Raw genomic sequence first — 262,188 nt, forward strand, 5'->3', positions numbered from 1 at the left:
AAGATGAGTTTTAAACTTCCAGTGGGTTAAAATATTGGGGGTGCTCGAGCACCAACAGCACCCACAGAGTCGGCGCCTATGAAGTCCAGCATCATCTTTCCAACAGTGGCCAATTCAAGCAACAAGTACCTGGCAAGATTCCAAAACAGTAAAATAGATTTTATGCTACTTATCCTAGAAATAAGCAGTGGATTTTCCCCAAGGCCATCTTAATAATGGCTTATGGACCTTTCTTTAGGAAGTTATCCAAATCTTTTTTAAACCCCACTAAGCTAACTGCTTTTACCACGTTATCTGCCAACAAATTCCAGATTTCAATTACACGTTGAGTGAAGAAATAGTCTCTGATTTGTTTTAAATTTACTACTTTGTAGCTTCATTGCGTGCCCCCTAGTACTAGTATTTTTGGAAAGAGTAAAAAAGTGATTCACATCTACCCGTTCCACTCATTATTTTATAGACCTGTATGTATCATATCTCCCTTCAGCCGTCTTTTCTCCAAGCTGAAGAGCCCTAGCCACTTTAGCCTTTCCTCATAGAGAATTCATCCCACCCAGGTTACCATTTTCATCACTATTTTTGAGATCTGGTGACCAGATTTGCACACAGTATTCAAGGTGTAGTCGCACCATGGAGCGATAAAAAGGCATTATAACATCCTTGTTTTTGTTTTCCATTTCTTTCCTAATAATACCTAACATTCTGTTTGCTTTCTAATGATACCTAGATCCTTTTCCTGGTCAGTGACTCCTAACGTGGAACCTTGCATCACGTAGCTATAGTTCGGGTTCCTTTCCCACATGCATCACTTTGTACTTGCTCAAATTAAACATCATCTGCCATTTGGATGCCCAGTTTCATAAGGTCCTCTCTAGTTTTTCACAATCCTCTTGTGATTTAACAACTTTTAATAACTTTGTGTCATTAGCAAATTTAATTACCTCACTAGTTATTCCTGTTTCTAGATCTTTTATAAATATGTTAAAAAGCAGCGGTCCCAGTACAGAACCCTGCAGAACCCCACTATATACCCTTCTCCATTGAGAATACTGACCATTTAACACTGCTCTCTGTTTTCTGTCTTTTAACCAATTTTAATCCACAATAGAGAGGTGTGGTAGCCGTGTTAGTCCATTCTTAAAGGTTATCAATAGAAATCAAACAAAATAAAACATGGAAAAGAAAATAAGATGATACCTTTTTTATTGGACATAACTTAATACATTTCTTGATTAGCTTTCGAAGGTTTATTTTATTTTATTTATTGCATTTGTATCCCACATTTTCCCACCTATTTGCAGGCTCAATGTGGCTTACAGAGTATTGTTATGACAAAGTCAATCCATGATATCAGATACAGTTATTAATGTACAAAGATTAAGTAAAGGAAGAGAGAAGGACGGTGTTAGGCAGGATTTAAGGTATAGAAGGTGGACTTTAATAACTGGGTGGATTGGTGAGGTAGTTTTGTAAGGCTATGAGTTCTCTTTGTAGGCTTTGTTGAAGATATGTGTCTTCAAAGATTTGCGGAAGTTAGTTATTTCGTCAATAGCTTTCAGGGCTGTAGGTAGTGCATTCCACAGCTGTGTGCTCATGTAAGAGAAGGTGGTGGCATGTATCAGCTTGTATTTTACTCCTTTTCAATTGGGGAAGTGTAGATTGAGAAATTTGCGGGATGATCTTATGGCGTTTCTGGGAGGCAAGTTCACGAGGTTTAGCATGTAGATTGGGGCGTCTGCGTGAATGATTCTTCGTCAGATCAGAAATAAGCAAATGTGGTAGCTGATAGTATATATAAGTGAAACATCTCAATGACAGTCTTGCATTCAGGCAGGGGGAAGGGTGGGAAGGGTGGGTAGGAGGTATGCATGGGGACATCAAAGCATTTCATTGATAGTCTAATAGGATGGGTGTGGGTAGGTGAGAGGAGGGTGATAAAGAGAGAAATACAACTTTATGGTTTACTAGTAAAAGAGGCCCGTTTCTGAGCAAATGAAACGGGCGCTAGCAAGGTTTTCGTCGGCAACAACCCCCCCCCCCCCCGCTAACCCCTTCGTTGTTATGGCATTGCTCCGCCCTCAAGGTCATGACGTTTGACGCGAGGGCGGGCCCCGTAGCGATGTCCCACCCACCCCCGCCTCCCTCCCTCCCTGCCTGCCAACCCCTTGGTTGTTCTGCCATTGCTCTGCCCTCGAGGGCGGGGCCCATAGCGATTTCCCACCCACCCCGCCTCCCTGCCTCCCTCCCTGCCAACCCCTTCGTTGTTCTGCCATTGCTCCTCCCTCGAGGGCGGGGCCCAGAGCGATTTTGGTGGCTTCACGACCACGAACCTTCGAAACTTTTTGAAGGAAGTCAGGGCTTGGCTTCACTGACGTCACTGTCTTCAGAACGTTGAGGGTGAGTTTTGTATATATAGATAATGGGCTAGAAAACCCAGATCCTTGTTAAGTCCTGTCTGTTGGGTGTCAAAATATTCAATCATTCTGACTTCAAAGGTCTTACGTTCCTGTATTGTTTTAAAGTTACTTTTCAGGATTCTTACTGTGAAATCACTGGTGCAGTGTCCTGGTCTTGTAATCCACAATAGAAGACTACCTCATATCCCATGACTCTCCAATTTCCTCTGTAGTCTTTCATTAGGTACTTTGTGAAATGCCTTTTGAAAATCCAGATACACAATATCGACTGGCTCACCTTTATCCACATGTTTGTTCACCCCTTCAAAGAAATGATTGGTGAGGCAAGATTTCCCTTCACTACATCCATGTTAGCTTTGTCTCATTAATCCATGCATCTGTATATGCTCTGTATTTTTGTCATTTATAATAGTCTTTACCATTTTGCCTGGCACCGACGTCAAGCTCACAGGTCTATAATTTCCCAGATCGCCTCTGGAACCCTTTTAAAAAATTGGCATTACATTGGCCACCCTTCAGTCTTCCAGTACCATGCTTGATTTTAAAGATAAATTATATATTACTGAAAATAGTCCTGCAGGATCATTTTTCAATTCTATTAATACTTTGGGATGTATACCATCTGGTCCAGGCAATTTGCTACTCTTCAATTTGTCAAATTGCCCCATTACATCTTCCAGGTTTACAGAGATTTCATTCAGTTTCTATGACTCATCTGCACTGAATACCATTTCTGGCACCGGTATCTCTCCCACATCTTCCTCGGTGAATACTGAAGCAAAGAATTCATTTAATCTCTGCACTGTAGCCTTGTCTTCCCTGATTGCCCCTTTTATTGCTTGGTCATCTAGTGGTCCAACTAATTCTTTTGCCAGCTTCTTGTTTCTAATATACCTAAAAAAGTTGTTATTCTGTGTTTTTGCCTCCAACACAATCTTCTTTTCAAAGTCTCTCTTTGTCTTTCTTATCAGCGCTTTGTATTTGACTTGACATTCCTTATGCAGTTTCCTATTACTTTCAGTCGGATCCTTCTTCTATTTCCTGAAGGATTTTCTTTTAGCTCTAATAGCTTCCGTCACCTCACTTTCTAACCATGCTGGCTGTCATTTGCCCTTCCTTTCTCCTTTTATAATACATGGAATATATCTGGTCTGGGCTTCCAGGATAGTATTTTTTACCCTTGCAGCTGCTCTTCTAAGTTTTCTTTAACCGTTCTTCTCGCTATAGAAATGATTTGTAGTAGTAGTAGTAATATCAGTTTTGGCACCAGTATGTCTCCCACATCTTCCTCAGTGAAGACCGAAGCAAAGAATTAATTTAATCTCTCTGCTATGGCCTTTGTCTTCCCTGAGTGCCCCTTTTAGCCTTTTATCAGTCATCTAGCGGTCCAACCAATTCTTTTGCCAGCTTACCTCTAAGTCTATCAAACCATATTATATCAATATGCTCCAATAGACACAAAGCACTGGTACCGGAACCTCTAGCCCATCAAACCATATTATAGCAACATACGCCAATACATACAAAACACTGGTATATGAATCTCTAGTGGTATGTAGGGATAAAACAGGCCCTGCATATGGCACTATGTAGCACTATGAACCTGACTTTCTTGTAACAGGTTTAAGCCAGTGTCAGTTCCTATGCAGAGGTCTGTTCGCAGACCTCAGGCACATTGCTGACACATGAAGGCCTGAGCAGGGCAAAGTAACTTTCAATAACAACCCAGTTTACAGAGCTGGGGGATTTCATGGTCAGAAGATATCAGTTGTTTGGGTCCCCAAAGACACAACACTGGAAAACATCAGACTGTCTTATTCAAGTTAGCATGGCAGCAAAACCAGAGGAAAGGGTATGCTTTAACGGATTTTATTCAGGATCAAAAGAACCATACATCAAACAACTGAACAGCAAGTCTATACAAAGGCATCAATCTGTTACATAATAATAAGCAAACAAAAAGAGAATAGTAAACAAAACACCTTACAGTACAGAAATGAAAAACTTATTATCCCAATTTTTTTGAACACCACCCCTTTCCACCCTATCCCTTGACCCATTTCCTTTAAACTACAACTGAGATGGCCCATTGTCTGGACTCTTATGACCCCAGGCCATCTTTGAAATGGATATGGCCAATATTTCTTAACCACCCCCCCCCCAACCCCGGCAGAGGACCCTGAAACAACCTTTTGTGAAACAGTAACCAAATTAAGATACACTCTGGAACCTATTCAATACTGCACTTCTACTACTACTACTTAACATTTCTAGAGTGCTACTAGGGTTATGCAGCGTTGTACAGTTCTAGTTTTGTGTGATATATTTTGTAAATAACAATTCCAGAAAGACATAAAAAGCTTTTTTTCTTCTTTGGGTAGTTTGAACAGCCCACACTTCTCATAACATAGTAACATAGTAGATGACGGCAGAAAAAGACCAGCACGGTCCATCCAGTCTGCCCAACAAGATAAACTCATATGTGCTACTTTTTGTGTATGCCCTACCTTGATTTGTACCTGTCCTCTTCAGGGCACAGACCATATAAGTCTGCCCAGCACTATCCCCTCCTCCCAACCACCAGGCCCGCCTCCCACCACCGGCTCTGGCACAGACCATATAAATCTGCCCAGCACTATCCCCGCCTCTCAACCACCAGCCCCGCCTCCCACCACCGGCTCTGCCACCCAATCTCGGCTAAGCTCCTGACATGTAATCTATTTCTCTAGTACCAAAAGGAGGGAGGCTCATCCTGCATCCAGTGATTAAGTATGCATTTTTTCCCCAATGCATAAGCTTTACTAAGAAATAGGCAAGAGTTTTTTTTATCCGAAATCCCATATGCTTCCCACTTATTCAATAAGACTCCTTTCCAAGAAAAGACTATCCACTGACCAAAAATAGTCCACAAGTATCAAATGAAGGGACCTCCAAAAAGCTTGGATACCACCACATCTCCAAAAGGCATGAAAAATGGTATTGTTCCCCCCCCCCCCCACCTCTGACATTTGGGGCAATAAGAAAGAGCCACCCAACCTGCTCTGGAGGCTTGATACTGTGATATGTATGCCATGTGAAGAATTCGGTATTGACCCACTTAGAGTTCAGCACTAATCTGCTTCAGGATAGCCTTAATCATAGTAACATAGTAGGTGACGGCAGAAAAAGACCTGTATGGTCCATCCAGTCTGCCCAACAAGATAAACTCATATGCGCTACTTTATATGTATACCTGACCTTGAATTATATCTACCATTTTCAGGGCACAGATCATAGATGTCTGCCCAGTACTAGCCCGCCTCCCAACCACCGGTGCTGCCACCCAATCTCCGCTAAGCTTCTGAGGATCCATTCCTTCTGAACAGGATTGCTTTATGTTTATCCCACGCATTTTTGAATTCCGTTACCGTTTTCATCTCCACCACCTCCAGCGGGAGGGCATTCCAAGCATCCACCACTCTCTCCATTAAAAAATACTTCCTGACATTTTTCCTGAATCAGCCCCCTTCATTTCATGTCCTCTAGTTCTACCGCCTCCCCGTCTCCACAACTGGTTCGTTTGTAGATTAATACCTTTCAAATATTTGTATCATATTACCCCTGCTTCTCCTTTCCTCCAGGGTATACATGTTCAGGTCAGCAAGTCTCTCCTCATACATTTTGTAACGCAAATCCCATACCATTTTTGTAGCTTTTCTTTACACCACTTCAATTTTTTTACATCCTTAGCAAGATACTGCCTCCAAAATTGAACACAATACTCCAGGTGGGGCCTCACCAACAACCTGCACAGGGGCATCAATACCTCCTTTCTTTTGCTGCTCACACCTGTTAGTCTGGTTGTGAGCCCTTGAGCCCAGGCCAAGGCCAAGGCCAAGGCCTAGAATAGATGTTAGGCCAAGACCGGGGTGGACCGAGCAGGCGCTACACACTACCCCAGCTACCAAGTCCTGCACATACACACAGCAACCAACTTGCACCTCCAGAAAAGGGAAGATAGGGCATTCAGGCATGCCTCACGGCCGATCGGGAACCCAATTACTCAGAATTCAAGCATGTGGACCTCACGGCCTAACCGGAACTGACTCATACGTAGGGAGGGGAGAAACAGGAAAAAACGAGGAGGTCTCTATGAGAACTAGAGCACCAGCACACCTATGGTGCTGGCTAAGGACACATAGGAAAAGGAATTGACAGATGTATCTACAAGAAACACAAGGCAATGCCCTAGGCAATCAAGGAAAAAAGAAAGCACACACAGAAACAAGTCAATCAGTACCCCATGGCACACAAAGGAAATGAGGGACTGCGAAATAAAGATACTGTAAGCAGAGACCCTCAGCTGACAGGAGAGAGAAAAGTCAGCAAAACGGAGTGCGGTGCCTAGCACACCCCCAACACAGAAAGGAACAGTGCTGAGCAATACAAAGGATAATTACAGCAAAGAAAGGACTGACAGTCACAAGGGAAAACTGCACCAAGCAGACAACTGCCAGAAGCAGTGAAACTCTGCAGACAAAGGGTTAAACCAAGCTCAAACACACAGCTGCCAGAGGCAGGGAACACTGCAAACAACGGGTTAATCGGAGTACAGGAAAAGAGCAAACAAACAACACCCACGGGGAGAAACAAAGGGTCCTGAGCCTGCTACAAGGGCAGGACATACAAAGCAGAATACAAGCACAGCAACAAAGGGTAACAAAAAGGAAGGGGAACCAAAACAAACAAACTGGAATGGAACGAGGTAGGAACTCACCACACAACACCACATCCAAACAGAGAGAATCCCAGGTGCAGTGTAGAGAGGTAATTAGACACACACTAGAAGCAGCCGGCAAACAGAGACAGAGGAACATAAACTGCAGGCAAGGTAAGGAGTAATCAAACCCCATGAAAGTACAGAGCTAATAGCTCAGACAGAGCGCAGGTAAGGCTTCAGAAGAACAGGAATAATGCCAAAGCAGGGGTTGTAGGGAAAGGTAAACTTAAGTAGATCAGACTGACATCAGCTCAGCCACTGATGGACCAATCAGGAGTGATTCCAAGCATTCCCCTGTGTGACTAGCAGAATTCTAACAGTTACAATTCTTGGTGTCATCCACAAAAAGGCAAACTTTACCTTCTAACCCTTCTGCAATGTCACTCACAAATATATTGAACAGAATCAGCCCCAGCACCGATCCCTGAGGCACTCCACTACTCACCTTTCCCTCATCCGAGCGAATTCCATTTACCACCACCCTCTGGCGTCTGTCCGTCAACCAGTTCCTAATCCAGTTCACCACGTCGGGTCCTATCTTCAGCCTGTCAAATATATTCAACAGCCTCCTGTAGGGAACCGTGTCAAAAGCTTTGTTGAAATCTAAGTAGATTACATCAATAGCACATTCCTGATTAAATTCTCCAGTCACCCAGTCAAAGAATTTGATGAGATTAATTTGGCACGATTTCCCTTTGGTAAAACCATGTTGTCTCCGATCTTGCAACTTATTGGCTTACAGGAAATTCACTATCCTTTCCTTCAGCATTGCTTCCATTATTTTTTCAATAACAGATATGAGGCTTACCAGCCTGTAGTTTCCAGCTTCTTCCCCATCACCACTTTTGTGAAGAGGGACCACATCCACTCTTCTCCAATCCCACGGAACCTCTCCCGTCTCCAAGGATTTATTAAACAAATCTGTAAGAGGACCTGCCAGAACCTCTCTGAGCTCCCTCAATATACTGGGGTATATCCCGTCCGGTCCCATGGCTTTGTCCATCTTTAGATTTTCAAGTTGTTCATACACACTTGCTTCCGTGAACGGTGCTACATCCGCTCCATTCTCATATGTACTTTTGCCAGTCAATCGTGGTCCTTCTCCAGGATTTTCTTCAGTGAAAACAGAACAAAAGTATTTGTTTAGCAAATTTGCTTTTCCTTCTTCATTATCCACATAGCAGTTCGCAGCATCTTTCAGTCTCACAATTCCATCTTTTTTTGTTACATTTGTACCCTGCGCTTTCCCACTCATGGCAGGCTCAATGCGGCAGGCAATGGAGGGTTAAGTGACTTGTCCAGAGTCACAAGGAGCTGCCTGTGCCGGGAATTGAACTCAGTTCCTCAGGACCAAAGTCCACCACCCTAACCATTAGGCCACTTCCTCCTTTCACAAATATACCTGAAGGAATTTTTGTCACCCCTCTTTACATTTCTAACCATTTGTTCTTCCACTTGCGCTTTTGCCAGACGTATCTCTCTCTTGGCTTCTTTCAGTTTCATCCGGTATTCCTCTCCGTGTTCCTCTTCTTGAGTTTTTCTGTATTTCATGAACGCCAAATCTTTAGCCTTTATTTTCTCAGCCACTTGCTTGGAGAACCATATCGGTTTCCTTTTTCTTTTTTTTTAATTTTATTTTTTAACTTCTTCAGTACACAATACACTCATAAAAAGCAGAAAAAACATAGTCTAGGTCACTCTGCACACCAATACTGATACAAAATTCGACAGAACAAGGAAACATTATCATAAAAGTGAGATGTATTCCATACTGAATTTTCTTTTATAACCCTCCTTTTTTCCCCACTTTCACACACTAGCAAGCCATCATGCATACACATCCCATCACAACATTCGTACTCCACGCACCCATCTACCCATACCCTTCCCCCTATCCCCCTCCCCTCCTACTATCATGGAAGCCTTAGCCCATGATATTTAAACATGAAGCCCATATGTAAGCGTACTGTCTATTGGCCAGTCTGGGGGATCCCCTGTAGATCTGATTCTCATATTTGCCTACTTCCCTCATTTTTGCCTTCCAAGCTTCTGCAGGTATGGGCTCCGGTGACACCCAGAAATGCAAGACTGTTTTTCTAACCAGCAGCAGAGAGACATACACAAATCGACGCTGTGGATATCGCAATCCCTGGACCACCAATAATGACTGATCCCCTAACAGTAAAGTTGTATAGTCCCATTCCAATTCCCGCTGCAACACGGCAGCCAATAATTGAAAAGCCACATTCCACAGTGATAGAGCCGAGCATTCCAAGAAAGAGTGTACAAGGGTTCCCCCCTCAGTCCTGCACTTAAGGCATCTGTCATCTGTCCAGAGTCCTATGGCTGCCCCCTTTGCTCTAGAAATAAATGCTCTATGGAGGATCTTGTATTGTGTCTCCTGCAGGTCAGCAGCTCTAACCATCTTATACAGGTTAGTGAAAAGTTTCCCAAACTCCTTTTCCGTGTACCTAGATCCTACATCCTCATTCCAGCGCATTACCAGCTGTTCCATGTCCCCCCACTGCCCGTTCGTTGTTAGGATCTTATACCAAGTAGACAAACTGTTAGCCTTAGTGGGCATACGTAACAAAATCTTATCTAGGGGACCCCAAAGCCAACCGTCTCCATGTTGCGCCTTTATAGTAGACCAGTAGTGTCTAACCTGCAAGTACTGTAATAAGTTGTTATTTGGTACGGCCCACTGTGCCTTAACTTGGTCAAAGGACAAGAAGACGCCCGATCCTTCCTCCAAAAGTTGTCCCAATATCCTGCAGCCCAAATCTGCCCATTTAGAAAAAATAGAAAATCCCATGCCCGCCGGGAATGCCGCATTACCTGTCATACTCAAATATGGTGAGGCATCCGAAGAGCACCGCTGCTGACCTCTCCACCACATCCAAGCTCTCCTTAAGGGTCGTAAGAAAGCCAACTTGTGTGACATACAAGAGTCACTACTCGATCCCACGTGCAGCAGATTAAGAAAAGTCCACGGGTGACTCCAGTCTCCTAGTCCCTCAATAGGCAAGAAACGATTGCTCCCTCCCATTCCCTCATAAATAAGGCGCATTAACGCCGCCACGTTGTACCGGCGTAAGTCCGGTAATCCCAGACCCCCTCTGTCTTTGCTGTGGCATAATTTGGAGACCCCTATTCGTGCCCCCTTCCCCCTCCATATAAAAGTCCTAATAAGGGATCGGAACTTGCGTTCTTCCCGTCTGAGAACCCAGATTGGTGCAGCCTGTATCGGGTATAAAATCTTGGGAAGCAACACCATCTTTACTAATGCTATTCGCCCCATCAGCGAAAGGGGCAAGTCCCTCCATCTGTCACACAAACTCTTGATCTTGTCCAGAGCATCTATCACATTTTTCCTATAAAATGTAGTTCTATTAGTGCTTAGATAGATGCCCAAATATCTCATTGCCCCTGCCACCGGTTGTATCGGAAGCCCCGCCATCCCCCTCGCCCCCTGAGTATCCGTCATGGGCAGCAACTCCGACTTATTATAGTTAACTCTGAGTCCTGAGATATCCCCAAAGCCCCCAACCACAGAGAGTGCCTTCTCCAAATCCCTTGGGGCATGGGCAACATATAATAGAATGTCGTCAGCAAAGAGGTTCACCCTCAGCTCCCTACCCCCTACCCGAATACCTCGGACCTCTTCACTACCACGGATCTTTGCAGCCAAAGGCTCTATAGCCAGCACAAAAAGAAGCGGCGAAAGGGGACACCCCTGCCTTGTACCCCGTTGAATTGTAAAATAATCAGTAAGCCTCCCATTTATCTGTAATCGTGCAAAGGGATTGGCATAAAGTGCCCGGATCCACTCAGAGCAGGCCCCACGAATCCCAAATTGCTCCAGCACCCTAAACAAGTATTCCCACGAGATACTGTCGAAGGCCTTTTCCATGTCCAGCCCTACTATAGCCGCCGGGCCTTCCTTCCTCTTACACTCATGGATGGCCATCAAGGCTTGCATGATATTCATAGAAGCTTGCCTCCCTGGCACAAAGCCCACCTGATCTTCATGTACTAAGGTATGTATGACCCGGTTCAGACGCCTGGCCAGGATAGCCGCCAAGATTTTAACATCCTGATTTAATAGCGAAATTGGTCGGTAAGACCCCACCCTGGCCACGTCCTTCCCCGGTTTCGGTAAAAGCACCACATGGGCCTCATTACGCTGCAGGGGCACCCCCCTGTCAACCAAATCATTAAACCAGGTCCTCATCGGTGGTGCCACCAGGTCTGCCATGATTCGATAATATTCAGGCCCAAAGCCATCGGGCCCAGGGGCCTTAGTCATTTTCAGGGCTCCTATGCCCTCCCTTATCTCCTGCTCTGAAATGGGGGCATTCAGATGGGCTAGCTGCTCCCCATCCAGGCGTGGGAGCTGCAATCCTTGAAAAAAAGCCTCATACTTGGTCTGGTCAAAATCTCGGGCCCTGTACAGGGAACTATAAAATTCCACAAATTGTTGTTCAATTTCGGACTCTGTAGTGTATGACCTCCCCTGCTCATCCTGAATAATAGATGTGATCTGTCTCTTTCGCGAGGGTCGCACCAAACTGGCCAACAACTTGCCTGCCTTATTACCCCATTTAAAAAGTCGGAACCGCTGGTAATATATATCCCTTTCGGCTCGTTGCCGCAAGATCTCATCTATCTGCTGTTTAACCTGCTTCAGGGCAAGCTTATTGTCCTCGTTCATCTGAGAAATGTGCTTCCGGCGTAACTGATGGTATTCTTGAGACAGGCGCAACAAGTCCGCCTCTCTCTTCTTCTTTGCACCCGCCGCGTATGCTATGATGTGCCCTCTCATAACAGCCTTGGAAGCTTCCCAATATGTTCCCGAGCTCACATCTGATGTCTGATTGTGCTGTTGATACTCCACCCACTTAGCCCGCATATACTCCTGAAAACCTCTATCAGTACCTAACAGAGGGGAGAACCTCCACACCCGCTCGCTCGGCTCCGTACACCACGGAATAATTATCTCCACTGCCTGGTGGTCACTTAAGGTATGATTTACTATATGCGCTCTAGAAATCCGAGCAGACAGGGAGAGGTCCACCAAGAGGTAGTCCAGTCTAGAATAAACCCCATGAGGGTGTGAATAAAACGTAAACTCCTCCTGCTGTGGGTTCAGTAACCTCCAAATATCCACTAGCCCCGTCTGATTACATACAAAATTCACCCCTTTGTGCTCCCAGTTTCCACCCTTACATTTCGCTGGCTTGCAGTCAATTGAGGGGTCCGCTACCACATTAAAATCCCCCCCTACAATCAGCTGGTATTCAGAGTAGGCGCCCACCCTGGCCACCACCTCGGAGAAAAACTTATGAGAGTATACGTTGGGCCCGTACACATTACACAGTAAAAGTTTTTGTCCCCAGAGTTCTCCCAGAACCAAGACATACCTCCCATCTCTGTCAGCTATTGTTTTATGAACAATGAAGGGGAGTCTTTTATGTATCAAGATAGCCACCCCTCTCTGTCTTGCATTGTAGGAGGAATATCCTATCTCCCCTACCCATCCCCTTCGGAGTTTCTGATGTTCTGCCGCTGACAGATGTGTCTCTTGTAAATAAGCAATCTCAGCCCCCGCTTTAGACAACCAGGAGAGTAGTTTTGTACGCTTGATGGGAGAATGGATCCCATCAACATTAAGTGTGATGATCTTTAAATTAACCATATTTTAAGCATTCACAAATTCTAGCACTCAATTCTTGACAAAAGTTCTCACAGGCCTCCCAGCATAGCCTGCGGGAACAGCTGCGCCAACCTTCCGGCCACCAAACATTCATCAACAAACTTATGCCACGTCTGCCTGCTTCACTCAGGCAAACCACACTTTTAGGCTTCAAGTTTTGCGTATCTTTCAGACTTCCCCCAGCCCCCCCCCGCCCTACCCTGCACACACACACCTTCCACTTCCTCTCTTCCATCCACCCCCCAACCTTCCCCTCGTACACATCCATACTCCCCCTTCCTCCCCCCCCCCCCCCCCCTTCCCTCCCGAACCCCCACCCAGGAGCTATTTTCCCTCCTATAACCCACCAATAACCACCCGCCCGTGGCTCCGCCCCCCTGTCATCAAATAGAAATAAGAAGAAAGAGAAAAAAAAAAAAACAAAAAACCCCTTTATCCCCTCCTAAAACTTATACATAGTCTCGTAGGAAACTATATGACAATGCAACCAATATAACTTTCAACTGTCAATGCATCGGCTGGAGCCATGCTTTGTATAACAGAACAATACCCTCTACATAGTCCAGGTGCCGGTGCCCTGTTCCAGCCCCGGCCCCCTCCCTTCCAGCGCATGGCTCCGGTTAAAGAAAACATTAAGTAAAACAACTTAGAGTAACTGTGCTCCCCCTTACCACCCACAGGTTTAAGGCCCCCATTGATATGTGCGAGCGGCAACTTGAAGCGTCCGCAAAACCGCAGAAGCCACATCATCCCTGGGCTGCTATTATAGTTCCTTTATCCGCGGGGCCCCCAATGCTTACATGCCATCTGCCCCAAATCCCAAGAGGCCCATTTTCTCAGTTCAGTCCTGATCCTCCAATCACGCTCCCTGAAGAACTCCTCACGGCAGGTGCCTGACAAAGGCCTCCAACTCTTTAGGGTCCGTAAAGAATAACGTTTTGTTGTCGTGGAGGATCCTCACCTTCGCCGGGAATAGGAGGGCGAAACGCACCCCCTTATCAAACAGTCTCTTGCAGTGTGGGCCCATCTTCTTTCGCTGCTCTGTGACTCGTGCAGAGAAATCTTGAAACAACAAAAGCTTGTGGCCGTCATACTCCAAGGATTTCTTGCTGCGATAAGCGTGGAAAAGTTTTTCTTTATCGGCATAGTTAAGGATGCGCGCAATTACTGGTCTCGGGCGCGTGTCCTTCTCGCGCTGGAACCCCACTCTGTGGACCCTCTCGACCAGCATTTTCGTGTCGGCTGACTGGAGCCCCAGCTGGTCAGGCAGCCAATGTTCAACTAAATTCCGCAGTTCAACATCCTTAACCGCTTCTGGCAGGCCGATAATTCTGACGTTGTTGCGCCTGCTACGATTTTCCAAATCATCAATCTGCTGGGAAAGCTGGGCCTGGCGCACTTCCATCGTTTCCACTCGAGCCTGCATCTCCTCCGATCTGTCCTCTTGGCGGGAAATTCGATCCTCCGCTTGCTGCATTCTGGCATTTTGACGTTCCATCGCATCCTTAATGGAGTCCACTGAGGTCTGTATTTTAGTTAGCCTTTCATCCAAGCTCGCAGTGATTTGTTGTGTGATTTCTTGAATCGCCGTGCTCGGCAGGGTCAGGATCCCCGCGGGCTCTGTTTTGTCCGCCATCTTGGGACTCGCCATGGCCACGCGTTGCTTACTCTGCCGCTGTGTCTTTACGGGCATAACACCGCTCCCTCTCACCGCCAGCGCTTATTCAGCTCTCCGATTATCGCCGATTAGAAGTGGGTGCCCCTCAACTGTTCCTGCGGCGTGTTCGAGGGGTTTTAGTGCGCAAAACCGGGGTTTTTTTCCGGCAGTGGGAGCGGAGCCCGAGCTGGAGACGTCCGCTCAGCTCGCAAGCATCACGTGACCTCGGTTTCCTTTTTCTCGTGCTTTTATTTACTCTCCTTACATAAAGGTTTGTGGCCATATTTATAGCTTCTTTCAGCCTGGACCACTGCCCTTCCACTTCTCATATGTTACCCCAGCCCATCAGCTCCTTCCTCAGGTATTCCCGCATTTTACTAAAGTCAGCATGTTTGAAATCCAGGACTTTGAGTTTTGAGTGGCTGTTCCCAACTTCAGCTGTTACATCAAACCAAACTGTTTGATGGTCACTGCTGCCCAGGTGGACATTTGACACACTATCCCCATTTGTGAGCACCAGATCCAGCGTTGCTTCCTCTCTCATGGGTTCCATCACCATTTGTCTGCGTAGAGCACTTTGAAAAGCATCCACGATCTTTCTACTTCTTTCTGATTCCACAGATGGAACAGATGAAATCTCCCAGGAACAGCACCTCTCTTTCTTTCCCAACTTATGGATATCTAGTTCCTCCAGTTGTGTTGGAGGTCTGTAGACAACACCCATGTGGACAGAGGTTCCATCATCTCTTTTTAAGGTGATCCATATCGCTTCTTCCTTTCCTTTCCCCAGGCCCCTGTCATTTCAGTTGCTGCGATAACATTTCTCACATACAGAACTACTCCTCCACCTTTACGACCATCTCTATCCTTCCTAAATAGATTATAGCCTGGTATGTTTGCATTCATTGAACCATGTCTCCGTGATTCCAACAACGTCTAAGTCTGCCTCTAACATCAGGACTTGCAGGTCATGAACATTGTTGCTTAGACTGCAAGCATTTGTGGTCATCGCTTTCCATCTACATTTCAGTGGCATTTTTGTCTTGTTTAGTTTTTTGTTTAGTCTCACTTTCTGCTGTGTTGGTAAGAAGTGATTTCCTAAGATTGTTGTTTTCATTGCTTTCTTTTCTACTGACACATCTTGTCTTTAGCTTTAGCTGGGGGTGACCACTTAAAGTGAACTGCCTCCATATGCCACCCCCCCCCCCCCCCGCCTTCTAGTTTAAATGCCTAGAAATATATTATCTGAATTTCTCCCCAAGGATTTTTTTTCCTGCCACAGTGAGGTGCAGCCCATCGTTACAATATAGTCTTTTGTTTTTCCATGTATTGCCCCATCCTCCTATGTACCTAAATCCTTCTTGATGACACCAGGCTTTGAGCCAGCTATTGAACTTTTCAGTACTTTGCAATCTTTTTTCTCCCTTTCCAAAGGTAGGTAGTACTTCAGAGAAAGCTATTGTTTGTATCAAAGGTTTTAACCCCTCTCCCAGCTCCTGAAAAGCTCTCAGCATGGCAAGTGGGGTATTACTGGACAAGTCATTTGTTCCCAAGTGAATAACAACATCAGTGTTTGACTCCTTAGTTTCTTCTCTGATTATAGAGATTATTTGCTTGGTACTCATGGTAGCTGAGGAGCCTGGAAGGCATTTCACTTTGCATGGCCCCTTGAACTGTGTTTCAAAGTTAATGCCTCTGATAATGGAATCCCCTAGTAGCAACAGTTTCCTGGTATGAGTTTCAACATTAGTGCTTTGGGGGTATCTTTTCTCTTTGGGCACCTTTATATCTTTTGTTCCACCTTCATTTCTTTTTCTTCCGCCTCAGTTCTATTTTCAGGGACATCACAGTGCTGTAATGGAGCAAAAGAATTCTGTAGGGGCAACACTTGTGAGGGTGGATGCTTCTGTGCCACACAGGGGCGTAGCTACGGGTGGGCCTGGGTGGGCCCAGGCCCGCCCAATCTTGGCTCAGGCCCGCCCGCCCGCTTGCCTGCCAAGTCTCCCACATTCAGCGGGACACTCCCGCTTTGGCAGGTCATCTTCCGCACTCCTGCCAAAGCGGGAAAGTCTGCCACTGCGATGATCCTCCACCGCCGCTGCTTCTCTGTGAGCAGCCTCAGCAAAAGAAGAAAATGAAGCGCGGGACCGCAGCAGCCTTCAGGCATGCACTGTCGGCTCTGCCGTCCTCTGCCCCCACTGACGTCAATTTCCTGTTCCGACAAAGGCTGAGGACCGGCAGACCGACAGCGCATGCCTGAAGGCTGCTGCGGCCCCGCGCTTCATTTTCTTCTTTTGTTGAGGCTGCTCACAGTGGCAGCGTGTAGAAGGGATGCAGTTGAGCTGATCTCAGCAGCCGTTTGGGGTCCTGGGGAACTAAGGTACGTGGATGCTGGGGTGGAGGAAAATATTTTGTTTGGAAGGGGAGGAGGAAGATAGTGTGTCAGGGTGTATGTTGCATGGGGGGGGGGGAGAGAGAGAGATCAAAGATGTTGGATGGGGACAGAAAAAGGGGAGACACTGGATGAAAGGAGGAAGAGAGAGGAGATGGATGAAAGGAGGGAGACACTGGACAGAAGGTGGAGAGCGAGAGAAGATGTTGGTGGAAGGGAGAGAGAGAAAGGGGACATGCTGGATGGAAAGAAAGAGTTGGGATGCTGGATAGAAGAAGGGTACAGAGAGAAAGATGAATGGAAAGAGGGGACATGGAAAAGGGCAGGGGAGAGACAAGCTGTTGGGGAGAAGGAAGGGGAGCAAGGGGGAGACCTTGGTTGGTCAGATGGAGAGAGAAACAGGAGAAATGCTGGATGAAAGGAGGGAGAGAAAGGAAAAATGCTAGAAGTAGGGCGCACTACTCATGCCTATAAATATATCTATCTATATCTATCTATCTATCTATAGATAGATAGATAGATATATATTAGTGCCCACCCATATTAGCTCTGGGCCCAGCCAAAATGTGAGGTCTGGCTACGCCACTGGTGCCACATAACGTAGTCTGCCTTAGCCTACCGTGAACCATCTATTCTTAGATGGTTTTATCCTTTGAGGCAGTGGTGAGAAGTTGGTATGATTCTGTGCAGTCACAGAAGCTGCTTTAAGTGCATCCAATTCCTGCTTTACTTTACTGAGCTCCTGTTTTAAACTAGCAAGCTGAAGACAGATAGAACAAGCCTTAATTTTCCAGATGGTTTGCCTTGGAACTAAAGCACCACAATTATTACAGAGAATAAAAGTCATCTTGATTGGTTGAACTGGGTATGAACAGGTGTACTATGATAGGGTTAACAGTTTGCAAGATTGCCTATGTGTGACTGAGGAGGAAAGTTAATGATTTTTGGCTTGTCTATATATGACTGGTTAAACCCTTGGGTGGGTGGGTGGGTGGGACTATAAGTCCCAGTGAAATGTACTGTATCAAAAAACAATTTTCTGGGTGGGGCCAGCAACGATACAGTCTGATAAATTCAATTTGATTCAACAATCAGATTCCACTAGAATATAATTTTCCTTTAGTAAATCTAAATATTCCCACTAATTACAGCAGTTTCATCAATGTAAAATGCAAATTTATAAGCAGTTGGGAGACTAAGGCTGCTTTTTTTTTTTTTACTAGGATTGGCAGAACCTGTCCACAAAGTTAGAATGCTACAGCAAGAGTTAGCAGGGTACAAGAAGCAGTTACAAAAACCTATCCTCTCTACTATTAGAGCTAGGCAGGAAGAGAATCAGTTTTACAAAGTCCACTCCTTCCAAAGCATACCCAAGGTCTCTACTCCAAGACTCCTTAAGAGGTCCATATTCCCAGGAAGGGAGAAGAGAAATCAAAGCTCTATGCAAACCAGATACAGAGACCTGTCCAAAGACATCCCCTTGTAAAAAACTCTCTGAGTCTCTGACCCAGTTTCACTTTCAGAGCTACTTGATCTAAGCTAGTATAATAACGGTATAGCTGCATATAAGCAAAGTACATAAGTATTGCCACACTGGGATAGTCCAAAGGTACATCAAGACCAGCATCCGGTTTTCAACATTGGCCAATCCAGGTCACAAACACTTGGCAAGATCCCAAAAAAGTACAAAACATTTTATGCTGCTTATCCCAGAAATAAGTAGTGGATTTTCCCCAAGTCATTTTAATAATGGTCTATGGACTTTTCCTTTAGGAAGCTGTCAAACCTTTTTTAAACCCCGCTAAGCTAACGAATTCCAGAGTTTAAGTACACGCTGAGTGAAGAAAAATTTTCTCTGATTTGTATTAAATTTACTACTTTGTAGCTTAATTGCATGCCCCCTAGTCCTAGTATCACGTTTACCTGTTCCACTTATTTTATAGACCTCTATCATATCTCCCCTCAGCCGCCTTTTCTCCAAGCCATCTTTTCTCCAAGCTGAAGAGCCCTAGACACTTCAGCCGTTTCTCATAGGGAAGTCGTCCCATCCCCTTTATCATTTTCGTCGCCCTTCTCTTTAACTTTTTAAATTCCACTTACAGGCTTATTTTCGAAAGAGAAGGGCGCCCATCTTTCGACACAAATCAGGATAGGCATCCTTTTCCCAGGGTCGCCCAAATCGGCATAATCGAAAGCCGATTTTGGGCGTCCTCAACTGCTTTCCATCATGGGAATGACCAAAGTTCACCAGGGCATGTCAGAGGTGTAGCGAAGGCGGGAGTGGGGCATGTCTAACACATGGGCGTCCTCAACCGATAATGGAAAAAAGAAGGGCGTCCCTGATGAACACTTGGGCAACTTTACTTGGTCCATTTTTTGTTACGACCAAGCCTCAAAAAGGTGCCCGAACTGACCAGATGACCACCGGAGGAAATTGGGGATGACCTCCCCTTACTCCCCCAGTGGTCATCACCCCCCTCCCACCCTAAAAAAAAAACCTTTTTAAATATTTTTTGCCAGCCTCAAATGTCATACTCAGCTCCATGACAGAAGTATATAGGTCCCTGGAGCCGTTTTACTGGGTGCAGTGCACTTCAGGCAGGCGGACCCAGGCCCATCCCCCCCCATACCTGTTACACTTGTGGTGGTAAATGTGAGCCCTTCAAAACCCACCAGAAACCCACTGTACCCACATGTAGGTGCCCCCTTCACCCCTTAGGGCTATGGTAGTGGTGTACAGTTGTGGGTAGTGGGTTTTAGGGGGCTCAGGGAGCTATGCACCTGGCAGCAATTTCTGAAATCCACTGCAGTGCCCCCTAGGGTGCCCGGTTGGTGTCCTGGCATATGAGGGAGACCAGTGCACTACGAATGCTGGCTCCTCCCATGATCAAATGGCTTGGATTTGGTCGTTTCTGAGATGGACATCCTCGGTTTCCATTATCGCCGAAAACCGGGGACAACCATCTCTAAGGTCGACCTAAATGTTGAGATTTGGGTGTCCCCGACCGTATTATCAAAACGAAAGATGGACGCCCATCTTGTTTTGATAATACGGGTTCTGGACAGATCAAAACCAGTACATGACGGAATAAGAATTAATACTGTAATGTCATCCACATAAATGTAATGATCAAAACCATTACTTTCTAAAACAGAACCAAGCAATTGCAAAAATACATTAACCACCACCGGAGACAAAGGTGACCCCTGCAGCACTCTGCAGGTATTATGCCATAAGAAAGACAACTCTCAATTCCATTTAACCCTATAAGATTGTTTAGTTTAAAAAAAAACCTCAAACCACTTCAAGACCATTTCAGTTATTCCAATGTCCTCTAAGTTCTGTAGGAGGAGGGAATGATCCACTAAATCAAATGAAGATAAATCAAACTGGAGTAAGAGTGTACTTTTGCCTTCACTCGATAACAATCTTACCCTATCCAATAGAGAAGCTATAACCATTTCAATACTATATAAAGTCTGAAACCCTATTGTGATGATTGGAGAATATTATATTGCTTTAGATATTGACTTAATTGTGATGTAACTAAATCTTCTAACACTTTGGTAAAAAAAAAAAAAGAAATTGAAGCCACAGGTCTTTAATGCAATACCATTTTGTATTTCTCATTCCGGAAATGGCGATCGCCATTATGGCATTATGTAAGCCACATTGAGCCTGCAAATAGGTGGGAAAATGTGGGATACAAATGCAACAAATAAATAAATAATTTTAGACTCTAATGATTTTGATTGTTTTACTTTAAAATAGGGGTTACAATTATTTCCCCAAACTGTTCCGGAAAATTGCCCGTAGATAATTGTGCTTCAGTTCCATCAAATAGGAAGAACCTGTTTTGGACAGACTGCAGTTTACATTTTTTTTTTTTTTTTGGGGGGGGGGGGGGGGGGGGCTCCCAATAGTAACAGGTTGCAATAATCCAGTTTCAATAATATCAGTGATTGTATCAGTAATCTGAATTGTACGTTCTCAAAGAATTTTCTTATTCACCTTAGTTTTCTCACAATTGAAAATGAGCTTTTCACTATATTTGAGATGTGTAAATTCAATGATAGGGTTTGGTCCAAATATACTCCTAAAAACTTAGTTGTTGATTGTAATGAGTAGAGCGAGTTTCTAATAGCAATCTGTTTTTCATGCGGGTCGCTAGGCTATCAAACCATAACTGACATTTGAGGCTTTTAGGTTGGGCACACCAGACTATCTCTCCTGTCTCACTATTCCCTACTCAAGGAGGACAAAGCCGTAGCGGAGAAATTAAATGAATTCTTTGCTTCGGTCTTCACCGAGGAGGATTTGGGGGGGACACCGGTGCCGGAAAGAATATTTGAAGCGGGGGAGTCGGAGAAACTAAACAAATTCTCTGTAACCTTGGAGGATGTAATGGGTCAGTTCAGCAAGCTGAAGAGTAGTAAATCACCGGGACCTGATGGTATTCATCCCAGAGTATTAATAGAACTAAAAAATGAACTTGCGGAGCTACTGTTAGAAATATGCAATCTGTCCCTAAAATCGAGTGTAATACCGGAAGACTGGAGGGTAGCCAATGTTACTCCGATTTTTAAGAAGGGTTCCAGAGGAGATCCGGGAAATTATAGACCGGTGAGTCTGACGTCGGTGCCGGGCAAGATGGTGGAGGCTATTATTAAGAATAAAATTGCAGAGCATATACAAAAACATGGACTGATGAGACAAAGTCAGCACGGATTTAGTGAAGGGAAGTCTTGCCTCACCAATCTAATGCATTTTTTTGAGGGGGTAAGCAAACATGTGGACAATGGGGAGCCGGTTGATATTGTATATCTGGATTTTCAGAAGGCGTTTGACAAAGTGCCGCACGAAAGACTCCTGAAGAAATTGCAGAGTCATGGAATCGGAGGTAGGGTATTATTATGGATTAAGAACTGGTTGAAAGATAGGAAGCAGAGAGTAGGATTGCGTGGCCAGTATTCTCAGTGGAGGAGGGTAGTTAGTGGGGTCCCGCAGGGGTCTGTGCTGGGTCCGTTGCTTTTTAATGTATTTATAAATGACCTAGAGATGGGAATAACTAGTGAGGTAATTAAATTCGCCGATGACACAAAATTATTCAGGGTCGTCAAGTCGCAGGAGGAATGTGAACGATTACAGGAGGACCTTGCGAGACTGGGAGAATGGGCGTGCAAGTGGCAGATGAAGTTCAATGTTGACAAGTGCAAAGTGATGCATGTGGGTAAGAGGAACCCGAATTATAGCTACGTCTTGCAAGGTTCCACGTTAGGAGTTACGGATCAAGAAAGGGATCTGGGTGTCGTCGTCGATGATACGCTGAAACCTTCTGCTCAGTGTGCTGCTGCGGCTAGGAAAGCGAATAGAATGTTGGGTGTTATTAGGAAGGGTATGGAGTCCAGGTGTGCGGATGTTATAATGCCGTTGTATCGCTCCATGGTGCGACCGCACCTGGAGTATTGTGTTCAGTACTGGTCTCCGTATCTCAAAAAAGATATAGTAGAATTGGAAAAGGTACAGCGAAGGGCGACGAAAATGATAGTGGGGATGGGACGACTTTCCTATGAAGAGAGGCTGAGAAGGCTAGGGCTTTTCAGCTTGGAGAAGAGACGGCTGAGGGGAGATATGATAGAAGTGTATAAAATAATGAGTGGAATGGATCGGGTGGATGTGAAGCGATTGTTCACGCTATCCAAAAATACTAGGACTAGAGGGCATGAGTTGAAGCTACAGTGTGGTAAATTTAAAACGAATCAGAGAAAATTTTTCTTCACCCAACGTGTAATTAGACTCTGGAATTCGTTGCCGGAGAACGTGGTACGGGCGGTTAGCTTGACGGAGTTTAAAAAGGGGTTAGATAGATTCCTAAAGGACAAGTCCATAGACCGCTATTAAATGGACTTGGAAAAATTCCGCATTTTTAGGTATAACTTGTCTGGAATGTTTTTACGTTTGGGGAGCGTGCCAGGTGCCCTTGACCTGGATTGGCCACTGTCGGTGACAGGATGCTGGGCTAGATGGACCTTTGGTCTTTCCCAGTATGGCACTACTTATGTACTTATGTACTTATGTACCTACAAAAGTCCTCCGTTCGTTAAACGATCACCGTCTTGTATTACCAGGTCCCAAATTTGCCCAACTTGAAACAACCAGACCCTACACCTTCTTTTTTCTCTCCCCTTATATCTGGAACTCTATGCCTCTTTCCCTCCGTAGCGACCCGTCCCTTAAAAGTTTTAAGGCGAACCTGAAAGCCTGGCTTTTTAGGCAAGGCTTTGGTAATTAGGATTAGTCGGAAGCTGCTACCAGTTGGTTAGGCAGTTGGTTTTAGACTGTGTGCTTTGTGCTTTCTTTCGTGTGAATGCATTTCTTTCCTATTTGATTGGGCTCTCTCCGATTTTCTTCTGTGTGATTGTATCGCTTTCCTGACAACATTTGAAGTTCCTTTGCTTTTCTTTATGTTTTAGTTATGTACACCGCTTTGCTGTGCCCTGGCACCTAGAACGGTTTAGCAAATTAAATAAATTATAAGTATAAATATTATTGAAACATGCTCCAATACACAGAAAGCACCAGTATTGGAACCTCTAGTCTATCAAACAATATTATAAGCAACATGCTCCAGTATACAAACAAAGCACTGGTACCAGAACCTCTAGTCCATTAAACCTTATTATATCAATACACTCCAATGCATACTCAAAGCACTGGTACCGGAACCTCTAGCCCATCAAACCATATAATAGCAACATGCTCCAATATATAAACAAAACACTGGTACCGGAACCTCTAGCCCATGAAGGGTAATAGTGTCAAATTGGTCCTGTCCAAGGGATTAACTATATTCCTATGTAGCATTTGCTATCCCTTGAAGTTACCTCACTCCCCCTCCCCCTTCACTATCGAAATGATTGTCTATATGTATTACTTTGGCAACTGATGCACAAATTGTTTTGCTTATTATGTTTCTTCTTATAATTTTAGAAGGGGAGATAGAGAAACAAGCCTGCAAACATGTGATCATTCCCTTTGCAGGAGAATGCTGTAAAACGGAGCTCATAGCACCAGGGTATGTGTCATAATATTAAGGTAAGACAGTAGCATCTGCTGATCATTCCCTCTGTAAGAGGAGAAGGCGTCTGGAAACTACAGCTCATCAGCATCAGGGTTGTAATATATTAATGTAGAGATCAGCACCAGGAGGGTCCTAATTATGTTAGAGAGAGAGAGAGAGTGTGTGTGTGTGTGTGTGAGAGAGAGCACTGTGTTCTGATACTTACAGGAGGAGGACGAAGCAGCTGCAGAGCACAGCTCCTCCACACTCTGTATCATGATGATGATATAAAGAAATAAGAACTGTATCTGCTGTTCGTTCCCTCTACAGAAGGCTGTAAAGCACAGCTCATCAGTACCATGGGCTGTAACATGATGATGATATAAAAAAATGAAAGAGAGCTGTATCTGCCGGTCATTCCCTCTGCAGAAGGAAAAGAAAGCTGTAAAGTGCAGCTCATCAGCTCCAGGGGCTGTAATATAATGATGTTATAGAGAGCATCTAAGGCACTAAACAGGTAGGGGGGAGGAGGAGGGGGAGGGGAAGGTTTGGAGAGAGGGTGGGGGCAGCATCAGCTGATAATTCCCTCTGCAGGATGAGGAGGAGGTGGTGACAGGGCTGCAGGACACAGTTCATCTGCAGAGGTAAGAGAAGAATGATATCCCTGCTAAGAGATTAGATTCATATCTGTTCCAGAGCACATGGAAAACCACTTCAGTTAATGACATTGCTGATGTGTTAGGCATGTTCTTTGTCTATGTCTCCTATGGGTTCCGCACTGGCATACAGAAATTTGGAAGAGAGGTGTTGGGGGTCTTGCTTTTATTGCACTGTATCACTCTAGATTCCTACAATTCCATACTAAGCTCCTTTGCGTAAGTGTTCATTATGTGTACTTAATGCATAGGCATCAGGTGTTTTAGGAAGGGGTACGGGGCCTGTTTTTCACTGGGAAAAATGCAGGACTAAGATGGGCTAAGGGAGTGGGGATTCTGCAGAGAGAGAGAGAGAGAGACTAGGTGAGGGGCACATGCAGGGAGCTGAGAGACTGGGTGAGGGGGACATGCAGAGAGCTGAAAGAGACTGGTGAGGGGGCATGCAGGGAGCTGAGAGAGAGAGTAGGTGAGGGAGCATGCAAGGGGCTGAGAGACTGGGTGAAGGGGGCATGCAGGGGGCTGAGAGTGTGAACAAATGGGCTTATCTGGGATCTGGGGAGGGGCCATTCTGAATGAGATTTTCTTGTATGTGGGGAGGGGGATTGTTCATGGGATGCCCTGGAATCTGGGGAGGGGCTTTTAAATGATTTTCTCTGGGATGCAAGGAGTGGACTCTTTGAATGGAATGCGCTTTGTGGAAATGAAGTTTGAACAAGATGCTCTTGGAGTCTGAGATTCTCTGGTATTGGTAGGGTTAGGAATGAAATCAGGTATTTAGTACCAGTATAGGTGATGGCCAGTGGTGACTGCCAGTCCTATGTGGCTATTAGTGTTATTCAGCTTGATATTCAGAAAGCTGACTGGATAAAGCTAGTACAGCAAAAACTTCATCCAAATAGCCTTCCAATTAGTGAACTGAATAACGCTACGAACCAGGTAACTCACAGGACTGTGAACATTATGCTTATGGACCTCCTCATGGGGGATCTGCACTCAGTTTCAGTGACATTATCCCAGGGTGAGTAGTGGAAGTGAGACAGGTACACTGCATTTCAGCTCCCCCCTTTTCCATTCTTCTTGCCACTGGTACTGCCACCGCAACTGCCACCTCCCTCTTCAAGTACCCAAGAGGATTTAGCGCAAATGTGGCGCCTTGAAGATCAGAGGGTGAAACAGGATGCTGACAGTGCTGAGCGTGAGACTGTTTCAAGACACAAGAAAAGGAAGGGTGACAGCATCAGCAGCAAGGAGCAGGCCAAGTGGGAGTAAGAGATAAGGGGGATTGCTGGATATTGGGTGGGGGAAGAGGATGGGAGAAAGAGGAATGGAAAATGATGGGCAGTTGAGGAGTGGAGAAAGGGAGATGAGAGATACTAGACTGTTGGGGAGTAGGGAAGAGGAGAAGCTGGACTATCGGCTGGGTGGGGTGTAAGGCCTTGAGATGCCGTTGAGGTGGTGGCAGCGATAGGACATGGCTGAAGGTTCATCCATGTTGTCACACTCTTGGGCTTGCCCTGCATTATCTGGGTAATGCCGCTGCAAATCTAGGGATGGCCTAGATTAGTGGCACTTATCCAGCTACCACTAGCTGCTACCCGTGAAACAGGTTTGAAATTTTGGTAGCGGCACTGAATATTGCAATGCTGAGCTCTGAGCTGAAAATCTTGAGACTGGAGGGGAGCACCTGCTCTTCCCCCACTGTCCACCTAAAAGTTTGCTACTTGTGCTCTGTACCATGAAGAAAAACTTTTATTCCGCAAAGTAAGTGGCATGAATACAATTCCCTCAAACTCCGATCAGTTTAAATCTCTATCCACCTAGGATTTGGTTTTGTCAGAGTTCATGCTTCTACAAAAAATCATTTGCTTTCTTCACACTAAAGGCTTGGGATATCTGTTGTCTGTTGTAAAGGGGGTCCACTTCCTCCTCTTGGGTTGAGCTGGCAAGCTTGTGGGGCTCCCAGGATCCCTGGACAGAATACGGCTGATACTTGGACTCAGGGCCAAAGTATTGTTAAAATCTACCCCTCTCTAGACCCCCCCGCAGGACCCTTGCCCACGGAGGTGTACAGAGGGTTTGTTCTTCTAGGATCTTGTTGATCATCCCCTCCCTAAATTCCAGCGAAACCCCATTCCATGGTGTTACGAATCGGGGTTCTAAGGAGCGCCTCCGGTCACGGAGGCGTAGGGGGGGTGACAGAAGGCGCAGTTCAAATCTAATTCCCATGACCACAGCTTTCTGTCTCTCTGGATCTAAGTGAATCTTTGGCCATTTATGTTCCCACATGAAATCTATGTGAGTGAGAGAGAATCTTACTTGTGTGTGTAGTATTCTGTGAAACAGGTGGAGGAGAGAGAAGAGATTGAAACAGGGACTGGAGCAGTTTAGTGAAAGAAATAGTCTTTTATTCTCACCCAAATCAGGACTTCAAGTTGGTACAAACATCAGACAGATTCTGGGTTCAACCGGCCAGAGCTTCGCCTTCAGAGATTTGGTGGGGAAAGAATCCGATTTTAGCTCTGATCTGCATTTCTTATATAGTATCTTGTCCCCATACAAGTCAATTGGAGAGAGACTTTTTTTTCTAATCTTTCTTCATACTTAACCGCAGGTCAGGTGCCCACCTGCCCCTCCTCTCAAAGATTTCTTCATAGTGCCAATTTCAACACTTTTAAAACCTCTTTCCTAATACTGAGAGAGATCTGTGTCTTTGTATCTTGTGACTCTGGGAGCCATCTTATAAAGACAGACTCCATTTTAAGAACCAAGCTTTTTTACCATTTTTGTCATTATTTTCTACATCTTAAGTGTTACACTCAATTTGAAAGTTGTACCAGGTTTCAATAAGACTCACCAAGCAGTCCTGCTCTTGCAGGCTCTCAGCTATAAGGCCATCAGCTGGTTATCAGGCCTAGTCAGTGCTTTTCAGCTGTTTAAGCTATGTAACTTAGCCCACCACTATTCCAGTGGATAGGTCTCAAGCTGGGACACATATTAACAGTATTTTATTATCAAGGCAATTTCATACCAAAAATCAAAATATATTCTTCAAAACAAAAAGGTACATCTCTCTTAATATAGTCTTCAAAAGAAATGGTACAGTCCACATAAGATAATCTTCAAAAGAAAAAGGTACAGTCCATGTCTCAAAATCCCTCAGCAAACGCCCAGCTCCTCAAGACCTCAGGTCCTCTACCAGGGCATTAGCTTTCCCTTCCTCCTCCTTCAGAAGGGTTTAGTAAGAGTTCAGCACACTTCCAATATAGCACAACAGTTCAGAACAAATCTTCATGGACAGTCTGGGCACATCAAACCAATACCACAAATCACCTGCCTTTTCACAGCACAGAGGGAACCCTGTAAGGAGCAGGGTTGGCAGTTTCTCCCACCTTTTAGCACCACGCCTGGTGTGGCCTCCTCTACTGCCTTCATGTGCTGGGCAGGGCAACCTTTGAATTCTCCCACTCCATGGTAGCTGGCTCCTCTCCCTTGAGCAGCTCTAGTGGCATGCTACTCCCTTCCTCCACATACTCCATGGAATCCCTCTCTCCCTTCGTGTCTCCTCCTTCCTGGTGACTGAGAGCCTCCAGGAAATCTGCTCTCCCTTTCTCACAGCTGGGGGGAATTATATACTGATGGTGAAGCCAGGGAAACTGAGCTTCATCCATCCCTCGCCCTCTAATGGGGGAAGGGAGTAACACCCTGCCTCGAGCCATTGCTCCCCTGCAGGGACAGGGAATCCATTCCATCTTTTTAAGACTACTCTCCTCACTCATTCTTGCAAGGACTTCTGGGACCCATAGTTCTGGGCTCAACTGCTTCACTGGGGTATCTCCGGGGCTTGCCTTGTTGTCCCAGTCTCTCCTCCAAAATACACTGTGGGTAAGCTCATAGCAGCGGAATTGCTGCTCCCACAAATACTCTGTATCCCAGTTTATTATGGCAAAAGCAAAATAAAACAAAACTAGCAAGGGTGCTTCTAAAGGTTTCTTGTCTTTCAGACCAGAGCCAGGTAATTGTAGCAGGCACTGACTCTTCAGAGTGACAGAGGGGCTGATGCAGAAAGCTTGTGCATAGTTGGCGCAGGGTTAGTGTGACGTCTAAGTGGAACATTATAGGCATGCAATGCAGAGAAGAACACCAATCTATGATAGGACACTGGCACCCAGCATATATCCTCTCGCACCAAGGATGTCTCTCCAGGAGGGAAGGATTAGGATGTCTATTGTAGCTGGTAATTAAATTGTTAGACATTTAGATAGCTGGGTAGCTGGTGGACCTGAGGATTGCCTGGTCACTTGCCTGCCTGGTGCGAAGGTGGCAGACTTTACGCATCACCTAGACAGGATTTTAGATAGTGCTGGGGAGGAGCCAGCTGTCTTTGGTACATGAGGGTACAAATGACATATGAAAATGTGGTAGGGAGCTTCTGGAAGCCAAATTTAGGCTCCTATGTAGAAAGCTGAAATCCAGATTCTCCAGGGTAGCATTTTCAGAAATGATCCCCATTCCACATGCAGGACCCCAAGAGACAGGCGGAGCTCCAAAGTCTCAATGCGTGGTTGAGACGATAGTGCAGGGTTGAGGGATTTAGATTTGTTAAGAATGGGGCAACATTCTGGAGTAGGGGGAGTCTATTTTGAAAGGACGGGCTCCACCTTAACCGAGATGGAACCAGGTTGCTGTTATCAACATTTAAAAAGGAGATAGAGCAGCTTTGAAACTAGAAATTCGGGGAAGGCCAACAGTCACCCAAAAGTGCATGTTTCGGAACAAAGTATATTTAAAAGATATCGCCAAAACAGGGAAGGTAGGGCATCCCGATAGCGAGATTGCAATTGAAACCATAATAGATCAGGTGTCGTTAAATAAAAAGCAGACAGATTTTCAAGATTGCAAATTAACACTATCAACTGCTGAGCAGGTTATGAATAGGATCAACAAATACTGTTTGAAAAGTTTACATGCAAATACCAGAAGCCTAAGAAATAAGATGGGAGAGTTAGAATATATTGCACTAAATGAAAGATAGATACAATATGCATCTCTGTGACCTGGTGGAAGGAAGATAATCAGTGGGACACAGTCATATCAGGGTACAAATCATATCACAGTGATAGTGTGGATCGAATTGGTGGAGGGGTAGCAACATGATGCATGTGGGAAAAAAGAACCCGAATTATAGCTATGGCATGCAAGGTTCCACGTTAGGAGTTACGGACCAAGAAAGGGATCTGGGTGTCTTCGTTGATAATACACTGAAACCTTCTGCTCAGTGTGCTGCTGCGGCTAGGAAAGCAAATAGAATATTGGGTATTATTAGGAAAGGTATAGAGAACAGATGTCAGGATGTTATAATGCCGCTGTATCGCTCTATGGTGCGACCACACCTTGAGTACTGTGTTCAATTCTGGTCGCCGCATCTCAAGAAATATATAGTAGAATTGGAAAAGGTGCAGCGAAGGGCAACAAAAATGATAGCGGGGATGGGACGACTTCCCTATGAAGAAAGACTAAGGAGGCTAGGGCTTTTCAGCTTGGAGAAGAGACGGCTGAGGGGAGACATGATAGAGGTATATAAAATAATGAGTGGAGTGGAACAGGTGGATGTGAAGCATCTGTTCATGCTTTCCACGAATACTAGGACTAGGGGGCATGCGATGAAACTACAGTGTAGTAAATTTAAAACAAATAGGAGAAAAAGTTTCTTCACCCAACGCATAACTAAACTCTGAAATTTGTTGCCAGAGAACGTAGTGAAGGCAGTTAGCTTGGCAGAGTTTAAAAGGGGGTTGGACGGTTTCCTAAAGGACAAGTCCATAGACCGCTCCTAAGTGGACTTGGGAAAATACAAGTCCATTTTATAACTTGTATAAAATCTTTTACGTTTGGGTAGCTTGCCAGGTGCCCTTGACATGGATTGGCCGCTGTCGGGGACAGGATGCTGGGCTCGATGGACCTTTGGTCTTTTCCTAGTATGGCATTACTTATGAACTTATTAAAGAGGGACTTGAATCAAATAAACTAAAAATTTTGCAGGACATGAAGCACATCTTAGAATCCCTAAGGATAGAAATTCCATTTATAAAGGGGAAAAGGATAGTGACAGGAGTGTACTACCGTCCACCTGACCAGGATGAACAGACAGATCTCTCTATATAAAAGGCAACACCAACGTTCTATGAAGCCTCCAGCCGGAAGGGGGCGAGATATCCGGTTTCCCTATGAGTGTCTGCCCCGCCCTCTCTGTAACACAGTCAGTGAAGGAAAACAGCAGAGCACGAAATCAAATCGCTGGCTCTGTAACAGTGAAGGACTCAGAGGGGGGAGGGGAGAGAGGCCAGAGGGCAGGGACACACACACTCCCACATGCACACAGAAGAAAACATTGCTAGCCCCCGTTTCATTTGCATCAGAAACGGGGCTTTTTTACTAGTGTATAAATGTTATCAGAAATAAGGGAGGCTAAGAAATTGGGCAACACAATAATAATGGGTGATTTCAATTACCCTGATATTCACTGGGTAAATGTAACAGCAGAGCATGGTAGGGAGTTAAATTCCTTGATGAAATCAATGATTGCTTTACAGAGCAGCTGGTTCAGGAACCAACAAAAGGGGGAATAATTCTAAACCTAGCCCTTAGTGGAGTGCATGATCTGGTGCAGGAGGTAATGGTGCTAGGGCTGCTTGATAAAAATGATCACAATATAATCAGATTTGATATCAGCTCTGGAGTAAGTACACACAGGAAATTTCAGAAAGGAGACTATGATAAAATGAGAAAAGTGAAAAAAAAAAACCAACTTAGAGGAGCAGCTGCAAAGGTCAAAACTACTATCCTAGAAGCCCAGATCAGACATATTCCATGTATTAAAAAAGAAGGAAGGAAGGGCAAATGACAGCCGACATGATTAAACAATGAGGTGAAGGAAGCTATTAGAGCTATCGGGCACACACGTCTAGAATCTCCCCCAACTTGCATATTGAGTGAGTGGAATGCTTTCCTATTCCTATAAGTGGCCTCTCATGCCCGGGGGGGGGGGGGGGGGGGGGGGGGGTGTCTGAGTGCAACATGAGTGAACGGCGCCTATGACCAAGGGGAAGTGAGCTACGGCGTAGAAGTCAGCCATGTTGTTCTGCAGGGCCTGTACTCAGAGGTGTGAGTAAGGAAGGCATCAAGAAACTGGGTGAGGCAGTTAGAAATGGAAGCCTGGGTGAGACCCGTGTTCACAGATAGGACAGACTGGAAACTCCAAGTGGCCAGAAAAGATAGAGAAGCAATGATCTTTAGGTGCACAGGGATGGGGTTGTTCCTATGGGTCCTGGGCTGCAGGAGGGGTTTCAGCTGGTCACAAAGGTGCTGAATGGCAGCCCTGTCAAAGCGATACTTAGTGAGACACTGCAGGTCAGTGAGGTCTAGGAAACTGCTACAGGGCCTGAAAACTCTGGGGCGTGAGTACCTCCTGTGGTGCCTCCCCTCTTCCTCCAACATGTAAGCCACCTGTGCATTTAGTGCCTCCATTTCCCCACACAAAAGGGCAGACGATCCGCAAACTCCAAAGTGGAAACTGTACAAAGCAGATCGTTAATAAACCAAGATATATTTTATTGATATAACAAATTTAAAATATGCATACAATAGCCCATATGCATACAATAGCCCGACACAGGCCGTGTTTCGCCCAACTGGGCTGCTTCAGGGGCTATATAGTAGTTCTCCACTACCAAAACAGAAAGTTGCTGATAAAAGCAAGTATACAATTGATATCCTGAAAAAAACGGCTCATCCAGAAATGCAGAAACAATTAGTTATGGACCTGAGGTCGTACGAACAGCCTCTTATCTCCAAATGTGCCGGGCTATTGTATGCATATGGGCTATTGTATGCATGTTTTAAATTTGTTATATCAATAAAATATATCTTGGTTTATTAACGATCTGCTTTGTACAGTTTCCATTTCCCCACACTACAGGTGCAATGCAGTGCCACCACTGCTCACCTCTCCCTACCAACTTGGTGAAACACAGCAGCAACAAACAGAAGCTGACACTCACTCTCCCACCACCGACAAACAATGTGGTCACACACAGCAGAGCCACACTGCAAGCACTCTCTGACCCAGTACAAACTCTCCTGCCACACCCTCTAGCCACTCACTCTCCAAGCAGTCTTCACAAACACGCTGCAGCAGTACACAGGACAAAGAGACAAACAGAGATTACAAACAGGTAAGGGAATGAAATATGAACTTGGGGAGGGTGGGGGAGGGGGAGTGTGGGCGGGGGGACGGGGTGCAGTGGCAATTTTGTTTGGTTTTGAGTGTATGGGAATGACGGCTGCGTTGGGAAGGGGAAGGGAAATGGGACTTGATATACCACCTTTCTGAGGTTTTTGCAACTACATTCAAAGTGGTTTACATATATTCAGGTACTTATTTTGTACCAGAGGCAATGGAGGGTTAAGTGACTTGCCCAGAGTCACAAGGACCTGCAGTGGGAATTGAACTCAGTTCCCCAGGATCAAAGTCCACTGCACTAACCACTAGGCTACTCCTAGTGGAGTGGAAACAGAGATTAACCAATGGGCTTCCTTGATTCGTTGAGTGTGTTTGCTCCGCCGTCGACGTCATCACGTTGTGATGCGAGGATGGGACAGACACTCATGGCGAAACCGGATATCTCGCCCGCCTCAAGTTTCCGGCTTGAGGCTTCATTCAAACGTTGGAGGTGCCTTTTATATATAGAGATGACCTAGAGATGGGAGTAACTAGTGAGGTAATTAAATTTGCTGATGACACAAAGGTGATCCTTAACTCTAAGGCCTAAATACAGAGAATTACAGTAGTCGAACTGTGAAATGATCAAAGAGTGAATTAAAATATTGATAGCAGATGGGCTTGCAGATCATGAACTTTGTTGCTTAGACTGCAAGTATTTGTGGTCATCGCTTTCCAGTGCCCCTCTGAGAAATCGGACAGTATCCGGATGAGCAGCAAGGGACAAGCAGGAGACTTTCCCCCGGAAGCAGGCCAAAGCTGCCACTTGAACTTGAAGGGAATTGTAGGCCAGGCACTTTTGTAGCCCATCCTGCAAAAATTCCAGCAAAAGCAAGACTGTTGCCAGAGTCGGCGAGATAGACTTTGGAGTACACCACGCCTCAAAAGTGCGCCAGATCCGAGCATAAGTCGCAGAGGTAGACCGTGTGCGAGCCTGAAAGAGTGTGGCAATAACCTTATTAGAATAGCTCTTGTCCCTCAATTGCACCCTCTCAAGAGCCAGGCCGTAAGACCAAAGCGGCAAGGATCTTCCATAGTCACCAGACCCTAAACTAACAAGTTCGGAACCTGAGGCAACGGAAGAGGCATGTCCACCAGCATCCGCCGGAGATCCACGTACCACGGACGCCTTGGCAGATCTGGGGCGATGAGAGTCACCAATCCTCGGTGCAGGCAAATCTGAAGTAGTACTCGCCCTATCAAGGGCCAAGGAGGGAACACATACAGGAGGCCCGAGGGCCAAGGTTGAGCCAGGGCATCCAACCTCGCCGAGCGAGGATCTCTCCTTCTGCTGAAAAAGCGAGAGACTTTGGCGTTTACACTTGACGCCATGAGGTCCAAGCCTGGAGTCCCCCATTTGGCACAAATCTGAAGAAAAACATCTTCTGCCAGTTCCCATTCTGCCGGGTCAATTAGATGTCTGCTGAGGAAATCGGCTTGTACGTTGCTCTGACTGGCTATGTGAGCTGCAGACAACAGCTCTAGGTGGTGCTTGGCCCAGTCGCAGATCTGAGACGCCTCCCCAACCAGGGCCCTGCACTGAGTGCCGCCCTGACGATTGATGTAGGCCACTGCTGTCGTGTTGTCCGACAGAACTCGGACAGAAAGACCTTTCAGCGTTCTGTGGAAGGCCAGAAGAGTCTGGAATATCGCTCTCAGTTCCAAGCGATTGATGGACCATCCCGCTTCCGCGGTGGACCACAGACCCTGAGCATAGCGTCCCCGGCAATGAGCTCCCCAGCCCGAAAGGCTGGCATCCATTATCACCAGACACTAAAAAGGAAGAGCCAATGGCATCCCCTGCCGCAGCATGCTGTCGGAAAGCCACCAATCCATACTGCACTGGGCCGCAGGAAGCCACCTTAGACTGCATTGGTATTCCTGGGAAATCGGAGACCATTGCTGAAGCAGAGCAAGCTGCAGTGGCCTCATGTGAGCTCTCGCCCAGGGAACCACCTCTGTGATGGCCGTCATCGATCCCAGGAGCTGAACAAAGTCCCAAGCTCCAGGGCGAGACATCCGCAGGAGCAGGCGGACCTGATTCTGAAGCTTGAGATGCCTGTTGTCGGGAAGAAAAACGAACCCCGAAGCCGTGTCGAACCGGACCCCCAAATACTCGAGAGACTGAAAGGGGGTCAGGTGACTTTTGGGCATATTGACTACCCAGCCGAGAGTCTGAAGAACTGTAACAACTCTAGCTGGCAAGTTGGCTTTCGTCTGCCGAATCTGCTCTAATGAGCCAGTCCTCGAGATAAGGGTGAACTCTGATACCCTCTCGCCTGAGAAAGGCAGCCACCACTACCATCACCTTGGAAAAAGTCCGAGGGGCAGTTGCCAGACCGAAAGGCAAGGCGCGAAACTGGAAATGTTGGCTCAATACCGCAAACCGGAGAAACCACTGAGGCGGCGGCCAGATGGGAATATAAAAATACACTGCCTTGAGGTCCACAGATGTGAGAAACTCTCCTGGCTGTACCGCAGCAATGACGGAGCGCAGGGTTTCCATCCGGAAGTGTCGCACTCCTAAGGCCTCGTTGACTCTGCGTAAGTCGAGGATAGGTCTAAACGACCCGCCTTTTCGAGGCACCACAAAATAGATGGAGTAGCGACCGCAGCCGCGTTTAGCATGAGGAACCGGAACCACCGCTCCGAGCTTCAGCAACACCTACAAGGTCTCATTTACCGCCACCCGCTTGACGGTAGTGCCACATCGGGACTCCAAAAACGCGTCTCCCACCGGGGCAGTAAATTCCAGTCGGTAACCTTCTCTGATCAGGTCCAGGACCCACTGATCCGAAGTAATCTTGGTCCACTCCTTGAGAAAGAGGGAGAGACGACCCCCAAATGCGGGAACCGATGAGTGGACCGGCACCCCATCATTGTGGAGGACGCCCCTGAACTCCTGGGCATTGCCCGGACACCGCAGCGCGTTTGTCCAAACGAAAGGAGTTCCTCTGCTGGAAATGGGTACATTGACCAAACCCCGCAGAGCGCCCCGGGCGATACCTATGAGCTTTGCAAAAACGTGGCCTGGAAGAGGAGGGAAAAGAAGGACTTTTGTCAGAAGGCCTTGGCCTATCCTCAGGCAACCGTTGGGACTTAGAGTCCACTAGATCCTTAACAATCTTCTCCAAATCCTCCCGAAATAAAAGAAGGCCCCGAAAGGGTAACCTCACCAGCCTTTGTTTAGAGGCCATGTCAGCCACCCAATGCCGGAGCCAAAGAAGGCGGTGGGCAGCAACCGCCACCGACATCTGCTTAGCCGAAGCTCTGACCAGATCATAAAGGACATCAGCCAAAAAAGACAGGGCAGACTCCATACGCTGGCCGACCTCAGCGAAGGAACCGGTTCCATCGGCAGGCTGCTCAACCGCCTGCTGCAACCAGGAAAGGCCCAGGCTGCATAGGAACTGCAAATAGCTGCCCGTAAGGAAAGGCCCGAGATTTCAAAGGACCGCTTCAGCGCGGATTCCAGCCGCCGGTCCTGCATATCTTTCAAAGCGACCCCTCCCTCCACCGGGAGAGTAGTCTTTTTAGTCACAGCCGTGACTAATGCATCCACTTTAGGCATCCCAAAGAGGGCCAACTGACTTTCACTCAGAGGGTAAAGGTGACACATAGCCCTGGGCACCTTCAAGGGACCATCAGGGTCAGACCATTGAGCTGAAATAAGCTCTTGCATGGAAGCATGCACGGGAAAAGCCCGAGAAGACTTCTTAGTACTAGCCATCCTAGGATTAACAGAAGAGGCAGCGCCCTCATCAGGATCTTCAATACAAAGGGCCTGTAAGGCATCAGAAATGAGAGCTGGCAGCTCGTCACGGTGGAAAATCCGAACCGCTTTAGGGTCATCCAACTCCTGTGGCAAGCAGCCACCCTCGTCTGGATCATCAATCCGTGAGGGCCTGTCAGACCCCTCAGACTCCCCGAAACTAGACCAAGGGGGAGAACAGGGTGAAGAGTCCCCCTCAGACAGGGTATTCACTCGTCTACGCTTAGCATCAGCCAAAAGCTCAGGGGAAGAAATAAAGTCTCCAGCAGACGCTGGGGTATCAAGAACTGGGGGCAACCCAGTCTGCAAGGAATTGTCAGGAGCCTCAGGCAGTGCTTTTTAACATAAAAACCTTGTGCATCAGCAGCACAAATTCATGGGAGAAAAACTCACCTGTACATCCGCCCCCACATTGGGGGAAGAGGAGGAATAGCTCCTCTAGAAACCTCTAAACAAGGCGCCCCCCTGCTCTCAGACCCCTCCACAACTGCGAGGGTCGAGTCATGTGGTGCCCGCTGCCAACTCCGTCGGGCGGGAAGAATCACCGCCCGCCATGCTCGTGCCAGCATTAGCATCTAGGCAGCATGTGCTGCAAAGCCCCGCTGCTGATCTGTGTTTCCCACAGTGGGAGCAGCGCTTAACCCCTTCAGCAGCCATCAAAAACAGAAGTCAAAATGGCGCCTTCGCGCCAAAACTTACCTCGCACCGAGTGCTGTCAGCGGGAACCTCCCCAGAGGAGCTGGGCACCACTCTCACCTCAGGAGACCAAGTCAAACGAGCTTCGGTCAAGCTGCACCGAACCAGGAGCTCTGGAGAAAGCCAGCCTCTCTCTTTTTTTTTTTTTTTACTGTGAGGAAAGTTAGAGGCAGGCAGCCACAGAGGAACTCTGGGAGGAGGGGGAATGGGGTAAGGCAGGGACAGGGAAAACCAAGTATGCCAAGTATACCACAATGACTAAAACATATGAAAACCCCACATATATCTAGTAAGCATTGTTAACAGTGCCCCATATCATATCTTCATCATACTTTCCATTACCCAATATACTTCCGTTACACTAATATTAACTCTCCTCTCATTTCCACTTTCCACTATATATTGTAAGCCACATTGAGCCTGCAAAGAGGTGGGATAATGTGAGATACAAATGCAATAAATAAAGTGGGCACCACCAGCCACTACACCCCCCGCTCTACTGGCAAAGCACAGGAGCCACCCCAGGCAGAAATCCAGGAGCTGAGAAAGCGACATCCACACCTGCTGGGAGATAGAGATATACTGAAGGCAGAGGGGCTAGGCGTACAGGAACACCATGTGCTTTCAGTGTTCTCTGTCTCCACCTGCTGGTAGGCAGATACAACCCATCAGTTAATGGATTCATCTACTGTTGATGACAAGGAATTAAGTATTTTAGAGGAGGGTAAAAAAATGGTCTGGGGTTTGCACCAAAAATTTTGACTTATGAGTGGAGATTTGAAGAGCCAAATGTGTATATTCTAGAGGAAAGTAGGGATATGGGAGATATTAGAAAAGGTACAGAGAAGGGCAACGAAAATGATAAATGGAATGGAATGACTTTTCTATGAGGAAAGGCTAAAGCGGCTAGGGCTCTTCAGCTTGGAGAAGAAACAACCGATCGGAGATATGATAGAGGTATATAAATACGCTTTCCAAAAATACTAGGACTAGGGGGCAAGCAATGAAGCTACAAAGTAGGAAATTTAAAACAAATAGGAGAAAATATTTCTTTACTCAATAAGTAATTAAACTCTGTAATTCGTTGCCAGAGAATGTGGTAAAAGCAGTTAGCTTGGCGGGGTTTAAAAAAAAGTTGGATATCTTCCTAAAAGAAAAGTCCATAAGTCATTATTAAGATGTACTTAGGAAAATCCACTGCTTATAGCAGCATAAAATGTATTGTACCATTTTGGGTACTTGTGATCTGGATTGGCCACTGTTGGAAACAGGATACTGGGCTTGATTGACCTTTGGTCTGTCCCACTATGGCAATGCTTATATTCTTGTGTTTAAACCCTTGAAAGGTATTAATTTACAAACAGATATTTTCCAGAGACAGAGAAATGGTAGAACAAGAGGGCATGAACTGAGGTTGCATGGTGGTGGACTAAGGAGTAACATCAGGAAGTACTTTTTCACAGAGGGAGGGTGGTAGATGCTTGGAATGCCCTCTCAGTGAGATGGTGGAGATAAAAGTAGTGATGTAATTAAAAAAAAGTGTGGGATAAACACCAAGGATCCTTATATGGAAAGAGAATAGAATACAAGCAAATGTTAAGGGTCCACCTAGTCCAGTATCCTTCTTCTAACAATGGCCAATCCCAGAGCTGCCAAAGGGGCCTGAGTTTTGAGGGAGATTTTAGTACTCGCCCCACCCCACTGTCTTCACCTTGTGCACTCTATCTTATGGCTCCACCCCCTTCACAATTCAATCCACAGCCATTCCAGAAAATACTTTATTTACACAAGTGACAGCAGGGATGGGAAAGAGGGAGTGTTTCAGTGCAGTATATTACACCCCCTGTCCTCCTTCTATTCCCCACAGGCATAAACATGAGGGGTCTTGCCCCTCTTCTTTGGGCTTAAGCCCCCTCCAAATTTGTGGACTGATTGAATTGCTGGTGGAGATGCCCAAGTCTCACTAGGCAAAGAAGTCCGCTCCCTGAGCCCTCTACCATGCTGTTTGAGCAGTGTGGAAGTCAGCTGTGTGCTTCAGCCGCCAATGCCAGCACTCCCACGTGCTCAGTTCAGGCACTTGAAAATGGAAAGTAAGATGATGCCTTTTTTTTTTTTTTTCTTTATTTATAGTTTTAAATTACATGATGCCTTTTCATATGAATAGCCTAACACATTTTTTGATTAGCTTTCAAAGTCAGGTCAGTATACTGCTGTTATGGTATCCTCTCCTGACCCGAGTGAAAAATGTATTAAAACATATCACCTTATTTTCCATTTTGTCTTTGATTTGTATTTATTTATTAACACAGCTACCACATTACTTTATCCTAAATTAAATATAAAATTATTTTCTCTACCTTTATTGTCTGGCCATTTACTTTTTCTAATTGTGTTGGTCCCAATCTCTGGTTTCTCTTTTCCTTCATCTTCTCTTAACTCTCTTGCCAGGATTTCCTGTCCAATTGTCACTTTTCTCTCGCCTCCTTTTTCTTTCAGTTTTCTTCAATTTATTTTTCTGTCTCTCTGTCCAGATTTAATTCACACATTATTCAGTCTTTAATTTCCCTCTTTTTACTTAATCTACTCACAGCTTTCCATCTTTCCCTCACCCTTGCTCTTCCCTATGCTCCTTCCTCTTACTTTCCAGTCTTTCACTAACTCTATCCTTTTCCCCTTTCCATCTTGCATCTCCCCTATTTCTCTCCCCATCCTTCCATCCAACATCAAATCTTCTGATCATTCTATCCAGTGTTTCCCTCTCTTTTTACCCTTTTCCATTCAGTATGTCCCCTCTCTCTCCCCATCCTTCCATCTAGCATCTTCTTTCTCCCCATCCTTTCATCTAGCTTCTCCCTTCTCTCCCTACCCTTCCATCCAGCATCTTCCCTCTTTCTCTCCCCACCCTTCCAGTGTCTCCCCTTTTTCTTTACTTCCTTGTATTCAGTGTTTTCCCTCTTTCTCTCCCTACTCTCCCATCATCTCCCTTCTTTCTTTCTCCATCCTTCCAGTATCTCCCCTTTCTCTCCTTCCTTCCATCCAGTGTCTCCCCTTTCTGTCCCCATCTTTCTAGCATCTCCCTAATTTCTCTCTCCATCCTTGTAGCCAGCTGGTCCCCTCTTTCTCTCCCCCTTCTATCCAGTGTCCCTCTCTTTCCCTGATTCTTCTACCCAGTCTCTTCTCTCTCTCCAGCCCTTTCCCATCGTGTCCACTCTTTCTGGCCCCATTTTTCAACGGCTTCTCTCTCTACCCTTCAATCCAGCATCTCAACTCTTCTATCCATCATTTCTTCTTCCCCTTTCCACTCAGCATCTCCTGCCTTTCTTTCTCTCCCACCCCCTACGCCTTTTTGCGGACGATACTAAGATTTGTAACAGAGTGGACACCCAGGAGGGAGTGGCATACAGAAAAAGGATCTGCGGAAGCTAGAAGAATGGTCTAAGGTTTGGCAATTAAAATTCAATGCGAAGAAATGCAAAGTGATGCACTTAGGGAGCAGAAATCCACGGACGACGTATGTGTTAGGCAGAGAGAGTCTGATATGTACGGACGGGGAGAGGGATCTTGGGGTGATAGTATCTGAGGATCTGAAGGCGACGAAACAGTATGACAAGGCGGTGGTCATAGCTAGAAGGTTGCTAGGCTGTATAGAGAGAGGTGTGATCAACAGAAGAAAGGAAGTGTTGATGCCCCTGTATAAATCGTTGGTCAGGCCCCACCTGGAGTATTGTGTTCAGTTTTGGAGGCCGTACCTTGCGAAGGATGTTAAAAAAATGGAAGCGGTGCAAAGAAAAGCTACGAGAATGGTACGGGATTTGCGTTCCAAGACGTATGAGGAGAGACTTGCTGACCTGAACATGTATACCCTGGAGGAAAGGAGAAACAGGGGTGATATGATACAGACGTTCAAATATTTGAAAGATATTAATCCGCAAACGAACCTTTTCCGGAGATGGGAAGGCGGTAGAACTAGAGGACATGAAATGAGATTGAAGGGGGGGTAGACTCAAGAAAAATGTCAGGAAGTATTTTTTCACGGAGAGTGGTGGAATGCCCTCCCGCTGGAGGTGGTGATGAAAACGGTAACGGAATTCAAAAATGTGTGGGATAAACATAAAGGAATCCTGTTCAGAAGGAATGGATCCTCAGAAGCTCAGTGGAGATTGGGTGGAAGAGCCGGTGGTGGGGGCGGGGCTGGTGGTTGGGAGGCAGGGCTAGTGCTGGGCAGACCTCTACGGTCTGTGCCGTGAAAATGGCAAATACTAATCAAGGTCAGGTATACACAAAAAGTAGCACATATGAGTTATCTTGTTGGGCAGGCTGGATGGACAGTGCAGGTCTTTCTCTGCGGTCATCTACTATGTTACCTTCCATCCAGCATCTTCTTTATCCTGCATCTATCACTGGTTCTTCCAATGAGCAGTGGTGGCAGCAAAACAACAAAAAGCAGGCACAGGGTCACAGTCTTCAGGCATGCACTTTCAGCTCTGCGTGTCCCCTGCCCTGGAACAGGAAGGTGACATTAGAGGGGGCAGGGGACCAGCAGAGCTAAAAGCACATGCCTGAAGACTGTGCCCTGTGCCTGCTTTTTGTTTTACTGCTGCAGCAGCTTGTCAGGAGGAGCAGGAGTGGCTCAGCAGTAGAAATACCAGGTCTGCAATCCAGGTCACAAGTACCTGGCAGAATCCCAAATAGTAGCAAGATTCATGCTACTGATCCCTGGGACAAGCAGTGGCTTCCCCATGTCTGTCTCCATAACAGACTATGGACTTTTTCTCCAAGCACAAACTCAGATACATTAACTGCTGTTCCCACTTGCTCCTTGGCAATTTACCCAAAGCACAGAAAGGTGTAAGGCGCAGGTACACTGGATACAAGTCTCTCTGTCTGCTATCATTTTAGCATCTTCCTTTTACCCCAGATTTCTGTCCTTTCTGTGCGATTTTGGGATTAGGAATGTCAGGCGCCTGCACTATCTTATTTCTCTCACTGTTCCAGGAGACAGGTCACAGTCTTAGGTAGGAATTACAGCTGCTACCAGACCCTATGATGGGAACAAAGTGCAACAGAGAAAAAAACCAAAAAGGAAAATAGGCAACCATAAGCCTAGTGAGAAGCCACATAGGCCAGAGACACGAGCCGGAGCAGCACCAATAACGGCAGCCGGACGTTAATTTGCGGAGAATAGGGAGAATAGAAAAACAACACGGACGAAGGCAGAAAATACAGATGAGAGAGATTATTTAGACGTTGGCTAGAGCGGCATTTAGACGATAGAGATGTGGTTAGGGAGGATAGAAAAGCACTGGGGGGGGGGGGGGGGGGGAGTGTGATAGAGATTAGACGTTTGGCTAGAGCTGAGGCAGCCGGATGATAGAGATGTGGCTGGAGAGACTCTTAGCTAGGCAACGTCCTTGTAGCTAAGTGAGCGATCATTGGACTACTTGGGCGAGGGGGATGTTGGGATTGCAGTCGGAGGTGTTGGATCTGCGTCATTCCCTCTGTTACTGGTTCATTGATATTTTACTTTTTGGGACAGAGAAGAGGAAACAGAATCTTGAATAGGGTAATTATAGGGGAAGGAGAAGGGTGATTTGAGTGTGTAAGGAGAAGAGGGAGGGGGAGCGCAGCTGTGAAAGGGGTGGGAAGGGGGAGTAATACTCTTGGGGAGGGTATTCCTGGGGGGGGGGAAGGGGGCTATATATGGGGAGGGGGCTGTATGCCAGGGGGAGAGGGGGCTGCATGCCGAAGGGGACTTGGGGTTGTACACCGGGGAAGGGAAAAGGTTGTGCTGTATCCAGGGAAAAGGGGGAGGGGGTCTATCACTACTATTTCTGCCTTAAGAGTAGAAACCTTGAAGAATGGTCTGGAAAGTCCTTTATCTTGGGGCAGTTGTTGCTTCACATTTTTATTTGCTTTCCTTTGATTTCAACCACCTGAGAATGAGTTTCTCATTTGGAAACTGGAAGTAGCTTAGTGGTTAAGAATAGTGGGGAGTCCCGCTTCAGCAACTGATGCTCCTCCAGATCTTGAGCAAGTCCCTTTATCTCCCATTGTTTTTGGCACTCACGTAAGGGGACGGTGTAAAAACCGGATACAGCGATCGCAGCGTCAAAACAAAGTCGGTGATCGCTGCGCCCGTCAAAACAAACAACCGCTTAAGGTAGTACTTAGATCCGGAGGATCCCGCAGATCTGGCTTTTACACCGTCCCCTCACGTAAGAGCCAATATACACAAGCTAGCACAATTTTGCGTGCACCCTATTTCGAAACAAGTTTTGTACTCATGCAGATCATGTGCAAAGCCTTGGATAGACATTAGTTCACATCACATAAATCCATGCTGACAAAGCTATTAACTGTAGTATGCTGCACAGATATGCCCAGAAAACTAAACGTTGAGTGCAATTCCAGGGTTAATGCAAGGTCTGAGGAGGAGTGAAAGGTTAGTGAGCATTTCATGCCTATTACATAGTAACATAGTAGATGACGGCAGAAAAAGACCTGCACGGTCCATCCAGTCTGCCCAACAAGATAAACTCATATATGCTACTTTTTGTGCACACATTACCTTGAATTGTATCTGCCATTGTCAGGGCACAGACCGTATAAGTCTGCCTAGCACTAGCCCTGCCTTCCAACCACCAGCCCTGCCTCCCCCCACCGGCTCTGCCACCCAATCTCGGCTAAGCGGCTAAACTTCTGAGGATCCCTTCCTTCTGAACAGGATTCCTTTATGTTTATCCCATGCATGTTTGAATTCCGTTACCGTTTTCATCTCCACCACCTCCCGCGGGAGGGCATTCCAATTATCCACCACTCTCTCTTTATGGGATAGTGGCATAGAGACAGTTTTTGAAGGGTAAAGTTGGTAGGAATGGAGAAAAAAAACAAGCTAAAGTGCCATAACCATATAATGGGGGTAATTCTTTTATCCTGGTCTCAGCAAAATTTTCATGCCCTCTGCCCCCTTCTCTTGCCAGCCTGGCACCTCTAAATCTGCTGCAGAGCAGGAACCTTGTTTCTTTGGTTCACTTTGTTTGTGCTCTGGCTGCTGGCACAACATGGCTGTTAAAATCAGAAAGCAACTACTTCCTCTTTCTTACATAATACTAGAAATAGTTGATTCTGCTTTCTGTTTCCGTGTGATGCCAGCAGCCACAACTGGAAGAGGACAGAGTGGTTGAAGAAAAAAGTTCCTGCTCTGCATGGATTTTAGAGGTGCTGGTCAGGAAGCTGATGATGGTAATGTGAAAAGGGGGCCAAAGCTGAGAAGGAGTTAGGTAGGAGATGGGAGCTGAGGCATGAAGATGGGCTTGCTAGAAGGGCCGAAGTTGGGGGCTGATGCAAGGCTGGGGATACAAAAGGAGGCTGATGCTGGTAGATGGTAGAATTGAGAGAAAAGGGCTGATGCAAGGTGGTAAAAGGGAGCTCAGACCTAACACAGGTAATGGGGACAGGAGAAAAGACAACACGGGGACTGGGGACAGGACAAAAACCAAGGGATGGGGTAGGAGACAAAATCTTGTGCTGAGCCAAGAAAAGGGGGGGCTAGGGGCTGATAAGGGGGCTGGAGCTTAGAGATAGATCTGGGGATGGGAGGTTGAAGTAGGAAGAGAAAGACTGATGCATATAACTCTGTATGATTTACATAAAACTAAGGGTAAACTGGGATGAGCGCTGGGGGTGAAGCTGGCCCCCTCCCCATTACACAAATAGACATTCCACTGCCCCTGAATTTTATAAGGAATTGACTAGTTTTAAGTGGAAAAAAGGTGTGTAAATGGCAGTATTCTAGAGTAAATGACCTCTTACAGAATACTGCCTAGCAGAAAAGTATGCACCATGCTGGGGTGGCACATACTTTGCTGGTGAACGTGCGAAAGGTTGGGGTTTGAGCCATGTGCATAGGTACAAATCTAACTTACAGAATTCTATCATTTATGCGTATATGTGCAAACATCTAGACACAGGTATTTATGCCAGTTTCAGGGTTGATTTAAGTGATCATGACATCATTTATGCATGATTTTGGCCATTCTAAAAAGAAAAGTAGGTTGTTACTGTTCCTTTTAGACTAGGCCTAAAATAGGCATCATAGGTGCCCTGTGATAGAATTACCCTTCACATGACCAGCCTCACAGGACTTCCTGTTCTTTTAAATTGACTATAAAAATATAAGAAAGAGACTCAAGAGCCTTATTTTCAATTAAGAAACCCCTGGTTAGTTTAAACCACCCAGTAAAACTACAATTAAAATTATCCGATACCATCAACCGGTCAGTTCTATATAGACATGGATTCTATACAAAAAGGGGCACAAACTCAATATATAGTGGCTATAGAGAAACTATGTCTGATTTTTTTTGTCAGTGCATCAGACTTGTATACATTAACATTCCCCCCCCCCCCCCCCCCCCACATCTTTCAAGGGAAAAATATTTTATTGTGGGGCAAGGTATACCCACCTCCCTCGCCCCCCCAAAAAAAAAAAATGAAAAGAAAAAAAATCTGGATAAGTTGCCACCCTCGAGTCTATTCTTGGTGGAAGCAACTATGGCAGCAATTATAATTTTGAGTCTGTTAGGATAGGTTTCCACCAACTTTGCACACTTAGATTTGTCGGTATTAGGACATTATTCTTTACAAAACTGCTGAATTTCTTTGAGAGAACTGATGGACATGTATCTTCAAGATATGCCACAGACTTCTGATTAAATTGTCATAGGGACTCCATTGTAATTTTGACTGTGTACTTTGGGTCATCATCATGTTGAAGATGACTTCCAATGCCACTTTCAGTTTTTTTTGTACATTGTAGTATGTTTTTCTGTATTTTTCTTCATTTGTTGTTCTTTCTGTTCTGACAAGTGCCCTTGCTGATGAAAAACATCCTAACATGTCATCATCACTGCTGTTTCATAGTAAGGATGGTTAATCTGGGTTATGTTCTGTATTTGCATTTGTGTATATATATATATATATATATATATATATATATATATATATATAGTCTGTTTTCATTGACAGACTTATGAGTATTATATTTATATGTTTTTAATTTAGACCCCTGAGGCAGGCGTTTGTACGCCAAAACACGGCCTGTGTCGGGTCATTTTCAGAATAAAAAGGACTGCATTTATCTCCATCCTGAAGGCCAAGTGTTCCTTTTTTCTGTTTTTGTATTTGCACCAAACATAACACTTTGCATACAGGCCAAAAAGTTCTAATTTTGTTTCATCAGACCACAGAGGGGATAACATTCTGAGGACTTGTTTAGGTAGGAAAAGTTCACCATATCTAGATAATACTGCTGAAAATACAGACTACCTCAGCACTCTCTGGCTAGGTACTGCTGGAGTGGCTCAGGACAGAGCTTGGGTAGAGTTGACATTTACCTGTTAGCAGTGATATTCAGCCCACTAACCACTAACTTCACTTTAATGCCAGCATTCAGGACCCACAACTTGTTTCTGGCATCCATGAAAAACATGAGTTAAAATAGAAAACACTGGAGCTGAGTGGAAGTGTGCTGAAGAAAGAGTAAAGTGTTTGTTGCCAAATGAGTGGTGGCACTTCTTGGTCTGCTTGTACATCCATGAGTACATTTGCTGTTGTTTCAGGGTATGTATGATTGTACACGTATGCAACCTGATGAGTGCCGATTCAGTTGTTTTTTGTGTGTAAGTCATGTGCCATTAGCACAGACCTGTGTGTTCCATATTAGTATAGGTTTTTTGTACTTGGCCTATTTCCAACAGTATTGGGGATTTTGTGCTGCCTTGTGGTTAGGTAACTGTGCATGTGGTGCTAACTGAAGGGAACTGCATCAGCCCCTTACATTGTGATCTCCTTGGGATAAGAGTGTACTGTAGCTCAGTGCTTTTCAACAGGATAGAGCACTGCACATATCCAGTAATGCTGTAAAAATAAGTATTGTTATTAAGCAAGCTCTCGTGACTTGCATGGTATTTTTTTTCCTTTCCAACAGGAGGCAGAGCATTGATTTGATGACTTGGGACTGTTAAAATTAATAGAGGATCCCTGTCCACAGCCTTCTAGCAAACTGGTGTTCATGCTGAAGTTATCTAAAGTACTAAGTTAACCAACTACAGTTTTCAGTAGAGTACAGTTGTCCTGTTCCTCTGTTGAGGTCGAGGTGGCATTGAAAGTGATAAAATGTAAAGAAAAAATTTGTAACACCACCTGAAAAGGACCCCCAGATTGCTTGATCATTTGGGAATAAAGTGTTCCAAGGAACAATGTCATGTATTAGGATTGCAGCCCACCAGTTCTGCATGATGCAGTACTGACATACCTTCCTTCAGCCATTCCACTTCTTATGCAACCTGCTCATTTCCAATCTGAGCTATGCTGTATACTGTAGGATGGAGATGAGCGTGGCACACACCTTGTCTGGTAGCTTTTGACATCTCTTCTTGAATTTGGTGTCCTCAGTTACTGCCAGATGCTTTGAATGGCTGTGGTCCTCTGGTTTGCATGAATATGTCCACACTAAGTTAACAGGAAGGAGGAGTGGGAAACAGATGACGGCTCTTTACAAACAAACCGTGGAATGCCAGGAAGTAGAAACAACACTCTTTATTGATGTTAGTTAAAGATTCAGACTCTTCCAGACCTTTCACAATAAGTTAACAGCATGCCCAGGTGATAAACTCTTTGGCATCAGAAACTGTAGATATTAAAGTTTGTTATGGTGTTGTCATAATAATTATGGCTGTCAAGGAGTCTTCATCTTCTGCTAGGCCAGTGCTGCTCAACCATCTCCTGGAGACACACTTATGTTTTCACGATTGACAGTGAATAATATGCATGAGATAACTTTGTATATATTGATACCGATTGTCTCATCCATATTCATTGAGGTAATCCTGAAAACCCAACTGGATTGATGGGCCTCCAAGAGAGGAGAAGCACTGCTTGAGGTGGACCACCACCACCTCAGGAAGAGATCGTTCATACCCTTTTTCAGTCAACTGTAGCTAATCAAGAGTTTTTATACAAGAGGATAGAGATAACCAAAACCCGTAACTGCTGGGTGCTCTGAACAGCCATCATCCTTTTCACCCTGCTCCTCAGTATGGGTGCACATTTGAAATTTATTTTAAATCCATAATCTATTGAAACAGGGAAACAAATCAGTCAACAATGCGGAAAATCATACATTCCCATCAAACTCTGATGACCATAACATCCTGATTCAGACCAAAGCCCCAAATACTTTCCGCATTCTACCTTAAATCCTTTCCCCCTTCCTCCCACAGAGAAACTTCCCTTCTTTGATCAATCATGCAAATATTGAAACCTATCCCAGTCCCCAGATCACACATTTGCCCTGCACTGCCCACCTTCTTAGCTGGCATGCTGTCACATGACCCAAGCCCAATTTGTTCAAACATATCCCCCTTTTAGGGACCGTGTAAGATTATCATACTTCATCTCCACCCAGTAATGAGAGGCATGTAGAAGCCCACTACTGTCTTTCTATGTCCAAACAAGCTGCTACTTACAGGTTCTGCACCGACTGTTTCTTGCCTGTTCCTACCACGGTTTTTTCTTCTAGCCCTAACAAACAGATTTTTGGATCCCTAATCCCAGTGCACCCACTGCCTTGTCTGGGCCCATACTCTGCCCCCCCTGTATGCTCTTACAACGCCACTGCATGTTATGTAACATCACCATACACCTGCGGCCTTTCCAAAAAAGGTCCCATGTGAAACAGCTGCAGAGGAGTTGCATAGAGCCCATCCACCACTTCAGATTTTTTGTTTGCTTATATTATCATTAATACATCAAGTTCTAATGCAGAAAAAAATGAAAATAACATAACATAAAAATAACATTAAAAATGCAATACATTCTTATATTCAGCAATTTCCAGAATTCTGATTTATCATAGATTCCAACAAAGAAGTCAGTCAGTTACTGGGAAATGTTGACATAGATAACTCAAAATATAAGACTGAATTAGATTTCCAAAGTTTTAAGAAACAAAACAGTTTTCAATTTCTTCCAAAAGTCATTACGTACATAAGTATTACCAGACTGGGACAGCCCAAAGGCTCATCAAGCCCAGCATCCTGTTTCCATCAGTGGCCGATCCAAGTATTTATTTATTTATAACATTTATACCCCACATTTTCCCACCCATTGGCAGGCTCAATGTGGCTAACTTCAGTCCGTAAAGGCAATCGCCAGTCCGGTAAACAAACGAAGTATAGTAAGGTGAATAGGAAGGATAGTAAGTACAAGGGACGAGGTAAAACTCAAGCGTTTAAAACCTTTCTTCCCAAGAGATGTTTTTCGCAATCTAATTCAATCAATGGTTTTAAGCCACGTTGATTACTGCAATTGAATCTATGTGGGATGTAAGGAACAACTCACAAGGAAACTCCAAACGGCACAAAACACAGCAGCCAGATTGATATTTGGTAAGACACGATTCCAAAGTGCCACACCACTCTGTGAACAATTGCACTGTCTTCCTATCAAAGAACACATCTCTTTCAAAATCTGCACCTTAGTCCATAAGATTATCTATGGAGTAGTCCCAGATTACATGATTGACCTAATCAATCTCCCTATTAGAAATAGTACCAGTTCATCACGGTCTTACATGAATCTCCGTTACCCAAATTGCAAAGGACTAAAATACAAGACAACCCATGCGTCCAACTTCTCTTACATAGGCACGCGCCTGTGGAACACATTGCCACAAGTGGTGAAAATAACTTATGATTACCTAAAATTCAGAAAGTCATTAAGGACTCACCTATTCAGAAGGGCATATCCGAATGACCCAACTTAAATGACTGAACCCTGCAACACTTCACTATTAAAGATCGTATTGGACATTAATGAACTCTTTTACCTCTACCCAACTTGATTGAATCTTATCTTCCCTATCCCAATACAACATGTTGTACCTATCCCCTACTTGATTTGGCGAATGCCTTCACGGTATTATGTAAGCCACATTGAGCCTGCAAATATGTAGGAAAATGTGGGATACAAATATAACAAATAAATAAAAGAGGGGAAGGGTAATAGAGTCCATGAGGTCCATAAATTAGTTGTGTTCCAGGAATTATGGATTTGAGACGGGTCCATTAGGATAAGCCTTTCCAAATAATCTGGTTTTAAGAGATTTTCTGAAGTTCAGATGATCATTAATGATTTTCACAGATTTAGGTAATGCATTCCATAGTTGAGTGCTAATAAAGGAAAAGGTGAAAGCGTATGTGGATTTATATTTGAGACCATTACAGGTAGGATGATGTAGATTTAAATATGAACGGGATGATCTGCAAGAATTCCTGGATGGCAGAGTGATAAGGGTATCCATGTAACCTGGGGCTTCACCATAAAGAATTTTATGGACCATGGTACAAATTTAAAAGTAATTTGTTCCTTTACTGGAAGCCAGTGTAGTTTCTCACGAAGGGGTCTATTTTCCATAGATTAATCTGGCTGCTGTATTCTGGGCGGTTTGGAGTTTCTTTAGAAGTTGTTCTTTGCATCCTGTGTATATTTCATTAAAGTAGTCTAGGTGGCTTAATACCAGTGATTGAACTAGGTTACGAAATATTTGTCTGGGGAAATACTACTACTACTACTACTATTTAGCATTTCTATAGCGCTACAAGGCATACGCAGCGCTGCACAAACATAGAAGAAAGACAGTCCCTGCTCAAAGGTTTTATCCATTTTAGTTTCCATAGAGAGAAGAATATTTTCTTGGTGGTGGAGTTTGTTTGGTTCACGAGTGATAAGTTATGATCAACAATTACACCAAGTAGTGGAGATTGGATGGCAGAGGTGGGGCTGGTGGTTGGGAGGCGGGGCTAGTGCTGGGCAGACTTATACGGTCTGTGCCCTGAAAAAGACAGATACAAATCAAGGTAAGGTATACACAAAAAGTAGCACATATGAGTTATCTTGTTGGGCAGACTGGATGGACCATGCAGGTCTTTTTCTGCCGTCATCTACTATGTTACTATGTAAGTATTTTTAGACTCTCAGAGACCGGAAGGGTAAGATCAGGAGTGATTAAGGTTGAGGGTTTGAACTTATTATAAGGAGAAGAGATGATAAGGCAATGAGTTTTCTCAGTATTAAATTTTAATTTAAATGAATTTGCCCAAGTGACCATGGGTGTGTAATCCAAGTTTAATTTCATTGGAGATTTCAGTTAAATCATTTCTGAAAGGAACGTAGATAGTGACGTCATCTGCATAGATGAACGGGTTGAGGCCAAGTTTGGATAGGGACTTGGCCAAAGGAATCAGCATTATGTTGAAGAGTGTAGGGGAAAGAGGCGAGCCTTGAGGGACACCACAGTCAGCTTTCCATGGCGGTGATAAGATTGAGTTGGATTTAACTTGGTAAGTTCTGGAGGTTAGAAAGTACCTGGCAAGTTCCCAAAACAGTACAATACATTTTATGCTGCTTATTCTAGAAAATAAGCGGTGGATTTTCCCCAAGTCAATTTTAATAATGGTCTGATGTCCTTAGGGCAGTGGTTCCCAAGACACCCAAGAATATCCATAATGAATATTCATGAGAGATGTGCATGCACTGCCTTCACTGCATGCAAATCTCTCTCATGGCTGTTTGTGGGTATCCTGAAAACACTGGTTGGGGTACCTCCAGGACCAGGTTTGGGAGCCGCTGCCTTAGGGAGCAGAGTCCAAATTTTAGCAGCCTGTTATGAAAACAAGAAGTAAAAAAAAAAAAGTTTATATCTAACATTACTTAAAGTAATGTTAAAGTGAAAACTGAGTTTTTCTGTGTAATCTACTTGACAGGAAGAAAATCAGTAATCAAAACATATATAATGAATCTATCCATATGCGATTGTAAATATAATACCTAATTTAAAGGTTATTTTGCCCTCCAGAGTCACACAATATTTCTCCGAGGACAAGCAGGCTGCTTGTTCTCACTGATGGGTTGACGTCCTCGGCAGCCCCCTCCATCGGAAAGTTTACTAGCAAAGGCCTTTGCTAGTCCTCGCGCGCCCATGCGCACCGCGCATGCGCGGCCGTCTTCCCGCCCGAAACCGGCTCGAGCCGGCCAGTCTTCTTTCGTCCGCACTCGGTACGGTCGTGTTACGCCGTTCGTGCCCCAGAGAGTCGACCTCGCGCGTCCTTTTCGACGTGTTTTTGTCCTTTTTTTACCTTGCAAAAGTTCGGGAAGCGCTCCGGTAGTATTCCGGAAGACCCTTTCGGGTTTTCTGCCCTTCCCGTATTTCCAGTTTTTGCCCCGTAAGTTTTCTTTCGTTGTCGGGGTAGGCCTCTTTTGGCCCCGGTCGAGATTTTTCTCCCTCTAAATTTTGGTGCTTCAATTTTCGCCATTTCGGCTTTTGATTTCGCCGGCGTGATTTTTCCGCCCATGACATCGAAGCCTTCCAGCGGCTTCAAGAAGTGCACCCAGTGCGCCCGGGTAATCTCGCTCACTGATAGGCACTCTGCGTGTCTTCAGTGTCTAGGGGCCCAGCACCGCCCTCAGAACTGCAGTCTGTGTTCCCTGTTACAAAGGCGGACTCAGGTAGCGAGATTAGCCCAGTGGAACGTTTTGTTCTCGGGCTCTTCGTCGGCATCGAGTGCATCGACGTCGTCAGCGTCCGGACCATCTTCCTTGGCTGCCGTTCCATCGACTGCATCGAGGCATCGGACCTCTGCATCGGCGCCGAGGCATCGGGCGACTGTATCGACGTCGGTGGTACCGAGACTTCGTCTGCTGATGTCGTCGGACGGAGGTGCATCGTCAGGAGTGCAGGTGAGGGCTGTCCATTCCCCTGCTGGTGGCGGTGAGCCTTCGGGTGGGTCTCCTCCTACCCTGAGGGCTCCTGCGGTACAGCCCCCCCGGGATCGACCCTCTTCGGTCTCGGCCCCGAGGAAGCGACGGATGGATTCTACGTCCTCGTCGGTGCCGGGGAGCTCCGGTGACATGCTTCGGAAGAAGTCGAAGAAGCATCGACACCGGTCTCCTCCCCGTGTCGGCACCGAGAGCTCTGGGTCGCCGAGGGATTCGGCACCCAGCAGGCATCGGCACCGAGAGGACCGCTCACCCTCTGTTCAGGAGGTGTCGATGCGCTCCACTCTGGACAGCCCGGAACAGCCTCCTCGCCCGGAACAGGTTCTGACGTCGACGCCTGCATCGACCTCTCAGCCTTTCTCTGCAGCCGCTCTAAACGAGAGCCTCCGGGCCGTTCTCCCAGAGATTCTGGGAGAGCTGTTGCGCCCTACCCCTCCGGTACCGGCGGTGCTTGCGCCTCCGGTACCGTCGAGCGTGGCGCCGGCTGGCCCATCGCCCAGGTTGAGGTCCCCGACGTCGGTACCGCGTGCGGTGCCGACCGCGGCCACCTCCCAGGAAGGCTCCCCGACTACGTCGGCGGAGGGAGCTTCGCCGATGCGGGCGAGGGAGTCTACCTCTCGACGCCCCCACCGTGGACGGGGTTCCACCGAGTCGAGCAGGGCGAGGTTGCAGACACAAGTCCGTGAACTTGTGTCTGACACCGAGGGTGAGGCCTCGTGGGAGGAAGAGGAGGACCCCAGATATTTCTCTGACGAGGAGTCTGAGGGTCTTCCTTCTGATCCCACTCCCTCTCCTGAAAGACAGCTTTCTCCTCCCGAGAGTCTGTCTTTTGCTTCCTTTGTCCGGGAGATGTCTACGGCCATCCCCTTCCCGGTGGTTGTGGAGGACGAGCCCAGGGCTGAAATGTTTGAGCTCCTGGACTATCCTTCTCCACCTAAGGAAGCGTCCACTGTTCCCTTGCACCATGTCCTGAAAAAGACATTGCTTGCGAACTGGACCAAGCCACTAAGTAATCCCCACATTCCCAAGAAGTTCGAGTCCCAGTACCGGATCCATGGGGACCCAGAGCTGATGCGCACCCAGTTGCCTCATGACTCTGGAGTTGTGGATTTGGCCCTAAAGAAGGCTAAGAGTTCTAGGGAGCATGCTTCGGCGCCCCCGGGCAAAGACCCTAGAACCTTAGACTCCTTTGGGAGGAAGGCCTACCATTCTTCTATGCTCGTGGCCAAGATCCAGTCTTACAGCTCTACACGAGCATACACATGCGGAACAATGTGCGGCAGTTGGCGGGCTTGGTTGATGCTCTTCCCCCTGAGCAAGCCAAGCCTTTTCAGGAGGTGGTCAGGCAGCTGAAGGCGTGCAGAAAATTCCTGGCCAGAGGAGTTTATGACACTTTTGATGTTGCGTCCAGGGCCGCTGCTCAAGGTGTGGTGATGCGCAGGCTCTCATGGCTGCGTGCCGCCGACCTGGAGAATAGACTCCAGCAGCGGATTGCGGACTCGCCTTGCCGTGCGGACAACATTTTTGGAGAAAAAGTCGAGCAGGTGGTAGAGTCTCTCCACCAGCGGGACACCGCATTCGACAAGTTCTCCCGCTGGCAGCCTTCAGCCTCTACCTCTACAGGTAGAAGATTTTTTGGGGGAAGGAAGACTGGTCCCTATGCTTCTGGTAAGCGTAGGTACAATCCTCCTTCTCGACAGCCTGCGGCCCAGGCTAAGCCCCAGCGCGCTTGCTCTCGTCAGCAGCGTGCGCCTCAGCAAGGCCCCGCGGCTCCCCAGCAAAAGCAAGGGGCGAGCTTTTGACTGGCTCCAGCAGAGCATAGCCGACATCCAAGTGTCAGTGCCGGGCGACCTGCCAGTCGGGGGGAGGTTGAAAGCTTTTCACCAAAGGTGGCCTCTCATAACCTCCGATCAGTGGGTTCTCCAAATAGTCCGGCAAGGATACACCCTCAATTTGGCCTCAAAACCTCCAAATTGTCCACCGGGAGCTCAGTCTTACAGCTTCCAGCACAAGCAGGTACTTGCAGAGGAACTCTCCGCCCTTCTCAGCGCCAATGCGGTCGAGCCCGTGCCATCCGGGCAAGAAGGGCTGGGATTCTATTCCAGGTACTTCCTTGTGGAAAAGAAAACAGGGGGGATGCGTCCCATCCTAGACCTAAGGGCCCTGAACAAATATCTGGTCAAAGAAAAGTTCAGGATGCTTTCCCTGGGCACCCTTCTCCCCATGATTCAGCAAAACGATTGGCTATGCTCTCTGGACTTGACGGATGCCTACACACACATCCCGATACTGCCAGCTCACAGACAGTATCTGCGATTTCAGTTGGGCACACGCCACTTCCAGTACTGTGTGCTACCCTTTGGGCTCGCCTCTGCGCCCAGGGTGTTCACAAAGTGCCTAGCTGTGGTAGCAGCGGCACTTCGCAGGCTGGGGGTGCACGTGTTCCCCTATCTCGACGATTGGCTGGTGAAGAACACATCCGAGGGAGGAGCCCTGCAGTCCATGCAGATGACTATTCGCCTCCTGGAGCTACTGGGGTTTGTGATAAATTACCCAAAGTCCCATCTTTCCCCAGTGCAGAAACTCGAATTCATAGGAGCCCTGCTGGATTCTCGGACGGCTCGCGCCTATCTCCCAGAGGCGAGAGCCAACAACTTGTTGTCCCTCGTCTCGCGGGTGCGAGCGTCCCAGCAGATCACAGCTCGGCAGATGTTGAGATTGCTGGGCCACATGGCCTCCACAGTTCATGTGACTCCCATGACCCGCCTTCACATGCGATCTGCTCAATGGACCCTAGCCTCCCAGTGGTATCAGGCCGCTGGGGGACTAGACGACGTGATCCACCTGTCCACGAGTTTTCTCGAATCCCTGTATTGGTGGACGATTCGCTCCAATTTGACTCTGGGACGTCCCTTCCAAATTCCTCAGCCACAAAAAGTGCTGACCACGGATGCGTCTCTCCTGGGATGGGGAGCTCATGTCGATGGGCTTCACACCCAAGGAAGTTGGTCCCTCCAAGAACGCGATCTACAGATCAATCTTCTGGAGTTGCGAGCGATCTGGAACGCTCTGAAGGCTTTCAGAGATCGGCTGTCCCACCAAATTGTCCAAATTCAGACAGACAACCAGGTTGCCATGTACTATGCCAACAAGCAGGGGGGCACCGGATCTCGCCCCCTGTGTCAGGAAGCCGTCAGCATGTGGCTCTGGGCTCGCCGTCTCGGCATGGTGCTCCAAGCCACATATCTGGCAGGCGTAAACAACAGTCTGGCCGACAGGTTGAGCAGGATTATGCAACCTCACGAGTGGTCGCTCAGTTCCAGGGTAGTGCGACAGATCTTCCAAGCGTGGGGCACCCCCTTGGTGGATCTCTTCGCATCTCGAGCGAACCACAAAGTCCCTCAGTTCTGTTCCAGGCTTCAGGCCCCCGGCAGACTAGCATCGGATGCCTTCCTCCTGGATTGGGGGGAGGGCCTGCTGTATGCTTATCCTCCCATCCCTCTGGTGGGGAAGACTTTGTTGAAACTCAAGCAAGACCGAGGCACCATGATTCTGATTGCTCCTTTTTGGCCGCGTCAGATCTGGTTCCCCCTTCTTCTGGAGTTATCCTCCGAAGAACCGTGGAGATTGGAGTGTTTTCCGACCCTCATCACACAGGACGAGGGGGCGCTTCTGCATCCCAACCTCCAGTCTCTGGCTCTCACGGCCTGGATGTTGAGGGCGTAGACTTTGCCTCTTTGGGTCTGTCAGAGGGTGTCTCCCGCATCTTGCTTGCTTCCAGGAAAGACTCCACTAAGAGAAGTTACTTCTTCCATTGGAGGAGGTTTGCCGTCTGGTGTGACAGCAAGGCCCTAGATCCTCGCTCTTGTCCTACACAGACCCTGCTTGACTACCTTCTGCACTTGTCTGAGTCTGGTCTCAAGACCAACTCTGTAAGGGTTCACCTTAGTGCAATCAGTGCATACCATTACCGTGTGGAAGGTAAGCCGATCTCAGGACAGCCTTTAGTTGTTCGCTTCATGAGAGGTTTGCTTTTGTCAAAGCCCCCTGTCAAGCCTCCTACAGTGTCATGGGATCTCAATGTCGTTCTCACCCAGCTGATGAAACCTCCTTTTGAGCCACTGAATTCCTGCCATCTGAAGTACTTGACCTGGAAGGTCATTTTCTTGGTGGCAGTTACTTCGGCTTGTAGAGTCAGTGAGCTTCAGGCCCTGGTAGCCCAGGCCCCTTACACCAAATTTCATCATAACAGAGTAGTCCTCCGCACTCACCCTAAGTTCTTGCCAAAGGTCGTGTCGGAGTTCCATCTGAACCAGTCAATTGTCTTGCCAACATTTTTTCCCCGTCCTCATTCCTGCCCTGCTGAACGTCAGCTGCACACATTGGACTGCAAGAGAGCATTGGCCTTCTACCTGGAGCGGACACAGCCCCACAGACAGTCTGCCCAATTGTTTGTTTCTTTTGATCCCAATAGGAGGGGAGTGGCTGTAGGGAAACGCACCATATCCAATTGGCTAGCAGATTGCATTTCCTTCACTTACGCCCAGGCGGGGCTGGCTCTTGAGGGTCATGTCACGGCTCATAATGTTAGAGCCATGGCTGCGTCGGTAGCCCACTTGAAGTCAGCCTCCATTGAAGAAATTTGCAAAGCTGCGACGTGGTCATCTGTCCACACATTCACATCTCATTACTGCCTGCAGCAGGACACCCGACGCGATAGTCGGTTCGGGCAGTCAGTTCTTCAGAACCTGTTTGGGCTTTAGGATCCAACTCCACCCCCCGAGGGCCCTGTTTGTTCTGTTCCAGGCTGCACTCTCAGTTAGTTGGTAATTTTTTTAGGTCAATCTCATTTATGTCCTCGCCGTTGCGAGGCCCAATTGACCATGGTTGTTGTTTTGAGTGAGCCTGGGGGCTAGGGATACCCCATCAGTGAGAACAAGCAGCCTGCTTGTCCTCGGAGAAAGCGAATGCTACATACCTGTAGAAGGTATTCTCCGAGGACAGCAGGCTGATTGTTCTCACAAACCCGCCCGCCTCCCCTTTGGAGTTGAGTCTTCCCTTGAAGTGTATTGTCTTGCTACATACTGGACTGGCCGGCTCGAGCCGGTTTCGGGCGGGAAGACGGCCGCGCATGCGCGGTGCGCATGGGCGCGCGAGGACTAGCAAAGGCCTTTGCTAGTAAACTTTCCGATGGAGGGGGCTGCCGAGGACGTCAACCCATCAGTGAGAACGATCAGCCTGCTGTCCTCGGAGAATACCTTCTACAGGTATGTAGCATTCGCTATATAAATGTAACCTGAAAAAGTGGTGTTCCCCAGTGAAATCTCGAGCACAGCAAAGCAGGGGCGTAGCCAGACTTCAACGGTGGGTGGGTCCAGAGCCGAGGTGAGGGGGCACATTTTAGCCCTCCCCCCCCCCCCGGTGCCACCGACCCCTCCCCCCACCCGCCCTTGCCGACACCTCCAACAACTTTGACCCCCCCCCCCCCCCGCCGCCTGCTACCTTTGCTGATGGGGACCCCAACCCCCGCCAGCTGAAGTCTTCTTCCTTCGTTTGGTTTCTGAGTCTGACATCCTGCACGTACAACGTGCAGGACGTCAGACTCACAGAAACAGAACGAAGCCTTGCGATCTGCAGGGCTTCGTTCTGTTTCTGTGAGTCTGATGTCAGACTCAGTTAGAAGAAACCAAACGAAGGAAGAAGACTTTGGCTGGCGGGGGTTGGGGTCCCCCGCTAGCAAAGGTAGCAGGCGGGGGGGGGGGGGGGGTTTGCCAAATCTACAGGGGCCCTGGCCCCATAGCAGCTATGCCCCTGCAGCAAAGCAATCTAGCTGATGTGTTTTGTAAAATTTGCAGATGTTTTTTCAGTTTTTTAGGCCCAACAATTTAGAGTAAATTATGATTGAATAACAATTATTTCCTAAATTTTCTGCAACTAGTGAAGTTTCTTAAACACTTTCCTAATTAAATTAATATCAGCATCAAAAGACAATGTTGAATCAATGATGATCCCTGGGACTGGGACTCTTAAAGGAGATTCAGTGGAGTGTATGTTGTCTCTGAGGACTACCTTGGGATCAGGTAATAATTTCAGCAAGGGGTCTACCCAGAGTAACTTTGTTTTGTCAATGTTCAATTTTAATTGATACTGTAAGGCCAAATTTCAACAGCATCTATAAACTGTTGAGCATTGGAGATGATAGTACTCTTCATCCACATTCATAAGTATACAAGCTTAACATAAAAACATAAGCAGTGCTATACTGGAACAGACCGAAGGTCCATCAAGCCCAGTATCTTTCTAACAGTAGCCAATCCAAGTCATAAATATGTGGCAAGATCCCATTTTATGCTGCTTATCCTAGAAATAAGGGAAAGGGAAATATGACTTGATATACCACCTTTCTGTGGTTTTTGCAACTACATTCAAAGCGGTTTACATAGTATATTCAGGTACTTATTTGTACCCGGCGCAATGGAGGGTTAAGTGACTTGCTCGGAGTCACAAGGAGCTGCAGTGGGAATACGAGCCCAGTTCCCTAGGATCAAAGTCCACTGCACTAACTACTAGGCTACATTTCCCCACATTCATCTTAAAGGCTTATGGACTTTTAGGATTTTATCCAAACCTCTTTTAAACCCTGATAAGCTAACTGCTTTTACTACATTCTCTGGCAACGAATGCTAGAGTTGAATTACATGTTGAGTGAAGAAATATTTTCTCCATTAAAAAAATTTTCTTTACAACTTAGTAGCTTCATTGCGTGCCCCCTTGTCCTTGTATTTTTGGAAAGGGTAAACAAGTGATTCATGTCTACCCATTCCACGCCACCCAGTATTTTATAACGCTTTTTCATACCTCCCCTCAGCCATTTCTTCTCCAAACTGAAGAGCCCCTAGCCCGCTGTAGCCTTTCCTCATAGGGAAGTCGTCCCATCTCCTTGTCTGTAGGTTTTGTAGAGTCTTTCCAAGGGAACTCGTCAAAACATTAAATAGAATTGGAGAGAGCAGAGAGCCCCAAGGGCTCTACACATAGCTATCCATGAATGAGATAAAGCAGAGCTTGATAGAGTTTCTTAGGATCAAGGAGCCAACCAGAAAATCTTGGATCCAGAGTTGAAGTGACAGGAATTTTTATTCATTTTATCCACATTTATAAATTGCACATTCATAAAGATGATGCACTGCAAAGTTATTTGCCACAGTAGCAGGGAAGGAACAGACAGAGGCAACTGCTCTTCCCTTCACCCACTCATCTACTGTCTATCTGGCAATGGAGAGAGGCAATTAGTGGTGCAATGGGAGAGAAGCCAAACCTGCAGCTGCTATGAGTGGGTGGGACTGTGCACCCACCAACCTACCCCCAAAAGCTTCAGCCTTAGCCTCTCTTCCCTCCCACCTGCCCCCAGCAGCTGCAGTTTTAACCCCTCCCCAGGTTGCTGGCACTAACATTTGAAAAGGAGGCAGAGCAGCTTTTAAATTAGAACGAGGTGGAGGAGAAGCTGACAGTTGCTCAGGAGTACATGGTTGGGAATGAGGTATTTTTGAAGGATACTATTTTAACAGGACATTTAGGGAGTATCAATAGAGAAGTTTCAACAAAGGTAAAAGAAAGCCAGGTAGAACAGAGCAAAGGTTACAAATTATCCCTGTCAGCCTCTAAGCAGCTTGTAAGATGCAAGGAAATAACACACTGTCACAGCCATGGCCATGCATCCGCTCCCTGACTCGCCTAGAATGTCACTGGGTCCTCTGTTTCCTCCACACTGGCACGGGGACCCACATACGTGGTCATCCCCATTGGCTCCAGCACTCCCCAGATCGCCCTGCTCGCTGCAATATGCCACCAGCAAGAGATGGCTCCCTTAGGCGCATGCCAGAGCCAGAAACTTAAGGAACTTATCATTTCTATACTGCTACTAGACTTCCACAGCGCCAAACACTAAACACATAAACAGTCGCTGCTCTATTACTACTTATCATTTCTGTAGTGCTACTGGACTTCCACAGCGCCATACGGTAAACATGTAAGAGCCGGTCGCTGCTGTACTACTGCTTATCATTTTTATACTGCTACTAGACTTCTGCTTTGCCGTACACTAAACATGTAAGAGACAGTCCCTGCTCTGCTACTAGACTTCTGCAACGCCGTTCACTAAACATGTAAGCGATAGTCCATGCTCTACAACTACTTAGCATTTCTATAGCGCTACTAGATGTACACAGTGCTGTATAGTAAACACGTTTTAGACAGTCCCTGCTCTAATACTACTACTTATTTCTGTAGTGCTACTAGCTATATGCAGCGCCGTACGCTAAACATGTATGAGATGGTCCCTGCTCTACTACTGCTACTACTTACTATTTCTATAGCTCTACTAGACGTACACAGCGCTGTATAATAAACTTTTTAGAGAGAGTCCCTGCTCTGCTTCTACCACTACTACTACTTATCATTTCTGTAGTGCCACTAGACGTACACAGCGCTGTACACTAGACATGTTTGAGACAGTCCCTCTCTTTTGCTACTACTACTTCTAATCATTTCTATAGCGCCACTAGACTTGCAGAGCATTGCACACTAAATAATTTGAGGCAGTCCATGCTCTTCTACTACTACTACTACTACTACTATTTATCATTTCTGTTCTGCCACTAGATGTACGTAGCACTGTACACTAAACACGTTTGAGCAGTCTCTGCTCAACAGAGTTTACTATGTAATTAAGACAAACAGTACAAATAAAAGATTAGGGAATTACTTATTGTGGGAATAAGTATACTCTGGAGAAGAGGAAGGATTGAGAGATCTGATGCAGACATTTAAATACTCAAATGTTATTAATGAATTAACCTTTTCCAAAAGATGGGGAAGCTGTAGAGTAGAGAACATGAAAAGAAATTGCAAGGAGGTAGACTTAGAAGCAAAATCATTAATAATTTTTGACCTGAAAGAATGATTTATTTATTTGTTACATTTGTATCCCACATTTTCCCACCTATTTGCAGGCTCAATGTGGCTTACTTAGTACTGTAAAGGCGTTTGCCAATTCCGGTATAAACAGTTACACAGTGGTGTTGTGGTAGAATGAGGTTCATGTGGAACAAACATATTATGGAATTGTATAGAGGAAGAGTTACATTATGTCCATTACATACTTTGGTTTCGTAGTGTTGCAGGGTTCGGGCATTTAAGTTGGGTAGGTAGGGTAGGCCTTTATGAACAGGTAAGTTTTTAGTGATTTCCAGAAGTTTAGGTGGTTATATGTTGTTTTCACGGATTTTGGTAAATGCGTTCCATAGTTGCGTGCTTATGTAGGAAAAGCTGGATGCATGAGTTGATTTGTATTTAAGTCCTTTGCAGCTTGGGTAGTGGAGGTATAGATATGTTCGTGTTGATCTGGTTGTATTTCTGATTGGTGAACTGGAGAAGTATGCTTTTACCTGTTGCTATTTCCTGTTTGAATTTGGCTAGGAGAGTAATTAGTACTGTTTCAGTGCTATGGAGGGGGCGGAATCCTGATTGTGATTCATGTAATGTTGTGAATTTGTTTATATAATCAGTAAGTTGTTTGGTTACCATGCTTTCCATCAATTTAATTACCAGTGGGATATGCTACTGGGTGGTAGTTGATTTCGTTTGTATTTTTCTTGGTATCTTTTGGTATTGGGGTGAGTAGGATGTTGCCATGTTCCTTAGGGAATAGACCTTGTTGAAGCATGTAGTTTAGGTAGGATGTGAGGTCCGCTATGAAGCGGTTAGGGGCGGATTTTATTAGGTAGCTGGGGCAGGTATCCAATTTACAGTGGGTGTTGGAGAACCTTTTGATCGCCTGGGTAACTGTTTCGGCGGTGAGGAGAGCGAAGTTTGACCAAGTTCAGTCAGCTGGGTATTCTCTAAGGGTTGGGTCCAAGCCATTGATGAAGTTATCGATAATCGGTATTGTCCTGAGGTAGAGTGTTGCGTAGGCTTGCAATTTTTTCATTGAAGTATTTAGCAAGTTTGTCTGCAGATGGGATGTCTGTATTGATTGTAGTGACCACTGTGATGTCTAATAGTTTGTTCCCGAATTGGTATAGTTTCTTTGTGTCTTTGTAATCTGGCCCTATTTTAGTTTTATAGTATGACCTTTTGGTCTGTCTTATCGCGTATTTGTATTTTCTTTGTATTTGTTTCCATGCATTGAGTGTGTGTTCATCTTTTATTTTTTTTCCATGCTCGTTCGAGTTTCCTGGATTGTGTTTTTAGTGTTTTCAGTTCATTGTTGAACCATGGTATGGACTTATGCCTACGTGAGGTTCCCGTTCGCAAGGGTGCTGTTTCGTCTAGTATGCTTCTGCATCTTTTATCCCATTCTGTGAGGTAGTATGTGGAGTCCGTTTGTGCTGTCCATTCGTTATTGCATATCTGTTGCCAGAATGTTTTCAAGTCTGTTTGGTCTCTTGTGCTGTAGGTTGTGTGTTCTTTTTGCAGTTTGAACTCTTCTTCCACCATTTTAGGGATAGGTTTAGTTTGTAGTGATTGGTCCGTGGTGTTTCTGTCCATTTAATATCTGTTATTATTAGGTTCTAGTCTGTTGACAGTTTGTGTGAGATGAGGTTGAGTGTGTGCCCCTTCATATGGGCCGCTTGCATCCATGGCCATCCGAGATCCCGTAAGCGGAGGAATTCCTTAAATTCTCTGCCCGTCTTGTCTTCCGCCAGGGTCGCTTTACTCATACTACCCCTCTCCTCAAGTCGCTTCACTGGCTCCCTATCCGTTTTCACATCCTGTTCAAACTTCTTCTACTAACCTATAAATGTACTCACTCTGCAGCTCCCCAGTATCTCTCCACACTCGTCCTTCCCTACACCCCTTCCCTTGCACTCCGCTCCATGGATAAATCCTTCTTATCTGTTCCCTTCTCCACTACTGCCAACTCCAGACTTCGCGCCTTCTGTCTCGCTGCACCCTACGCCTGGAATAAACTTCCTGAGCCCCTACGTCTTGCCCCATCCTTTGCCACCTTTAAATTTAGACTGAAAGCCCACCTCTTTAACATTACTTTTGACTTGTAACCACTCGCCTCCACCTACCCTCCTCTCCTCCTTCCTGTACACATTAATTGATTTGATTTGCTTACTTTATTTTTTGTCTATTAGATTGTAAGCTCTTTGAGCAGGGACTGTCTTTCTTCTATGTTTGTGCAGCGCTGCGTACGCCTTGTAGCGCTATAGAAATGCTAAATAGTAGTAGTAGTAGTTTGGGTCTTCTAGGTGAAGGTCAATGTCTCCAAATACTAGTTTCCTTGTCATCAAGCAGATGAAGCCATTACGTATGGGTTATGTCCATCAACCAGCAGGGGAGATAGAGAGCACTCAAACTTTCACAGTGCCCTCTTGGCCAGCTAGCTCCACTGCCTCTCCAGTATTCTCTATCTCCCTTAGCAGGGTGGCTGCAGCTTGTTCAAGCTCCAGAAAAATCTGCCGGGAGGTGGTTCCTGGCTTGCCAGTTGTTAACCGGGGTGTTGGAGGCTATAGCAGCTTCACTTTAAAGGCACATAGGTTAGCCCTTTCCCTGCCTTACCCATACCTCTGTGGATGTGGACATATTGCCTTGCTTTCCCTGTCCTTACCCACCAACAGTGGATGCAGGCATATAGGTTCGCCCTTTCCTTGCCTTTCCCACTCATCTGAGCCTCCGGAGTCTTCAATACCTCTGCTTTCCTCACAGCTTAAAAAAAAAAAAGTCGCGTCGCGTTTTTAAACGCAGAGACGCTGGAACAGAGGTTTTTGACCTGATTTTCAGCAGGATCGTAGTTGTACACTAGATCCTTTGAGGTAAGAGTGATTTCCAACTCCTCCGGGGTGGGCCCGCGATTGGGGCGATTTTGGCGTGAAACCGCCATTTTGGATTTTACCGCCGTTTCTCGGTGATGGCTGCGGACAATGTAAAGCGCTGTTCCACTTGTGGCAAGCGCAAATCAGCAGCAGGGCTCTGTAAATCGTGCTGTATTGGCGTAGGAGCCGGCCCGAGCATGGCGAGCGATGTTTCTTCCCGCTCTGAGCTGGCAGCGGGCGCCATTTTGCTTACACCGCATAGAATTCAACGCCCCAGTAAGAGACGTGTTTGTGGAGTCCCGATGCGGTTCTGCCGTCAAACGGGCGGCGGTGGAGGAGACTTTACAAGGTCTGATTCAGTTAGGGGCAGTGACCCCGGTGCCTCCTGCCGAGCAAGGCTGCGGCCGATACTCCATCTACTTTGTGGTGCCGCGAAAAGGTGGGTCCTTTCGCACTATTCTGGACTTAAAAGAAGTGAACAAGTCCCTGAGAGTGCGGCATTTCCACATGGAATCCCTGCACTCCGTCATTGCGGTGGTTCAGCCAGGAGAGTTTCTCACGTCTCTAGACCTGAAAGAAGCTTACTTGCACATACCAATTTGGCCCCCGCACCATAAGTTTCTGAGGTTTGCGGTGTTGGGAAAACATTTCCAGTTCAGGGCCTTTGCGTTTTGGCCTCGCCACAGCTCCCCGAACCTTTTCGAAGGTAATGGTGGTAGTAGCTGCTTTTCTCAGGCGAGAAGGTATCAGGGTTCACCCGTACCTAGACGACTGGCTCATCAGAGCAGACTCTGCAACAGAGAGCTTACAAGCTACAGCCAGAGTGGTCTCAGTACTGCAATCTCTAGGCTGGGTCGTCAATATGGCCAAAAGTCACCTGTCCCCTTCACAATCTCTAGAGTTTTTGGGGGCCAGGTTCGACACAGTCTCGGGCTATGTGTTCCTACCCGAGCTAAGGCGGTGCAAGCTTCAGAATCAGGTCCGTCTGCTCCTGAGGATGCCCCGCCCGCGAGCTTGGGACATTGTCCAGCTGCTGGGATCGATGACAGCCACGATGGAAGTGGTACCCTGGGCGAGAGCGCACCTGAGACCTCTACAGTATTCCCTTCTCCGGAGATGGTCTCCTATTTCTCAGGATTACCAATGCAGACTTACTTGGCTCCCTGCGGCCCGTCTCAGCATGGAGTGGTGGCTCTCGGACAGCATGCTGCGGCGAGGAATGCCGCTGACGCTCCCCGTTTGGTGCCTAGTGGTAACAGATGCCAGCCTGAAGGGCTGGGGCGCACACTGCAAGGGGAAGCATGCCCAGTGTCTGTGGACACCCGAGGAGTCGGAGTGGTCCATCAACCGCCAAGAGTTGAAAGCGGTGTTTCAGGCGCTTCTGGCCTTTCAAGTGACCTTGGAAGGATTGGCTGTCAGAGTGATATCGGACAACACGACAACGGTGGCCTATATAAATCGACAAGGCGGAACAAGGTGCAGAGCACTAGCCGCGCAGGCCGAACTGATTTGCCAGTGGGCCGAGCTGCATCTTCAGTGTCTGTCGGCAGCTCATATTGCAGGTCAGAGCAATGTGCAGGCCGATTCTCTGAGCAGGCATCAGATCGATCCAGCAGAATGGAATCTGGCAGACGAAGTATTCCTGCAGATCTGTGCCAAATGGGGCAAGCCCGTGATGGATCTAATGGCGACAAGTGCCAATACCAAAGTCCCGTGCATCTTCAGCAGACGGAGAGATCCTTGCTCGGCGGGGTTGGATGCCTTGGCTGAACCCTGGCCTCCAGGTCTACTTTATGTGTTTCCCCCATGGCCCTTGATAGGGCGCCTGCTCTTGCGGATTTGGCTGCACCCAGGAGAAGTGGTCCTCATCGCCCCGGATTGGCCAAGGAGACCTTGGTATGCAGACCTCCGACAGATGCTCCTGGAGGCTCCTCTGCCGTTACCTCTGGTACCGAACCTGTTGACTCAGGGACCGGTAGCCATGGAGGATGCCGGCCGCTTTGGTCTTACGGCATGGCTATTGAGAGGGCGCAATTGAGGGATAAAGGTTATTCCAATAAAGTTATTTCCACTCTCCTGCAAGCCCACAAGCGGTCCACTTCCGTGGCTTATGCCAGGATTTGGTGCCGGTTTGAGTCTTGGTGTGCTTCCAGAGCCATTGTTCCAATGCGGGCTCCTGTCTCGCCGATTCTGGACTTTTTGCAGGAAGGTGTACAAAAAGGCTTGGCCTATAATTCCCTGCGGGTGCAGGTGGCAGCGTTGGCCTCCCTTCGTGGTAAGGTGGAAGGCGTGTCTTTGGCTGCTCACCCAGATGTGGCACGGTTTCTTAGAGGGGTGCTTCGGCTCCGACCTCCAGTGCGAGCACCCTGTCCAGCTTGGAACCTGGGGCTAGTTTTGAAAACCCTGCAGGCATCTCCTTTTGAGCCGCTTCGGCGAGCATCGGAGAAAGACTTGACACTGAAGGCCGTTTTTCTGGTGGCCATTACCTCGGCGAGACGGGTGTCAGAGCTCCAGGCGCTGACCTGTAGAGACCCATTTCTGCAATTTTCAGAGTCCGGAGTCACGGTTCGGACCGTGCCTTCCTTTATGCCTAAGGTGGTTTCAGCCTTTCACTTAAACAAGCCTATTTTCTTGCCCTCTTTTTCAGAGGAAGAGTTTCCAGAATCTTTTGGGCAGCTGCACCTTTTGGATGTGCGCAGGACTCTGCTGCAGTATCTGCAAGTTACTAACTCTTTCAGGACTTCTGATCATCTGTTTGTTTTGCTATCCGGTTCTCGCAGAGGGTCTCCAGCGTCTAAAGCCACTATTGCCCGCTGGCTCAAAGAAACTATCTTTTCAGCTTATCTGCTGGCCGGCAGGGTTCCGCCTGTAGCCTTTTAGGCACATTCTACTAGAGCGATTTCTTCCTCTTGTGCTGAAACTGGAGCACTCTCTCTTCAAGAGATATGCAGTGCAGCAACATGGGCTTCTAAGCTCTCCTTTGCCCGACATTACAGGCTGGATGTGGCTGCCAGGAGGGATGCACGTTTTGGTGCACAAGTGCTAGCGCGTGGTGTGGCTTGTTCCCACCCTATCTAGGGATTGCTTTGTTACATCCCATACGTAATGGCTTCATCTGCTTGATGACAAGGAAGAGAAAATTAGGTTCTTACCTTGGTAATTTTCTTTCCTTTAGTCATAGCAGATGAAGCCATGAGCCCTCCCTGTATGATTGTCTGTATGCTGTGAATCTGTTTTTCAGGTTCTGTTCTAATTTCCTGAAGTTCTTTCCTTGGGAGAAAGTTGGAAAACAATCTTCAGGATTCATGTTCAGTTTAAATTTAGGAGGATGTGTTCATTCCCTCCAGGAGGCGCGTGTGTTCCCCTCCAGTTCTATAAATAGGAGGATGAGTTCATTCCCTCCAGTGTGTTGGGAGGATGTGTGATTCCCTCCAGGAGGCGCGTGTGTTCCCCTCCACTTATACAATAAGGAGGATGAGTTTATTCCCTCCAGGAGGATGTGCATTCCCTCCTTTATGAGTTCATGCCCTTGTGATGGGCCATCGTTCGCTGTGAGGAAAGCTCTTGTGATTCCCATTGTGGTTTGCCATACTGCTTTGGAAGCTTCAAATACTGAAGAGGCAGTGGAGCTAGCTGGCCAAGAGGGCACTGTGAAAGTTTGAGTGCTCTCTATCTCCCCTGCTGGTTGATGGACATAACCCATACGTAATGGCTTCATCTGCTATGACTAAAGGAAAGAAAATTACCAAGGTAAGAACCTAATTTTCCCATATTGGAGTTGGTTGCACAAGTGTTTGAAATGAAGTCAGTGAAGTTTGTCTGGCCTTCGTTCCAATTACCTGGTGGTCTATAAAACAAGACACAGTTCAGGTGATCAAGCAGGGTTTTGTTGTGGATTCGGATCGCGGCAATTTCAAGTTGGGTCGTCATGGGCTCGGCAGTAGTCTCGGTGGCAAAGTGGGATCGATAGACCAGTGCCATGCCTCCGCTTGTCCCTTGATTTGCCTTCCCAGTGGAGGGAGTGGAGACAAAAAGTGATGAATTCAAGGTATGGGACAAACACAGAGAATCCCTATGTCGCAGGGGAATGGGATCAAAACAAAACTTAAATAACTTTCATACTTCAGAAAAGACAATAACCTGCACAGAATAGTAGTTACTATCCTAACCACCTTATTAGTTAGAGTAGATGGCTATGCGGTCTTTATCTGCTATCATTTACTACATTACTGTGGTTTTTTTTGTAAGGAAAAGTTCAAAATGAGCACACTTCTCTATGACTTCCACCTTGTCAAAGGGAACTGAATGTGTTTGTAAGACTTAAAACATATGCTCCAATTCATTCCACATACGAATAACCGTACTGGTCCATCTAGCCCTATATCCTGCTTCCAGCAGTGGCTAATCCAGATCACAAGTACCAGGCAGAATCCCAGAGAGGAGCAAGATTCCAGGCAGAATCCCAAAGAAGAGCGAGATTCCAGGCTACCGATCCCAGGGATAAGTAGTGGTTTCCCCATATCTACCTTAGTAGCAGTTTATGGTCTTTTTCTCCACTCATTACCTGTACTTCTCTTGAAACTTTCTTTAGCTTGCTCAATTTCATCAAATGCTCGATGGTTATCTCCACAAGCAGGGGAATCTAGTGTGTCAGTATCTCAACACCTGGCTGTTGGAAGTTTCTATGACTAAATTAGCTGTTTCCTTGAGAAATATAAGAATTTATTTCCTTCAAATGATGGGTTAAAAAAAAATATATCCACTCTTATTTATAGGAACTCTTTTGTGTACAGATGAGGCAAAAACTTTCTCTTTTACAAGTCAGAATGTAGAAGCTGTCTTAAAATAATTGGTGGTCCCTATAGGTCTCAACCAGAACCTGCTTACAGCTGTTAGGCCACATGGATAATGCCGTGCATATGGTTCTTTTTTATTGACTGAGAATGAAAAGATGCAGTGAGACCGCACGTTCCAATTAAATTAATATAGCCCACACTCATTTCCAAAATTCATCTGTTTGATCCTTTCATACCATTCTGAACTGGTGGGCATCCATAATAAACCTATAACAAGGTGCTCCCTTTGCACTGCAGGAATATTCTTTTCTCCTGACAACAGATACTTGTAGTGTTGAGGTGGGGGGGAGGTCTCCTGGAGCCTACAAAAGCCATGAGAATTCTCTAGATCAGTCATCTGGAGCTGAGAGCAATATTTACTCTCTGAAGATCTGCCTATGTGCTCCACGATAAATGAGTAGATTCAAACACACAATCGAGTTACTATGTTCTTCCTAATTCAGGGGATGAACTGAGCATTACCTGGGCTTGGCCTCTCCTCTATACCTATCTGCCCATCCCTCTAATAGCAAAAAACTTGCGGAAGTTTCAGGGAAAGCCTAGCAGAATGATGGTCATTGCCATCTACTGGCTTGCTGGAACTGGTTTCCCTTCCTCACAAGATCCTTGTGTTCTCCTTCTGATTGGGCTTCATCGTTCCTTAGCATTGATAAGAGAGAAGTGGGTTAAGTTTTTTTCATCTCACATTCAGGGCATATGAATAGCAGCATAAAAACCTTCCAGAAGATGTTCATATGGTTTCAAGTAGAAAAGGTTGTCATTATGGAGCGTGAGTGACCAATGAACAAGACCACTTCAGTAGTCTCCCTTCTACTGTACTGCAATATTTTTATCATCTTTATCATTTAAGACTCTATAAACTTCCTGTAGTGCTCTCTCAGCCTGTCCTGTCTTCATTGATAAATTCCAACTTCTCACTCTTGAAACTCACCAACTGGCTTCTTCTGAAACCAGTGACTCAGAAGCCTCTTATGTCATGGGATCTTATGAAACTTCCATTTCAGCCTGTAGAGTCATGCGGTTTGAAGAACCTTTTATTTGAAAGGTTCTGGGTTTTTATTTATTTTGCAGTCATGACTTCAGATAGAATTGGTGAATTTCTAGCTTTAGTCAGTTATGGATCTTATGTGCAGTTTCATTGTAATAAGTAAGTACTCCATACTCATCCTAAATTCTTGCCAAAGGTGCTCATGCCCTTTAACCTAAGTAAACTAATAACACTACCTGATTTTTATCTTAAACCACACAAAAGGCCTTATGGACTGTAAACAAGCTATTGTTTACTATCTGGAAAAAAATACACTCCATAAAATAATCTAAGAAGCTGTTTGTCTCCTCTAATCCCAGCTGACTTGCTGTTCCAGTGGCAAAGTGGACCCTAGTTATTGGCTGTCATCTTGTATTCAATTTAATTACGTGTAGACTGGTGTCCTTTTAGCCAGTAGAGACAACTCTGATGAAATAGAAACCACTGAGACTACTCTAGCACTTTCTGAAATGTACTTTCTTTGACAGTGTGTACAAAGTATCTCCTTTGGTCTTTTATTCATGCTTTGGCTTAGAGCAGTAAGTGACCAACTTGCCTTTTATGATATAAGCAACTCTTGCATCATCTGATCTTTAGTGATGCGGACTTTACCTACAGGGCCTTTAAGTTGGGAGCCACCTACTTGGGTGCTTCACTCAATCCTGCTTGTTGATGGAAAAAACACAGTTGCTGACGTGTGTAACAGGTGTTTTTCATAGATAGTTGCATTACTTGATGAGCTGTGCCGCTATCTGAGGAAGCCGTTGTTCATGAAAAGGGCTGTGTGTGCTCAGATAGTTCTAAGCTGTGGGAAAGCTGTTCCATTCTTGGAGAGCGCAATGATGTCACCAACAGTTTTACTGGATGCTGTGTTAAGACAGGTGAGCAGCTTCATTTTCTAGCCACCATGATCAGTTCTTTGGATATTACTACTACTTATCATTTCTATAGCGCTACAAGGCATATGCAGCGCTGTACACCATACACAAAAAACACAGTCCCTGCTCAAAGAGCTTACAATCTAGATAAGACAGGCAGACAGAACAATTAAGGGTGAGGATAAAAGGACAGGGCAAGTGAGCAGTGGTTAGGAGTCAAAAGCAGTGGGCTTTAAGTTTGGACTTGATATTCCCATCATATGTAAAAGGTAGTTTCTATTACCTTCACAGCCTCTCATTCCCATACTCCACTTTTTCTTGGAGTTCATTGTAGTGTACAGATGATCCTGTATTATGATTCTGTGTTCTGAGACGTTTCTGGAGTTCACTGTAATGTACAAATTACCTTGTATTGCGACTCTGTGTGCTGAGAGGTTTCTAGAGTTCAGTGTTGTGTACAGATGATCCTGTATTGTGACTGCATGCTGAGAGAGGTTTCTGGAGTTCAGTGTCGTGTACAGATGATCCTGTATTGTGACTGCATGCTAAGAGAGGTTTCTGGAGTTCAGTGTCGTGTACAGATGATCCTGTATTGTGACTGCATGCTGAGAGAGGTTTCTAGAGTTCAGTGTCGTGTACAGATGATCCTGTATTGCGACTCTGTGTGTGCTGAGAGGTTTCTGGAGTTCAGCGTCGTGTACAGATGATCCTGTATTGCGACTCTGTGTGTGCTGAGTGGTTATGAGTGTTCATGTCTGGAGAGTACTTCTGAACTTTGGGGGTGATATTCAAGAGTGTAATTGAAACTGGTTCTCTTTGTATGGAAATTAGGATCTCTGTGCTGTAGGCAGAATTTCATTTTTTAACAATAAGCAGTGACACTTTATAAAGCTATCTGTTTAGGTCTGTTGTAGCTCATCTGGATTGCAGCTGAATGTTGCCACTAACCCATGGATTCTATATAGTGCGCTTATATTTAGGTGCCAAAATCAGTGCGGATTCTATAACAGCGCGAGTAACTTAATTGGCTTTTTAACAAGCTAATGAGCACTGATATCAGTACTTAAGCAATAATGAGCACTTATTGGCACTGATAAGAATTTAGGCACACAGCTCGCTAAGTGTATTCTGTAAAGATGTGTGCTGAACTTCTAACGCGCGCAGGCAAAAAGGGGAGAGGTTATGGGTGGGGAATGGGCATTTCGTGGGCATTCTGAAATTTAGGCGCCTAGTTATAGAATATGGCCCAGTGCGCCTAAATCTATGTGCCGGGATTTACGCCATGTTTTAGTTGGTGTAAATGGATGCATGCAGATTTAGGCGCTGAAATATCAACTAAGCACATTCTATAATTGGCGCCTAAATCTTCTCAGAGATGTCACCCGGGCTGCGTAATCCTGGAAGCATAGGATCTTTTTATCTTCATAAATAAGGGACTTCCCCAAGCAAATTGCCCACAACACCACATTCATATGTCCATAATTTACAATTTTAAGTGTCACAGCTCGCAGTTTGGTGCCATTTTGGTGTGGCGGGCCTGTCCTCTAAACTCTTTGTACACGAAGTGGTCCCGAGGGCAATCCCAGTGCAAGGATTGAGTAAACCAGGATTCCAAAAAAATGACCAACGTGCTCTCTAAAAGTGTGTCTAGTATGCCATGTAATCACAGATTTTTTTTTTTGGTTACATTTGTACCCCGCGCTTTCCCACTCATGGCAGGCTCAATGCGGCTTACATGGGGCAATGGAGGGTTAAGTGACTTGCCCAGAGTCACAAGGAGCTGCCTGTGCCTGAAGTGGGAATTGAACTCAGTTCCTCAGTTCCCCAGGACCAAAGTCCACCACCCTAACCACTAGGCCACTGGTTTCTTCTCGAGCGATTTTAGTTTCCATTTCTGAAAATTGCTTGGCTAGCTGTCAGTTCAACTCTGTTCTCAAGTAACTCATGTGCTGCAGATGCTGATCAAACTTTAATCCAGAACTATCGAGGCGCTCATGAACCGACTCAAACTTGGAATATAAACCTTGCACTTTTGTCTAGGTCCTCTTCGACTTCTGCCATCTCCGCCACCATTATTTCTGCAGCCTGTGTTGAATCCACTGAAGGGCTTGGGGGGAACTGTAAACTTTGGCCATCTTGCTATCTGGGACTTTCACTTTTTCATTCTTTCTCTGTAGAGACTTTATCAACATTGTTGTGGCCCCAAAATCAGTGGAACTGACGCCACACACCTTCACCATTTAGGGGAAATTGCACCAGGTTTTCAAAGCAATGGGCAGATGTGGCAGTGCAGTGCTATGTGATCCTCTCAATGCTTTTTAAAATTATCCCGTTACTGATGGAGGATTGACATTTTGTTGTTCCTTTGATTATGCTGAGGCTGGTTGTACAATAAGATAGTTCCTCTTAGCATTTCATCTTTTATAAAGCAATTTGAAATTTGCCCATGATAGTCCATGTTCAGTGACCATTTTTAATGTTTTCTTTTTTTTTCCACTTGTGTTTTTCCTCTTTCCTAGTTATGCTGATTTGTTTATTTAAATTTTGATAGTGGGACTTTTGGTGCTGCTGAAAATGTAATTAAGGATTGATTTATTGATTTTATTAAGTGCCTTTTGGAAGAGTGTCATATAAGTCATTTTGACTGATGCTGGGCAGCCTGCCCAGGCTAACATATATCATGCTTCACTTTTGTCATCCTGCCTTGACCTTCTGCAGTAGAAATTTATAGTTCCTCATCAACCCTCCAGACCGGTCAAGACGCTTGGGTTATGCTCGCCTACCAGCAGAGGGAGACTGAGAACAGTAAACTTGAAACTATGTACATATAACCTGTGCCTAGCCATGTATAGCCAGTATTTTCTCAGTCTCAGCAGAGGGTAGACAGGCAGCCTGTGCAGTTTCCCGGTCTGGATAGGTTGTTGTGTTTATTTTTATTGTTTTCTTTTGTTCTGGGCTGGTTTTCATCCCTGTACCTGGAAGATTTTGGTGTGCTAGGGGTTGCGGAGGACAGTCTTCTCCAGTCATTTTTGTTTCTCAAATAATTTTTAGCAGAGTGTCCTTCTGATTTTAAGTGGTTTAGCTGTATTGCAGGAGTGTGCTGTGGGACGGTAATCCATTGTGCAAAATGGTTACCAAAGTTCAGATATTCTGGCCTGGACCTGGTCTTCTAACAAGTTAACGTTTGTAGCACTCTTTGCAAGTGAATATTTGATCTGCCTTTACTCACTGCAGTGATTTATGCTTAACCCAGTATCTGTTTCCAGTATCTAACCATTGATTTAATGACATTAACAGATTGTCTCTAGAAGGCACAGCAGGGCCTAGCTGGAGAACAAAACAAAATATTAAATTAAGGCTGTATAGAATATACATATTTGATTTGATTCAGTCAGTCCTAAATAGTGCTTTATATAGTGCATTATTTCACATTTGGCTGAATGTAGATTTAAATTCAAATATGAATAATCTGGGGCTCTACTGCGCTAAATCCTACTGAAATAAACACGATCTCTGATTTCATGTTGCTGCTTTTATTATTTGCTATGTTACAGCTCAGTGCCTATTATTCGTATTCATAAAGATCTCAATATGTATACTTTGGAAGAAAGGCTCGAGAGGGGAGCTATGATAGAGATATACAGAGCATATTCATAAGCATGGATTAATGAGACAAAGTCAACATGAATTTAGTGAAGGGAAATCTTGCCTCACCAATCTACTACATTTCTTTGAAGGGGTGAACAAACATGTGGATAAAGGTGAGTTGGTTGATATTGTATATCTAGATTTTCAAAAGGCATTTCACAAAGTACCTCATGAAAGACTCCAGAGGAAATTGGAGAGTCATGGGATAGGAGGTAGTGTCCTATTGTGGATTAAAAACTGGTTAAAAGATAGAAAACAGAGAACTACTACTTAACATTTCTAGAGCGCTACTAGGGTTACGCAGCGCTGTACAAACTAATAACTAAGGACGGTCCCTGCTCAGAAGAGCTTACAATCTAAAGGACGAAATGTCAAGTTGGGTAGTCTAGATTTCCTGAGTAGAGGTGTTGTGATTAGGTGCCGAAAGCGACATTGAAGAGGTGGGTTTTGAGCAATGATTTGAAGATGGGTAGGGAGGGGGCCTGGCGTATGGGCTCAGGGAGTTTGTTCCAAGCATGGGGTGAGGTGAGGCAGAAAGGGCGGAGCCTAGAGTTGGCAGTGGTGGAGAATGGTACTGAAAGGAGGGATTTGTCTTGAGAGTGGAGGTTACGGGTAGGGACGTAAGGGGAGTTGAGGGTAGAGAGGTAAGGAGGGGCTGCAGATCGAGTGCATTTGTAAGTTAGTAGGAGAAGCTTGAACTGTATGCGGTATCTGATCGGAAGCCAGTGAAGTGACTTGAGGAGAGGGGTGATATGAGTATATCGGTCAAGGCGGAAGATGAGACGTGTGGCAGAGTTCTGGATGGACTGAAGGGGGGGATAGGTGGCTTAGTGGGAGGCCGGTGAGGAGTAGGTTGCAGTAGTCAAGGCGAGAGGTAATGAGAGAGAGTGGATGAGAGTTCAGGTGGTGTGCTCAGAGAGGAAAGGGCAAATTTTGCTAATGTTGTAGAGGAAGAAGCGACAGGTCTTGGCTATCTGCTGGATATGCGCAGAGAAGGAGAGGGAGGAGTCGAAGATGACGCCGAGGTTGCGGGCAGATGAGATGGGGATGATGAGGGTGTTATCAACTGAGATAGAGAGTGAAGGGAGAGGAGAAGTGGGTTTGGGTGGGAAAACAATAAGTTCAGTCTTGGCCATGTTCAGTTTCAGGTGGCGGTTGGACATCCAGGCAGCAATGTCGGATAAGCAGGCCGATACTTTGGCCTGGGTTTCCGCAGTGATGTCTGGTGTGGAGAGATACAGCTGGATGTCATCAGCATAAAGATGATAGTGGAAACCATGAGATGAGATCAGGGAGCCTAAGGAAGAAGTGTAGATTGAGAAAAGGAGGGGCCCAAGGACAGATCCCTGAGGAACTCCAACAGAGAGCGGGATAGGGGAGGAGGACGAACCATGAGAGTGTACTCTGAAGGTACGATGGGAGAGATAAGAGGAGAACCAGGAGAGGACAGAGCCCTGGAACCCAAATGAGAACAGTGTGTCAAGAAGTAGGTTGTGATTGACAGTGTAGGGTTAAATGGTCAGTATTCTCAGACCCCAGGGGTCTGCTGGGACTGCTGCTTTTTAACATATTTATAAATGATCTAGAGATGGGAGTAACTATTGAGGTAATTAAATTTGCTGATGACACAAAGTTATTCAAAGTTGTTAAATCACAAGAGGATTGTGAAAAATTACAAGAGGACTGAGCATCCAAATGGCAGATGAAGTTTAATGTGAGCAAGTGCAAAGTGATGCGTTTGGGAAAGAGGAACCTGAATTATAGCTATGGGATGCAAGGTTCCACATTAGGAGTCAGCAACCAGGGAAAGGATCTAGCTGTCATCATTGATGTAATGCTGAAACTTTCTGCTCAGTGTTCAGCGGCAGCTAAGAAAGCAAATAGAATGTTAGGTATTATTAGGAAAGGAATGGAAAACAAAAATGAGGACTTTATAACGCCTTTGTATCGCTCAATGGTGCGACCGCGCCTCGAATATTGTGTGCAATTTGGTCACCGTATCTCAAAAAAGATATAGTGGAATTAGAAAAGGTACAGAGAAGGGTGACAAATGATAAAGGGGATGGGACAACTTCCCTATGAGGAAAGGCTAAAGCGGCGCGGCTAGCTGTTCAGCTTGGAGAAGGGACGGCTGACGATAATATGATAGAGGTCTATAAAATACTGAGTTAAGTGAAACGGGTAGAAGTAAATCACTTGTTTACTCTTTCCAAAATTACTTGGACTAGGGGGCATACAATGAAGCTTCAAAGTAGTAAATTTAAAACAAAACAGAGAAAATATTTCTTCACTCAAAATTTGTTGCCAGAGAATGTGGCAAAAGTAGTTAGCTTATTTAAAAAAGATTTAGATAATTTCCTAACACAAAAGTCCATAAGCCATTAAGATGGACTTGGAAAAATGCACTGCTTATTTATTTATTTGATTTGATACACCGCCAATCACAGCTAATTGATTAACAACAAAAGCTCAAGAGGAGCACAACAAGAGAGCAAGAGTGGAAAATAGTCTAAATCAGGAAGGGGAAGGCTTGGGCAAAAAGCCAAGATTTTAAAAGTTACTTAAAATGCCTGGTAGGATGGTTATGATTTAACAAGAGGTGGCAAGAGTGTTTCAGCATTCGGACCAGTATAGGCAAAAGAAGTGGCCCAAATAGTGTCCAGTGTTATGGCTGTGGGAGAAGGAAGATGAAGAAGGGACTGCTGAGAGGCATGTGACATGAGAAGGTATATATTCAGGAGCAGATGGAAGTAGATCTTTATAAACCTGGAGAAGTAATTTGTAGGTGATGCGGTATGATATGTGTAGCCAGTGTTCTTGTTTGAAGAAAGGGGTGATCTAATTTGTGAGCATTGTGTAAAATGTTTCACAGCAGTGGACTGTATAAGACCCCTGTGGAACCACACTATCTACCTTTCTCCATTGAGAATACTGACCATTTAACCCTACTTTTTATTTTCTATCTTCTAATCCACAATAGGACATTGCCTCCTATCCCATGACTTTCTAACTTCCTCAGGAGTCTTTCATGAGGTACTTTGTCAATGCCTTTTGAAAATCCAGATACACAATATCGACTGGTTCAACTTTATCCACATGTTTGTTCACCTCTTCAAAAAATGTAGTAGATTGTTGAGAGAAGATTTCCCTTCACTAAATCCATGTTGGCTTTGTTTCATTAATTCATGCTTATGTATGCTCTGTAATTTTTATAACATTTCTAGCCCACTTCATCTACAGATCTTTGTCTTTCCCATTTTGCTTAGCGCTGGTATATAATTTCTTGGATTACCTCTGGAACACTTTTTAAAAATCAATGTTACATAGGTCTCTTCAGCTTGGAGAAGAGACATCTGAGGGGAGATATGATAAGAGATCTATAAAATACTGAGTGGAACAGGTAGACATGAATTGTTTGTTACTCTTCTAAAAGGACTAGGATGGCACCCAATGAAGCTACTAAGTAATTTAGAAAAAAATATTTCTTCACTTGGAGTGTAATTTAGCACATATGTAAGTACGTAAGTGTTGCCATACTGGGACAGACCAAAGGTCCATCAAGCCCAGTATCCTGTTTCCAACAGTGGCCAATCCAGATCACAGGTACCTGGCAAGATCCCAAAACCATGCAATACATTTTATGATGCTTATCCTAGAAATAAGCAGTGGATTTTCCCAAGTCCATTTTCATAATGACTTATGGACTTTTCTTTTAGGAAGATATCCAAATCTTTTTTAAATCCCGCTATGCTAACTGCTTTTACCACATTCTCTAAATGTTGAGTGAAGAAATATTTTATCCGATTCGTTTTAAATTTACTACTTTGTAGCATCATTGCATGTCCCCTAGTCCTAGTATTTTTGGAAAGAGTAAACAAGCAATTCACGTCTACCCGTTCCACTCCACTCATTATTGTATATACCTCCATCATATCTCCCTTCAGCCATCTTTTCTCCAAGCTGAAGAGCCCAAGATGTTTCAGCCTTTCCTCATAGGGAAGTTGTTCCACCCCCGTTATCATTTTCATTGCCCTTCTCTGTTCCAAAGAGAAGAGGCTAAGAAAAAGAATGTGGAAGTTTGTGTTTGCTTCATAATGGACTTTCCTAGTGGAGGGGAGTACTAGTCGATTGGCTTGCAGAGATCACATAGTCTGAGAAGGGGTGTAAGGAATGACTGAGGATGCTAGATATTGTGTCTTGTGAGTAAGAATAAGAATTTTAAATTGTATGCGAAACATCATAGGAAGCCAATGAACCTGAATCATGAGTGGGGTGACAAAGTCAACCGTTCAGCATTAAGCAGTAGACGGAACGGCTGAATTTTGTAAAGTTTGTAAGCGACGAAGGTTGAGACTGTGCAGACCAGCTTAAACTGTATTACAATATTCAAGGTGGGAAATCCAGAAAATGTCAGAGCGTAGCCTACGGAGCCAGAAGAAAACTTTTTATTTGAGAATTCTGGGAATCAAAGGCCAGTTTAGAATCCAAAATAATACCCAGGTAGGGAAAAGATTCTACTGAAGTGATTGATAAAAAGCGAGAGTGGACCTGTGGGTTTAGATGCAAATCCTGAAATCCAGCAGGCAGTGAACTTGGTAGGATTGAGGACAAGTCGATTCATTGATAACCGAGCTACAGGCAACTATAATGCATCGTGAAGTGGGTATAGATTCATAACAAGGGGGTATACAGAATAAATCAACAGAATGTCATTGGTGTAGATGTAAAAATGGATATTGTAATCTTGCAGTATTGTTGCCAAAGGGCTTATGAAAATGTTGAAGAGAAGTGGGAAAAGGACTGATCCCTGGGAAACCCCACAATGAAGAGGGATGTTGGAGGATTTCCTATTAGTGGTGATGATGGAAAAAATTTGAAGTGATGAGGAATGACTGGAACCAGGCAAGAATGTCACCTAGATAAGATTTTAAATAGTTTTGGGGAGGAGCCTGCTGTCTTGCTAGATGTGGGTACCAATGACATAAAAAATATGGAAGGGGAGGTTCTGGAAGCCAAATTTAGGCTGTTAGGTAGAAAACTGAAATTCAGATCCTCCAGAATAGCATTTCTGGAAATGCTCCCTGTTCCACATCGCAAGCAGAACTCCTCAGACTCAATGTGTGGTTGAGATAATGGTGGAAGGATGAAAGATTTTGATTTGTTAGGAACTGGGCAACATTCTGGGGAAGTGGGATTGTAGGAAAAAGCACAGTTTGAAGTGTATGTACAAATGCTAAAAATAAGATGGGAGTGTTGGAGTATATAGCACTAAATGAAGAGGTATATATATTAGGCATTTCTGAGACCTGGTGGAAGGAGGAGAATCAATAGGACACTGTGTTAGCAGGGCACAAATTATATCGCAGTGATATAGAGGATCAAATTGGAGGAGGGTTCTATATGTTAAAAATGGAATTGAGTCAAACATAATCAGTCTACAAGAAACAGCAGCGTGGAGCCTTGAGGATAGAAATTCCATGTGTGAAGGGAAGGTGTATACTGGTAGGGCTGTACTACCCTCCACCAGGACATAACGAACGGACGGATGAACAAATGTTTACAGAAATTAGGAAAGCTGGCAACTTGAGCAACATTATAATAAGGGGTAATTTCAGTTATCTTAATATTGACTGGATTAATGTTACATCAGGTAGTGCTAGGGAGCTAATATTCTTAGATGTAATAAATGACTGCTTCTTGGAGCAACTGGTCCAAGAACTAACAAGAGGAGGAGCTATTTTAGATCTAGTCCTTAGTGGAATGTAGGGCATGGTACAAGAGGTAACAGTGTTGGATCTTCTGGGAAACAATCATAACATGATCGAATTTGAGCTGAAATCTGGAGTGAGGTCAATAAAGAAATCTACTGTAGCAGTATTCAATTTTCAAAAGGGTGACTATGACAAAATGAGGCAATTGATTAAAAAGAAGCTGAAAGGGTCGGCTGCAAAGGTTAGGACTTTAAATCGGGTTTGGATGTAGTTTAAAAAACCATTGTGGAAGCCCAGACCAAATGTATTCCATGTATTAAAGGTTGGAAGAAGAGCAAACGACAGCCAACATGGTTAAAAGGTGACATGAAAGAGGTTATTGGAGCCAAAAGAGCATCCTTCAAAGAATGGAAAAAGGATCCGAATGAAGAAAATAAGAAACAACATAAGCAGTGTCAAGCTAGATGCAAAGCACTGATGAGGCTTAAAGAGAATATGAAGAATTACTTGCTGTGGATCCAAAAATTCATAGTAAAACCCTTTTCAGGTGCATCAGAAGCAGAAAGCCTGTGAGGGAATCCGTGGGACCATTAGATCTTGAAGGAGCAAAAGGGGCACTCAGGGAAGACAAGGCCATAGCGGAGAGATTGAATGAATTCTTTGCGTATCTGGGTTTTAAAAAAGGTTTGGACAAGTTCCTAGAGGAAAGTCCAAATAGTTAAACTCTGTATCTCGTTAACAGAGGCTGCGGTAACAGTGGTTAGCATGTCTGGGTTTTAAAATGGTTTGGACAAGTTCCTGGAGTAAAAGTCCATAGTCTGCTATTACCATAAACATGAGGGAAGCCTCTGCTTGTACCTGGGATCGGTAGCATGGAATGTTGTACTATTTGGGTTTCTGTCAAGTATTTGTGATGTGGATTGGCTGCTGTTGGAAACAGGATATTGGGCTAGATGGACCATTGGTCTGCCCCAGTATGGCTGTTATGTTGTTATGCCTTTTCCTCTAAAACATAAATGTCGTTCATGTATAATCTTAGGCGCCCTTTATAAGAGGCTTGGGGAAGCTAAGATCCCCAGCCCCAACCACTACCTTATCCTCCCTGTGGGCATTTGCTCTCGTGCTGTGTAGCTGTCTTCTCAAGTCTTCAGAGGCAACAAGAAATCACTACCTTCCCCTCCGTGCATCCCACCCGGTTCTTCACGTGCTCACTTTGGCTACTGGGCCTCCAATTCCCCCACTTGATAGCTGCAAACAGTGAGAAACTGTAGGACCACCACTGGTGTTTCTGTTTATCCTGCCCTCCGAAACAGGAAGTTACATCATGGGGGGAGCTATCTGCCTAGCAGCTAGTGGCACACAGAGGGCTATGGTCCTGTGGTTTCTCATTGTTTATAGCTACCGAGTGTGTGTGTATTTGGGGGGGGGGGGGGGGGGATCAGCTTCCCAGCAGGCAGAGTGAGCAAGTAAGAGGGGAAGTCCATGGTGGGGGGGGGGGGGGGGAGAAGAGGGAGAGAAAATGGCAAATGTGATGGTGGTTGATGTTTGGGGGGACGGACACAGAGATGAAGTGATGGTGGGGTGAGGGAAAGAAGAATGAGACAATACTGGATAGTAGAAGATTGAAGGAAAGATACTGGTTGATAGTGGGAGGAGAGCGAGACAGGGGCGATGCAGGATGTTGAGGGGAGGAGACAAATGGAACAATATTTTTGGCAGATAATTCTGTAAGTGTGTTCAGCTTGTGTATTACAATCATTAAGAGAGGTATGTGGGGGTGGCAGAGGGACACAGTCAAGGGGGGCCTTCCCAGCTATGTTCATAAGTGCTGACACAAGTGTTGCCATCCCAACTTGCCATTCCATTCTCTGTTCCACCCTGCTTTAGCTCCTCCCTAGACATCTGAGTCACCAGTTGCCTGTGTATAGAGTGTCAATAATTGTTCCAGCATTTGTCATATATGATACGGGCTCATATCAGAGCTGGTTTCCTTCATTCTTTGATTTAGAAAATGTGAGATGAAGCAGATTGATTGGGTGCCTTATGTTTGAATATGGAAATCAGCAAAACCATGAGATATACATGTTTTCCAGGGAGACAGAGAGCCATGCATGGGTTAATGACAGGGGAAGTAAATCAGGAAGTAAGAATGACAGGGTAATTTCAAAATGTCAAAACGAAGAAAAAAGATTGTGCGATGGGGCCATTGTGACAGTATATTCAGGTTCACACTGGCGGCATGTGACGGCTAAGAGAAGGGCAGACTGTGAGTACTTCAGTTTTTAGATGAATGTTAGCACTGATAACCACATTAAATTAATGCCCAGGTACTCTGGTATGTGAGTGTATCTTAATTACATTTTAATTGTATCTTAATTACATTTTAATTGGCATTTATGTCATTTCCAACAGGATTGAAAGCAGATATATAAAATTGAGTTAGGAAATACTTAAAACGTCTTAACTCTGCATTCATAGAAACATGGCCCATCTAATCACTTTCTTTCTTATTGTAGTACCACAGCAGTCTTCTCTGCTTTTCTTAGGCTTTCTTAAATTCTCTGTTTGTGTCTCCACTGCTTTCATACAGCTAAAAAGAAGCACTCGAGGACCTTCAAAAATGGGACAATCAAATTGCCTTTAATAAATCGACCCGACACAGGCCATGTTTCAGCATGTGTACGCCTGCATCAGGGGTCACTCGAATTCAAGGCACTTGAGAACAAAGCCAAAAAGAAAATCTCTTTCCAAACATAAATAAAAGTGCCTAAGCATGTTGTTAATAGATGTTGCTTGGACAAGGGAAGTCAAATCATCAAAGGCAAACAGCATATTGCAGAATCAAATATGTCTTCAAACACTGTGATTTGTAGCCGAAACTGCCAAATAAATCATAGCATTTGAGAGACATGTTGAGTCGATTTATTAAAGGCAATTTGATTGTCCCATTCTTGAAGGTCCTTGTGTGCTTCTCTATTGCTGTCTTTCTGTGTACCCTTGGATCCTCTCTTCTGCTGCCTCCACTATTTTAATTCCATGCGTTCATCACTCTTTCTCTAGTGAAATATTTCCTGATGCTTCTGAATCTAGTCTAAGTCTCATCTGACCTCTTGTTTTTAGAGCAGTGGTTTCCAAACCTGTTGTGGAGGACCCCCAGCCAGTGAAGTTTACAGAATTAACCACTTTGAATATGCATAATTTTACATATGTATGTCCTGCATATTCAGTGTAGATATTCTGTAAGCTTGCCTGGATGGTTTTAGCTCAGGCCTTTTCAGTAGTAGTTAAAGGTGAGTTACATTCAGGTACATTAGGTAGTTCCCTCTTCCTGGAGGACATACAATCTCATTTTGTACCTGAGGCAATGGAAGGTTAAGTGACTTGTCCAAGGTTGCAAGGAGTGTCGCTATGATTTGAACCCTGACTTTCAGCTTGCTGCGCCTCTTCCCAGGTATGTGTACAGAATAACAGACAGTGGTACTGTGCAGCATAGGATGTACACAGCTGGTCTCCTTGAGTCCCTGTTACCTTCCAAGATTGCTGAGCTTGTTATAGATTTACCATACTCAAATGCTGAAGACGCCATTCATCAAACCTTGGGCTAGATGGGATCATATTTCTATTACACAATCGCTCTGTTAATTGTGTATATTTCTGATACTGAATCATGTGTTTTTTTGTTTTTTTTGTTACATTTGTACCCCACGCTTTCCCACTCATGGCAGGCTCAGTCGGCTTACATGGGGCAATGGAGGGTTAAGTGACTTGCCCAGAGTCATAAGGAGCTGCCTGTGCCTGAAGTGGGAATCGAACTCAGGCCCAGATGCATCAACCATACGTAAAAAAATCTAAAACGTTAAAGTCCTTAACGAATTTGAAAAAACGAAGCATGCAGCAAAAAAACAAGTCGCACATGTTCGGTGCGGTATTGAAAAGTACAATGTGTCAAAGATTCGTAATCCCCGTCGGTAATCGGCCCCTAAAGCATGCGCAGAGCAGCCAAGCGTTATGCTGGCTGCTCTGCGCATGCCACAAACGTCCAAAACAGCAAAAAAAACAAACAGTGGCTCCCTGCTTCCCTCTGCATAAAATAAAAAATGAACACAAAATCGAAAAAGGATCGGGAGGAGGCAAAGGCGCTCGTCAGAAGCGTCCTGTATGGACGGCCTGGCCTTGCCCCCCACCCCCCCCGAGGTCGCCGCTGCTCCCCGCTTCCACTTGTATAAAATAAAAAATTAAAACATAACTAAAAAGTTTAGCAGCCCCGGTCCCCCTCCCTTCCTGTCTTTCTCTGTACTCCTCCCATAGCCCCGCCCCCCTGAGCTCGTCGCCGCCGCTCCCCCCCTCTACCAGACCCCCCTCCGCTTTACCGACCTGCGCAGCGCCTCTCCCTTCTGTGTGAAGGCGCTGCACGGGATGGAACAGCTGATCGGCGATCACTGCTGTCTCCTCCGACGTCTCTCTCTGTTCTTCCTGGGCCCGCCCTCCTCTGACGTAGGGCGGGCCCAGGAAGAACAGAGAGAGACGTCGGAGGAGGCAGCAGTGATCGCCGATCAGCTGTTCCATCCCGTGCAGCGCCTTCACACAGAGGTGAGAGGCGCTGCGCGGGTCGGTAAAGCAGAGGGGGGGAGCGGTGGCGATGAGCTCAGGGGGCGGGGCACGGGGCGGAGAATGCCAGGAGGCGGAGCTATGGGAGGAGTTCAGAGAGAGACAGAAAGGGAGGGGGACCGGGGCTGCTAAACCTTTTAGTTTTGTTTTAATTTTTTATTTTATACGAGCGAAAGCGGGGAGCAGCGGCGACCTCGGTGGGGGGGGGGGGGGTAAGGCCGTCCATACAGGACGCTTCTGACGAGCGCCTTTGCCCCCTCCCCACCCTAACCACTAGGCCACTCCTAGGTTTCAGTTTGCCATTTCCAAGTTTATCTCATTTATTGTATTTTTTTATATTTGGTCATTTTACTTTTGTTATGCTGTTAACAAAATTGTAAATATTATGTCAGGCTCTACCTACAGTAACTCTGCCTTGGTCTCTTCATAAAGATAGTTAATAAATCCCAAGAAATAAAATATGTAATAAACCTTAAAATTAGAAGTGTTCTACAAAAGCTGGAACTAGTTGAATACTTGGTAATTATGTCTTTTGGGTGAAGAAATTCAAAAGATCTGCATGCGATAGAGCAAGAGAGACTTTGATGTCCAGGTGTAATCAAATAAAGTGATAAGGCAGTGGCCAAAGACAGCATAAATTTAGCCATGGGAAATTACCTCACCAATCTGCTACAGTAAACCCCTTAACACCGTAGCTTGTTTCCACATCTTAACTGTGTGCTAGTTTCGTAACACCCTGTATTAAAAGGGACCTTGTGTTGCCAGAGTACAATTTATATTACAAAGATAGGGTGGAACAAATTGGAAAGGGGGAGGGGAAGTTTTTTGACTGATGAATGAATCTAGAGCTGGCTATTTCATGTTTCTGTTGACTGAGGTCTTTTTTCTCCAGTTTTTTTTTTTTTTTTGTGATAGTTTGGGGTATGGTGTTGGCCCTTGTTGCTCTACAGTGACCATCAATCTATAACATTTGGATAGCATTTAAAAAGGACTGATTTCAATTACCCCAATATTGACTGGATAAATGTTAATTAAGGCATCGCTAGGGAGATAAAATTGTTTTTAAAATTACCATCTTGGAAGCCCAGACCACATGCATTCCACTTGTTTACAAAGGTGGAAAGAAGAGCAAAGAATAAATGATTTAGCAATGGGAATGAAGTGTGAGGTGAATAAATTTGTAGATGACACACAACTATTCAAAGTTGTTAAAATACATACAGACTGTAAACAATTGCAGGAAGACCTTAGGAAACTGGAAGACTGAAAATCCAAATGGCAGATAAAATTAATGTGGACAAATGCAAAGTGATGCATTTTGGGAAGAATAATCTGAATCATAGTTTCCTGATGCTAGGGGCCACTTTAGGAGTAAGCACTCAAGCAAACGATCTAGGTGTCATTGTAGACAATACGCTGAAATCTTCTATTACATAAGTGTGTGGCGGTGGCCAAAAAACCAAGCAAGATGCTAGGAATTATTAGGAAAGGGATGGAAAATGAGATGAAGAATAACATAATGCCACTGTATCGCTCCATGATACAACATCATGTTGAGTATTGCGTTCAATTCTGGTCGCTGTATCTTTAAAAAATATATAGCAGAATTAGAAAAGGTTCAAAGAAGAGCCATCAAAATGATAAGTGATGGAACTCTTCTCATATGAGGAAAGGAGAGTAGGGCTGCTTGGAAAAGACATGGCTGAGGGGGAGATATGATTGAGGTCTATGAAATCCTGAGTGGTGTAGAATGAGTAGAAGTGAATTGATTTTTATTTTAAACATTCAAAGACTAGTGGACTCAATGCAGTTATGTGGAAATACTTTTAAAACAAATAGGAGGAAATATTTGTTCATTCAATTAATAATTACGCTCTAGAACTCATTGTCAGAGGATATGGTAACAGCAATTAGTTAGCATGTCTGGGCTTAAAAATGGTTTGGACAAGTTCCTGGAAGAAAAGTCCATAGTCAGTTATTAGAGAGACATGGGGAAGCCACTGCTTGCCCTGGGATTGGTAGCAGAGAATGTTGTTACTATTTGGGATTCTGTCAAGTACTTGTGACCTGGAAGCAGGATACTAGACTAGATGGGCTGACCCAATATGGCTATTCTTATATTCTTAATTGTGATAAAATGTGGAATTGGTTAACAAAAAGCTGAAAAGAGCAGCTGCAAAGGTTTTAACATAGTAACATAGTAGATGACGGCAGAAAAAGACCTGCACGGTCCATCCAGTCTGCCCAACAAGACAAACATATGTGTAAACCTTACCTTGATTTGTACCTGCCTTATTCAGGGCACAGACCGTACATGTCTGCGCAGCAGTACTTCCCGCCTCCCAACCACCAGTCCCACCTCCCATCACCGGCTTTGGCACAGACCGTATAAGTCTGCCCTCCACTATCCTCGCCTCCCAACCACCAACCCCTCTTCCCCCCACCTGCTCCGCCACCCAATTTCGGCTAAGCTTCTGAGGATCCATTCCTTCTGCACAGGATTCCTTTATGCATATCCCATGCATGTTTGAATTCCGTTACCGTTTTCATCTCCACCACCTCCCGCAGGAGGGCATTCCAAGCATCCACCACCCTCTCCGTGAAAAAATACTTCCTGACATCTTTCCTGAGGCTGCCCCCCTTCAACCTCATTTCATGTCCTCTCGTTCTACCGCCTTCCCATCTCCGGAAAAGATTTGTTTGCGGATTAATACCTTTCAAATATTTGAATGTCTGTATCATATCACCCCTGTTCCTCCTTTCCTCCAGGGTATACATGTTCAGGTCAGCAAGTCTCTCCTCATACATCTTGGAACGCAAATCCTGTACCATTCTCGTAGCTTTTCTTTGCACCGCTTCCATTTTTTTAACATCCTTCGCAAGGTACGGCCTCCAAAACTGAACACAATACTCCAGGTGGGGCCTGACCAACGACTTGTACAGGGGCATCAACACTTCCTTTCTTTTGCTGATCACACCTCTCTCTATACAGCCTAGCAACCTTCTCGCTACAGCCACCGCCTTGTCACACTGTTTCGTCGCCGTGAGATCCTCGGATACTATCACCCCAAGATCCCTCTCCCCCTCAGTACCTATCAGACTCTCACCGCCTAACACATAAGTCTCTCATGGGTTTCAACTCCCTAAGTGCATCACTTTGCATTTCTTCGCATTGAATTTTAATTGCCAAACCTTAGACCATTCTTCTAGCTTCCTCAGATCCTTTTTCATGCTTTCCACTCCCTCCCGGGTGTCCACTCTGTTGCAAATCTTAGTATCATCCGCAAATAGGCAAACTTTACCTTCTAACCCTACGGCAATGTCACTCACAAATATATTGAACAGAATCGGCCCCAGCACCGATCCCTGAGGCACTCCACTACTCACCTTTCCCTCCTCCGAGCGAACTCCATTTACCACCACCCTCTGTCGTCTGTCCGTCAACCAGTTCCTAATCCAGTTCACCACTTCGGGACCTATCTTCAGCCCATCGAGTTTATTTAAGAGCCTTCTGTGGGGAACCGTGTCAAAAGCTTTGCTAAAATCTAAGTAGATTACTTCTATAGCATGTCGATTATTTAATTCTCCAGTTACCCAATCAAAGAATTCAATGAGATTTGTTTGGCACGATTTCCCTCTGGTAAAACCATGTTGTCTCGGATCTTGCAACTTATTGGCTTTCAGGAAATTCACTATCCTTTCCTTCAGCATGGCTTCCATTACTTTTCCAATAACCGAAGTGAGGCTTACCGGCCTGTAGTTTCCAGCTTCTTCCCTCTCACCACTTTTGTGAAGAGGGACCACATCCGCCGTTCTCCAATCCCTCGGAACCTCTCCCGTCTCCAAGGATTTATTAAACAAATCTTTAAGAGGACCCGCCAGAACCTCTCTGAGCTCCCTCAATATTCTGGGGTGGATCGCGTCTGGTCCCATGGCTTTGTCCACCTTTAGCTTTCCAAGTTGTTGATACACACTCTCTTCCATGAATGGTGCTCTATCCACTCCATTCTCAGGTGTACTTTTGCCAGTCCCTTGTGGTCCTTCTCCAGGATTTTCTTCTGTGAAAACAGAACAAAAGTATCTATTTAGCAAATTGGCTTTTTCTTCATCATTATCTACATAGCGTTTCGCTGTATCTTTTAGTCTCACAATTCCCTTTTTAGTCATTCTCCTTTCACTAATATACCTGAAGAAATTTTTGTCTCCCCTCCTTACATTTCTAGCCATTTGTTCTTCCGCTTGCGCCTTCGCCAGATGTATCTCTCTCTTGGCTTCTTTCAGTTTCACCCGGTATTCCTCCCCGTGTTCCTCTTCTTGAGATTTTCTATATTTCTGGAACGCTAACTCTTTAGCCTTTATTTTCTCAGCCACTTTCTTGGAGAACCATATCGGTTTCCTTTTTCTCTTGGTTTTAGTTACTCTCCTTACATAAAGGTCTGTGGCCCTATTTATTACTTCCTTCAGCCTGGACCACTGTCCTTCCACTTCTCGTACGTCCTCCCAGCCCATCATCTCCTTCCTCAGGTATTCCCCCATTTTACTAAAGTCTGCACGCTTGAAATCCAGGACTTTGAGTTTAGAGTGACCGCCCTCCACTTCAGCCGTCATATCAAACCAAACCGTTTGATGGTCACTGCTTCCCAGGTGTGCACCCACTCGGACATTTGACACACTATCCCCATTTGTGAGTACCAGATCCAGCGTCGCTCCCTCCCTCGTGGGTTCCGTCACCATTTGTCTGAGCAGAGCACTTTAGAAAGCATCCACAATCTCTCTACTTCTTTCCGATTTTGCAGACGGAACCTTCCAATCTACATCTGGCAGATTGAAATCTCCCATCAACAGAACCTCTTTTTTTCTTTCCTAATTTTTGAATATCTGCGATCAGATCTTTATCTAGTTCCTCTAATTGTGTCGGGGGTCGGTAGAGAACACCCACATGGACAGAGGTTCTATCCTTTCTTTTTAAGGTGATCCATATTGCTTCTTCTTTTCCCCAGGTCCCTGTCATTTCAGTTGCCATGATATCATTCTTTACATACAGAGCTACTCCTCCACCTTTTTGACCCTCTCTATCCTTCCTAAATAGATTATAGCCTGGTATGTTTGCATCCCATTCATGGGAACCATTGAGCCATGTCTCCGTGATTGCAACAACATCAGGGCTTGAAGGTCATGTACTTTATTGCTTAGACTACGAGCATTTGTGGCCATCGCTTTCCATCTATATTTCCTGGTTTATGTTTCAACATTAGTGATTTGGGGGTGTCTTTTCACTTTGGGTACCTTCATATCTTTTTGTTCCAACTTTATTGCTTTTTCCACCGCCTCAGTTTTATTTTTCGGAGCATCACAGTGCTGTAATAGAGCAAAAGAATTCTTTAGTGGCAACACTTGTGCGGGTGGATGCTTCTGTGTCACCTGACGAAGTCTGCCTGAGCCTACTGTGAACCATCTGTTCTTATGTGGTTTTATTCTTTGAGGCAGTGGTGAGAAGTTTTTATTGTATGCAGTCCTAGAAGCTGCTTTAATTGCATTCAATTCTTGCATTACTTTACTGAGCTCATGTTTTAAACTAGATAGCTGAAGACAGATAGGACAAGCTTTAAATCTCCAGATGATTGGCCTTGAAACTAAAGCACCACAATTATTGCAGAGAATAAAAGTCATCCTCATTGGTTGAAATGGGTATGAACAGGTGTACTACGTTGGGGTTAACAGTCTGTAAGACTGCCTGTGTATGATTGAGTAAAGTTAATGAGGTTTGGTTTGTCTAAAAATGAGTGGAAAACCCTGGGGTGGGTGGAATGTGGGGAGGGTGGGTGGGATTATAAGTCCCAATGGGTCAGCTAAATGCTGTTATCAAGGCAATTCTCTGGATGGGACCAGAAATGGTACAGTCTGGTCGAAGAATTTTCAAATGATTTAACTTTCAAAATTGCCCTAGAATATAAAACTTTCCTTGTTGTAATATAAATCCAGATATTCCCAATAATTATATCAGTTTCAACAATGTAAACTGCACTTTAGAGCCTCAATACAATGCAATGCAGCCTCCCTCTCTATCAGAGCTTGGCAGGAAGAGAAAGAAAGAAAATAAGAGGTTTCACAGGGCAAATTAATTAAGCAATAAGCTTAAGAATTGAAATCAGGCCTGTGTGTTTAAAAGTACTATCGTGGTAGAAATCTTTCTTGGAGCAGGTGATCCAGGAACTGACAAGAATGGAAGCTGTTTTAGTGGAATTTAAAACTTGGTGTAAGAAGTAACAGTTTTGGGCCCACTAGGCAGTAGTGATCATAACATGGTCAAATCTGAGTTAATAACTGGAATGAAGACACTAAGGAAAACTACTGCATCAGCATATATTTTTGAAAAGGCCCAATACATTTATACAGTTGTTGCATGTCAGAGACAGCTGCTCCCTCCCACAGGGTGTTCATAGGTACATGGAACCTGAAGGTGAGGCCATGGTGCTCACTTTCAAAGCATATAGACTTAAAAGTTCATTGGAAACATATGAAACTTTGTAATTCTGTATGCTTTGAAAATGAGCTTCTTAATTTCCTAGCAATGGCATCTAGAAGGAATGTTTCAGTAGAGGCTGAATGAGGTATGATTGTAAGTGAAAAATTTTGGATGAGAGAGTAAGGAGCATGAGTGTGGGTATGAGTGATGTTTGGACTCCCAGCTTTGAGATAACTCGCAAGGAGAGGCATCATTGGGAACTTATGTATGGTACACTGTGTAGATTTATGGATTTTAGTTTTTGTTTGACTTCTCTCACTTCTGGATATTATTGATGTACAGTGTTCTTGATATTACACTTTTTACGACATGTTTCAGAGTTGAGACTTAACTTTGTATTGGTGACGTGTGTTTATTTTGAGTAGAAACAGAGAAAAACAATTTTCAATTAAAGAAAAAAAAGGTAAGCCACCTAATAGAAACAGAAAGCAAAAGATCTGATTGGCAAGTATGGTGTAATGAGCAAAGACAGATAGGAAGGAGGCCCATCATAGATTGTTCAATTAGTCCTAAAAACTTTGGGATCTGCAAGCACCTTACATGCAACCGACTCACGAAAAAGGACACACACTAGATATCATAACGAACAAATTCGAATCGGATTCAACTATCATGATCACGGACACAAGTTGGACACCTACACTATGGTCAGACCACCATAAAGCAAATGTCACTCTCTGCTGGCGAAAAACACACTTAAACACGACCAATAAACCCGAGCGAACAACATACACAACGAGAGGAAAAATAGACTCCACAACATTCTGGCAACAGATCTACCAGTACGAATGGACAACAAACGCTGACACCATCCAATTCCTCCAAGAATGGGATGAGCTATGTACAACAACATTAGACAAAATCGCCCCAATCCAAACCAGAACATCACACAGGAAAAAAGCAAACCCATGGTTCACTGAAGAGCTGAAAAAACTTAAAACACAAGTCAGGAAACTAGAACGAGCTTGGAACAAAAAGAAAGACGAACAAACACTAAACGACTGGAAATTACTTTGGAGAAAATACAAATACACCATAAAACAGACAAAAAGACAACACTACAAAACAATAATAGGACCAAATTACAAAGACACACATAAACTCTTCAGCCTCGTGAACAAACTGCTAGATACCACACCAGTTACAAATAACGGTAAAAACATACCAGACGTCGACAGCCTTGCGAAGTACTTCAAGGAGAAAATTATACTATTAAGACACAAAATACCCGCCAGTGCCATAGAATACGCCACTCTTCTAGATTGTTTGGACCCAGAAGAAGGAGCACACCCAGCAGACAAAACCTGGACCGAGTTCGAACCACTATCAGAAGACCTCATCTCTAAAACTCTCAAAAAATATGCCAAATCCAACTGCAAACTAGACGCATGCCCAAACAGCCTCATGAAATCAGCCCCTCAACAATTCATAATTGACCTAACGAACCATGTAAATTACATGCTACAAAATGGACTCTTCACAAAAGAAAAAGGAAAAATCTTACTCACCCCAATTCCTAAAGATACAAAGAAAAACTTGAGCAAAATTACCAACTACAGACCAGTAGCATCCATACCACTAATAACCAAGCTAACCGAAGGGATGGTAACCAAACAACTTACAAACTATCTAAACAAACACTCAATACTACATGATGCCCAATCCGGATTCCGGTCGAACCATAGCACAGAAACAGTACTAGTCACTCTTATGACCAAATTTAAACAAATAATAGCAACCGGGAACAATATACTCCTCCTACAATTTGACATGTCAAGCGCCTTCGACATGGTCGACCACGAAATCCTACTACACATACTTGAATACTTCGGCATTGGAGGAAATGTCCAAAGCTGGTTCAAGGGGTTTCTAACCCTGCGCTCGTATCAAGTCACATCACACTCAACCACGTCCACGGCATGGATACCTGAATGTGGAGTTCCACAAGGATCACCTCTCTCACCAACTATTTTCAACCTAATGATGATCCCTCTAGCAAAACTCCTATCAAACCATAACCTCAATCCACATATATACGCTGATGATGTGACAATATATATCCCTTTCAAACAAGACATCAAAGAAATCTCCAACGAAATCAATCAAAGCCTACACATCATGAACACATGGGCAGACACATTCCGTCTGAAATTAAATGCAGAAAAAACTCAATGCCTGGTACTCACCTCCCAATACAACACTAACGAATTAAACGCGATAAATACACCAAACCTAAACCTTCCAATCTCAGAAACGCTAAAAATCCTTGGAGTCACTATCGACCGCCACATAACACTTGAAACCCACGCAAACAACACAACTAAGAAGATGTTCTACTGCATGTGGAAACTGAAAAGGATAAGACCATTCTTCCCAAGATTCGTCTTTTGTAACCTAGTTCAATCCCTCATCCTCAGCCATCTGGATTACTGCAACTCATTATACGCAGGCTGCAAAGAGCAAATACTGAGGAAACTTCAAACAGCCCAGAACACAGCAGCCAGACTCATCTTCGGAAAACCAAAATATGAAAGGGCAACACCACTACGAGAGAAACTACACTGGCTTCCACTGAAGGAACGCATCACCTTTAAGGTATGCACACTAGTCCACAAGATCATTCACGGCGAAGCCCCAGCCTACATGTCTGAGTTGATTGACCTACCACCCAGAAATGCTAGGAGATCTTCCCGAACATACCTCAATCTCCATTTCCCTACTTTCAAGGGCGTGAAATACAAGACGCTACACGCGTCAACCTTTTCTCACACGAGCACGCAGCGTTGGAACACACTGCCATGCAACTTAAGAGCGATCCACGAACAAGCATCCTTCCTCAGATTACTGAAGACCCATCTGTTTGAGACAATTTACGGAAAAAACCAAAACACATAGAGTCCACACTCACTTACATCAATGCATCACACATCCACTTATGATCTCTCATCCCCCTAATTCCACATTACTCGTACATATACTTACAGAAATATGTACACCATGTGCCCCTTTGTCTTAACACTGCCCTTAAGCTTCCCATTGTCTCCTCCCAAAGTCTCAATGTTGATGTCCCATTGTGATATTCCTAATGATACTTCGATTATCTCGCATAACTTGTACAATGTAACCCATAACCAATTTGTAACAACTGTATTCTCATTATTCATATCTTATTGTAAGCCACACTGAGCCCGCAAAGAGGTGGGAAAATGTGGGATACAAATGCAAACAATAAATAAATAAATAAACATCATAACCTTAAACTCAATATGCCAACACACTGGTAACCAATAGTAGTCTGCTAATAATGGTGTCACGTGGTCAAAAGGCCAAGTTTTACCAGTAAATGCATGGCAGCATTTTGTAGGGTTGGTAAACCATACAAATTAGTCCCAGCATAGATCACCTTGCAGAATCCAATCAAGAAACTAACAAGGTATGCAAGAGAACATGTAATGAACAGTCTCTGTATCACTCCATATTGTGACCTTACCTTGAATATTGTTTTCACTTCTGTTCACCGTGTCAAACAAAAAGTGATGGAATTAGAAACGTTTCAAAGCTCAGTGACCAGAATGATTAAGGGAATGGATCTCCTCTTTTGAGTGGTGTAGAATAAGTAAAATGGAATTAGTTTTTTTCCTCTTTCAAAAAGTACAAAGACTAGGGGACATTCTATGAAGTTATGTGATAATACTTGAATACACGTGGAAGAGGATTTATTCTATTGTTGGTCCAGCAGAACGGAATAAGTTACCAGTTGCTCTTAGGAAGCAGAACAATTTGACAGTGTTTAAAAAATCTGTTAAAACAGCACTTGTTGTCACAGTCTGGTTTTTAAATTACGATTGCAATGATTGTAGAATCACTGTTTGATTGCCTTTTGCCTTGTTTTTCATGTTTTTGTATGGAATATGTTTTATTATGTATGTTATTTTGTACTTCACTTTGGACAGAAGCAGAATATGAATGAAAACAAATAGGAGGAAATATTTTTTCTCTCAATGAATAGTTTCTGGAGCTCGTGGAAACAGCAGTTAGCATAAAGGTTTGGAGAAGTTCCTGGAGGAAAAATTCATAATCTGCTATAAAGATAGGGGAACGCCACTACTTAGCCCTATGACCGATTGCATTTAATTTTGCTACTCTTTGGGATTCTCTTAGCGCCAGCAGCCTGGTTCCATCCTTGCTACTGGCATGCTCCTCCCCATGTTCTGGATCATCTGACCCTGGGAAATATTGCTAGCTCATGTAGCATCGGCAAACTGCAACTCCGGGGTCTCTGCCCCAGATGGTCTAGTCATTTGAATCCTGACCTTGCTTTTATTGACATGCTGATACACAAGCCCTAAAATGGCTGTGTACTGCTATGGATTTATAGCCTGCTTCATTAACACAGACTACTCAGTAATTACTGTGGATTCTTTTGGATTCGTATTAGGTAAATGAGACCTTTATTAGAGGTTCTAAAATCTACAATGGTTAAGATATATACAATGATTAAGCTATATACACACAATGATTAGCTATATAACTAAAAAGAAACAATACCTATCTATAAACAATCATTACATTACTGGTCTCTATATGTAAGCAATGCTAAGAGTTCCTAGATCAGGAAAAGAAGCAATAATACACTATACACAATTATCACTGGTCCTTACATCATCCAGGCTGTTGTTATCAGCTGGGGGGGGGGGGGGGGGGTCCGGCCCTGTTCACAGCGAAAGCCAGGAGTTTCTTTGACCAGGAAACATGGTTCTCTGCACAGTTCGTACGTTACTCACAGATGAGCTCCCAATTTCACTGAAAGAAACTCCCCTTTTTATTAGGCTTAGAGCTAAGGAAAATTACAGGATGCTTCTCTGTTTAGGTAAACAAGCCATAATGTGGGAATGTGGTCACATGTTTCCTAGTCCAGGTGGCCAGTCTGAACTCGAAAACAGGCCCCATCTTTCCCTTCACATAACAAATTAATTAGAGCTGTGTCTTATCTTCTACATGCCAACTTATTTTCACACAGTCAAAGTTAAACAATCATTTTTAAACAGAATTACTTCTAATCACAAATACAGACCCCGAGTGCACTTGTTGGTCAAGGCAGATAGAGTTGAAAAGCAATCTCTAAAATCCTTTTTATTATAGGCTGTCACTGTGACTTAGAAGTGCATGTCATTGTGCCAGAATGTTTGTCTGGTGATTTCAGTGGCAAAGCTGTTTTTGAGCAATCAGTTCCTTTAGCTGTTTAAGTATGACTTGCAGTTTTTGGTCCCAAGGTTGTTAACAAGATTATATAGGCAGGGGGTTTTGCCCCTACACACCCGTGGGTGATGATCTGCCCAAATAAAGCAAGAGATCAGCTGTTGCACCTTCTACAAATTTCGCTCAGATACACCCACAGATAACTTTTAAAACATATACGTCTGGGCAACACCATTTTCACCATTTCTCTACACCCCCAGCCAAGAGTGACTCAGTTTCTCCCATCCCTCCAAATCCCGAGCAGTTTTCTTCAACAGGAAGCTATAGTTCAGTTCATAAAGATTAGTTCCCAGCCCTCCTGTATAAATCCCCCAAATACTTGATAGCTGTTTGAACCCACCGAAATGGAAATCATGCTTAGAGCAACGCCACCTGCTCACATTAAAGGCTTCTAACTTAGTCATATTGACCCGAAACCCTGATATCCACCTATAGATCTCCAGTTCCCGATCCACCCCTTGCAAAGAGTCATAGGTCTAGTGAGAGTAAACAAAATATTGTCCGCAAAGAGATTTTATACTCTTCAACACTAGTGCACACCCCCCAAGGGGTTCCATTTCAAGTGCAAACAGTAAGGGGGGGAGACAGGGCACCCCTGCCTAGTACCTTGAGCCAACGCAAAAGACTCAGAATACCCCCCATTAATTTTAAGATACGCCAGTGGGCAGTTGTAGATCATGCAAATCCATTCCTGAAATCGGGCCCTAGCCTTAACCTGCTTAACACCTAAAATATAAAGTGCCAGGACACCTGATCAAAGGCTTTCTGTGCATCTACTGGCAGCAGCAGGGTAGGTTGATTACTCCTTTTAGCCTTATCCATCAAATTCAGTGGTCGCCGTATATTATCCTCATCTGCCTTCTCACAATAAATCCTGACTGATCTGGGTGGACCAGCTTAGACACAGCAGCCATAAGTCTATTGGCCAAGATCTGAGTTGGAATTTTGGTACAGTACCAATCAAGGAGCTGGAACGATATGAACTACAGTGAGTCAGATCCTTGCCCTCCTTTGGAATGTTTAACTCCCTCTAGGCGCATAAAATAGGTCAAATGGGCACCTTCTTCAAGACAGTTAAACATCTGCAAAAATGGGCTCACCAACCACCCTCGGAAACGTTAGTAGAATTTTACTGTGAAGTCATCCAAGCCAGGTGATTTACCAAACTTAATTGAATGCAAAACTTGGCTTCCCTGATTGTGATAGGCCACTCTGCCTCCGATTCCCTGATCTTCCCAGGTGAATCCCCTCTAGATAGCAGGTATCTCTCGCTCCTCAGCCATGGTATCAGGTGTATACAGTTCTTTATAAAACTCCACAAACCTCTTACCTATGTTCTGATCCTCTAACAAATCCGCCCCTGACTTCGCTTTTATATGGATAACATAATACATCTCAGCTTTAGCCTATGGGCCAAAAGTCTGCTAGTTTTATTATTGAATTCAGAATACCACTGTTGTAATATCTGGAAATTATGCTGAAGGTGCTCCACCACACCATCCTGAAGCTTTATCCTGACCTCCCCTGATTGCTCTAAGACATCCCTCTTACCCGGGTGACTCATATTCTGTGCCTCCAAATAGTCTAGCTGATTTCACAATTCATGTTCTTCCTGCTGCTTTTGATGCTTTCTCTGGGATATGATTGCTATCAGATGACCCCACAAAGTAACCTTTAACCCTTCCCAAAGGGCCTCTGGTGAGACCTCTCCTATGTTATTCAACTTCAAATATTCCCCTAACAGCTACCTCACCCTGGGCCACCTGCAGGTCATTCAATAAACTATCATTCAAGCGCTGGTACTGCCCACCCTGGACACCAAACCCACTATTGCAGCTCCACCCACACAGGAGCATGATTAGATTATGTAATGGATTCAGTCCAGGACCATTCCAGGGAGGAAAAAAGGCCCTTGTCCAAAAAAATAAAACCAATCTTAGAATAACTATGATGCACCTGGGAGAAAAAGGTGTAATCTCTCGCCAGTACATGATGTTCTCTCTGTCCACCAAGTTTAATGCCACCAACAAGCTATAGAACCTTCTCCCTTCTCCCATAGGACTCCTGTCCACCCTTATTGTCTAAGTTCGGCATCAAAGTTAGATAGATTGAAATGCCCCCTTCCAAAACAAGTATTTCAGTCAAACATTTGTCAGAATAGGCCCCCTGGTCGTAGAGTATAAGTGGGTTAGAAATGTTTAAAATAAGTAAATAAAGTGCATACATGTTCACTAGTGGAAAGTTCCGCTCATTAATAAGCCCTACCACCAACAAAATACTTCACTCATCATCCCTCCTTACTTGTTTTATATCCACCCACAACACTTTATTAAATATAATGCCAACCCCTCTTTCTTCACTCAATGTGTAATTAAACTCTAGAATTCATTGCCAGAGAATGTGGTAAAGGCGGTTAGCAGGGTTTAAAAAAGGTCTGGACGGCTTCATAAAAGAAAAGTCCATAGACCATTATTAAATTGACTTGGGGAAAATCCACTGCTTATTTGTGGGATAAGCAGCATAAAATGTATTGAACATTTTTGGGATCTTGCCAGGTATTTGTGACCTGGATTGGCCACTGTTGGAATCAGGATGCTGGGCTTGGTGGACCTTTGGTCTGTCCAAGTATGGAAATACTTATGTACTATTAGAAGCCCATAAATGGATATGAAAACGTGTGTCCCCATCCAGCTTTTTATCACATTTCTAAGATGGGTTTCTTGCACAAAACAGATTGCAGCGCATAGAAGAAACGGATCCAAAGATGCTTAGCAAAAATAATTAGGAAAGCCAGTACTGGGCAGACTTAAACGATCTGTGCCCTGATCAAGCCTGAATAGATTTGGATAGGCCGGATGGAGCTTTTCAGGGGCTTTGACAACAATTTCAGAAATTTTAGAACAAGGCTAGTGCTGGGCAGACTTATACGGTCTATGCCCTAAAATTGGCAAGGATAAATCAGGATAAGGAATACATATGATGTATCACATCATACCATATGTAATAAGTTTATTTTATTGGACAGTCTGGATGGACCGTACGGATCTTTATCTGCAGTCATCTACTATGTTATTGTGTTTCAGCACTTGAAACATCATGGACCTTTTAAATGGGGAATTAAGCCCCTTAACATTATAGATCACAGCCTGCAGTTATACAGGGTTTATGTCAGCCGAAAGATAACCTAGATCCCCAGTGCAAACCCAAAGAAAGCCCCACCTCCTGCCTCCTGTGACCCGTCCAACCCAACCCATTGCTTTGTCCATAAAATCCCCACGTCCCCAGAACACCCACCCCCATCAATACCACCAACTCCCACTCCATCGCTTTAGGAAGTAACACTCCCATAGAGTTCCTCATGCACCCCTTAAAAGTCTGCCCACTAATACCCACCGCTATCTCCCCACCACCACTCACCAACTTACACATTACACCCTCCCAATCCCCTCATACACACTTCTGAATCACCCCACAAACAGCCTACAGGTCCCCACATACGAACACTATCCTGGTATCAAAGCACTCGCACTATTTCTCCCACCAGCACCATTCTCCTGAATACCCAGCTGAAGGAGAAGGGCCAGCCCACGATATAGTTTCTCCTTCCAAGTCTGCCCACTAGAAACTGCAGGCCCCCCTCCCCGAACAGGGCAAAATACACAGGTGCCACTCCCTGCCTCTCTCCCCACTATCGTGTGTGCAGACCCTTCGTTCCTTGCCAGCAGAACCCCACTAGATGCTGTCGTATCTTTCTCCGAGGACAAGCAGGCCATTAATTTTTACAGTTGGGTAATGCGGTACCGCGTTGCCTGGTCCGGAGCTTATGACAAGTTTAATGGAGCTTTGCGGCATGCAAGACATGCTCCACCACACATTTGCGAGTGCCTTCCCGCCCGCCGTGAGAGTGTGGTTACCACAGTTGTTTTTCTACCGCGGTGAGGAGAAGACTGTGTCTGTGGTTTCTCTTCATTCCCAGTCTGGAAGAGTTTCTCTTTTTTGGTGCCTTTCAGGCTTTTCGCCTCGTATTTTGTTGTGCCGGTTCTCAGGTTTTACTCTTTTAGTTTCTTTTTTTCCCAGTTTCGTTACCTTTATTCTTTTGTGTCTTAGGCCACGTTTAGGCCTTGACTTCAGCCAGATTTTTCCCTTGTCTTTTTCTGGTACCTTGCCCCTTTTTTCAGCCACTGTTGTGTCTTTTCATTTAGCTGCAGAAGTTTTTCCATCCATGTCCACTGAAGTTCTCAGTGACTTTAAGAGCTGTACACAGTGCAGTTGGACCATCTCTAGTAAGGACACCCATTTTTCAGTGTTTAGTGCCTGACCATAGCCCTGCTGTGTCCTCTGTCTTTGTATGAAGAAGAGTACTCGGGTATCCAGAGAGCCTCAATGCGAGAACATTTCTGGAGCCAAGAAGGAGTCCTCAGCATCGAGGTCAGCGGCATCAATGTTGAAGACTGCACCAGCATTGGGAGTAATGGTCCACATGGCTTCTTCGAGACCCAAGGACACTGGGAATACGTCGAGTGGGTCCTCCACCTGTCTCGACACTCACTACTGGGTTCGAGTCTTTCTCCTGGAACCGAGTGCAGACACTCTAATTGCACTGGCTTCTCAGGTTCGGGCTGCCATGAGCTCCGGGGCGTCAAGTGTTTCCGCACCCAAGAAGTGTTGGCGCTGGGAGGACTGCTTCCCCTCCATCCAGGAGGTGCTGATTCATTGGTCCACTATAGAGAGCTGCACAGGAAAAGGGATAGCGGGAATCCCGTGGGGATGGACCCAGGTCCATGGGGATCCCGCGGGGATGGACCCAGGTCCTGCGGGTTTCCTGTGGAACCATAAAACTAGCAGAGCTTTGCTTCCAGAGCTTTGCTTTCTCTCCCTGCACTTACGTCAGATTACCCTGTTGGTCTAGTGGCTTGCTTCAGGGCAGGAAAGGTCCCCAAGCTTTCCTGCCTGCTGCTGCTGATCCTTTTGCTGCCTCCGCTTGTTTAAAATGACTGCCGAGACTTCAAGCGGCAGCCTCAAAGCTAGTGTTTCATAGAGAGGTATTGAATAATGAGGGAAGGGTTTCCCTTCATGCAGAAGTTCTTTCCAGCATCAGTCTAAATTTGCCAACATTGTCCAGTTCAGCACAGAATTAGCCGCCATGTTTATACAAAGTTAATTATGTTCAGTGGAAAATAAATCTGTTGCCTCAGGCTGCTTGCTCTGTAAGTATTCTATCACTGTTTGTTTCATTATTGCTACCAAGTATTACATATTAAGGGCATTTGCTTTAAACGTTGCTTTAATTCATTTATCTAGTCCTTATATGCACATGGTTTTGCTTTTTAAACCCAAATGTGAATCCTAAGGGCAGTTGAACAATTTAAGTATAAACTGTGTTGTTTCAGACTTTACTTGTTTTGGACTGCTTTGGGTCCTGCTAATTTGTACATCTGCTGTCTTAGCAGAGTACAGAAGAAAATGATTTATGTTATTTTTACTAGAATTTTTACTGCTTGTAGAATCTGGCTTTCTTGGGGGGGGGGGGGGGGGGGATGTTTCAAGGTGACTGCCAGGAACTGGGATGGAGGAGATTACTTGCGGTGGGGATGTGTTCAATTCCCCACAGGGACGGGCGGGGATGGGTTAGAATCCCACGGAGATGGGTTAAATTTCTGGCCCTGTGCAACTCTCTAGTTCACTAACAGCCAGGACCTGACTCCTGTCTCGGAGCTGGCCCTCCAGTCTTTCCTGGTGGCGGCCCTCAAGTGTATCTGGGCCTTACTTCCTGAGCTGCTGGATGTCCTTTTGTGCATCGGCACCCAAGCCAGCACCCCCTCAGCGTCAGTGGAGGAAGCTTCGCCGGAGTTGAGGCAGGAACTGACTCCTCGATGCCCCTCTCGAGGACATGGCTCCTCCAAGTTGAAGCAGGCTCAGTCTCAGCGTTCTCATGAGGAGTTGCTATCTGACACCAATGAGGAACACTCAGAGGAGGATCCAAGGTACTTTTCAGAGGATGAGTCCTATGGCATCCTCTCTGAACCCTGCCTTCCGCTTGATAGGAGAAAGCCCCCTCCAGAGAGCCTTTCGTCCCCCTCTTTTGTAAAGGATATGGATGAGGCTATTCCATTTCATTTGGTTGTGGAGGATGAGACCAGAGCTAAGATGCTTGAAGTCCTAGACTATGAGTCTCCTCTTAGGTAGACTGTGACTGTCCCTCTCCACGAGGTACTCAAGGAAGTCCTTGATCAGAATTGGGAGTCCCCTCTGTTGGTCCCTGTCCTGCCCAAGAAAATTTGGCACGATGTATCGGATCCACAGTACACCTAGTTTTGATAGGTCTCAGTTGTCTCACAATTCCATGGTGGTGGAATTTGCCCTCAAAAGAGCCAGGTGTTCTAGAGACTTTGCCTCTGCACCCCCAGGCAGAGAATCTAGGACCTTAGACTCTTTTGGGAGGATAATTTGGATGTTTTATGTATAGTTCATATATTTTTGTTATCCTTTTTATCCTTGTCATTATTTAAATATTTTGTATTGTTATTTAAATTAGACTCCTGAAGCAGGCTAACAGCCAAAACATGGTACTGTGTCGAGTCTTCATCAATAAACTATTTATCATCATTTGAAGGCTCCTTGTTTGCTTCTGGTTTACCTGGTCTATTTCCCACTCTTTGTGTGTCATTGTCATTTCGTTGTGGGATCTCGGCGTTCCTCTACCCCAACAGACCCTCACCAAATCCAAGATCTCTGCTCAGAGTATAGCAATGCATAGACTCTCAAGGTTGCATGTTTCTGACTTGGAACCATCTGTTCACCAGAGGATGTTGGATGCCTCTTGCCGAGGGGATAGCCTTTTTGAAGAGAAGGTTGAGGAGGTCGCTGACCAAATCAAGAAGCACACTAATACCATCTCTTCTGTCTCCCGCCAGGCACCTTCTGCATCAGCCTCCTCCTCTTGGAAGTCTTTTGGCAAGTCAAGTAGGGGTACCTACTACTCACAGAGGTGCAGGTATGCTACATCTTCTCGCCATCTGTCTAGGCTCAACCCCAGTGCGCTCGTTCTCATCAACAGCGTGCACCTGAGGCCCTTGCTGCTCCCCAGTCAAAGCAAGGGACAAGCTTTTGACTGGCTTCAGTAGAGCGTAGCCACTGTCAAAGTGTCTGTAACAGATGACTTACCAGTCGGGGGGAGGCTGAAGTTTTTTTACGAAAGGAGGCCCCTTATGACCTCCGACCAGTGTTTCTGCAAATATTCCGCCTTGGATACACCCTAAATTGACTTCACAAACCTCCAGATTGCCTGCTGAGAGCTCATTACTAAGTTCTCATCACTAGCAGGTACTTACAGAGGAACTCTCAGCCCTTCTGAAGGCCCATGCAGTCAAGCCCGTTCCACCAGTGGAGGAAGGGCAGGGATTCTATTCCAGGTACTTCCTCATGCAAAAGAAGACATGGGGATGTATCGTAACCTAGACCTAAGGGCCCTGAACAAATTCCTGGTCAAAGAAAAGTTCAGGAAGGTTTCCCTGGGCACCCTTTTCCCCATTACTCAGGAAAACGATTGGCTAATCTCTCTGGACTTAAAGGATGCATATACTCGCATCCCGGATTTCGGATGGGAACAATTCACTTCCAGTACCATGTGTTTCCCTTTGGCCTCACATCAGCTCCCAGGATATTTTCAAAATGTCTATCAGTAGTCGCAACGTTGCTACGCAGACTGGGAGTCCATTTGTTACCTTACCTTGATGATTGACTGGTGAAGAGTACATCGGAGGAGAGTGCTCGGGAGTCCTTGTGGATGACTTTTCAGATGCTCGAGCTACTAGAGTTCGTTTTAAACAAGTACCATCTTTCCCATACACAACTATTGGAATTCATTGGAGCCCTGCTCGATACACAGAAGGTTTGGGCCTTTCTTCTGCAGCTGAGTGCAGACACTCTAGTTGCACTGGCTTCTCAGGTTCGGGCTGCTCAACAGGTCATTGCTCAGCATATGTTGAGGTGGTTGGGCCAAATGGCTTCCACAGTTTGTGACACCCATGACACACCTTCACATGAGATCAGCCCAATGGACTCTAGCCTCCTAGTGATGCCAAGCTGTAGGAGATCTGGATGATGTCATCCGTGTGTCCCCAGAGCTTGTTCACTCTCTGTTCTGGTGAACCATTTGATCCAATTTGATTCTGGGACTCCAATTCCAAATTCCTCATCCTCAAAAGATGCTGATGACGGATTCATCTGTTCTGTGCTCGGGATGGACTTCACACTCAAGAAGCTTGGTCTGCTCAAGAAACAGATCTGCAGATCAATCTTCTAGAGCTCCGGGTGATCTGGAATGGTCTAAAGGCTTTCAGGGATTGGCTGACTCACCAAATTGTACTCATTCAAATGGACAATGAGGTTGCATGTATTACACCAACAAACAGGGAGGCACTGGATCATGCCCTCTGTGTCAGGAGGCCATCCAGATGTGACAGTGGGCTCTTTGGGCCACTTATCTGGCAAGCAGAAATAACAGTCTGGCTGACAGGCTGATAAGGGTTATGCAACCGCACGAGTGGTCTCTCCACATGGGTGTTGCCCACGAGATCTTCTGATCGTGGAGCACCCCTTCAGTGGATCTCTTTGCCACTCAGCTGAATCAAAAAGTCCCTCAGTTCTGCTCCAGACTTCAGGCCCACGATGGACCAGCATTGGATGCCTTCCTCCTGCATTGGGGGGCAGGTCTTCTGTATGGTTATCCTCCCATTCCTCTTGTGGGGAAGACTTTGCTGAAATTCAGACAAGACCACGGGACCATGATCTTAATTGCACCTTACTGGCCACATCATATATGGTTCCCTCTTCTTCTGAGGTTATCCTCCAAAGAGCTATGGAGATTGGTGTGTTTTCCAACTCTTATCACGCAGAACCAAGGGATCTCTTCTACATCCCAACCTTCAGTCTCTGGCCCTTACGGCCTGGATGTTCAGAGCCTAGAATTTACTTCCTTGGATCTTTCTGAGGGTGTCTCCCATGTCTTGCTGTCTTCCAGGAAAGATTCCACTAACAGATGTTACTCTTTTAAATATAGTAGGTTTGCCTCTAGTGTGAGGGCAAGGCCCTAGATCCCCTTTCTTTCCCTACACAGACCCTGCTTGAATACCTTCTACACCTTTCCGAGTCTGTCTCAAGACTAACTCTGTAAGGGTCCACCTCAGTGCAATTAGTGCTTATCAGTGTGTAGAGGGTAAGTCCATCTCTGGATAGCCTTGTCTGCTTCATGTTAGGTCTGCTTTTGTCAAAGCCCCCTGTCAATCCTCCACCTGTGTCATGAGATCTCAACGTTGTTCTCACTCAGCTTATGAGAGCTCCTTTCAAGCCACTGAATTCCTACCATCTGAAGTACTTGACCTGGAACGTCATCTTTTTGGTGGCTGTTACTTCAGCTTGCAGAGTCATTGAGTTTCAGGCCCTAGTAGTAGTTGCAACTTATACTAAGTTTCATCACAACAGAATAGTCGTCTGCACACACCCTAAGTTCTTGCCGAAGGTCATGTCTGAGTTCCATCTGAACCAGTCGATTATCTTGCCAACATTCTTTCCCCGACCTCATACCTATCCTGCCGAGAGCACCTCACACACCTTGGACTGCAAGCGAGCATTGGCCTACTACACGGAGCGGACAAGGCCTCACAGACAGTCCGCCCAACTTTTTTTTTTTTTTAAATCCTAAAAGGATGGGGGTCAACATCAGGAATTTCACAATCTCTAATTGGCTAGCAGATTGCATTTCTTTGACTTATGCCCAGGCTGGGTAGACCCAGGAGGATCATATCACAGCTCACAATGTTAGAGCCATGGCTGCGTTGGTAGCCTATTTGAGGTCACCCTCCACTGAAGAGATTTGCAAGGCTGCGACGTGGTCTTCAGTCCACACATTCACTCTCATTACTGCCTCAAGCAGGATACCTGATGCAACAGTCGGTTCGAGCAGACAGTGTTGCAAAATCTGTTTGGGGTCTAGAGTCCAGCTCCACCCCCCTAGGCCCATTTTATTGTGTTCCAGGCTGCACTCTCATTCAGATTGTATATAGTTTTCAGGTTAATCTGTGTTATGTCCTTGCCGTTGCGAGACCCAATTGACCAATGTTTGGGTTTTTTTTGGTGAGCCTGGAAGCTAGGGATACATCATTGTGAGAATTAATGGCCTGCTTGTCCTTGGAGAAAGTGGAGATACTTGTAGCAGGTATTCTCTGAGAACAGCAGGCCTCATATTCTCACAAACCCTCCCGCCACCCCTAGTCTTCTTTTTACATTTTTTAAAAATGCTGTATTATTTAACCGCCGTAACCACCCTTTTTGGTGGGCAGGACAGCACTTGTGCATTTGCAGTAGAGCATGTCTCACACTCCACAAAGCTCCATTAAGCTTGTTATAAGCTTCGTACATGCAACGCGTCACCGCGTTACCCAGTTGTGAGACTATAAGGCCAGCTGTCCTTGGAGAATACCTACTACAGGGAAGTATCTTCGCTCTTCTGCTTCGGCGATACTTTGGGCTTCTGGATGCCCATTCTTCGGAGCACTTTCCAAGCCTCTGCCACAGTACTAAGTTTTAATTTGTAGTCCATTGATGGTCACTAATCTAAATGGAAATGTCCAAAGTTAGCATAGCTGCACTTGAGCCAGGAACCCACATGACATCTCGGAAGGCCCCAACGCTTTGTATGTCTTATGCATTGAATTGCCCCTTTTTCCAGGGTCTCCTCAGCATGGCGTCCTTATCAGTATAGTGCAAAAAAGCCAACCACCACATCATGTGGGCGATTACTTATACTGGATCTCAGGGATTGGTGTGCCCGCTACAGCTGTGATGAGTCTACATTAGCCTCCAGGTTCTCCCCCAGAAGTCAGCAGTACAACTGTTGAACCATTTGAATCAGGTCATTAAACTCTGCTGTCTCTGGATTCCTCCAAGCCGCAAATTATTTCTCGTCGTGTGATTCTCCATATCCTTAGTCTTTGCTTTTAAGAGCTCCTGGAACTCTCCCTTCATTTCTTCCAGGTAGCACTGCACTGATGCCACAGAGGTCTCGCACCCATCTATACGTTCCTCCACCGGGTCAATGTCGTGCCCATACCTACCAGGTCGGATATTATCTACTGTACCACATCTTTGATCTGGGATTTCACCTCTACTATCTCCATCTTAATTTCACAGACAGATGAACAAATGTTTACAGACATTAGGAAAGCTGGCAAATTGGGCAACTTTTATAATAATTGGTGATTTCAGTAATCCAATAGTGACTGGATAAATGTTACATCAGGGAGATAAAATTCCTAGATGTAATAAACGACTCGTCTTGGAGCAACTGATCCAGGAACTGACAAGAGGGGGAGCCATTTTAGATTTAGTTCTTGGTCACATGCAGGCTGTAGTACGAGAGGTAACATTGTTGGGTCCCCTGGGAAACAGTGATCATAACATGATTTAAGTTTGAGCTACTATCTGGAATGAAGTCACAAAGGAAATCTAAAGTAGTTGCATTTAATTTTTGAAAGGGAAGTAAGATTGCAGCCAGTTGAAACTGTACCTGAGGACTTATTGCTTGTATTGAAATAACTCCCTGAGGACTTAGTGCCTCAACCGGCAACATACTGAACTGTGCTATTGAGTACAAATGCCTGAAGCAACTTTTTAACTCAGAACCTGTTGTAGCTTAAGCAGAGCTCAAACTTTGTAACATTTTGCCAATCACTAAGTGCTCTTCGCATGCTTGTATCTATCTTATTGCACGCTTTTTCTATCTTATTGCACCACAGTTCACTGTAGGATATTGCACTGTAGGACCCGTAAACACCTCAGTCCTGGCTAATTGACTGGTGGGATCTTTGCCTAACTGGGGGGCCCCAAACAACTCATGCGATCCAGCGTGTTCCAGCCCCGCTGCCTCAGCCGGCAACATACAGCCTATTCCAGCCCATCTGCTCCATATTGTTTCAGTCCGCCTGATTCCAGTCACTACTTAAGCACCCGCAAACACCGCAGCCGCTATTCATGGCCCCGATACACATTCTTTTCCTGGCCCTGTCCCTTCCTAATCTTTTCCCCCTCCCCCTACCACTGCCCACATCAGGAACACACTGCCCACCCATGTCCTCTCCTGTCCTGCTCACTATTTCAATACCCTACCCTCCCCTCACCACCTCACCATCTCTCCTATCCCCCTCTTTCTTCCTAGCTCTCAACCTTCCAACACTTCCTTCCTGCCATTAACCCATCCCCATTCCTCCTAAGCGCATCCCGGCTTCGTCGCCTTCGCCACCCTACCTCCCCCACCCTCCTCTGCACTCTCTTGCTCCTTCTCCTGCTATCCGCGGGTGACATCAGTCCCAATCCAGGTCCCCCACACCTGTTCTCGACCAATCCATGCAAATGATTCTGGGATGTCTCCAATCTCATCTCTATTCCCCTCCTCCCCTCATCTTCCCTCCCCTTCTCGTGTGCCCTGTGGAATGCCTGCTCGGTCTGCAATAAACTTCCCTTCACCCATGATCTCTTCATCTCCCGTTCCCTTCAGCTACTCGCCCTAACTGAAACCTGGCTCACTCCTGACGACTCTGCGTCAGTCGCGGCCCTTTGCCACAGAGGTTATCTCTTCTCCCACACTCCCCACACAGCTGGCCGTGGAGGAGGCGTCAGGTTTCTACTCTCGCCCTCCTGTAGTTTTCAACCCCTCCTCCTACCGCAGTCTCACTGCTTCTCATCCTTCGAAGTTCACTCCATCCGTCTTTTCTACCCACTGCCACTCAGAGTTGCAGTCATTTACCGCCCCCCTGACAAGTCCCTCCCTTCCTTCCTTCCTTACTGACTTCGATGCCTGGCTCTCAGTTTTCCTTGAACCCTCATCTTTGTCCCTCATTCTTGGAGACTTTAACATACATGCTGACAACCCATCTGACTCCTACGCTTCTCAGTTCCTAACTCTGATATCCTCCTTCAACCTCCAGCTGAGCTCCACCACCCCTACTCACCACTCTGGCCATTGTCTTAACCTCGTCCTCTCCTCTACCTGCTCACCCTCCAATTTCTGTGCCTCTGCTCTTCCTCTCTCAGATAATCACCTGATCACCTTCACACTTCATCACCCTCCCCCTCAGTCCCACCCAGTGCTAACCACCACTTCCAGGAATCTCCAGGCTGTCGACCCTCCCACCCTATCCTCTCAAATCTCTAATCTCCTCCCGTCATCATATCCTCCGAATCTGTCGACAAGGCTGTCTCTACTTACAATGCCACTCTCTCCTCTGCTCTGGATACCGTTGCACCATCCATCTCCCGTCCCACAAGACGTACTAATCCCCAGCCCTGGCTGACCCCTTGCATTCGATACCTTCGCTCCTGCGCCCGATCTGCTGAACGCCTCTGGAGGAAATCTCGCACCCATAGTGACTTCTGTCATTACGAATTCATTCTATCCTCCTTCCAGTCCTCCCTGTTTCTTGCCAAACAGGAATATTACACCCATCTGACTAATTCTCTTGGCTCCAACCCTCGTCGTCTCTTCGCCACCCTTAACGCCCTCCTCAAAGTGCCCTCCGCGCCCACCCCCTCACTCTCTCCTCAATCACTGGCTGACTAATTCCGCGACAACGTGCAAAAGATCAACCTCGAATTTGCTACCAAGCCACCTCCTCCTCTTCACCCTTTAACCCACTCCCTCAACCAACCAACCCAAGCCTCCTTCTCCTCTTTTCCCAAGATCACTGAAGAGGAAACAGCCCTTCTCTCCTCCTCAAAATGCACCACCTGTTCCTCTGATCCCATCCCCACCACCTTACTAAACACCATCTCTCCTACTGTCACCCTCCCCATCTGCCACATCCTCAACCTCTCTCTCTCTCCACTGCAACTGTCCCTGACTCCTTCAAGCACGCTGTAGTCACACCACTCCTCAAAAAACCTTCACTTGACCCTACCTGTCCTTCCAACTACCGCCCCATCTCCCTCCTACCCTTCCTCTCCAAGATACTTGAACGCGCCGTTCACAGCCACTGCCTTGATTTTTCTCTCCTCTCATGCCATCCTTGACCCGCTTCAATCCGGTTTTCGCCCTCTACACTCGACAGAAACAGCACTCACTAAAGTCTGTAATGACCTGTTCCTTGCCAAATCCAAAGGTCACTACTCCATCCTCATCCTCCTTGACCTATCCGCCGCTTTTGATACTGTTAATCATAATCTACTTCTTGATACACTATCCTCATTTGGGTTCCAGGGCTCTGTCCTCTCCTGGTTCTCCTCTTATCTCTCCCACTGTACCTTCAGAGTACACTCTCATGGATCTTCCTCAACCCCCATCCCGCTCTCTGTTGGGGTTCCTCAGGGATCTGTCCTTGGACCCCTTCTCTTCTCAATCTACACCTCCTCCCTGGGCTTGCTGATATCATCTCATGGTTTCCAATATCTTTATGCCAACGACACCCAGCTCTATCTCTCCACACCAGACATCACGGCGGTAACCCAGGCCAAAGTATTGGCCTGCTTATCCGACATCGCTGCCTGGATGTCCAACCGCCACCTGAAACTGAACATGGCCAAGACTGAGCTCATTGTCTTTCCACCCAAACCCTCTTCTCCTCTCCCTCCTCTCTCTATCTCAGTCGATGGCAACCTCATCCTCCCCATCTCATCTGCCCGCAACCTTGGAGTCATCTTCGACTCCTCCCTCTCCTTCTCTGCCCATATCCAGCAGACAGCCAAGACCTGTCGCTTCTTTCTGTGTTGATGCCCCTGTATAAGTCGTTGGTGAGGCCCCACCTGGAGTATTGTTTTCAGTTTTGGAGGCTGTATCTTGTTAAGGATGTAAAAAGAATTGAAGCGGTGCAAAGAAAAGCTACGAGAATGGTATGGGATTTGCGTTACAAGACGTATGAGGAGAGACTTGCTGAACTAAATATGTATACTCTGGAGGATATGATACGGACGTTCAAATATTTGAAAGGTATTAATCCGCAAGCGAACCTTTTCCGGAGATGGGAAGGTGGTAGAACTAGAGGACATGAAATGAGATTGAAGGGGGGCAGACTCAAGAAAAATGTCAGGAAGTATTTTTTCACGGAGAGAGTAGTGGATGCTTGGAATGCCCTCCCGCGGGAGGTGGTGGAAATGAAAACAGTAACGGAATTCAAACATGCGTGTGATAAGCATAAAGGAATCCTGTGCCGAAGGAATGGATCCTCAGGAGCTTAGTCAAGATCGGGAGGCGGGGCTGGTGGTTGGGAGGTGGGGATAGGGCTGGGCAGACTTATACGGTCTGTGCCAGAGCCGGTGGTGGGAAGCGGGACTGGTGGTTGGGAGGCGGGGATAGTGCTGGACAGATTTGTACGGTCTGTGCCAGAGCCGGTGGTTGGGAGGCTGGGCTGGTGGTTGGGAGGTGAGGATAGTGCTGGGCAGACTTATACGGTCTATGCCAGAGCCGGTGGTTGGGAGGTGGGGCTGGTGGTTGGGAGGCGGGGATAGTGCTGGGCAGACTTATACGGTCTGTGCCCTGAAGAGCACAGGTACAAATCAAAGTAGGGTATACACAAAAAGCAGCAAATATGAGTTATCTTGTTGGGCAGACTGGATGGACCGTGCAGGTCTTTTTCTGCCGTCATCTACTATGTTACTGTGTTACTATGTAGTATCAGCAAAATTCGCCCTTTCCTCTCTGAGCACACCACCCGAACTCTCATCCATTCTCTCATTACCTCTCGCCTTGACTACTGCAACCTACTCCTCACCGGCCTCCGACTTAACCATCTATCCCCCCTTCAATCCATTCAGAACTCGGCTGCACGCCTTATCTTCCGCCAAAACCGATATGCTCATATCACCCCTCTCCTCAAGTCACTTCACTAGCTTCCGTTCAGGTACCGCATACAATTCAAGCTCCTCCTACTAATCTACAAATGCACTCAATCTGCAGCCCCTCACTACCTCTCTACCCTCATCTTCCCTTACGCCCCTACCCGTAACCTCCGATCACAAGACAAATCCCTCCTCTCAGTACCCTTCTCCACCACTGCCAACTCCAGGCTTCGCCCTTCCTGCCTCGCCTCACCCTATGCCTGGAATAAACTCCCCGAGCCCATACGCCAAGCCCCCTCCCTATCCATCTTCAAATCGCTACTCAGTGCCCACCTCTTCAATGTCACCTTTGGCACCTAACCATTGTACCTCTACTCAAGAAATCTAGACTGTTCCAATTTTTGATTGTCTACACTCCTTGTCCTTTTGTCCTTCTTGTCCTTTAGATTGTAAGCTCCTTTGAGCAGGGACTGTCCTTCTTTGTTTTTTGTACAGTGCTGCGTAACCCTGGTAGCGCTCTAGAAATGTTAAATAATAGTAGTAGTAGTAGATAATGGTTAAAAAGAAGCTAAAAAGATCGGCTGCAAAAGTTAGGACACTAAATCATGTTATTCAAAAATACCGTTTTGGAAGCCCAGACCAGATGCATTCCAAGTATTTACAAAGGTGGAAAGAATAGAAACAGCAAAGGTGAAGTGAAAGAGGCTATTACAGCCAAAAGAATGTCCTTCAAAGAATGGAAAAAGGACCCAAATGAAGAAAATAAGAAGCAACATAAGTACTGGCAAGTCAGATGCAAAGCATTAATAAAGAAGGCTAAAAGAGAATATGAAGAGAAACTTACTGAAGTGGTTAAAACTCACAGTAACAACTTTTTCAGGTACATTAGAAGCAGAAAGCCTGCGAGGGAATCTCTGGGACCGTTAGATCATGAAGGAGCAAAAGGGACACTCTGGGAAGACAAGTCCATAGTGGAGAAATTGAATGAATTCTTTGCTTCGGTCTTTACAGAAGAAGATGTGAAATATCAACCTTTATCAGAAATGGTTTTTCAAGGATGATGATGTGGAGGAAATGAAAGAAATCTCAGGGAATCTGGAAGACATACTGAGCCAAATTGACAAATTAATGAATAGTAAATTGACTAGACCAGATGGCATACATCCAAGGGTTCTCAAAAACTCAAGCATGAAATTGCTGATCTGCTGTTAGTAATATGTAACCTGTCATTAAAATTGTCCCTAGTACCTGAAGATTGGAGGGTGGCCAATGTAACGCCAATTTTTGAAAAGGGTTCCAGGGGTGATCCGGGAAATTAGACCAGTAAACCTGATGTCATTGTCGGGTAAAATAATGGAAAGTATTATAAAGAATAAAATTACTGAACATATAGACAAACATAGTTTAATGGGACAGAGTCGGCATGGATTCAGCCAATGGAAATCTTGCCTCACCGGTTTGGTTCATTTCTTTCAAAGCATGAATAAACATGTGGATAAAGGTGAGCTGGGTGTAGTGTATCTAGATTTTCAGAAAGCTTTTGACAAGGTTCCTCATGAGACTCCTGAGAACATTAGAGAGTTTTGGGATAGGAGGCAATCTCTTGTGAGTTAGAAATTGGTTATTGGACAGAAAACAGAGGGTAGAGTTAAATAGTGTGAATAAGCAGTGTGTTTTTTAAGCCTGTAAAATGTATTGGATATTTTCCTGCCTTAATTCTGAATAGTATTTCTCTAGATTTGGCCAGCAGATGGTGCATGTTTATTCTTGAAGCTGTTATAGAGGACTAACTTCTCTTTCTTTAGTCAGCACACAGATAATAGGAAGTGCCTGTAGTGTTGTAACCAGTTTTTATTTGGAACTTGACTGGTATGGGCTCTGATTGGCCTGGAGTTGAAATTACCCAGCAGATGCAGTCTTAGCCCAGGAGAAAAGAGAGACAGATCTCTTTGCTGAGGCTCTGTGAACAGGTTTATATCCTGACCTTCCCAGGTACTGTTTAGACAGTATATAGATATTTATTTAGTATTATAATTGATCCATATTTCAGTTACCTGTTACTGTTTGATAATTGCACATTTTTTCCCCACTGTTCCAGGTTCTGAGAATAAACACATTTGTTTGTTCGTTCTGCCTGTCTGGTCTGATAAAGAATCCTGGTGGTTTGTGTGTTGGGTCTGTGAGTGCTTTCCGAGAACTGTGGGACCACTGAGAGAATGTGGTTCCAGTAACCTAGAAATCACTGGGGATAATTTGGTAGCGGGAGACTCGTCCAGAGGCAGTTGTGACCTGGGAAGAGGGTGCTAGTGTAGGTCAAAAGCAGCAGGTGCAGGTGGACCTGAACTTTACTGGGGATAGTCCCTCTGTATGGCCACAGGGTAACCCCAGGCGAGTGGCTAGGTGTTTTGTGACAATGCTCATTTCTTTCAATGGAGGAGGGTGAATAGTGGAGTGCCGCAGGGATCAGAAATGGGACCGGTGCTATTTAACATATTTATAAATGATATGAAAATAGTAACGATGAGTGAGGTGATTAAAGTTACAGATAAAACAAAACTATTCAAGGTTATTAAAACACATGTGGACTGTGAAAAATTGCAGGAAGACCTTAGAAGACTGGGCATCTAAATTGGCAGATGAAGTTTAATGTAGACAAATGCAAAGTGATACACACTGGAAAGAATAATCCGAATCATGGTTACTTGATGCTAGGGTCCACCTTGGGGGGTCAGCACTCAAAAAAAGATCTAGGAGTCATAGATAATACACTGAACTCTTATGCTCAGTATGCGGCGGCAGCCAAAAAAAGCAAACAGTATGCTAAGAATTATTAAGAACGGGATGGTAAATAATACCAATAATACTATAATGCCTCTATGTAGCTCCATGGTCCATCCTCACCTTGAGTATTGTGCTCAGTCCTGCTCGCTGTATCTCAAAAAAGATTTAACGGAATTAGAAAAGGTTTCAAAGAAGAGTGACCAAAATTATAAAGGGGATGGAACTTCTCTCATGTGAGGAAAGGCTAAAGAGCTTAGGACTCTTCAGCTTGAAAAAGACATGGATCAGGGGAGATATGATTGAAGTCTACAAAATCCTGAGTGGTGTAGAACAAATTTATTTTATTTATTTGTTTTATTTGTATCCCACATTTTCCCACCTATTTGCAGGCTCAGTGTGGCTTACATAGCACCATAGAGGCGTTCGCCATCTCTAGTAGAGAAACAAATAGAAAGAGTTATTGTGGTCGAATAGGTTCATGTGTTGGAGGATCATGGAGAGGTAGGGTTTTGCAATGTCTGTTTCCGGCTTTGGTTTCATTGTGTTGCAAGGTCTGGGCAATTAGGATTGAGTCAAAGTGAATCAGTGTTTTGCTCATTCCAAAAGTACAAAGACTAGGGGACACTCAAGGAATTTACATGGAAATACTTTTAAAACATACAGGAGGAAATATTTTTTCACTCAACAAATGGTTGGTCTCTGGAACTCTTTGCCAGAGGATGTAGTAACAGCAGTTAACGAATCTGGGTTAAAAAAAAGGTTTGGACAAATTCCTGGAGGAAAAGCCCATTGTCTGCTATCGAGACAGACATGGGAAAGGGAACTTGATATACCGCCTTTCTGTGGTTTTTGCAACTACATTCAAAGCGGTTTACATAGTATATTCAGGTACTTATTTGTACCAGGGGCAATGGAGGGTTAAGTGACTTGCCTAGCCTCACAAGGAGCTGCAGTGGAAATCGAACTCAGTTCCCCAGGATCAAAGTCCACTGCTGTAACCACTAGGCCACTCCTCCTCCTTGGGGTAATCTTCGACTCCTCCCTCTCCTTCTCTGCAAATATTCAACAGACTGCTAAAACCTGTCGTTTCTTTCTCTATAATATCGGCAAAATTCACCCTTTCCTTTCTGAGCACACTACCAGAACCCTCATCCACACTCTAATCACCTCTCGCTTGGACTATTGCAACTTGCTTCTCACACGTCTCCCACTTAGCCATCTCTCTCCTCTTCAATCTGTCCAAAATTCTGCTGCACGACTAATATTCCGCCAGTGTCGTTATGCTCATATTAGCCCTCTCCTCAAGTGACTTCACTGGCTTCCTATCCGTTTCCGCATACAGTTCAAACTCCTCTTATTGACCTATAAGTGCATTCACTCTGCAACTCCTCAGTACCTCTCCACTCTCATCTCTCCCTACATTCCTCCCAGGGAACTCCATTCACTGGGTAAATCTCGCTTATCTGTACCCTTCTCCTCCACCGCTAACTCCAGACTCCGTTCCTTTTATCTTGCTGCACCATATGCCTGGAATAGACTTCCTGAGCCGGTACATCAAGCTCCATCGCTGGCAGTCTTCAAATCTAAGCTAAAAGCCCACCTTTTTAATGCTCCTAACCCTTATTCACTTGTTCAGAACCCTTATTTTATCATCCTCACTTTAATATTCCCTTATCTCTTGTTTGTCCTGTTTGTCTGTCCTAATTAGATTGTAAGCTCTGTCGAGCAGGGACTGTCTCTTCATGTTCAAGTGTACAGCGCTGCGTACGTCTAGTGGCGCTTTAGAAATGATAAGTAGTAGTAGTAGTCCACTGCTTGCCCTGAGATTGGTAGCATGGAATGTTGCCACTATTTTGGAGCAGGTGGGGGGAAGATGGGTTTGTGGTTGGGAGGCTAGGATAGGGGAGGGCAGACTTATACGGTCTGTACCAGAGCCGGTGATGGGAAGCGGGACTGGTGGTTTGGAGGCGGGAAATACTGCTGGGCAGACTTATACGGTCTGTGCCCTGAAAAAGACAGGTACAAATTCAAGGTGGTACAAATTCAAGGTAAGGTATACACATATGAGTTTATCTTGGGCAGACTGGATGGACCATGCAGGTCTTTTTCTGCCGTCATCTACTATGTTACTTGTGACCTGGCTTGGCCACTGTTGGAAATAGGATACTGGGCTAGATGGCCCATTGGTCTGACCCAGTATGGCTATTCTTAAGTTATTATGTTCAGGTCTGCAGTCATCCCCGGCAGCATCAGTTCCTCCCCAGGCTCCAGTTCAGCACAGTCTTGCATGTGCTTTGATCAATGCACTTTCTGCTCCTCTACTTTTCGCAGACCTCAGCCTATGGCCTTATCCAGTTGCTTGAGCAGATCTTGCCCTCAGTAACTCCGACTTTGTCTGCAGAGTGAGTGCTTCAAAGGAACAAAGACTACTAATCTGTTGAGGAGTTTATAGAGCAGGCTCAGCAAATTGCTAAGACTCTCTCAGGTGCTCCGAGTGTAGACTAGAATAGGCTTGTTCCGAAAATATTTGGATCCGATATTTAGCAGGACATATCTGAATAGAAAAGGGTCTTATCAAGTTAAGTTACTTACTGGATATCAGTGACACTGTGGTTTGTGGTGAGGTAGTCCAGGGGCAGAGTCAAGGTGGACCCGGAAAGTATCTGGGTGCTGCCAATTTTTAATGCTGGTACCCAGATAACCAGCTGGCCAAGAAGGACCACATAAAATGTGGTTTTAACTATGTCTGCTTAGTTATTTGGATACTGCCGCTGAATTTTGGCGCACCTAGGTCACTTCAAGGAGCTGCCCATACCTGGATAAGGGCCCCACATGGCTTCCCTATCCCCTGCCCGTTCCCCCAACCCCTTCCAACAGTCATAACAGTCTGATCACTAAAAACTTTTAACTCCTAACCCTTATTCACTTGTTCAGAACCCGTATTTTATCATCCTCGCTTTAATATTCCTTTATCTCTTATTTGTCCTGTTTGTCCTAATTAGATTGTAAGTTTTGTCGAGCAGGGACTCTCTCTCTTCATGTTCAAGTGTACAGCGCTGCGTACGTCTAGTAGCCCTTTAGAAATGATAAGTAGTAGTAGTAGACACACATCATCACTTCCTCCATTTTAACAACTTTAAGTAATTTTTTGTTATCTTCAAATTTGATCACTCACTTGATTTTTCCCATTTCCAAATCATTTATAAATGTGTTAACAACCATTGCTCTGCTCCCTGTTCAGATCCCTGTATTACTCTACTATTGGCTGCCTTTCATTGAGAGAATTGGCCATTTAACCCTACTCTGTGTTTTGTCTTTTACCCATTTCCCAATCTGTAGCAGGGCGTTACCTCTTATCCCATGGCTTTTAACCCTTTCATGTCCTTGTTGTCATATGGCAACTGAAATATAGGCTTACATATGTTAACGAACTTGGAAAGATTAAATTTCCTCAAGCTTCTCTCAGGGACGCTTGTCAAAAGCTTTCTGAAAGTCCAGATACACTATATCTACCGGCTTACCTTTATCAGTGTTTATTAATGCTTTCAAATGATGTAGCAGATTGGTAAGGCAAGACTTCATTGGCTAAATTCATGTTAACTCTGTTCCAGTAACCCATCTTTGTCTGTGTTCAGAATTTTTGTTTCTGTTTCTAATGTATCTGAAGAAAGTTATATTATGCTTTTAATGCATGTTAGGACTTGTTAATGCATACAAATTGACTCTATATTTATTTAGCTGAAGTGTTAATGTGTGTTAATCAATTTTGCATTCATTTAATATTTTAAGGCAAAATAATGAACCAAATGCATACTAATGTTTGTACATCCCCAATTACTACTTGCTTTAGAAAAGGAATTATTTTGTTCATCTGTACGTTCATTTTGGAGGAGAGGAATAGGATATTTAAAGGTTTGGGAGGGGTGGAGGATGGTATATTCAAGAGTTTTCTTGATTTTATCTATAGGTATTTTCCTTTGGCCTGGGTTTTCTTTTGATTGATTTTCACTTCAGTTTGTACTGTTTCCACAGGAACCGAGAACACATTGATCACTCTCAATCATGTCACATGAGAAAAGTTTCCTGGTGTCTGGGGAACCATATCTCACCCCAGATGCTCCACATCCAACAATGCAAGGTCAGCCAGCTGTTAGTCCACCCTATGGACAGCCGCCGTACCCTGCAGCTGCACCCTATGGACAGCCGCCGTACCCTGCAGCTGCACCCTATGGACAGCCACCGTACCCAACAGCTGCACCCTATGGACAGCCCCCATACCCAGCAGCTGCACCCTATGGACAGCCGCCGTACCCAGGTTCCTCGCCTGGCAGCCAACAACCATACTTCCAAGGACCGTATCCACAACCACCTTATATGCAGTCCCCCTACGCTCAGCCATCAGGGTTTCCAGATCAAGCTGGTGAGTGACATGCTCTGTTTGTAAGCTTTGTGTTAAGTAGTGGTGATTTTATATGTCTATATCTATCTATCTATCTATCAAAAAAAATATATGTGTGTGTATATATATATATATAAAAGAGGTGTTCTATTGTAACCCTAACAAGCCTTGTTAAGTTGGCTTTCATGTTGACAAAAGTCATGGGTCCAAAAAATCAGAAGCAACTATTTGTACAAAATTGAAGGTAAATATGTAAAATGATGGTAAATTATCAAATGTGTTCATTAACATGTAACATGGAAACGAGCAATGACACATTGCCATGTTTCAGCAGTAAATACCAGCATCATGTTTTAATATGAGGTTCAGAGACCTCAAATCTGACTCCATCTCTAAATAGCAGTAGTACTGAGGTAATCAAGAAGTTGTGAAGTTCTAAAAGGAATTGCCACTAAGAGAGACGTTAGGTCTAAGGAAAGGATACCAGCCTTATGACAAACTGGATTTAGATTACAAGTTATACAATGCAGCGAAGGACAGCCTGATACAGCAAAAGCATTTATACTTACAGCCTTTCATCATTAAGTGAAGCCCACATATCATCATTTGGGATGAGGAGTTTATTTGCCAAGATACAAGTCAAATCAGTGATTGACAACAGGCACGTACAATCAATTAGTTATAGGAATATAATAATCCAGCTGTGGCATTTTTATACAATCACCATCTAAAAAATAAACCAGCGCATTTCAGTACAGGACGTGGAAAATGAATATGTTGCATTGTACGAGCACCGGTCATGTTGTTTCAATTCTTCTTTAGTTGTTAACCAGTGTGGGTGTTCTTCAGATAAACAAGGGCAAAAATAGTCTTCCAACCCCCATCCTTCTCTTTCCATCTCTCCTTAATTTTATCCCCCCTTATCTTTTCTCACAAATTACACTATCCTATCCTGTCTACCCTCTTTTATCCTAGTCATATATTATCTAGCTCAACTTATCATACACTACTAAGCCCAACTTTACATTGTTTTACTACTGTTTTATTAAAATTCTATTAACTTTGTATTTCAAATTACTATGTAAGCCGCATTGAGCCTGCATTATGTGGGAAAGTGCGGGGTACAAATGTAATAATAATAATAATAGGATATACAGAAACTAGAGGTTATATAAGTGTAGGAATCGCCATACTTTCTCCTTCTCCACAAAAGCGCAAGTAAGGAAGAGGTTGAGAACTACAGGCCAATAAGTCTGACTTCTGTGGTAAATAAATTAATGGGAATACTTTTAAAAGAGAGGATAGTAAAGTTTTTGAAATCAATGGATTATAGGACCCGAAGCAACATGGTTTCACTAGAGGTAGGTCTTGTCAGACAAATCTGATTAATTTCTTTGACTGGGTGACCCAGAGAATTGGATCAAGGGAGAGCACTACGTAAGTACATAAGTATTGCCATACTGGGAAAGACCAAAGGTCCATCAAGCCCATCATCCTGTTTCCAACAGTGACCAATCCAGGTCACAAATACCTGGCAAGATCGAAAAAACTACAAAACATTTTATACTGCTTATCCCAGAAGTAGTGGATTTTTCCCCAAGTCCATTTAATAATGGTCTATGGACTTTTCGTTTAGGAAGTCGTCCAAACCTTTTTTAAACTCCGCTAAGATAATCGCCTTTACCACATTCTCTGGCAATGAATTCCAGAGTTTACTTACATGTTGAGTGAAGAAAAATTTTCTTTGATTAGTTTTAAATTTACTACATTGTAGCTTCATCGCATGCCCCCTAGGCCTAGTATTTTTGGAAAGCGTAAACAGATGCTTCACATCTACCTGTTCCACTCCACTCATTATTTTATAGACCTCTATCATATCTCCCCTCAGCCGCCTTTTCTCCAAGCTGAAGAGCCCTAGCCGCTTTAGCCTTTCCTCATTTTATCATTTTCGTCGCCCTTCTCTGCACCTTTTCTAATTCCACTATATCTTTTTTGAGATGTGGTGACTAGAATTGCACACAGTATTCGAGGTGCGGTCGCACCATGGAGCAATACAAAGGCATTATAACATCCTCATTTTTGTTTTCCATTCCTTTCCTAATAATACCTAACATTCTATTTGCTTTCTTAGCCGCAGCAGCACACTGAGCAGAAGGTTTCAACGTATCATCAACGACAACACCTAGATCCCTTTCTTGGTCCATGACTCCTAGAATGGAATCTTGCATGATGTAGCTATAATTTGGGTTCCTCTTTCCCACATGCATCACTTTGCACTTGCTCACATTAAACGTCATCTGCTATCTAGACGCTTGTCTCCCAGTCTCATAAGGTCCTCTTGTAATTTTTCACAATCCTCCCGCGATTTAACGTCTTTGAATAACTTTGTGTCATCAGCAAATTTAATCACCTCACTAGTTACTCCCATCTCTAGGTCATTTATAAATATGTTAAAAAGCAGCGGTCCGAGCACAGAGCCCTGGCGAACCCCACTAACTACCCTTCTCCATTGAGAATACTGACCATTTAACTCTACTCTCTGTTTTCTATCTTTTAACCAGTTTTTAATCCATAATAGAACACTACCTCCTATGCCCCTGATGGCGAACCTATGACACGCGTGTCAGTACTGACACGCGTAGCCATTTTCGATGACACGCGGCCGCATGTGGCCGCATACAGAGAAGCAGCGGCGTTTCTTGCTGACACCCGGGCGGATCGCCGATACGCCCCTCCCAAGGTGCAGCGTGACCTCCCCCCTGGCGAAATCACCCCCCCCCCGTGCATGTTTACCCGTGTGCGCTCCTATTGGCTCCCTCCGAGTCCTCCGCTCGTTCCCTCCCTGCTGCTCCCTCTGCCCCGGCTCCTGCACGGCCGTTTGACATCACTTCCGGCCGGCGGAGCAGAGAGCAGCGGAATGCCGTGGGGGATGCATCTCTGAGGGCCCTGTGATCGCCATTACCAGCAACCACATAACCACAGCAACCATCATCCAATCTACTGTTCTGGGGTGTCGTGGATTTCTAATTGACCATCATTACTGAGATAGGTGAGGGGGAGGCTGGGAGAGGCGAGGGCATGTGCTATGGGTGCCGTTTTCTGCCATTAGAAATAGCGGCAGCCATCTTAATTTACATAAGGTGGTCAGTTAGGCTAGTTAACCCCTAATTGCCTGCAGGGCTAACAGGCTATCTATAATTCTATCTTCTGTCACTGCCCCCCTGATGGAGAACCCAAAAAATAAAAAACCAAGGTTAAGTAAAGGAAGTGGTAGTAGCAGTAGCCGACCCTTTCAAGAGACATGGACCGAGATGTATGGCATTATAGAAAAAAATGGCAGATCATTTTGCGTTCTATGTACTGAAACAGTAGTAAGCAGAACGTGGAATATAAATAGACATTTTGAAACTAATCATTCCCAGCTCTTGAAAAAAAGTGAGGATGAAAGGAAGGAATACATTTCCAGGCAGCTACACTTTTATAAGAGCCAATCTAATTCCATCCTTACATTTGTAAAAGGTTCTACAAATTTAACATCTGCAAGTTTGAGCATTGCTCACTCCATAGCTCAGCATGGAAAAGCACTCAGTGAGGGAGGATTTATTAAAGAAACTCTCCTAAGATGTGCACCAGTTCTACTTCACGATATGCAGAATAAAGATGCAATTATTAAGAGAATATCTGAGTTACCAGGAAATTTGGAGTGCCTGGATCCGATTACCAGACACTTTTAGCACCCTGAAAAATATAGCAATGGCTTTACTCACAATTTTTCCCTCTACGTACTTTTGTGAAACCTTATTCTCAGGGTTAAATAATATCAAAACCAACAAAAGAAACAGATTGAAAGATGAAGTTAGTAGCGCTTGCTTGGGCTTGAAGTGTACAAAATACCAACCTTCAATTGAAGATTTAGCCAATGAAATTCAGCAACAAAAAAAGTCACTAATAGGCAGATTAGTTAAAGAATTCCCCCTCCCCCTCACTTATCTTAGTTCACGGCACCCCACACAAGTTAAATAATATCAAGACCAACAAAAGAAACCGACTGACTGAGCCCGCAAAGAGGTGGGAAAATGTGGGATACAAATGCAAACAATAAATAAATAAACAAAGAAGTCACTAAGCAGGTAAGTTAAATAATTAGGTTTTGGTTTATTAAATACAGTTATATATTACAATTATACATTTTTGTTATTTAAACTATAAATATCGCAAAATTATGGTTTTTTTCTCGAAGTGACACACCACCCGAGTTATGCTCGGTTTTTTGGCGAATTTTGACACACCAAGCTCAAAAGGTTGCCCATCACTGGTATAGAAGCTGCATCCTTTTCAATCTGGATTTAGGAATTGGTTCAGCACAGAGACAGTAGTGGATTCTCTGATATTAACTTCCAAGTAACGAGCTATTCATGTCCAATTTGATTTGTCTAGTGCATTTGACCTTGTAGATATGGGTTATTGCTTCAAATTTTGAGTGACATTGGAATTACAGGACCTGTACTTTACAGATTTGAGGGCTTTTTATCTCAGAGTAGGGTAAAGATTCAAGGCTTGTCTAGTTCTTGAGTGCAGATTGTGGTGTTTCACAGGGCTCACCATTGTCTCCACTTTTATTTAATTTTTGATGCAGTCCTTGGGTATTGAATTTGAGAGAATTAATATTCATGCTATCAAATCATGAGTTTAGTTTACCATCAAATTATTCCAGCTGACAGTGTACCACGCATCTTGTTCCCATCATAAATCTGTTCTTGATCCCTCAGCCATATGTTAAGCTGTATTGTAGAAAATGTTTAACATCATATCTATGTTAGTTGAATGTTCTAATGCATGTTTATTATGTGTATCATTAGTATCATGCAAATACTGTATTATATCTACGGTATTTGAATTCCAGTTCTGTTAAATGTGTATATTTTTGATACTGTTTCACGGTAGTTCTATTATTAGGTTTCAGTTTACTATTTTCAAGTTTACCTCATTTATTATATTTATTCTTGGTTATTTTACTATTATACTATTAAGAAAATTATAAGTTTTATGTTAAACTGTACCTACTGTACACCGCCTTGGGTGAATCTCTTCATAAAGGCGGTTAATAAATCCCAATAAATAAATATAACAGCTCTCCTCCCTTTATCATATGACGTGAGAGAAAAGAAAAGAGAACGCAACAAGCACAAGGAGTCTTCTGAATTGGGTACGTCAGAAGTATTCATATAGGACCTGACGCAAGCTGTGTTTTGGCAGATGTCTTCATCAGGGGTTTATTGGAAAACATATTAAGTAAATTAAAAACATACAAAAATCTAAATATGTAGGACCTGACACGGGCTGTGTTTCGGCAGATGCCTGCATCAGGGGTTTATTGGAAAACATATTAAGTAAATTAAAAACATACAAAAATCTAAATATGTAAAATAGTTGATACTGAAGTTAGGTACTAAATCTATGTTGAATAGAAGGCATTCACAGCACACAGTGAGTTAACCTTTCAAACAACACGAACCAAAGGATGTGCTGTGAAACTAATGATAAGCAGACTGAAAAGTTATAGAATTGTGTTTTATTTTTTGTTCTTATGCATAATAAAGCTGTGGAATGTGTTTATAGAAAGTGTGATTAAGGCAACTAATATACATTGTAAGTAGTATACTATGCCATACTTTTGTATTATTTGAATATTTTTACTCCTCTAATTGTCAATTGCTTATGTTTGTTTTATTCTTACTGTACACCACCTTGAGTGAAATCTTTCAAAAAGGCGGTAAATAAATCCTAACAATTCATTCAGTTCAGAGAGATTTGTTAAACCTCTCTGCCCCTTATGTCACTAATCCTTGATCTTTCCATGCATGTGTCTTTTCACTGGCTGGAATAGTTTTCACGTAGAGGTATATCTTTCTCAGATCTCTATGGGCAAACTACTAGCTTTAAGTAAAACTCTGAAAACACTCTTGAGTCTTAATATGTGTATTAATGTATTTGATTTGTTTGTGATTGTTTTATTGTGAGATGTTTTTATCTTGGCTATAACCTACCTAGAAGCATTGAGAGAGGCTGGTTATAAATGAATGACATTGTGGTTTTTCTTTTGTAGATATTATAAATACATTTTATTTTATTATTTTGTTCCTTATGAGCATGTTTGCAGTGCTTCAAACTGAGAGAGCGGTCAATAAATACATTTAAAAAGACATTCCTTGTCATCAAGCAGATGAAGCCATTACGTATGGGTTATGTCCATCAACCAGCAGGGGAGATAGAGAGCACTCAAACTTTCACAGTGCCCTCTTGGCCAGCTAGCTCCACTGCCTCTTCAGTATTCTCTATCTCCCTTAGCAGGGTGGCTGCAGCTTGTTCGAGCTCCAGAAAAATCTGCCGGGAGGTGGTTCCTGGCTTGCCAGTTGTTAACCGGGGTGTTGGAGGCTATAGCAGCTTCACTTTAAAGGCACATATGTTAGCCCTTTCCCTGCCTTACCCATACCTCTGTGGATGTGGACATATTGCCTTGCTTTCCCTGTCCTTACCCACCAACAGTGGATGCAGGCATATAGGTTCGCCCTTTCCCTGCCTTTCCCACTCATCTGAGCCTCCGGAGTCTTCAATACCTCTGCTTTCCTCACAGCTTAAAAAAAAAAAAGTCGCGTCGCGTTTTTAAACGCAGAGACGCTGGAACAGAGGTTTTTGACCTGATTTTCAGCAGGATCGTAGTTGTACACTAGATCCTTTGAGGTAAGAGTGATTTCCAACTCCTCCGGGGTGGGCCCGCGATTGGGGCGATTTTGGCGTGAAACCGCCATTTTGGATTTTACCGCCGTTTCTCGGTGATGGCTGCGGACAATGTAAAGCGCTGTTCCACTTGTGGCAAGCGCAAATCAGCAGCAGGGCTCTGTAAATCGTGCTGTATTGGCGTAGGAGCCGGCCCGAGCATGGCGAGCGATGTTTCTTCCCGCTCTGAGCTGGCAGCGGGCGCCATTTTGCTTACACCGTATGGCGCGGCCTCCGTGGACACGGAGAGACCTGAGTCGGGTGGGGCACCTCGAGATGAGGTTATTTCAGGAGTGGCTAGCACCGGAAAGGATTTGGGTGCCCAGGGTGAGATTTTCTCCCCGGATTTTGTGCTTTTGCTGCATAAAGCATACATGATGAAAAGAGCCCTTCCTCAAGGGTCGCCTGAGGCTCCTCTGATTGCCCCCACCCCCCCGATGGATTCTGGCCTGGGACTACCCAGTGAGGCTTTTTTCCCGGATGCTTGGCCTAAAGATAAGCGCAGAAGGGTTAATTCCCCTTCAGATTGTGGTGCACCTTTTTCCCCCCCGTGGTCGGGGTGTGAGGATTCGGAGAACTCTGACAGACGTTCTTGGTCTGAGGAACCAGAGTCAGGTGCGGATTTACCACAGGATCTGGATGATCCCTCCGCGGTGAGGATTTTCCACCATGATGAGCTGCCAGCGCTTATTTCAGATACCCTGCAGGCCCTCTCGATTGAAGATCCTGACAGTGGCATGGCCTCCTCGGGTAATCCCAGGATGGCTAGTACCAAGAAAGCTGCTCGGGCCTTCCCTTTGCATGACTCCATCCTAGAGCTTGTTTCGGCTCAGTGGGCTGACCCCGAGGGACCTTTGAGAGTTTCCAGGGCTATGGGGCAGTTATACCCTCTGCGTGAGGGACATATGGCTCGTTTTCAAATGCCTACAGTGGATGCCCTAGTCACTGCGGTGACAAAGAGAACTACCCTCCCTGTTGAAGGAGGTGTTGCCCTGAAGGATGTTCAAGACCGTAGGCTGGAAACAGCGTTGAAACGGTCCTTTGAAATTGCAGGTCTCACTGTTCGGGCATGTGCATGCAGCTGTTATGCTGTGAGAGCCTGCCTAGCTTGGCTGCAACAGGCAGTGGCTCAGCCCGGAGATGGAGCGGAGCCCTTCTTGGATGTGGCTCCGCGGATGGAGGTGGCCTTGTCCTTTCTGGCTGATGCCCTTTATGACCTTGTCAGAGCTTCGGCTAAACAAATGGCAGTAGCAGTGGCGGCTTGCCGTCGTCTGTGGCTACAACACTGGGCAGCGGACATGGCCTCTAAGCAAAGGTTGGTGAAGTTGCCTTTTCATGGACTTCTCCTATTTGGTGAGGAGTTAGAGAAAATTGTGAAAGGCCTGGGTGATCCAAAACCCCAGCGCTTGCCCGAAGATAGGCAGAGGCCTTCCTCTAAGGGCCAGGCGGTCCACTCCTCGTACAGACCTCGCTTCCGTGAAGCTAGAAGGTACCGCCCGGGGCGTTCTGCTGGGTTCACTTCTCGTGCCCGTGGTCAGCAGAGGAACTCCTTTCGCTCGGACAAGCGTTCCGCAGCCGGTGGCTCAAGACCAGGAATTCAGGGGCAACCCTCTCAATGATGGTGCGCCGGCCCTCTCCTCGATGCCTGTCATCGGAGGACGGCTTTTCCTCTTTGTCGAGGAGTGGGCCAAGATTTCCTCAGATCAGTGGGTTCTGGACCTGATCAGAGATGGATACAGAATAGAATTCAACGCCCCAGTAAGAGATGTGTTTGTGGAGTCCCGATGCGGTTCTGCCGTCAAACGGGCGGCGGTGGAGGAGACTTTACAAGGTCTGATTCAGTTAGGGGCAGTGACCCCGGTGCCTCCCGCCGAGCAAGGCTGCGGCCGATACTCCATCTACTTTGTGGTGCCGCGAAAAGGTGGGTCCTTTCGCCCTATTCTGGACTTAAAAGAAGTGAACAAGTCCCTGAGAGTGCGGCATTTCCACATGGAATCCCTGCGCTCCGTCATTGCGGCGGTTCAGCCAGGAGAGTTTCTCACGTCTCTAGACCTGAAAGAAGCTTACTTGCACATTCCAATTTGGCCCCCGCACCAGAAGTTTCTGAGGTTTGCGGTGTTGGGAAAACATTTCCAGTTCAGGGCCTTGCCTTTTGGCCTCGCCACAGCTCCCCGAACCTTTTCGAAGGTAATGGTGGTAGTAGCTGCTTTTCTCAGGCGAGAAGGTATCAGGGTTCACCCGTACCTAGACGACTGGCTCATCAGAGCAGACTCTGCAACAGAGAGCTTACAAGCTACAGCCAGAGTGGTCTCAGTACTGCAATCTCTAGGCTGGGTCGTCAATATGGCCAAAAGTCACCTGTTCCCTTCACAATCTCTATAGTTTTTGGGGGCCAGGTTCGACACAGTCTCGGGCTATGTGTTCCTACCTGAGCTAAGGCGGTGCAAGCTTCAGAATCAGGTCCGTCTGCTCCTGAGGATGCCCCGCCCGCGAGCTTGGGACATTGTCCAGCTGCTGGGATCGATGACAGCCACGATGGAAGTGGTACCCTGGGCGAGAGCGCACCTGAGACCTCTACAGTATTCCCTACTCTGGAGATGGTCTCCTATTTCTCAGGATTACCAATGCAGACTTACTTGGCTCCCTGCGGCCCGTCTCAGCATGGAGTGGTGGCTCTCGGACAGCATGCTGCGGCGAGGAATGCCGCTGACGCTCCCCGTTTGGTGCCTAGTGGTAACAGATGCCAGCCTGAAGGGCTGGGGCACACACTGCAAGGGGAAGCATGCCCAGGGTCTATGGACACCCGAGGAGTCGGAGTGGTCCATCAACCGCCTAGAGTTGAAAGCGGTGTTTCCATATCATCATGCTGATCAATCCATAGACTGGTGGGTTGTGTCCATCTACCAGCAGGTGGAGATAGAGAGCAATCCTTTTGCCTCCCTATATGTGGTCATGTGCTGCCGGAAACTCCTCAGTATGTTCTCTATCTCAGCAGGTGGTGGTCACACACAGCAGCAGCTCTGGCTAGGTCTCCAAGCCTAATTTTTAGGTTTTGTTGAGTACCTGGGGTTGAGGGCTCTTCTTGAGCAAGTGCAAACCTGGTGGCGCCAGGTCCCTCCTTTTCTCCCCCCTCCCGCTGGCTCCGTAAAAAAAAAAAAAAAAAAAAATTTGGACGTCCTTAAGGGCGTTTATTTCGACGTTTATTTAAACGTTTATTGCAGCTACTCACTGGGACACCAGGTCGTTACAGCTCGGAGCAAGAAGCAGGTAATTTTACCTTTTTATAGCGGGCAGGGGGTTCCCCGATCGATCTCCACGTGGCCTATGGCGTCGGAGGGCGAGGGCGAGAAGAATCGCTCCCCGGACCGCGTGTGCGCTTCTAGCGGGGATGCGGGGGTTTTAAAGTCTGATTTGCCCTTGTCGGGTGTCACTGTGGAGGCCGGTCAGTGTCCCGGGTCTTCCTCCGGTGCGGCGGTTTTTCCCGCCATAAACGCCCATCCCCCGCTGCTCGCCTCCGCCATCTTGGCCGGCCACTCTGCTCGGACGGCTTCTTCTTGGGCCGCCCTTGAGCTGGGAGACGTTCATGCCATGGCCGCCCTTGATTTGGGCGATGGCAAAAAAGCGGCTAAAGTTAAGCGCCGTTCTTCCCGCGCGGCTCCTTCGCGGAGTGTCGTGCCGGACGCCATCTTGGATGCGCAGCATGTTTCTCCCCCACTCTTGCAAGCGCCGGTTGAGGGTGCGTCTAGGGCTGTGGCCCAGGCTGCTGAAATACACAGTCTGGGGGGTTTCTCCCCCGAGTTTATTTTGCTGCTGCATCAGGCCTTCCTTATGCAAAACGCTGCCCCTTCTCCCTTGTCCGACAAAGGGGTTGAGGCCCCCGGAAGTAAACGCCCTCGGGTGGATTCCCAGGGTTTAGAGGACTTTGTCTCCTCTGATGTAGATGAGGGCAGCGTATCTGAGTTCTCCCAACGGTCCTTTGCGGATTCCTTGGAGGAGACGGATTCCCGCTCGGATGGAGCGGATGACCCCTCTGCAGCGCGGATCTTTCGCTCAGAGGATTTGCCCAACCTGTTACTGCAGGCCATGAGCATTTTGAAGATTTCCTCTCCAGGGGACGTCTCTCCCTCAGCCCCTGTTGGCTCCGCCATTATGCTGGGGACGAAACGCCCGCCTAGAACCTTCCACGTGCATGTTGCCATGCACACCTTAATTTCGGCTCAATGGGATGTCCCGGAAGCGAGCCTCAAAGTGGCTAGGGCTATGTCCCGCCTCTATCCTTTGCCTGAAAGTGAACGGGAAGCCTTTCTTTGGCCTACCGTGGATTCTTTACTCACTGCGGTGACTAAGAAAACGGCGTTGCCGGTGGAAGGTGGCACGGCCCTAAAGGACGCCCAAGACAGAAGATTGGAGGCGGCCTTAAGGTCGTCCTTCGAGGCGGCTGCCTTAAGTTTGCAGGCCTCAGTTTGCGGCTCCTATGTGGCCAGGGCGTGCCTCACGATTGTGCAGCGGGCTTCCCCCTCGGATCCTTCCTTGAGGGCTGATTGGCCGGCCCTGGAATCGGGCTTGGCTTATTTGGCAGACTTACTGTATGATGTCTTGAGAGCCTCGGCTAAAGGTATGGCTCAGACAGTCTCTGCGCGGCGGTGGCTTTGGCTGAAACATTGGTCTGCTGACCACGCCTCTAAGTCCCGCCTGGCTAAGTTGCCTTTTAAAGGCAAGCTGCTCTTTGGGGTCGAGCTGGACAAGATTGTGACCGATCTCGGCACGTCTAAGGGCAAGAGGTTACCAGAGGTCAGGGCTCGGGCCAGTGCTCGCCCCGGTATCTCCAGAGGACGGTTTCAGGAAGCCCGTCGGTACCGCCCGGGCAAGTCGGGCTCCTCTGCCCCCTCTTCCTTCAAGAGGAATTTCTCCCCCAAGCAGCATTCCTTTCGCAGAGACCGCCGTCCCGGAGGTGCGCCCTCCGGTCCTCCCCCCCCAGGGTCTCGTACCCAATGACGGGGTCCTGGTCCATGGCCCAGTGCAGATTGGAGGACGCCTGTCCTCGTTTCTGGGCGAGTGGACCAGGGTAACTTCAGACGCTTGGGTGCTGGAAGTCATCAGAGACGGCTACAAGCTAGAGTTCTGCCGACCCTTAAGAGACGGGTTTGTACTCTCTCCCTGCAAGTCTCCGGTCAAAGCTGTGGCAGTGCAGCAGACCTTGGACAATCTGATCCGCCTGGGTGCGGTCGTTCCGGTGCCAGAAAATCAGATTGGAAAGGGACGTTACTCCATTTACTTTGTGGTACCAAAGAAAGGAGGTTCTGTACGGCCTATCCTCGACCTCAAAGGGGTCAATCGGGCCTTGAAAGTTCGGCACTTTCGCATGGAGACTCTCCGCTCTGTTATAGCGGCAGTGAAGGCAGGGGAGTTCCTGGCATCCTTGGACATCAAGGAAGCGTACTTGCATATTCCCATCTGGCCTCCTCATCAACGCTTTCTGCGTTTTGCAGTCCTGGGCCGACACTTCCAGTTCAGAGCCCTCCCGTTCGGGTTGGCTACTGCTCCGCGGACCTTCTCCAAAGTAATGGTGGTCATCGCGGCCTTCCTGCGAAAGGAAGGAGTACAAGTCCATCCTTATCTGGACGACTGGTTGATCCGAGCCCCCTCTTATGCAGAGTGCGGCAAGGCTGTGGACCGGGTGATTGCTCTTTTGAGCTCCCTGGGGTGGATCATCAACTGGGAGAAAAGCCAGCTGCGCCCGACTCAGTCCCTGGAGTATCTGGGAGTTCGATTCGACACCCAAGTGGGCAGAGTGTTCCTGCCGGACAATCGGATTGTCAAACTTCAGGCTCAGGTGGACCAGTTCATAGTAGCCTCTCCGCTCCGGGCTTGGGACTATGTGCAGCTGTTGGGCTCTATGACGGCCACGATGGAAGTAGTGCCCTGGGCCAGGGCTCATATGAGACCACTACAACACTCTCTGCTGCAGCGCTGGACTCCGGTGTCGGAGGATTATGCTGTGAACCTTCCCTTGGACCCAGCAGTGCGCAAGGCGCTGAGCTGGTGGCTGAAGACAGACAAGTTGTCTGCAGGAATGCCTCTTGTGACCCCGGAGTGGATTGTCGTCACGACGGATGCCTCTTTGACGGGCTGGGGAGCCCACTGCATGGGAAGGACAGCGCAGGGGCTCTGGTCTCCTGCAGAGGCAAAGTGGTCTATCAACCTCCTGGAACTCAGAGCCATTCGGTTGGCGCTTTTGGAGTTCCTCCCGGTACTGGCGTTGAAGCCAGTACGGGTCCTGTCGGACAATGCCACGGCTGTGGCCTATGTCAACCGCCAGGGAGGTACCAAGAGCGCCCCTCTAGCCAAGGAAGCCATGAATCTATGCCAGTGGGCGGAAGCGAACCTGGAACAGCTGTCAGCGGCCCACATTGCCGGAGTCATGAATGTCAAGGCGGACTTTCTCAGTCGCCATACCTTGGATCCCAGAGAGTGGCAGTTATCGGCTCAGGCGTTCTTGGACATCACGAAGCGCTGGGGCCAGCTGAGCCTAGATCTGATGGCGTCATCGGCCAATTGCCAAGTGCCGCGCTTTTTCAGCAGAGGACGGGACCCTCGATCTCTGGGAGTAGATGCTCTTCTCCAACAGTGGAAGACACAAGAGCTTCTCTATGTGTTCCTGCCCTGGCCCATGTTGGGCAGGGTACTAGACCGGGTGGCAAAGCATCCGGGCCGGATAATCCTGGTGGGTCCGGACTGGCCCAGACGTCCCTGGTATGCGGACTTGATCAGGCTTTCAGTGGACGACCCTCTGCGGCTGCCAGTGGAGCAGGGCCTGTTACATCAGGGTCCCGTGGTGATGGAGGATCCCTCCCCCTTTGGTCTTACGGCCTGGCTATTGAGCGGCAGCGTCTGAGGAAGAAGGGCTTCTCAGACAAGGTCATCGCCACTATGCTGAGAGCGAGGAAGCGCTCTACTTCTACTGCTTACGCCAGGGTTTGGCGTACCTTTGCAGCGTGGTGTGAAGCAGGCTCACTTTCTCCCTTCACTGCTCCAATTTCTTCAGTGCTGGCGTTCCTGCAAGAAGGTCTGGAGAAAGGCCTGTCGCTCAGTTCCCTTAAAGTCCAGGTAGCGGCTCTGACTTGCTTCAGGGGCCGCCTGAAGGGTGCTTCCCTGGCTTCGCAGCCAGATGTGGTACGTTTTCTCAAGGGAGTTAATCACCTGCGCTCTCCTCTGCGCTCAGTGGTGCCTGCGTGGAATCTCAACCTGGTGCTAAGAGCCTTGCAGAAGCCGCCTTTTGAACCCTTGTCGAGGGCATCTCTGAAAGACCTGACGTTGAAAGCAGTCTTTTTGGTGGCTATCACTTCAGCCAGAAGAGTTTCTGAGCTCCAGGCACTCTCATGTCGAGAGCCTTTTCTGCAGTTCACTGAGGCAGGAGTGACTATTTGCACAGTGCCTTCCTTCCTGCCCAAGATTGTTTCTCGCTTCCATGTGAATCAGCAGCTCTGTCTCCCTTCCTTTCGTAGGGAGGACTACCCAGAGTAATACTCTGCTCTCAAATATCTGGATGTAAGACGAGTCATCATCAGATACTTGGAAGTGACCAATGATTTCCGGAAATCGGATCATCTGTTTGTCCTGTTTGCAGGTCCTCGTAAGGGTCTGCAGGCTGCTAAGCCTACAGTGGCAAGATAGGTCAAGGAAGCCATTGCAGCGGCTTATGTGGCCGCGGGGAAGGTGCCGCCTATTCAGCTGAAGGCTCACTCCACTAGAGCTCAGGCGGCCTCGATGGCAGAGGCCGGGTCCGTCTCCTTGGAAGAGATTTGCAAGGCGGCAACTTGGGCATCGGCCCATACCTTCTCCAGACATTACCGCTTGACTGTGGCTGATCGGGCGGAGGCCCGGTTTGGAGCTTCAGTGTTGCGGTCAGGGATTTCAATGTCCCGCCCTGGGTGAGTACTGCTTCGGTACATCCCACCAGTCTATGGATTGATCAGCATGATGATATGGAAGGTAAAATTATGTATCATACCTGATAATTTTCTTTCCATTAATCATAGCTGATCAATCCATAGCCCCTCCCAGATACCTGTACTGTTTATATTCTGGTTGCATTTCAGATTCAAGTTTAGTCTTCAGTTCCTGTTCAGGAGGACTTCGTGTTCAAGTTTTTTCAATTGGATTCTTCAAGAGTTGAGACGAGTTTGTGTTACAGTGAGCTGCTGCATTCCTCTCCCCTCCGTTTTACGGGGCTGGATTGAGACATAAATTCTGCCGGCGCTCCCTCCCGCTTCGTGCGGCTGTAGGGCAGCTTTGTACCCCTCCCGCTTCGGCGGTGTTAGGGTCAGTCAGCTCCTCCCGCGGTTGCGGTTGCAGGATAAGCCAGATCCCCCCGCATCGGCGGGGTGGTGTCCCTCCCCCGCTCCGCGGGGATGAGCTGGACGGATTCCCCTCCCCCACTTGTGTGGGGATGAGCTGGGTTAATTCCCCTCCCCCGTTTCGGCGGTGGTGAGCTGGGCAGAGTGTCCCTTTGTGGGTGTAATTCTCTAAGTGCTGAGTCCTGCGGATGGAGCTTGGATATCGACGTACTGAGGAGTTTCCGGCAGCACATGACCACATATAGGGAGGCAAAAGGATTGCTCTCTATCTCCACCTGCTGGTAGATGGACACAACCCACCAGTCTATGGATTGATCAGCTATGATTAATGGAAAGAAAATTATCAGGTATGATACATAATTTTACCTTCAGGCGCTTCTGGCCTTTCAAGTGACCCTGGAAGGATTGGCTGTCAGAGTGATGTCGGACAACACGACAACGGTGGCCTATATAAATCGACAAGGCGGAACAAGGTACAGAGCACTAGCCGCGCAGGCCGAACTGATTTGCCACTGGGCCGAGCTGCATCTTCAGTGTCTGTCGGCAGCTCATATTGCAGGTCAGAGCAATGTGCAGGCCGTTTATCTGAGCAGGCATCAGATCGATCCAGCAGAATGGAATCTGGCAGACGAAGTATTCCTGCAGATCTGTGCCAAATGGGACAAGCCCGTGATGGATCTAATGGCGACAAGTGCCAATACCAAAGTCCCGTGCAGACGGAGAGATCCTCGCTCGGCGGGGTTGGATGCCTTGGCTCAACCCTGGCCTCCGGGTCTACTTTATGTGTTTCCCCCATGGCCCTTGATAGGGCGCCTGCTCTTGTGGATTCGGCTGCACCCAGGAGAAGTGGACCTCATCGCCCCGGATTGGCCAAGGAGACCTTGGTATGCAGACCTCCGACAGATGCTCCTGGAGGCTCCTCTGCCGTTACCTCTGGTACTGAACCTCTTGACTCGGGGACCGGTAGCCATGGAGGACGCCGGCCGCTTGGGTCTTACGGCATGGCTATTGAGAGGGCGCAATTGAGGGATAAAGGTTATTCCAATAAAGTTATTTCCACTCTCCTGCAAGCCCGCAAGCGGTCCACTTCCGTGGCTTATGCCAGGATTTGGTGCCTGTTTGAGTCTTGGTGTGCTTCCAGAGCCATTGTTCCAATGCGGGCTCCTGTCTCGCCGATTCTGAACTTTTTGCAGGAAGGTGTACAAAAAGGCTTGGCCTATAATTCCCTGCGGGTGCAGGTGGCAGCATTGGCCTCCCTTCGTGGTAAGGTGGAAGGCGTGTCTTTGGCTGCTCACCCAGATGTGGCACGGTTTCTTAGAGGGGTGCTTCGGCTCCGACCTCCAGTGCGAGCACCCTGTCCAGCTTGGAACCTGGGGCTAGTTTTGAAAACCCTGCAGGCATCTCCTTTTGAGCCGCTTCGGCGAGCATCGGAGAAAGACTTGACACTGAAGGCCGTTTTTCTGGTGGCCATTACCTCGGCGAGACGGGTGTCAGAGCTCCAGGCGCTGACCTGTAGAGACCCATTTCTGCAATTTTCAGAGTCCGGAGTCACGGTTCGGACCGTGCCTTCCTTTATGCCTAAGGTGGTTTCAGCCTTTCACTTAAACAAGCCTATTTTCTTGCCCTCTTTTTCAGAGGAAGAGTTTCCAGAATCTTTTGGGCAGCTGCACCTTTTGGATGTGCGCAGGACTCTGCTGCAGTATCTGCAAGTTACTAACTCTTTCAGGACTTCTGATCATCTGTTTGTTTTGCTATCCGGTTCTCGCAGAGGGTCTCCAGCGTCTAAAGCCACTATTGCCCGCTGGCTCAAAGAAACTATCTTTTCAGCTTATCTGCTGGCCGGCAGGGTTCCGCCTGTAGCCTTTTAGGCACATTCTACTAGAGCGATTTCTTCCTCTTGTGCTGAAACTGGAGCACTCTCTCTTCAAGAGATATGCAGTGCAGCAACATGGGCTTCTAAGCTCTCCTTTGCCCGACATTACAGGCTGGATGTGGCTGCCAGGAGGGATGCGCGTTTTGGTGCACAAGTGCTAGCGCGTGGTGTGGCTTGTTCCCACCCTATCTAGGGATTGCTTTGTTACATCCCATACGTAATGGCTTCATCTGCTTGATGACAAGGAAGGGAAAATTAGGTTCTTACCTTGGTAATTTTCTTTCCTTTAGTCATAGCAGATGAAGCCATGAGCCCTCCCTGTATGATTGTCTGTATGCTGTGAATCTGTTTTTCAGGTTCTGTTCTAATTTCCTGAAGTTCCTTCCTTGGGAGAAAGTTGGAAAACAATCTTCAGGATTCATGTTCAGTTTAAATTTAGGAGGAAGTGTTCATTCCCTCCAGCATGTTTTTTTTTTGAGGATGTGTTGATTCTCTCCAGGAGGCGCGTGTGTTCCCCTCCAGTTCTATAAATAGGAGGATGAGTTCATTCCCTCCAGTGTGTTGGGAGGATGTGTGATTCCCTCCAGGAGGCGCGTGTGTTCCCCTCCACTTATACAATAAGGAGGATGAGTTTATTCCCTCCGGGAGGATGTGCATTCCCTCCTTTATGAGTTCATGCCCTTGTGATGGGCCATCGTTCGCTGTGAGGAAAGCTCTTGTGATTCCCATTGTGGTTTGCCATACTGCTTTGGAAGCTTCAAATACTGAAGAGGCAGTGGAGCTAGCTGGCCAAGAGGGCACTGTGAAAGTTTGAGTGCTTTCTATCTCCCCTGCTGGTTGATGGACATAACCCATACCTAATGGCTTCATCTGCTATGACTAAAGGAAAGAAAATTACCAAGGTAAGAACCTAATTTTCCCGTAATTTCTTTGTTTTTCCAGTTTACTAAAGCAAGGTGTTTTGTCCTCCAATTTACTGTATTTCATGACTCAGTATGAAATCTAATTCTTTTTGGTAGTAACATAGAAAGTGAAGGCACATAAAGCCTATACAGACCCTCCCCTCTGCCCATCCGAATCATGCAATTAAGGTCCCCATATAGAATGACGTTATTTTTCTGTGTAGTTGTAAAATTCAAGGTGATTTTTTTACTTTTTCACATTCCCTTTCTGGTTTATTTGTAGGTTTCAGTGCTTACCATGAGGATGGACCACCCTCCTACTCTGATAACCAGGATTTTCCTACTAACCACTGGGATGACAAAAATATCCGCAGGGCTTTCATTCGTAAGGTGAGACATGTGAAATTTAGTCACTATTTTGGGAATAGATAAAAGACAATGCATATTCTTCCCTGTTATGGTAAAGAATTCAGAGACATACCTAACCCCATAGAAGGTGCAAAAAAGTGTAATGAATCTGCATACATTCACTACATAAGAACATAAGTGTTGCCATACTGGGACAAATCAAAGGTCGATCAAACCCAGCATCCTTTTCCAACAGTGGCCAATCCAGGTTACAAGTACCTAGCAAGATCACAAAAGAGTACAATATATTTTAAACTGCTTATCCTAAAAATAAGCAGTGGATTTTCCCCAAGTCCTTCTTAATAATGGCTTATGTACTTTTTTCTTTTAGGAAGCTATCCAGACCTTTTTTAAACCCTACTAAGCTAAGTGCTTTTACCATATTCTGTGGCAACAAATACCAGAGTTTAATTACACTTTGAGTGAAGAAATATTTTCTCTGATTTGCTTTAAATTTACTACTTTGTAACTTCATTGCGTGCCTACTAGTCCTAGTATTTTTAGGAAGAGTAAACAAGCGATTCACGTCTATCTATTCCACTCCACTCATTATTTTATAGACCTCTATTATATCTCACATCATGTGTCTTTTCTCCAAGCTGAAGACCCTAGTTGCTTTAACCTTTACATAAGTACACAAGTATTGCCATATTGGGACAAACCGAAGGTCCATGAAGCCCAGCATCCTGTTTCCAACAGGTTACAAGTGCATGGCAAGATTCCAAAATAGTACAATGCATTTTATGCTGCTTATACTAGAAATAAGCAGTGGATTTTCCCCAAGTCCATTTTAATAATGGTTTATGCACTTTTCTTTTAGGAAGCTGTCCAAACCTTTTTTAAATCCAGCTAAGCTAACTACTTTTACTACATTCTCTGGCAACGAATTCCAGAGTTTAATTACATGTTGAGTGAAGAAATATTTTCTCTGATTTGCTTTAAATTTACTACTTTGTAACTTCATTGCGTGCCTACTAGTCCTAGTATTTTTAGGAAGAGTAAACAAGCGATTCACGTCTATCTATTCCACTCCACTCATTATTTTATAGACCTCTATTATATCTCACATCATGTGTCTTTTCTCCAAGCTGAAGACCCTAGTTGCTTTAACCTTTACATAAGTACACAAGTATTGCCATATTGGGACAAACCGAAGGTCCATCAAGCCCAGCATCCTGTTTCCAACAGGTTACAAGTGCATGGCAAGATTCCAAAATAGTACAATGCATTTTATGCTGCTTATACTAGAAATAAGCAGTGGATTTTCCCCAAGTCCATTTTAATAATGGTTTATGCACTTTTCTTTTAGGAAGCTGTCCAAACCTTTTTTAAATCCAGCTAAGCTAACTACTTTTACTACATTCTCTGGCAACGAATTCCAGAGTTTAATTACATGTTGAGTGAAGAAATATTTTCTCTGTTTCGTTTTAAATTTACTGCTTTGTAGCTTCATTGCATTCCCTCTAGTCCTAGTATTTTTGGAAAGAGTAAACCAGCAATTCACATCTACCCGTTCCACCTCCATTTGTTATTTTATAGACCTCTATCATATCTCCCCTCAGCCGTCTTTTCTCCAAGCTGAAGAGCCCTAGCCACTTAGTCTTTCCTCATAGGGAAGTCTTCCCATCCACTTTTTAACATATCCACTTTTTAGCCATGCTGGCTTTCCTCATAGGGAAGTCTTCTCATCTCCTTTATCATTTTCATCGCCCTTCTCTGTACGTTTTCTAATTCCACTATACGTTTTTGAGATGCGGTGACTAGAATTGCACACAGTATTCAAGGTGCGGACACACCATGGAGCGATACAAAGGCATAGCATCCTCATTTTTGTTTTCCATTCCTTTCCTAATAATACCTAATGTTCTATTTGCTTTCTTAGCTGTCGCAGCCGCACACTGAGCAGAGGGTTTCAACGTATCATCAACGATGACACCTAGATGCCTTTCCTGGTCAGTGACTCCTAACCTTGCATCACGCACGTAACTATATTTCGGGTTCCTCTTTTCCACATGCATCACTTTGCACTTGCTCAAATTAAACTTTATCTGCCATTTGGATGCCTAGTCTCATAAGGTCCTCTTGCGATTTAACAACTTTGAATAACTTTGTGTCGTCGTCCTATTTAATTACCTCACTAGTTACTTCCACCTCTAGATCATTTATAAATATGTTTAAAACAGCGGTCCTAGCAGAGACCCCTTTGGAACCCCACTATCTATCCTTCTCCATTGAGAATACTGACCATTTAACTCTACTGTCTGTTTTGTTTGTTTTTTTTAGCTATAGCATGATAGCAATAGGATGCCTACGAAACGTCAATGAATGTTGAAAAACAATTTTTCTTTTAAAAGAAGGAAAATCCTCAAAGCCGCTCAGACCCTGGTGGGTTTTGCAGAGCGGTAGTGATCCAAAAAGATCTTGGCTTCATCATTGGCAAAAACCTTCCAACAGTGTCAATACTCAACAGCGCTCAAAAAAACTTTCTATAAGTTATAGTGCAACTTAACCTTGTAGCAAGAAGACAGTTTAGAGTAGAAACTTGCCCCTGGGCCAACGATGGCCAGCGTTTTGTTAAAACTGCGTCAGGGACCAGATGGCAAGTATATTTATTTATTTTTGTTACATTTGTACCTCGCGCTTTCCCACTCATGGCAGGCTCAATGCGGCTTAAATGGGGCAATGGAGGGTTAAGTGACTTGCCCAGAGTCACAAGGAGCTGCCTGTGCCTGAAGTGGGAATCGAACTCGGTTCCTCAGTTCCCCAGGACCAAAGTCCACCCCCCTAACCACTAGGCCACTCCACTGTCTGAAAAATAAACAGAAAAAGTATACAAAAATAACATTTCATAGGGCAAAGAAAAACAGGATCCACTTGCACACATTTGACATCTTGGGATAGGACACTCATTCTTGGTGAAGAAGAGGACCCAGGTTTCCTGAGAGGCTCAACGAGAGAGGATTTTTGGAGCCAAGTCCAGTTCCTCGATGTCGGCATTGATGTCGGGCATCGCACCGGTATCAGGAGCATTGGTAAGCATGGCTGCTTCAAGACCCTTAGAAGCTGGGAGCTGTGAGGCATTAAATGGGTCTCCACTTGTCTAGAGACCTTCTGCTGTGCAGGGCCCCTGGGACCGTCCATTTTTGGACCCGACCCTGAGGTCACGTGAGGATTCAACATCGTCCTTGTCAGTACTGAGGAGCCTTCAGGTGAAGGCTAAGAAGCATTGTCATTGGTCACCCTCGACACATGGTGCTAGGAGCTCCAGGGTGTCGAATGATTCGTCACCCAAGAAGCGTCGTCGCCGGGAGGACCGCTCCCCCTCCCCCCCCCCATACAGGAGGTGCCGATGCGCCTGTCTCAAAGCAGCCGAGATCTTGGTCCTGTGTCAACCCCAGCGGTGCTGCAACCTACGCCTCAGTCAACACCCCAGCTTTTCTCTGTGTCGGCTCTAGATGAGTACATTCAGGCCTTGCTTCCTGAGCTGCTGGATGGCCTTATGCAACAGTGTGCATCGGTATTGGGGGTGCTTGCTCCTACCCTACCACGAGTTGCGGCCCCGCCTGGCCATCAGCCTGCAGTGCAGCCTCCGACGCTGCTTGTGGCCACAGTGTCGACTGCCACCCAAGCCGGTACCCCTTCGACGTCAGTGGAGGAACTTCGCTGGAGTCGAGGCGGGAGCCAACTTCTAGAAGACACTCTTGGGAACACGGGTCCTCGGCATAGAGGCAGGTTCGGTCTCAACAATCCCATAGGGAGATACTCAGATGAATCTTACAGGATTCCCTCTGAACCCTCCCCTCCACCTGAAAGGAGAAGGTCTCCGCCGGAGAACCTTACATTTCCATCTTTTGTAAAAGAAATGACTGAGGCCATTCCATTTCCTTTGGAAGTGGAGAATGAGATGCTTGAGGACCTGGACTATATATCTCCTTCTAAGGAGGCTGTGACTGCACCTCTCCACAAGGTACTCCACAAAGTCCTCGTCAGGAACTGGGAGTTCCCTTTTTAGTCCCTGTCATGCCCATGAAGATTGATACTCGGTACATCTGGTTTTGATAGGCCTCAGTTGTCTCACAATTCCATGGTGGTGGAATCGACTCTCAAAAGAGCCAGGAGTTCCAGGGACTATGCTTTTGCGTCCCCATGCAGAGAAGCTAGAACACTGGATTCTTTTGGGAGGAAGATGTACCAGGCTTCAATGCTCATCTCCCAAATGCAATCCTACTAGCTCTTTACAAGTTTCTACTTGCGGAACTCAGTGTGACAGTTGTCAGACTTGGTTGACACGCTTCCTCCGGAGCATGCCGAGCCTTTTCGCCAGTTGGTCAAGCAGCAGAAGGCATGTCGCAAGTTCTTGGCCAGGGGCACTTACGACACTTTTGATGTTGTATCTGGGATCTCTGCTCAAAGTATAGCAATGAGCAGACAAACATGGCTGCGTATTTCTGACTTGGAATATTCTGTTCCACAGAGGTTGGCGGATGTCTCATTCCGGGGGATAACCTTTTTGTAGAGAGGGTTCAGGAGGTTACAGACCAAATCAAGAAACACACTGATTCCATCTCTTCTCTCTCCCACTGAGCGCCTTCTGCATCAATCTCCTTAGCTAGGAGGTCTTTTGGTTGGTAAGCCAAGGAGGAATACCTATTACTATCCTACATAAGAGCATAAGAGTAGCCATACTGGATCAGACCAGTGGTCCATCTAGCCCAGTATCCTGTTTTCCAAACAGTGGCCAAGCCAGGTCACAAGTACCTGGCAGAAACCCAAATCGTTTCAACACTCCATACTACAAATCCCAGGGCAAGAAGTTGCTTCCCATGTCTGTCTCAATAGCAGACTATGGACTTTTCCTCCAGGAATTTGTCCAAACCTTTTTTAAACCCAGATAACTGCTGTAACTGCTGTTACCACGTCCTCCGGCAAAGAGTTCCAGAGCTTAACTATTCGTTGAGTGAAAAAATATTTCATCTTATTTGTTTTTAAAGTATTTCCATGTAACTTCCTCGAGTGTCCCCTAGTCTTTCTACTTTTGGGATGAGTAAAAAATCAATTTGCTTCTACTCATTCTACACCACTCAGAGTTTTGTAGACCTCAATCATATCGCCCCTCAGTCATCTCTTTTCCAAGCTGAAGAGTCCTAACCTCTTTAGTCTTTACTGATATGAGAGGAGTTCCATCCCCTTTATCATTTTAGTCGCTCTTCTGTGAACCTTTTCTAATTCTGCTATATCTTTCTTGAGATACGGTGACCAGAACTGAATGCAATACTCAAGGTGCGGACGCACAATGGAGCGATACAAAAGCATTATAGTATTTTCGGTCTTATTCACCATCCCTTTCCTAATAATTCCTAGCATCCTATTTGCTTTTTTGGCCACCACTGCACACTGAAAAGAAGAGTTCAGCGTATTATCTATGACAACACCCAGATATTTTTCTTGAGCGCTGACCCCCAAGGTGGACCCTAGGCATCAGGTAACTGTGATTTGGATTATTCTTTCCAATGTGCATCACCTTTCATTTGTCCACATTAAATTTCATCTGCCATTTGGATGCCCAGTCTTCCAATTTCCTAAGATCTTCCTGCAATATTTCACAGTCCGCAAGTGTTTTAACAACCTTGAATAGTTTTGTGTCATCTACCGATTTGATCACCTCACTCGTCATTCTGATTTCCATATCATTTATAAATATGTTAAATAGTACCGGTCCCAGTACAGATCCCTGCGGCACTCCACTGTTCACTCTTCTCCATTGAGAGAAATGACGATTTAACCCTACCCTCTATTTTCTGCCCAATAGCCAATTCCTAATCCACACCAGAACCTTGCCTCCTATCCCATGACTCCTTAATTTTCTCAGGAGTCCGTAATGAGGAACTTTATCAAAGGATTTCTGAAAATTTAGATACACCACATCAACTGGCTCACCTTTATCCACATGTTCACGCCTTCAAAGAAATGAAGCAAATTGGTGGGGAAGACTTCCCTCGGCTGAATTCAAGCTGACTCTGTCCCGTTAAACCAAGTTTGTCTACATGTTCTATAATATTATTCTTTATACTAGTTTCCACTATTTTGCCTGGCACCAACGTCAGGCTTACCGGTCTATAATTTCCCGGATCACCCCTAGAACCCTTGTTAAAAATCGGCATCACATTGGCCACCCTCCGATCTTCAGGTACTATAGACGATTTTAACGGCAGGTTACATATTACTAACAGCAGATCAGCAATTTCATGCTTGAGTTCTTTGAGTACCCTTGGAAGTATGCTATCCGGTCCAGGTGATTTACTACTCTTTAATTTGTCAATTTGGCTCAGTACATCTTCCAGGTTCACTGATATTTCTTTCAATTCCTCCTCATCATCACCCTTGAAAACCATTTCCAGTACAGGCAGATCTCTTACACCTTGTTCCATAAAGACAGAAGCAAAGAATTCATTCAGTTTCTCTACTATGGCCTTGTCCTTCCTGAGCGCCCCTTTTGCTCCTTCGTCATCTAACGGTCCTACGGATTCCCTCGCAGGCTTTCTGCTTCTGATGTACCTGAAAAAGTTGTTAATGTGAGTTTTAGCCTTCATATTCTGTTTCATATTCTGTTTTATCCTTCTTTATTAATTCTTTGCATCTGACTTGCCAGTGCTTATGTTGCTTCTTATTTTCTTTGTTTGGATCCTTTTTCCATTCTTTGAAGGACAATCTTTCGGCTGTAATGGCCTCTTTCACTTCACCTTTTAACCATGCTGGCTGACGTTTTCTCTTCTTTCCACCTTTTAAATACGTGGAATGCATCTGGACTGGACTTCCAAGCTGTTATTTTTGAATAATATCCACGCCTGATTTAGTGTCCTAACCTCTGCAGCCGATCCTTTTAGTTTCTTTTTAACCATTTTCCTCATTTTATTATAGTCACCCTTTCAAACATTTAATGCAGCTATAGTAGATTTCTTTTGCAGGTTCATACCAGATAGTAGCTCAAACTTGATAATGTTATTATGATCACTGTTTCCCAGGGGACCCAACACCGCCACCTCTCACACTATGCCCTGCATGTCACCAAGGACCAGATCCAAAATGGTCCCCCCTCTCGTTGGTTCCTGGACCAGCTTCTCCAAGAAGCAGTCATTTGTTACATCTAGAAATTTTATCTCCCTGGCACTCCCTGATTAAACATCCAGTCAGTATTGGGGTAATTGAAATCACCCATTATTATAGCATTGCCCAATTTGCCAGCTTTCCTAATTTCTGTAAACATTTCTTCATCCGTCTGTTCATTCTGTCCCTGCGGACGGTAGTACAGCCCTACAAGAATACTCCTTCCCTTCACACATGGAATTTCTATCCATAATGATTCTATGCTGCTATCTGTGTCATGTGGAATGTTTATTTTATTTGACTCAATTCCCTCTAACATATAGCACAACCCCCCCTCCCTCCAATTTGCTCCTCTCTATCATTGCGATACGATTTATACCGTTAACACAGTGTCACATTGATTGTCCTCTCTCCACCAAGTCTCTGAGATGCCTGTTATATCTACCTCATCATTTAGTGCTATATATTCTAACTCTCCCGTCTTATTTTTTAGGCTTCTAGCATTTGTATGCAGGCACTTCAAATTGTGTTTTTTCCTTTGATGTACAAGCTGCTTAGAAGTTGAAGGGGATAATGCGCATCTTTTATTCTGCTCTCTCATTAAGCACAACTGGCTTCATTTCAGCATTGTTGAAACCTCTCTACTGGGGTTCCCTAAATGTCCTGCTTCAATAGTATCCTTCAAGGTTACTCCACAATGAACCATGCGCTTCTGAGTGACTGACTGCTTTCACCCCCATTCTAGTTTAAAAACTGCTCTATCTCTAGAGAAAATTACAATTTAAAACTATGGGAAAAGGGTTATACACTATAGAAAAGTTAATAATGCTTGCTTTTCTCTCTCCCCCCCCCCCCCAAAAAAAAAAATGCTAAACTGGGTCCTGCAGTGCCTTCTAGAGGCTGTTAATGCTGTGGTACAAAGTTCAAGTTTAGTTCAAGTTTGTTTTTATTCTGCCTATCACTAACCTACAGTTCCTCCTTTAAACCCCAATCTTTACGTTCCCAGAGCACAAAGCAAAATAATGTTCACTTACCAGAGAAATGTCCTCTTCTCTCAGAACTTATCCTAGGTGTAAGTACACTTTGGTTCACTGGCCTACACAGGCTGAGCCCCAGCGCTCTCATTCACGTCAACACCATGCGCCTAAGGCCCCTGCTGCTCCTCAGGCAAAACAAGGGACGAGCTTTGACTAGCTCCAGCAGAGCATAGCTGCAGTAAAAGTGTTTGTCCCAGACAACTTGCTGGTCGGGGGAGAGGCTGAAATTCTTTCATCAAAGGTGGCCTTTTATAACCTCCGACTAGTGGGTTCTTCAGATGTCTTGGATACGCCCTCAATTGACATCTCAAACCTCCAAATTGCCCACCAAGAGCTCATTCATTCATCTCTCAGCACAGGCAGGAACTTGCAGAGGAACTCTCCACCCTTCTAAAGGCCAATGCTGTGAAACCTGTTCTACCAGGGGAAGAAGGGCAGGGGTTCTATTCTAGCTACTTCCTTATGCAGAAGAAGAGAAGAGTACACATCCCATCCTAGACTTAAGGGTCAAATTCCTAGTTTGAGAAAAGTTCAGGATGCTTTCCCTGGGCACCCTTCTCCCAGTTCTTTAGAAAAAACGATTGGCTATGCTCTCTGGACTTAAAGGACACATATGCTCCCATCCATCTCACCGGAAGTATCTTCAATTTCGGCTGGGAACACATCACTTTCGGTACCGTGTGTGGCCTTTTGGCCTTGTGTCAGCTCCCAGGGTCTTCACCAAGTGTCAACAGTAGTTGCAGCATTGCTACGCAAACTGGGAGTCCATATGTTCCCATATATCGACGATTGGCTGGTAAAGAGCACCTCGGAGGATAGTGCTCAGGAGTCCATGTGGATGACTGTTTGGGTCCTGAAGCTACTAGGGTTCATTTTAAACTACCCCAAGTCCCATCTCTGTCCTATCCAGCGATTGGGTTTCATAGGAGCCCTACTCGACACACAGAGTGTTCGAGCCTACATCCTGGAGATGAGCAGCAATCTTGTCTCACTCACATCCAAGGTTCGTGCCTCTCAGCAGGTCACAGCTCGGCAGATGTTGAGATTGTTGGGCCACTTGGATTCCACAGTGTGCATTACACCCTTGACACGTTTTCACATGAGATCAGCTCAGTGAACCCTAGCTTCTCAGTGGTATCAAGCCATGGGGAGTCTAGAAGATGTCATCCAAGTGTCCCCAGAGCTTGTACGCTCTCTTCAGTGATGGACAATTAGATCCAAATTAACTCTGGGACTTCCGTTCCAAGTTCCTCAGCCACAAAAAGTGCTGATGATGGATGCATCTCTCCTGGGATGGGGAGTTCATGTAGATGGGCTTCACACACAAGGTGCTTGGTCTTCCCAGGAAGCTTATCTTCAGATCAATCTTCTGGAGCTTCGAGCGATCTGGAACGCTGTAAAAGCTTTCAGAGATTGGCTATCTCGCCAAATTGTTCTCATCCAAACAGACAATCAGATTTTAATGTATTACACCAACAGTCAGGGGGGCACCAGATCACGCGTTCTGGGTCAGGAGGCCGTCCGGATGTGGCATTGGGCTCCCCAGCATGGCATGTTCCTTCGAGCCACTTACCTGGGGGGCGCAATCAATACCCTGGCCGACAGGCTGAGCAGAATATTGCAGCTTCACGAGTGGTCTCTCAATATGGACATAGCCAACAAGATCTTCCGAGCGTGGGGCACTCCCTCAGTGGATCTTTTTGCCACTCAGATCAACCACAAGGTCCCTCAGTTCTGTTCCAGGCTTTAGGCCCATAACAGTCTAGCGTCAGATGCTTTCCTTCTCAGTTGGGGGACAGGTCTTCTGTATGCATATCTTCTAAATACCTCTAGTGGGAAAATCTTTGTTGAAACTCAATCAAGACCACGGAACCATGATTCTGATCGTGCCGTACTGACCATGACAGATATGGTTCCCTCTTCTTCTGGAGTTATCCTCTGAAGAATCGTGGAGATTGGAGTGTTTTCTGACCCTCACTACTCAGAACGAGGGGTTACTTCTACATCCCAACCATCAGTCTCTGGCTCTCATAGCTTGGATGTTGAGAGCCTAGAATTTGCTTCCTTTGGTCTCTCGGAGGGTGTTTCCCATGTTTTGCTGACTTCCAGGAAAGATTTCACTAAGAGGTGTTACTCTTTTAAATGGAGGAGGCTTGCTGTCTGGTGTGAGAGCAAGGCCCTAGATCCCCTTACTTGTCCTACACAGACCTTGTGTTCTGCCCTAGTTTTACAGCCTGCTTCACCGACTACTCAGTAATTACCGTGGATTCTTTTGGATTCGTATTAGGTAGATGAGACTTCTATTAGAGGTTCTAAAATACACAATGATTTAGCTCTATACACAATGATTAGCTATATAACTGAAAAGAAACAATAATACCTATCTATAAACAATCTTTACATCACTGGTTCCTACATCCAAGCAATGCTAGGAGTTTCTAGACCAGGAAAAGAAGGAATAAACAATCATTATACATACATCATCATTGGTCCTTAATCTCTACATCCAGGCTTTTTGCATCAGCTGAGAGAAGCCACTTTTTCAGCAAAGCTGGAGTCTGACTAGGAGTCTGGTTCTACGCGATGTGTCCACACATAGATGAGCTTCCAGCTTCACTGTAAAAGGCCCCATTTTTTTATTAGGCTTAGAACTCATGTTCAGAGCTAAGGAAAATTACAGAATGCCTGAGAATTTCTCTGTTTAGGTAAACAAGCCATACTGTGGAAATGTGGTCACATGTTTCTCAATCCAGGTGGCTGGTCTGAACTCGAAACAAGCTCCACCTCTCCCTTCACATACCAAATTAATTAGAGCTGTGTCTTATCTTCTACATTCCAACCTATTTTCATACAATCAAAGTTAAACAATCATTTTTAAACAGAATTACTTCTAATCAAAAATACAGACCCCAAGTGCAATGTCGGTCAAGGCAGAGTTACATAGTAACATAGTAGATGACGGCAGAAAAAGACCTGCACGGTCCATCCAGTCTGACCAACAAGATAAACTCATATGTGCTACTTTTTGTGTATACCTTACCTTGATTTGTACCTGTCCTTTTCAGGGCACAGACCATATAAGTCTGCCCAGCACTATCCCCGCCTCCCAACCACCAGCCCCGCCTCCCACCACTGGCTCTGGCACAGACCGTAAAAGTCTGCCCAGCACTATCCCCGCCTCCCAACCACCAGTCCCGCCTCCCACCACCGGCTCTGGCACAGACCGTATAAGTCTGCCCAGCACCATCCCGGCCTCCCGCCACCGGCTCTGCCACCCAATCTCGGCTAAGCTCCTTAGGATCCATTCCTTCTGAACAGGATTCCTTTATGTTTCACTTCTATTATACCCTGTTTAAATATCTTCTACACTTGTCAGAATCTGGTCTCAAGACCAACTTCGTAAGGGTTCACTTTAGTGTGATTAGTGCTTGTCATCAACGTGTAAAAGATAAACCCATCTCTGGACAGCCTCTAGTTGTTCGTTTCATGAAAGGTTTGCTTTTGTCAAAGTCTTCTGTCAAACCTCCACCAGTGTCATGGGATCTCAACGTCCTCACCCAGCTGATGAAAGCTCCTTTTGAGCCACTGAATTCCTGACATCTGAAGTACTTGACCTGGAAGGTCATTTTCTTGGTGGCTGGTACTTCAGCTCATAGGGTCAGTGAGCTTCAGGCCTTAGTGGTGGATGCACCTTATAACTAAGTTTCATCACAACAGAGTAGTCCTCTGCACGCACCCTAAGTTCTTGCCGAAAATAGTGTCAAAGTTCCATCTGAAGTCAGTTGTCTTGCCAACATTATTTCCCTGTCCTCATGCCCATCCTGGCAAAAACAGCTTGCACACCTTGGATTACAAGAGAGCATTGGCCTACTACATGAAGTGCACAAGGCACCACAGACAGTCCACCTAGCTTTTTGTTTCTTTTGATCCCAACAGGATGGGGGGGGGGGGGGCTCCAATGGGAAATAAACCATTTTGATTTGAATGGCAGATTGCATTTCCTTCCCTTATGCCCAGTCTGGGCTGGCCTTGGAGGGTCATGTCACGGCTCATAATGTCAGAGCCATGGTTGCGTCAGTAGCCTATTTGAGATCAGCCTCCATTGAAGAGTCAACACATTTACATCAGACAACTGCCTTGAGCAGGATACCCGAAGCCACAATTAGTTAAGGCAGACAGTGTTGCAGAATCTGTTTGGGGTCTAGAATCCAACTCCACCCTCCTAGGCCCATTTTATTCTGTTCCAGGCTGCACTCTAATTCAGATTGTACATAGTTTCAGGTTAACCTTTGTTATGTCTTCGCCGTTGAGAGGCTCAATTGACCAGTGTTTGTTGTTTTTGGTGAGCCTGGATGCTAGGGATTCCCCACTTGTGAGAATTATAAGCCTGCTTGGCCTCGGAGAAAGCGAAGATACTTACCTGTATTAGGTATTCTCCGAGGACAGCAGGCTTTATATTCTCACAATCCCACTTTCCCTTGGAGTTGTCTCCTTTAATCATTTTACTTTATTTTCTGCTATAAAACTGAGGAGACCGCATTCAGGCAATGGGCGGGAAGGCACTCACACATGCAGGGAGAAGCGCAGCTTGCGCTTCACAAAACTCTTTTTTAGCTATTGCATTTCCAGACCGGACAACACGTATTGTCATCACCCACTACTTGTGAGAATTTAAAGCCTTCTGTCCTTGGAGCATACCTGCTTACAGGTAAGTATCTTTGCTTTCCCTCTGTACATCACTTTTCACTTCACATTAAATTTCATCTGCCGTTTTGATTTCTAGTCTCTTAGTGTCAAAGGATCATAGTAACATAGTAGATGACGGCAGAAAAAGACCTGCATGGTCCATCCAGTCTGCCCACAAGATAAATTCATATGTGTATACCTTACCTTGATTTGTACCTGTTTTTTTCAGGGCACAGACTGTATAAGTCTGCCCAGCACGATTCCCCGCCTCCCAACCACCAGTCCTGCCTCCCATCACCGGCTCTGGAACAGACCGTATAAGTCTGCTGTCCACTATCCTCGCCTCTCAACCACCAACCCCTCTTCCCCCCACCTGCTCCGCCACCCAATTTCGGCTAAGCTTCTGAGGATCCATTCCTTCTGCACAGGATTCCTTTATGTATATCCCACGCATGTTTGAATTCCGTTACCGTTTTCATCTCCACCACCTCCCGCGGGAGGGCATTCCAAGCATCCACCACCCTCTCTGTGAAAAAATACTTCCTGACATCTTTCCTGAGTTTGCCCCCCTTCAATCTCATTTCATGTCCTCTCGTTCTACCGCCTTCCCATCTCTGGAAAAGATTTGTTTGCGGATTAATACCTTTCAAATATTTGAACGTCTGTATCATATCACCCCTGTTCCTCCTTTCCTCCAGGGTATACATGTTCAGATCAGCAAGTCTCTCTTCATACGTCTTGGAACGCAAATGCCATACCATTCTTGTAGCTTTTCTTTGCACCGCTTCCATTTTTTTAACATCCTTCGCAAGGTACGGCCTCCAAAACTGAACACAATACTCCAGGTGGGGCCTCACCAACGACTTGTATAGGGGCATCAACACTTCCTTTCTTCTGCTGATCACACCTCTCTGTATACAGCCTAGCAACCTTCTAGCTACGGCCACCGCCTTGTCACACTGTTTCGTCACCTTCAGATCCTCGGATACTATCACCCCAAGATCCCTCTCCCCCTCAGTACCTATCAGACTCTCACCGCCTAACACATAAGTCTCTCGTGGGTTTCTACTCCCTAAGTGCATCACTTTGCATTTCTTCGCATTGAATTTTAATTGCCAAACCTTAGACCATTCTTCTAGCTTCCTCAGACCCTTTTTCATGCTTTCCACTCCCGGGTGTCCACTGTATTGCAAATCTTAGTATCATCCGCAAATAGGCAAACTTTACCTTCTAACCCTTCGGCAATGTCACTCACAAATATATTGAACAGAATTGGCCCCAGCACCGATCCCTGAGGCACTCCACTACTCACCTTTCCCTCCTCCAAGCGAACTCCATTTACCACCACCCTCTGTCGTCTGTCCGTCAACCAGTTCCTAATCCAGTTCACCACTTCGGGACCTATCTTCAGCCCATCGAGTTTATTTAAAAGTCTCCTGTGGGGAACCGTGTCAAAAGCTTTGCTAAAATCTAGTAGATTACGTCTACAGCATGTCGATGATTCAATTCTCCAGTTACCCAATCAAAGAATTCATTGAGATTCGTTTGGCACGATTTCCCTCTGGTAAAACCATGTTGTCTCGGATCTTGCAACTTATTGGCTTCCAAGAAATTCACTATCCTTTCCTTCAGCATCGCTTCCATTACTTTTTCAATAACTGAAGTGAGGCTTACCGGTCTGTAGTTTCCAGTTTCTTCCCTATCACCACTTTTGTGAAGAGGGGCCACATCCGCCGTTCTCCAATCCCTCGGAACCTCTACCGTCTCCAAGGATTTATTAAACAAATCTTTAAGAGGACCTGCCAGAACCTCTTTGAGCTCCCTCAATATTCTGGGGTGGATCCCGTCTGGTCCCATGGCTTTGTCCACCTTTAGCTTTCCAAGTTGTTGATACACACTCTCTTCCATGAACGGTGCTCTATCCACTCCATTCTCAGGTGTACTTTTGCCAGTCCCTCTCGGTCCTTCTCCAGGATTTTCTTCTGTGAAAACAGAACAAAAGTATCTATTTAGCAAATTGGCTTTTTCTTCATCATTATCTACATAGCGTTTCGCTGTATCTTTTAGTCTCACAATTCCCTTTTTAGTCATTCTCCTTTCACTAATATATCTGAAGAAATTTTTGTCGCCCCTCCTTACATTTCTAGCCATTTGTTCTTCCGCTTGCGCCTTTGCCAGACGTACCTCTCTCTTGGCTTCTTTCAGTTTCATCCGGTATTCCTCCCCGTGTTCCTCTTCTTGAGATTTTCTATATTTCTGGAACGCCAACTCTTTAGCCTTTATTTTCTCAGCTTGCTTGGAGAACCATATCGGTTTCCTTTTTCTCTTGCTTGTATTTACTCTCCTTACATAAAGGTCTGTGGCCCTATTTATTACTTCTTTCAGCCTGGACCACTGTCCTTCCACTTCTTGTACATCCTCCCAGCCCATCAGCTCCTTCCTCAGGTATTCCTCCATTTTACTAAAGTCAGCATGCTTGAAATCCAGGACTTTGAGTTTAGAGTGGCTGCCCTCCACTTCAGCTGTCATATCAAACCAAACCGTTTGATGGTCGCTGCTTCCCACTCGGACATTTGACACACTATCCCCATTTGTGAGCACCAGATCCAGCGTTGCTCCCTCCCTCGTGGGTTCCGTTACAATTTTTCTGAGCAGAGCACTTTGGAAAGCATCCACGATCTCTCTACTTCTTTCCGATTTCACAGACGGAACCTTCCAGTCTACATCCAGCAGATAGAAATCTCCCATTAACAGAACCTCTTTTTTCTTTCCTAATTTTTGAATATCTGCGATCAGATCTTTATCTAGTTCTTTCTGAAAATCTTCACAATCCTCTGACATTTTGATCACCTGACTTGTCACTCCTTTCTCTAGATTATCTACTATAATAAAACGCACCCTCAACGTTCTGAGGACACTGACGTCACTGCAGGCACTCAGACACCGGTTCGTAAGTTCATGGTGGTGAAGCCAGAACACTCACTATGTCTCCATGCCCCGTCCTCGCGTCACATGTGATGACGTCGAGGGTGGAACATGTACACAACCACGCAAATGAACGAACGGAGAGTAGTACTACTCCTCCCCTTCCAATGAATCACAGCTGCCGAGGACGTGCCCATCACCCCGCCCCTTTCGCGCCATCGCCCCGCCCCGATAACGCTAGCACCCCGCCCCCGGTCGCCCCCTCTTCTCCCCATCACCTCCCCTACCCTTACGCTACTATCCCTGGTGATCTAGAGGTACCTGTTTGCTTGGGGCAGGAAAGAAAGAGCCCCCTGCTTTTCTGCCCGGAGCGCTGCTGCTAGCTGCCCTGCTGCATCCTCTGTGAGTCGGGCTCTCTGCGTTTCAAAATGGCTGCCGAGAGTTGAAGCAGCCTCGCGAGACTTCAACTCTCGGCGGCCATTTTGAAACGCCGAGAGCCGGACTCGCACAGGATGCAGCAGGGCAGCTACCAGCAGCGCTACGGGCAGGAAAGAGGGGGCTCTTTCTTTCCTGCCCCGAGCGAACAGGTACCTCTACACTACCAGGGATACTAGTGTAAGAGGAGGAGAAGGGAGTCCCGTGCCCGCTAGCGCCCGTTTCATGACAGGCAGAAACTGGCCTTTTTTACTAGTTTATTAATATTAGGGCTACATTTCAATTAAAAATTTCAATCCCTGATTAATTGTGAGATTAAAAGATGCCTCCAGCACCTTACTTCTGCCTGTGTCCATCTCTTTCTCCTGCCCCCTAGTCCAACATCTCTCTCTCCTCCCCCCCCCCCCCCCCCCGGGTCCAGTGTCTTACCCTCTCACCTCGCTCCCTATTGCCCCTCCCCAGTCTAACATCTCTCCCTCTCTTCTCCCCCTGTCCCCCCCCCCCCAAGTCCAACATCTCTCTCTCTCTGTGATCCCCCAGTCCTACATCTCTCTTTCATATTCCCTCTGTTCCAACATTTCTCCTTCCTTGTCCCCATCTCACCCTCTCTTCTTGCCCACCCCCTGATCCCAACATTGTATACTCTCCACTTTCTTGACTCACCCCGGGTCCTAACATCGCTCTATCTCTGCTCCACCCCCAGGTCCTAACATTGCCTTCTCTATGCTCCCCAGCCTCCTCATCAACCCAACGTCTCCCCCCTTCGAATCCCAACATCGCTCTCTTTCTGCTCCCGTGCCCACATACCTTCCAAGTTTCCTAGATAACAGCAACAGTGCAGCAACATCTATAGGCTGCCTGTTGGCTGCTCCAGAGGCTGCCCCTGACCCATCCCCTTCTGATGCAATTTACTGTTTCCTCAGAGGCTGGAATGGGTCAGGGGGAGCCTACAATGCAGGTAGCCTATAGATGTTGCTGTGCTGCCACTGCACTCTAAGGAATTTGGAACGTAGGTGGGAGCTGAAGAGGGAGGGAAGTGCAGGGTGGGGGCGATTAATTTTATAGCCATGATTAATTTTTTAAAATCGCTGTTAATAAATAAATTAAGCACGCCATTAACGAGGACCAGCTGAGTTATCTTACCAAAATAGTTTTTTCAGAATAAACCAGCTGAGAACAATACTACCTTCAGAACAGCACTGTGCAGTATTTATGTTTTTATTTTTGTTACATTTGTACCCCGCACTTTTTCCCACTCATGGCAGGCTCAATGCGGCAGGCAATGGAGGGTTAAGTGACTTGCCCAGAGTCACAAGGAGCTGTCTGTGCCGGGAATCGAACTCAGTTCCTCAGTTCCCCAGGACCAAAGTCCACCACCCTAACCACTAGGCCGCTCCTCCACTCTGAGTGCCTGCAGTGACGTCAGTGTCCTCAGAACGTTGAGGGTGCGTTTTATTATAGTAATCTAGGTTTAATAGTATCACAGTTGGACCAGTATAACATATTGTATCTTGGTATATTTGTTCAACTACAAAAAAAAAAAAAAAGCTTCTGTTACTACAAAATACAGCAGTTTGATTTTCAGGCAGCATAAATTTGATCATGCTACACTGTTATTGAGAGCACTTCACTGCCTTTCTGTCCATGATTGTGCTGAATTCAAGTCCTCTTGTATCATTTTTAAAATACAGCATGGCCTGGTTTCTATCTATCTGACTAGATTCAATTTTGTCCCAACATCCATTCATGGAAGTCGTATACTTGACCATCAGACTCCGATACAAAGCAATTCCGGAAACATCTTTCATATTCCGTCAATACAAATCAGGAATAGTGTTCTCACAGCTATAAAACAAACTTCAATGTATTTCCTTCTCGCAAAAATTTGAAACAACCTTTTCTTCCAGAAATACTTGTGTGAAAGCAGCTGCTAATTACTACCTCCTTGTCATGGTTTATGTTATAGATTTTTTGTTTTTTATATTCTTTGTAAATGGCTTTGGACTTTATTGAGGCACCATTTAGAGTACTGTGTGCAATTCTGGAGACCGCACCTACAGAAAGATATAAACAGGATGGAGTCAGTCCAGAGGGCGGCTACAAAATTGGTAATCGGTCACCATCATAAAGCATATAGGTACAGCCTTATGAACCTCAACATTTATATTCTGGAAGAGGGGGGATATGATAGAGATGTTTAAATACCTCAGTTGCGTTAATGTACAGGATATGAGCGTTTTTCAAATGAAGGAAAACTCTGGTATGAGAGGGCATATGATGGTTAAGAGGAAATAGACTTAGGAGGAATCTAAGAAAATACTCTTTCATTGAAAGAGTGGTGGATGCATGAAATGGCCTCCCGGTAGAGATCGTGGAGAGAAGGACTGTGTCAGAATTTAAGAAAGCATAGGACAGGCATGTGGGATCCCTTAGGAAAAGGAGGAGTTAGTGGTTAGTAAGGATGGATAGACTGGATGGGCCGTTTGGTCCTTTTTTGCCATCATGTTTCTATAGTGTCATACATGGTTTATTGGGACAGAATCAGCATGGGTTCAGTCAAGGGAAGTCTTACCTCACTAATTTGCTTCATTTCTTTGAAGGTGTGAATAAACATGTGGATAAAGGGGAGTCTGTTGATGTAATATATCTAGATTTTCAGAAAGCTTTTGACAGTTTCTCATGAGAGACTCCTGAGAAAATTAAAAACCTATGGGATAGGAGGCACATCCATTCTTACTTTAATACTGGTACCATCAGACTACTGGTGCAATCCCTAGTTCTCTCAAATTAGATTATTGCAATGTTATTTACTCGGGTTGTAAGGCGCAGGTCCTAAAATGGCTCTAAACTGTACAAAACACAGCTTCTCGATTTATCTTCAAAGTACTCCATTTTGAGTGAGCCACTCCTTTATTAATCAGGCTACACTTGCTTCCCATCAAAGCCAGAATCTCATTTAAGCTGTGTACATCAGATACTGAATGAACTGGTTCCAGACTATATGAATCATTTAATAGAAATATCATTACATAAAGCCTTCATTGATGCCAGGGACCTTCTTATACTTCGCCCACCAAAGTTCAAAAATGTTGTATAAAAATCAGTACTTTCCACTGATTTCACCTGTATTGAACCAAAATGTTGGAACTCATCCTAACTACCTACAATTCCAAACATTGTCAAAAACTCATTTCTTTACAAACTCATTTCAGAACTCATTACATTAATCAATATAGCAAATGTTCTGTGACAATCCTATCTCTTTTCCACCTTCTGAATGAATTAATTACGTACATCACCTGCAGTTTATTCGCTAATATGTTTTTCTCAGCCACTTTTTCATTCTACTTCAATGTTGCTGTATCTCATACTATACGTTTATACATATAACTGTAAGCCACACTGAACTCGAGCCTATTTTTGGGATAATGTGGGATTATAAATGTAATAAATAAATAAATGTTCTGTTGTGGATTACGACCTGATTAATGGAGAGAAAACAGAGGGTAGGGTTGAATGGCCATTTTTCTCAGTAGAGGAAGGTGAATAGTGGAGTGCAGCAGGGATCTGTATTGGGACTGGTGCTATTTATAAATCAGGATGACAAGTGAGGTGATTAAATTTGCAGATGACACAAAAATATTCAAGGTTGTTAAAACACATTTGGACTATGAACAATTACAGGAAGACTTTAGAAAATTGCATCCAGATGGCAGGTGAAATTTAATGTGGACAAATGCAAAGTGATTTACATTGGGAAGAATAATCTGAATCATAGTTAACTGATGCTAGGGTCCAACTTAGGAGTAAGCACCCAAGCAAAAGATATAGGTGTCACCGCAAACAATACATTGAAATCTGCCTAGTGTTTGGCAGTGGCAGTCAAAACAGCAAATAGGATGCTAGGAATTTTAGGAAAAGGATGGAAAATATGACAAATAATAATATAATGTCTCTGTATCTTTCCACGGTGCAACTACAACTTGAGTATTGCGTGCAATTGTGGTCTTCGTATCTCAAAAAAGATATAGCGGAATTAGAAAAGGTTCAAAGAAGAGCAACCAACATGATAAAGGGGATGGAACTCCTCTCATATGAGGAAAGACTAAAGAGGTTAGGGCTCTTCAGCTTGGAAAATAGACATCTGAGAGGGGATATGATTGAAATTTGCAGAATCATGAGTAATGTTGAGTGGGTAAAAGTGAATAGATTTTTAACTCTTTCAAAAAGTAAAAAGACCATAAGCAGTCTGAAAAACTTACATGTTTGAATTTCTGTAGCTTTTTAATTTTTTCACATAAAATTGTTTGCTCTAACGGAGGGAGTCCTAAGGGTGCGCTAGTGTTTTTAGCGCACGCTGATTAGGATGTGCTAAACACTAGAGACGCCCATAAAAATATATGGGCATCGCTAGCGTTTAGTGTGTCCTAATCATTAGCATGTACTAAAAACACTAGCACGCCTTAATAAAAGACCCCCAGAGTTCATTAAAACCTCATTTTTTGATTCTGGTGATGTTAGTCACCTTTTCCCAGAGATGGTCACATGTGTTCTTTGCCCATCAGCATAGATGTTGAAGTCTCCCAGAACATTTAAGGTCAAGGAGTTAGCTAGGTGTACAAAAAAAAAAAAAGAGGGGTGGGGAAGGTTTAAGACAGGTTCCTGGGATGGGGATGGAGAGCCATAAATTATTATCCAGGCAGACTTAAGGAAATGCACTGCTTAGCCCTGGGTATGAGCAGCATGAAATCTATCTACTCTTTGGGATCCTGCCAGGCACTTCTGACCGGATTGAGCAAGATGCTGGACTTGAAGGAACTGACCCCAGGCTTAGGGTGAGGCTGAATTTACAAATTCCAATAAAGTATCTTCAGGTGAATCTGCTTCACAATATATCATACAGGTTGCCAATTTTTTTTTATTTTACCAAACTGAATAATAAATTTAAAATCTTTACTTCCTTTGAAAGCCACACTTTTTTATAACAAAGTTGGTGGTATAAAGAGTAGCTGTGGGTTAGATCTGGGTGAAAGTGCCTCCTACCATGCCTTCAAGATAAGGTAAGAGAGTATATGTTCCTGCTAATGAGTCAGGACTTCATGAATATTAATACTCTGAGAGCATGCAGGCTGGGCTCTGACTCCATTATTTGAACGAGTTAATCTGTCAGGTAAAGTAAGATTATTAGGGTCCACCCATTGTTTAATTGGACCCAGTAACTGCAGTAGGTTATGACACTACTAGTAGAGCACAGAGTAGGGTTAGAAGACCTGCCCTAGCCATCAGCTAATAGAGGAGTTTCATTAGCTGATGGCTAGGGCAGGTCTTCTAACCCTAATCCAGAGAACTTCCAAAAACCCTGGGAGGAAATGTATTCTTTCTCAGTCTGGCTGCATTCATTCATTGTCCTATATTTTCTAGCATTCCTTTATATAATGCCTGTTTGTGCTCTCTTTTAGGTATTCCTGGTGCTCTCTGTCCAGCTTCTGGTGACATTTGCATTTGTTGCAATTTTCACCTTTGTGGATGGTGTGAAATTGTACGTCAAGACAAATGCCTGGACATATTATGTCTCCTACGCCGTCTTCTTCATCTCGCTGTTAGTGCTAAGCTGCTGTGGAGAGTTCAGACGCAAACACCCCTGGAATCTGGTGGCTCTGGTGAGGCTCGATGCTCCTCCCTAGCCTCTGTGCAATATGTCTGCTCCTTCAAAATTGCATTCTGACTTTGTCTCTCTCTCCTTTTTAGTCTATTTTGACTCTTAGCCTGTCGTACATGGTTGGAATGATCGCCAGTTTCTATAACACAGATTCCGTTATCATGGCTGTTGGCATTACAGTAGTTGTCTGCTTCACTGTGGTTATTTTTTCCCTCCAGGTGAGATCTTGTGTTTTATCTTAAGTACAGTACATTCTAGTCCTCCTACTTCAGACCCTGGACTATACCTTGGGTCCTTCTCTGTCAGATCCTGAGATGCTCTTCACTGTATAGTAGATAATGCAGTGTACCCTAGAAATTACTTTGGGTATATCCTCAGATTTAATTTAACTTTATAAAAAAAAAAACCATATCCTGCAACTGGGGCTGAGTCTGTTCTATTCAGATTACAAAAATGAGGCTTGCTTTTCTGAAGAAGGCTGTTTATAGCTATTCTGCAGCTGTTTCAGATTCTTTCATTTGTAATCTTTCAGTTTGTATTTTGTATTTTTTTATCTTTTCTTTACTTTATATTCTTTAATTTTTTTAGGGCTGCATTTTGATTAAAATTTGTAATCTCAATTAATGGTATGTTGTTTATTTTATTCCCCCCCCCCCCCCCCCCCCACTGCATCTCCTTGCGATTCTGGGCACTGGAGGGTTAAGTGACTTGCCCAAATTCACAAGAAGCTGCAGTAGGAAAGAAAAAAATATTACATAACTTTAATCGCAATTAAAATTTTAATCAAAATGCAGCCCTAAAAAAATGTGAGATACCATGAAATAGTTATAACTAATTGTCAACGCTACATGTGCTCAAGCTGATGTATTTATGCGGCCTGTCTTTGTGTCCTCAGACCAAGTATGACTTCACTTCCTGCATGGGTGTGCTGTTGGTCTGCGTGGTCGTACTCTTCATTTTCGGCATCCTCTGTATCTTTATCCGGGACAGAATCTTGCATATAGTGTACGCGGCACTGGGGGCGCTGCTCTTCACCTGCGTAAGTCATTTCATACCATTCTTTCTTTATGGTTTCTGTCTTTCACTAGCACAAAAGTCACCAAGGGTGACAGAACAAAAGAACCCCTACGAAAGAACCAGTGAATCTGTTACACACAATATTTATTATTAGAACAGACTTCTGATTTCCTGGTTCTTTCGAAAAGCTATCCATTTACCCTACTCCCTTGAACTTTAATGTTTTTCACTATTCATATCCTACAGATCTTGTGCTTCTCAGGACAGTGTCTCCAGATGGGTTAGCTTTTGGCATAGCATCTGAGGAATGAACCTCACTTATTAAGCCCATTATATATTGGATAAGAGCTCAGTCCCTCTCTAACTTATTCTGGTGGGCATCTTCAGGATAATATTTTGGTCTCTGTTTTTGTTACATATAGTGGATCAGAGTGAAGGGAGAGTGAAAGACCATGATGTCCAGCCTTCGCTAGTTCCCATTCTGTGATACAGACAAACCCCTTTGGTGTCCCAAAATAAGAACACTTGGGTTTAGCCCATAAACAGATCCTGATACTTACTAAACTTGCTGTCCTCCAGAAACTAATAAATCACCTCTGGGATCTCCTTCCCGAGCTCAGGGCAAGTTAAATAGAGGTATATGAGTTATTTCCTTGCCCGATTGATAAACTGCTTGTCTAACAGCTAAATTACTTCTCCACTCCCAGACAAAATGACTGCCAGCATGGTTTCATAATGAAGCAAAAGGGGCAGTGAAAGCCAAAGGGCATTTTTCAGAAAACGGAAAACAAACTGAAATGAGGAAACTAGAGATGAGGATAAGCGTTGGCAAGTTAAATAGAAAGCAGTAATAAAGCAGAGCAAGAGAGACTTTGAAAAAAAACTTACCATAGAGACAAGAACTAATATTAAAAACTTTTTCAACTACATTCAAAGCAAAAAGCCTGTGAAGGAATCAGTTGGATGATCAAGGAGTAAAAAGAGTGCTTAGGAAGTGGACTGTAAGAGCACTCAGTAACTGTGTGATTCCGTGGACTGGCTGGTTAACATTGGGGCCAGTACAGAGACGCTCTTAATTACTTTATTAACAGAAATAAGACAACCTTTGGCAATTGGTAGAAATGTTGTATTGCTGCAATTTGAAATCTCTGCAGCATTCGATGCAGTAGATTATGACCTGTTACTATACAGACTGAGTGAGTTAGGATTAACAAGGTCAGTTTTTAATTGGTTGTCAGTTTTTTTTAAGGCCAAAACAAACAGTGGATCCAAAAGAGTCCTCTCACAAGTGGTGTTTTCTTAAACAAGGTCTTTATTTCAAATCAATAAAAGCAACCCGACACGAATCGTGTTTCAGCCGTAAAGGCCTGCGTCAGGCTGATTGTTCTCACAAACCCGCCCTCCTCCCCTTTGGAGTTGTTCTTTCTTTTCATCTTTGCTTTTTGATCTAACTGATGTCCCTGCGCAATGGGCAGGAAGATGGCCACGCATGCACGCGACCGAAGGCTCTAGCAAACTTTTGTTGCTAGGAAGATTTCCGGACTTCAGGGCTGCCGTGGGCGTCACCCATCAGTGAGAACAATCAGCCTGCTGCCTCGGAGAATACCTGCTACAGGTATGTATCTTCGCTATTCTAAGCTAACATTTGAACATCTGATAAATGGGCTAGTCAAGAAATATTTTTTTGTATTGTGTTGCTTAAAATCCATTATATCAAGTTTTGAGTCCTGAACGTTTTAGGACTATTGCCCAGGCTGATTTACTCCCACACTTAGATTATTGTAATTCTCTTTACTGCTCTGTTACTTTACAGCTTAAAAAAAAAAAACCTTCAGTTACTTCAAAATACTTCAGCCAGATTAATATGCAGGGTAGGGAGGTATTTGGAAATGTCTCCATTGCTGATGAATTGCACTGGCTTAAAGTAGAAGGCCACTCACACGTATGGTTTATAAAAGTGTTTATGGGCTTAATGCGGAAACAGTAGGTCAGCTTCTAATTTTGTCTAATTGTAGACCCCACTTGAGAAGTGGGAAAATATTATTAGATTTACCATCTATGAAGAATATTACCTGCAAATCAGTTAGAAACATAGAAATGTGACGACAGATAAGGGCCAAATGGCCTATCCAGTCTGCCCATCCTCAGTAACCACTAACTCTTTCTTTTCCTAAGAGATCCCGTGTGCTTCTCCCGTGCTTTCTTAAATTCTGACATACTTTTGATTTCCAGATAGTGTTACATTTTGGAATAGTATTCCTATTCAAATCTGTTTAATTACTCCTTATATATTGTTTAGGAAGGCTCTTAAAACTTACCTTTTTTCCAGTTAGCAACAGTGATTTTAAGTCTTTTAATTATGTGATTTTTTTTATATATTGTTAAGTTTTCATTCTGTGAGTACTGTAATTCTTTCAACTGTTGAAACTTCTTCATTGTAATCCACCTTGTAGCATTTGTGAAAGGTGGAAAAGAAGTCTGTGAATACAATACAATACAACATGAGTAGACGAAGACAGTGTGTTAGATAATTTCCTCACAATAGTGAAAAGCTCTTTTGAAGCCAAACCTGCTTTTTCAGTAGATTGAACCTAGTAATCCTCCTTCACCTTCAAAGTAGCATCTTGCAAAGATATCAGACAAGACTTATAATCAGCCATTGTGTGGTAGTCTGGACAGTTTTGCCATATGCGTATTCTTTCTTACGTAATAATTGTTTATGTAATGTAATTTGTTCAGAAAACGCAAGGCTTAACATGACTACAATTATATGTATTTCTTTTAAAGGGGCAAAATAATCTAGCGAATTTGAGAGAGAAGAAAACCAGTTGTTTTTTGCTTCTGTTAATGAAAGATCTTCAGAACATTGTAGCTGAGGAACTGTAGGCATGCTAGAGGTACTTGTATCAGAGAGCATTACCAGTTAGCAATACTATGACTCGTGTCTAGGGAGGTGTACCTCTGTAGTCCGAATGACAAGCTAGCTGTTATAAAAGAAACCATGCCACAGATGGAATATATTATTATTTATTATGTAAAGAAAAATATATATAAACAGTACTGAAGCAAAATGCCAAGCAAAATACAAAAATAACTTGCTATAAAAATAGATTGTCACCAGTATAAATAATACAGTACGATTATCCTAACGAACTAACTAAAGGAGTGATTACACAACCCAGTACAATCCTGAAATCCTAATAATTCTTATAAGAACTTGCTACACGTCTTATGCAAAATACAGTGATCAGCTGAATACACAGACCAGAAGTCCTGACGTAAACCTATCTGTCTCAGACAAACTAAGGACTAATTATCCCCGACCATAGGTAATATATCCTGTTATCTCACCTTGCCGTCTGTCACGGACTCCCAATGGTATAGAAGCGGAGTTCCTCAGAGTCTCGCTGAAAACCTCAGCGAACCTCCCAGTCCAGGAATAAGGTCCAAGAGCTGAATTCTGGATGGTACAGTCTTATACAAGGCCTGATGTTGTAGCTGAGCAGGCCGTGTCAGTTGGTTACAAAGCACGCAGTTCACTGGTGTTAGGAAAATCAGTCTCTGGCTCTTCCGAGCGTTCTGTTCACCTGCCAATCCTCCGGTGTTTTTCTCTTCTGGTGTTCTCCCTCCAATTGAACTTTCTTCAGTCCAAACTTTTTGGTATCCCAGGGTCAGATGATACCTGTGAACCAATCATATACGATGACATAATGTCCAGCCAGCTTCATGGTCAAGAAGCGAGCCTTTGTTCAATGGTATGCAAACTCCCTGTCTGATCACCATACTCCTGGAGCCGTGTCTCTCTCTACTACAATGTTCCCAGGAGATAACGGGGCTAGTTTGCAACAAAGAATATGTCCTTGGATGAAGTAATCTTGCAATCCTCAGCAGTAATTTTCCTTTGCAAGAAAGCTGGATTGTGATAGTTACAGATGTATTCAGGTCATAGGCTGTAGAATCCATATTGTTATAAGAATGGTTCAGGCTTGTATAGGCCAAGACCAGCAAAGGTGAGATCTCAGGTAAATACCCCTACAGAACCCTCAAATCTTTTAATTCCAATATAGAAAATTGTCTTTGAGATTCAAATGTTGACAGTCCTTAAGTGAAAAAGGAAACCAACAAGTCAATACATAGTGATCTGACCAGGGTACAGGCTCAATATAGATTCTAACTTGATTATTAGAAGTTAATTTTACTGAAGAAAAAAAAAGATCTAATATGTGACCGCCCTTATGTATTGATTTAGATAGTAACTGTTCCCAACCCAAACTGGACGTAGTAGAAAGAAAATCAGCCACCATACTATGACTTTCCACCTGATCTACATGCAAATTAAAATCACCCAAAATAACCATATTTGAGGTAGGTAAATCATAGTAAACTGAATTATTCAAACAAAAATTAGTGAGTTTATCTTAAATTAAAAGTATATTCAAATCATTGGAAGCAATCCATAAGGATTCAGTCTCAGTAGAAAAACAAATTCTCTCTGAACAAAAACAGAATTCATCTTTAAAATAATTAAAAGTCCTCCCCCTCTTTTCCCTGATCTGGGCTGAGAAAAAAAATCTGATAACCGGATGGACAACTTTGCTTCAATATAACAGTCTCTGTCTCTAACAACCAAAATTGTGTACTACACAGAATGTCAGGACTGCGCCTAATTAAAAAAACGATAAATAATAGTGTTCTTGTTCCTCACTGAGCATGCATTCATCAGCACCAATTTACAAATAGTAACATAGCTGATCTGAGCAGTTGGCTGAGGCGTTATAGAAGTAAACAGTCTCTCTTACTATGTCTTTGTAGTTCTAAAGCACCATATTTACCCTGTCTTGTGCTAACTGGGATCTGATAGATCTCCATTTTAGGATCCGAGAATCTGGCCAAGTTCTACCACAGGCCTGTTCCCTATAGCTTAATGCCCAACTGTGATAGTTCTGAGAGAGTAGCCTGAAGTTAGTCCTATGGAAGATAGCTGGCTGGTAAGATGGATATTCTGGTGGCAGTGAGGCCGAGTACCCTTGCACTGGCAGCCACTTGGTATCTCCGGTACAGGCCCTCTCCCTATGGTTCGACGCCTGACTTTGGAAATTGGTCCTGAGAATGTAAACTCCACAGTAGTGCTCCCCAAGGAGCTCACTATAGCGCACCTTCCACTGTTGGCAGTCAGAAGGAGGTGCTGCTAATGTAAACAGCCTTTAGCTCTGCGCACCTCTGAAAGGAAGTAAGCCTTTGCCAACTAACAGTCTGCGCAGTGATGATGTGACTGGGCTGACCAGGCCCTCTGATGGGAAGACTACTTCCATATAGGTACAGCTGTATTCAGGCACTGCAACTTCCTGTTTCTGCGTAGATGTGATACAGCAGAGAGAAGGCCCAGAGCCAGCAGAAGGCAGCCTGTATGAATCGCTACTGCTGCCAATAAAGGAAGTTTGAAGGAACATGAGAGGATGGAAAGAGACAGGAAGACAGAGAGATGCTAGACCCATATGATGGGGTGAGGAGAGAGAGATACCAGATTGTGAGGGAGGGTTTACGCCTTTTCTGGGTGGGCCCTGGCTTGTTGGTGATCCACACTTACATTTAGAGGAGAAGATTGATAAGGATGCTGTTACTTTTGTTATTGCTGTGTATAATATAAATAGTCAAGATTTTTATTTAGAATGCACACTTTAATGGACATCGATTGGATGTTAGATGCTGTTATAGCATCAGTAGATTTGCTAGTCTTCCCTTTAATAACTGGTTGTATAGTATTTCCACTCATTTAGTAAGACCATTATCTTGTAGGTTTCACTATTCTGGTTCAGACTAAGACTGCTGCACTGAGAATTCTGCTTAGACAGAAATTGTTTAGAGAGAAGATGTATAAAGAGTTAATCTGACCATGAGCTTTTCTAGGGCTGGAGAGTCCTTTAGATCTGGCTGCTGTAACATATTTTGCAAAAGTCAGTAGATGTGGTTGTTGTTCCATGTGTGGTTAAAGACGGTATTTCATTTGAGAGCTGTGCCTAGGTATTTGGAGCAAGTAGCTCAACTTAAAAACATTTTGTTAACCTTTAGAACATCGTTGAAGATAATCTATGAAAGCAGAAGATAGGTTGAAATGGAGCATGTCAGTATTGAAACATAAATCTTTTATATCTAGAGGGTAAAACTAATTATTATTCAGCTCTTACTAGGGATAACTAGAATAATGTAAAGATGTTATTTAGGTTAGCTAAGGAAATGTCGTCTCAGAATAAGATGAAGTTGAAGATTTCATAGTACATGACGGCAGGTAAAGACCCACATGGTCCATTCAGCTTCCCAATAAGGTGGCCAGAGTTGCATCTGCCGCTCTGTGCAGGTTACACTCTGTCATAATCCAATTCTGGCACCGCAAATAGGGCAGTCACATAATCGTGAAAGAGTGATTTTATAATTTTGGTTGCAACATAGTCATATTCATTGCTAATACTTGATTAAACCAGCAATCGAAGAATGGAGGAGTAGTAGCCTAATAGTTAGTGCAGTGGGGAACTGGGTTCCAGCTGCAGCTCCTTGTAACCATGGGCAAGTCACTTAACCCTCCATTGCTCCACATACCAAAAGAGGGGTTTATGGTTGAGAATATTGGAACAGAGAATATACTACAGTTGGATTATTTGTGAGAGCGATTTTTGGCTGTGGAGGTGGATGGGATTCAGCATTTATTGAAAACAAATTTGCAAGGAATACGTCTGTATTAGATCCCTGTCTGACTGATTTGTTTGCGCACCCACCAGTTGAAATTCTTAGGTGGTAGATCCCATTTATTTAGTGCATTGAAGACTGGCTCTTTTCCAAGGACCACTGGAGATATATAGTATTGACACCTAAAGGGCAGATTTTGGATTCAAATTAGCCAGCTAGCTATACAATAATAACTGGTTTGTCACTGCAGGTCAGACTTTTGGAGGCGGTTATGGCTGTTCATTTGGGGTATTTCTTGGATTGTTTTGATTCTTTTACATCCATCTCAAGTTGGATTTCAATCCTTAAGAGTATGGAGACCTTGTTGGCAGCTTTGGTGTTTGAACTGAGGAAATTGTTAGAGGTAAACAAGATATTTTGTCAATGTCAATACAATTCTTATATACCGCATGAATTCCCTAATAGGGTCCAATGTGGTTTACATTACATAAAAAAACAATAAAATTAACATAGTACAATATATAGGAAAAACATTCTAGTTCTAAAGGTGATCTTCCAAGGAAAGCATTTAAGCAAACAAAAAGGTTTTAAGCTTCTTACGAAAGGACAAATAGGTAGATTCTGTTCTGATGATAGTGGGAAGAGAATTCCAATAAGGAATCATAAAACTGGAAAAGATGACCTGCCACCAGAGAAGGGCCAGAGACTGAGAGATCCTCCGCCTAAGTCGTCAACTCGGGGTGGCTCGGCCAGTCACATTCCTTGGAGCATGAACAGAGGGTACTGGAGCTACAGGTAGCATTGAATGAGCTAGTGCATCAAAGGGCCCTCAAATCGCAGACCTATTATAAGTATATGTTATATAAACATGAGAATAAGGGGGGATGCCTTCTCTCATGCCTCATAGCAGTAAAGAGGGGACATTTCAGAATACTGTTGATGAAGACAAACCAAGGCATTTCACACTGATCATCCGATCTGACGAAGAAGGGCAACCTTCGAAAGCTAATCAAGAAATGTATTAAGTTATGTCCAATAAAAAAGGTATCATCTTATTTTCTTTTCCATGTTTTATTTTGTTTGATTTCTATTGATAACACTGATCAGGAAATTTGTAATATTTTCCACTCCTATTATCAGCAGCTTTATGAAGCTTCGGAGGATGGGGGACTTCCTAGCGATCTTTACTGGGCCAACATATCTCTGCCTTCACTGTGTCAGGTAGATAATGATATACTTAATAAACCAATATTGGCAAAAGAGTTCCATTTTGCAATTAAGCAGAGCCCACTATTGAAAGTTCCAGGAATAGATGGGTTTAGGGCTGAGTTCTACAAATTGCTGGGAGAGGAGATTGTATTCCCCTTGACGAGTATGTTTAATGGTTTAGTAGAGGCAGAGAATTTACCCGAGCAGTTAAATACGGCACGAATGATAGTAATACCAAAACCAGGGAAAGACCCCACTTTGGCGGCATTTTAACGTCCTATATCACTTTTGAACTATGAGGTCAAGCTCCTCACTAAAATATTGACAAACCGTTTAGCACGTGTCCTTCCGCAGCTTGTACATGACTCCCAGGTGGGATTTGTACGTGGGCGAACAATGGCTAAAAATCTTTGGAGGATTTTAGCCTCCATGGAATATCGACATAGCAAGAACTTACAATTGCTCCTCGTCAGCTTTCACGCGGAGAAAGCTTTTGACCACGTTCATTGGAGTTTTCTATTCGCCACTTTGACCAAATATGGTTTCTCAGGGCGATTTCTATCGGCGATGAAAACCTTATACTCTACCCCTAGGACGCGGGTGCTTTTAACAGAGTGGAGTCTACTGATTTTCAGATTCTCCGAGGTACTAGGCAAGGATGTCCCCTCTCCCCTCTTCTTTTTGTCATGACATTAGACCCGTTGTTGAGGGACATAGTAGAAACCCCAGCAGTGCGAGGGGTCTCGATGGGTACTCTGACCTTTAAGGTTGCGGCCTTTGCAGATGATAACTTAGTGCATTTGACCAGGCCGCGAGACTCATTACCGGCCCTACTGGAAATCTTTAAAGAATATGGGGATTAAGCCGGTTTGCAATTAAATTTGGGCAAATCGGAGGCCTTGGCTTCATCGGCTCAGTTAGTAGCGGAATGGGGTGCAGAATTTCACATGTGCTGGGCGGAGCAATCCTTCCGATACGTGGGTATCCTTCTACCTATGAATGTGACACAGTCAGTTATATCAGTTGAATGTCTCCACTCTGCTGGAGGACACTAGTAGGATGTTAGAGGGTTGGCGAGATCTTCCATTGTCCCTGATGAGTAGAGTGAGCTTGGTGAAAATGGTGGTGTTCCCAAGGTGGCTTTATTTTCTGCAGATATTGCCTCTTTGGTTGCTTCAGAAAGACCTTAAAGCCTTTTATAGACTAATTGCCCGATTTTGTTGTGCTCATAAAAAACCTAAAGTTCAGTTTTCGTACTTGATTGGGGGCTGGGGGCAGGGAGGCTTAGGCTTGCCGGACATGAAACCATACAATCAGGCCTGTCAATTACGCCACTTAGGGGACTGGTGCCTCGAAACTCAGATTTATACCCCAACAGAGCTTGAGACAGCCTTTTATGCTCCACATTCAGCTGTTTTCACTTCTACACCACAGGGGCATAGCTACGGGTGCTATCCAATCTCAGCTCAGGCCCACCCAGACATCTGGCAGCTCTCCAGCCCTGCCGCGATTGTCCCTAAATTTGTTTTTGTTTTTTTTTGTTTCGTTTTGTTTTTTTTTAGTGCGGGTGCCGGGCGGGTCGAATGGGTCCTGAATTGACCCGGAAGTTGTAGGCCATAGTGCTGCAGCTGGATGCCGGTACCACTACTGTTGCAGAGTTCTGGTGTGATCTCTGCTCCTGCTTTTTGCCATACTCGTACTCTCTCCCCCCCCCCCCCCCCCCCCACTGTGCAGCTGACGGCGCCGCAGTGCTGCATGGTGAAATCTGCCGTCTGCCGTCAGTGTCCCACAGTTCCCGCTGCAGCTGGAAAGATCAGTCTTGACCTTGAGCCTTCCCCCCAGGCCTCAGAACTCCTCTGTGGCACCACAACAACAGCACAAATGGAGGGGAGAACAATATGCTGAGCTCTCTGAGGCTGCACCTTTACCGAAGTCCAGCTGCCCAGGTAAAAAAAATAAAAAATACATTAATTTTTACTTAAAATGTAAAGTTGGTGTAATGCTGCTAGCTGGTGGTGCCGGTGGGCTTCTGGGTAGGGTGGGCTCTTCACTGCCTAGGGCACTAAATGTACCTTTTTTCGCTAGGCAGTGAACAGCCCACCCTCCAGCCAAAAACCCACCAAGGAACCACCATGACAAATATACAATCTTTTAAAAATTTTAACCTGTGCACTAATAAAATTTAATTAATGTTGGTGGGTTTCTGGGTGGGGATAGTCTGCAGCGCCCAGGTTAAAACATTTTTTTGTTAAAAGTTTTAAATTTAATGTAGGTGGGTTTCTGGGTTGAGGTGGGTTCTGCAGTGCCCAGCATATATTTTTTAAAAAACAGTATATTTAATGCTGATGTTCTTCAGGGTAGGGAGGGAGGAGATGCCAGACCATGAGGCGATGGATAGGGGGTAGGACAGGGCTGACGTTAGGCTACAGGGTGTGGAGGGGGTTAGGGTAGGGCTGATGCCTAGCTATGGGATGGATGGTGGGGTAGGGAAGGGCTACAGGGATGGATGGGGGTTAAGATAGAGAAGGGAAGGTCTGATGCTGGGCTACGGGGTTGGGTAGGGAAGGAAAGGAAGGGCAGATGCCAGGCTATGGAGATGGATTGGGGGGGGGGTAGGTATGGGTAAAGCTGATACCAGGCTACGGGGATAGATGGGTGAGAAGGGAAGGGCTGATGCCAGGTTACAGGACAATTTCTAATTTGGTCCTTTATTCTGTAATCGATGAGGTTTGTGCCTTTGTTGTTGGAATTGGTGTTAAGGCTTGCAACATAGGCTCTGAGAAGTCTCTTTGCAGACTGGGAGACTGGGCGTCTAAATGGCTGATGACGTTTAATGTGAAGAAGTGCAAAGTGATGCATCTGGGAAAGAGGAACCCAAACTATAACTACGTCATGCAAGGTTCAGCGTTGGGAGTCACGGACCGAGAAAGAGATATAGGTGTCGTCGTTGATGATACGTTGAAAACTTCTGCTCAATTTGCTGCTGCGGTTAGGAAAACAAATAGAATGTTGGGTATCATTAGGAAAGGTATGGAAAACAAAAATAAGGATATTATTCTGCTGTTGTATCGCTCCATGGTGCGACCGCACCTCAAGTATTGTGTTCAATTCAGGTCGCCGCACCTCAAAAAAGACATAGTGGAATTGGAAAAGGTGCAGAGAAGGGCGACAAAGATGATACAGGGGATGGGACGGCTTCCCTATCAGGATAGGCTGAAGAGGCTAGGGCTCTTCGGCTTGGAGAAAAGGCAGCTGAGGGGAGATATGATAGAGGTCTATAAGATAATGAGTGGAATGGAACGGGTCGATGTGGAGCATCTGTTTACGCTTTCCAAAAATACTAGGACAAGGGGGCATGCGATGAAGCTGCAGTGTGGTAAATTTAAAACAAATCGGAGGAAATGTTTCTTCACTCAAAGCATAGTTAGACTCTGGAATTTGCTGCCGGAAAAGGTGGTTAAGGCAGTTAACTTAGCGGACTTCAAAAAAGGGTTGGACGGCTTCCTGGAGGAAAAAGCCATAGAATGTTATTGAATGGATGAGGGAATACAGTATTTCTAGGATGGGTGGGACAAATTGCTTGTTCTTTTGGCCGCTGTTGGTGACAGGGTGCTGGGCTCGATGGACCCTTGGTCTGTCCCAGCATGGCGATGCTTATGTACTTATGTACCTGGCAGTGAAGGGATTTTTTGTTTCTATTAGTGAGGTGCTACCAGAATTTGAAGACATTGTTCCTACAGAAAGCTGTAAGGAAAAACATTCTAGCTATGTTCTGTATGCTACAGATTCCACAGTAGGTACAAACAAATCTTGATGTTGACAGCGATTTTTCTTATTTCATTAGTTAGAAATCTGGGGCTTTGTTTCATACAGTTTTTGATTTGTTGAAGAGTAGACAAAGGTTAACCATTCTGAAAAATGTAAGTTTATTAACTGGGGTAAATTAATTGATGTTGAAATAAAAGTAAATTCTGTTAAGAGGACTTTATATTTCCCTCATGTCTTAATTTTAACAACATAAATGATATTTGGGCTCTTTTTTTGTTGTGTCACAGACTGCAGCGTTTAGTGTTTTACCTACAAGAACATTATAGTTGAGAATAGCTGATGTAGATTGTGAAGGTGGGGGTGCTAAGCTTTAGTAAAAGGGCCACTTTATTATGCTTCTGCTACTTATACCTATATACACAATGCCCACCCATATTAGCTCTGGGCCCACCCAAAATGTCAGGTCTGGCTATGCCACTGCTACAAGGCAGATCATTAAGAACGTAATTTATTAACACAATTCAAATAAAAATTATATATATATACACACACACATATAAATAGCCCGACACAGGCCGTGTTTCGCCCAGCAGGGCTGCTTCAGGAGCTACAAGAAATAAAAACTAACTAACCACTCATAAAATAAAATGCATGCGAAAAAATATACTTAATTGCGTTGATTGGGAGATAATAAATATATATTTATTATTTCCCAATCAACGCAATTAAGTATATTTTTTCGCATGCATTTTATTTTATGAGTGGTTAGTTAGTTTTTTAAACTGTGTATACACATAATTTTAATATGATTTTAGAAGAGTATTTGTATAACTATATTTGTGTTATTATTTCTTGTAGCCCCTGAAGCAGCCCTGCTGGGCGAAACACGGCCTGTGTCGGGCTATTTATATGTGTGTGTGTATATATATATAATTTTTATTCGAATTGTGTTAATAAATTACGTTCTTAACGATCTGCTTTGTGCATTTTCCATCTTGGAGCTTGCAGACCGTCTGCCTTTGTGCTTTCTTATGCCACTGCTACACCATAAGCGGTTTCAGATCCCCCACCCCCACCCCAAGCTTCGAGGGAGTGTCCTAAGGTCCCTTAAGGGCAACATGGAGATTGTTTGTGCGAAACTTGGGGGGGGGGGGGGGGGACCCATATACAACTGATCAGATTACCCTAAAAGGCAATGCTTTTCAGCCAGGCTTTACCAACAAAACTTTTACCCAATGGTCAGACCAAGGTATAACCAGATTGGAATATTTGCTAACTGAAGAGGGGACGCCCATTTCAGCTGAGGATCTAATGAACAAGGTGGGAGTTTCTTGGGGAAATAGGTTTGCGTTCCGGCAAATCACCCATTACCTTTCAATGTTAACCCAAACTTCAATAAGTAGTCGAATGGGTGACAAGCTTAGAGAATTTTTCCACTCCTTGAGGAAGGAAGAGACATCTGTCTCACTTTTACACAAAGTCCTTGCTAAATGGAAACCACCTAAAGACCACACCAGGCTCAAGTGGTAACGGGAGGTGGGGGCTCCTTTGACACAATGGGACATCTCAGTCTCAGTAGCACGCGTGCCCGCCCTCACCATTGATGCGCGATTAAGGGAATGTGCCTATTGTGTTATTCATAGAGCATATATGTCATCTTCCCAGCTGTTTCATGTGGGGGGTTGACGAGGCCTACCTGTCTAGAGTGTAGGGGAGCCCAGGGATCACTTTACCATGCATTATGGAGTTACCCTTCAGTGCAAGCCTTCTAATGCTTTATGGAACTAGGGTTGGGAATTAAGGTTATGGGAAGAGTAGAACAGTTGCTATTGGATGTGCCGGGGGCCTTTAGGAGCCGTAATAAAAATGAAGTGATGCTCCAATGTAAGTTGTGCTTGCTTGCCTGCAAGTGTATCCTGCAATATTGGACGTTACAGGACTCCCCGGCTTATTGGCACTGGAGGAACCAGATACATCTTTTGGCAACCTGGGAGGCACAGGAATCTCGGTCTTCACCAAAGAGACGGAAAACCTTTCTGGCCATCTGGGGTCTATACCTCCAGATTTTACATCCTCAAGGTCTTAGCCTACTCCTCAGTGCGACATGAGGGGTGTTTGTATGCCCTACTCCCCTTGGGGGAATTCTGAGTTCCTAGATGGGAAGGTGGGGGGAGGAAGGGGATTTCAGGGATTGCAAGTGGGGTGTCAGCGCCCCTAGGAACGCCACTGCCTTTCCTCCTTTCTTCTTCATTTCTGGTCCTCAGCTTCTGCCTATTTTCTTCATCCATGTGCAGTTTTTCTCCTCTCTTCCTTTTCCCTCATCTCATCGCCTTCCTCACTCTTCTCTCCCCTCCATCCATGCCCAGCATTTCTTCTCTCTCCCCTCCCCTCCTCTCCCCTGCCCTGCATGCACCCATGTCCAGCAGTGACCCTCCTTTCCCCTGTCCTTCATCCACCCATGTCCAGCAGTGACCCTCCTCTCCCCTGCCCTGCATGCACCCATGCCCAGCAGCGACTCCCTTTTCCCCCCTGCCACCCCCTCCAGAGTTGTTTGGCGAATTCTCCTCCCTCCCTCCCAATCCGGTCCTACTACTACTACTACTACTACTATTTAGCATTTCTATAGCGCTACAAGGCATACGCAGCGCTACACAAACATAGAAGAAAGACGGTCCCTGCTCAAAGAGCTTACAATCTAATAGACAAAAAATAAATAAAGTAAGCAAATCAAATCAATTAAAGTGAACGGGAAGGAAGAGAGGAGGGTAGCTGGAGGCGAGTGGTTACGAGTCAAAAGCAATGTTAAAGAGGTGGGCTTTCAGTCTAGATTTAAAGGTGGCCAAGGATGGGGCAAGACGTAGGGGCTCAGGAAGTTTATTCCAGGCGTAGGGTGCAGCGAGACAGAAGGCGCGAAGTCTGGAGTTGGCAGTAGTGGAGAAGGGAACAGATAAGAAGGATTTATCCATGGAGCGGAGTGCACGGGAAGGGGTGTAGGGAAGGACGAGTGTGGAGAGATACTGGGGAGCAGCAGAGTGAACACATTTATAGGTTAGTAGAAGAAGTTTGAACAGGATGCGAAAACGGATAGGGAGCCAGTGAAGGGTCTTGAGGAGAGGGGTAGTATGAGTAAAGCGACCCTGGCGGAAGATGAGACGGGCAGCAGAGATTTGAACCGACTGGAGAGGGGAGAGGTGACTAAGTGGGAGGCCAGCAAGAAGCAGATTGCAGTAGTCTAAACGAGAGGTGACAAGGGTGTGGATGAGGGTTTTGGTAGAGTGCTTGGAAAGAAAGGGGCGGATTTTACGGATGTTGTAAAGAAAGAAACGACAGGTCTTGGCGGTCTGCTGGATTTGAGCAGAGAAGGAGAGAGAAGAGTCAAAGATGACTCCAAGGTTTCGAGCTGAGGAGACAGGGAGAATGAGAGAGCCATCAACAGAAATAGAAAACGGGGGGAGCGGGGAGGTGGGTTTGGGGGGGAAAATGAGAAGCTCGGTTTTGGTCATATTTAATTTCAGGTGGCGTTGAGACATCCAGGCAGCAATGTCAGACAAGCACGCTGAAACTTTGGTTTGGATGCAAGGTGAGATATCAGGGGTAGAAAGGTAGATTTGGGAGTCATCAGCATAGAGATGGTAGGAAAAGCCATGGGATGAGATTAATGAACCAAGGGAAGAAGTGTAGATAGAAAAGAACCCTGAGGTACGCCGACAGGCAGAGGGATAGAAGTAGAAGAGGATCCACCAGAGTGAACACTAAAGGTGCGGAGGGAGAGGTAGGAAGAGAACCAGGAAAGGACAGAGCCCTGGAATCCAAGTGAGGACAGGGTATCGAGAAGTATGCTGTGATCGACACTGTCAAAAGCAGCGGAAAGATCAAGAAGAATGAGGATGGAATATTGACCTCTGGATTTAGCCAGTAATAGGTCATTGGAGACTTTAGTAAGCGCAGTTTCGGTTGAGTGGAGAGGGCGAAAACCAGATTGTAATGGGTCAAGAATAGCATGTGAGGAGAGAAAATCAAGGCAGCGGCGGTGAACAGCACGCTCAAGTAATTTGGAGAGAAAAGGAAGGAGGGAGATGGGTCGGTAATTAGAGGGACAAGTAGGGTCAAGTGAAGGCTTCTTAAGGAGAGGTGTGACCAACAAATGCACTGTTATCCCCCCCCCCCCCCCCCCCCCCACCAACACGTCTCTCAAAAACAATACTGGCTGCCATTATCAAAGAGCAGGAAAGGCTCGGAGAAAAAAGTCAGTGTTCAATAGCTCTGCCTGGCTGTTTGTGTCTTTGTGCTAATGTGGAACAATTTAGGAAGTTATTGAAAACTGACTTTTTTTGTCCAAGCCTTTCCTGCAGTTGTATTAGTACTTGGGGGTGGAGAGAGAGATCTAGGTCAGTCCAGCCTGTTATTGTAGTGTTATACTTTAAGTTAATTATAATATAATACAATCTCTATATATAAAAGGCACCACCAATGTTCTAAATGAAGCCTCCAGCCGGAAGTGTGAAGGGGGAGAGATATCCGGTTTCCCCATGAGTGTCTGCCCCGCCCTCGCTCTCTCTGTAACACAAACAGTGAAGGAAAACACAGCAAAGCACGAAATCAAATCGCTCTCCCTGTAACAGTGAAGGACTCAGAGGGGGGAGGGGAGAGAGGGCAGAAGCCCTCACTATCTCTGTAACACAAACACAGCACAGCAGGAAACTTAACACTGAAGGACTCGACTCCGAGGGGGGAGGGGACAGAGACGACAGACAGCACAGGGGAAGGGAGAGAGGGCAGAGGGCAGGGACACACACACTCCCACATGCACACAGAAGAAAACCTTGCTAGCCCCCGTTTCATTTGCATCAGAAACGGGGCTTTTTTACTAGTATTTTCTTAATGGTCCTATGATTTGAAGCTGGCATGCAGAAGAGTTTGTTTTTCTTTAAATAAAAGTTAAAGAATTTTTTTAATGATTGTGTGTATAGAGAGAATATGTATTAAATTAACTTTTGTTTCTAAGACAACAAGTCTTAAGCTATATTTGCCAAATAATAGAAAACATGAAGGCAGATACTGATTATATATTTATATACAGTATTTTATTTAAGCTGCTTAGCTGTAGACGGGTTAGAAATTTTTAAAATAAAGACCATATGGCCTATGCAGTCTGCCCATCCATGCCATCTACGCGCCCTATCACTCCCTTAAAGATCCTATGTAGTTGTCCCAAGCTTTCTTGAATTTAGATACTATTACACAGATTCACCACCCTGTCCGTGAAGAAGTATTTCCTTTAACTTATTTCTGAGTCTGTCCCCTTTCACCTTCATCTTATGCCCCCTCATTCGGGCCTCCTTTCAACTGAAAGAGACTTCCATTCCCTTCTCTTCCAGTCATATGCAGTTGAATTGGTTACCATTGGAGGCAAGATTTCAATTTAAGGTATCAGCTTTGACCTATCAAGCATTGTATGGATTGACTCCTGCTTATTTAGGTGTTCATCTTGTTTTTCTAAATGATTATATTTCTAGATCTACGAGAAATCAATTTTTACTAAAATTTCCCTCATTTTGCCATGTAAAGGCAAAGAGGATTTTTAATCTACTTTTTCCTATCAGGCTGCACAGTTTTGGAATTCTCTTCCTTTTCTTTTAAGAATTTTTGGTTATCTTCAGTTTAGGAAAGCTCTTAAGACATTTCTTTTTAAGAAATTTTACTAATTTGTGGTAATGGTGTATTTTTTGAAAATTATTGTATAATTTGGTTTAAAATATTGTAATTCCTGATGTTTGTTCAGCTTTTGTTCGTTGTTACCCACAGTGAACTTTTGGTATTTTGCAGGTTATAAGACTGTAGTAATAATAATAATGACCTCTCACCAGTTGAGAAATAATCATACATGTGACACTTGCAGCAAAAGACTGGATGGTCTCTATCTCTCTGTTGGACTGGTGTTTGCATCTTAGTGTTATTTATTTAAAGCTACTAAGGGAGTAGAGATATTTTTTTATGTTAGATTTTCTTTATTAATTTCAATTTTATACAAAGATAACAATCTTTGAGTGATACATCAATGTTTAGATAACATCTTTAAAAGAAATAGTCCAAATATTAAACACTACTACTACTAAACATTTCTAGAGCGCTACCAGGGTCACGCAGCGCTGTACAATTTTAAACAAAGAAGGACAGTCCCTGCTCAAAGGAGCTTACAATCTAGAGGACAAGTATGCAGTCAATCAATTGGGCAGTCTAGGTTTCCTGAATAGAGGTAAATGGTTATGTGCCAAAAGCTACAGTGAAGAGGTGGGCTTTGAGTAGGGATTTGAAGATGGGCAGGGAGGGGGCTTGGCGTATGGGCTCAGGAAGTTTATTCCAAGCATAGGGTGAGGCGAGGCAGAAAGGGTGGAGCCTGGAGTTGGCGGTGGTGGAGAAGGGTACTGATAGGAGGGATTTGTCCTGTGAGCGGAGGTTACGGGTAGGAACGTACGGGGAGATGAGGGTAGAGAGGTAATGAGGGGCTGCCGATTGAGTGCATTTGTAGGTTAGTAGGAGAAGCTTGAACTGTATGCGGTATCTGATCGGGAGCCAGTGAAGTGACTTGAGGAGAGGGGTGATGTGAGTATAATGGTCCAGGCGGAAGATAAGACGCGCGGCGGAGTTCTGGATGGATTGAAGGGGGGGATAGATGGTTAAGTGGGAGGCCAGTGAGTAGTAGGTTGCAGTGGTCAAGGCGAGAGGTAACAAGAGAGTGGATGAGAGTTCGGGTCGTGTGCTCAGAGAGAAACGGGCAAATTTTGCTGATGTTATAGAGAAAGAAGCGACAGGCCTTGGCTGTTTGCTGGATGTGCGCAGAGAAGGAGAGGGAGGAGTCGAAGATGACTCCGAGATTGTGGGCTGATGAGACGGGGAGGATGAGGGTGTTATCAACTGAGATAGAGAGTGGAGGGAGAAAAGAAGAAGGTTTGGGTGGAAAGACAATGAGCTCAGTCTTTGCCATGTTCAGTTTCAGGTGACGGTTGGACATCCAGGCAGCAATGTCGGATAGGCAGGCTGATACCTTGGCTTGGGTTTCTGCCGTGATGTCTGGTGTGGAGAAAATAAACATTGATTTCCAACAGTCCACAAAATAAGGGAGATTTCAATTGTCACCAAAGAAAGTTGGATAAAGTAGAAATAATTAACAGTTCAAAATTAGAGCAGGTGGTATTCCAATTTACAATCTAACCAAAATTCCAACATTTGCTCAGTTCTTTTTTCCCATGCATTACCAAAAATCTAGACAATTGTTCAGGTTCATAGAATATGTATCTATTATTTTTGAAAAAGATTAAACATTTGCATGGAAATCTTAATTGAAATGTGGCTTCTATTTCCAAAGATTTCTGCTTCAATTCCAGAAATTTCTTTCTCCTTTGCTGAGTCCATTTAGAGATATCTGGGAAAATCAAAATCTTATCGCCCATAAACTGAGGTTGTAAGTTCTTAAAATACAGTCTCAATAAAGCCTCTTTATCTTGTATAAATACAAAGGAAATTATCAAAGTTGCACGGGTTTTGATTTCTTCCTTAGACTGGTCCAAAAATCCTGATATATCCAATGATTCAGATGTTACTTCTGGCTGCGTAGGAGCTGATTGAAAATCTTTTTCTTGTATTTTTCTTTTATCCGTAAGGTAATATAATTTTTGCAATGGAGGGAGAGATTGATCTGGATATTTGAAAATCTCCTTTAAAAGTTTATTAAACAAATCTCTATCAGACATGTATTGTGTTTGAGAGGGAGTAGAGATATTTAAACCTTGGGGTGATGGTGTCTGACGAACTCAAGGTGATGAGACATTGCGATAAGGCGGTGGCCACAGCAGAAGGATGCTAGGCTGCTTAAAACTTATCTTTTTTTTTTTGTTAATTTTGTTTTAAAGTTTTACAATAATTTCAAGATACATCTTGATTTAGTAAAGATGATGTACAAGAAAAAGAATTAATAGTAATTCTATACATTTTCCATCTTATATTGACAGGTAACATATCATAAAAGGAAAGAAAAAAGAATCAAAGTAATTATACTAGTAGTTTTACAATATAAAATTAAAATATTTCCATACTTCCATTGTTTTATTTATCTATAGTCCACAACATGGGAGGCCTGTCACAACATCCAAGTTGTAGTAATCCAAGGAATACTAAAAGTAAATTCTTTCCTAAGGAAAGTAGGAATAAGGGGGGGGGGGGGGGGGGGGGGGGGGGGGGGGGGGGGAGGGAGTTCCAGGGATTTCTAACTATTTTACGGAGCAGATGTAACGATTAGTCTTGACTGTTCTGAAGGTAACAAGGCTATTTTAGAGTCCAAAAAAAGATTACATTGTTTAGGATCAAAAAACACATATTTAACAGAATTCAATTTTACTACACATTTACACGGAAAATTTAACCAGAAAAGTGCACCTTGGGGCTTAGTTTAAGAAATTCTTTACGCCTTTTCTGGGTTGCTTTAGAAACATCTGGAAACATTCTTATTTTATAGTTCATAAAGAGCTGATCTGTATGGCGGAAAAACTGTTTAAAGGATCCAATCTCTGTCCTGTTGTAATACAAAAGAAAGTCATTGGCATTAAGCCTAAATTGTCATCTTCTAAAGTTTGTGTTAAATTCAAATCCAGAACATCAAATGGTTCTTTGGTCCTCCAATTGTTCCTTCTCCTTTTTTTAATATGGTAATTGTAAATTTTTGATGTTGGAGGATATGCCTTCTCTGGTATCTTCAGAACTTCACTCAAATATGCCAAAAGATCATCCCGCACATTCCTTGATCTGCACTTCCCTAGCTGCAAAGGAATGAAATACAAAATAATGCATGCGTCAAACTTTACCTACCTGAGCACACAGTTATGGAACGCACTACCACGCAGTTTGAAATCGACATACGAAAGAACGAACTTCCGCATACTATTGAAGACACATCTCTTTAATAAAGCGTACCACAAAGATCAACAACTGTGAATACGCTCAACTCGCATATCTATATTCAGAACTTGTTTCATAATATCTGCTGTACACTATGATTTCGTTTATTATGTTTGTTTTATTATCATCATGCTGACCAAGATCCTGCAATACCAAATGTTTATCTATTAACATTCCTTCACTACTCATGATGTATTGTAAGCCACTTTGAGCCTGCAAAGAGATGGGATAAGGTGGGATACAAATGCAATAAATAAATAAAATAAATAAATATCTTTTAAAAATTATTACAGGGGCTATCAAGGCCTGTTTTGGAAAATTTATCAGTCTTAATATATTAGACCGCTGAGCGTTTTCCAAAGTTTCTATTTTATTCTGAAGATAAGAATTTAATTAAATTGGCTTGTACGTGTTGAAGATTTTGTATTTCTTTCATATTATTCTCCGTTTATTTATCCAAAGTTTGTACCTTTGCTTCTAGTATTGGTATTTTATTTAATGGAGTCTGAAATTGATCAAATAATGAGGAAATGTTTTGTGATAGTGAGGTTTCCAGGTTCTTTAAAGCTTCCCAGATTGGCTTCCAGGATAATATTATCTGGTTTTTCCCCCAAAACGAACTTACTTGATAAATCTGCATGTAAAGTTTCCTCTTTCGGCCCCGCTTCCTTCATCAGCTGGTTCCCAGTCAAGACTTCTCCTTCTCTTGATTCCAGCACTTTATGTGCGGTTGCTATCAGTAGACTTCCATCCGGGTTGGGTCCCTTGCCGGGAGGCCCCATCGCCTCTTGGGAACTTGGGATTTCCCGGTCCCTCCTCAGCGTGTCTGCCAGCATGGGAGGAGCTGACCGCTGTTCGGGGCTTAATGTTGTTTCCATCTCTAGACGGAGGGGCGGCTCACCTCTTCCCGCACTCTCCATCAATAGAGTTCCTGCATCCAACGCCGTTCCCAGACCAAAGAAGTGCTCCAAAGTACCAAGTACTGACGAAGCAGAAACCCCAGGTCCGGTTCTCTGCCTTCCCCTCCTTTTAGGCATTACACGAAAAAAGGATAAACTTTTTCCAAGGAAATTTAAGGTACATAGTTCGGAGCGTCTTCTCAATGCTTCCTCCCCGTCGCCATCTTGCCTAAAACTTATCTTTTTAGGAAATATGTTTTGAATACAGTGAATTAGTTATAATTCTGTTGATAATTCAATATACATTCCTAGATGTTTGGTCTAATTCCTCTTATTGTTATCCGCTTTGAACTATATTTGGTAATAGCGGACTATAAGCTCTGTAACTGTATAACCAGCAGAAGAAAGCAGATGTTGATGCCCTTGTATAAGTCTTGGTGAGGCCCCACTTGAAATATTGTGTTCAGTTTTGGAGGCCGTATCTTGCTAAGGATGTAAAAAGACGAGGCAGTTTAGAGAAAAGCAACGAAAATGGTATGGGGTTTACGTCGAAGGACATATGAGGAGAAACTTGAGGACCTGAACTTCTATATACCCTGGAGGAAAGGAGAAACAGGGGTGATATGATACTTACATTCAAATATTTGAAATGTATTAATTTACAAACAAACCTTTTCCAGAGATGGGGAAGGTGGTAGAACTAGAGGACATTAATTGTGGTTGCATGGGGGCCGACTCAGAAATAATGTCAGAAAGTACCTGGAATGCCCTCCCGCGGGAGGTGGTGGAGATGAAAAGGTAACGGAATTAAAAAATGCATCAGATAAACACAAAGGAATCCTGTATAGAAGATGTGGAACCAAACAAGCTTATCGGTGATTAGATGGCAACACCAGTAATTGGGAAGCAAAGCCAGTGCTGGGCAGACTTCTATGGTCTGTGCCCTAATCATGGACAGATAGCTTTGATGACAACTTCAGTATTTGGAGAACAAGGTCAATGTAGGGTAGACTTCTACTGTGTGTGCTCTTAAAATGGCAAGGACAAATGAAGATCAAGTATGCATATTGAATATTATTACTATTTGATCCCAGGCCTGACTTTGCTTCAGGATCTAATAGAAATCAAACAAAATAAAACATGGAAAAGAAAATAAGATGATACCTTTTTTATTGGACATAACTTAATACATTTCTTGATTAGCTTTCGAAAGTTGCCCTTCTTCCTCAGATCGGAAATAAGCAAATGTGGTAGATGACAGTGTATATAAGTGAAAACATTCAAGCATTACTATGACAGTCTGACAGGGTGGGAGGATGGGTGTGGATAGGTGAGGGGAGGGTGATCAACAGAGACATACAGCTTTATGGTTTATAATGGGCTAGGAACCCCAGATCCTTGTTAAGTCCTTTCTGTTGGCTGTTAAAATATTCAATCATTCTGACTTCAAAGGTCTTACGTTCTTGTATGGTTTTAAAGTTACCTTTCAGGATTCTCACTGTGAAGTCACTGGTACAGTGTCCTGGTCCTGTAAAATGTTGACCAACAGGCGTGGGAACCCTGCTGGCACCAGTATTGTTCATATGATGTCTATGTAAATTGAATCTAAAAAAATTGATCTAAAATGAGGAAAACAAATTTACAGGCCTGTGTCTCTGACTTGAACTTCAGTGTTGAAACACAGCAGAGCAAGAAGAAACCGTAAGGGTGGGGGTCTAACTGACAGAGTTGCATGAATGTGGCAATATGGTGGTCACAGATGTTCTTGAGAAGCAGAACAAAGATGGTTTCTCAGGAAGATGACCAGGTGTCACAAAGTGTTTTGAGGAAGATATGGTCAAAAAAATGTAGAAATGAGTAGTCTTGCAAGAACATGACTTTGTCTTCCAGTAAGAGGTGGTCTATTGTTAGCTTTTCCAGTAAAATACTAACCACTTCATTACCATAGCCAATCAGTGTTAACTATGACATTAATATAGATCCAATCAGGTGTGATTACTGTCTTATTATCCGTATCCTGAATGGGTATATAAAAATGAGTGTACTTCCTACTTCAAGCCAGAGAGACAGCCATAGAGCTGCTCTCCTATGAGAAACCAATGAAACTGTATCTGAATTGGCAAATATTCTGATTGCTTTCTCATAAGTGGCTTTGAGTCTTGTATATCTACTAATTGGCTTTGAGTAGTAAAACAAAACATTAAAGACTCAGACCCAGAGAACACCTTTGTGTAGCTGGGGTAATATATTCCCATAACCAATTGATTGTACATGTTACTTGCATAGTCCTTGGAGAAGTCAAGATCTGTGATATCAATTTGATTCGCTGTCAGTCCACTCCCTGTATGAGAAACTGCTGTGATTGCTGTACTAATTGATATGATAGAAGCTGTTTGGTGAGTATTGTATTAGCATATCTGTTCCAAATAAACTTACAAGCTGATTTGTCATATATCTGTTGTATTTGGCTTCTTTGTTCTCTCCTGACCTGCTCAGAGTAAAGTGCACAGCTCTGGTAATTTAGGAGTCTGCATAATACAAGGTAAATATACCAGAAGCAGCCTTGGATGGGATTCATTCATCCCTAGATAGCGGTGGCTGATTCGCTGCACTGGGAGGAATAAATCTCACCCTAAATAATATACAATATGTATATCTTGTGCCATGAATTATCTTGTTGGGCAGACTGGATGGACCATACAGATCTTGATCTACCATCATCTACTATGTTACTATGTTTTGTTACGCAAAGTCCTTTAAGCTTATTAGGTATAGTATATGCTATTTTGTTGGCTTCAAGATAACCTACAAGGATTTAGAAGTAATCAGTTCTTAAGGGCTAATAACGTGCTGATGAAGATGTCCCAGTAAGTCTTCAGCTGAAACTTTTCCCTTCTGAATTTAACAGCTATAAATTGAAGATTGAGCCTTGGAGAGAGAGGTTTGAAAATCAGACACTAAACAAATAGTTTTTGCAGCTGAGTTATGCCCGAATTGGCTTTAATAAACACTAAACAAAAAATTTTGATTGCTTTTGATAAGGAGCTTCATATTGTTTGAATGTGTGGTGCTGGATGTGCATGAGTAGAAAAGCCTTTCATTCTTTCTAGATCTAACTAGTTCTGTTTATATCATGAAGAACAAAAGTTACAGGTAAGCAACTTTGTTTTGCTGCTGTAGCTGCTGATTTCTCCTGTTTCCCCCAGTATTACATAGAGTTTGTTGAACATCTTTGATTACCAGTTTTGGGAATGTGAATCTCTGATATCCTCTCTCTCTTTCTCTCTAGTTTTTGGCCGTTGATACACAGATGATTCTGGGCAACAAGCAGCTATCCCTGAGTCCGGAGGAATATGTCTTTGCTGCTCTTAACTTGTATACAGACATTATCAACATCTTCTTGTACATCTTGGCCATCATTGGCAGGGCCAAGGAGTAGCAGAGTGGTTGAAAGCTGCCTCCTGGAGAGTGTGCCACTGCAGAATACCCTATGTGTCTCATTTCACCTTCCCAACCTGTGCCCTAGCATGGACCCTCAGGGAGCAGGAGCACTGCATTATATCTTCTCTTCATTGCTTGCTGTGTTAGAATATTTCTCTAACGTTGTATAGCTAATCCTTCCACTCTACAGAGAATCATCCATTAAATACAATAAAAAGATTGTGTTAGTGAAACCATGTTCCATGTGTTACTTGGCATGGCAAGAATTGAGGAGTGCATGCTTTCTATATCTCATTATGTCCTATTATATACTGTGATATTCTCCTCCCTTCCAACTGCAAATTATCTCTATCAACTGCTTCCCACCCTTCCAAGTGGAAGAATAGTTTAATGGTTAAAGCAGTTGGCTGGGATCCAGAGAATTCAGGGTTCAAGTCCTCCTCTCATTGATGATTTTTGTGAACTTGTGCAATTTGGAACACCTTCCACTCTCTCAGATACAGCTTAGCTTGTAAGCCCCTGTGGGCAGGAAAATAACTCATGTACCCAAACTTGTACGCACCTTTAACTGTGGTTTGGAAAAAGTGAGTACATCCATTAGCTGCTTTTCCCTTCCAATATCCCTCACCCACTCCTTTCCTCCAGCACTGCTTTCTCACCTCTCTCCTCCAATACCCCTCCTCACCTCTTCCCTCCCCTCCAGCATTGCTCAGCTTCCTCCTGTCTCATAACAGATATCCATCCATTCTCTCCCTGTCAAGGTATCTCACCTGGCCTGTGTAGCTGCATCTTCCTTCCTATGCCTCTCAACTGCTCCTCACCTATCGCTCAGATATTTCTCTTTTTCCTTCAAAACTTCTTACCTGCCTTTTCTCCGGTACCTCATTTGCTCCTCTCCTACAACTCTGACCTGTTCCTCCGCCCAATAATTTGCAGCTGTCTTTTCTCCTTTAACACCCTTCATCTGCTCTGTTTCTCAGCCATCTAGTATTTCTCAGTGGCTCCTTCTCTCCAACCTCCTATCACATACTTTGGAAGCCTTATCTTCAGTTGTATATCTTCAAACCCCGTTCACCCACCTCCCTCTTCCGTTCTTTTCTGTACCTTCTCCTCTCCTGCTTTCCAGTAGTCCTTACCTGCTCGTGCCTTTTACCCATTCCTCTCTTTCCACACCCCTCTTCTCATTTTACCCATTTCTCTTCAGCACTCCTCATCTACTTCTCTTCAAAAGCTGTCATATGTTTGTTCTTTTAGCATTGCTCACCCACTTCTCTTCAGTACCCCTCACAGCCTCTTCTAACCAACAACTCCTTTCCAGCTTCTCAACACCCATTTCTCCTTCCCTCATACCTTCTTTCCAACCTTCTACACCCTTTGTCCCTCCCTCCCTCCAACATGCATCACTTTCCTTCTGCAATGGCTCCACCCTTTACCACTATGTCCCTTCTGCGTCCTCTTTCTGTTTGTCCTTCCCTTATTCTATAAGCTTTCCCTCCACTCCCGTCATTTCTGCCATTTGCATTCCCTATCATCCTTTCACATGGATGATGGCTGCAAGGTTATGATGGGGTAAAGCTGGAAAGAGCATAGCACACCTTGAGTAAGGAAATTTAGCATACACAGGCAGAATGTTGTCATAAGTAGGCTGTATATATATACATAGATAGTGTACTGTGGCAAGCAACTTCTTAACCTCCCCATGCATGTATTAACACTACAGAGTAACATAGTAAATGAAGGCAGATAAAGACCTGAACGGTCCATCCAGTCTTCCCACTTCCCCCCCTCCAACTCACACAGCATGCTGTGACAAGGAGACTGCATGTATACATGTATTTGGACCTTTAAATTGATTTATATACTAACTGGTAGCATGCTATGGCAAGGAGATCACCATAAAAACACAAAGGTAAATGGCTTTGTTGAGGATACCAGCTCTTTTCCCCCACCCTATAGACAGAATGGGTCGTAATCTCTAAGCTTAAGTCTAAACCCAATATTACTGGCTAATGGACACTACATGTAGTCTCTGAACAGTAAGGTGGAATGGAGACCCATATCACATGGGTCTGTCTAGTGCTGGATGAGGAAAGAATGATTCTTCAATTTTATTTCAGTTCATTTGGTTCTCCTTGTGCACATTTTTTCTTGTTTCTCTCAGTTGCCTTACTTTGTTTTTTATCACCACTACTAATGTTGAGTGAATTAGTTCAAGTTTTAGCTTTGCTGACCTCTGTTTCAGAACATAAGCATTGCCATACTTGGACAGACCATCAGTCCCAGTATCCTGCTTCCAATAGTGAGCAATCCAAGTCACAAATACCTGGCAAGATCCCAGAACAAGTAAAACAGATTTTATACTGCTTATCCTAGAAATAAGCAGTAGATTTTCCAAAGTCCGTCTTACTAATGGTTTATGGACTTTTCTTTTAGGAAGTTATCCAAACCTTTTGTAAACCCTGCTTAACTAACTGCTTTTACCACATTCTCTGGCAAGAAATTCCAGAATGTAATTACACATTGAGTGAAGAAATATTTTCTTTGGTTTGTTTTAAATTTACTACTTAGTAGCTTCATTGTGTGCCCCCTAGTCCTAGTATTTTTGGAAAGAGTAAACAAGCGATTTATCTATACCCATTCCACTCCACTCAGTATTTTATAAACCTCTATCATATCTCACCTCAGCCATCTTTTCTCTAAGCTGAAGAGCCCTAGCAGCTTTAGCCTTTCCTCACAGGGAAGTCGGCCCACCCCCTTTATCATTTTCATCACCCTTCTCTGTACCTTTTCTAATTCCGCAATATCCTTTTTGAGTTTTTTTGTGATGCTGTGACCAGAATTGCACAGAGTATTCGAGGTGTGGAGCAATACAAAGGCATTATAAACACCATGGAGCAATACAAAGGCATTACAACATTCTCAGTTTTGTGTTCCATTCCTTTCCTAATAATTCCTTACTTTCCATTTGGTTTCTTAGCTACTGCTGCACACTGAGCAGAGGGTTTCAACGTATCATCAACAATGACACCTAGATCCCTTTCCTGGGCAGTGACTCCTAATATATCACCTAGCTATAGTTTGGGTTCCTCTTTGTTACATGCTTCACTTTGCACTTGCTTACATTAAACTTCATCTGCCATTTGGATGCCCAGTCTGGTAAGGTCCTCTTGCAATTTTTCACAATCTTTTTGCGATTTACCAATATTGAAAAACTTTATGTCATCAGCAAATTTAATTACCTCACTAGTTAGTCCCATTTCTAGATCATTTAAAAATATATGAAAAAGCAGCAGCCCCAATACAGATCCCTGGGGAACCCCACTATGTACCCTTCTTCATTGAGCCTGCCATGAGTGGGAAAGCGCGGGGTACAAATGTAACAAAAATAAAAAAATACTGACCATTTAACCCTACTCTCTATTTTCTATCTTTTAACCAGTTTTTAATCCACAATAGGACATTACCTCCTATCCTATGACTTTCTAATTTCATCAGGAGTCTTTCATGAGGTACTCTTTTCCTCCAGGAATTTATCCAAACCATTTTTTAAAACCAGTACACTAACCGCTGTTAACACTTCTTCCAGCAAAGAGTTCCAGAGCTTAACTATTCGTTGAGTGAAAAAATATTTCCTCCCATTTGTTTTAAAAGTATTTCCATGTAACTTCCTTGAGTATCCCCTAGTCTTTGTACTTTTGGAACGAGTAAAAAATTGATTTACTTGTACTCATTCTACACCACTCAGGATTTTGTAGACCTCAATCATATCTCCCCTCATTCGTCTCTTTTCCAAGCTGAAGAGCCCTAACCTCTTTAGCCTTTCCTCATATGAGAGGAGTTCTATCCCCTTTATCATTTTGGTTGTTCTTCTTTGTACCCTAATTCCGCTATATCTTTTTTGAGATATGACGACCAGAACTGAATGCAATACTCGAGGTGCAGACGCACTATGGAGCAATACAAAGGCATTATAGTGTTTTTGGTATTATTCACCATCCCTTTCCTAAAAACAGTAACCAAGTCAGTCCAAAATTTGTCCTCAGGATGAAATATCAAATGTACGATGAAACAAAACAATTTTTAAAGCCTTTTTAAATTCATCCATACTTCTTAAGGCTCTAAGCTTGATAGGTAAGGAGTTCCAAAGTCTTGATCCTGCGATTCAAAAAAAGTCTTAAAAGATGGGACATCAAGCATGTTGGAAGATGCTGATCTCAAAGACTGAGAAGGCTGATGTAAATGCAAACTTGCTGAAATCACTGGAGAAGTTTTATTAGTTATCACTTTGAATACCAACAATAGAATCCATATTGCACTCTGTACACAATAGGCAGCCAATGTAAAGAAATAAGACCAGGAGTAATATGTTCAAAACAGCTCATTCCCAAAAGCACACGGGCTGCAGCGTTCTGTGCAATCTGTAATAACTATAAAGCATATTTTGGCAAACCTAAAAACAGAGCATAACAGTAATCAAAGTGAGGCATCACTACAGTTTGAATCACCAAACAAACATTTTCAAAGGATAAATTAATCCTTCAGTCTTCTAACATCATAATTTTAAAAAATACAGTACTAATCACTTCAGCTACTTGAGATTCATAATATCGACTGGCTCACCTTTATCCACATGTTTATTCACCCCTTCAAAGAAATGTGGTAGATTGGTGAGACAAGATTTCCTTTGTCTCAATACATGTTGGCTTTCTCTCATTAACCCATGCTTATGCTCTGTAATTTTGTTCTTTATAATAGCCTCTACCATTTTGTCCAGCACCAACATCAGGCTCACTGGTTTATAATTTCATGGATCACTGCTGGAACCTTTTTTAAAAATTGACGTTACATTGGTCACTATCCAATTTTCCAGTACTATGCTTGATTTTAAAGATAAATTACATATTATTAACAATAGCTCCGCAAGGTCATTTTTCAGTTCTGTCAGTACTCTGGGGTGTATACCATCCAGTCAAAGCGACTTGCAACTCTTCAGTTTGTCAGATTGCTCTATTACATCTTCCAGGTTTACAGAGATTTGTTTCTTTCTCTGACTCATCAGCATTAAATACCATTTCTGGTACTGGTATCTCTCCCATATCTTCCTCAGTGAAAACCGAAGCAAAGAATTCATTTAATCTCTTTGCTATGGCCTTGTCTTCCCTGAATGCCCCTTTTACCCCTTGGTCATCAAGCAGCTTAAGTGTAAAGTTTTATCTCTGATACAAGTCGCTTGTCCTCAAAATTTTTGTCATCTAGTTTCCTATCCATGAATATTTATTTATGTAAATTTGCTATACCACCTATTATTGCATGAGTAAAGGGAAGAAATAAGAAGGAAGCAAGTGAGTTCATATGGTGCGCACGGAATGTCCCCCTGACAGATTGCTATGCTGAGTTTGACAAGTGTCTAAGTAAAGTCATGACATCTTTATATAGCTTAAGATATAACTGGCAGTACAAGTGCCAACCTATCAGTAATGAGCTATCTGTCATTACAAGTAAACCTGATTTAAAGCCCAAAGAGCTGATCAAAACTGAGCGGGTGTCAGTTTTCAGCTTTTTCAGCACCATAGGCTGAAGGTAAGCCTCCTTGAAAGACCTGACCTAGTCCTTCTCAAGTCATGAAATAAGTTCAAAGGACTCGACTCTTTAGTTGAACAGGCGAGTCCCAATGAATGGTTCCAAGGGGTCAGCTGTGGATGTATTCCATGCTTCAAAGTAGCCATGCTTGGAGTATTTTGTATAATCCTCTGCTTGGAGATGCACAGTTCCTGTCTTCCAATTGCCATCCACCAAGCTTTGACCTGTTCCTTCGCCTAGCCTTTAATGATGTTCTGTCCCCTAAATAGTCTACCATAGTCTTACCTCTAAAGATTTTTAAAATGGAGATAACAATCACAGTGACAGTTGTGCTTCAGGGGCATTGAGTCATCTATCTCAAGTATCTTCATGCTTATGATTGTATTGAGCAACTTGCTTGTTGTGACTTTGCTATGAATGCCAGGCACTGATTTTTGGTTATCCACATCTGTGCTGATCTCAGCCATATCTAGATTAGAGTCAACCTCTTCAGCAGAAGCAGTCATATGTAGTGGTCCGTCTTTGAATCACACTCAGCAGACATGACTCAATGCAATGAAACTTAAGTTAATTTAGGAACGTACTTCACAAACTAATTGCAGTTTCTGGGAAATGTTTACATTATAAACAGGGAAACAAAAAAAAAACTATATTTTTGCGTTCTTTATACACAATATAAATCCAAACATATTTAAACAACTATTTCATATAAGTAAGCTAATTGTGAATTACATTGAAAAAAATGCATGTAAACATTTCAGACTCTTAACACCCCTGCAATAAAATCAGCTTAAGAAGTTCCATACTTGCCCATCAGTAATAGTGAATATCCAAGTGAAAGGTTCTTGCCCTGGGGCAAATAAAACTTTTGGTTCAGCTCTACATACTGTAAATAAATTGCTTTTATTTATGTTGCAATAAACAGTTGAAATTCAGAAAATCAGAGTCGTCTTTGGATGTTGGTTTAACTGTCTGGATGAATAATGCATGTTCACATGTTATGAAGCCAGAATCAAGTGATTCTGATTTTATTAGGAGAAAATGGCATCCAAAAGTCTTTAAGTTAATAAACAAAATAGGTAAATCCTAACCCTTGAGCTCATACAACATTATCATATGAAGTTAATTGAAAGAAACACCTGATGACATTTACTTTTAATGATATGTTGAAAACAAACTATTGCATGAGCAGGTGCAGCATTCACGTTAGAGACGAAAGAAAAGGATCTCTCCAAGGATAAGCATAGTAACAAGACCTTACTTCATGGGTGACATCACCCACACAGTCTGGTGCAGGAAAGCTGCTGCAGCTTAGATACATCTAGAAGCTTTTGAGAGGCTTACCATGTAGATGTCATTTCCTGCCTGCTGCTGTCATGCAGATTCTCCTCATTCATTCTGTTTCTATAGAGCCAAGCATCACATCACCTTGTATTTATGGACAATGCTGTACTTTCAGTATTTTTTATATGGTTTTGATATTTGATACTATTACTACTTTCTGTGGCATTGACATGCAGCCCAATAGAGCAGTGGACTGAGAAGCAGGGGAGCTAGGTTTAAATCCCACTGCAGCTCCTCATGATCTTGAACAAGTCACTTAACCCTTCATTGCCTCAGATACAAGTTTAGATTGTAAGCCCTCCAGAAACAGAAATCTACTGTACTTGAATGTACATCACTTAAAAGTTTGTGGACTTATAGGTGGTATATAAGAAATTGTATTTAAAAGAAAATTAGTAGACATGATTTTACATAAACTGTAAGAGACAATCCCTGCTTGGCAGAGCTTACAGCCAATTCAAAACAGGCAAACAGGACAAAAAAAGGAATTAGTTAAATGTTGAAGAAATAGCAGCACGGTTATGGATCAATGGATGTTGTTAAAGGTGAAGGCTGACCAAACTAACAGACCAGACTGTAGTTAGAATGGTATGTGCACAGGAGTTCAGGAAGTAGAACATGAGGTAATAGAATAGGAGGGAGTTTCTGGCTGTACAACACAAGAGAAAAAGATGATGAGTGAAAAGAATGAAGTAATCTCTTATGAAAAGGCTTTGTGTAGAAACAGTATATAAGTAGCAGCATGATTAGTAAATATTTGAGACAGATCTCAGCCAATACTTTTGTATAAGCAGAACTGTACTCCTATGAGAAAAATTATTTTAATTCTGTATACTCTATTGGTAAGTTAATAAATTACTTTTCTCATACATGGCCTTGGTCTTTTATCATTCCAATCTTTTCCCAGGATATGTATGATCATTGGGATGGTGGTAAAAAGACCTAAATCTTTATTACAATTTATTATGGGAATGATTAAACAACATGAGTATTGAACAGGTGAATATGGGGTGAAGAGTTAAAAGTAGCCTCAAAAAGGTGGGCTTTTAGCCTGGATTATTCATTATTTCTCTGGTGTTTATGCAGTAGTAGACCAAGGGTCACTCTTCTAATAATATTGTTTGGCAAGCCCTCATAGCAAACTGAGACAATACCCGGATGCAGGCATCAAATGAAATGTGACAGGTTTTGTCTATCTAATAAACTTCTAAGCACCACACTGAGGTTTCACTAAAATCTTCCTTGCATTACCTTGTTGATTATGGACTTGAATAGGGCCAGAAACAGCATAACATACCGACTCAGAAGGTCTGTTCCAGGCATTATTTTCTAACTCTTCTTACTCTTACCTATCTATATGTTCCATATTTGCTTATACCCTATGCTGTCTATTAAAATGTTTTATTATGTATTGTGTTGACATTGTAAGTAGCATACTATGCTATACTTTGTCTTATTTGAATGCTGCTGTAATTTTCTATGGCTTATGTTTGATTTATTCCTACTGTACACTGCCTTGAGTGAATTCCTTCAAAAAGGCGGTAAATAAATCCTAATAAATAAATATGATGCAGCAAGATGGAAGGAATAGAGTCTGGAGTTGTTGGGAGAGGAGAAGGGTGCAGGTAAGTTTCCAAGTTTATTCAAAGGCATGATATACCGCTTATGGGATATGCATCAAAGTGGTTTCCATAGTGCAACATAATAGAGGAGAAGTAGCATTAAAGGAATGCAATTGGGACGGTAAAGTAGAAAGCAGTATAGATTAGAGAAACAGCATTAGGACTGGGTGGAGGGATCTAGCAATCAGGAGATTGGGAGGGGGTGAAGAAGAGAGATCAAACGCCATCAAACAGGGACAGTGGATGCGAAACAGTATAGAGATCAAAAGCCTGAGTAAATAGGTGAGCCTTCAGTTTTGCCTTGAAACACAAAAGGGAGGCTGCCAGCTGAAGTGCTTGGGGAAGGGCATTCCAGAGTTGGGGACCTATGACATTAAAGATTCACTTGTGGACTGTGGACTGGTGCATATGACGCAAGAAAGGGGTCCTGAAGTAAGTGTGCTTGGGAAGAACGGAGAGTGAGAAGGCTGGTAGGGATGCAGGTATTCAGACAAGATACAATGATTGACGTGATTAAATAACTTTCAGGGGCATAATCGAAAGAGAAGGGCGCCCATCTTTCGACACAAATCGGGAGATGGGCATCCTCTCAGGGTCGCCCAAATCGGCATAATTGAAAGCCGATTTTGGGTGTCCTCAGCTTTCCGTCACGGGGACGACCAAAGTTCCAGGGGGCGTTTCGGCAGTATACTGAAGGCAGGATGGGGGCGTGCTTAAGAGATGGGCATCCTCGGTCGATAATGGAAACAAGAAGGGCATCCATGATGAGCATTTGGCCGACTTGGTCCCTTTTTTTCACGACCAAACCTCAAAAGGTGCCCAAACTGACCAGATGACCACCGGAGGGAATCGGGGATGACATCCCCTTACCCAGTGGTCACCAACCCCCTCCCACCCTAAAAACAAATGTTAAAAAACATTTTTTCCAGCCTCTATGCCAGCCTCAAATGTCATACCCAGCTCCCTGACAGCAGTATGCAGGTCCCTGGAGCAGTTTTTAGCGAGTGCAGTGCACTTCAGGCAGGCAGACCCAGGCCCATCCACCCCCACCTGTTACACTTGTGGTGGTAAATGTGAGCCCTCCAAAACCCACCAGAAACCCACTGTACCCACATGTAGGTGCCCCCCTTCACCCATAAGGGCTGTGGTAGTGTTGTACTGTTATGGGGAGTGGGTTTTGGGGGGCTCAGCACCGAAGGTAAGGGAGCTATGCACCTGGGAGCAATTTGTGAAGTCCACTGCAGTGCCCCCTAGGGTGCCCAGTTGGTGTCCTGGCATGTGAGGGGTACCAGAGCACTATGAATGCTGGCTCCTCCCATGACCAAATGGCTTGGATTTGGTCATTTTTGAGATGAGCGTCCTCGGTTTCCCTTATCGGCGGAAACCGAGGTCACCCATCTCTTAAGGTCAACCATCTCAACATTTAGGTCGACCATCTCTTAGGTCGACCTAAATGTTGAGATTTGGGCGTCCCCAACTGTATTATCGAAATGAAAGATGGATGCCCATCTTGTTTCGATAATAAAGGATGCCCCGCCCCTTCACGGGGACGTCCTCAGAGATGGGCGCTCTTAGAGATGGTCATCTCCATTCGATTATGCCCCTCCAGGTGAACCAGGAGAAGCAATTTGTATGAAGTTCTGAAAGAGATGGGCAGCTAGTGTTCCTCACGAAGCAGAGGAGTGACATGATCAAATTATGTTGCTCTGGCTAGAAGGTGGATAGCTGCATTTTGAATATGTTGCAAACACTGAATGTCTTAGGAAGTCCATGAAGTAACGCATTGCAGTAGTCCAGATTAGACAGAACAAGGGAGTGGAGAAGTACTTGAAGGGCTGATAACAGTGAACAAATGGACTGAATAGAGCTTTTGTAACTTGAAAAAGCAAGAACGTATAGTGTTGGAGGTATGAGGATTGAAGGTTAAGGCATCATCTGTGGTGACACTTGGCAGTAGTGTAAGGGGGTGGCCTGCTATAGCAATAGGGCAGGCTAGAAGGGGTGAACCTAAATAAGAGAGTATAAGACCTGTTCTTTTCCCTGGATTCAGTGCAAATGTATTCATAGAAAATGGCTATTTGGTGTAACTTGAAATTGAGTGTTTGTATGGAAGTGAAATTAGAAGGGTCAAGATGAGCCAGGAGTTGGATGTCATCTGCATAGGCAAAAGCATCTAAACCCAGAGATTTGATGAAGAATAGTAAAGAGGAGAGAAAGATATTAAAAAGCAGAGGAGTGAGAGCTGAGCTGAGCCCTGTGCAAGGGAGACTAAAGGGAGAGGATAAAGAGCCACGTGTGAAAACTTGATTAAGTCTGTTGGAGAGGAATGATCAAAATCATTGCAAAGTGAGTCCTTGAGTGGTTATGGCTGAAAGGCGATTAAGGAGAAGATTGTAAGCTCCTTTGAGCAGGGACTGTCCTTCTATGTTAAATTGTACAGTGCTGCGTAACCCTAGTAGCGCTTTAGAAATGTCAAGTAGTAATAGTATGGTCAACTGTATTGAATGCCATAAAGAGATCTAGGGAGATTTTGATTTCTATTTCCTTTTTAATATGGAATTGAAGAATGCATGTGACAAGGCTGAGTAGAGATGTCTCTATTCTCTGAGAGCTCCTAAATCCCATTTGCTGGGGGTGTAGAATGGAACGACTGTTGAGGTGTTCCTCGAGATGACAGCATACAATTTGTTTTGCTATCTTTGCGATGAAAGGAAGCTGAGCAATGGGACGATAGAGGGCAAAGCAGAGCTTATGATTTTGTCTTTCAATTTGAGGAGAATGTAAGCATGTTTCCAGACACTGCAAACTAGTTCAAGGGAAAGCAATGCAGTAAGGAGTGCAACAAGGAAAGGAAGAAGAGTGGTCTTAAAATGTTTTACAGATACATAAGGTATGGGATCGTGGGGTGAACAAACGTGGATAAAGGTGAGCCGGTTGATATTGTATATCTGGATTTTCAAAAAGCATTTGACAAAATATCTCATGAAAGACTCCAGAGGAAATTGAAGAGTCATGGGATAGGAGGTAGTGTTCTTTTGTGGATTAAAAACTGGTTAAAGGATAGAAAACAGAGAGTAGGGTTAAATGGTCAGAATTCTCAATGGAGAAGGGTAGGTAGTGGGGTTCCCCAGGGGTCTTTGTTGGGACCACTGCTTTTTAACATATTCATAAATGATCTAGAGATGGGAGTAACTAGTGAGGTAATTAAATAGGCTGATGACACAAAGTTATTCAAAGTTATTAAATCGCAAGAGTATTGTGAAAAGTTACAAGAGGACCTTATGAGACTGGGCATCCAAATGGCAGATGAAGTTTAATGTGAGCAATTGCAAAGTGATGCATGTGGAAAAGAGGAACCTGAAATTTAGTTATGTGATACAAGGTTCCACATTAGGAGTTACCGACCAGGAAAGGGATCTAGGTGTCATCAATGATACATTGAAACTCTCTGCTCAGTGTGCGGCGGCGGCTAAGAAAGCAAATAGAATGTTAGGAATTATTAGGAAAGGAATGGAAAACAAAAATGAGGATGTTATAATGCCTTTGTATCACTCCATTGTTTTGACTGCACCTCGAGTACTATGTGCAATTCTGGTCACCGCATCTCAAAAAAGATATAGTGGAATTAGAAAAGGTACAGAGAAGAGCAACAAAAATGATAAAAGGGGTGAGACGACTTCTAGGCTAAAGCGGCTAGGGCTCTAGCTTGGAGAAAAGATGGCTGAGGTGAGATATGATAGAGGTCTATAAAAATGAGTGGAGTGGAATGGGTACACGTGAATCACTTGTTTACTCTTTCCAAAAATACTAGGACTAGGGGGCACGCAATGAAGCTACAAATAAATTGGAGAAGATACGTCTTCACTCAACGTGTAATTAAACTCTGGAATTTGTTGCCAGAGGATGTGGTAAATCAGTTAGTGGTGTTTTAAAATGGTTTGGATGGCTTCCTGAAAGAAAAGTCCATAAGTCATTATTAAGTTGGACTTGGGAAAATCCACTGCTTATTTCTAGGATAGGCAACATAAAATGTATTGTACTGTTTTGGAATCTTGCCAGGTACTTGAACCTGGATTGGCCACTGTTGGAAACAGGGCAAATGACTTGATGGACCTTCAGTCTGTCCTAGTATGGCAACACTTATGTACTTAAGTTCAGTTAGCTGATGGAGGGAAGGGAAGGCAAGTCCAGAAGATCCAAGTCTGGGGCAGTGGCATCCGGGAAGGAAGCAGTGGTTAATTGATGAAGCGATGAAGAGCGAGGTAATGGGGGAAAGGATGCTTAAAACGAGGCGAGATTGGTGCAGAAATGTGCAGCCAAGGCATTGGCCGATGGTGAGGAATCAGCATGGACTGACGTGGAAGGTGAGGAGGTAATGTGATAAAATATTTGATAAAGCTTCTTAGAGATTGGGGCCCGAATAATTAAGGTAGAATAATAGGATTTCTTAGCCTGAATGACTGCTGTTTTATAATGGCAAGATGTGTTGCGATAGCGATGCAAATCGGCTGTAAAATGGCTCTTCCACCAGCGGTGCTCCAATTGACAGAGCTGGCAGTGATGGAGAAGAGCTAGACAGCACCAGGGTTTATGGGTTGAGGTGGTAAAGTGTGGGGGGTGGGGAAGGGCTGTTGATGAAGAAGAGCCAAGGAGTCATAGTGTCGCGCCTCACGCGCTCGCCGCGCTCTCGAGGACCTTGGCATACCTTCAGGCTTCTTCCCCGGGAGCGCGGGGTTTGTGAGTCCTTAAGGCAAAATCACCTTCCAGGTAGAAAAGAGAAAAGACTGGACCGGAACTCCGGACTGGAGTTGTACACCGGAACCCTCGGAACTGGAACGCACCGGACGGGTGCGCACTGGAGTGGGGCCCACTGGCCTGGACACGCTGGAGTGGCCCCACTGGACTGGAACATACAAGAGTGAGACCCGCTGGGCTGGAACACACACTGGAGCGGAACACACAGAACTGGAACCCCCTGGACCTAGTCTTCACCTACACTTGACTGCCTACCCCCTCGGGTTGGGCCTTCAGGTTCTGGCAGCCGGTAGGACTTACAGGAGCAGCAGGAATGAAGATCCAGGGGTGCCCCCGGGCACCTAGGCGAAGGCAAGGCAGCCAAGCAGGAACTATCCGGGTTCTGGCAGTCAGCAGGATTCAACACAATGACTAGTAAGCTGGACCCAGGCTCATAGGGACACTGTACCCGGGCAACCCAGTCATACACAGGAACATACACAGAGCAAACTCAGGAGACTTGGAAGGCTATACACCAGCGAACAGCTAAGCTGTGCCCCAGCTAACAAGTCATGCCCTGGTCCCAAACACAGGAGACTAGCAAGGCTTAACACCGACTACAAGCCAGAGGGGCCTAAGCTGGCTAGTCTACACTAAGAACAAACACGGTCTTGGGATAGCGACTAGCAAGGGCGGCTAGTCTAACACTAGGAACAAACACAGTGAACTAGCAGAGCTATGCACAGGCTACAAGCCACACGGTGCCTAAGCTGGCTAGACTATCACTGGAAGCATACACCAAGAACTAGTAGAGCTATGCACAGGCAACAAGCCAGGCGGTGCCTAAGCTAACTAGTCATACCTTGGAGACGAACACAGAGAACTAGAGCTATGCACAGGCAACAAGCCAGACGGTGCCTAAGCTAACTAGTCAAACCTTGGAAACAAACATAGAGAACTAGTGGAGCTAAGCACAGGCAACCAGCCAGACGGTGCCTAAGCTAACTAGTCCTACCTTGGAAACAAACATAGAGAACTAGTAGAGCTATGCACAGGCAACAAGCCAGACGGTGCCTTAGCTAACTAGTCATACCTTGGAAACAAACACAGAGAACTAGAAGAGCTAGGCACAGGCAACAAGCCAGACGGTGCCTAAGCTATCTAGTCAAACAAACATAAAACACTAGCAAAGCTATACACAGGCTATAAGCTACACGGTGCCTAAGCTAGCTAGTCAAACAAACATAGAACACTAGCAAAGCTATACACAGGCTATAAGCTACACGGTGCCTAAGCTAGCTAGTTAAACAAACATAGAACACTAGCAAAGCTATACACAGGCTATAAGCTACACGGTGCCTAAGCTAGCTAGTCAAACAAACATAGAACACTCACACAGAGCAAACACTGACACCGGGTACAGCACTCTATACTCCAGGACCTTTGCATGAGATTAGATGAGGTGAGTAGAGGTTAGTAGTTAGATACAAAGGCCAGGACTGTAGTCTTCAGGTGACTAATAAAGCCCATCAACACCAGAGCCACAGGTGCCGCAATCACCTTGCAACCAAACAGAGGCTTGACACTCAGAGCAGGCATCCCATAGAAAGTAACAGCGGGGGCCATCTTGGATACTGGCAGAGACGAAGAGGCGGCAGCCATCTTGGAAGAGGCAAAGCCCACACAGGTGAGGTTCAGTAGGGCAATCAGCACACAGAGCCAGAGAGAACCTAAGACAGACACAGACACAGAGACAAGCAGGAGCCAGCACAGACACTGACTCCCAGAAACAGGGTAAGTCTGAAGGGTGGCACGGCCACCAACGGGACAGTATCCCTTCCTCAAGACCCCCCTCTCGGTCTCCCGGAGGTGGTCGGGTATCCAGGGGTAACTATGATGAAACTTCCTGATAGGTCTCAAAAGCCAGACATAGATCACTGGGCTGGAAGTCACAAGGAAGATCAAAACTGGCAAACAAAAATAGAACTTAGGATCAGGAAGCTCCTTCGAGTCACCATGGGGCAACCTCAGGAACATGGATACATCAAAAGGAACACAATTCAAAAGTAACCCTCCCCTGAGGGAACCCACAATGTCCTGACCCTCTTGGCAAATCCATGAAATGACAGGAACAGGACTGGAGTCACTACCCCAGCTGACATCAGAAGCTGGGCTGAGGCTCAAGGTGGCATTCCCATCTTGGCAGGAGCTAGAAGTCTGAACAGAAATGAATCTGAACCTAGCACCTGGGTTGGCCTCAACCCCTTGACTGGAACTGAATTCAGGAGCCTGACTGGAACGAGAACTCAACAGAAAGTCAGCCTCCTGACGGACACTGGAACTTAGGACGACCTCAACATCTTGGTCGGACTTGGAACTAGACACGGACTCAGCCTCCTGGCTGGAACTAGAACTCGGAACAGGCTTAGCATCTTGGTTAGAACTGGGACTTGGAAGAGATTCAGCTGCAGGGCTGGACGCACCCCTCTGGCCGGACTGGGACGTCTCTCTCACCTTAGCTTCAGGCGGCGTCTGCCGAGCAGGGTTCAAGAGGAGACGGCCCTGGTATCCCCAGGGCATGCTAGCAGGCTGAAATGCAGAAAATGGGGTTCTCCGGGCCCCAAGCCGTTGAACACCCCTTCTCTCAGCTATTGCTTCGGAGGTCTTCTCCCCGGCTGAATCAAAACAAGGTCTCTCATAGTTCTCTTGGAACGTCATCTCGTCCTCAAGAGCAGACTCAATATCGTGGCTGACCTCTGCCCTCGGTGCAGATTCAGCATCTTGACTGGACTTGCAGCTCGATCCAGGCTCAGCATCTTGACTGGACTTGCAACTCGATCCAGGCTCAGCATCTTGACTGGACTTGCAACTCGGTCCAGGCTCAGCATCTTGACTGGACTTGCAACTCGATCCAGGCTCAGCATCTTGACTGGACTTGCAACTCGGTCCAGGCTCAGTATCTTGACTGGACTTGCAACTCGGTCCAGGCTCAGCATCTTGACTGGACTTGCAACTCGATCCAGGCTCAGCATCTTGACTGGACTTGCAACTCGATCCAGGCTCAGCATCTTGACTGGACTTGCAACTCGATCCAGGCTCCGCATCTTGACTGGACTTGCAACTCGATCCAGGCTCAGCATCTTGACTGGACTTGCAACTCGGTCCAGGCTCAGCATCTTGACTGGACTTGCAACTCGATCCAGGCTCAGCATCTTGACTGGACTTGCAACTCGATCCAGGCTCAGCATCTTGACTGGACTTGCAACTCGATCCAGGCTCAGCATCTTGACTGGACTTGCAACTCGATCCGCCCTCTGCCTCCTGGCAGGGACGGAACTTTAACTGAGGCTTGGCCGAACACACCCTTAGGGCAGGGATCGGCGGCTCAATCTGAAGCGCCCCTTGAACTGGGGTTCGGAGCTTGCTTGGAGGTGCCCTCAAGACTGGAAGCGGTGGTGCCACCTGAACCACCCTGTGGACTGGCACCGGAGGCTTGGTTAGAAGCCCCCCTCGAACTGGACTCAGTGGCTTGACTGGACGGGTCACTTGAACAAGAACCGGAGACTTGACCCGAAGCGCCACTCGCACAGGAATCTGAGGCTCCATCGAAGGCTTCCCTCGGACTGGACTCAGAACTTCAAAGGGCGTGCCATTTGAAGGAGGACTGGAGGCTCGACCCGAAGCGCCACTTGCACAGGAATCTGAGGCTCCCTCGACAGCTTCCCTCGGACTGGACTCGGAGACTTCCAAGGACATGCCATTTGAAGGAGGACTGGAGGCTCGACCCGAAGCGCCACTTGCACAGGAATCTGAGGCTCCCTCGACAGCTTCCCTCGGACTGGACTCGGAGACTTCCAAGGGCATGCCATTTGAAGGAGGACTGGAGGCTCGACCCGAAGTGCCACTTTGCCCAGGAATCTGAGGCTCCATCGACAGCTTCCCTCGGACTGGACTCGGAGACTTCAAAGGCCGTGCCATTTGAAGAAGGACTGGAGGCTCGACCTGGAGCGCCACTTGCACAGGAATCTGAGGCTCCATCGAATGCCTTCCTTGGACTGGCCTCGGAGCCTTAAGCCTCCTCGTTACTTGGACTGGAATAGGAGGTTCAGTATGAAGCATCCCCTGGACTGGACTCAAGCGCCTAGGAGGCCGCGCTACTTGAACTGAGGTCCGGGGCTTGTTCTGACGCTTCCCTCGGCCCGACCTCAGTGGCTTGGCTAGAGGCTTCACTCGGAAAGGTTCCCAATGCTCCACCGGAACCCCTCCTCGAGCCGGACTTAGCATTGGTGGGCTAGGATCCCGACGACGAATTACCCCACCATAGTATGGCCGGCTACTCGGCTGAGGTGGGCGAAAAAACCCGGGCGGAGAACAGTCCCGGCCTCTTTCAAGCTCAGACTCCAGAGTATCCCACAAATCAGGGTCTTCCCGAAGTTGGCGGCGGTACTCACTGAGCGTGATGGCCGAATTCATGTCAGAAACTGGGTCATAGGGCCCAAAAACTGGGTCATAGTGGCACAGACTTCGGTAAATACGCTCCTTCTCCGCTGCTGCTTCAGGAGTAGCCATAAAGGCTGGATTCGTCAGAAGTATCTCTCGGTATTTCTCCAGGCTTGTCTTGGGATCCAAAATGGACACTAGACTGTCCTCGGAATCAAAAAAAATTTCAGAAGTTCCCCTCGGATTGTCCGTGGGGCATGAACTTATGGGCATAAAGCCCACCTGGACTGATGATCTCGCCGAACTCATGGCCTTTGTATTCTGTCGCGCCTCACGCGCTCGCCGCGCTCTCGAGGACCTTGGCATACCTTCAGGCTTCTTCCCCGGGAGCGCGGGGTTTGTGAGTCCTTAAGGCAAAATCACCTTCCAGGGTAGAAAAGAGAAAAGACTGGACCGGAACTCCGGACTGGAGTTGTACACCGGAACCCTCGGAACTGGAACGCACCGGACGGGTGCGCACTGGAGTGGGGCCCACTGGCCTGGACACGCTGGAGTGGCCCCACTGGACTGGAACATACAAGAGTGAGACCCGCTGGGCTGGAACACACACTGGAACGGAACACACAGAACTGGAACCCCCTGGACCTAGTCTTCACCTACACTTGACTGCCTACCCCCTCGGGTTGGGCCTTCAGGTTCTGGCAGCCGGTAGGACTTACAGGAGCAGCAGGAATGAAGATCCAGGGGTGCCCCCGGGCACCTAGGCGAAGGCAAGGCAGCCAAGCAGGAACTATCCGGGTTCTGGCAGTCAGCAGGATTCAACACAATGACTAGTAAGCTGGACCCAGGCTCATAGGGACACTGTACCCGGGCAACCCAGTCATACACAGGAACATACACAGAGCAAACTCAGGAGACTTGGAAGGCTATACACCAGCGAACAGCTAAGCTGTGCCCCAGCTAACAAGTCATGCCCTGGTCCCAAACACAGGAGACTAGCAAGGCTTAACACCGACTACAAGCCAGAGGGGCCTAAGCTGGCTAGTCTACACTAAGAACAAACACGGTCTTGGGATAGCGACTAGCAAGGGCGGCTAGTCTAACACTAGGAACAAACACAGTGAACTAGCAGAGCTATGCACAGGCTACAAGCCACACGGTGCCTAAGCTGGCTAGACTATCACTGGAAGCATACACCAAGAACTAGTAGAGCTATGCACAGGCAACAAGCCAGGCGGTGCCTAAGCTAACTAGTCATACCTTGGAGACGAACACAGAGAACTAGAGCTATGCACAGGCAACAAGCCAGACGGTGCCTAAGCTAACTAGTCAAACCTTGGAAACAAACATAGAGAACTAGTGGAGCTAAGCACAGGCAACCAGCCAGACGGTGCCTAAGCTAACTAGTCCTACCTTGGAAACAAACATAGAGAACTAGTAGAGCTATGCACAGGCAACAAGCCAGACGGTGCCTTAGCTAACTAGTCATACCTTGGAAACAAACACAGAGAACTAGAAGAGCTAGGCACAGGCAACAAGCCAGACGGTGCCTAAGCTATCTAGTCAAACAAACATAAAACACTAGCAAAGCTATACACAGGCTATAAGCTACACGGTGCCTAAGCTAGCTAGTCAAACAAACATAGAACACTAGCAAAGCTATACACAGGCTATAAGCTACACGGTGCCTAAGCTAGCTAGTTAAACAAACATAGAACACTAGCAAAGCTATACACAGGCTATAAGCTACACGGTGCCTAAGCTAGCTAGTCAAACAAACATAGAACACTCACACAGAGCAAACACTGACACCGGGTACAGCACTCTATACTCCAGGACCTTTGCATGAGATTAGATGAGGTGAGTAGAGGTTAGTAGTTAGATACAAAGGCCAGGACTGTAGTCTTCAGGTGACTAATAAAGCCCATCAACACCAGAGCCACAGGTGCCGCAATCACCTTGCAACCAAACAGAGGCTTGACACTCAGAGCAGGCATCCCATAGAAAGTAACAGCGGGGGCCATCTTGGATACTGGCAGAGACGAAGAGGCGGCAGCCATCTTGGAAGAGGCAAAGCCCACACAGGTGAGGTTCAGTAGGGCAATCAGCACACAGAGCCAGAGAGAACCTAAGACAGACACAGACACAGAGACAAGCAGGAGCCAGCACAGACACTGACTCCCAGAAACAGGGTAAGTCTGAAGGGTGGCACGGCCACCAACGGGACACATAGGTTAAGGATGAGGCTATGCTCCAGGAGACTGCCAGGTCTTCCAGAGAGAGAGAGAGAGCAGCGAATGATTGTGTGAGAAGTGGGAAGCAGTAAGCTGAGCGTGTGGAACGGATGTGAGGGGGGAGTACAGAGGTGCCAGCATTAGCAACAAAGTTGAAATTGAGAAAGAGTGATTTGCCTGATGAGTGGAGTTCTCATGGGTAGGTGTAAGGAGAGATAAAGGGATTAGAGATACTGAGGAGCTGCAGAATGAATTCACTTGTAATTCAGTAAGAGCAGTTTGAATTGTATACGCAACGGATAGGGAGCCAATGAAGTGACTTAAGAAGAGGAGCTATGTGAGTGTAGCAACATTGGCAGAAGATGTCATTCAGCAGAATATTGAACAGGTTGAAGAGGAGAGAGATGGTTTAGTAAAAGACCTGTGAGGAGCAAGTTGCAGTAATCTAAATGGGAGGTGATGAGAGTGTGGATAAAGGTTTTGGTAGTGTGTTCAGAAAGTAAGGAACAAATTTTGGTGATAATATAAAGAAAGAAATGACAGGTTTTAACAACCTGATATATATGTGCAGAGAAAGAGGAGTAAAAAATGACACCAAGGTTATGAGCTGACGAGACAGGGCGCACAAGTCACAAGTGTGTTATCCATAGAAATAGAAAATGGGTGAGAAGATAAAAATCTCTTGGTTATGTTCAGATGGCAGTGGGACATACAGGCTGAGACTTGGGCCTGGATTCTTGCTGATATTTCTGGGTGGAGGAGTAGATCTGGGAGTCATCAGCATAAAAATGATACCGAAAACCATGGGAGGAGATAGGAGTACCAAGGGAACAGCATAAAGATGATACCAAAAACCATGGGAGGAGATAGGAGTACCAAGGGAAAATATCAGTGGCGTAGCCAGAAAACCAATTTTGGGTGGGCCTGAGCCCAAAGTGGGTGGCACAAAAGTTTCTCTGCCTCGCCCTACCTTCACTTCAAAATATAAATACTTTAGCTAATGAGGATCCTCAAACTCTGTCAGCTGAAGACTTCCTCTGAAAGTGGCCAGAACTTCCCTTTACCAAGCTTGGCAGGCAGCAGCAACATCCCTAAGCGACCAAAGCTGGCACCCCTTGCATCCTTAGTTGTCAGTAACTCAAAGATGCTGTCGCCAACTGCAGAGCTTGGTAGAAGGGAGCTCTGACTGCCTTTGGAGGATGGATGCTTGGGGAGCCCCATCAGCTATAAAGCAAGGGTAAGGGCCAGTGTTAGACATGCTCTGGCCCAGGTAGGAAAATAAAGGAGGGCACTCTCTCCAATCCCCTCTCTTCCCTGCCTCCCTTCCGATTTCTGTACCTGCCATTACTATCACACTGACAGACCCTCACCAAAAACAGAACAAGGGATCACAAGTTAGAAATAAAAATATTTACACAAAAATTGAATTGAGAACCCCAAGAACTTAAACTTAACATGTACTACAACCCTGAAGAAATAAAAACAAAAATGCATTTCCTTTGTACTGAACACAATACAAAGACATTTGCTATGCACTTTTCACAAAGCTAGCATATTCCATTTAAACATTCAAAATAAAATGTTTTTTTCTACCTTTGATGTCTGGACATTTTATTTTTCCATTATGTTGCTTCTAATTTCCTGGCGTCTACTAATTCTCCTTCAAGTGACTGTTGTGCATTTGTCTTTTCTCCTCTCTACTGTCTATTCCCTCATTACATCTACCTCCGACATACTGATCATTCCTTTTTAGCTGCTTCCTCTTTTTTTTTTTTTTTTCTGCCTCTGTCAACTCAAATTTTACTCTCTTTCTCGCCTTTCTCCTTCTTTTTACTTTACAGCTGCCTATCAGATCGTCATCTTCTTCTCTCACCCACTAGCTCTCCCATTACCCAACTCACTCCTTCTCCAGCCATTCCCTTTCATCTTTAATCTACTCCCCATTACTATATTTCTATCTTCTATAATCACTATCCTCTCATCCATTTCCTTGCCACCCTCTTCCTCCTCCCCCCTCCAGCATCTCCCACATGGTTCCACCATTCCCAGCATCTTCCTCATCCACCCTTCTAGCTCCCTGTCCCTTCTCTTCTCTCCACCCCTGTCCCTTCTCTCCTCCCCATGGTCCAGCATTTCTCCCTCTCTCTTTCCTCCCATTGTCTGGCATCTCTCCATCATTCTCATTTGCTCCTGGATCCAATATCTCCCTCTGTCCCCTCTCCTATGAATCTCCCCTGCCTCTCATTCAACCCCATGTCCTACATCTCCCCCTCTCTCCCATTGTCCACATTCTTCTTTCCCCCTCCCTTGTACCCCAGATCCAATAGCTGTCTTCCCCCTCCTTCCCATGCAGCATTCTCTTCCTTCCTCCACCATGTCCAACATTTCTGTCTCTCTCCCACTGTCCACCATCTCTGTCTCCCCCTCCCTTGTGCCCCAGGTCCAATATGTCTTTCTCCTCCACCCATACAGCGTCTCTCCCTTCTTCCCATCCACTGTCATGCCCAACATTTCTCCCTCTCTTCTCCGTGCACCATCTCTCCCTCCCCTCCAGCCCCATATACAAGATTTCTCCCTTTCTTGCCCCCCTCTACCCCTTTGTCTCTCTCTCTCTTCCTTCCCTCCACCCTCATGCACCATCTCTCCCTCCTCTTCACCTGTGTCCAACATTTCTCCCTGTGTTCTCCCTCCCCCTCCATGCAACATTTCTCCTTCTCCATCCACCCCATATCTCTTGTCCCTATCCCCCTCTCCCTCCAGGCAGCATTTCTCCCTCTCCTCCCACTAAACAAGATTTCTCCCTCTGCTCCGCTGCCTGCCCGGTACCTTGGCTGAGTGAGCACCAAACGTAGCTTTGCGCACCTCTCCCCAGGCTCCGCTTCGCCGCATGATCGTTGCTCCCTGCACTCTTCCTCTCGCCCACCACGCTGCACGCTGCGCAGGCATTCACACAGGCAGCTGCGCTCCCCCCCGCTGCGTCCATCCGGTCCTCTGATGCACTTCCTGTTAGGACCGGATAGACGCGGCAGGGGAGAGCACAGCCGCCTGCATGAATGGCAGCACCGCGCGACAGGCGAGAAGAAGAATGCTGAGCGATGCAGCGAAGTGGAGCCTGGGGAGAAGCAGCGAGCGAAGAAGGATGTGAATGGGCGCCTGGGTGGGCCTGGAGGGAAAGTGGGTGGGCCTACGCCCCTGGAACATATATAGCGGGAAAAGAGAAGAGGTCCCAAGGCAAAGTCCTGAGGTACACCAACTGATAGTGGGATAGCAGTGGAGGAGGATCCAGCAGAGTATACACTAAAAGTGTGGTGTGAGATATAAAAAGAAAACCAAGACAGAACAGAGCCTGAAATTCAAGTTTCCAAGTTTATTACTTGTTATACCACCCATCGGGTTCCATCTGAGCAGTTTACAATAGTTAAATATAAGTAATAAGTGAAAGGAACTCTTTTTCAATTGAAAGGAAGCTCTGGAATAAGGGGGCATAAGATGACAGTGAAAGGGGGCAGACTCAGAAGTAATCTGAGGAAATACTTTTTCATAGAGAGGGTGGTGAATTTGTGGAATGGCCTCCTGGTGGAAGTGGTGGATTTGAAAACAGTATGTGAATTCAAGAGAGCTTCGGACAAGTACATAGGATCTGTATGGGAGTGATAGGGAGAGTAGATGCTATGGATGGGTAGACTGGATAGACCATATGGTCTTTATCTGCGTATATTTTTCGATGTTTCTCTGATAGTCATAGGGAGAGATGAACGATGTGCTTTCCAGGCTCCCCATCCACACTGGTGGCCAGCTCTGAGCCCAGTAGGATTATAGAAGCACATCTTCAAATAGAAAGGTTTTTAAATTAGATTTAAATTTAGATAAAGATTCTTGAAGCCTTATATAGTTGGTAAGAGCGTTCCATAGGCTAGGGCCTATAATGCTAAAGATTTTATATATGATTTGAGCATATTTTATTCATCTGAATGTCAATATGATGAGCAGGTGTTGCTGGCTTGATCTAAGTGCATAACCTGGAGAATATGGGACTAATATTCATGATGGAAAGAGTGGAAGGGCTAGATTGCAGGGCCTTAAAGAGCAGGAGTAATATTTTGTACAATATACAGTATGACAGTGGTAACCAATGAGCAACATATTAAGGAGTAGGTGGTGATCGACAGTGTCAAAAGCAGCACATGGTCAAGAAAGATGGGGATTGAGTAGAACCCCTTGGATCTGGCCAGGAACTGGTCACTGGAGACTTCACAAGGGCTGTTTCTGTGTAATGTGGAGTGTGAAAGCCAAGTTGTAGTGGATCAAGAACAGCTTGAGATGAAAGAAGGGCAAGACCTTCCAGTAGCTTGGATATGAAAGGGAGGATGGAGATGGGATGATAGGTAAAAGGGCAGATAGGGTCCAGTGAAGGACTTTTGAGGTGTAACTATAGCATGTTCGAAGGCATCATGAACAGTTGCAGTGGAAAGTGATAGATTGAGGATATGACTGGAGAGATGACAATAGGGGAGATAGAACTGAGTAGTTGGGTGGGAGTAAGATCAGAGAGTTAGGAGAAAGAGAGATGGAGGAGTGGCCTAGTGGTTAGGGTGGTGGACTTTGGTCCTGAGGAACTGAGTTCAATTCCCACTTCAGGCACAGGCAGCTCCTTGTGACTCTGGGCAAGTCACTTAACCCTCCATTGCCCCATGTAAGCCACATTGAGCCTGCCATGAGTAGGAAAGCACGGGGTACAAATGTAACAAAAATAAAAAAATAAATATGCAGTTTTCCTCTTTAGGAATTTTAGAAAAGAAAGTTAAGGTGGCAGGGGTTGAAGAAAGGTTGTGAGAATGAAGTGGGAGAAAGGAAGATGGAGGTGACCTGGTGAACAAGTCTTTAAGAGGACTCCTTAGAACCTCTTTCAGATCCTTTATTATCCTGGGATTTATCTCATCCAGCCCCATGACTTGCTTTGTAAACACTTTTTTTCCCCACAAACAATGCTCTTTATGTGAAATGTTCAGCGCTGCGTGCGTCTGGTAGCGCTATACAAATGCTATTAGTAGTAGTAGTAGTATATCTTCTTCATTGACTGTGGTCCTTTTCCAGTATTTTCTTCCATGAAGATAGAACAGAAGTGTTTATCTTTCATAGTTGCTTTTTTTCTCATCATTCTCCATATCTTTTAGTCTTACAATTTCATTTGTAGCTTTCCTCCTTTCCTCAGCATACCTGAAAAAGTCTTACCACCTCTTTCCATCTCTAGCCATTTTTTCTTCTGCCTGTGCTTTTGCCAGCCATATTTCTCTCTTCGCTTTTTTGAGTTTTATCCAGTATTCTTTTCTGTGTTCTTTATTCCTCGAAGGGTGCCTGTCTTGCCTTTATTTTTTCAGCTGCTGTTTTGGAGAACTATATCAGTTTCCTTTTCTTGCATTTATTTACTTTCCTTACATAAAGATCTGTTGTCATTTTTATAGCTCCTTTCAGCTAAAAACAATGTCTTTCTACTTCCCTTATGTCCTTCCATCCTATCAGTTTTTTTCTTCTGATATTCCATTTTATTTAAGTCAGAATGTTTGAAATCCAGGGCTTTGAGTTTTGTGTGTTTGCACTCTGCTTTATTTCTTATATCAAACCATACCATATGATGATCACTACTGTTAGGTGGGCACCTACACAGACATTAGACATACTCTCCAGTATGATTCTATTACACTAGCTTCTGATTCAGGCACGTATTGAATTTAAATCGGCATGTCTTTTATACAAGTGTTTTACAGGGACTGAACCTGAATGTTTGACTAATTGTTTATCTTTTCCTAACCTAGTAAGAGTTGTTCTACTTCCGCGACAAGGTCCAGAAGATCAACCTCGAATTCACCACTAAACCTTCTCCTCCTCTTCATCCTATCACCCACTCCCTCAACCAATCAACCCAGGCCTCCTTCTCCTCTTTTCCTGATATCACCGAAGAGGAAACTGCCCATCTTCTCTCCTCCTCGAAATGCACCACCTGTTCCTCAGACCCCATCCCCACCAACTTACTTATCACCATCTCTCCTACTATCACCCCCCCCCATCTGTCATATCCTCAACCTCTCTCTCTCCACCGCTACTGTCCCTGACACCTTCAAGCATGCTGTTGTCACACCTCTCCTCAAAAAACCTTCACTTGACCCCACCTGTCCCTCCAACTACCGCCCCATCTCCCTCCTACCCTTCCTCTCCAAAATACTTGAACGCGCCGTTCACAGCCGTTGCACTGATTTTCTCGCCTCTCATACCATCCTCGATCCGCTTCAATCTGGCTTTCGCCCACTTCACTCGACAGAAACGGCACTATCCAAAGTCTGTAATGACCTGTTCCTCACCAAATCCAAAGGTCATTACTCCATCCTCATTCTCCTTGACCTATCCGCCGCTTTTGACACTGTCAATCACAACTTACTTCTTGACACACTGTCCTCTTTTGGGTTCCAGGGCTCTGTCCTCTCCTGGTTCTCCTCTTATCTCTCCCATCGTACCTTCAGAGTACATTCTCATGGTTCTTCCTCCACCCCTATACCGCTCTCTGTCGGAGTCCCTCAGGGTTCTGTCCTTGGACCCCTTCTTTTCTCTATCTACACCTCTTCCCTGGGCTCCCTGATCTCGTCTCATGGCTTCCAGTATCATCTTTATGCTGACGACACCCAGCTTTATCTCTCCACACCTGACATCACTGTGGAAACCCAGGCCAAAGTATCGGCCTGCTTATCCGACATTGCTGCCTGGATGTCCAACCGCCACCTGAAACTGAACATGGCCAAGACCGAACTTCTTGTCTTCCCACCCAAACCCACTTCTCCTCTACCTCCACTCTCTATTTCGGTTGATAACACCCTCATCGTCCCCGTCTCATCTGCCCGCAACCTCGGTGTCATCTTCGACTCCTCCCTCTCCTTCTCTGCGCATATCCAGCAGATAGCCAAGACCTGTCGCTTCTTCCTCTATAACATTAGCAAAATCCGCCCTTTCCTCTCTGAGCACACCACCCGTACTCTCATCCACTCTCTCGTTACCTCTCGCATTGACTACTGCAACCTACTCCTCACTGGTCTCCCACTTAGCCACCTATCCCCCCTTCAGTCCGTTCAGAACTCTGCTGCACGTCTTATATTCCGCCTGAACCGATACACTCATATCACCCCTCTCCTCAAGTCACTTCATTGGCTTCCGATCAGGTACCGCATTCAATTCAAGCTTCTGCTACTAACCTACAAATGTACTCGATCTGCAGCCCCTCCTTACCTCTCAACCCTCATCTCCCCTTACGTTCCTATCCGTAACCTCCGCTCTCAAGACAAATACCTCCTTTCAGTACCCTTCTCCACCACCGCCAACTCCAGGCTCCGCCCTTTCTGCCTCGCCTCACCCCACACGTGGAACAAACTCCCCGAGCCCATACGCCAGGCCCCCTCCCTGCCCATCTTCAAATCTCTGCTTAAAGCCCACCTCTTGAATGTCGCTTTCGGCAACTAACCTCTACACCTCTACCCAGGAAAGCTAGACTGCCCCAACTTGACATTTCATTCTTTAGATTGTAAGCTCCTTTGAGCAGGGACCGTCCTTCTTTGTTTATTTTGTACAGCGCTGCGTAACCCTAGTAGCGCTCTAGAAATGTTAAGTAGTAGTAGAGTAGGAGTAGTAAGAGTAGTAAGAGTTCTGCCTCAAACATGTTATTACTTTATTTTCCATCTGCATTGGATTTATGTTATAAAAAGATTTTAAATAGTTCCTTTTCATTTCATACTGTTCATGTCTAGAATAATTTACCAAATGAAATTAGGACACAGGATTCTTATTTTTTTTAATTAGGTATTTAAAAACGTACCTGTTTATGATAATTTGGGTTTTTGAATTATGTTTCATACGCCTTGTATTTCCCACATATTGCTGGTTCTTTGTTATGTAACCCACTTTGAACCCCTTTGGTGATTTGGTGGTTTATAAATCAGATATTAGATCTAGCATTGCTCCTTCTCTCATGGGTTCCATCATCATTTGTGTGAACACAGCACTTTGAAAGGCACACACAATCTCTTGCAGATGGAAGATACCAATTCACATCTGGAAGGTTGAAATCTCCCTGTAAGCAAATGAGAGGGGGGTCAGCAACACAAACCAGATGACACCAAAGATAGAGTGTAGAGGGCCACAGATGGAACAAAGAGGTGGAAGTTTAGGTCAGAGGAAGCAGAATTTATTGAAGGACCTGATACAACCTGTGTTTTGACAATCTGCCTGCATCAGGGGTTATATAGTGGTCTCAGAGCAGATTGCTTCCTGTACAACAGACATATTCCAGATCAAAGTAGCACAGCCATCTGTTCTGTGGTATCAAAATGGATAAGAGAGAAAGCAGTTGCTTCCTACACTCTAGTCAGTTTGCTGCAACCTGAAATACCAAAATACTTATAAGGGCAAGATACCAAACGTAAATCTTACCTGAAGGAAAATGGAACAGACCATTCTGTAGTAGTATAAGAGTCTGAAATGGAATATACAGTTGAACTTCCAGAGATCTGGATTCAGAGCCTACTGCATTGATGAGATGATTCATGAACAGCTCACCAAAGATGCCAATGCCTGAAACAACCCCAACTGCACCAAGTACACCAAATTTGCCCACCCCATCTACCAGTCTCACTTCAGACTTGCCTTCTGATATGCCAGAAATATTTATAGAGTTAACTTCACCAGAACTGGGACCTGAAATTGAAAGTAAGGAGAATAAATCTCACACTTGAGAAAGATAGGTATAGTACAATACATAGTGATACACCCCTTGCTTTCTGGTATTTTTGAAAGAAACTTAGATACTAAGGTTACCATAGAGTCTGTTAGTATGGAATTACCCATAAATTATGTAGACAGTGTTATGAAGGTCAGAGATATGTTGTCAAGACAGGAGAGTGCGATCCAAAAACAACAAAGCCAAGGAGTCTGTAAAAACTTCTGTTTATTTCAAATTGTAGAAGCTAACAATATTATCAAGTCTAAGAGCACTCATTTAATATTGCACACCACTGAGCTAAAAAAAAATCTAAAAATCTAAAAACATCTTGGGCTCCTTCGAGAGTCTGGGGCTCCTTGGAGAGTCTGAGGCCCCGGGGGATTCTCTTGGCTCTGCAAGTCTATAATTGCAGTGAGATTCATTCCTTATGATATTCTTCAGGTTAATTGCTGCTAATCATTTGTCTGCCAATGATTTGTCCTCAAAATGTTTGTCATGGAAAACGAGGAACCTGATGACTTTTGAGAAGGCACAAGAAATCTGTAAAAGGCAATAGGCTTTCTAGCTGCTGAGTGTGAAGGGCAAAGAAGAAAAAAAAATCTAAGGACCGTCTGCCTCTCCCATTCTGAAATGGAAACAACAGAAGGAAAAGCCCCCCCCCTCCCGGTAAACCATAGTACTACTGTGGGAAAACTGAGGGGCTGATGTAAGAAGCCGTGCTATCCTTCAGTGCAGTGACTTACATTTAGTTTCTCCTCCTGTCCCCTGTGACAATGCTACTGATTAAAGGTCCAATATCTTCCTTTCTTCTGCCTCCAGGTTCAACTCTCTCTTCTTTCCTCCCCTTTATCCCCAGGTCCATTATCTCTCTCCTCCCAACCCCCACCTAAGTGGATCTCCAGCCTCCCCCTAATGCTCAACACCCCAAAATAATATACCTGGTGGCCCAAATGGGCTGCCAAAGCAACCTCCCTCCCCTCCCCGATAGTCTAGTGGCAAACCTCCTCTTTCCAGTGCTGCCTTCAAAATGGCAGCACTCTGCCCAGTGCATCCTGGGATGCACTGCGCGGGGCTTCCTTATCATGGTCAGGCTCAATCCTCCCGCACTTTCCCAGAATGATCAATGCTAATAACGTGCTTAAATTTGCATGTTATTAGCTTTGATCATTGGGGAGTTAATTCCCAGGGATGTTTTAACATCGCAGGGAATGAATCATCGGGACCTCAGTTCTTTCACTTCTTTCATGAGGGATTCAAGCTGAAGACATCTTGCACATGGAACCAGCCCATTTCCTGAGATCACATTTTCTGTTTGCACAGAGGCAGAAGCTGTAACTTGGGCAACAGTTTTGGTGGCACATTTCCTAGCCATGCTGCAATTGCAGAAGTATTTGCACCTGTAGAGAGAAAACAGAAAAATCCCTACCAAAGTCCTTAACTTTTCCTCAGCTGTCCTGTAGGCTAAAAAGTAGCATAATTTGAGTAAGGTCTAACCCTCAGAAGTGTGGGGACTTCAAAAGAGAATATTTAGGTCACCTCTCCTTTTGAAATGGAGGTAAAAAAAAGAAATCCTGCAGCAAGCAAGCAAAGAAGCTCCTTACAGAGAAATTTAAACAAAGTCCTCTTTACTAAGATAAGGAAAACAAATAAAGCAACAGTTTTCCCAGCAATGTAAAAAAAAAAAAAAAATCAACTTCGGTCTACAATGTTTACCTCCTAATTGGCAGGAGAGCATATAAATCAAAGATCAGCCTGTGGGATAAGAAGGAGGGAGAGAATTAAATACTAAACCAAGGCTTCCCTCAACTGGTATCTGTGCTCTAAACTGATGTTACGCCAAGCTCTAAAATACTAAACTAGACTCTAAAACACTGCTTATATAAAACCCATAACAGAGACTTAAAAGGCCACACTATTGTCTCAACTGGCTTTGCTAAATAAGTAGAGGAATTTAACAAAAAAAGAGTGACATTATGTATGCAACCCCAAGTTTACCTTTTCCCAAGTTTGAATGCAATTTCCAGCCTGTAAGATACATCAGTGAAGTTTTCCTCCCTTCAGCAGGCCCTCTCTTGGCACCTCTTCAGGTGGGTGCAAGGTTGGGCTGGATGGAATGGCAAGGGATTGGGGTGTAGAAGGGATGGAGTATATGGGGTAGAGTGATAGACCCTGAAGGAATCTCCCTCTGCTGCTGAAGGATTATCTCCTACCCCTAGGATCAGACAAGCTCAGGGCCTCCCTCCCATGTCACTGTGTGCTTTGTAATAAATGGATGACCTCACAATCTGAACCAGGAAGATCTTGGTTGGCTGCAGGAGGTCTCCTTATCTCTCGGATACTGTTGGAGCTTTACTGTCACGTGCAGTCAAGCCTTCCTTGTAACTCGTCACTCGTTATGATGGAAGTCGTAGCCAACCACAATATGGAGAATATCAAAGTTCTGAATGAGAAGCTGCTGAAAGAGAACAGTGAGCTACGCAAGCTGGTGGGACTAATGCAGGAGAACATGGAGCTAAGGTACATTCTCTCCGGCAGCCTGGAGAAGAAAGATAACCAACATTCCCAGCCTCTGCCTGTTGAGGAAAAAATCTTCAAAGGTAGGAGCAACACATAGAGGTACAAGGGGCAAAACGCTCCAGCTTGCCTGACATTCACAGAGAATCTGCTCTCTTGCATGAGCAGAGAAGTACCAGGAATGTGGAGAGGGAAGGGGAAGTTTTCTTGAAACTCTCCAGCCTGGTCTGTGCTCCAGAGGAAACCTGTTCTCATACCAGCACAGCAATGCAAGCAGGAGTCACTAGAGAGAGTTATCACAGAGTGAAATGCACTGCTGTCTCTGCTTACAGTCAAATGCACATAAGCTCACAATCCATTTTGTCAGGTGTCAGAGCTGCTTCCATGAAATTTGGGAACTCTGTAAGGCTGAATTTGATACACATTCAGTCACCATCCCCTGAATCTTGCAGGAATGACCCAGAAGTTCTTTGTTGCAATATTCTCCTACTGTGCTATGGGCCTGGTGCATTAAAGCATTTTTCAGTTTTGTAGTTGTGGCAGAAATGCTTCATATATGCAGTGCTTTGAAAGTGAGGGAAGTCTAAATTTGGGTCCTGGGAGGCGTAATTTTTCAGTGTTCTTTTCTCATTCTTTCCAACCTCTATAGCTATTGTAAAGAAATTATATATTGTATAAGCTGAGAATGTCTGTCTGGGGGAATAACAACTCTCCAAAATAGTTAACAGAATGGGACCAAATTTGGCAGCGGGGGTAGTGTAGAAAAGCTGGTAAAAAGAGAGAGAGTTTGAAAATGGTCTAGATTGGAATGGGGTCCAGAGAAATAATGTTCCCCCCAAAATGGATGAATATATTTCTGTGAGAGAAACCATTCTAGCTTCTGCAACACAGAAAGTTTGATACACTGAAACAGAAAATTGCTCCTTTTGCATTACTTCTGCCTTTTTCTCTGTTCCTACAGTCATAGATGCACACCAGACCAATATATACAAACACCCACAACACAGACAAACGTACACAAAAACACAAACACACATACAACACAAATGAGCAAATGCAGGTATATGCACCACATACAAATTACATTCAGGTGCAGGTGACATTTATGTGAATTTTGCTCAGAGACACACAGTACAGGCATAGACCCTTCCCCCCCCCCCCCCCCCTCTCTCTCTCTCTCACACACACACATACACACACACACAGGCAAATGCCCACAAAGAAACAGCACACACACACATATATACAGACACAGGCATAGACACACACTCTGTCACACACGCACACTTTGAGTCATATTTTCAAAGCACTTAGACTTACAAAGTTACATAGGTTACCATGTAACTTTTTAAGTAAGTGCTTTGAAAATTAGCCCCATAGACACACACACACACAGACACACAAACAAACAAACACACACAGACACACACACACACACACACACACACACACACACACACACACACACGTAAAAGCCCTCAAAGAAATACAGATACAGGCATAGACACACACATACAATTCTCTCTCTGACTCACACACACAAAGGCAAAGGTCCCCAAAGAAACACACACACATACATACATACAGACAGACACAGGCCTACACACACACTCTGTCTCACACACCTATACATAATTCCATAAGAAATGTCTTACATGTTTTTCCCCAACATGCTCCCTCCTCCCCCCCCCCCCCCAACCCAGTGCTGCTGCACCTCTATCCTTGATGGACTATATAACATGATAGAGAAGCAGAAATAAACAGCATAATAGAGCAATCATATGATAGGAGTAAATATTCAGCTGTCAGCGACCACAGCCGACATTATTCCTGGATAATTCAGTGCTGAGCCATGTCCTGGCTTTGGCATTGAATTTCCAGGTTTTTAAATCCAGGTAACTCATAGCTGGTTAAATGTGATATTCAGCATTTAAACTGGCTGTGAGGCACTGCATAAAAATAGGACTGACTTTTAGGCCATTACCTTGGCCAGTTAAGTGCTGACTCCTCCCTGGAACTCCCCCAAAATAGCTGCTAATTTTCAGCGGTGATAAAAATTAGCAGATAGCCCTGAACAAGTGATGTAACTGGCCAGAGTCTGTTTCTGGCTGGTTAAAACATTTTTGAGTATTGACCTGAAGATAAATGTCAGCAGAGTACAAATGGTACCATATTAGACCACATGGAAACAGCATTCATGTACCATATAGTAGACATGATATGAGGCACACATTAAAACAATCAAATATCATAGATATATCTTGATAATGTCAGTACAATACAAATGAGACAATAGGAACAATGTAAAACAATTAGATCTAGATATGATGCTCGTATCAGTACAACATAATGAAAGAACTGAACAGGCAGCCCTTGAATAAGATACGAGGAACTGGTCTTAGTTACAGGGTGTGCGGAAAGCTTGTCCTAGATGCGGAGCGACAGGATATGCATTAAAGGCTTGGAGAAGAGCCAGGCTTTCACCTTATTTGAGCTCAGTGTAGTTATCTTAGAACTGTTACTGGCTTAGTTGTTATGGCAGGAAATTGTAATCCTCTTCAGCCTTCCTACATGTAAAATATACCTGTGAGAACAATTTCTTCCTAAAAAAGATTTCTATGGAGATAATACTTTAATAGTAAATAAAGTTAAAGGACTCTCATATCTGAATCCAAATGTGCTATGCAGATTCACGGATATAATCATCAGTCCTTGTAGTGTAGTATGTTTTTGAAAGTTTTGCAATTTGCAAATTAAATGTCTTTTTAAAGAGTCACTTAGGGCTCTGTTTACTAAGGTGCGCTAACGTTTTTAGCGCGTGCCCAAAATTAGCACGCGCTAATTGTGTAGGCGCTTAGTAAACGGGGCCCTTAGCTTGCTGAGACTCCCAGTAGCACGAGGAGTGTCCTCACTGGGTGTTGACAGGGGGCCATGTTTCAGTGGAATCTGTATTAGGAAGTGGCACACGGGGGGGGGGGGGGGGGGGGGGCAAAGTACATTACTTACTGTAACACACAGCAAAGAGAGAAATCGCACATAGCAGATGCCACTTTTCAATTTTTAGCCAATCAGAAGTTAAGAGGGGCAGCAAACCTTAGCCAGTGTAGAATTCATATAACCTTAAGCCACACAGAAATATATTTCTTTAAAATTTCTTATATCCCACTGTACCAGACGGATCTGAGTTCTGAGTTCATGCAAAACCACAGCTACTTGTAGCTATCCGCCTCAATATTTTATTTATTTATTTGGATTTATTAACTGCCTTTATGAAGAGATTCACCCAAGGTGCTGTACAGCAGGTACACTTTAACATAAAACTTACAATTTTTGTTAACAATAGTAAAATGACCAAATAACCAAATATAAACATAAAACAGTCAATAAGGCAAACTTTGACATTAAATTGAAACCTAGTAATAGGACTTGGAGATGGGACTACTTTTCTGTGGTTACAATCAAAGCAGTTTACATATTATATACATGTATTTATTTTGTATCTCGGGCAATGTAGAGTTAAGTGACTTCCTCAGAGTCACAAGGAACTGCAGTGGGAATCAGACAGGGTTCCCCTGGTTCTCAGGCCACTTCACCAACCGTTAGGTTACTGCTCCTGAAACAATGTAAGAAAGATAAACATTTAGCAGCACTGTAGAACAATCATATAACAGAAACATGATAAAAGTCAATACAATACAAATGATATTGTCATTGACAGCATGGAAGAACATTCAAATAACAGATATAATACAATGTCAACATAAAACCAATGAAACACCTAATAAGCAAAGCAATAGAACATTCAAATAACATAGATATGAAGCTAATGCTGTTCTTACAATAAAGTGAAACATTATACTATGTAGCCAAGGGACTATATGCAGGTATGTAGATAGTGACAAGATGGGTAATACAGAGAGGTTCTACATACCTGCATATAGTTCTGAGAGAACTGGGATAAGTAGAAGGAAAATTAGATGTACAGTGGAATAAGATATGTGGAACTAAGTTACAGATTGTGCAGCAAGGTGTGGAGTGAGCAGTCACTAAGGTTTCAGGTTTATTAAAACTCCACTTGTGTTAAAGACGTGGGAAAAGAGCCAGTGTCGAGTTAGACTTAGCCCCTCTGGGAGTAACTTCCAGAGTGTGGGGTCTATTCCTGAGAAGCCTTGCTGGTGGGTATCACATTGTACAATTTCTTTTAACAGAGGACAGATAATGATGCTCCTTGAGAGGACCTTTGAAGTCTCAAAGGTGTGTATTTATGCCACAAGAGACAGTGAAATACAGATATAGGTCCTTTCTTTGGGCTTCCAGTTTATTTATTGTTAGTTTTTGCAATAATTTCTTTTTTGGGGTCATGCATAATATAATTTGAAAGTGTGGGCTGAACTTTACTCTGGATTATATGTGGCAGTGTGGATGGATTTGATTGTAAGAGGAAGTTTGGAGGGATGAGAGGATATCAGAAAGGGATAATGCGGTATGTTTGGCAAGTGGGCAGTAAGGAGCTGTTATAAAATGAGTATTCAGAATATGAGTGGCCTATGTGGTATTATTAAGTGATGGGAAGTAGGCAAGTAAATGAGGATTAGGGAATCTGTGTTGATGTGCTTGTGAGGATTAGGAGCCAGGGAATGGGACAAATGAAGTAGCAGGGGAAAAGGGGGTACAAAAAGTAGGGAAGGAGGGGGAAGAGAGAAAATCACTGAACACATAGACAAACATGGTTCAATGGGACAGAGTCAAGATGGGTTCAGCCAAGGGAAGCCTTGCCTCACAAATCTGCTTCATTTCTTTGAAAGTGTGAATAAACATGTGGATACAGGTGAGCCGGTTGATGTAGTGTATCTAGATTTTCAGAAGGCTTTTGACAAAGTCCCTCATGAGAGACTCTTGAGAAAATTAGAGTCATGGGATAGAAGGCAATGTCATTTTATAGATTAGGAATTACTTGATGGATAGAAAACAGAGGATAGGGATAAATGGCCAATTCACTCAGTGGAGGAGGGTGAATAATGGAGTGCTGTAGGGATCTTTACTGGGACCAATGCTATTTAACATATATATTAATGATCTGGAAGTGGGAATAAGTCAGGTAATTAAATTTGCAGACAACACAAAACTATTCAGAGTTTTATAATGTGTGCGGATTGTGAGAAACTGTAGGAAGACCTTAGGACATTGGAAGACTGGGTAAGCAAATGACAGATGAAATTTAACGTGGGCAAATGCAGAGTGATGCACATTGGTAAGAATAATCCAAATCTAGTTACCTGATGCTAAGATCCACCTTAGGAGTCGGCACCCAGAAAAAGATCTAGGTGTCATTGTAGACAATACGCTGAAATCTTCTGTCCAGTGTGAGGCGAAGGCCAAAAAAGCAAACAGGATGCTAGGAATTATTAGGAAAAGGATGATAAATAAGATCAAATTCCTCTGTATCGCTTCATGATGCGACCACACCTTGAGTATTGCATTCAGTTCTGGTCGCTGTATCTCAAAAAAGATATAGCAGAATTAGAAAAGATTCAAAGAAGAGCGACCAAAATGATAAAGGGGATGGAACTCCTCTCATATGAGGAAAGGCTAAAGAGGTTAGTGCTCTTCAGCATGGAAAAGAGATAGCCGAGCTGGGATATGATTGAGGTCTACAAAATAGTTAGTGGTGTAGAATGGGTAAAAGTGAATTGATTTTTTTATTTATTCCAAAAATACAATGCCCTCCCGTGGGAGGTGGTGGAGATGAAAACAGTAATGGAATTCAAACATGCGTGGGATAAACACAAAGGAATCCTGTTTAGAAGGAATGGATCCACGGAATCTCAGCGGAGATTAGGTGGCGACACCGGTAATTGGGAAGCAAAACCGGTGCTGGGCAGACTTCTACGGTCTATGTCCTGATCGTGACTGAATAGATATGGATAAGCTGGAGTGTAAATTTTAAGGGGTTTCGATGTTAGCTTCAGAACTTAGTACAAGAACAGTGTTGGACAGACTTCTACGGTCTGTGCCCTGAGAATAGCATGGACAAATCAAACTCAGGTATAAAGTATCACATACCATGTAAAATGAGTTTATCTTGTTGGGCAGACTGGATGGACAGTGCAGGTCTTTATCTGCTGTCATCTGCAATGTTATTATGTTACTACTATGTTACAAAGACTAGGGGACACTCAATGAAGTTACATGGAAATACTTTTAAAACAAATAGGAAGAAATATTTTTTTCCCTAAATGAATAGTTAAGCTCTGGAACTCATTGCTAGAGGATGTGGTACCAGTGGTAGTGTATTTAGGATTAAAAAAGGTTTGGACAAGTTCCTGGAGGAAAAGTCCATAGTCTGCTATTGAGATAGACATGTAGAAAGCCACTGCTTGCCCTGGGATTGATGGTGGGTGACCTCAGCGGCTGCTCTCTGATCCCCTGAGGCAGGTGTGACTTGACCAAAACACCTTTTTCCAGTATATAGGGTGTCAGGAGCTTTTTGAGAATCTTACAGCACTGTTCTGCTCTGGGCAGTTGGAGATAAGTAGTCGCTGTTATATTAATTTCAGTTGTTCATATATTTTGAATAAAATAAACCCTAAAAAAATTGAAAAAATGAAGCAGGCACTTGAAGTTTTGAGGCAAGTGATTGATAAATCAAGAGGAGCTTTGATCTGAAATAGCTGGGGCTAAAAGAGATCAAGATAGCTCATTACATTTTTACCTTTACCTTTGTTTTTTTGTGTTCTTTTTTAAAGATGTATTAGTTGACATAATTGTCTTGATATTGCCACTTGTGCTTACTTTACCTCCTTTGATGTTTATTGCCCTGGGATTGGTAGCATGGAATATTGATACTATTTGGGGTTCTGCCAAGTACTTGTGACCTGAATTGGCCACTGCTGGAAGCAGGATACTGGGCTAGGTGATCTGACCCACTATGGCTATATTCTTATGTTCTTAGGATAGTTGGACCCACCATGAAACGGAAAAAAAATTTCTAGTTCTTAAATGCAAACATGCAGGAGTGGCATTCCTGCATGAAATACCCTTAAACAATATAGAACATGACAAGCTGTTGAGGGAAAGAGTGGGAAAAGAGGGTGTGGCAGGATCAGCAAGGTACTGGGTTATTGCGCAGAGTACTCTTTATGGAGAACTTTTAACCTTGGATTCACTGTACGCCCCCAAGACCTATAAGAAATAGTTCTTTCTGGGTTTGCTTACTAAGATCTTAGGAATACAAGTTGGGAGGGTATTAATGAGTAGGGACTTCAAGAACATTGCAGATCTGCTTCTATACTGGGATAGTCAAACCAATAGATTACAAAAGATGGCCTGAGCGGAGGAACTATATTTTCATTGAATTTGGAGCTAGTGGATGTCTGGAGAACCTTTCAGCCAAGAGAAAAAGAATGCACATATCTCCATAGCATATAGCACTCAAAGCAGACTGGATTCCATACTTCTGTCTGAAAGTTTGGGAAGGTGCACTCAGCGCAGATTGAATTTTGTGGCGTCTCAGATCATGTTATGGTCCTTGTGTCCTTTCAGTTTATATGTAATGAGCGCCCTCCGCTATGGTGAATGAATGCCAAGAGCTTTGATAGGGGATGAGCAATTCTAGCAGTTCCTTTTGAAGAAATGGCAAGAGTCTGTAGAGAATAACTGACAGTACATGGAGGAGCCAGGGCCATTTTGGGAGCTCACAAAAGCAGTGATAAGGGTGGTGGTGGTGGTGGGGAATTATATATATGTAGCTTACAAATGGAGGAGGATGGCCTGGCAAATTCACTTGACGGAGATGTTAGGAGGATCCAGTGAGAGATAGCTAAGGGACTGATGGTATAAAATAAGGAACAGATCCTTCAGTTAAAAAAGACACTCAATGAACGTATCCATCAGAGGACATTGAAAACACTACAGTTCAGTACACATTGGCTGTTTAGATATGAGACCAAGACTGGTTAGCACAGTGTGAAGAGCAGGGGCGTAGCCAGACAACAGATTTTGGGTGGGCCTAGGCAAGAAGTGGGTGGGCACCAAGTGTTCTCCCCTTCACCCACCACCAAAAAAAAATCTCAGCTGGCGGGAAAACGCTTCTTTCCACCTTAGCAGTCTGCAGCAGGCACGCGCTGAAAACAGCATGCGCAGGTGCTGGTATCCTGGAGAATAGCGTTTTCATTACCATCAGGGAGAAGTCTTCTGCTGGCGGAGCCTGGGATCCCCATCTGCTACCGCTAATACGTGTGCTGCTGTTGGGTGGGCCTGAGCCCTAATTGGGTGGGCCCTGGCCCACCCAGGCCCACCCGTGGCTATGCCACTGGTGAAGGGAAGGGGAATTCAAATCATTTATGCGAGAGGACCTAGAAGTCTTGAATGCTCTGATAATGCACCCAAATAAACTAGCCAGTAACAAAACTCTAGACTCAGATGGCCTGCTGGTGGAGTTCTACAGGCTTCATGTAACTGGGGCTCTTGACCACTGAACTACCTAAACAGGGAGGGGACTCAGTGCAGGTGGAGACTACAAACCTATTTCCCATTTTAATTTAATGCATTTGTAGACTGCTTAACCTAGACAGTGGAGAAGTGGTCTAATGGCTAGTGCAATGGCCTGAGAACCATAGGAACTGGACAAGTCACTTAACCCTCTGTTGCTCCAGGTACAAAATAAGTACCTGTATGTAATATGTAAACCACTTTGATTGTAACCACAGAAAGGTGGTATCAAATCCCATCTTCTTTCTCCTTTCCTCTTCCTCAAAACATTTAACAATGGAGACAGTATATATGAAATAGCAATCTCATCATAATAATGATCTCAGCAATCATATGTTTTTATATTCAAAACTAGTACGGGTATTTGCAAAAAAAAATGTTGATATAAAAATTTAGGCCAAGGTGCTGGTGCTTCACTTACGGGATATGATGCCTTATGAGAGACCACCAGGTAGCCTTTGTAAAGGGTAGAAACACAGTGGCCAATATTAGAAAAACAACAAGGCAGACCTTGTAAAAATCACAGTTTTTATTAATAGATTAAAAGCTCCTAGAAATTTAAAATAAAGTGCCCAACAAGGCCATGTTTCGCCAGTATAAAATGGCTGCGTCAAGGGCAGTGGTTCACCAGCTGATATAAAATTCCAAAAATAGCATGGCTGGTGTAACTGTTAAAAGCTAGATTCTGGGATCAGTCTCTCATAAAAACTCTGCTTCAGTTGCTGCCCTCTGTCATGGAGCTTACCTTTTCTCCCATACACCTTGCCCCATTGAATGCGGCAGTGGTGTTGGGCGCATACTCTCCCCTATTGTAGGTTTAACCCTTCTTCCACCTCAGTCTTGCTGCTTTTCTTCCTTTGAAGTCCACTCCATCCACCTATTCACTCCATTACCTCTCCAGATAGCTGTCGTATATCGATCCCCTGACAATTCCCCAGCCTGAGAACAATGGGAATTAGGTTCAATTCCCACTGCAGCTCCTTATGACTCTGGGCAAGTCACTTAACCCTCCATTGCTCCAGATACAAAATAAGCACCTGTACATAATATGTAAACTGCTTTGATTGTAACGACAGAAATGATGCATATCAAATCCTATCCCCTATCCCTTTCCTTTTCCATTTTCACTGACTGACTCCTGGCTTTCCTCCTTTCTCAAACTATCCTCCTCTTCCCTCATTCTTGGGGAGTTTAACATTTATGCTAATTCCATAACAGACTCTTAAGTCGTCCAGCAGGACCCTAGTTGTAGCCCTCCCCCTGCCCTGGTGGCCTAGTCCTCCCCCCCAAGCTCCCCAACCAGCCACAGGCCCCACACCTTACCGGACACCGACACAGAAGGGCTGTAGGTCCAGTGGACCTCCAGCTCCACAAATACAAAATAAAATACCTGGTGGTCCAGCGGGATTCTAGTTGTAGGCCCCCACCCCCAAGCCCTTCAACCAACTAGGCTACAACTAGAGTCTTACTGGACCACCAGGTATTTTTTTGTCAGTGTCCGGGGGTGTGTGGAAGCCTGGGGTTGGTTGGGGGCTTGGGGGGGCACTATGCCACCAAGGTGGGGGGTAGCTACAACTAGGGTCCTGCTGAGCCACCAGGTTGTTTTTGTATTGGGGGGCTGGGGAGTTTAGTTTGACAAGTCTGAGGTTTTTTTTTTTTTTGACAGCCCAAACCTGTCAAACAACTTCTGTGGAAGGATTGTACCTTAGGTGCATGCCGCAGAAGTACCCTAATGATCAAAACTAATAGTGTGTGAAATTATAAATAAAGAATTAAAAAAAAAACCTAATAGTGTGCATAAATTTGCATGCTACTAGTTTTGATCATTGGGGTGTTGTTTCCCAGTGCTAATTTTACAGCGCTGTTCGGAACAGTGTGGGGAAACTGATCATTGGGGCATGAGTTTCTTGCTTTAACCTCCTCATTTAGCCTTCCTCTACTACCCCTACTCAATAGCATGGCCACTGCCTCAATCTTCTCTTCTCCAACTGTTCATTCTCTAATTTCTCTACCTCAGTTCTTCCCCTCTCTGACCATCATCTGATTACTTTCATACTTAATCACCCTCACCTCAATCTATTCATTCAACACCAACACATTTCGGAATCTTCAGGCTATTGTCTCTTGCACTCTCTCCATCATTGTTTCATCTCTGCTGTCATTCACTGTGTTATCCAGTTCAGTCAACGAGGCCATCTCTTGCTATAATAGTATTCTCTCTTCTACTCTAGACACTCTGGCTCCTCCCATTCCATGTTTTGTAAGGAGCACCAAACACTGCCTTGGCTGACCTCCAGAATCCATTCTATGTTCCTCTGCCTGCTCAGCTGTGCCCTTGGCTAAAATCCCTGGCGATGCTGACTTCATGCTTTTCTAATTCTTGCTGGCTTCTTGTGACCTGCTCTTGCATTTGCCAGACAATACTACTATGTCGACTGGACAAGCGCGCTTGCCTCCAGCCCTCAATGTCTATTTACCACACTAAATTCCCTCCTCAAAGTGCCTCCACTTCCAACTCTTCTTTCACTTTCTGCTCAAACTATGGCAGAATACTTCCATGACAAGGTTCAAAAGGTTAATTCAGTGGGATATTTGTGAGGAAAGATGAGAGGAGCTGATATGGTGGAAAACTGAATTAACCTTTTGTTCATACATGTATCATTTATTGACAAGCAGAGATAATACAGAAGTGGAAGTGAGGATGAGTTGGGGAGTGGGACAGATAGGGAAGCAATAGCTTAGATGCTTGATTGCTTTAAATATTTTGAGGGTTGAGGACTCTGCTTTGGGAGAGTCAGGTCTTAAGGGGTTTGCAGTTGTCAAATTAGTAATTATATGTAGAAGGAGGGATCGTATTTTTGTATTTTGTTAATATTGGCTTTTAAATGATACAAGGATGCTCTTCAGTCTGTGGATTTCCCAGCTTTTAGCTATTGTGCCTTGGTTCTTCTTTAATTCCCATGTATTGGCCAGTGCCACCTTGGTTACAAGAAGTAGCAACTAATACAATTATTAGGAACCTGTGCCCAATGCTCTGTTTGTATTGTCATCCTGATAGAAAGGAGACTAGTTTGCCCAGGTAGTTGAGACTAGTTTGCCCAGGTAGTTGGACCCTTTGGGACACCACCAGCCTACGAAAACAGAGCTACTATACCAGCAAACTTCATCTAAGTCCATATGTCACATGTGCAATTTTCATTGAGGGCATTCAACTGAATGTGACTGACAAATTATTATGTCTTTGGAAGAGTTCCTTCTAACTCCACCAACATTGACAATGCTTTCACAACACAATCTCTTCCTTTACCAGATTCTAGTATCTGTGGGATGAGAGGCATGAGACTGCCACTCAGATGTATTTATTTATAGGAAACGTGGTCTGTGTTTTGACAAATCTGCCTGCATCAGGGATCTACACAAAGAAACAGTTAAAAATATTTTAAAATATATAAATATGCGCAAACCAACATAAAATTTTATGGAGCTCACTTTTTTAATGACTGCTCACTTATGTGATTTATTCATCAATTAGAATTTTACATTTTTATCTATGCTCTTTATTATTGTTGCTCCGTAATATTTTATGTTGGTTTGCACATATTTATATCATTTTTATATCATTATTTCTAAGCATTCTATAAGGAACTGCAGTATTAGGTATAATAAGACTTCTTTGCTGAAAGAAGAGCAACTTTATAGGAATGAGCAGCCTTTTTGGCCAAAGTATGAGAAGGCAGCGAATGATGGTATCTCTGCTCCACCTGGCGGAGTTGCCGCTTGTGATGATGTAGGTCTTGGGTATACCAAGGGTTTGTATGAATGGGGGTAGCTGAGATGGTGTGGGGAACCAGTGAAGCTCTATAATGGGATCAAGGTTAGAGATCTCCAGAGGCTGCAGCTGGTGCAAAATATAGCGATTTGACATTAATGGAATTGGGAAATTTGACCATATTAGCCCTCATCTTACAGCGGCCCATTGGTTACCTATTACGCACAGGATAACATATAAACTACTACTTTTGGTCTTTAAAATATTACAAACAGAGGAGCCAGTATATCTATCTTGTTATCTTACACATTATATGGCATCCCATTCACTTAGATCTCTTGTCCAGAATAGATTGATAGTACCTGACCACAGAAAGATCATTCATGAGCGTATTGGGGGATCTGTATTCTCTGTTCAGGGTCCATATTTGTGGAATCTGTTGCCAGTTGCAAATGTCTTTCACTCAATTTAAAACACACTTGAAAACGTTTTTCACTGATGCTTTTTGCTAACCCTTTACCCATCTTTTGTATATTGTAGTTCTGCCCCTCAGCCCTCACTGTCTGTGTGAATCACATTTCTTTTGTTGTTATTAGAATGTAAATGTAACCCGGTCCTGCTATCCCGGGTTAGAAGTGGCTCGAGAAGCACTGCATGTTTTATCACTTACTCACTCTAGTCTCATCAGCTCACCCACTCAAGAACCAAACAAGGATCAACAGAACTGGAACATTTATTAACTTCTTAGCTGATGAATTCATTGCATTGATCTTCATTCAGATCAGATGTAATTAACAATTGCTTTCAAGATGATCACAGCAAAAATACATTCACTGGGTTAACACACGTACTTAACCCTCATGCCTGTCCTGCAGCTCAGTTAGAACCCAAAACGGATTTCACACTCCCGATGTACTTCAATACCATCCGGGCTAAGTTTCCAGTAACGGCATACTCCCTTTGAGCTGCCACCCCGAAGATCTCTCTATCAGCCCGGGTAGAAATTCCAAACCCCCTTTATGGCTGGACTCCCCAATCTGCTGAGTTTCTGGCTCCTCATTTGGCTGATGCAATATAACAGCTTTTTGTCTAGGTAATCAATCCACTGGTTACAATGCTGTAGGACTCCCCTTTACTGCACTGGGTCATCTAACAGAACTCCAATAACCCAGAGCTATTTACTTTGTCAAGAGGCAGAACCAGAGACAAAATCCTTCCTACAGGATTTTCCTTTTATACCATCTGAGCTCCTCCCGGGTCCTCCAGTCACTCCTCTAATGACCTGCTACCTGGGGGCTCACTCTATCATGATGCTAAAACAACCATGGGTTACATAAGCCACCTAGATGGTGTGTCCGTATGGCGGGGTAGAGAGAAATTAATAAACTTGAAACTTGAAAACTCAGCTTTGATAGCCAGATATCAAATAAAGGTGAACTATGAATTAAGGATACAGGCCACCAGAATTCTCAAATTTCTCCAACTAAAAAATGGGCACAAATTACAAGCCACTCTCAAGCACATCTTTAAAAACTGTAAAGCAGAGCTCAGCAGTTGGGAAGACATGACCTTGGACAGGGCCAGGTGTCACTCAGCCAGAGCTGAAGCAAAAATATAGGCTGCCCTAGGTGAACCTTCATTCTTGCACCCTCCTCCCCCCGTTCAGCATCACCTCTCGCCCAACTTCTTTACCTCCACTGTTGCCTCAACATGTGCCTGGGAGTCACAGCAGCATTAATGGTTATAAAAGAAAACAGAAGCTGACATGGGGCCTCTGAACCCTGCTCTGAATGCCCAGCCATGTCTCCCCCCCCCCCCCCCACCGTCATAGTTATGACACCTGATCGTGTGTTCAGAATGCAACGTGTTTGTACCAGTTCCTTGTGCTTTGAATATTTGTTCAGCAAAAAAAAGCACAAATGGGCCTCTAAGAATGGAGCAATCAAGAATCCTTTAATGAAAATATCCGACACAGGCCATGTTTCTGCATATGTACGCCTACATCAGGGGTCAATTTAAACAGGGGCTCTTGAAAGATAAACACAGATAATAGATGTGAATATGTATTCCTCAGAATATCAAGTGAACACAATTACAGGAATTGCATCAGGGAGCACCTCGGCGCTAGTACATGATCATAAGAACATAAGTGTAGCAATACTGGGTCAGACCAATGGTCCATCTAGCCCAGTATCCTGTTTTCCAAACAGTGGCCAAGCCAGCTCACAATACCTGGCAGAAACTCATTTAAGAGCAACATTCCATGCTACCAATTCTGGGGCAAGCAGTCGCTTCCCCATGTCTGTCTCAATAGCAGACTATGGACTTTTCCTCCAGGAATTTGTCCAAACCTTTTTTAAACCCAGATATACTAACCGCTGTTACTACATCCTCTGGCAAAGAGTTCCAGAGCTTAACTATTCATTGTGTTTACTATACTGAACAACTGCTTGGTTGAATTGGCAGCCTGTGCAATGCATTGAGATAAATATTGTTTTTAGGTTGTTGATAAGGCTTGGCTCTCAGACACAAAAAGTCAATCCAACAAAATGGTAGACAGCATCTGAACAGACTGATCCTGTACTAGCGCCAAGGCGCTCCCTGATGCAGTTCCTGTGTTTGCTTGATATTCTGAGGAATACATATTCACACCTATATCTGTGTTTATCTTTCAAGAGCCCCTGTTTAAAGTGACCCCTGATGCAGACGTACATATGCCGAAACATGGCCTGTGTCGTGTCTTTTCATTAAAGGACTCTTGATTGTTCCATTCATGAAGGCCCATTTGTGTACTTCTGAACCCTCTCTTCTACTATCTGAATACTTGTTCTATATCAGTCATGAAAGCATTGATAAATTATATTTCTCCTATAGTTACATGTATTGTGAATAGATCATTTCATGAAGGTGTGGACTATAACAGAACAGGAAGGGAAAGTGGAAACTGTTTGATTTGTAATCTAACAGAAGAAGGAAACTCCTTTTGGTGGAAAAAGGACAATAAAGCTATATCAATAAATTGCTCTATGACTTGATAGTCCTATTTACCTGCGCATCTCAGGATAAGTTCTGATCTAATGTGATACCTAGGATTCATTGTCCAACTGAATTACTATATATAGGGCAGACATCTCATGCACTGCATGTACTGATGATAGAACATAGATCTTGCTTTAATTTGAATAGAATAGAAGCCCCCATAATGCATCATTGTATATACTATTGTTCCTCCTCCTGAAGCAGTGGAAAGAGAAACGTGGCCCTTGTCGAGGATTGAAGCATTATGTACTTTTCATATCTGTGGTACAATTGGAGCTGACACAGTATGCTGTCAGACTGGCAGGAAGGATCTGTATGTGAACTATAATTTTTGTGGATTACAATTTTTGACTGACGTATTGCTGGATAGAAGGGCATTTAGGAGTTTTCTCAATTATGACCTGGACATCGGAATCACAGATTTAGATAAGTGTTTTTTGGAGGGTTTTTTTTTTTTGCTTTTTTGGAACTAATTTTTCCCTGCACTGGGTGGTTATGCAGTAGTAGTGTTAACCTGGTTTTTTGGAATGGAAAGCTTTTTCTCCATTTTTTAGTTCTTTTTACTTTCCATTCTTTTTTCCTGGTCTGACTTGCCGATGATAATATTGGAGACTCCTTTAAGGGATTTAAAGAGAAATTTTTTTCAGTGATTAATCCTGGAGCATTGAGGCCAGATAGATTAATCATTTATGTCTGCAAATCCACATAGTTCAGAGACGTTACATACTTTTGTTAGATTGATTGATTGGATTTCAGATCTAAAGTCTGTTCCCTTCATTACTGTGTTTTTGATTGCAAACAGTTCATAACATACCATCTTATCTGATTTTCAGAAAAATTGTTCAAAGCACATCCTGGATAAGAAGCTGACAATGTAATCGACCAGTATACTCAGATGTGGGGTTACTATATGGCTCCAGAAAAAGGAGAACAGATTGAGCCAGTCTGGGTTTTACTTCCATTGCTTTCAATGGCAGCAAAACTTGGACTAGATCAATGTGTCCTGATTTTTCTGGACCAAAATAGTCATATGTATCCAGCTACAAATAATTCTGTGTATAACTTCCACTTAAATCATTCATTCACAGTTCAAGTTTTATATTTAAATGACCTCAGCGATGTCCGTTGCCATTCTAATTATTGTAATGGCAGCGTTAACAACATCCATCATCTTCATAGGTCAACTACATTGACTAATTATTATTTCAAAGACTTTTTATAAAGTGAAAAAGTTTATCTATTTAACTTAGCTTTTAAATATCCATCTATCTTCAAACCCAGGGGTTAAAGGATGTCCGACATATGTTTCACCCGAGACCGAGCTGTTTCAAGGACTGCCCCCTGCGAATTTTTAAGCGCCAGCTCTGCCCTGCTTTTTCTGGAGCCATATGGTAACCCTGCTCAGATGTATATAATACTTTTATGTTTACTTTGGAATATGCAGTATAATCAATGATTTTTTAGGGTGATTATTTTATTTTTATTTTACTTTACTGTACTTTACCAGGGATTTATATTCCGCTCATACCTCGAAAGGTTCAAAACAGATTACAGAACAGAGAAACCAATGACAATTACACTTGGATGATAACTATATAGTAAGATGAAAAACATCGTTACATAGTGGGAATGTGTATAAAATAAACTAATACAATATTACAAAGAAACAGATCTTCTAAATTAACATATTTAACATGGCATGTGGTGAATCAATTTTAGTTGGATTTTGACAGGACATATTTCGATTTTAGGGCTTTACGGAACCAGGTATAGCAATTGATGTTAAGCATTGACGTTGGTAGAGGTTTCCAGATTTTGATGGCTTGATAACAGAATAGGCTTGTGAAGGCTGTCCTGAGGCAGAATTTCTTGAAGGATGGAAAAGATAGTTTGAGAGAGTTTCTCATTCCATAGCCTGAGTGCAGAGTTTAGATTAAGGAAAACATGTATGGCGGGGCACAGCCCTGAATAATTTTAAAGACAAAAAAGCAGAGTTTGAAAAAAATTCTGGCCTCAACAGACAACTAGTGTAGCTGGATTTATAGATGAGAAATCCTGTCAAATTTTTTTCAAGCCATAGATGAGGCTAACAGCCTTGTTTTGTATTGTCTGCAGTTTGCAATGTAGGTGTCTAGGATAGATAGATAGATTATACTGCAGTAGTCCAGCTTGGCTAGAATTAGAGTCTGTACTGAGTCTAAAGTGTTCCTGTGTAAAGTATTTCCATATTCATCTGAGGTTATGCATTTGGAAGAAACAGTTCTTGATAGTCCTATTTACCTGTGCATCTCAGGATAAGTTCTGATCTAATGTGATACCTAGGATTTTGAGGTAGGGTTCTAGGTTGTAGGTAGGATAGGCCATTCACTACAAAGGAGTTGTTCTGTCCGGTAGTTATATTGTGGCCTGCCAAGAGAAATTTTGTTTTAGATTTTAACTTTGTTGTTTTATTTTACTGTATATGTTTTGTAGTAACATGCTTAGATTTGTAGATGATGTGTAGAATATGAATGATTTTAAAACAAATGAATACAATTCTCAAGAGGTCTGGGTACAGTTTTACAATGTTGTCTGCAGTACATGGCATTAATTTTTTAGGCCCTGTTTTTAGCTCCCTGAATCCTCTTACTAATTGCAGGTTAGTACATTATCACCTGGACCAAGGAAAATGCAGGGACTTTGGAAGGTCTTTTTCTCTTTTTCTTCAACTGCTCCTGCTACAACTGATGTGTGGCAGGGAACCATTATGTCACCAAAGCCATTTCCTACATTCCAGCTTCTATCTCTGTCCAGTCAGAAAGTGTGATCCATGTACGAGATGTTTACAGGTTGAATCACTCATTAAACCTTTTAGGCAGCTAGTGGAGGACATTGCTCCAGCATTGCAGGATATATTGAATATGTCCTTTGGCAAAGGGGTAATTCCAGCTTCTTTGAAATGAGCTACTGTTGAACCTTTACTGAAGAAGCTGAGTTTAGTTTCTAGGCTGGCACTTTGCTAATTTGTCTCAGTGTTCTAGAGAATTCTTGGGTCATATCAGGGCAATTTGTAAACTCATTTATGTGTTTAAATAGTGATTTGAAACATAAATTAGGTTAGATGAAAATTTCCCTCCTCAGTAAGGTTAAAACTATAGAAATATATGAGGAGTACGCTTGAGCATCCAGAATGTGTACTTTACTTACAAATTATTAAACTGTGTAAAATAAGTTACAGACTTAGCATCACTCATTGCTATAATGTATATTCAAAATCATGAATATATTAAAACTGTCTTAAATTCCACCAACTACATTAAACCCCCCTTAAGATCACAGTATACTCAGGGGCGTAGCCACGATGGGATGCTGAAGTCCCACAAGCCAAAGAGATTTGCTGCCCGAACCCCTGCCTATGCTGCCTGAGCAGCAGGAAGTTAGTGGGGTGCTCCAGCAGCTGATGCCGGCACTTCTGGCATTGAACCGAGCATGCATGGAAATGCTGGCATTGGAGGCTCGATCACCCTGCTGTCTTTCTTGTTGCTCAGGCAGTAGAGGCAGTGGCTTGGCAGCAAATCTCTTCAGCTGGTGGGGCTTGAGTATCCCCTCCAGCAAACGTATGATTTGGTGTGGGAAGGGGCAGGGGTAAGGAATATGAACTGAGAGGAAATGCTTCTCTCCCCAGTCAACCTCGGGGCCTCCTGCCACCACCACCACAAAAAATAGTTCATAGTTTATTAAAAAAAAATTACTGTACCGCTCAAACTGACTGGCAGCACTGAGAGACTAAACAGAAAGTAATTGAAAAGGAACACAGACTACAAGCAGACCACAGAAGGGCGAAAGAAGAGGGGAGAGAGAGTAAAGGGAAGAGACACAGTGACCAAAGCTGGACAACTTGACCCTAACCAGGTTGGAACACTTGCTGGAACAACCAGGTCTTTACTGCAACTTTAAAGGTTTTAAATGAAAGCTCCCCCCGAACATAGGCGCCGACTCCATGGGTGCTGTGGGTGCTCGAGCACCCCCCAATATTTCACCCACCGGAAGTTCTCTTCGCCAGCCAAGAATTTTAAAAGTGCCTCCCTCCCTTCGAGTTCCGGGCTCCCTCCCTCCAAATTTTAAAAGTCATCTTACCTCATCGGGGTTACGGCGGCGGCAGCAGTGAAAAGCGTGCAGGCTCGGCGCTTCAGCCTTCCCTTCTCTCAGCGCTGGTCCTGCCCTCATTTCCTGTTTCCGCAAGGGTGGAGTCTTTTCAGCAAGGCTCAGTGTAATGTCAGCATACATAGCATTACAATAATCAAGCCTAGAGATAAAAAGTGAAAGAAGAATTGCATGAAAATGATCATGATCATAAAAGTGTCTAATTACTACTACTACTATTTAGTATTTCTATAGCACTACAAAGCGTACGCAGCGCTGCACAAACATAGAAGAAAGACAGTCCCTGTTCAAAGAGCTTACAATCTAGTAGACAAAAAAATAAAGCAAACAAATCAATTAATGTGTAGAGGAAAGGAGAGGAGGGTAGGTGGAGGCGAGTGGATACAAGTGGTTACGAGTCAAAAGCAATGTTAAAGAGGTGAGCTTTCAATCTAGATTTAAAGATGGTCAAAGATGGGGCAAGACGTAGGGGCTCAGGAAGTCTATTCCAGGCATAGGGCGCAGCAAGACAGAAGGAGCGAAGTCTGGAGTTGACAGTAGCGGAGAAGGGAACAGATAAGAAGGATTTATTTAGGGAACGGAGTGCACGGGAAGGGGTGTAGGGAAGGACGAATGTGGAGAGATACTGGGGAGCAGCAGAGTGAGTACATTTATAGGTTAGTAGAAGAAGTTTGAACAGGATGCGAAAAAGGACAGGGAGCCAGTGAAGCGACTTCAGGAGAGGGGTAGTATGAGTAAAGCGACCCTGGCGGAAGACGAGATGGGCAGCAGAGTTTTGAACCAACTGGAGAGGGGAGAGGTGACTAAGTGGGAGGCCAGCAAGAAGCAGATTGCAATAGTCCAAACGAGAGGTGACAAGGGTGTGGATGAGGGTTTTGGTAGAGTGCCCAGAAAGAAAGGGGCGGATTTTACGTATGTTGTAAAGAAAGAAACGACAGGTCTTGGTGATCTGCTGGATATGAGCAGAGAAGGAGAGAGAAGAGTCAAAGATAACCCCAAGGTTTCGAGCTGAGGAGACAGGGAGAATGAGAGAGCCATCAACAGAAATAGAAAATGGGGGGAGCGGGGAGGTGGGTTTGGGGGGGAAAATGAGAAACTCGGTTTTGGTCATATTTAATTTCAGGTGACGTTGAGACATCCAGACATCAATGTCAGACAAGCACGCTGAAACTTTGGTTTGGATGCAAGGTGAGATATCAGGGTTAGAAAGGTAGATTTGGGAGTCATCAGCATAGAGATGGTAGGAAAAGCCATGGGATGAGATTAATGAACCAAGGGAAGAAGTGTAGATAGAAAAGAGGAGGGGACCAAGAACAGAACCCTGAGGTACGCCGACAGGCAGAGGGATAGAAGTAGAAGAGGATCCACCAGAGTGAACACTAAAGGTGCGGAGGGAGAGGTCGGAAGAGAACCAGGAAAGGACAGAGCCCTGGAATCCAAGTGAGTACAGGGTATCAAGAAGTATGCTGTGATCGACAGTGTCAAAAGCAGCGGAAAGATCAAGAAGAAAGGATGGAATATTGACCTCTGGATTTAGCCAGTAATAGATCATTGGAGACTTTAGTATGCACAGTTTCGGTTGAGTGGAGAGGGCGAAAACCAGATTGTAGTGGGTCAAGAATAGCATGTGGGAGAGAAAATCACGGCAGCGGCGGTGAACAGCACACTCAAGTAATTTGGAGAGAAAGGGAAGGAGGGAGATGGGTTGATAATTAGAGGGACAAGTAGGATCGAGTGAAGGAGAGGTGTGACCACAGCATGTTTAAAGGCAGCAGGGACAGTCGCAGTGGAAAGTGAGAGGTTGAGAATGTGACAGATAAAAGGAATAAGAGCAGGAGAGAAGGCCTTAAGAAGGTGGGTGGGAATGGGATCAGAGGAACAGGTGGTATATTTTGAGGAAGAAAGGAGAAGTGTAGTTTCCTCAATAGTAACTTCAGGAAAGGAGGAAAGGGAATGAGGGGAAGGAGAGAGAGGGGACAGACTAGTGGAGGGAGAGGTGGCGAGGTAGAGAATGCAAGGTTTATCTTTTGAACCTTGTTGTGAAAGAATTCAGCAAGGGTCTGAGGAGATAATGAAGGGGGAGTTGGGGGAGGGGGCACCTTGAGGAGAGAGTTCAATGTGGTGAAGAGAAGTTGAGGGTTAGAGCCAAGAGAGTTAATCAGTTGGATATAATAATCCTGTTTGGCGCGTAAAAGAGCAGATTAGAAGGAGGTCAGCATGAACTTGAAATGTAAGAAACCAGCAGGGGCCCGAGATTTCCGCCAGAGGCATTCGGCGGAGCGGGCACAGGAACGTAGGTAGTGGATATTAGAAGTCAGCCAAGGTTGGGGTTTGTATGCCTTATAGGGCGGGTCATCAAAGGTACAAGAGTGTCTAAGGCAGATGATAGAATACTGTTGTAAGAAGAAACAGCCTCGTTGACAGACGTGGATGGTGCCACAGTCGAGAGGAGGTTTGAAACATGGGAGGATAGAGATGAAGGGTCAATACCATGAAAATTCCTAGATAAATTAGATAAGATAGGACGGGACAGGTCTGGGAGGGAGGAGATTTAAGTGTGAAAGTTATAAGATGGTGATCAGAGAGGCGAAGATCAGAGGCAAGGAAACCAGAGGGTGAACAGTTGGAGGAGAAGATAAGATCAAGACAGTGACCATTTTGATGAGTGGGGGAGGTGGAGCATAGTTGGAGATTAAAGGAGGATGTTAAAGCGAGTAATTTGGAAATATAAGAGTTAGAAGTATCATTAGCAGGAATATTAAAGTCACCAAGGATGAAAGAGGGGGAGAAAGGATCATGGAAGAAAGCAAGCCAGGCATCAAAGTCACTGAGAAAGGGTGAAAGGGACTTATCAGGGGGATGATAAATGACCGCTATTCAAAGAGGCAGAGGAGAGAAAAGGCGGATAGAGTGGACTTCAAGGGAGGAAACACAGTGAGATTGAGGTGGAAGAAGGGGTTGAAATCTGGAGGAGGGAGAGAGAAGTAATCCAACACCGCCCCCGCGGCCAGCGGGGCGAGGAGTATGTGAAAAAAGATAACCGCCATGGCAGAGGGCTGCGACTGAAGCAGAGTCATCAGGGCAGAGCCAGGTTTCTGTTATGGCGAGCAGATGGAGGTGATGTGAGATAAAGAGGATTATTATATCCAACTGACCAACTCTCTTGGCTCTAACCCTCGACTTCTCTTCACCACATTGAACTCTCTCCTCAAGGTGCCCCCTTCCCCAACTTCCCCTTCATTATCTCCTCAGACCCTTGCTGAATTCTTTCACGACAAGGTTCAAAAGATAAACCTTGAATTCTCTACCTCGCCACCTCTCCCTCCACTAGTCCGTCCCCTCTCTCTCCTTCCCCTCATTCTTTTTCCTCCTTTCCTGAAGTTACTATAGAGGAAACTACACTTCTCCTTTCTTCCTCAAAATGTACCACCTGTTCCTCTGATCCCATTCCCACCCACCTTCTTAATGCCATCTCACCTGCTCTTATTCCTTTTATCTGTCACATTCTCAACCTCTCACTTTCCACTGCAACTGTCCCTACTGCCTTTAAACATGCTGTGGTCACACCTCTCCTTAAGAATCCTTCACTCGACCCTACTTGTCCCTCTAATTACCGACCCATCTCCCTCCTCCCTTTTCTCTCCAAATTACTTGAGCGTGCTGTTCACCGCCGCTGCCTTGATTTTCTCTCCTCACATGCTATTCTTGACCCACTACAATCTGGTTTTCGCCCTCTCCACTCAACCGAAACTGCTCTTATTAAAGTCTCCAATGACCTATTACTGGCTAAATCCAGCGCTGCATCTTCTTGATCTTTCCGCTGCTTTTGACACTGTCGATCACAGCATACTCCTTGATATCCTGTCCTCACTTGGATTCCAGGGCTCTGTCCTTTCCTGGTTCTCTTCCTACCTCTCCCTCCGCACCTTTAGTGTTCACTCTGGTGGATCCTCTTCTACTTCTATCCCTCTGCCTGTCGGTGTACCTCAGGGTTCTGTTCTTGGTCCCCTTCTCTTTTCTATCTACACTTCTTCCCTTGGTTCATTAATCTCATCCCATGGCTTTTCCTACCATCTCTATGCTGATGACTCCCAAATCTACCTTTCTACCCCTGATATCTCACCTTGCATCCAAACCAAAGTTTCAGCGTGCTTGTCTGACATTGCTATCTGGATGTCTCAACGCCACCTGAAATTAAACATGACCAAAACCGAACTTCTCATTTTTCCTCCCAAACCCACCTCCCCACTCCCCCCGTTTTCTATTTCTGTTGATGGCTCTCTCATTCTCCCTGTCTCCTTGGCTCGAAACCTTGGGGTCATCTTTGACTCTTCTCTCTCCTTCTCTGCTCACATCCAGCAGACCGCCAAGACCTGTCGTTTCTTTCTTTACAACATCTGTAAAATCCGCCCCTTTCTTTCCGAGCACTCTACCAAAACCCTCATCCACACCCTTGTCACCTCTCGTTTAGACTACTGCAATCTGCTTCTTGCTGGCCTCCCACTTAGTCACCTCTCCCCTCTCCAATCGGTTCAAAACTCTGCTGCCCATCTCGTCTTCCGCCAGGTCGCTTTACTCATACTACCCCTCTCCTCAAGTCGCTTCACTGGCTCCCTATCCGTTTTCACATCCTGTTCAAACTTCTTCTACTAACCTATAAATGTACTCACTCTGCTGCTCCCCAGTATCTCTCCACACTCGTCCTTCCCTACACCCCTTCCCGTGCACTCCGCTCCATGGATAAATCCTTCTTATCTGTTCCCTTCTCCACTACTGCCAACTCCAGACTTCGCGCCTTCTGTCTCGCTGCACCCTACGCCTGGAATAAACTTCCTGAGCCCCTACGTCTTGCCCCTTCCTTGGCCACTTTTAAATCTAGACTGAAAGCCCACCTCTTTAACATTGCTTTTGACTCGTAACCACTTGTAACCACCTGCCTCCACCTACCCTCCTCCTTCCTGTACACAATAATTGATTTGATTTGCTTACTTTATTTCTTGTCTATTAGATTGTGAGCTCTTTGAGCAGGGACTGTCTTTCTTCTATGTTTGTGCAGCGCTGCGTATGCCTTGTAGCGCTATAGAAATGCTAAATAGTAGTAGTAGTAGTAGTAATGAACATATGAGAGTTCGTTGCAGATAGAGCGGGCATTCCAAAGGGCGCAAGAGAAGGGCAGAGAAGAGGAGGGGAGTAGAGGAATAGTGATGAAGTTAGAGAGGTCACGGTGAGATCTGTAGAGTTGGGATAATAGTTGGTGAGGAGGGCCAGGATTGGGATTGATGTCACCGGCTGAGAGTAAGAGAAGGAGTAAAAGAGAGCGGAGGAGAGTAGGAGAGATGTGGCCATGAAGGTGTCGAAGATGAGAGGTATTTAGGTGGAATGGGGAAGGCAAAATGGAAGGAAGAAAGAGATGAAGATTAAAAGCTAAGAGGGAGGAAGAGGGTAGGAGAGAAGGTGAGGTGATGAAGTCGATGGATGGGCAGTGAGTTCCTGTAGTGGAGAGAAGTAGGGGGTGAGGGAAAAGATTAGGAAGGGACAGGGCAAGGAAGAGAATGTGTATAGGGGCCACAGTGTGATTTAGAATTAGGTATAATTGGGTGAGGTCAGTAGTGACTGGGAGAAAATAGATGTAAAGAGAAAAATACCCGATGCGCCGTTAGCCACGCGGCACCAAGAGCGGAGGCCCTGAGTGGATCGGAGTGGACCTGGGAGTCACCCCGGAGAAGGCTGTAAAGGATATGCAGATGAGCTGCAAGTCCTCCACAGCACCTGAAAGGCAGCCGGTGGTAGAGCTGGGCACCTCTCAGCTGAGGAAGGCTTACCAGGGGTTAGGCCGAAGCCAGCATTCCTCCCCATGAGGGTCGCCTGTAATTGCCCGTAATTGTCAATAGAGAAGGAAACTAGACTTGCACAAGTTAGTCATCTGCAGGGCAAAAGAGAGATTTGAATCCAAGATGACTCGCTGATATCAAAAATTCTTGACTGGAACAATGGAATTACCAAAAAGGTGAATAGATATATTAGGTGCTTCAAGGGAACTGGTAAGCCAATATGCCATGATCTTCTCCCTATTTAAAAACAGCCTGTGCTGAAAAAGCCACTCGGCTACTATGTCTAAGCAGTCCTGAAGAGGGCCAAGAGAGGGACAGGTATGGTCAGTAGGATAAATAAGGAGAATGTCATCAGCATAAAGATAAGCTGATATACCCCTTAATTTATTGAGAGAAGCCAGTGGGCTGAGGTACAGATTAAAGAGGATAGGAAACAAAATCAAGCCCTGCGAAGATCCCACAGTGCAACAGTCAAGTATCAGGGACCGCGTCCAAGGTGACAACCTTAAAGGAGCGATTAGAAAGAAAGGAAGAAAAAGACAACTGAGTACTGTACCCGGAGATACCAAGGAAGGATACGTGAGAAAGATGTAACGAATGGTCGATCAAATCGAATGCAGTGGAAAAGTCCAGTGATACTGCCAGGATGACAGAATGCTTATCTAAATGGGATTGAATCCCACTGAGCGCAGCTATAGCCATCTCTGTGCTAAAGTAAGGCCTCCAGCCTGACTGGCTCGAGTGAAATACTATCCACAAATGATAATAATTGAACAAATACCACTTTCTCTAAGATTTTTGACATGTACTACTACTACTACTACTAAACATTTCTAAAGCGCTACTAGGGTTATGCAGCGCTGTACAATTTAACATGGAAGGACAGTCCTTGCTCAAGGAGCTTACAATCTAAAAGACAGGTGTACAATCTAAAGACAGGTGTACAATCTAGAGACAAGTGCACAATCTAAAAGACAAGTGTAACATGTAACAAAGATTGGATACCGGACGATAATGCATAGGGATGGACTGACCCAAATTTGTTTTTTTCCCCAAAATGGGACAGGTATAGACTGTTTTCCAAGGGGTAGGAAAATGACCCGAAGACAGACTGGCATTCCCTAGTGACAAGGTTGTAAGAAAGATATTTAACTCTGGCAATTTACACCAACAAGAAGGGAAAGGATCACAAGGTCCATAGGTAGTCCTCATACTAGCCAGAGTCTTCCCCTGATATACATCTCCTTATCCCATATTACTCTTTCACATAATTAGGTGCATGCAGAGGCCCATGGGGATTGGTGTTATCACTCCAAGATGACACCTAGTGGCTGGATTTAGGGGCCATGGCTGCAGGCTTCCAGGAGGAGTCTGGGTGCATGAGACCCATCACTACAATGACCAGATTAGGTACTGTATGTTGTGAGCTGAGGACATATAAAACAGAGGAACAGCCCCAGGGTACTTGTGAAGTTCAGCTCATGGTCACAGACCTACTTCCTTTTGAGCTGGAAGTACAAAGTAGCAGGTGGAAAAACATGGGGGGAGGTTTAAGAGGGAATGAGAATCTGAGGGGTTACTCTGGAAATCTATATTAGAATAAGAGGAACTGTGAGGACTCTCCAAAAGGATGTGAGCTTCAGTGGGGGGGGGGGGGGGGGGGGGGGGGGGGGGGGGGCAGGACAAAAGGCCCATTCAGTGCTTACTCTTCTTTAAGCCTTAAAGCTGCTGCGGGAAGATATAGGGAAGCAGCAGCTGCAGAAGGAAGTCTCTCATATGCCAGAGCTGAATCACCATCCCTACATTCTGCCACCCTAGTGGACACACCTAGTCCTTCTAGTGACAGGGCTGGCCCTGTGTCTGAGGCACACTGAACTACCAGCATTTAGAATCCTTGCACTTCTGCACGGGGCGATTGGGGAGGGGGGGGAATAAAGTTAACTCTAGCTTGCAGCGAAGTAGCCTGTCATTTCTGGAACTTTTCAGGAGCCAGTAATATACTCAAGTGAGCTTAAAAACAGGAGACCTGTCACTCAGTGAGGGTCCTCACACAAGTAATCATTGATTGCTTGGCTCATTGTTACCCCTTTTTCTACTCCTAATAGGAATTTCTAGATTTAGAGTTGAGGTACATATTTTTAGGTAAGAACATAAAAAGCCAATGTTGAGTCAGAGCAAGGTTCATCAAGAACAATGTCTCGACAGTGGCTAGTCCAGCCCACAAAGAGACAGCAGATCCAAAATTACATCTATTTCCCATACTCATTTCCAGGAATGAACAATAGTTCTTCCACGTCTACCTCACTAATAAGTTTTTTAATGGACTTTTCCTCCAGGAACCTGTTCACACCTCTTTTAAATTCATTTCTATTAGTCACTTTGAGCACATCCTCTAGCAACAGATTCCACAGCTCAGTTATGCTCTGTGTGAAAAATACTGTCTACGATTTGTTTTCATGGCGTCTTCTCTTGTTTTTTGTTAGAAAGGTTAAACAAATATTCCTTATTTCTGTCCTAGTCATGATTTTAGAAACTTCTATCATGTTCACTCTTATTCATCTTTTCTAAGCTAAAGAGCCTTAACCCGTTTAGTTTTTCTTCACAAGGAAGGTGTTCCACCACATCCTTTCTTATTTTTGTTGCCCTTCTGTGAACCTCATATTTGGTAAAGCAAAATACGAAAGTGCCACACCCCTTAGAGAGAAACTGCACTGGCTCCCAGTCAAGGAACGCATTATGTTCAAGATTTGTACCTTGATTCACAAAATCATTCATGGAGATGCTCCGGTCTATATGTCAGACCTCATAGATCTGCCACTCAGGAACTCCAAAAAATCATCTCGCACACTCCTGAATCTCCATTTCCCAAGCTGCAAAGGACTAAAATATAAACTGACACATGCATCCAGTTTTTCTTATATAGGCACGCAGCTATGGAATGCACTGCCAACTGCCATGAAAAAAATACATGACCTAATCAACTTTCGGAAATCCTTGATGACCCACCTCTTTAACAGAACATACCATAATGATCCATCATTTGTACTTTAGTAAAGCACCATCTCATCTGCTATTCCATAAATGTTCTCTCTATACATGTTACTTTATACACTATATTTCCCTTGTTTCCTATGTAATTACTAATTGTATATGTTTATTCAGTCATGATGATACCATGACGGAGCAATGTAAGCCACATTGAGCCTGCAAATATGTGGGATACAAAAGCAATAAATAAATAAATAAATAACCCTTTTCTAGTTCCGCTATATCTTTTTTTAGATGGGATGATCAGAACTGCACCAGGAACCTACACAGAGGCAGAATTTTGTAAATTTCTGATTCCGAATGTGGACCTTAGCATCAGGTAACCATGATTTGGATTATTCTTCCCAATCTGCACCACTTTGCATTTGTCCACATTAAATTTCATCTGCTATTTGAATGCCCAGTCTTCCAGTTTCCTAAGGTCTTACTGCAATTCTTCACAATCTGCACGTGTTTTGACAACTTTGAATAGTTTTGTGTTATCTGCAACTTTAATCACCTCATTCATTTATAAATATGTTAATAGCACTGGTCCCAGTACAGATCCCTGTGGCACGCCACTATTCACCCTACCCTCTGTTTTCTATCCAATAACCAATTCCTATTCCACAGGACATTGCCTTCCATCCCATGACTTTTTAATTTTCTCAGGAGTCTCTCATGAGGAACTTTGTGAAAAGCTTTCTGAAAATCTAGATACACTACATCAACTGGCTTACCTTTATCCACGCCTTCAAAGAAATGAAGCAAATTGGTGAGGCAAGACTTCCCTTGGGTAAACCCACGCTGATTTTGTCCCATTAACCAATGTTTATATATATATATATATATATATATATTTTTTTTTTTTTGTTACATTTGTACCCCGTGCTTTCCCACTCATGGCAGGCTCAATGCGGCTTACATATTGTATACAGGTACTTATTTGTACCTGGGGCAATGGAGGGTTAAGTGACTTGCCCAGAGTCACAAGGAGCTGCCTGTGCCTGAAGTGGTAATCAAACTCAGTTCCCTAGGACCAAAGTCCCACTAGGCCACTCCTCCACTTCTTTAATTTTATTTTTTTATAATAGTTTCCACTATTTTGCCCTGCACTGATATCAGGCTTACCGGTCTTTAATTTCCCAGATCACCCCTGGAACCCTTTTTAAAAATCAGCGTTACATTGGCCACCCTTCAATCTTCAGGTACTACGGACTATTTTAACGACAGGTTACAGATCACTAACAGCAGAACAGCAATTTCATGTTTGAGTTCTTTCAGTACCCTGGGGTGTATACCATCCCATCCAGGTGATTTATGCAACCAGGTGGTTAATTTTTTTATTTGTACCTGGGGTTCGGGGTCCTTTCCCTGGATCCAAGGGGGGGGGGGGGTCCTGGCCCAAGCAGGGTTATTGGTGGCCAGTTCCAGGGCTCCAGTGCCCTTTGGGGTCTCCTGGGGAGAGTTGCGCTGTTTGTGACTTCCCTGGATGATGCCCGGCCAGAGTATGAGCTTTCCCGGCTGGACGCAAGCTCAAAAATGGCCGGTGTTGGCCTGTACAGGAGGCTCCGGGCATGTATGCCAGTTTTTCCATGCGCGGTAGCACTCCTGGACCGGCACTAGGCCCAAAATGAAGCTGGGGCCTTGATTTTTGAGGTGCCCCAGCAAGAGTTCTGCGGCTACCGCAGTAATTCACGGTGGTTTACCGCGGCCATGAAGGGACCTCCGGGACCTGGACCAGTGGTGGAGGTACTCAAGGACACTTCTAGGGACCAGGTAAGGGGTCTGGTGGCCCAAGAAATTGCTTAGTTTATTTTTTAAATGTATTTTTTTGCTCCCATTGGGCTGGCATTTAAGAAGTTAATTTTTGAGGGATTCTAATGGTAGTTTTGGGTCCCTGAGAACCTCTTTAGGTGGCCTAGTACTTTGAAACTTTTTGAAAAAATGATTTTGGGAGTTAAATGAGAAGGTTTTAGTTTGGGCCAGTTCTGAGCTTTGGATTTGTTTCTTTTTGAGTGGGCATCGCTCGGCCATGTGCATGGGGTGATACAGAATTTTATTAGAGTGAACGTCTCTAGTTTTATAAAAGTTTTGATAGAGATTTATGACAAAAATATGTAAACGTCTTTAAATGTGTGTTTAAATTTATAAAAAATGTACTGTGTGTGTAATTCGACGGCACTAATGATTATAGGATTTTTGATCAAATTGCATAGTAATTTTTATGGTATTTTTTCTAAAAATGTATCTTTTATGCTATTTTCTATGGAGAAATATTTTTCCAAAATGGAGACTGTGAAAAATGCTAATTAGGCTCCATGCTGCAAACATCCTGTGTTCTGAGATCCCTTTGGCTAGCTGGTGACTCAGAGTCACTGTCTCCCTTAGCCACAGTTTGCCTAGGAGTGGGGAGAAGGGCTGAAGACACCGAAGAGTGAAGATGTGTGTGATAGGATTTCCGAGACAGAAAGTATTTGAGTTTTTCTGTAAGTGTTTGAGCGCTGAGTGAAGGTGAAGAGAGCTGGAAGTGAAAGGTGTTGGATTTGAGCAGAGAAAAAAAATCTAAAACTGATTTTTTTTTTGTTCCTTGTGTGCTGTTTAAAAGTTTTGCAATTAAGACTGAGGTAGCGAGACCAAGTGCATGATTGTGTGAAACAAGTTTGTTTAAGTGGATTTATCCACGAGAAAAACTGATCTCTAAGGCTTAAGGTTGGGCCTGGGGTATTGCAGCATGTGTGTTCTGCATGATCTGCTGGTGTACTAGTGTGGGAGACTGCATGCTTTTGGAGAGACCAAGTTGCTGTGGGCAATGTGACTGCAGGATTCAATGAAGAGTGCCCATTCTTAGTTAGGGTACGCAGTAAAAGAATAGAAGAATTATTTAAGTTTGCAAAATTATTATTTATTTTGTCAGCTAGAAAGCCACACTTATCCTTGTACCCCAGCTAGGGCTGTTCCTGGTATTAGACAGGAAGAAAGTATTTTTTGTTGAGTTTCTTTAAAGTGTGAGGCAGTAGGTTCCTGAACTGGAAGAAAAGAACCTGAGCTCCAACATCCAAGCAAGGAGAAGAAAGAAGCTCCAAGAAAGATCAAAGTAAAGATAAGTCTGCACTTCTGTGCACAGCTAAGGAAAGGACACTGAGAAGTCACTGAGTTTATTCTAACTTACCTGTTCCAGAGACTGGATCTGGGTGTTCACACATAAAAGACTTAAATTAGTTCAAAAAGAATCAATTCTTGAGACATACACTACAAAGGAGTAAGAGAGAGCAAATAAGATAATTTGGTCAATACTTATCTGATGGTTTCACTGTTGTTCCTAAGCAATACTTCTGCATCTGTTAGAGAAATTTCAGTTGTTAGTTTATGTTTAAATGTAGGTTTATGCAACAAAAAAACCTTATGTGTTAACAACACCACATTTTCTATGCCCCAAATTGGGTTAAAAAAAAAACTAGTAACTTGTACTTACCATCTGTCTGGTTACTGGGTCTTAAAATCCTTTTAGTTTCCTTTCCTCTCCATAGTTTAGAACTTTGGAGACAAGGTTAGTTTAATTGTCTCTGAGCTCAGAGGTGAACTGCAAGCTTGAGGTATTTGGCCACTGGTAATAGCAGAGGTTGCAGGGCCTTCTAAGACTCAGAAGCTATACTTATCACTCTTTGGACTTGTCAATTTGGCTCAGTATGTCTTCCAGGTTTACCGAGATTTCTTTCAGTTTCTCCGCATCGTTACCTTTGAAAACCATTTCTGATACAGATAGATCTCTTACATTGTTTTCCATAAAGACCGAAGCAAAGAATTCAATTAATCTCTCCGCAATGGCCTTGTTCTCCCTGAGTGCTCCTTTTTCTCCTTCATGATCTAATGGTCTGATGTACCTGTTTTCATCATATTCCCTTTTAGCCTACTTTATTAGTGCTTTGAATCTAGCTTGACAGTGTTTATGTTGCTTCTTATTTTCTTCATTCGGATCCTTTTTCCATTCTTTGAAGGATGCTTTTTTGGCTCGAATAGCCTCTTTCACTTCACCTTTTAACCTTTCTAGCTGTTGTTTGCTCTTTTTTCCACCTTTATTAATACCTGGAATACATCTGGTCTGGGCTTCCACAATGGTATTTTTAAACAAAGCCCATGCCTGATTTAAAGTCCTAACATTTGTGGCTAACCCTTTTAGCTTCTTTTTAACCATTTTCCTCATGTTGTCGTAGTTGCCCTTTTGAAAATTCAAAGCGGCAAAATCTTTAATTTCATTGCACCGATTCTCAAAAACATTCCTTTGGCAATAAAATGCTTAACTTAGAGGTAATACTGGTCTAGGGATGTGCACTGCTAACCCCCTTATAATCTCTTAAATACCCAGAATCCTTATCTAATGAAAACCTTTTTTAAACTGTATTTATGTATTTGGTGATAATTAGACAAATAGCAAACCACTTAAGAAGAATATAATGGCAAGATAAGTGTACACAGACACCATTAATGGTGCTTTAGGTAGAAGGAAGGGTCTCAAATTTTTAAAAATTCTAAGAATACAGATGTTCCCTAATTCTGTAAATTTGCATGCACAATTTTACGCTGAGCGCACAAAGCCAAGCACACAAGTTATAAATAGTGTCAGTAATTTACTCAGTAGCTGCTAATTGGCTGTAATTGGAGTTAATTGGCACTGAATGGCACAAACTTGCAGTTTTGCAACTACAAATTGTGCACACAGAATCCATAGCTCACAACTGCAAGAGGGGCATGGACCTGGGAGGGTCATGGATGGGTCAGGGGCGTGCTTAGCACCTACACGTGCGGGTTCTACAACATTAGCAGTTGCATGCCTAACTCACACCAGTTAGACACAATCATTTTACACCAGCCTTTGACCTCTCATAAGTGCTTGCATCTAAATTTAGACGTGCAGCTGCAGACTTAAACCTAATTTTAGGCAACCTGTAGAGAATGACCCCCATGGTGGTCTTTGTTAACACGGTGCATAACATCAAGAGGCAATACAGAGCTTACAAGGCTCGCTACAGGCTCAGACATAAAGTAGGCTGACCGTTGACAGGCTTAGAAATAATTCTGAGGAAAACCTCTAGCTGAGATGGATAAAAAGATGAAGTTAGTACTATTAAATTGAAGAATTTACAAGGAAATTTCACAAATGGTTCTAACCCATGTGCCAAAAATGTCCTTTGTTTGGTCTGTGTCACTCCTGGCTCAGAAGACAACAGTTTTCTGTAAGAAAACCAATGGGTTCTGTAGCTGTCTTAGGAAAGAGCAAATTTGACAACGAGGGTGGATGGATCAGTGTACAGGGACACTGCAGCTGTATTTTCAACTCTTGCAGAACTGTAGATGAGGGAAATGAGGCCTCGATGATGCATGTAGGATTTCATCTGTTTTATTTAATGATTTGTAGGATCAAGAAATCTGTTACTACATGTATGCAAATGATATTGCTATGGTAATTCCTTTACAAGATTCATTATAAAGCACTTAACTTTCAAGAACCTGTTTCGGATGGCTCTTAATTTACTTAAGATCATACCCAAGAAAATGAAGCTGCTTTGGGTTGGTTGACTGGGCATAATGTTACTAGCTCAAGTCCCAGTTTTGGAGGTCCAGCCCTCTTTCTGGGACCCATTGGATTTTTGGAGTCCTGGTGGATTGAGCTCTTACTCTGGAAGACCATGTTGCTTTGATTGTAGCTGTGAAAGGGGAAGTACTACTATTAGCTGATTTAATATGCCTGATATTGATTGGGGTAACCCCATTGCAGAGTCTTTTAGAAGCAGGGAGATCTGGATTCTCTACAGGGGGAACTATTCCAGCAGTTGGTAATGGACCCTAAGTAGGATGGGGTCATACTGGACTTAGTGCTTACTAATGGGGAGTTTCTGATGTTATAGTAGGTGATTAACTGGCATCCAGTGATCACCAGATGGTGTAATTTAATATATAAGATAGGTGTGAAGAGGGTTCATTCAAAAGTGAAGGTTCTAGACTTCAAAAAACCCCTAACTTTATTCAGATGGGGGATTACCTAAAGGAATTGTTGTCTAGATGGGAACATTTGGAAGAAGTTGGAAAGCAGTGGGCAAAACTGAAAGGACCTACTGTGTAAGGGCAATAAATATTTTTATAAGGAAAGTAAATAAAAGTAAGAGGAAAAGGAGGCAGCTTTGGTTTTCAATAGTAGTAGCTGAAAAGTAAGGAAAAAGAGGTTAACCTTCCGCTTCCGTATTCAGTTCAAACTCCTCTTACTGACCTTTAAATGCATCCACTCTATGACCCCTCACTACCTCTCATCTCTCATTTCTCCCCACATTCCTCCCCGTGAACTCCGCTCTCTGAACAAATCTCTCTTATCGTCCCCCTTCTCCTCCACCGCTAACTCCAGACTTCGTTCCTTTTGTCTTGCGGCACCTTATGCCTGGAACCGACTTCCTGAGCCCATACATCTAGCTCCATCTCTACCTGTTTTTAAATCTATGCTGAAAACCCACCTTTTCACTACTGCCTTTGGCTCCTAACCCTACTCACTTGCCCTCCTTTGCGCCTGTTCCTCTTTACCAGTAATTCACTTGCCCGTAAATGTCTTGTCTGTCTGTTTTTACCTAGATTGTAAGCTCTTTGAGCAGGGACTGTCTCCGTGTGTCTCATGTTCAGCGCTGCGTACGCCTGGTAGCGCTATACAAATGTTATTAGTAGTAGTAGTAGTAGATTGCAGAAAGAGAAGCTGGTAGAGTAGTCAGAAAAGCAAAGATGCAAATGGAAGAAAAAAATAGCTAATATGGTAAAAATGGGGGGGGAGACTTTTTTTTTGTAGATATGTAAGTGATAGGAGGAAGTGCAAAAGTGTCATTGTGAGACTCAAAGGTGAAGGGGAGGAATATGTAGAAACTGATAAAGATAAGGTGGAATTGATTAACAAATATTTCTGTTCTGTGTTCACAGTGAAGGGCCGGGAGCAGGACTGCAGAAGACAAACACAAATAGGAATGGAGGGGTGGTAGTCCCTGAACGATTTTTAGAGGATTGTGTTCATGAGGAGCTGGCTAAACTAAAGGTGGACAAAGCGATGGGGCCGGATGGCATACATCCGAGGGCGCTGAAGGAACTTAGGGAAGTTCTAGAAGCTCCGCTGGCTGACCTTTTCAATGCTGCTTTAGAGTTGAGAGTGGTCCTGAAGGACTGGAGAAAAGCAGATGTGGTCCCTCTCCACAAAAGTGGAAGTAAGGAAGAGGTTGGGAACTACAGGCTGGTAAGTCTGATTTCTGTGGTATGTAAATTAATGGAAACACTTTTAAAACAGAGAATAGTAAAGTTTTTGGAATCCAATCAATTACAAGACCCGCGGCAACATGGTTTCACTGGAGGCAGGTCTTTTCAGACAAATCTGATTAAATTCTTTGACTTGGTGATCAGAGAATTGGATCAAGGGAGTGCGCTAGATGTGGTATATTAAGATTATAGCAAAGCCTTTGAATATGGTTCCACATAAATGACTAATAAATAGACTGAGTGTTCTCGGTATGGGCCCTAAAGTGACTGACTGAGTTAGGAACTGGTTGAGTGGAAGATGACAGAGGGTAGTAGTAAATGGAGCTCATTCTAAGGAAAAGGATGTTACCAGTGGTGTGCCGTTAGGTTTGGATCTTGGGCTGGTTTTAACATTTTTGTAAGCGATATTGCTTAAGGGCTGTGTGGTACGGTTTGCCTCTTTGCAGATGATACCAAAACCTGCAATAAGGAAGACATTCCTGATAGTGTGGATAACATGAGGAAGAGAAGCTAGAGGAATGGTCAGTGGTCTGGAATTTGGTAGCTTAGATTTAATGCTAAAAAATGCAGGGTCATGCATTTGGGCGGCAAAAAAACCTGAGAGAACGGTACAGTTTAGAGAGTGAAGAACTTTTGCACATGAAGAAGTGAGATTTGGATGTGATCGTATGTAATGATCTTAAGGTGGTCAAACAGGTAGAAAAGGCGACAGTGAAAGCTACAAAGATGCTTGGGTCCATAGGGAGAAGAATGGCCAGTAGGGAAAATGAGGTGATGATGCCCCTATAAAAGACTCTGGTGAGACTTTATTTAGAATATTGTGTACAGTTCTGGAGACCACACCTTCAAACTACTACATTTTTCCAAGATAATGGAATAGTCCCAGTAGAGAAACAATGAACAATTAACAGAGCCAGAAGAAGCAGCCTGTGAATTGGCAATTTATTGTAGACCAGGATGAAGGCTTGGGATCCAAGGCACATGTGGTCATTTTCTTGGTAGGTAGCATTTACCCAAAGAAATAAAAAAAGGAAGTTGGAATAATGACCGTGAAGAAGTAGTTGATATATTAGGACCTGTTAAGAATGGTAGTACAGTCAAAGGATCCTTCAGGAACTGATATTTGGGTAGAGGGCAGAAAAGAAGCATATAATTTTTCTAATGTAGAATGAAAATATTGTGCCAAATCTTCAGCAGTGGGTGTACTCTCTAAAGTATGCATTGAATTATCATGAGTTAAGCTTGAATAAAGTGAGAAAAGTGAAAAGGATTAGTAGAGCTGGTAATGATCTGAGTACGAAAGCCTTTTAATGTCTTGTATAAGAAGTTCAAGCATTTGATATTTTACCCATAGCCACTCAGTTCTGTGTTTCAGAGTGTTCTGGGAAATGCCACACAAATTTCGGAATTATTCTTCAACAGCACACACAAAAACAGGGCTTTCGTCTGGTAAAGGGAAAAATTATTTAAAAGCAAACTACAAACTATAAATCAGAATTGGATGCGGTTATTGTGGCTATTTAGCAAAGATGCGACAGGCTTTATTTCCATTAATTACCACCCCATGCACAAACTCTTCTTATATCATTTAATCCACTAATCAGCTTGATCTCACTAAGGTACAGTTTTGAAATCCACAAAGAACAGTCATGAGTTGTCTTCTTTCAGAGTCTGGATCTCTTCCTTCATTCATTCTTAGGTCTTGATCTCTAGATCCAACTTTAATCTGAAGAAAAAAATCCCTACCTTCTGAGGCAAGGAAGCAGCACTAAGGCAGCAGAGATTCTGGGCAGAGCAGATCCAAGCCAAGGCAGCTGAGGAGGATCCAAGGGTATGGTTGACCGGTTAAAAGCCAGATCCTCCACTGGATCTGGCTTTTACCCATTTCCCTAGTCTCCCTCCAAAGGCTAAAGGCTTAGTACCCTCCCCCAGATCATTTTTTTTCTTTTCCCAGCTCAGGGTTAGTACCCCCTTCTAGTCAGATGTTGCCTCCACCCTATCAGGCTCATACCCCTCTCCAGGCTCCAGATCATTCCAGCCAGCCAGCACCCCTCCCCAGCTGAAATTCCTTTTTCTTCCAAGATTCTCAATTTTCCACCCCCACCCTACCTACCCAGACTTAAACTACCCTCCAGGCTCCAGCTCACGTTTGTTTGCCCCTTTGTCTACATACCTGCAGGTTCCCTCCTGGCTCCTACAGTGGGAAGCAACTGTGGTGTGCTTCCTCCTGGCTTCGGCCATTCCCACATGGCTCAGCAGGCCCAAGGCAGACAGGCAGTGCCTCCTCAGCTCCTCTCATTCACTTCTCCTCTCCTGATGCTGACACAGACCAAATCTGAAGGCTGCAGAGTCAGGGACTCTCTGTTCTGCCACTCTGCTGTCGGCACCAGCATGTGGGAAGGAAGTGTCACTGATTCGTCGCTGCTAATCACTCGCTCATCATCTCTGTCTCCTCTTTCCTACATGCATCACTTTGCACTTGCTCACATTAAATGCCATCTGCCATTTGGATGCCCAGTCTCCCAGTCTTGTAAGGTCCTCTTGCAATTTTTCACAGTCCTCTTGCAATTTAACAACATCTATAGTTCATTTATAAATATGTTATAAAGCAGCAGTCCCAGCACAGACCTCTGGAGAACCCCAATATCTACCTTTCTCCATTGAAAATACTGACCATTTAACCCTACTTTCTGTTTTCTATCTTTTAACCAGTTTTTAATCCACAATAGGACATTACCTCCTATCCCAGGACTTTTAAATTTCCTCAGGAGTCTTTCATGAGGTACTTTGTCAAATGCCTTTTGAAAATCCAGATACATGATAACGATTAGCTCACCTGAATCCACATGTTTATTCACCCCTTCAAAGAAATGTAGTAGATTTGTGAGACAAGATTTCCCTTTACTAAATCCATGTTGACTTTAGCTCATTAATCCATGCTTATGTATATGCTTTGTAAGTTTGTTCTTTACAATAATCTCTACCATTTTGCCCAGCACCAACACGAGGCTCACCGGTTTATAATTTCCCGATCACATCTGGAGCCCTTTTTGAAAATTGATGTTACGTTAGCCACCCTCCAATCTTCTGGTACCATAAATTACATATTACTAGCAATAGCTCTGCAAATTTATTTTTCAATTCTATCAGTACTCTGCTATGTAGACCATCCGGTCTAGTCAATTTGCTACTCTTCAATTTGTCAAATTGCTCCATTACATCTTCCAGGTTTACAGAGATTTGTTTCAATGTCTCTGACTCATCAGCATGGTTGGTTTGATACTTTATAGAAATTTTGGAGGGTTGAGTAAAGTTTCCACTGTAGCACTCCCCACAAATTTCCAGTCACCAACAACTTGCTGGATCTGCCTTTGGGAGGGACACTTCCCTATGGCAGTATCTGAATGATGTACTGTAGTTTCATGTCAACCTTTTTGCTAGTCAGCATTTACTTATTTTTTGCTGAGGCACCTTAGATCAGGGGTTATCCTAAGTTTATCTCATTACTAAACATAACAACATAAGAATGGCCATACTGAGTCAGACCAATGGTCCATCTAGCCCAGTATCCTGTTTCCAACAGTGGCCAATCCAGGTCACAAGTACCTGGAAGAAACCCAATTAGTAACATTTCATGCCATCGATCCCAGGACAAGCAGTGGCATCCCCCATGTCTATCTCGATAGCAGACTATATACTTTTCCTCCAGGAACTTGTTCAAACCTTTCTTTTTAACCCAGATATACTAATTGCTGTTACCACATCCTCTGGCAATGAGTTCCATAGCTTAACTATACATTGAGTGAAAAAATATTTCCTCCTATTTGTTTTAAAAGTATTTCCATGTAATGTCATTGAGTGTCCCCTGGTCTTTGTACTTTTTGAAAGAGTAAAAAATTGATTAACTTCTACTCATTCTACACCACACAGAATTTTGTAGACTTCAATCATATCTGTCTTCAGCCGTCTCTATTCCAAGCTGAAGAGCCCTAATCTCTTTAGCTTTTCCTCATATGGCAGGAGTTCCATCCCCTTTATCATTTTTGTCACTCTTATTTGAACCTTTTCTATTTCCATTATATCTTTTTTGAGATACGGCAACCAGAATTGAATGCAGTACCCAAGGAGAGGTCATACCATGGAGCAATACAGAGGCATTATAATATTCTTGGTCTTATTTACCATCCCTTCCCTACTGATGACTTTTTGGTTCTTACATGGTTCCAAGTAGATGGTTCCACTTTTCCTGTGGAACTGCTCAGCTGGTCATTTTTGAATGGCTATTTTAGATTTGTGTATCAAATTTTAGTTCAGCTTTCATGGAGACATCTGTGGTGGTCAGCCCTCCTGACCTCTAGGTTTGAAGTCAGTAGTTTAACAATAGCAATTGTTCCATCTTCTGAAGTAAAATACTTGCATTCCTATATCAGATTTACATAGGCCATCATAATCCTTGAGTTTTTCCAGCAGAAGCAAATTATGTTTTAAAGAAAAGATATTTGTAAGAGTTTACACATAAAGACAGTTCCTCTTTTAAAACTTGGATATTATCAGGCTTATTTTCGAAAGAGAAGGGCGCCCATCTTTCGACACAAATCAGGAGATGGGCGTCCTTCTCCCAGGGTCGCCCAAATCGGCATAATCAAAAGCTGATTTTGGGCGTCCTCGACTGCTTTCCGTCGTGGGGACGACCAAAGTTCACGGGAGCGTGTTGGAAGCGTAGCGAAGGCGGGACTGGGGCGTGCCTAACACACGGGCGTCCTTGACTGATAATGGAAAAAACAAGGGCGTCCCTGACGAACACTTGGGCAACTTTTCTTGGTCCATTTTATTTACAACCAAGCCTCAAAAGGTGCCCGAACTGACCAGATGACCACCGGAGGGAATCGGGGAGGACCTCCCCTTTACTCCCCCAGTGGTCACCAACCCCCCTCCCACCCTAAAAAAACTTTTTAAATATTTTTTGCCAGCCTCAAATGTCATACCCAGCTCCCTGACAGCAGTATGCAGGTCCCTGGAGCAGTTTTAGTGGGTGCAGTGCACTTCAGGCAGGCGGACCCAGGCCCATACCCCCTCTACCTGTTACACTTGTGTTGGTAAATGTGAGCCCTTCGAAACCCACTGTACCCACATGTAGGTGCCCCCCTTCACCCCTTAGGGCTATGGTAGTGTTGTACAGTTGTGGGTAGTGGGAGCAATTTGTAAAGTCCACTGCAGTGCTCCCTAGGGTGCCCGGTTGGTGTCCTGGCATGTCAGGGGGACCAGTGCACCACGAATGCTGGCTCCTCCCATGACCAAATGGCTTGCATTTGGTCGTTTCTGAGATGAGTGTCCTCGATTTTCATTATCCCCGAAAATCGGGGACGACCATCTCTAAGGTCGACCTAAATGTTGAGATTTGGGCGTCCCCGACCGTATTATCGAAACGAAAGATGGACGCCCATCTTGTTTCGATAATACGGGTTTCCCCGCCCCTTCGCGAGGACGTCCTGCGAGGACGTCCACAGGAAAACTTGGGCGCCCCATTCGATTATGCCCCTCCACGTGTTCTCACATACTTTCGTTTTTACTGAAGGCTCACAAGTTTCACAGCCACTGGCTGCTTCCTCAGTCTAGTTTAAGAGCTGTTTTCCAATTCATAGACAATGTCCTTCATTCTTGTTGGTCCCTAAAAAGAGCTTTTTTTCTAAACAAAGATTTGTATTCAGGTGTCTATTCATCAACTGGTGGTTTTTCACACCTTGACAAAATTAGTTGTAAAGGGATCCCAAACTAGTTCCTCCCTATTTAAAAAGACTGTGCCCCCATGATATTCAGCTGGCCCCAGTCAGTGTTTTGAAAGGTGCTGACCATCACTGGCTGAATTTGACTGGGATAATCAAAGACAGGCCTTGTTTGGGCACTAGCATTAAATACCAAGATATTGGCCAGCCACTGAAGTTTATTGGGGTATTGGCCGATATTCAGACCAGTACCCTGATAACTATCCAGATAAAGTTAGAATCTCAACCAACATATCCATAGGTTGCTGTTCTCACTATATCACACCTGTTCATACCCATTTCAACCAATCAGGATGACTTTTATTCTCTGTAATAATTGTGGTGCTTTAGTTTCAAGGCCAATTATCTGGAGACTTAAGGCTTGTCCTATCTGTCTGCAGCTCACTAGAGTAAAACACGAGCTCAATAAAGTAAAACAGGAACTAGATGCACTTAAAGCAGCATCTAGGACCGCACAATATCATACTGCACAGAATCATACCAAATTATCACCACTACCACAAAGGATAAAACTACCTAAGAATAGATGGATCACGGTAGGCTTAGGCAGACTTCATTATGTGACAAGAAAGCATCCGACCTCACAAGTGTTGCCCCTACAAAATTCTTTTACTCCATTACAGCACTGTGATGTTCTTGAAAACAGAACGGAAGCCAAGGAAAAAAAAACAATAAAAGTGGAACAAAAAGATATGAAGGTACCCAAAGAGAAAAGAACCCCCCAAATCACTAATGTTGAAACGCATACCAGGAAATGTAGATGGAAAGCGATGACCACAAGTGCTCGCAGTCTATGCAATAAAGTTCATGACCTTCAGGCCCTGATGTTGGAGGCAGACTTGGATGTTGTTGCAATCACGGAGACGTGGCTCAATGGTTCCCATGAATGGGATGCAAACATACCAGGCTATAATCTATTTAGGAAGGATAGAGAGGGTTGTAAAGGTGGAGGAGTAGCTCTGTATGTGAGGAATGATATCACAGCGACTGAAATGACAGGGACCTGGGGAAAGGAAGAAGCGATATGGATCACCTTAAGAAGAGATGATAGAACCTCTGTCCACGTGGGTGTTGTCTACAGACCTCCGACACAATTGGAGGAATTAGATAAAGACCTGATCGCAGATATTCAAAAGTTGGGAAGCAAGAGAGAGGTGCTGTTGCTGGGAGATTTCAGTCTGCCGGATGTAGATTGGAAGGTTCTGTCTGCAGAATCGGAAAGAAGTAGAGGGATCGTGGATGCTTTCCAAAGTGTTTTGCTCAGACAAATGGTGATGGGACCCACGAGGGAGGGAGTGACACTGGATCTGGTGCTCACAAATGGGGATAGTGTGTCAAATATCCGAGTGGGTGCCCACCTGTGCAGCAGTGACCATCAAACGGTTTGGTTTGATATAACAGCTAAAGTGGAGAGCGGCCACTCAAAACTCAAAGTCCTGGATTTCAAGCGTGCTGATTTTAGTAAAATGGGGGAATACCTGAGGAAGGAGATGATGGGCTGGGAGGAAGTACGAGAAGTGGAAGGACAGTGGTCCAGGCTGAAAGAAGCTATAAATAGGGCCACGAACCTTTATGTAAGGAAAGTAACTAAAAGCAAGAGAAAAAGGAAACCGATATGGTTCTCTAAGCAAGTGGTTGAGAAAATAAAGGCTAAAGAGTTGGCGTTCCAGAAATACAGAAAAACTCAAGAAAAGGAACACATGGAGGAATACCGGATGAAACTGAAAGAAAGCAAGAGAGAGATACTACTGGCAAAAGCGCAAGCGGAAGAATAAATGGCTAGAAATGTAAGAAGGGGTGACAACAATTTCTTCAGGTATATTAGTGAAAGGAGAATGACTAAAAACGGAATTGTGAGACTAAAAGATACTGCGAACCGCTATGTGGATAATGATGAAGAAAAAGCCAATTTGCTAAATAGATACTTTTGTTCTGTTTTCACAGAAGAAAATCCTGGAGAAGGACCGCGATGGACTAGAGCACCGTTCACGGAAGAAAGTGTGTATCAACAACTTGGAAAGCTAAAGGTGGACAAAGCCATGGGACCGGACGGGATCCACCCCAGGATATTGAGGGAGCTCAGAGAGGTTTTGGTGGGTCCTCTTAAAAATTTGTTTAATATATCCTTGCAGACGGGAGAGGTTCCGAGGGATTGGAGAACGGCGGAGGTGGTCCTTCTTCACAAAAGTGGTGATAGGGAAGAAGCTGGAAAATACAGGCCGGTAAGCCTCACTTCGGTTATTGGAAAAGTAATGGAAGCGATGCTGAAGGAAAAGATAGTGAATTTCCTGGAAGCCAATAAGTTGCAAGATCCGAGACAACATGGTTTTACCAAAGGGAAATCGTGCCAAACGAATCTCATTGAGTTCTTTGATTGGGTGACAGGAGAATTGAATCAGGGACGAGCTATAGACGTAATCTACTTAGATTTCAGCAAAGCTTTTGACACAGTTCCCCACAGGAGGCTCTTAAATAAACTGGATGGGCTGAAGATAGGACCCGAAGTGGTGAACTGGATTAGGAACTGGTTGACGGATAGACGCCAGAGGGTGGTGGTGAATGGAATTCGCTCGGAGGAGGGAAAGGTGAGTAGTGGAGTGCCTCAGGGATCGGTGCTGGAGCTGATTCTGTTCAATATATTTGTGAGTGACATTGCCAAAGAGTTAGAAGGTAAAGTTTGCCTATTTGCGGATGATACTAAGATCTGTAACAGAGTGGACACCTGGGAGGGAGTAGAAAACACGAAAAAGGATCTGAGGAAGCTGGAAGAATGGTCTAAGGTTTGTCAATTAAAATTCAATGCAAAGAAATGCAAAGTGATGCACTTAGGGAATAGAAATCCACGGGAGACATATGTGTTAGGCGGAGAGAGTCTGATAGGTACGGACGGA

General features: G+C 44.5%; 2 protein-coding genes across 4 annotated transcripts in view; both read left to right on the forward strand.

Annotated features, from left to right (window-relative positions):
- The first annotated feature begins 42,771 nt into the window (after nt 1-42,771).
- Nucleotides 42,772-189,015, forward strand: GRINA (glutamate ionotropic receptor NMDA type subunit associated protein 1). Of its 3 annotated transcripts, XM_030220597.1 has the most exons (8): nt 42,772-42,967; nt 47,393-48,048; nt 120,212-120,599; nt 138,771-138,877; nt 160,542-160,742; nt 160,831-160,959; nt 161,637-161,780; nt 186,557-189,015. In XM_030220597.1, the coding sequence occupies exons 3-8, from the start codon at nt 120,242-120,244 to the stop codon at nt 186,704-186,706; spliced, it is 1,089 nt and encodes a 362-aa protein (XP_030076457.1). In that variant the 5' UTR covers nt 42,772-42,967; nt 47,393-48,048; nt 120,212-120,241; the 3' UTR covers nt 186,707-189,015. The 3 variants fall into 3 exon arrangements, with proteins under 3 accessions (XP_030076457.1, XP_030076448.1, XP_030076464.1); XM_030220588.1 differs by lacking the exon at nt 47,393-48,048 and having other exon boundaries at nt 42,773-42,967; XM_030220604.1 differs by lacking the exons at nt 42,772-42,967; nt 47,393-48,048 and adding an exon at nt 83,424-83,446.
- A 28,803-nt stretch (nt 189,016-217,818) lies between these two features.
- LOC115460399 (speriolin-like protein) overlaps nt 217,819-262,188 on the forward strand; it is a 59,036-nt gene continuing 14,666 nt past the window's right edge. The window contains exon 1 of the mRNA XM_030190183.1: nt 217,819-218,017. Within this exon, the coding sequence (XP_030046043.1) occupies nt 217,819-218,017 (199 nt within the window). The remainder of the gene's footprint in view (nt 218,018-262,188) is intronic.

This window comes from Microcaecilia unicolor, chromosome 1, assembly GCF_901765095.1.
Source record: "Microcaecilia unicolor chromosome 1, aMicUni1.1, whole genome shotgun sequence".
Classification (NCBI taxonomy): domain Eukaryota; kingdom Metazoa; phylum Chordata; class Amphibia; order Gymnophiona; family Siphonopidae; genus Microcaecilia; species Microcaecilia unicolor.

Excerpts from the sequence above, each read along its gene's own strand:
- GRINA (XM_030220597.1), top strand. The coding sequence starts at position 120,242 with ATGTCACATGAGAAAAGTTTCCTGGTGTCTGGGGAACCATATCTCACC. Across the intron at positions 138,878-160,541 it reads GCAGGGCTTTCATTCGTAAG|GTATTCCTGGTGCTCTCTGT; the intron begins GTGAGACATGTG and ends GCTCTCTTTTAG. Across the intron at positions 160,960-161,636 it reads TGGTTATTTTTTCCCTCCAG|ACCAAGTATGACTTCACTTC; the intron begins GTGAGATCTTGT and ends TTGTGTCCTCAG.